Source organism: Camelina sativa, chromosome 15 (assembly GCF_030686135.1).
Source record: "Camelina sativa cultivar CO46 ecotype springtype chromosome 15, ASM3068613v1".
NCBI classification, from domain to species: domain Eukaryota; kingdom Viridiplantae; phylum Streptophyta; class Magnoliopsida; order Brassicales; family Brassicaceae; genus Camelina; species Camelina sativa.
In genome coordinates this window covers 14,830,188-15,048,644 of record NC_141894.1, presented here as the reverse complement: position 1 = coordinate 15,048,644, position 218,457 = coordinate 14,830,188, and the positions used below count along the sequence as shown (strand labels likewise).

The following is a 218,457-nucleotide window of genomic DNA, read 5'->3' as shown; positions in this document are numbered from 1 at the left end:
GAACAAATCACGATTGTGTTGTGTATCAAGTTAACTTGGGAGTCCAAATATTTTGTACATATGCTTTTGATTTTCAAATTTTTCAGTTTAATTAAGAACTCTACCACTGGAGTTATTGGGATATGGAGAACCAAAAATTGACAAATCCAAGAACATGTAAATTATGAAGATTGAGAAGAATTTAGAATATATAGTTTAGGAATATTTACATTTATCTAAATATATTATTTACATTTACATTATCTTAGTTTAGGAAATCTCTTGTGTATATAAAAGAACATAAGTTGTAATATTATGATCATGAGACTCTAATACATTCTTCTTCTGACACATGATGTGTCCTTACTCTCATCAATTATCATGGTATCAGAACAGTTAATTATGTGGATCTCTATTCTTATGAGTTAGGGTTTTGTCTATTCTTATGAGTTAGGGGTTTGTTTGCTTCTGCTTCTATAATGTTCTATCTATTTTCCAAAAAAAAAAAAAAAAATTCTGAAATTTGGTCTTCCGTCTTGACTTGATGCGTGGCCATGATTTGGCTGGTGGTGATTATGAACGTATTATCCAAGACATACGGCGATGTTGGACCTGTTGGCCAAAGAAAAAAAAAAAAAAGAAGACTTTCATGTTACCCATACAAACGATGACATGGACCTGGGTGCAAGGAAGATAATTACAATGTCACGTGATTGTGTTTACTTGTCACGGAAGAAATTGGCCACTTAATGGCAAGGGTTAAACGTTTATGCCACAAGTTTCTTCAAGAACAAGAAGTTCGAAGAACGATCCAAATTTTTGATTTTAAAATTGATGGAGATTGACTCTATGACTGAGTATAAATGCCACGAAGATGACTCTACGGCCGAGTATAAACGCTGTTGATGACTCTACGGCTGAGTATAAACGCCGTTGATGACCCTACGATCGGGTATAAATGTCGATGATCTGGCTGGGTATTGTAGCCGTATTGAACCCTACGACCGGGTATAAACGTCGATGATGACCCGACAGCCGGGTATAAACGGGGGGGGAGGGGGATTCTCCAAAGATCGACCGAGATCGACGGTCGAGATGACAAACCCAATAATATGTAAATTATGAAGATTGAGAAGAATCTAGAATATACAGTTTAGGAATATTTACATTTATCTAAATATATTATTTACATTTACATTATCTTATTTTAGGAAATCTTTTGTGTATATAAGAGAACATAAGTTATAATATTATGATCATGAGAGTCTAATACAATTCTTCTCTAACACATTATGTGACCTTACTCTCATCATGTGGTACACCATGGGGCAATTAAAATTTTTTTTTTTTTGAATATATTATAAGTAAATCAAATTTCTTTGAGTTTTAAATTTTTAATATAAATGTTACATTGCTATATATATTTATGTTCTCACAGTAATTAATAGTTTGTGTTATCTAAAGTATATAACAATTTGAAAAATATACTAAATTTGAAAAGAAATTTGAAAACTACACTTAATATTATAGTGATTTGGAAACTACACATTTTGAAATGAAAATGGACAGAAATACCCTTATTATTAAACAATTTTAACAATTAAATAAAAAACAATAAAAATTTAATTTATATTTAAAAATAAATCAACTTTAAAATTAAATTACTTTTTAAAAATTTTAAATTCAGAATAAATTATTTAATAATTTAAAATTATAACAAAAAGTAATTATTGTATTTTAAATAATGATTACATCAATCAATTTTTGATCTTAAAATTTTAAATAAATAAAAGAATTTAAATATTTTTATTATTTAGATTTAAATTTATTTAAAATAAATAATTTCAGATTACAATTTATAATATATATATATATATATATATCAATGTTTTAGACTTATTTTATCAATGTTGATTTATTTATAATGTCGACTTTTTGAACTATTGTTTTGTTTTTGACTTCTGTTGACTTAATTATCTTCATCATCGACTTACATTAAAACAGTTGACTTATGTTATGGCTAGTGGACTTATAACATAGTCGATTTGTTTAACAAGTGACTTATTTTTTTTTGTTCATCGGTTTATATTTGTTTTCTGTTGATTTGTTTATTTATTGTTCACTTATTATATTCTACATTGATTTATTAATAAGGTCGATATTTTAAATGGTTGACTTAAATTTAATTTTTGTCGACTTATTTAATTTTCCGTCGATTTATTTTAAAATTGTCGACTTGTTTTTTTTGTTTGATTGTTTTTTTACAAAGTCGACTTTTGATGATGTTGACTTATTTGTTTTGTTTGTTGACTTATATTTTTTTCTGTCGATTTGTTTGGTCTTAGTAGACTTATTTCATTTTAACTTGACTTATTAATATGATTGACTTTTTGAACTGTCGACTTATATTTTACTCCTGCTGATTTATGTTTTTTCTTTGTTGACTTATATTGAAAAGTCAATTTATTCTTTTAATAATTGATTTGTTACATAGTCGATTTGTTTGAACTGTTGATTTATTTTCTAAAATCTCACAATTTTTTTTTATTTTATTAAAGTTAACAATTTCCAAAATAAATTAAAATATATAATTATTTTTCAAAACTTTTTTATTAAATGAAAAAACTGAAGAATTATTAGTTAATTATACATTTATTTAAAACTAATATTATCTAAAACATTTACTAAACATAAATGGAAAAAATTAATTCTAATTAATTTTATTTAAATTTTTATATACTAAAATTTTAAAATTAAATTACTAAATAATACCAAATTTTTAAATTTTAAATAATTCTAATTAAAAAACTGTAGAAAAATTCTGAATATCTAGTTTACACAATGTTTTTAAAAATAATTTTTTCAAATGAATTAATTTAATTATATTGTATTTATTTTAATTTAATTTGTAATTGAGGATAATATAGTCATTTAGTTGAATACATAAGGTACATTTCAAAGACTTAAAAAATTTAGTATAGATTTCAAATTCCCTATGAAGTTTGAGGTATGTATTCAAATTTTTTCTAAATAGATCAAGTTTCTTTCTTGTTTGTGTTGGCACGGATAAGAATAGTTGATGGTTTTGCCTTATTGGGTATTTTCTATTTAATTGTTACCAATACAAAAGACCACTTACTGGATCGATTTACATATGGCCTGTTATAATGAATCGCAGCAATAACATAGCTACTACAAACTGGATTGTTTTGAAATCGATAATGATTAACCAATTTATAGATTTGAAATCGATAACTTCTGTGTCTATTTTTTTTTGCTGCTTGGACAGCCAAATGTTGTAAGAGTAAACCTATTTGATTATGTACTCAGTTTTGTTAAGACTTCAACAAGCTAATTAGTTTGCCAACAAAAAAATTCTTACAGGATTATGTATGGAAGAAAATAAAGGCAAGATTTAGGTTGTTTAATGAATTTCGATCTGACAATTTCATATATATATATATATGAAAATATACCAGTTTGACACAAATTTGGCAATTAATTGCTAGATTAACACTCCATCCTATCCAATGACTAGAATGACACAAATTTTAGGTAAAACAATACATGTATTTGATATTTTGATTTAAAAATATGTTTAATGAAAAAATGTTTAAAAATATGATGTTTATATTACTAATATAATTTATAAAAATAAAATATGATTTATAAAATTAATATTCAAAAAATTGTTTATAAAAATATTATGTATAAAGATATGATTTAAAAGTATGAAGTTTAAGATGATATAGTTTAAATAAGTTTAAAAAAAAATATAATGTATAAAATTATAACTAAAAAAATTAAAATAAGATTGTGAAAATATAATATAAAATATATAAAAATAGGATTTTAAAATATGATGTTAATTTTTTAATATGATTTAGGAAAATAAAAATGTGTGACTGAAATATATGCTTCAAATATATGAGTTTAAAAATATCATTCATAATATGATTTATAAAAAATATAATTAATAAAAATATGACTAAAAAAATATAACTTAAAACAAATCTGTTGTCACTATATTTACATTTTACATCTAATAAATGTGTTATCAAACACCAGATTTAAGCAGACAAAAAAAACTGTCATAACTTAAACGAATCTGTCATAACATATGGTATTCACGTTGACAAAAAAAAAAAAAAAATGGTATTTACATAGGTCATTTTAGCAATTTTTTTAAAATGTTATAAATCTATTATTAAACGACAAATCTGTCGTAACTAAAAACAAATATGTTATTACTAGAGGTCAACCTAGTAATTATTTCTCTGTGAAAAAACTTGTCATGTTACGACAGATTTTTAATCAAGAAAATAAATCTGAAATAACTGTGGAAAATAAATCTGCCAGATATTATATCAAATATGTCATATATTCTGAAAGTCTATGGAGTCTTTATAAATAAGTCTGTCGTAAAAAAATAAATATGTTATCAATTATAAATCTGTCATAACTGTAATTAAAAATTCTATCGTCCAAAATAAGTCTGTCATAAAAAATCTGTCATACAAAAATAAACCTGTTGTGCAAAAACAAATCTGTCATACACAAATTAATCTGTCACAACTAGTCCGGCAGACTTTTGAAAATATTTTGATTTAAAAAAAAAAATTATGGGAGGGTAAATTTAACTTTATTTTTTTTCCTAACAAAGTAAAAAAGGGTATTTTAGGCAAAAAAAATAACTTATCTAACTCTTACATTTTATGAGTTACTTTAGTAATTAACCTCCAAATTTGGGTCAATCTAGTTTTTCTCCCTATATATATATATATATACATATGTTTTGCTTCGTAGGTGAAGCTTTATGAACCAAAAAAAGAGGAAGAAGTTAAGGCATTAGCAATCAATCTAGACAAAGGTTAGAAACAAACTCATATAAGTATATACTCCCTCTGTTTCACAAAGAGTGTCATTTTGACACATTTCACACAAATTAAGAAAAGTTTGAATTATACATATTTGCCCCTATTTATTAAGTGAACAATGATCAAAATTCAATGAAAATAGCTTTGGGTTTAGGGGTAAAAAAGAAAATTTAGCATTAAAATACTCATTGAAAATGTAAAATGACATTCTTTGTGAAACAAAATTTTTTCTCCAGAATGACACTCTTTGTGAAAGAGAGGGAGTAGTTTTCTGTATCTATTGATGAAATAAAGATTGAAGTTTGCTTGGTAATATATGATCTGACTTGTTTTCCTTTTCAACACCCACTTTGAAAATGAGTCACCTGCAATTTTTTTAAGAATAAGACATGTTTGATACGACATATAGAAGAACTTCATATAACACAATATCATCTGACTAGATGTATAAGAAAGCGAACCATTGGAGATGTCTTAATTAATTTGTTTGCTTGTGCTTTGGAATAAGGGTGTCGAGCTTGGTTATTTTAGGTGAGCTGAATGAAAGTCATAGTTTAGTTGCTTTCGCTTAAGAGAAGAGTGGAAGAGTTTGGTGCTTGAAGGTGAAGGAAGAGTATTTATAGTGTATAGATAAGATTGTAGGGTTTTTTCATTTAGGATTCGAAAAAATCGTGATGAGCAAGTTTAGAAGATTTTGATTTGATTTCAAAATGAAATTTTTGGGAAATTATATTTGGAATATGCTTCTAATATTCTATGTTTTAATGAGTGTGCTTTTATGTTTTGTGAGAAGATCTTATAATTGGAAAATGAAATCATCTTACCTTAATTATCGGAACTTATTAATTGTATCTTCTATCATTTGAAAACAGTTTTGTTATTCACATTATATCGTAGATATTATCTTCTTCCCTTATTTGTAGAATTCCATGTTTACCTTGTTTTTCTTTTATAATTAAAAAGAGATCCGATTAGTGCAGAGTTTGATTTTACAATTAAAACCGACCCGACATTTAGGATCACATAAATAACCTTAATGAATTTTGATTAATTGTCTAAACCTAAGGATATTTTGTGGAAATCCGGATTAAAAATAGAGGATGGTACAAAAATATACTTCAAAAATGTTAAGATAGATATTCATTATATATTAAATTAACTTAAATGTAAAATAATCTATATCCGAATATACTTGTTTGGTTACAAAAATCCTAAAACAATTTTAAAAATATATCTCTGTTTATAAAAATTCAAATCACATCATATGCTGAAAAAAAATCTAAAAATTTATTAACTTTATGTATTAAATAATAATTAATATAATTAAATATAAGATTAAATATAAGTGAAAGGAGAATTATATTTTAATTTAACATATTGATTTAAATTAGGTAGATAGATTTTAGGAAATTAATAATATCAAATAAGGAAATGATTTTGTTTGGTTGTAAGGATTGTAGAGAATTTAGTTGGAACTTGTTTGGATACAAAAATAAGAGAGGATAACACAAAAATGTACTCCAAAAATGTTAAGATGGATTAATAAGAATTTAAAAACTGATGGATAGACATACTGCTAAACTTGGCTCTTCGATCAGTTTGGATCTCTAGGGATCATCAAACCCAAGCCCATGAAAACGTCGGCCCAACCCAAATAAGGGACCTCACACTGAACCCTAATAATATACCCTAACATTTTGCATTTCATCTCTTCTTCTTTTGTTTAACAAACAATGTCAACATCTCCACTTCTGGTAGCCTATGACGATGCTCCGATTCTGATAGCCTACGACGATGCTCTGATTCCGGTAGCCTACGACGATGCTCCGACGCTGGTCAGGATTGGAAGACTAAAGAAGGAGATCTCTGAAGCAACATAGGATTCTCCTAGTAAGTTCGTGTTCTTACTTTTTTATGATAGATCCCTTAGCAAATGAAACAGTAGCTAGATGAGAAAATGAAACAGTATTTGTTGATGCTAGATTTAGGGAATTTGAGAAATTTTTGAGTAGATACCTTGTTTTGCAGCAAGTGTAAGACATTCATATGCCACACCAACACCACGTACATAACCTGCACCAAGCCTTTTCCATTAACTTTGCAACTGTTTCTTTCACACAACCAACCTTGCTAAAAATGACCCATAATTTCTTTTCGAGTTTTTTAACAAGTCTACCACATTCAAAAACTTTTCTTATTGGATCTACCACATTCCAATAATGTTTTTGAGAAATAGCACATGCATAACTTAAAAAGACTATATCAACCCTCCTTATTTTCTTTCTCAAATCTTTTATTTTAACTAATTTTCCTATTACACTATTTTATATGTATTGTTTTTTCTAACTTTTGACTGTCAAACCAACAAAAAGTAGACAACGAAGAATATTTACTCTTTCTTCTTTTAATAATTGTCTAGACTTCTTCTCTAAAATCAGAAAAATGAAACAAATCATTTTTTTTGCTACATACGTAGTCCACATATATATATATATATATATATTGTGGCCCAATATTACCAAAGACTCCATTTAGAAATTTGTCCAACTTATCCACATATATATTACTGTCCACAAATCATTTAGGATAGGGAACTTAGTATGTTCGCCTTCTCTTCCGTTACCTTGTAAACATATTATATTCATCTACTCTTCCACTCCAAAAAGCCACAAGGTTCTTACAAATAATTACTATATTTTTTCATATCGTGTCCTTGTCATATAAAATTATTATGAGAAGTTGTTCATATTCTTTGATGGACTAGATTCAATATAAAATCAGTAGACCAACTTAATTGTCCATTGTAAATTGTCCCTTCATGCATAACTTGTCCATAATATATACCAAAAGTTGTCCCCAATATCAAATCAGACCAATAGACAACATTGATACTCCACTTAATGGACAAGTTTTGTTTATAACTTGTCCACTAGTCAACATACTTGACAAATGAATTTTTTTCACTAGTGGACATATTGATACACATCTTGTCCACAAGTCCAATTTTATCCACTCCCATATATTATTCCATCTAATAACTTTAACTTACAGAATTACGTATCTTTTACATAAATTCAATTTAATTTATTTTAAAAAATATTATATAATGGTTGCACCACTTCTCTCTCTCTTCAACGTCACATCATCACTCATGCACCACTTCTCTCGCCCTTGTCTCTCTCTATTATTCCACATTTTATGTTTTTGTTGTGTTATAAAAGGACACAATTACTTTCAATTTTTTGTTCATAAAAGTGAGGATATTTTTGTCTTTTTAAATTGCTCTTGTGGTAGAATGGAAAAAGTGATTTCTAATGTGCTAGAATAGAAAAGTTTTAAATATAATGTGGTAGAATCAATTAAATTCCCTTTCTTTTCCTTTGTGCCACGTGAGGTGAGTACCCTGATTTTTTTACTTCCAGCCATTGTTGTGTCCTATCAACTACTGTCTTCTCACAAATAATTTCAACTTCCGTTATGTCCTCCAAAATCGACCTTTTACAGTGCGCTATCAAAGATAAAGAATCAGTCTTCCTCTTCTTAATCCTCTCAATGTCTCTTACCCATAACCTGACTTTGTTTTCCATACTCATACTTGCTCTAAACCCAATATCCAGTAAACAAGAAAAGTTATGCATCCCTATAACATAATAAACGAGCAGCAACATGTGAATTTCATACTCATGTGAGCATAATGTAAGCCACGTTTTGACATCCACCAAAGAACATGCTACTAACCTAGCAAGCTCTCAAGACTTTATTCCTTGCCACAAACTAGACAATGGTTGCATTAACCTCATCAATTTACCATGATTGTAACATTTCTCCAACAAGTTCCAATTATCATGTTCAATCAATACTCCACCAGGTTTGCAAATTTGATGATTCCAAGATGAAATGAGTTTCATTACCTCTTTTTGCCCATCTATATCCTCTTCATCTTCTAAATAAAATGTCTTGTTACTCTTTTTTATAGAAAAAGTTTTGAACTCCTCTGAATTACAAATCACCACTTGCTTCTGCAAACACATAAATGTTTGAACCCGAAAAAATTCTTCATATAGCTTTGACTTCCATTCTTTGTCAGGCCAGACCCAAAGATCCTGCAAACCGCCTGGTTCCCAAGCACAGAGCTAAACTGATCCATTATAAACTGCTAACTCTGATCTCTCATCAACTAGCTTATATCAATCAATTGTTCTCCTCCTACAAGCAGCAACGTTTACTTTGAACTCCTTGTTGACATGGTACCAATTCTTCATATGAGCATCAATTTAATTTTCAACTGCAGCCATATATTTTCTTCAATCATGACCTTATGAGGATCACTTGTTATCTCATAATCATCAGCTTCATTTTGACGTCCCAAGTATAAGCTTACATCGCTCGCAAGTGATAACAAATTGATTCCAGCTTTAATGTTCCTTAACCCATTCTTTTCTTCATCATAAAACAGCCTTGACTGCATTTTTTGGCCTGCATCTTCTAACTTCTTACCATACACAAACCACAAAAATGTTTCTAATTGTTCCCAGCATAACATGATGCATGTTTATCCATCTTTGATATGACAAACCTTTCCTTAGAACATGATAAGACTTGCATTTCTAAAGCATAACAACATATCAGCATCATGTGAATCTTATACTGGTAGAAGCATAATCTTGGCCACATTTTTAGACCAACAAAAGAACATGCTGCTAACTTGTAAATCTCTTTGGACTTGATTCTTTGCAACCACTTACTAGGCAGCCATTGCATTAACCTCAAAAATTTACCACGTTTGTACCCCTTTTCTAACCAGCTCCACTTATCATGTTCAATCAATATTCCACCATGTTCGAAAATTTGATTATTCCAAGATGAAATGAGTTTAATTACCTCTTTTTGCCAATTTATATCCTCTTCATCTTCTAAATAAAGAGTCTTGTTACTCTTTTTCTGGCAAAAGTCTTGAACTCTTTTGGGTTACAACAATGCACCACTTGCAACTGTGAAGATAAAAATGTTTCAAGCTGAACTGATTCTTCATGTGACTTGGATTCTTTCTCTGGCCAGCCCCAAAGATCCATTAAACCGTCTGGTTCCGATTCACGATCAGATTGAGCTATTTCAAATTGGTCAATTATTTTCTTCCCATGAGCCGTCATAGTTTTTGTGAACTCTTTGTAGACACAATCCCAAATTGTCTTTTTAGGATCTTCATTAACCAAAGCAGTTTCATCCTCAAATGATAACTTATTACCTACCAATATTCCTCTCTTTGAACTTGAATTTCCATCCCTTAAGATTTTTCCTCTGTTTCTCCTTACTTGTTAACTCTTAGAGGAATTGTATCAAACACTTGTAAATATATTATTTTAAATTTGTACAGTACTTTGAACCACTTTTACCATTCAAACATAAATTTTAAACCCGCTTGATCAACTAGATCTACACTTGTTTCGCTAGATCCACTTTTTCCGCTCGATCCGCTAGATCCGCTACGCCTGATACACTATCTCCATTCGGAGCCTGAGAGAGGAGAGGAAAACTAGGTCTCGAAAGAGGAGAGAAAAGCTATGTCTCTCTCCAAGTCTCTAGGTCTCCACGACCCTAACTATGGATATCTGTTCTACGAATTCATAGCATCTAAGCTAGATGATGGTAAGGAGGAAGACACATAATAAGCTGATGTTCTGGTTCCTTTCGACAATTGTTCTACCCTTGTCACCATTGGAAAATTGAAACATAATTTGTCTGTGCTGGATAAAGCAATGGTTGAAACACAACACCCGGTTGCTCTTTCTGTTCTCAACGACAATAAGTGTCCTAATGTTTTGCTTCTATTGTTTTGTTGAGAATTCTGATATTAAGCTTGTAACTCATTCATATACTGACTTGTTGCTCTTTTGTTTACAGGGAATTACGAGCTTCAGTCTTTACTCTCAAATGAGGAGAGTAAAGCCACACTTGACTGCAAGTCTCTAGGTATTGATGACCTATAATTCGGTTATCTATATGAGCAGTATATGGCGTTTGAAGAAGCATTTGGAGAAGAAGAAGAAGCACTTGGGAAAAAAGAAGAAGCTGTTACGGTTGCTGCTCTTTCGTCTGCTCCTCCTCCTGCTAGGATTGACACTAGGTGGACAGATGAGCACACGGCTGTCTACAATGAGATTGTAGCAGTGCATCCTTCCTTACCGCCAAGAAAAATCCATCTGTTAATGATGCAAAAGCTCCCAACAGTAAATGTTACCCCTCGGCAAATTTTGAGTATAGGAAGCGTCGTAGATTGGAATGAAAGGGAATGAAAGTATTTATCTTTAGGAAGACTTTTGAATGATGTTTATGTAAAAAAGGCAAATGATGCCATTGGATATTTTGCTATGAGCCTCAAACTATGTACTTAAGGTTAAAGCCATTATTATAACATTTTTCCACAATTTTTGTTTAACACCTGATTTTGTGCTCTCATTAGCAACTGAAAAAGGAGTCTTTTACACTATTATTATAATCTTTTTCACGGTGTACATCCATATAACCCCACCGAATGGAGATAGTGTATCAGGCGTAGTGGATCTAGCGGATCAAGCGGAAAAAGTGGATCTAGCGGATCTAGTGAAACAAGTGTGGATTTAGTGGATCAAGCGGTTTAAAATTTATGTTTGAATGGTAAAAGTGGTTCAAAGTACAGTACAAATTTAAAATAATATATTTAAATTTTAAAATTAGTATTTAGTTTTTTCATAAGTAGATTCTAATTAATATTTTATTTTAAGAAAACCTAATATAAAAAATATATCTTTAAAAATAATTAATATAATTGCACTTTTAAAATAATTTTGAAATTAAATTAAAATACTACACAATATTTTAAAAGACATATGTTTGTGCTATAGCCCAAATCCAAATTTATTACATTAATGAAATTAAAACCAGAATACATAAAATAAATGTATTTAAAACATTCATTCAACAAGCATTTGATATAGAAGATGTTTATTAGCCCATAATGTATCTACAATTCCTTTTCTGAGATTCGCCAATAAATCACCATCAGCTATATATGTTGTTCCGATGACGTATAATATAAATTTAATATAAACATCATAACATAATATAATGTATATATCATCATAACATAAAATATATAGCTTACACGCTTACGGTTTGACTAGAAGAAGTTTGAATTTTTTTTTTTGATCTTTCTTGTTGTTATGATAAAGAAAGATGTGGAGTATTAGATTTATAGGAAAAAAATTTTGTATTCTCTTCGTCATTGTCAAGATGTGAAGTTTGTATTTTTTTTTTTTTTACAACAACTTGTACTATTAGACCACTTGAAACACCTCTATATCTGGATAAAAGTAGTCCATTCACTTTTTTTACTAAAATACAAGAGTTTCTTATCTACATGTGTTTCTTTCTTTTTTTTTTTTTTTTTTTCGTTTTTGCGGTTGCTAAATGAAAATACATAAGTGGAGAGACCATTTGGGCTGAAGAACCACTCCTTTTTCCGTTCCCTATTCAAAATAAACAAAAAAATACCAAACAAAAGGAAGATGACCGAGATAAATTAAAAAAATATATATACAAGAGATTACATGTAGATGTTATTTTAGTCTCCTCTTCACATTTTGCCTCCAGCTCGCTCGATCAGAGGATTATTCAAAGAATATGACCAAGATAAATTAAGAAAAAGACAAAAAAACCAATATTACATGTAGCTACAGCTTCTTTAGTCACCTCGTTTTCTCACAACACACGGCGACATTCTTAACACACGGCGACTTTCTTATCCTCGTCAAGTACAAACTTTACTTCATCAGTAATTTGAAGATGAGGGCTCAAATCGAATGCAAAAACCTTGCTTCGGTGGAGTCATCATCAATTTTATTTATCACCTATATCTCAATTTTGGATTTACAATTTGACTGTAAAAACACGGAAAATTTATCACCCAAAAAAGAAATAACTTTTTTTCTTTCTTAAACCTCATTCTAAATTTCGAATACATTATTAATCAATTTTCGAGAACATGTTATATAGTTCTCTACTTACTATACTAAGATAAACTACAAAAACTGATAATATGTTATACTAATTTACTAAAAATTAACAGTAGAAAAAGAAGGATAGTCATTGAAAAAAATAAATAATAATAACATATATATAGGTAAAACATTAATACGACAACGAGGGTGGTACGTGGAAGAGAACCAGGAGAAAGAAAAAAAAAGCAACCATAAATAAATTCAAAAAGGGGTGTCGATCGCGTCACCTCATAGAGAACATGAGGCACTTAACTACCAAATAAGTCAAGATAACTAACGACACAATAGTAAATCAGATAGTTTTTCAAAATTAGAGGTTATTGCTTAAAGTAGAGTATTTAAAAAAAAACCCTCACCGTCTAAGGCTGCTGCGGAAGCTGCTGCTTTTCAACGATGGGAGAGAGTTGGAGCTTTGGAGGAGAAATTTTTGAAACAGAAATCGAAGTTGCATTGGTTACATGTTGGGGATAAGAATAACAAGGCTTTCTACAATGCTCTAACTGATAGGTACTCTCAGAATTCTATTCATGAGATCTTGGACCCGCAGGGTAATTGCCTAACAAAAATGGAGGACATTAAAGGAGAGGGGATTCGGTTCTTCACAAATTTGTTAACTCATTTGCCGGGATAGTTTTCTGGTATCTCTATTGATGACATGCGTCAGCTCTTACCGTTTCGTTGTGCTACTAAGGTTTGTGAGACTCTCATTGCAGAGGTCACTACGGAAGAGATTAAGAGTGCCCTTTTTCAATGCCTTTTAATAAGTCCCCAGGGCCGGACGGTTTTACAGTTGAGTTCTTCAAGCATGGTTGGTCGGTAGTTAGCGCTGATCTCACTAACGCGGTGCAGTCTTTTTCACATATGGTTTTCTGCTCAAATGTTTAACCTCTACCATTCTTGCCCTTATACCAAAGAAAATAGATGCCTGGGAGATGAAAGATTAAAGACCGATTTCTTGTTGTAACGTGATCTACAAACTTATTTCAAAGTTACTGGCGAACCGTCTTAAAGTTTTTTTGCCGGATTACATTGCACCAAACCAATCATCATTCATCAATGATCGGTTTTTAATGGAAAATTTGCTTCTTGCTACTGAGCTAGTTAAGGAGTATCATAAGGAGCAGATTTCATCACGTTTTGCTTTGAAGATTGACATCTCCAAAGCTTTTGACTCTGTCCAATGGCCTTTTTTGTTGAATGTTCTTAAGGCTGCGAATCTCCCGGACAAATTCATCCACCGGATCACCCTATGCGTCACTACCGTGTCTTTCTCTGTTCAAATTAACGGTGAATTGGCTGGTTTTTTCCAGAGCAAGAGGGGCCTGCCAAGGTTGCTCTCTCTCTCTCTCTCCTTACCTTTTTGTGATGTGTATGTGATACTAAGATTTTTGTGTCTTATCCTAGTAGGTTCAATTAACCTTATGTGTTGTAGTACTTAAGGTGTCAATCCAAATAAGATGTCGCTAACAATCAAGATGCAATCAAGAAGTCACAAGTCAAGCCAATTCAAAAAGAGTATTTTTCTAACAATCCTAGAATGGTCAAAATACAAAACGGAAATGAATTACAGAAACAGAAACGAAAATGTATGACAAGAAGCAAGCAAGAATAAGTGAAATTGAAAATGATTCTAAGCATGAACAAATGAAACAGTCTCGGGAATGTAATATTAATCACAAAGATAAAAGTCCTAAGGATGGGAGTAATTGATGTCGGTGGAGTATCCTAGTCTACAGAGTGTTTAACATACCACAAGCAAACTATCCCTAAACAATGAACGTTACGACTTAGCTAATCCAATCTCTTGACAGAAGCTACTCAGACTCAACCACTTCCAAACCTAGCTCTCGCTAGAGAAACATGATCAAGCATGGCATGACAAACAAGTTCATTCACGTCTACAAACATCCTAGACAGCTAATCTCTTAGGCTAGGAGCGTAAGTCTCTGGCACTAGTTGGTCAGACATTTCATCGAACACCTTTTGGGTGTGGAAATGTCTCAACCTTAGTTCCAATTGATCAGAGTGAAACTAGTATTTATTACTCTAGTCCAGAAGGGAATTATACAATCAACGCTTAAACACTCTACATCCTAAGAACCTCCACCTAATATATCCCATCCTCAAGAACTAACGCACTACTCAGATCCGGAAATCATCTTCAACAATACAAACTCAGAAAACATTAAAACAAGCATTCTTAGATAGGTAAAAATGAGATGCACAAGTTTGTAGAAGAAATCAAATGCAAATACTCAATTTACTAAAAGATATATGGATACAAGTCTGAGAACGGTTTTTGGTGGCTAGGGAAACCTTACAAAATAAAAACGAGATAAAAACTAAGATGACGTCGCAAAGACTTAACAAAACATATTTATAGTAAAGACATAAAATCCCTAAAACTTAAAACGACAAGATGAAGAGTCGGTTTGGGAATCTCCTGAAGCGTGTAAGATGGAACGTCTTCCTGACATGTGCAAACGAGTAATGGCTCGAGTGAGTGATGGCGTTGGCTCGAGTGGAGTGATGGCGTTGGCTCGAGTGGAGTGATGGCGTTGGCTCGAGTGGAGTGATGGCGTTGGCTCAACTGGAGTGATGGCGTTGGCTCGAGTGGAGTGATGGCGTTGGCTCGAGTGGAGTGATGGCGACTCGAATGGCGCGACAGCGCGACTCGAACGGCACGACTCGAACGGCACGACAGTTCGACTCGAACGGCACGACTCGAATGGCACGACAGCGCGACTTGATCGGCACGACTCAAACGGCACGACAGCGCGACTCGAGCTGGATGTATACGCTTCCACTGAAACGATGATAACTTTTGAAACACTTCCGATTGGCTTGAAATAAACAGCATTGGAAAGATGATTCAATTCTCTACAACTTTGATGAAGACGTCAAAAGCTGAATCCCCCGACCGGTGGCACGACAGCGCGACTCGAACGGCACGAATCGATCTACGGTCAAGGTGTTGCTCGAGTGGGTGACTCGAACGACGTCGAACAGCGATCCGAACGGCGATGCTGAGCGATGTGTTCCCAACATCTCCTAGATACCTGAAATACTCCAAAATGCACAATGTATGCAAGGATGATGCAAGAACTACCTAGACATGCAAACTGTATAGAAAAGACTAGAAAATGTTGCAAAACAATCAGTTGTCCTAGCTAAATGCATGATAAACATATGCTAAAAGGAGACAAAATATAGACATATCAACTCCCCCAAACTTATTCTTTGCTTGCCCTCAAGCAAACGATCAAGAACAAAGTATGGAGAAGAGGTGTGAAGACGGGGGTCTCAGAACCTAAAACATGCTGAATAGAGTAGTTAGAATCAAGGTCCTTGTTTTTAGTTCTATGATGCATGGTGAAGGAATTTCATTCGTTTGATCTATACATGCAATCCTATCAATCACCCCCTTTAACATTTATTAACAAAGAACCATGAATCAAGCTATGCAGTATCATTGAACTCATTTGGCTAGGGTGAAAGGTTAGAGACAAATGTGGTCTCTTTCTCAAGTGGTTCCATCGATATATAACAAGGTTCTCTCATGAAAAGAGTTGAGCTTAAGAGAAGGCTAAAGGTTGAAACCAACTGATGCATACAAGAGCAGCGCCCTGTCTACCCAAAGAACATTCCAAACCGAAGTTGGACCTATCTCTACCCTTCATCAGAAACTTCATCTCAAACCCATTCTTTCATTCTTTAGATTTGGTCTTAGGAAGAGTTCACTTCTTATCACTCTAGCGGATTGGGAAAACTCTAATATCACTATGGTTCATTCTCTTTTCTTCTGAAGACTCTAGACATCTTAAGCATTTTTAATTTCTTTTCTTTGTCTATTTTTTTTTTATTTCATGCCCAGAACCAGTTATTCTTTTTACTTTGCTCACCCCAAATCCTTTACTAGACTTGTAAACTTTGAAAACACATCCCCTTCCTTAAGACTTTCTACCCTTTACTTTTCTGCACAAATCCATACCCAATACCCAATGTCAAGTTCTCACCTAGTCCTACTAGTCCGGATAACGTGAACTAGAGCTACACAGGATCCTACTCTTGTCGGTTAGAACCTAACACTTTCTAACAAGCTCAACTCGGAAAAGACCTGACACTCAAGAATACAATTGGCTTGAAAGAACGGTTGGTTAAGGGTGCGGGAAACTGTTCCAAAGATGGGAATCAGCTACTTGGATTGACAAGGGTGGTAAAAATGTGAAAGACAATCCAAGTATGTATATGGTATCCATGAGTTCAACTTCAATGCATAACAAGATAATTGCAAGTCAGGATTAGGTTCAGATAAATAGGGAATGACGTCAATTCAGAACATGCTTCAATCTTACATTTTCAAATTCAATCAACATGCATCAAAGAACTAATAACAAGGGCCTTGATCCTATCCTATTGAATTCATCATGCTACCAAGGTTACAATCATCATCAACCCCTATGCTTAATGCAACAACCCTATATGAATGACACTAGACTCAATCCTAATATGCAAGTGCAAGCTACATGAACACTCTGTTTTTGTGGAAATTTTCAAAATTTTTCAATTTTTTTTGGTTTTTCTATGCAAATACATGGATGCTATCTCAAACATGATATGATGCAAAAAATTGAAATAAGAATCACAGAACACAACATCAGATACATCATCTCAAACCCTCCCCCAAACTTAAATTACACAGTCTCCTGTGTAAGAAAAATTTGCAGGAGGATTTAAGAATCACAACAGAAACAATGCAGAAATGAAATGGTATATACAATGGAAGGTAAGAGTACCTCAGTAGTAGAAGAAGGAGTCGGAGCTCACCCAAAGAGTTGGTGCGTGGTACTGGCTCTGTCCTTCACCATGTTTGGGATCCGCAGTAGTGGTCTCACCTGGTTGGTCGACTTGTTGCTCAACCGCTTGCGTGTTCTGATACGTGTTCGGCTGCTCGTCACACTGCATGTCATCAACTTGGGTTAGATGGTCCGGTCGAGTCGCAATGTCGTGATGATACGCGAGTGGATCTTCGTGCAGGTCGTGTGGAGAGCAGGTCGATGAGGGTCAAGTGTACGCACGTTGACTCGAGCGAGGTGGATGATCCGGTAGTCGAGTCGTTCAGCTCGTGTTGTGTAACAACGAGGGTCGAGTCGAAGGGTGAGAAATATGTGTTTGTTCTCCGGGACTACGACTAAAGCTTCGGAAGGATCAAGTCAGAGCTGGTCGTGGGTGACACACAGCAGCGATGACGGGACGTGTGTTGAGCTTGTCGGTCGAGTGGGATATGGTCAACTCGAGCGGGATACTTCGGAACAGAGGATTGAGTTGTGTCGGTTGAGTCGTGTAACGAGCTGGGATCGCCGGATGGGTAGAGTCGCACGGTGCCGACTCGAGTGATGGTGAACGGTAGTGATGGAAGTGATACTTGCGTTGAGCTCGTACTCCCTTCTGTAGTTTCCTGAACATAATAAAACTAAAAACGAAAATTAAAAACACAAGGATCCTAAAAAATATTTACAGTGATACCTTTGGGACTTCCTCCCAAGTGAGCTTGTTTAAAGTCCCTAGCTTGACTTTGCATACTCCTTATGCTTTGGGAGGGTCATAGAGAGGTTGTGAGCTCCCCTCTGGTATGTCTTGTCTAGCCAGATACTCTTTAACATTCTGCCCAGGGTCAACAACAAATGAACTGCTCTTCTTCATTATCCCAAACCTCCACCTTAATTTCCTTGCAGGAGAACTTCTCATTGTATCTTTGGAGCTTCTTGATTTGCCCACTCATCTCCTTCACCATAGTTGTTAACTCTCTCACTGAATCCCCTAGAATATTGGTAGTTTGGAGTTCAGACAAACTGTTAAGCGCGGGAGGACTTGTCTCTTGCGGTTGGTGAAGTTTAGGAAGCAGGTCATGACGCTTAGGGAGAGCAACAACTGCACTCAAGTTGGAACACGGTTGAGTGCCCCTTTGAGTTTTTTCTTTGGTTACCCAAACTCTTGTTTCTGCCTCATTGACACCCTCAAAGATGTCAAACCCAGCTTTCTGATCTTTCTCTTCAATCACGAAGGTCTGCCCATCAATAGTTGGCTTCTTCTTAGCATCCTTGATATCAAATTTCATCTTGAAATTCTTACCCAGATTGAGATCAATCATCCCCTTCTTGACATCAATGACTGCTCCAGCTGTAGCTAAGAAAGGCCTTCCCAGGATTAGTGGATCTTTAGGCTCTTTATCCATTCCCAGCACCACAAAGTCAGTAGGAATCTCAGCTTGTCCAATTTTGATGGACAGGTTCTCTAATAGACCATGAGGCAATCTAGTAGTCCTATCAGCCAATATTAAGCGGAGGTTACATGACTTGTATTCGTTGAATCCTAGCCTCTGAGCAACAGAGAGTGGCATGAGGCTTACTGAAGCACCAAGGTCACATAGACACTTTTTGAAGGCCAATGGACCTAGAGAACAAGGCAAGGTGAAAGAACCAGGGTCCTCTAGCTTTTTTGGGATAATCATCTTCTAAATAACAACCTTGCATTCATGAATAACCCCACCTATGTCATGCACTACCCTCGCATCTTCCAGAGCCTTAGCTTGAGCTCCTTTAGCTATCTCCTCCTTCTCGTTGGTCGTTTCGGTTACCAAGTCAGTTAAAAACTTTTGATATTGAGGCACAAGTGCAAATGCATCAAGCAAAGGCATCCTAAGTTCAATCTCCTTGACTTGTTTTTCGAACAGAGCTTTATATTTCTCAGTAAGCTGCTTCTTAAACCTCACTGGAAATGGTAAAGGTGGCTTGTATGGTGGAGGAATGAATCTCACAGGTTTATCCTTGGGAGCAGCGGGTTCTTTAGTAGCTTGAGGATCAGATTGCTTGGCTGACTCAATTGGATCCTTGAGCACCTTGACGGGATCTTTTATCTGAACTTTATCTTGAAGAAAATCCTCCCCATCTAAACTCTCATTGTCCTCAGTGAGCCGTACATCTACAGCTTGGGTGGTGATAGCATGGATAGTAGCATAGTCCTTGGGGTTTTGAACTGCTTTTCCAGGTAGTTGGCTAGGTGTTGGGGTAGAAGCAGTCTTGCCTTCCATGTACTTCAGCTTCGAGTTAAGAGCTTCAAACTTGACATTAAGATCATTATATGAACACTCCATTCGCTGACTGAGTTCAGCAAACTTCTTAGCAGTATCCAAAGATCCGCTAGCTTGACCCTGAAGAAGTTGTTGCATCATTTGCTTCATTTCTTGATCTGGGGTTGGAGTAGGCTGAACTGGTTGAGGGCAGAATCCTGGTGGTGGTCCTGAGGGAGCTTGGTATCCTTGATGGAACTGTTGTTTAGGGATGAATCCCTGATTGTAAGGCACAAAAGGTTTTTGTTGACCTTGTTGTTGCTGCTGAGGAGGGTACACCTGATCCTGTGGATTTGCAACATTGGTGCTCCGGTAAGACAAATTGGGGTTCGTCTGATAGGGGTTGTAACCCTTGTTGTATCTACCTTGATTCTGGACGTAGCTGATCTCCTCAGACTGCTCACCCTCCCCATCTTGGACGTGAAAATGTTCACCCTCAGATACAAAGTGGATGCTCTTTTGTTGGTTGAGCAAGATGCGATCAAGCTTCTCATTGACATTCTTGAGGTCTCTCTTGTACTTCTCCTCAGAGCCAGCATCTCCTCTAACTGTGCGATCATAGTCGTCATGGTAGTTGCCATCAGACTGGGCGAGATTTTCGACGAGTTGCCAACCTTCATCTATGTCTTTGTTCAAGAAGTTGCCATTTGAAGCAGTGTCAAGCAGCATGCGTATCTTTGGAAGTACACTACGGTAGAGAGTGCTCAGCAGTGACTCGTTACTGAATCCATGGTGTGGGCATTGGCTATGGTAACTCTTGAAACGCTCCCAGGCTTCGCAGAATGATTCTGAGTTCTTCTGAGAGAAACTGGAGATATCATTCCTGAGACGTGCTATTCTAGAGTTGGAGAAGAACTTGGCCAAGAAAGCTTTTTTGCATTCGTACCAAGTGGTGATGGTACCCTTGGAAACATTTTTCTCCCATTGATGAGCTTTGTCTCCCAGGGAGAATGGAAAGAGGCGCAACTTGTAACCATCCTCACTCACGCCGTTGATCTTGGTGAGACTGCACAGACGGTCAAACTCGTCCAAGTGGTCGAGTGGATCCTCCATAGGCAATTTGTGAAACTTGTTTCCTTGGATCATGGAGATCAGACCACTTTTGATTTCGAAGTTGTTGTTCTGCACGGCGGGAGAGACGATTCCAGCACGCTGAGTATGAGTGTTCGGTGCATCTCCAGCACCAATGTTTTGCAGTCTCGGATTTGGTCCGTTAGGTTGTTCCATAGTGATTGGTGCGGGATGATCAGTGAGTTGACGAGCTTGTCGTGGTCTTTGTAACCGATTGATGTTGTCGATAGCAGGGAGGAGATTCTGATGTCCTCTTGATCTGGTGTGCATGCAATGCTGCAATCAACAGGTTCTTGAGATGCAAAACAAACAAGCAAACAACCAAAACAAGTCAGTACTCAGAATGATAAGTGTAACAGAACTTAATCTTGCAAAACTTGAAATCTCAAATGTAGCAAAACGAATCCCAAATGGCAACGGCGCCAAATAGATAATAAGATTCTTGTGTCTCTTAGCAAATAGATGAATGCAACGGCGCCAAATTGATACTAAGATTCTTGTGTCTCTTAGCAAATAGATGAATGCAACGGCGCCAAATTGATACTAAGCTTTTTGTGTCTTATCCTAGTAGGTTCAATTAACCTTATGTGTTGTAGTACTTAAGGTGTCAATCCAAATGGGATGTCGCTAACAATCAAGATACAATCAAGAAGTCACAAGTCAAGCCAATTCAAAAAGAGTATTTTTCTAACAATCCTAGAATGGTCAAAATACAAAACGGAAATGAATTACAGAAACAGAAACGAAAATGTATGACAAGAAGCAAGCAAGAATAAGTGAAATTGAAAATGATTCTAAGCATGAACAAATGAAACAGTCTCGGGAATGTAATATCAATCACAAAGATAAAAGTCCTAAGGATGGGAGTAATTGATGTCGGTGGAGTATCCTAGTCTACAGAGTGTTTAACATACCACAAGCAAACTATCCCTAAACAATGAACGTTACGACTTAGCTAATCCAATCTCTTGACAGAAGCTACTCAGACTCAACCACTTCCAAACCTAGCTCTCGCTAGAGAAACATGATCAAGCATGGCATGACAAACAAGTTCATTCACGTCTACAAACATCCTAGACAGCTAATCTCTTAGGCTAGGAGCGTAAGTCTCTGGCACTAGTTGGTCAGACATTTCATCGAACACCTTTTGGGTGTGGAAATGTCTCAAACTTAGTTCCAATTGATCAGAGAGAAACTAGTATTTCTTACTCTAGTCCAGAAGGGAATCATACAATCAACGCTTAAACACTCTACATCCTAAGAACCTCCACCTAATCTATCCCATCCTCAAGAACTAACGCACTACTCAGATCCGGAAATCATCTTCAACAATACAAACTCATAAAACATTAAAACAAGCATTCTTAGATAGGTAAAAATGAGATGCACAAGTTTGTAGAAGAAATCAAATGCAAATACTCAATGTATTAAAAGATATCTGGATACAAGTCTGAGAACGGTTTTTGGTGGCTGGGGAAACCTTACAAAATAAAAACGAGATAAAAACTAAGATGACGTCGCAAAGACTTAACAAAACGTATTTATAGTAAAGACATAAAATCCCTAAAACTTAAAACGACAAGATGAAGAGTCGGTTTGGGAATCTCCTGAAGCGTGTAAGATGGAACGTCTTCCTGACATGTGCAAACGAGTAATGGCTCGAGTGAGTGATGGCGTTGGCTCAAGTGGAGTGATGGCGTTGGCTCGAGTGGAGTGATGGCGTTGGCTCGAGTGGAGTGATGGCGTTGGCTCGAGTGGAGTGATGGCGTTGGCTCGAGTGGAGTGATGGCGTTGGCTCGAGTGGAGTGATGGCGACTTGAACGGCACGACAGTTCGACTCGAACGGCACGACTCGAATGGCACGACAGCGCGACTTGATCGGCACGACTCGAACGGCACGACAGCGCGACTCGAGCTGGATGTATACGCTTCCACTGAAACGATGATAACTTTTGAACCACTTCCGATTGGCTTGAAATAAACAGCATTGGAAAGATGATTCAATTCTCTACAACTTTGATGAAGACGTCAAAAGCTGAATCCCCCGACCGGTGGCACGACAGCGCGACTCGAACGGCACGACTCAATCTACGGTCAAGGTGTTGCTCGAGTGGGTGACTCGAACGACGTCGAACAGCGATCCAAACGGCGATGCTGAGCGATGTGTTCCCAACGTCTCCTAGATACCTGAAATACTCCAAAATGCACAATGTATGCAAGGATGATGCAAGAAATACCTAGACATGCAAAGTGTATAGAAAAGACTAGAAAATGTTGCAAAACAATCAGTTGTCCTAGCTAAAAGCATGATAAACATATGCTAAAAGGAGACAAAATATAGACATATTATCCATTGGTGCCCGCTTGGACGGTTATCTGATTTACTTGGACCGCGAGGCTTCGTTGCTTTGGGTATCCCTAACTCTACTACTGTTGGTTCGGTGCTCTCCACACCACGTCATCGCCATCATCATTTCGACCTTACAAACAAGGTAGAACTTGAGCTAACCAAACTCAGAGATAGAGGACTATCCCCTGGGAAGGATGTCTCCCTTTGGAGACAATCTAACCTACATTTTCAGCCACGGTTCTCCTCGTCTGAAACTTGGAAGCAGCTTCGCCACCCAGGGCAGTTAGTGAGTTGGCATAGGGGCATTTGGTTCTCCGGATCTGTCCCCAAGCACTCCTTTATGCTTTAGTTAGCCGCTAAGAATAGACTAATGACGGATAATCATATGGTGACTCGGAATAGAGGTGTTAATACAGCCTGTGTCTTTTGCCAAATGCCAATGGAAACGCTTGAGCATCTCTTTTTTATTTGTCCCTACTCTTCACGGGTTTGGGCAGATTTATCCCGTCGGCTTTTACGAATTTACTACACTGGACGTTTCTCTCAGCTTCTCAACTTGGTGTCAACAACAACATTCTCTGGGACAGCTAGTTTCGTTCTTCGGCTTGTCTTCCAAGCAACTATCCACACTGTTTGGCTGGAGCGAAATTGGTGTCGCCATGGGGACACTCCGACCTCTTCAGATCGTATGGTTCAGTTCCTCAACCGGCTTATTCGTAACAAACTACTGTCTTTTCACCGGGTTTCTCGTACCAAGTATAGTTTTTCATTTATGATTTTAGCTTAATCTTACTTTCTGCACAAAGATGCATAATTGTACCAAGGACTTTTTTGGGTTGAACATAATTTAACATTCATTCAAAAAAAAAAAAAACCCTCATAGTATCCATAGATTACAAATTAGCTCTCAAAATTTCAAAAATACAAAATAACCACATATACACTAAACTTGGTCACTTCTATCTCCATCTCTTTGACGATGCTTAAGAAATTGTAAAGCCTTTTTTTTTTGCGGTATAATATAATTTTTACACGTAATCTCTAGTATGGTTTTGTTTGTTCTTATACTATACACCATACACTCTATACTAGCCTACTAGGACTCAAAATCTTTATTCAAAAAGTTTATGCTAAAATTTAAGATTGTAGTCTGTAGACTAGAATAATAGAATACAACAACAAAAACTTATAACTTACATCAACCATTTTTTGTTACTTAACTGACTACTGAGAAGTGAGGAAGTAGCACAACAAATACAACTGTTTCTGGATAACGACTGATTACATTTCATATTGTAATGTAAGGTTTCAACCTTATCACATTTGGTCTTGTTGTCTATAATTCTTTTTTTTTTTTGTTTACTTCTGATTTAGGGCAAGTTTATCGGTGGGTTTTAATTTTTAGTCTCTTATGTACTGTTGTAATTTTTAATGAATATATTCTGTACTGTTTATAAAATAAGAACCCTTGAGATTATAATAAAAATCATCCTCTCCAATGGTAGGATATAATTTTGAGTCTTTTATTTTTTAAAATCTAGTTTTTTGAATCTAATCTCATTCAACTTCATCAGTTATGAATGAACAAACAACCAAAACAACATTGAGCTTTTGATCCAACAAGGACAATTCATACACTTCATATTAAGGTGAATTACCTCAGCCTCAGCGAAGTGCATATAAACAAAGTACCTCACATTTGGATCACTGTTTTCCAAAGTCATTGTGATGGGTCTTGTTGTGTTTGTTGGAGTCATCACTGTACTCATCACCAAACTCGAAAGATTGTAGACTGCTACTCTGCTCATACACATAGTGAAACCGATTAACCTTCCTTCTTTGCCATTTAATCTTGCCCCCGCTAGTACCCACAGCCCTTCCAATAAATCCAAAACATACCAAGAAGTCTGCAAACCGAAGTATCACATAACAATTATCAGAAATCATTAGCTCTAGGAAACGTACAAAGATTTTGGCAATTAGAGTGTTTCACAACAATGGTTATGAGATGAACCAGAGGAGAATAAGTGGTTGTTGTTTGGTCCATGACCATGACCATCAGTTTGAATGGCTCAGATATGATAAACAATCTCAAACTCAAACGATAAAACTACAAAGCAAACTCCCAATGTAACAAATCCCAAGGTTTACAAACTTGCAACAATCTAATTTCAACCTCCCCAGATTGTTCTCCACTTCATCCACCGAGAACAAGAACACCAAAGTCTATTGAAAATATAAAAATTTATGATGGCAGAGAGAACATTCCAAAATAAAAGTCTACACTTTCAAATCAACGAATAAACGGGCAAAGACTCAAAAATGAAGAAACTTTAATAGGTATAGAATCCACACAACTTGACAGAAACCCATCACGCAAGTTCTAAAAGAAAGACATGCTCTACTACCAAACCCAACAGCCTCTCACAAAATTGAAGAAGCTAAAAGCGAAATCAAATGAGAGAGAGAGAGAGATTGAGAAAGGATACCTTGAGAGAGGATGATCAAAAATCAAAGAACCCTAATTTGGGATAAAAAAATCAAACAACCCCTAATCGCGAAATCTCCTCCGCATCACCTCCGACCCCAACCTCTTCTTGATTCCATATCCTTCGATTCATCTTCTTCCTTTGTCGAATCGGGATTCTATCGCGAGAGAAAGAGAGAGAGACAGAGAGAAAAAGAAAGAAAATTATCTCGGGCATAATTTGTTTTTCTTCTTCTATTAATTTCTTTGGCCAACAGAAACGTGACACGTACGGTCTCTTATTCCAAATTTGAGTCTACTAAATAATAGGTCCTCTTATCTTTTTTTCTTTTATCTGATTTATTTTTAATCTACAAAACACTTAAAACCTCTCTTAAAATCTCTTAAAACCTCCCGATAAACAAGCTCTTAGAATGTCAAAACTCAGATATTTTTTGGTGAAGTTTTTACACCTTTATCATTTATTCATCTTCCTTCATAGAGTACGTAGAAAAAAAGGAAGTAGATATATAAACGTGTTGAGGGTAACCCACACTACCGTGTTGAGGGTAAACATGATTAGTCCATCACTAATCCCCTCCTCCTTTAGAATTAAATTCTAAAATAACTAATCCAACTTTAATTGGGATTTTCCTCTAATTTTAAAGGAAAGAAAAAAAAAAACAATTCCGTAGCAGTGAGGACGCTTTTTTAATTATTTTAAATCAATAAAAAAATCAAACTTTCCCTCTTTTTTGACTAACACGATCACATTCTCATTCTCTCTGCTCTTTAGCTCACTCAATCTCTGTCATTCTCTCAACGCGCCGCGCGTGTTCTCTCTGAGCCATGAAATCTCTTTCGACTCTCCTCCTCCTCACCACCGTCACCTTACTCGCTACATCCGCCGCAGACGACGGGACCGCAATCCTCGCTTTAGCTAAATCATTCACTCCTCCGCCGTCAGATTGGTCAACAACAACATCAACCGGATTCTGCAAATGGTCCGGCGTACGATGCACCTCCGATCTTCGTGTTACTTCAATCAGCCTCGCTGATACATCTCTCTCCGGCGTTATCGCACCTGAGATCTCGACTCTTACAAAGCTCAAATCCGTCGCTCTCCAACGTAACAAACTCACCGGTAAAATCCCTTCGTTTGCTAAACTCTCGTTTCTTCGAGAGATCTGTATGGATGAGAATCTTTTCGTCGGAGTTGAGATCGGAGCTTTCTCCGGGCTCACGAGTCTCCGGATCTTGAGTTTGAGCGGTAACAAGAACATGACTGCTTGGACTTTCCCACGGGAGCTCGTTGATTCCACGGCTTCTCTCACCACCATAAACCTCGAAAACACCAACATCTCCGGCGTTTTACCAGACGTTTTCTAATCTTACAATAACATCATCGGCGTTTTACCACCGTCGCTTGCAAAATCTTCGATTCAGAATCTGTGCATCAACAACCAACTCGTGGGGATGTCGGGAACGATTCAAGTGCTTTCGAGTATGACGTCGTTGTCACAAGCTTGGCTTCAGAAGAATCATTTCTCTGGACCTATCCCGGATCTCTCAAAAAGCAACAATCTCTTTGATCTGCAGCTCCGTGACAATCACTTAACCGGAACCATACCGCCTTCGCTCCTTTCACTCGGAAGCTTGAAGAACATTTCTCTAGACAACAACAGGTTTCAAGGTTCTCTTCCTTCGTTGCCACGGGAGGTCAAGGTAAGCTCCGACAACAACAACTTATGTGCCAAATCAGGACAGAGCTGTAGTCCTCACTTTATGAGACTCTTAAACTCCGGTGTTAGTGTCAGTAATAGCTCTGGTGGTGGTAATAGGGCTCCCGTCATAGTTGGTGTAATCGTGGTGGCGGTTCTTGTTTTTCTTGCTCTTATAGGGTTTGGGGTTTACAAATTTCTTACGAAAGGGAATTACAGGAAATCTAATCGGTCGGATCTTGAGAACCCCCGAGGTGGTGAATGTTCCAATGGAGCCAACAGCATCAGTGCGTTGAATAATCCTAGTAGTGTTCCTAACAACTTCCACGATCGAAACCCCCGAGAGATTATTCGTGATGATGTCTCTCTGAATGGTGGTGGTGAATGTTCCGATGGACAAGGAGCACATAGCGTCAGTGCGTTGAATAATCCTAGTAGTAGTGTTGCTGACAACTCTTGGGAACGAAACGTTCGTGAAGGTAGGATTGATACCATTCCAATGGCGTTTCTTAGCGCGGCTACAAAAGATTTCAGTAAAACGTTGGGAAAAGGTGGTTTTGGGGAAGTGTACTACGGAGAACTACCGGATGCCGATAAAAGAAAAGTGGCCGTCAAGAAGATGAACAGATCAGCAATGGATGATAAAGAAGCAGCAGATTTTGAGGCAGAGATAGCAGTACTCTTAAAGGCCAAGCACAAAAACTTGGTGGCTCTATTGGGTTACTGTGTGAACAAAAACGAGAGGTTTCTCATTTACGAGTATATGCCACAGGGACATATCTTGGAAAACATTTGTTTGAGTGGCGTGAACTCGGAGACTCTCCTCTGACATGGAAACAGAGAGTTAATATAGCTCTAGACGTGGCACATGGTTTGGATTATTTCCATAGCTTGGCTCAGCAATGCTTTATTCACAGGGATTTAAAGCCCGATAACATCCTTCTAGGAGATGACATGAGAGCCAAAATTGCTGATTTCGGATTCGTTAAGAATGTTGCCGATGGGAAATACTCTGTTCTAACAAGAGTAGCAGGGACGTTTGGTTATCTAGCACCTGAATACACCCGTAAGTCCCATTATTCCTATCTCTACTCATGTTGATTTCACAATGTGCCTTTGTCTTATATGCAATGCAAAGGGTTTATACATTCTGTCAATACGCCTTCCTTTTATTCTTGTGCAGTTTATGGGAAAGTAAGCCCAAAAGTTGATGTGTATTCGTTTGGAGTAATTCTTATGGAATTGCTAACAGGAAGAAAAGTATTAGATTATACATTACCAGTAGAGAGGACTCAGTTAGTCATATGGTTTAGAAAAATCATACCCAACAGAGAAAAGATCAGAGAGGCACGCGACAAAACCTTAGAGGTAGACGATGAAACAATGGAGAGCATTTACATAGTTGCTGAGCTTGCAGGACACTGCACGGCCCGCGAACCTCAACATAGACCAGAGATGGGCCACGTCGTAAACGTGCTAATCCCACTTGCAGATAAATGGACACCGTCTTGCCACGAAGAAGAAGATAGTTTCCAGATCGATGGGATCAAGAGTCTACCTCAACTTGTAAATAGATGGGATTGGGAAGACAAAGGATCATACTCAGACAAACAGGAACCAGGGATGGATCACGCAGTTAACATGCTGGACCCACTTGTAGAGAAGTGTAAATCTTCATGCCAAGGAGAAGAAGAGATTCCCAGGACTGTTGCAGACAGAGTGGTAGCTCTGCGGAAACAACTAGAATCAAAAGCATACACAGGTAGTATCGAGATCGATCCCGAGATATATGAAGCACTACGAAGACAAGTAGTCTCAGAATCATACCCAGAGATATCGATTCTCGAGATCGATGCAGACACATTTGAAGCTCTATGGAACCAACTAATCTTAGAAACAAACGCAGACTCGTCCGTAGCAGACACAGTTTCTGAGGCAGAGACACTTTTGGACGCAGACGCGAACACAGTCTCAGACAAACAACGACTAGACATGGACCATGCAGCTTATAAGATGTTGGCCCAATATTTAGCGAGGTATGATGATATGTCCTGCGAAGAAAAAGAAGAGATTCTCGGGAGTGATCCAGAAGTAATTGAAGCTTTATGGAGAGAAATAGTCTTGTGGTCAAGAAAAATTACAAAAAGAAAACAACTAGTCTCAAAAAAGCAGAGACGAGCCAAGGATCGCGCGGCTAACGAACTAGCAACGGAGAAACGTAAGCCGTCGTGCCAAGAAGAAGAAGAAAATGTCGGGATCGATGCGAGCATGAGTGTACCTGAAGCTCAAGGGAGACTTCTTGTCTCAGACACAGATTCTTTCTCAGACATGTACATAGACACACTCGCAGACACACTCTCAGACACAGACACACTATAATGAGAGAATGCATGCCCAGAGAACATGGAAAGCCTTACGCCGAGAAACAGAAGAGAGTTTGGAATGTGAACTACAGACATATCGAAGGAACACCACTGATAATGTTGAATGTTTCATCGAGACAAGATCTACTCAATCATTTCATTTTATTTTGTTTTTTATATGCAATATTTTTGGGTGTAACTGTAAAATAAAGAAAAAAACAATATAGTGAAACGTTTGTGCCTATTTGAAATATGGAGATTTGGATTCTTAAGTTACTATGTGATGTACGATACATTATTAATAGTTTATGTTTTTGGATTTTGGTTTACAATGATGCTATAACTTTTTTTTTTTGGAATATACAATTATGCTATAATACATATTGAGTAAACATAAATTAGATTCAAAGTCAAGGTGTTAAGAAAAGAAAGATAAGAAGGATTCCAAATCTCATGATCTTTGTATACAGAGACATGATCTCCCTCATTGGTATTCTGTATTGGTGTATGATAAGTAGTTTTGTAAAATAATCTCTTTAAAAATTAGTTTTACAAATCAAATCAAAATTTTACAAAATAAACTGATGGAAAATTCTCTATATTATTTCTAATTTATATCCACTATCAAATAAATAATATAGGCCCTGAAGACTTCCAAAAATATTTTAAGACTAACATATAATATAGTTAGTTTTATTCGATAAACTTGCAAAAACACAAACAATTAGACACTAACAAAGTCATCCACTTAAAATTAGCCACGTGTATAACCGACGACTTTTCTTCTCTAGCACCTGTGAGCTGACAAGTGCCACGTCACCTTCATCATCAGTCTCTCACTTTCTTATCCAAAATCCAATTATACCATTTACAAACTTCAACCTTCAATCTCCGCGGCGTTTTTTTGTTCTGCCGCGCAACAATGGCGGTGTTCAGTGGCGCTACCACATTGGGGTCTGTTTCATTCTCCTCTCATCTCTTCGACCAACAATCTTGTTTCCTCTCTTGCCCACTTAGACTCCTCCCTTCATCATCTTCCTCTTCTCCATCACATAGAAGCTCTCTGCTCTGTATCGTCAAATCCTTATCAAGCTCCGCCACCGCTGATACAGATAGAAACTCCGATCATTCACCCTCTTCCTCAGTCCTCTCTGCTTCCAATTCTCTTCTCAGTGACACCTCCGATGATGCTTCTGCTTCAGGACCAAGCGATTGGAAAATAGCAAAGGCTTATAGTAAAAGTGGTGATACATTTGAAGGTCAAGTTGAAGGCTTTAATGGTGGTGGCTTACTTATTCGTTTTCATTCTCTTGTTGGCTTTCTTCCTTATCCACAACTAAGCCCTTCACGTTCTTGTAAAGGTAATCAAAACTCTCACAAGCTTTATTTTTAAAGTTGTTAGAAGTATCGATATTTTACATTGATGGTTTGTGTTTTGTTCTATGAAGAGCCTCAGAAGAGTATTCATGACATAGCTAAGACTTTGGTTGGTTCTAAACTTCCTGTGAAGGTAATAAAGTTTTCTCCTTTTGGCTTGTTTTGTAATCTATCTAATGTGTATATGGTTATTGAGGGTGAATCTTTATATTAGGTTGTTCAAGCTGATGAGGAGAATAGAAAGTTGATTTTGTCTGAGAAGTTAGCGTTATGGCCAAAGTATTCACAAAACGTGAATGTTGGGGATGTGTTTACTGGAAGAGTAGGTTCTGTTGAGGACTATGGTGCCTTTATCCACTTGCGTTTCGATGATGGTATTATTTGCTTTTACTGAAATTTCTTGATTGAAACTTGTTTTAGTTCTGAGCTTGTGACATTGATGATGAAATATGTGGTGGGTTGGTGTGTATAGGTCTTTATCATTTAACGGGATTAGTGCACGTCTCTGAAGTCTCGTGGGATTATGTTCAAGATGTTAGAGATGTACTACGTGATGGTGATGAGGTTCGGGTTATAGTCACAAATATTGACAAGTGAGTTTCTTCTTTTGGTTACAGAAAATTAATTAGTTATGATATAGTTTTTGATCAAGAGTTGTTCCGAATGCAGAGAGAAGTCAAGGATTACACTATCCATCAAACAACTGGAAGATGATCCTCTTTTAGAAACATTGGACAAAGTTATTTTGAAGGTTAGACAATGTCAATGTGATTGTGAATGAATGTGTTTCTGTCTCTCGCGTGATTTGTAATAGAAAATTGAATATTGTTACAGGACAGCTCTACTGGATCTCCTTCACTAAGCTCGAACAATGGGGATAAAATTGAACCTCTTCCGGGGCTAGAAACAATACTTGAAGAGCTATTGAAGGAAGAGGGGTATGTAGGCACACATCTTATAATTTACAAAACAAATTTATTTACCATTGCAGTCCTAATCAGCTCTCTGCATACCATATGGTTATTTACAAGAGAATCATAACAAGGATCACCTCTAGTCTACTAGATTAGTTAACTTATCGATAGCTATTGCTGGTTGGTACTTTTTGTGAACGGATGATAAATTGGATATTGTTAATTGCATTAGTTTTAGCTTCTATGTTTCCATCGAAAGATGGAAGAAAATCTGGTTCCATTGTGTAACTACATCTTGATCAGTCCTCCTTTTCATTTCTACATTGTAGCATAGAAGCTGTGAAAATCAACCGGCAAGGATTTGAGAAAAGAGTAGTTTCACAAGACCTACAACTTTGGCTCTCAAATGTGAGTTATGTTTCTCTTTAATATCCCTATAAGAATAAATTATGCTAGTGAAAAGTCTGATTCTAAGCGCGCCTGTTCACGCAGACACCGCCTTCTGATGGGAAGTTTGTTCTTCTTGCTCGTGCTGGAAGACAGGTAAATCTCAGAAGCTGTCTATTTGTAGCCAACTAGCCATATATAGAGATGTTCTTGGTTTGATTTTAAGAAAAATGTTAAACACTTCAGGTGCAAGAGATACACTTGACGACGTCTCTAGAACAAGGAGGAATCAAGAAAGCACTTCAGCATGTACTAGAACGTGTCCCCTAAGAACCCTACGAAACTTTCCCTTCAGCCCTATGTCTAGCTCTATGCATCTCAACTGTTGCCAATGTTAACTTCAAGTGGGAGCAGACTACTTTAAAATATGCTCAAAAGGCAAAAATGCAAATTCATTTGTATAATCACTTGTATGTCACACATGACACAAACCAATGAAAATATATGTGTATACTCAGAAAATGTTTTGGTTTCACATTATAAACTTCATTAACATATACAACTCAGAATACAAACATCAATTTGCATCACTTGATTAATAAACCAAAACAAATAATTCAAGATCTAAACCCCTTGCAAGTCAATTATTGACTTTTTGACACCATGTTTTGGTGAGTACTATCTGTTCTCTTTTAAAATAGTCTGCTTAACCAAGAATAATTAAACATGATAATTAACAATCAATTTTATCCTTTTGTTTGTTTTCTCTCCCACAACTTTCCTGTCTCTGCCATGCACATGCTCTCTCCTTCTCTCTTCTCTCTCTCTTCTTCTCACTCCAATGATTACAGAGGCCAGCCTAAGCAGCCTACCCACTTTCACCATCTAATGTTCCCACATTAACATAAACACACGTAAGATTCTTCTCCTTTTGAACTGTAAAACTCTCTCTTTTTTAATTTCCTAAATTAATTAGAATTTTTCTTATCATTACTTTTTTTTTTTTGTCATTTTCTCTTAAACCTCCTTCTCCTTCTTCTTCTTCTTCCTCATCTTTTTGATCAGTAAAAAAAGTCACCGCCTCTTCTTTCTCTCTTTCCTCTCTACTTTGATTGATCAATCATGCTTCTTCATTTCTACTTCCTCTGACTCATTTCCTCATAGATCTTTCACAAAACCCATAATTGGGAAAAAAAGCTTACATTTTTCTCAAAGAGTTCAAAGTTACAAAATTGTCACTTTGTTTAAGAAGAAACACACATAAAGTTTCTATTTTTACTTCACAATTTAGTTGTTTCCACTTCAATTTCCCATCTTGCTTCCTGATTCAGATTCTGGGTCTTCTTCAGAATTCCCAGAGAAGCTGTTCTGGTCATCAAAGTTCTGGTTTTTTTTAATAGATGAACATGGATAAGGAAACAGAGCAAACCCTAAATTACTTACCTTTGGGTCAGAGCGATCCCTTTGGCAATGGCAATGACGGAAGCATCGGAGATTTCCTTGGAAGATACTGCAACCCTCAAGAGATTTCACCGTTAACTCTTCAATCTTTCTCTCTGAATTCTCAGATCTCTGAGAATTTCCCAATCTCCGGTGGAATCAGATTCCCTCCGTATCCAGGCCAATTCGGATCCGATCGAGAGTTTGGGGTACTTGGGTCACAACCAACGACGCAGGAGAGTAACAAGAGCTCGTTGTTGGATCCAGATTCAGTTTCTGATCGAGTTCACACCACGAAGTCTAACTCCAGGAAGAGGAAATCAATACCTACTGGTAATGGCAAGGAGTCTCCAGCTTCTTCGTCTCTTACAGCTTCCAACTCCAAGGTTTTTTGATTTCACAATCTCTCTCTTACTCTAATTCAAAGATGTAGACTTTAAGAAACTGTAGCTTTCTTGATTTTATGAAACCATATGTGTGTTTTGTGGAGACTTATCTTATTGACTTTTTATTAGTGTGTTTCTTGATGTTCCGGAAATGTTTTGACTCTGACCAAAAAAAATGGGTTTGGTTTTGGAATTATGATTCAGGTTTCAGGAGAGAATGGTGGATCCAAGGCTGGGAAGAGAAGCAAGCAGGATGAAGCTGGGAGTAGTAAAAACGGAATAGAGAAGTGCGATAGTAAAGGCGACGATGCTAAGCCTCCTGAGGCACCTAAAGATTATATTCATGTTAGAGCTAGAAGGGGTCAGGCAACAGATAGCCACAGTCTTGCTGAAAGAGTACTGAACACACCTTATCTATATGTGTTGATTTCAGGCTATTATGATGTTCACAGTGTTGATGGTTTTGCGGTGTGTTTGGTTTCAGGCAAGAAGAGAAAAGATTAGCGAGAGAATGACGTTGCTACAGGATCTGGTTCCTGGTTGCAACCGGATTACAGGGAAAGCAGTCATGCTTGATGAAATTATAAATTATGTGCAGTCCTTGCAGAGACAAGTTGAGGTAAGAATGTGTATTTCGTAAATGTTCTTGAAATTGGAGTTTGAATGTATATTAGAAATCTGAAACTTGCTGTCTGTTTCTTTAGTTCTTGTCCATGAAGCTAGCTACTGTAAATCCAAGGATGGAGTTCAATGCTAATGCTGCTTTATCCACAGAGGTAAAAATTCTGATTTTGAAGCTGCAATATCATGTTGCTCTGATAGAATGTTCTGTATCTATAATGTATGCGTCTGTATGTGTAGATGATTCAACCGGGGGAGTCATTAACGCAGTCACTTTACGCAATGGCTTGCTCAGAGCAAAGACTTCCATCAGCATACTATTCCCTTGGCAAGAACATGCCGCGATTCTCAGACACGCAGTTCCCCTCAAACGATGGATTTGTTCAAGCTGAGGTAGTTTAGTAGCTAATGTTCGATTCTAAAAACTCGTTTGAGTGTAACGAAAACTCAATCCTTTTTGTGTGTTTTGATTCAATTTCAGACACCAGGATTCTGGGAAAACAATGACCTGCAAAGCATAGTTCAGATGGGTTTTGGAGATATCCAGCAACAGAGCAGCAACAACAACAACAACTGTAAGAAAAATTAGAACCAAAGTGTGTTCCAAAGTGTGTTCCATTGAAACTTTAGAACAACATGTCTTATGACTAAATGAAATCTCTTTATCTTTTATGTTTCAGGTTCTGAGCCAACGCTTCAGATGAAGCTTGAACCATAGCTCTGATGAAAGGTCTCTTTGTTATTATTATCTCTCTGTACATACAGAAAACCAAGTAGTGATGAGTACGGAGTGAAACATATGGGAAAGTTAAATGTTTACTGTCGTTTCTTCTTTGCTTGTGGCATCTGTTGATTTCTTCTGAACCTTAAACCAAAAAAAAAAAACAAGAAAACCTTTCATATTAAGTATGTAAAAATGACAAGAACCTTTCTGAAACATCTCTGTATTATTCACAATTGTTTATGTATTATTGTTCTTGCTCAGATTTGTAAGAAACATTTGTTCACGTCTTATATTATAACATGCAAGTATACAAATCCAAATATGAGTTTCGTGTCATGGACACGTTTTGGTTTAGTGAGAGATGAAACGAGGAACCTTCAAACCTTGCCCTGATCAGGATATATAACAAGCTTTGTAGAGCGTTAAATTACATCTTTTGGTGAACTATTTGACTCATACTTACTTCATAAACGAGAGAAATAACTCTATCATGTTCATGGCAGTAGCCACAAATAGAGAGACGCATTTTGTGATAGACACGTTCCATTTAGTAGCAGGTTGCTTGAATTGCACTAAACTTGGAATATAAGAGTACACATGTGAATCACACAGTTCGTCTCCAGATTCTCCGACAAGATCCAATGTTCTAAAGTATCCAGCCTCTCCAATGATGATAATTGTATGGTGATGCAAGTCATTATCAAAACCAATGGCGACTTTCTTCTCCTCGTCAATGTAGAAATCAGACCTTGTTATATCTGTAAATGGAACGTGACTACCAAATCTCAAGAACTTGATCCACGACACCTCTTCGCTCTCAATCTTAGTCGTAATCCATAAGTCATACTCGTGTAGAACTGTGTTGTTGTGCTGAACTAAAACAGCAAGCTTCTCTTCTCTAAAACAAGATAAATTCTCAGAGTCACTACATCCAGTATTAAACGGCAGACGCAGAAGCGGGCCAAATCTCTCACTTGTAAAATCAAACAAGATTATGTGATCGTTGCGTCCATAGTTTCTGCCCTCTTTTGCGTTCCTTTTGGAAGCACAAAAGTAAGCGTTTCCCTTAAAAGAAAGGCCACAGTTACCATATGCTATACGCCAGTGTGGACTAGTGACATCATGAGTCGTCCATAAATCAGACTCAAAATCGTAAATTATTGCGGCTGAAGCTGAAGGAAGAAGGCACAGAAACCCTAAATGAAACAATGCCCCATCCGCCCATCGTGAGTGCGAAAAGCAGTCTTCTCAATGTCACACTCCCTCATGCGAATCTGATGGTACCCAGCCCGCAAATCCAACTTCGAAAAAACCTTAGCACCATCCAACTCGTCCAATAGCTGGTCAATCATAGGTATAGGGAACTTATCCGGTATAGTAGCTTGATTCAGAGCCCTATAGTCAACACAAAACCGCCAACTTGCATCTTTTTTCTTGACCAACAAAACTGGACTCGAAAAAGGACTACGACTAGGACGTATAGTACCAGCCTGCAACATCTCCTTTACTAATTTCTCCATTATCTCCTTCTGTGCATGCGGATAACGATACGGTCTGACACTGACTGCTACCAAATCAATCGCATGCTCCCTTCCGCGAATAGGAGGCAATCCCGAAGGTTCCACAAACACTGAATCATACTGTTGCAACACCTTCTCAATATCCTGCGGAACTTGCATCAAAGAATCAGAATCTACCTCATGAGGTAATAAACTAGCATCACCCGATCCCTCCAAACATGACGCAGAACCTTGTAATGCACACCCCGCAAGCTGGAACTCATTCTCACCAACCAACTTCACCAACTGGTTCTTATAAGTGAAAGAATATTCATGAGTGTCCCAGTTCACACTACACTGCCCCAAAGTCCGCAACCAGTAAACTCCCAAGATCACATCCACCTGTCCAAGCTCCAATACAATAAAATCAGATGGAAAAGACCATCCTTGTATATGAAAAGACAAATTGCGACACACTCCCACTCCCTTAACCATCACTCCAGTTCCCAGTTTAATATTGAGATTCGCACATGCCTCAACCTGAATCTGCAAACGCTCCACCATTTTCGGGGTAATGAAGTTGTGTGTTTCTCCACTGTCAATCATCATCAACACTTCACCATGATGAATTAACCCACGCATCTTAGTAGTCGCAGGAGAAGACAGTCCCATGAACGAACTATAAGACAACTCCATCAACTGTCCTGCAGCCACAATCTCAGTTTGTTCCTCGGGTGGACACTGATCCTGAAGAACTTCAACCAGATAATCATCCAAGACCGTGAGAATCTACAGTTCCTTGTATGCACATTCATGACCCCTGGACCATTTACCTTGACATTTAAAACAAATTCCTCTCCTCCGCATATCATCCAAGTCAACATTGGAGTGGTGTCTCTGAGGTCGCTGAACTGCATTAGGCACCTGCCTCTGCCTCTCAGTAACCTTGCTAGGCTCAGAGATCACCGGTCTCCCTTTCCAAGTCACCACGGACTTAGAATGCTGCACACGCGTGGACTGATCTGCTACACTCATTACTGCTCCAGGCTGCATCACATTACGCAACTGGCTTGTCTCCATTGATAACGCTATTGCTTTCACCTCAGGTAAGCTTTGTGGCTTCATCATGTATACCAATTCATGCATCTTAGGCAACAAACCGTTTAAGAAAATACCTTCAAGCTTATGATCATCAAGTCCCTGCACTTGCGCAGACAGATCTTCAAATTGGCGAACATACTCAGCGATCGAGCCAGTTTGTTTGATACAAAACAAACTCTGGCTAGGACCTTTCACGCGCAAGTTCCCAAATCTGAGTAACAAACGATCCTTGAACTGAAACCAGCTATCAAAAGGCGCACGATTATCCTGCCAATTGAACCAACCCAAAGCATCTCCAGCAAGATGCACCGACACCAAATCTAACTTCTCCGACTCCGAAAAACCTCCAATCCGAAAGTATCGTTCCGCTAAAGCTAACCAGCTATAGATACTTTCACCGGAGAAAACCGGAATCTCTGAGTTCTTAAGCAATTCCTCTCGCGAACTAGGACCTATCTCTCGACGATGTGAACCCAAGGGAGTTGAAAGTACCTTGCGACGGCAATTGACCGACGGATCTGCCGATTTCGGCTCCAATGAATCGCAATCGACATGGCGTGGTGACGGATGCGTCAATAGCAGCTTCATCGAATGTTGCAGCTCCGCAATCGCTTCCTTCACAAATTCCCGATCAGAAACCATCTCCTTCTGAATCGAATGCACACTCCGAAACAACTCCTCCATCTGCTTCTCTTCGAATTCCTGAGAAGTCTCTGAAACGATAGGCGAAAGCTTCGGATCGAACCTCATCTCACTCTGAACTTGCGATTTCTCTCGATCAAACGTCACGACGCACCAATTTGATAGAACGAAGATCCCAAACTCTCTCTCACTCTTTCTCTTTTCTGATTCTGTAACTGAATATGATACGATATATTTCTCAAAGATGAATGAAGTACAAAGTAATGATCAGAGCATCATATTCTCTGAATCACCACCCTTAAATCTCACGCAGGAGAAGTTTCTACAACATTCAACATAACTCTCATAAAAGACTAAACGATATATTTATACTCAATCCACAACAAGTTAGTTGCAGATATTATCCCTCTTCGTTTCCAAAATATCTCCAACGGCCATCACACGTGCTGAGCCCCACGTGATCTCTTCTTTCGCACGTACACCCGATGAAGCTTATCAGAGCGTAAGTAAAACTAAACCCTACGGCTGGGCGGCGAGGAGATATTGGTTTGATCCACCTCGTTTGTCCTTAATACGGATTCCAAACCACAAACATAGAACCATCGTTCAATATGCATAGCAATAAACCCTCGCACGAAAAGATCCGTGATAGCTTGACTTGTTCGTCAAGGCATGTAAGTTTGCCTTTGTGCTCTGCAGATGGATCTCCATTGAGAAAGATGCTCGTTAGGTAAAGATTGTTTCCCATCATCACGATCATCTGACACTCACCTTCCTTTGCTGCGGCTTCTGCTGCTTGATCAATGCGCATCTTCATCAAGCTCTCGCTTTTGGATAAATAGTTCCATCTTTTGTAAGTTAGTCGTACTGCTCTCATAGATGTCAATGGAACTTTAAAGAAAATCGCTTCTACCATATCCCTCGGAAGGTTAGAGATCAGCATCGTCGTCGTCATTATTTCAATTCGCAGGAACAAAGGCAAAAAACCCTATAGTCTTTTGTTTCTTCTGATTTATTTGCGGTTGAAGACACATAAACCGTAAAAGAAGTTGAATAAATTGTGGGCTTCAGAAACTAGTCGAGCTTTTTATGGTTGCACGTATAAAGGAAAGAGTTTGAGAGATTGAGAGTACAAACAAAAAATGTTAGAATTGTAACATAAGTTTGTAGCAAATAATGTATACATTACGACATGATCACATGATACACTTTTTATTTTAAAAAGATTCATTTGGAGTAGTGATTTTTTATATCTTTATTGGCCCTGCTTCATTTAGGGTTTCTGTATCTTACTTTCAAACCGCAATAATTATAAACCAGATGAAAAGTAAAGGGGATTGTAACAATGAAGACAACGATGATGATCTCTAATCTTCTACATGACTTCACATTTTTTTACGAAACAAGATTGAGGGAGTACGATCTACATAACAATAGACAGCATGTACAAAGAATCTGGTGTAATGTGTGTCGCATCCTGTTCCTGTTGCCCTGAGGATATATAACAAAAGCTAGTAGAGCGTTAAATTACATATTTTGTGAACTATTGACACATAATTAATTACTTTGTAAAAATAAATACACGAGGGAAATAACTCTATCATACGCACCTATGCATCGACCAATGCACCCCTAAACCGGGAAATCGGTTCGCAGATGTTACAATTCTTCCCCACCAACATAGATTCGTTCTCGAATCTCGAACAACTATCAGCCAAGGATTTCCGTGCAACTGTCTCTATGGCCCGCACTCCTCCGACCGATCTACGAAAGGTCATCTCTAGGCGATAGACTCACGCCTTTGCTCTCGACTTTTGGACTTTCCTTTACTCATAGGACTAAACCTTGAGTGTTTTTTGGCTCCTCATCAGACCTAAGTCTGCATGCCATAATGTTGGCACCTAATCGGGCCTAAACCCGCATGCCATAATATATAAGGAAAAATCCAATACTCGTCTCTCGGGTAGCCATCCTACAGCGCGCCCCCGGATCGTCATCCGAAGTCGATATACCAACCATACTCCCAAACCAGAATATGGCAGTACTAGGAGAACTAAAGTCCCCTAAGAGTCGCGAGCAAACAATTCTGAACACGTCTGAGTCCTATCCCTATCCAGGTTTCCTTCCTGTGGCTCGCATAAGACAACACAATGTCCTACCAACCACATATCTTCTCACTGGAATACCTCATGACCGCACAAGGACCATATACATGCCACAAGGTCCAAACAAATGTCCTAAACAGAACCGCCACCAAGGCCAAACAATCTGTCCTAAACAGGACCGCCACAAAGGCCAAACAAATATCCTCAACAGAACCACCACCAAGGCCAAACAAATGTCCTAAACAGGACCGCCACCAAGGCCACTCGTCCCGAAGGACCGTCACAAAGACCACTCTAGCTAAACAGCCCGCCGCGAAGGCCACATCTGGCTAAACAGCCCGCCACCAAGGCCACACATCTGGCTAAACAGCCCGCTACAAAGGCCACACATTTGGCTAAACAGCCCGCCACAAAGGCCACACAACTGGCTAAACAGACCGCCACAAAGGCCACACAATGTCTCAAAAGACTGCCCCACAGGGGCACAATGACTCAAAAGTCTGCCACTAAGGCCACACAAGCCCCTCCAAGGCTCTCCACCACTAAAATGGACAAATTCTAACTCACATAAAACTTTTCATTTTTAGCACTTTCCACTTTTGGAAACCTCTATTTCAGGAAACTTCCTCAAAAACCCCGCCTCACAGAAACTTTGTACCCCGAGCACCACCTCATCTTGTTATTGAGTCGCACAACCAACCACCCCAAGCGACCAAGTAAACAAGAGAGATGGGCTGGAATACTCCATTCCCGCTCCAGCCATGAATTACAGATGGGACCAGGCTAGATAAGCTCAAGTCACGGCTTGCTTCTCATACCACTTCTTAAACCTTGCCTTCATCCTCGCCTCTGGCTCCCAAGTCTGCTCCTCAACACCATCACAGTCCCAAAGGACTCTCATCAAAGGAATCTTCTTCTTCCGAAGTTCCTTGATCCTCCTCCTGAGAACCCTCACTGGTCTGGCCTACAAAGTCATGTTAGGCTGAAGATCTTCAGGAATCTTAGCCAACAACCGATCATCCTCACGGAGACACTTCCACAACATAGAAATATAAAACACCTTGTGGAACGCACGCATAACCTCAGGCAACTCTAGCCTATATGCTACCGGTCCCACCCGCTCAATCACTCTGAACGGACCCATAAACCTCGGACTCAACTTAGTCTCTGTCAATGACCTGTTTGGACCTCGCAACATGGCCATCTTGAGGTACACTCTGTTTCCTACACGAAACTCAAGATCTCTCCTCCTCCTATCGGTATAACTCCTCTGCCGATCCTGAGCTTCCTTCATGTTCAACTTGAGCACCCGAATCTTCTCTGAGGTCTCCTGAACAAAATCTGCCCCGAACATGCTCCTCTCCCCCACCTGAGTCCAGCATAACGGTATACGACATGGGCTCCCATACAAAGCCTTATAAGGAGCCATCTTAATACTCGCCTGATAGCTGTTGTTGTAAGCGAACTCTACCAGGTTCAGGTGATCTGCCCAATGGCCACCCCAATCCAACACACACATCTTCAGCAAATCCTCCAGCGTCTGGATCTTCCGCTCTGACTGTCCATCTGTCTAGGGATGATAAGCTGTACTCATATGCACCTTAGTGCCCATCTCTGCCCGAAATGCCTTCCAGAAAACCGAAGTGAACTTAGAATCCCTGTCAGACACAATACTAGCTGGCACCCCATGCAACTTGACTATCTCCTTCACATATTTCTTAGCCAAGACCGCTGCCACATCAGTCTTCTTAATGGCCAGGAAAATGTGCTGACCTAGTCAACCGGTCCACAATGACCCAAATAGCATCAAAAGTCCGAGACACTGGCAATCATACCACGAAATCCATCGTGATCATATCCCAATTCCATTCAGGAATGGGTAGACTCTTCAGTAACCTGCCAGGAACCTGGTGCTCAGCCTTCACTAGCTGACACACATCACACCTCGTGACACAACTATCTATATCCTTCTTCATCCCGACCCAGTAATAGTACCTCTTGAGATCACGGTACATCTTAGTCGCTCCTGGATGAATAGAAAACTTGCTCGCATGAGCCTCTCTTAGGATCTCTTGCCTCAACTCCTCATCCTTGGGCACACAAATCCGACCGTGCACCAAGATAGTACCATTATCTGAGACCTGATACTCTGAATTAACATCCTTAAAGGCATTCACCAGCCCCAAGTCCTTAGCCAACCGCACCCTACTCAGAAGATCTGCTCTATCAACCACCTCCAAACCCAACGGTTCCTGAGACACAGCACACAACCTCAAAGCACTGATCTCTCCTACCAGAGACTCATCTCCTGCTCCTGAGCCGAAGCTACACTCTTCCAACTCAGAGCATCTGCAACCAAGTTAGCCTTACAAGGGTGATAAGCTATCTCCAAATCATAATCCGCCACAAGCTCCATCCACTGCCTTAGTCTCAAATTCAGCTAAGGCTGAGTGAATATATACTTTAGGCTCTTATGATTTGTAAACACATGTACCCTTACACCATAAAGATAAGATCTCTAAATCTTCAGGGCAAAAACTACAATAACCATCTCCAAATCATGAGTAGGATAGTTGTCCTCATGCTTCCGCAACTGCCGCGAAGCGTAGGCAATCACTTTTCCATGCTGCATCAACACACACCCCAAACCAACTCTGGATGCGTCTGTATAAACTACATAGGGTTCTCCCTGCTCAGGCAAAGCCAATATTGGCGTAGTATTCAACATCTCCTTTAGGCTTGCAAAGCCCTCCTCGCACTCCTGTGACCAAACAAAAGGAACATCCTTCCCTGTCAGCTTAGTCTTTGGGCAAGCCTTGCTCGCAAAGCCCTGCACAAACCTTTTGTAGTAACCTGTCAAACCAAGGAGCTCATAAAATCCATACTTCGTCCTTCTTCTACTCTTACAACACCGACGTTCCCCATGGTGAAGTTATAGGACGAAAGAATCCCATGCTCAACAAATCCTCTGGTTACTTCCTCAGCTCTACTAAACTAATAATCAAATATGTCAACATCACTCGCCGCCACCTGAATATCACCAATCAAAAATCCTTGAGAACTAATCATCTCATCTGTGACCACTCTTCAGGTCATCCATTAAACATTTCGCCTCTCCGACATTTCACATCCCCTTTCCGAAAATAGACAAGTCCTAACTATTCATAGAACTTTTTATTTATGGAAACTTTCCTTTTCTGGAACTTTCTATTCTTCCTTTGCAATGACACTTTCCATATTTAGAATCACATAATCCCTTAACCTATTCCACATTAAGATTTCATAAGAACTAATCATCTTATTAACTCTTCTCCAACAACATTTTCAATAAATTAGCAATACGGTCATATCGGTCTGAGCAAACTGTCACCACACTCACAGCACCCGCTGGACCTCCATCAACACTAGTTCGGCCACACAACTAAAATCCAAGATTAAACCACCATCAACTCTCAAGGTCTACATTCCATCGTTATGTTTATACTCACGTCCTAGGCATTGCTTGCTCCAAACTCCTCCACCCTTAATTTGCAACCTTTGGGCCATACCAATCACACTCTCAGACCAGCGTCTTCGAGTTATACCGTCTCACTCTTGGACCACAATCCTCAAGATCTCGGTAGCAGGAGAACTACTCATCCCCTCTACCACTCCCGGAGCCCCCAGCCCCTCGAGCTATCGGTATTCAGGGAAACCACCATCCCCTCAGGAGCAACTATCCTTAAGGACTATAAACATCTTTCGACCAAAATTAATTCCTGTGGTCAGAGTATAACATTTCAATGTTACACCTGCCCATTCAACTTCTAATATCCAACTGGATTACCCACCAAACAGAGATATATCTGCTCCAACTACATATGTCCATCTATCCGCCTCACTAGGCTCGATACCTCTCGAGAAGAATCTCACACCGGCGTCTACAACTGCTCCATCCTCCTAACATAAGAAGGAAAGTCCTCAACATCCACAGCCCTCGGCTGCACCCCGCCACATGCGGTACAACTGGAGCCTGCACTGGTACCCCTCTCGGTAACCGCTCCAACAGCACGCCAACAGATCTGCCAAGCGATCATCTCGACCTAGGGCTACACCTGCTGCAACCCCACATCTGGGTTCCCAGCAACCCCAGCACGCTCACCGGCTAACCTCTCTGGTCCCTCCTGATACGCTTGCGACCCTCTGACGTACCTCCTCGTGGAACTCTGGACCACACACTCGCTGGCCTCGGGACCCGCCCGACCATGACCATGAACACGTCCCCATCCACGACCAACAACCCAAACACCTTTAACCACTGCACTTCCAAGAACCGAGGCTAACAAGCAATCTTAACATAACAAAAAACATAAACTCACCGTGGAATCACACTGTAGGCTCAAAGAGGATGTTCTAGGACTCCATGCCACACACAATTGACTAACTCACATAATCAATCAAAGCATGCAAATCCCAAACATCTACAGCACAAAGCCTAGTGAACCCAAACCTAGAACTGTAAGGGCTCTGATACCAAACTGAAACGACCAGACCCATTTCAAAAAATAAAAATAAATAATAATAGTAATAATAAACTACAACTAATGGTTCCATACCCACTAGCCACCTAACCACATTCACAATCAACAGCGGAATAACAAATATCAATATCCAATAAATATCCAATAATTATAACATAACAATATCCAAAATTCAACCAACAGGAATCATAGAACCAACAACCTAGCAATGTTTCTAATGACCCAACTCTAGCAACCTAGCAATGCTAGACAACAACCAATTGAGTCCCTAGAACATCCTCCTCTTCATTGCCTTGATTCCACGATTACACTTTGCCTTTACCTGCACCACAAACACATATTGCAATGCATGAGTATTTTATAAACACTCAGTAAGGCAATCTTCCCATCTAATGGGCTATACACACAAGCAATAGAGACATCTTAACCATCAACCAACAATCAACAATCAACAATAACAAACCAGGACTCTGCATCGACCGACACCAGATGGGGATGCATCGACCGACACAAGGTTGCATCGACCGATGCTAGATGCAATTGCATCGATCGACACTCGCACTGCATCGACCGACGCATGCTCGACATAACACGAAAACCCTAGGTTTTACGCGCCATCCTCGCACTTGCATCGACCGGCGCACAAAGTGCATCAACCGATGCAATGCCGAGCATCGTGTTCTCCCGAAGCTTCTCGCCGGATCTTCATTCCTGCAACCACAAAACTCGATCCCAAGCCACAAGAAAGCTTCCTAACATCCCAAATAACAGTCTAACAAGCCTAACAACACATAATAAGCAACTCATAGAGATCTCTAGCTTAGATAAGCCATGGTCATGAACTTACCTTTGCCAAGACGATTTTGAACCTTAAACAAGCAAAAAAAACGCTCCTAGGAAGCTCTTACAGAGATTCCAGCTACAGATCTCTACAGAAACAGCCTCAAATCACCCAAAATCCTCAAGAACACTCAAGAACCTTTTCTCTCTTTTGTTTTCTCTCAAAAACGGCCAAACTTGTCGAAAGAGACAAAACTCAAGTTTAAGGGGGAGGTATTGGTTTAGGATTTAGAAAGAATTTTAATGACTTTAAAAGTTATGTAAAATATGTTGTTATTCAATCAAGACTTTTTAAATCTCTTTAAAAATTTGGTGTTATTGGTTGTGGATTTATAAAAAGTTATCTAAAATCTTGATAAATCTAGTGTTATTGGATTAAGAGTCTTATAAAGTCATGAAAAGTTTTATGTTATTCAATTAAAACAAAAGAATCTTGGATTGTTAATGAATTCAAATTTTGTGTTATTGGTTTAGGATTTTATATCATTTCCTTCATAACAAAAGTCATGAAAACTCTTTCATCAAATAGAAAGATTTTGAAAGATTTTATGAAAGAGTTTACAAGATTAGGAAACACAAATCAGCAAGATTTAAAATAACTTCCTAAACAATCTCTTATAGAATCCTTCATTTTTACTTTCTCATTTTCTATGATTTTAAAAGTCAGCAAGATTTTTAAAAATACAAAGTCATTAAAATTCTTTCTAAATCCTAAACCAATACCTCCCCCTAAGAGTTTTCCTAAACCCAAAACGCAGCGTTTAACTTACAACTCGACCGAGCAAACCGAACCTGCATCGAAAGATGCACCCCTAAACCGGGAAATCGGTTCGCAGATGTTACAACCACACAATGTGCAAAGCTCACTGGCTTTCTTGAGAGACCAAACTTTCTTTTAAGAAAGTCATCTGAAGGTTGCTCTCGTTTTTCATTTTTTTCATCTCTATCTTTTGACGACCTTTGTTACTTCTCACCATTTTCTCAAAAGCTTTGGATTAACAAGAGACGAAATTGATGCTTAAGAGTAACAACGTTCTTTTATATATAAAGGCGTGTATTACACATGGAATCATTTATCATTATAAGCCATTCTAAGTACTATTTTTCTTACCAACCCATATTTTTATCAAAATTGAATTTTTTCATTTGAGGAATATTTCATACATATCTATAAAATTTCTCAAAGATAATAAAATTCATGGTAGTTCATTGTATTAGTTTGACAAATGTATGCATCAACTCCCCCTATAGAGACACAATAAATTATTTATGAGCTGTTTTATAAAGATCTATTCTATATATTGGGGGGAAAGTTATTCATTTTATTAATTAGAGCTATTTTGGGTCTCTTGTTACAGCTAATACAAGTAATATATACAGAAAATAATATATTTTCCAGACATTACAAGAATCGCCACATCATAACCTACATAAAATATACAGTTGTAATTTTCATAATAATATAAAAATAGAGATTAAATTAAAAATGTTTAAACTTTACCAAAAGAAAATAAATGAAAAATGCTTAATTAATTAAATTCAAATAAAAATGGACTGTATGAAAATTAAAATTTCATAAGTTTTGAGTTATGGGCCCAAAATTTTCAAGATATATATGTACAATTTACTAGAGTTAATGTTAGTGAATTATGTTTGTTAGAATCAACATTTATAAGATATAAATAAAACTATTATACTCAAGTATTGTAGATTTTTCTCACTATCTTTGTTCTTAAATCAACGAAGAATACAAGAAGCAGACATACTGAATGTAAAGAAAAAATAAAATCAACTCTCACAACACAAAAACAATCATAATAACCATAGCCAAAATAACTCAAAATATTGATTAGGATGATTTCAATATCACAGCTTGTAACACCCGCGAATCAAATTTGGTGATTTGGGGGTGGGTGTCGGTCGACACCATGGGAGTGTCGATCGATACCAGCTTTTCTGGTTTGACCAGATTAATTTTATTCCACGATTTTGGGTTGGTTTGGGTTAATTGGGTTGCCTAAACCGGATATATAAGGGGAGAATTGACGCAAGTCGAGGGTTTCGTGTCTTGATCGCTGTTGAATGAGAAAAAAAGATAAAAAGGAGAGAAAGTGTTTGAGAGTGTTCTTGTGAGATTTTGGCTTGTTCTTGGTGGTTTTTGGTGAGATCTGTTGCTGTGGAAGGGGAGGTTGTTGCTGGGAACGAAGGAGAAGCTTCTTGAGGAGTTGTTTCTACCGTTTTTCAATCAAATCTCCTGCAAAAGAGGTGAGTGCATGACCATGGCTGATCTAAGCCTGAGAATTCTTTGTTTTGCTTGTATTGTTCTTGTTTGTGGTGTTTCCTTGTATGTTTGTGGTTGGGATGTGGTTCCCATGTGTTCCCAGGGCTTTTGGAGGAGTTTCGGACGATTTGGTGGATTTGGGAAGCGGTTCTTTGACTTTCGGCTTCATGCAAATCGTGTTGTAGAGGCTGTGTCGATCGATACCAAGTAGGTGTCGGTCGACACCAAGTGAGGAGTGTCGATCGACACTTAGGTAGTGTCGATCGACACTTAGGTAGTGTCGATCGACACTTAGGTAGTGTCAGTCGACACCAATCTGTTCAGCATCGGTTGATGTTCGTTTTCCCTGGTTTGTTTGTGTTTCGTTGCTAATTGTTAAACACTGGTTCTCAGTTGCTTGTGTGTATAGCCTAGTAGATGAGAGGATTGCCTCACTAAGTATTTATGATAATACTTACGCATCTCAATTGTTGTTTGTGGTGTGCAGGTATGTGACGTGGAATCATGGCGATGAGGAGGAGGATGATCTAGGGTCTCGTTTGTGTGTTGTTGGTTATATTGTTTATGTGGGAACCTTGGATAGAGTTATGCTAGGTTGTTGGATAGGATGGTTAGGAGTGTTATTGTATTGATGATGTATTAGTTTTGTATTATTGGTATGTTTCCGCTATGCTTAATGGTTATTGCTGGTTTAATGATGAGATGTGGTTTGGGTTGGTTAATAAAGTAGTATGGGATGATTAATTATGTATTGTATTTATTATTAAAAAAAAATGGGTCGGGTTGTTTCACAGCTGCTCTTCTAGCTTAAGACTCTAGTAGCCCTTGTTGAAGTTGTAACTTGACATGTAGTTCATGTTGTATCCCGAAACAATAACTCCATCATTGTTGTATCCAAAAAATGGTGTCTAGTTAGGAAAATCCATGACTGGATTATAGCTGAATGTATTCATTCTTTAATCAAACAGATCAAAGCCGCCAACATCAACATTACGACCACCACCAAAGACAGAACTTGAAGAGCATATATCAGATAGTCAGTTTTTATTCATGTCGAGTTCTTTCACATCTTTTTCATACCAGCTTTTTCCTCTTTTTTCTTTGGATTGTCTCACCATGTCTAGTGTCATTCTAATATGTTTTGCCTTCTCTTGTCTGGCCAACACCTGCATTAATGAGATTCAATCATTATATAGTTTATGCATATGAACATTTTAGATAATAAAATATAATTATGTTTTACCTGATTGAGCATCTTGTTCAGATATTGGATATATCTATCCGAACGAGATTCAACAAGTTGTAGATTGTAGTTTGGTTGGTGGAGAATGAGAGAATTGTGGTTAAAGTTTAGAAAACGATAGATTAGTTCTCTAACACCAGGATAACCAAAAGAAAACACTTTCCAACCGGTAGAGAGCACAATCACCAAAATCTCTGCACCACACAATGTGCAAAGCTCACTGGCTTTCTTAGGAGATCAAACTTTCTTTTAAGAAAGTCATTTGAAGGTTGCTCTCGTTTTTCATTTTTTTCATCTCTATCTTTTGACGACCTTTGTTACTTCTCACCATTTTCTCAAAAGCTTTGGATTAACAAGAGAAAAAATTGATGCTTAAGTGTAACAACTTTCTTTTATATATACAGGCGTGTATTACACATGGAATCATTTATCATTATAAACCAATCTAAGTACTATTTTTCCTACCAACCCTTATTTTTATCAAAATTAAAATTTTTTTTATTTGAGGAATATTTCATACTTATCTATAAAATTTCTCAAAGCTAAAAAAAATTCATGGTAGTTCATTATATTAGTTTGACAAATGTATGCATCAACTCCCCCTATAGAGACACAATAAATTATTTATGAGCTGTTTTATAAAGATCTATTCTATATATTGGGGAAAAGTTATTCATTTTATTAATTAGAGCTATTTTAGGTCTTTTGTTACAGCTAATACAAGTAATATATACAGAAAAAATAATATATTTTCCAGACATTACAAGAATCGCCACATCATAATCTAGATAAAATATATAGTTGTAATTTTCATAATAATAGAAAAATAGAGATTAAATTAAAAATGCTTAAACTTTACCAAAAAAATAAACGAAAATGTTTAATTAATTACATTCAAATAAAAATGGACTATATGAAATTTAAAATTTCATAAGTTTTGAGTTATGGGCCCAAAATTTTCAAGATATATATGTACAATTTACTAGAGTTAATGTTCCTAATGATAGTGAATTATGTTTGTGAAAATCAACAATTATAAGATATAAATAGAACTATTTATACTCAAGTATTGTAGATTTTTCTCACTATCTTTGTTCTTAAATCAACGAAGAATACAAGAAGCAAACATACTGAATGTAAAAGAAAAATAAAATCAACTCTCACAAAACAAAAACAATCCTACTAACCATAGCCAAAATAACTCAAAATATTGATTAGGATGATTTCAATATCACAGCTGCTCTTCTAGCTTCAGACTTTAGTAACCCTCGTTGAAGTTGTAACTTGACATGTAGTTCATGTTGTATCCCGGAACGATAACTCCATCATTTTTCTATCCAAAAAATGATGTCTAGTTAGGAAAATCCATGACGGGATTATAGCTGAATGTATTCATTCTTTGATCAAACAGATCAATGCCGCCAACATCAACATTACGACCACCACCAAAGACAGAACTTGAAGAGCACATATCAGATAGTCAGTTTTTATTCAGGTCGAGTTCTTTCACATCTTTTTCATACCAGCATTTTCCTCTTTGTTCTCTGGATTGTCTCACCATTTCCTGTGTCATTCTATTATGTTTTGCCTTCTCCTGTCTGGCCAGCACCTGCATTAATGAGATTCAATCATTATATAGTTTATGCATATGAACATTTTAGATAATAAAATATAATTATGTTTTACCTGATTGAGCATCTTGTTGAGATATTGGATATATCTATCTGAACAAGATTCAGCAAGCTGTAGATTGTAGTTTGGTTGGTGGAGAATGAGAGAATTGTGGTTAAAGTTTAGAAAACGATGGATTAGTTCTCTAACACCAGGATGACCAAAAGAAAACACTTTCCAACCGGTAGAGAGCACAATCACCAAAATCTCTGCACCACACAATGTGTAAAGCTCACTAGCTTTCTTTTAAGAAAGTCATTTGAAAGTTGCTCTCGTTTTTCATTTTTTTCGTCTCTATCCTTTGACGACCTTTGTTATTTCTCACCATTTTCTCAAAAGCTTTGGATTAACAAGAGACCAAATTGATGCTTAAGAGTAACAACTTTCTTTTATACAGGCGTGTATTACACATGAAATCATTTATCATTATAAGCCATTCTAAGTACTATTTTCTTGCCAACCCTTAATTTTATCAAAATTGATTTTTTTCATTTGAGGAATATTTCATACTTATCTATAAAATTTCTCAAAGCTCAAAAAAATTCATGGTAGTTCATTGTATTAGTTTATTGTATTAGTTTGACAAATGTATGCATCAACTCCCCCTATAGAGACACAATAAATTATTTATGAGCTGTTTTATAAAGATATATTGTATATATTGGGGGAAAAGTTATTCATTTTATTAATTAGAGCTATTTTTGGTCTTTTGTTACAGCTAATACAAGTAATATATACAGAAAATAATATATTTTCCAGACATTACAAGCATCGCCACATCATAATCTAGATAAAATATACAGTTGTAATTTTCATAATAATATAAAAATAGATATTAAATTAAAAATGCTTAAAAATTACCAAAAAAATAAATGAAAAATGCTTAATTGAACATGCATCGACCGATGCACCAACTGCATCGACCGATGCACCAACTGCATCGATCGATGCAACTCCCAAACCGGGATTCCGGTTCACGGATGTTACATCCTGTCTGGCCAACACTTGCATTAATGAGATTTGATCATTATATAGTTTATGCATATGATTATTTCAGATAATAAAATATAATTATGTTTTACCTGATTGAGCATCTTGTTGAGATATTGGATATATCTATCTGGACGAGATTCAGCATGCTGTACATTGTAGTTTGGTTGGTGGAGAATAAGAGAATTGTGGTTAAAGTTTAGAAAACGATGGACTAGTTCTCTAACACCATGATGACCAAAAGAATACACTTTCCAACCGGTAGAGAACACAATCATCAAAATCTCTGCACCACACAATGTGCAAAGCTCACTGGCTTTCTTGAGAGACCAAACTTTCTTTTAAGAAAGTCATTTGATGGTTGCTCTCGTTTTTCATTTTTGTCATCTCTATCTTTTGACGACTTTGGTTACTTCTCACCATTTTCTCAAAAGTTTTTGATTAACAAGAGACAAAATTGATGCTTAAGAGTAACAACGTTCTTTTATATATACAGGCGTGTATTACACATGGAATCATTTATCATTATAAGCCATTCTAAGTACTATTTTCCTACCAACCCTTATTTTTATCAAAATTGAATTTTTTCATTTGAGGAATATTTCATACTTATCTATAAAATTTCTCAAAGATAAAAAAATTCATTGTAGTTTATTGTATTAGTTTGACAAATGTATGCATCAACTCCCCCTATAGAGACACGATAAATTATTTATGAGCTGTTTTGTAAAGATCTATTCTATATATTGGGGGAAAAGTTATTCATTTTATTAATTAGAGCTATTTTTGGTCTTTTATTATAGCTAATACAAGTAATATATACAAAAAAATAATATATTTTCCAGACATTACAACCATCGCCACATCATAATCTAGATAAAATATACAGTTGTAATTTTCATAATAATATAAAAATAGAGATTAAATTAAAAATGCTTAAACTTTACCAAAAAAATAAATGAAAAATGCTTAATTAATTAAACTCAAATAAAAATGGACTATATGAAATTTAAAATTTCATAAGTTTTGAGTTATGGGCCCAAAATTTTCAAGATATATATGTACAATTTACTAGAGTTAATGTTCCTAATGATAGTGAATTATGTTTGTGAAAATAAACATTTATAAGATATAAATAGAACTATTTATACTCAAGTTTTGTAGATTTTTCTCACTATCTATGTTCTTAAATCAACAAAGAATACAAGAAGCAAACATACTGAATGTAAAAGAAAAATAAAATCAACTCTCACAAAACAAAAACAATCCTACTAACCATAGCCAAAATAACTCAAAATATTGATTAGGATGATTTCTATATTACAGCTGCTCTTCTAGCTTCAGACTATAGTAACCCTCGTTGAAGTTGTAACTTGACATGTAGTTCATGTTGTACCCCAGAACGATAACTCCATCATTGTTGTATCCAAAAAATGGTGTCTAGTTAGGAAAATCCATGACTAGATTATAGCTGAATGTATTCATTCTTTGATCAAACAGATCAATGCTGCCAACATCAACATTACGACCACCACCAAAGACAGAACTTGAAAAGAACATATCAGATAATCAGTTTTTATTCAGGTCGAGTTCTTTCACATCTTTTTCATACCAGCTTTTTCCTCTTTGTTCTCTGAATTGTCTCACCATGTCTATTGTCATTCTATTATATTTTGCCTTCTCCTATCTGGCCAACACCTGCATTAATGAGATTTGATCAATATACAGTTTATGCATATGAACATTTCAGATAATAAAATATAATTATGTTTTACCTAATTGAGCATCTTGTTGAGATATTGGATATATCTATCCGACGAGATTCAGCAAGCTGTAAATTGTAGTTTGGTTGGTGGAGAATGAGAGAATTGTGGTTAAAGTTTAGAAAACGATGGATTAGTTCTCTAACACCAGGATGACCAAAAGAAAACACTTTCCAACCGGTAGAGAACACAATCATCAAAACCTCTTCACCACACAATGTGCAAAGCTCACTGGCTTTCTTGAGAGACCAAACTTTCTTTTAAGAAAGTCATTTGAAGATTGCTCTCCTTTTTCATTTTTTTCATCTCTATCTTTTGACGACCTTTGTTACTTCTCACCATTTTCTCAAAAGCTTTGGATTAACAAGAGACAAAAATTGATGCTTAAGAGTAACAACGTTCTTTTATATATACAGGCGTGTATTACACATGGAATCATTTATCATTATAAGCTATTCTAAGTACTATTTTCCTACCAACCCTTATTTTTATCAAAATTGAATTTTTTTCATTTGAGGAATATTTCATACTTATCTATAAAATTTCTCAAAGATAAAAAAATTCATTGTAGTTCATTGTATTAGTTTGACAAATGTATGCATCAACTCCCCCTATAGAGACACAATAAATTATTTATGAGCTGTTTTGTAAAGATCTATTCTATATATTGGGGGAAAAGTTATTCATTTTATTAATTAGAGCTATTTTTGGTCTTTTATTACAGCTAATACAAGTAATATATACAGAAAAATAATATATTTTCCAGACATTACAACCATCGCCACATCATAATCTAGATAAAATATACAGTTGTAATTTTCATAATAATATAAAAATAGAGATTAAATTAAAAATGCTTAAACTTTACCAAAAAAATAAATGAAAAATACTTAATTAATTAAACTCAAATAAGAATGGACTATATGAAATTTAAAATTTTATAAGTTTTGAGTTATGGGCCGAAAATTTTCAAGATATAAATGTACAATTTACTAGAGTTAATGTTCCTAATGATAGTGAATTATGTTTGTCAAAATCAACATTTATAAGCTATAAATAAAACTATTTATACTCAAGTATTGTAGATTCTTCTCACTATCTTTGTTTTTAAATCAACGAAGAATATAAGAAGCAAACATACTGAATGTAAATGAAAAATAAAATCAACTCTCACAACACAACAACAATCCTAATAACCATAGCCAAAATAACTCAAAATATTGATTAGGATGATTTCAATATTACAGCTGCTCTTCTAACTTCAGACTATAGTAACCCTCGTTGAAGTTGTAACTTGACATGTAGTTCATGTTGTATCCCAGAACGATAACTCCATCATTGTTGTATCCAAAAAATGGTGTCTAGTTAGGAAAATCCATGACTAGATTATAGCTGAATGTATTCATTCTTTGATCAAACAGATCAATGCTGCCAACATCAACATTACGACCACCACCAAAGACAGAACTTGAAGAGAACATATCAGATAATCAGTTTTTATTCAGGTCGAGTTCTTTCACATCTTTTGCATACCAGCTTTTTCCTCTTTGTTCTCTGGATTGTCTCACCTTGTCCATTGTCATTCTATTATATTTTGCCTTCTCCTGTCTGGCCAACACCTGCATTAATGAGATTTGATCATTATATAGTTTATGCATATGAACATTTCAGATAATAAAATATAATTATGTTTTACCTAATTGAGCATCTTGTTGAGATATTGGATATATCTATCCAGACGAGATTCAGCAAGCTGTAAATTGTAGTTTGGTTGGTGGAGAATGAGAGAATTGTGGTTAAAGTTTAGAAAACGATGGATTAGTTCTCTAACACCAGGATGACCAAAAGAAATCACTTTCCAACCGGTAGAGAACACAATCATCAAAATCTCTTCACCACACAATGTGCAAAGCTCACTGGCTTTCTTGAGAGACCAAACTTTCTTTTAAGAAAGTCATTTGAAGGTTGCTCTCCTTTTTTCATTTTTTTCATCTCTATCTTTTGACGACCTTTGTTACTTCTCACCATTTTCTCAAAAGCTTTGGATTAACAAGAGACAAAAATTGATGCTTAAGAGTAACAACGTTCTTTTATATATACAGGCGTGTATTACACATGTAATCATTTATCATTATAAGCCATTCTAAGTACTATTTTCCTACCAACCCTTATTTTTATCAAAATTGAATTTTTTCATTTGAGGAATATTTCATACTTATCTATAAAATTTCTCAAAGATAAAAAAAATTCATTGTAGTTCATTGTATTAGTTTGACAAATGTATGCATCAACTCCCCCTATAGAGACACAATAAATTATTTATGAGCTGTTTTGTAAAGATCTATTCTATATATTGGGGGAAAAGTTATTCATTTTATTAATTAGAGCTATTTTTGGTCTTTTATTACAGCTAATACAAGTAATATATACAGAAAAATAATATATTTTCCAGACATTTCAACCATCGCCACATCATAATCTAGATAAAATATACAGTTGTAATTTTTATAATAATATAAAAATAGAGATTAAATTAAAAATGCTTAAACTTTACCAAAAAAATAAAGGAAAAATGCTTAATTAATTAAACTCAAAGAAAAATGGACTATATAAAATTTAAAATTTTATAAGTTTTGAGTTATGGGCCGAAAATTTTCAAGATATAGATGTACAATTTACTAGAGTTAATGTTCCTAATGATAGTGAATTATGTTTGTCAAAATCAACATTTATAAGATATAAATAAAACTATTTATACTCAAGTATTGTAGATTCTTCTCACTATCTTTGTTCTTAAATCAACGAAGAATACAAGAAGTAAACATACTGAATGTAAATGAAAAATAAAATCAACTCTCACAACACAAAAACAATCCTAATAACCATAGCCAAAATAACTCAAAATATTGATTAGGATGATTTCAATATTACAGCTGCTCTTCTAGCTTCAGACTATAGTAATCTTCGTTGAAGTTGTAACTTGACATGTAGTTCATGTTGTATCCCAGAACGATAACTCCATCATTGTTGTATCCAAAAAATGGTGTCTAGTTAGGAAAATCCATGACTAGATTATAGATGAATGTATTCATTCTTTGATCAAACAGATCAATGCTGCCAACATCAACATTACGACCACCACCAAAGACAGAACTTGAAGAGCACATATCAGATAATCAGTTTTTATTCAGGTCGAGTTCTTTCACATCTTTTTCATACCAGCTTTTTCCTCTTTGTTCTCTGGATTGTCTCACCATGTCCATTGTCATTCTATTATATTTTGCCTTCTCCTGTCTGGCCAACACCTGCATTAATGAGATTTGATCATTATATAGTTTATGCATATGAACATTTCAGATAATAAAATATAATTATGTTTTACCTAATTGAGCATCTTGTTGAGATATTGGATATATCTATCCAGACGAGATTCAGCAAGCTGTAAATTGTAGTTTGGTTGGTGGAGAATGAGAGAATTTTGGTTAAAGTTTAGAAAACGATGGATTAGTTCTCTAATACCAGGATGACCAAAAGAAAACACTTTCCAACCGGTAGAGAACACAATCATCAAAATCTCTTCACCACACAATGTGCAAAGCTCACTGGCTTTCTTGAGAGACCAAACTTTCTTTTAAGAAAGTCATTTGAAGGTTGCTCTCCTTTTTCATTTTTTTCATCTCTATCTTTTGACGACCTTTGTTACTTCTCACCATTTTCTCAAAAGCTTTGGATTAACAAGAGACAAAAATTGATGCTTAAGAGTAACAACGTTCTTTTATATATACAGGCGTGTATTACACATGGAATCATTTATCATTATAAGCTATTCTAAGTACTATTTTCCTACCAACCCTTATTTTTATCAAAATTGAATTTTTTCATTTGAGGAATATTTCATACTTATCTATAAAATTTCTCAAAGATAAAAAAATTCATTGTAGTTCATTGTATTAGTTTGACAAATGTATGCATCAACTCCCCCTATAGAGACACAATAAATTCTTTATGAGCTGTTTTGTAAAGATCTATTCTATATATTGGGGGAAAAGTTATTCATTTTATTAATTAGAGCTATTTTTGGTCTTTTATTTCAGCTAATACAAGTAATATATACAGAAAAATAATATATTTTCCAGACATTACAACCATCGCCACATCATAATCTAGATAAAATATACAGTTGTAATTTTTATAACAATATAAAAATAGAGATTAAATTAAAAATGCTTAAACTTTACCAAAAAAATAAAGGAAAAATGCTTAATTAATTAAACTCAAAGAAAAATGGACTATATGAAATTTAAAATTTTATAAGTTTTGAGTTATGGGCCGAAAATTTTCAAGATATAGATGTACAATTTACTAGAGTTAATGTTCCTAATGATAGTGAATTATGTTTGTCAAAATCAACATTTATAAGCTATAAATAAAACTATTTATACTCAAGTATTGTAGATTCTTCTCACTATCTTTGTTCTTAAATCAACGAAGAATACAAGAAGCAAACATACTGAATGTAAATGAAAAATAAAATCAACTCTCACAACACAAAAACAATCCTAATAACCATAGCCAAAATAACTCAAAATATTGATTAGGATGATTTCAATATTACAGCTGCTCTTCTAGCTTCAGACTATAGTAACCCTCGTTGAAGTTGTAACTTGACATGTAGTTCATGTTGTACCCCAGAACGATAACTCCATCATTGTTGTATCCAAAAAATGGTGTCTAGTTAGGAAAATCCATGACTAGATTATAGCTGAATGTATTCATTCTTTGATCAAACAGATCAATGCTGCCAACATCAACATTACGACCACCACCAAAGACAGAACTTGAAAAGAACATATCAGATAATCAGTTTTTATTCAGGTCGAGTTCTTTCACATCTTTTTCATACCAGCTTTTTCCTCTTTGTTCTCTGAATTGTCTCACCATGTCTATTGTCATTCTATTATATTTTGCCTTCTCCTATCTGGCCAACACCTGCATTAATGAGATTTGATCATTATATAGTTTATGCATATGAACATTTCAGATAATAAAATATAATTATGTTTTACCTAATTGAGCATCTTGTTGAGATATTGGATATATCTATCCAGACGAGATTCAGCAAGCTGTAAATTGTAGTTTGGTTGGTGGAGAATGAGAGAATTGTGGTTAAAGTTTATAAAACGATGGATTAGTTCTCTAACACCAGGATGACCAAAAGAAAACACTTTCCAACCGGTACAGAACACAATCATCAAAATCTCTTCACCACACAATGTGCAAAGCTCACTGGCTTTCTTGAGAGACCAAACTTTCTTTTAAGAAAGTCATTTGAAGGTTGCTCTCCTTTTTTCATTTTTTTCATCTCTATCTTTTGACGACCTTTGTTACTTCTCACCATTTTCTCAAAAGCTTTGGATTAACAAGAGACAAAAATTGATGCTTAAGAGTAACAACGTTCTTTTATATATACAGGCGTGTATTACACATGTAATCATTTATCATTATAAGCCATTCTAAGTACTATTTTCCTACCAACCCTTATTTTTATCATAATTGAATTTTTTCATTTGAGGAATATTTCATACTTATCTATAAAATTTCTCAAAGATAAAAAAATTCATTGTAGTTCATTGTATTAGTTTGACAAATGTATGCATCAACTCCCCCTATAGAGACACAATAAATTAATTTTGAGCTGTTTTGTAAAGATCTATTCTATATATTGGGGGAAAAGTTATTCATTTTATTAATTAGAGCTATTTTTGGTCTTTTATTACAGCTAATACAAGTAATATATACAGAAAAATAATATATTTTCTAGACATTAAAACCATCGCCACATCATAATCTAGATAAAATATACAGTTGTAATTTTTATAATAATATAAAGATAGAGATTAAATTAAAAATGCTTAAACTTTACCAAAAAAATAAAGGAAAAATGCTTAATTAATTAAACTCAAAGAAAAATGGACTATATGAAATTTAAAATTTTATAAGTTTTGAGTTATGGGCCGAAAATTTTCAAGATATAGATGTACAATTTACTAGAGTTAATGTTCCTAATGATAGTGAATTATGTTTGTCAAAATCAACATTTATAAGATATAAATAAAACTATTTATACTTAAGTATTGTAGATTCTTCTCACTATCTTTGTTCTTAAATCAACGAAGAATACAAGAAGCAAACATACTGAATGTAAATGAAAAATAAAATCAACTCTCACAACACAAAAACAATCCTAATAACCATAGCCAAAATAACTCAAAATATTGATTAGGATGATTTCAATATTACAGCTGCTCTTCTAGCTTCAGACTATAGTAATCCTCGTTGAAGTTGTAACTTGACATGTAGTTCATGTTGTATCCCAGAACGATAACTCCATCATTGTTGTATCCAAAAAATGGTGTATAGTTAGGAAAATCCATGACTAGATTATAGCTGAATGTATTCATTCTTTGATCAAACAGATCAATGCTGCCAACATCAACATTACGACCACCACCAAAGACAGAACTTGAAGAGCACATATCAGATAATCAGTTTTTATTCAGGTCGAGTTCTTTCACATCTTTTTCATACCAGCTTTTTCCTCTTTGTTCTCTGGATTGTCTCACCATGTCCATTGTCATTCTATTATATTTTGCCTTCTCCTGTCTGGCCAACACCTGCATTAATGAGTTTGATCATTATATAGTTTATGGATATGAACATTTCAGATAATAAAATATAGTTATGTTTTACCTAATTGAGCATCTTGTTGAGATATTGGATATATCTATCCAGACGAGATTCAGCAAGCTGTAAATTGTAGTTTGGTTGGTGGAGAATGAGAGAATTTTGGTTAAAGTTTAGAAAACGATGGATTAGTTCTCTAACACCAGGATGACCAAAAGAAAACACTTTCCAACCGGTAGAGAACACAATCATCAAAATCTCTTCACCACACAATGTGCAAAGCTCACTGGCTTTCTTGAGAGACCAAACTTTCTTTTAAGAAAGTCATTTGAAGGTTGCTCTCCTTTTTCATTTTTTTCATCTCTATCTTTTGACGACCTTTGTTACTTCTCACCATTTTCTCAAAAGCTTTGGATTAACAAGAGACAAAAATTGATGCTTAAGATTAACAACGTTCTTTTATATATACAGGCGTGTATTACACATGGAATCATTTATCATTATAAGCCATTCTAAGTACTTTTTTCCTACCAACCCTTATTTTTATCAAAATTGAATTTTTTCATTTGAGGAATATTTCATACTTATCTATAAAATTTCTCAAAGATAAAAAAATTCATTGTAGTTCATTGTATTAGTTTGACAAATGTATGCATCAACTCCCCCTATAGAGACACAATAAATTATTTATGAACTGTTTTGTAAAGATCTATTCTATATATTGGGGGAAAAGTTATTCATTTTATTAATTAGAGCTATTTTTGGTCTTTTATTACAGCTAATACAAGTAATATATACAGAAAGTAATATATTTTCCAGACATTACAACCATCGCCACATCATAATCTAGATAAAATATACAGTTGTAATTTTCATAATAATATAAAAATAGAGATTAAATTAAAAATGCTTAATTAATTAAACTCAAATAAAAATGGACTATATAAAATTTAAAATTTTATAAGTTTTGAGTTATGGGCCCAAAATTTTCAAGATATAGATGTACAATTTACTAGATTTAATGTTCCTAATGATAGTGAATTATGTTTGTCAAAATCAACATTTATAAGATATCAATAAAACTATTTATACTCAAGTATTGTAGATTCTTCTCACTATCTTTGTTCTTAAATCAACGAGGAATACAAGAAGCAAACATACTAAATGTAAAGGAAAAATAAAATCAACTCTCACAACACAAAAACAATCCTAATAACCATAGCCAAAATAACTCAAAATATTGATTAGGATGATTTCAATATTACAGCTGCTCTTCTAGCTTCAGACTATAGTAATCCTCGTTGAAGTTGTACCTTGACATGTAGTTCATGTTGTATCCCAGAACGATAACTCCATCATTGTTGTATCCAAAAAATGGTGTCTAGTTAGGAAAATCCATGACTAGATTATAGCTGAATGTATTCATTCTTTGATCAAACAGATCAATGCTGCCAACATCAACATTACGACCACCACCAAAGACAGAACTTGAAGAGCACATATCAGATAATCAGTTTTTATTCAGGTCGAGTTCTTTCACATCTTTTTCATACCAGCTTTTTCCTCTTTGTTCTCTGGATTGTCTCACCATGTCCATTGTCATTCTATTATATTTTGCCTTCTCCTGTCTGGCCAACACCTGCATTAATGAGATTTGATCATTATATAGTTTATGCATATGAACATTTCAGATAATAAAATATAATTATGTTTTACCTAATTGAGCATCTTGTTGAGATATTGGATATATCTATCCAGACGAGATTCAGCAAGCTGTAAATTGTAGTTTGGTTGGTGGAGAATGAGAGAATTTTGGTTAAAGTTTAGAAAACGATGGATTAGTTCTCTAACACCAGGATGACCAAAAGAAAACACTTTACCGGTAGAGAACACAATCATCAAAATTTCTTCACCACACAATGTGCAAAGCTCACTGGCTTTCTTGAGAGACCAAACTTTCTTTTAAGAAAGTCATTTGAAGGTTGCTCTCCTTTTTCATTTTTTTCATCTCTATCTTTTGACGACCTTTGTTACTTCTCACCATTTTCTCAAAAGCTTTGGTTTAACAAGAGACAAAAATTGATGCTTAAGAGTAACAACGTTCTTTTATGTATACAGGCGTGTATTACACATGGAATCATTTATCATTATAAGCCATTCTAAGTACTTTTTTCCTACCAACCCTTATTTTTATCAAAATTGAATTTTTTCATTTGAGGAATATTACATACTTATCTATAAAATTTCTCAAAGATAAAAAAATTCATTGTAGTTCATTGTATTAGTTTGACAAATGTATGCATCAACTCCCCCTATAGAGACACAATAAATTATTTATGAACTGTTTTGTAAAGATCTATTCTATATATTGGGGGAAAAGTTATTCATTTTATTAATTAGAGCTATTTTTGGTCTTTTATTACAGCTAATACAAGTAATATATACAGAAAGTAATATATTTTCCAGACATTACAACCATCGCCACATCATAATCTAGATAAAATATACAGTTGTAATTTTCATAATAATATAAAAATAGAGATTAAATTAAAAATGCTTAATTAATTAAACTCAAATAAAAATGGACTATATAAAATTTAAAATTTTATAAGTTTTGAGTTATGGGCCCAAAATTTTCAAGATATAGATGTACAATTTACTAGATTTAATGTTCCTAATGATAGTGAATTATGTTTGTCAAAATCAACATTTATAAGATATAAATAAAACTATTTATACTCAAGTATTGTAGATTCTTCTCACTATCTTTGTTCTTAAATCAACGAGGAATACAAGAAGCAAACATACTGAATGTAAAGGAAAAATAAAATCAACTCTCACAACACAAAAACAATCCTAATAACCATAGCCAAAATAACTCAAAATATTGATTAGGGTGATTTCAATATCACAGCTGCTCTTCTAGCTTCAGACTCTAGTAACCCTCGTTGAAGTTGTAACTTGACATGTAGTTCATGTTGTATCCCAGAACGATAACTCCATCATTGTTGTATCCAAAAAATGGTGTCTAGTTAGGAAAATCAATGACTAGATTATAGTTGAATGTATTTATTCTTTGATCAAACAGATCAATGCCGCCAACATCAACATTACAACCACCACCAAAGACAAAACTTGAAGAGCACATATCAGATAGTCAGTTTAAATTCAGGTCGAGTTCTTTCACATCTTTTTCATACCACCTTTTTCCTCTTTGTGCTCTGGATTGTCTTACCATGTCCAGTGTCATTCTATTATGTTTTGCCTTCTCTCCTGTCTGGCCAACACTTGCATTAATGAGATTTGATCATTATATAGTTTATGCATATGAACATTTCAGATAATAAAATATAATTATGTTTTACCTGATTGAGCATCTTGTTGAGATATTGGATATATCTATCCGGACGAGATTCAGCATGCTGTACATTGTAGTTTGGTTGGTGGAGAATGAGAGAATTGTGGTTAAAGTTCAGAAAACGATGGATTAGTTCTCTAACACCATGATGACCAAAAGAAAACACTTTCCAACTGGTAGAGAACACAGTCATCAAAATCTCTGCACCACACAATGTACAAAGCTCACTGGCTTTCTTGAGAGACCAAACTTTCTTTTAAGAAAGTCATTTGAAGGTTGCTCTCGTTTTTCATTTTTTGTCATCTCTATCTTTTGACGACTTTGGTTACTTCTCACCATTTTCTCAAAAGTTTTGGATTAACAAGAGACAAAATTGATGCTTAAGAGTAACAACTTTCTTTTATATATACAGGCGTGTATTACACATGGAATCATTTATCATTATAAGCCATTCTAAGATAAAAGAAAATTATGGTAGTTCATTGTATTCGTTTGACAAATTTATCTATCAACTCCCCCATAAGAGACAAAATATATTATTTATGAGCTGTTTTATAAAGACCTACTCTATATATTGGGGAAAATTATTCATTTTATTAATTAGAGCTGTTTTTGGTCTTTTTTACAGATAATACAAGTAATATGTAAAGAGAAAATACTATCTATTTTTGAGACATTACAAGCATCACCACATCATAATCTAGATAAAATATACAGTTGTAATTTCCATAATAATATAAAAATAGAGATTAAATAAAAAATACTTAAACTTTACCAAAAAAATAAATGAAAAATGCTTAATTAATTAAATTCATATAAAAATGGACTAAATGAAATTTAAAATTTCATAAGTTTTGAGTTATTGGCCCAAAATTTTCAAGATATATATGTACAATTTACTAGAGTTAAATTTCCTAATGATAGTGAATTATGTTTGTCAAAATCAACATTTATAAGATATGAATAAAATTATTTATACTCAAGTATTGTAGATTTTTCTTACTATCTTTGTTCTTAAATCAACAATGAATACAAGAAGCAAACATAATGAATGTAAAGGAAAAATAAACTCAAGTCTCACAACACAAGAACAATCTTAATAATCATATCCAGAATAACTCAAAATATTGATTAGAATTATTTCAATATCACAGCTGCTCTTCTAGCTTCAGACTCTAGTAACTCTCGTTGAAGTTGTAACTTGACATGTAGTTCATGTTGTATACCAGAACGATAACTTCATCATTGTCGTATCCAAAAAGTGGTGTCTGATTAGGAAAATCTATTACTGGATTATAGCTGAATGTATTAACTCTTTGATCAAACAGATAAATGCCGCCTACATCAACATTACGACCACCACCAAAGACAGAACTTTCTCCCATGTAACTCTGATGAGAAACATTTAATTGAGGATAATGAGACTTCTCATTTACCAACGTCTTCTTCACATCTTGAAGAGCACATATCAGATGCTTGGTTTCATTCAGGTCGAGTTCTTTCACATCTTTTTCATACCAGCTTTTTCCTCTTTGTTCTCTGGATTGTCTCACTATGGTCAGTGTCATTCTATTATGTTTCGTCTTTTCCTGTCTGGCCAGCACCTGCATTAATGAGATTCAATCATTATATGTTTATGCATATGAACATTTTAGATAATAAAATATATTTATGTTTTACCTAAGTTAGCATTTCGTTAAGATATTGGATATATCTATCCGGACGAGATTCAGCAAGCTGTAGATTGTAGTTTGGTTGGTGGGGAATGAGAGAATTGTGGTTAAAGTTTAGAAAATGATGGATTAGTTTTCTAACACCAGGATGGCCAAAAGAAAACACTTTCCCACTGGGAGAGAACACAATCATCAAAATCTCTACACCACACAATGTGCAAAGCTCACTGGCTTTCTTGAAAAGACCAAACCTTCTTTTAGAGAAAGTCACTTGAAGGTTGCTCTCGTTTTTCATTTTTTTCATCTCTATCTTTTGACGACCTTTGTTACTTCTCACCATTTTCTCAAAAGCTTTGGATTAACAAGAGACTAAACTGATGCTTATGAGTAGAACAACTACTTTTTATTTATACAGGCGTGTATTACACTTGGAATCATTTATCATTATAAGCCATTCTAAGTACTATTTTTCCTACCAACCCTTATTTTTATAAAATTAGAATTTTTCGATTTTAGGAATATTTCATACTTATCTCTAAAATTTCTCAAGGATAAAAAAATTCATGGTATTAGTTTGACAAATGTATGCATCAACTCCCCCATAAGAGACACAATAAATTATTTATGAGCTATTTTATAAAGACATATTCTATATATTGGAGAAAAAGTTATTCATTTTATTAATTAGAGCTATTTTTGGTGTTTTTTTACAGCTAATACAAGTAATATATACAGAAAAAAATATTATCTATTTTTGAGACATTAAAAGCATTGCCACATCATAATCAAGATAAAATATACAGTTGTAAATTTCATAATAATATAAAAATAGAGATTAAATGAAAATGCTTAAACTATACCCAAAAAAAAATGAACTAAATGAAATTTAAAATTTCATAAGTTTTGAGTTATGGGCCCAAAATATTCAAGATATATATGTACAATTTACTAGAGTTAATGTTCCTAACGATAGTGAATTATGTTTGTCAAAATCAACATTTATAAGATTTAAACAAAATTATTTATACTCAAGTATTGTAGATTTTTCTCACTATCTTTGTTCTTAAATAAAAAGTTTGAAGATTACAATCCCTTATATAATAAAATGGAAGTACACAACCTTTTTTGTAGACTATATAATTTTTATGAGTTGGTTACAAAATAGGTTATAGATTAGATATAGGTTGGTTACAAAAAAAAAATGTTATAGATTAATTGGTCAATCAGTGGGCTATATGAATACATTTAAGAATATCTCATAGAATCCTCTTAAAGAGAATATTCCAATTATTTATATAATTTCCAAAATAAAATCTTTAGTATTCCATTTATGGTTACAAAATATATAATGTTAGGCATAAAAATATATTGTTAGGTGTAAAAAGTATAAAATCTTGGCAATTTATCACACTTAATCTGATTTTCAGATCTCATTGTGCAGTTGAAAAAAAAATCTTAACTAAACACGGGTCATATTAAAAAACTTTCACCAAACATGGTCAAAAATTAAAATTAAAACAAACAACAAACATAATCATTTCTCATACAGAAAATTACAAAACTAACGATATAAAACTTACAAAACATGTGATTTTTTCAAGCCATCATATTTAGCATATGATTTTATTGCATAATATTTTATCAAAAAAAACTTTTTAAAAAATTATATAAATTATATTTTATTCTAAAATTATAATATAAATAAAAGGAATTTCAATCTGTGCTCTAGCACGGGTCATAATCTAGTCATAATTGATACTTTTAAATATTTTCTTTCATATAAAACGTTTCTTGTTTCTTTTGTTGTTACATTAGTACCAAAAGGATAATTACCTGGCTAAGCGCATTGGCTATGTTTTCCTAAACTGGTCGGGTTATTTTTGGGCAAACTTAACCGGTTATGAACATGTTTTCTGATAACTGGCCTATACGCCAGTGTGGACTAGTGACATCATGAGTCGTCCATAAATCAGACTCAAAATCGTAGATTTCATACCAAAATAATGGCTTTCTGGGGACTTTGCAGCCAAAAACTCTAAACCTCAATAACTTGTAGCTACGACAAGATTCCTTATTCACGTATCCGAGAGCGTAACTAAAACTTAACCCTACGGCTGGGCGGCGAGGACATTTTGGTTCGATCCATCTCGTTTGCCCTAAATACGGATTCCAAACCACAAACTTAGAACCATCGTTCAATACGCATCGCAATAAGCCCTCGCAGGAAAAGATCCGTGATAGCATGACTTGTTCGTCAAGGCAAGTAAGTTTGCCTTTATGCTCTGCAGATGGATCTCCATTGAGAAAGATGCTCATTAAGTAAAGATTGTTATCCATCATCACGATCATCTGACACTCACCTTCCTTTGCTGCGGCTTCTGCTGCTTGATCAATGCGCGCATCTTCATCAAGCTCTCACTTTTGGATAAATCGTTCCACTTTTTTGCAAGTCAGTCGTACTGCTCTCATAAATGTCAATGGAAACCCTAGAGAGAACAACTATTACCATATCCATTGGAAGATTAGAGATCATCATTGTCGTCGTCATTGTTTCAAGTAGGAGCAAGTCAGTGATGTATTTTGTTTGGGTGAGATGAAGACCGGAAGCTGTGTGATAAGCTTCCATACCAAGGAAATAAGAGAGCTCTCCAAGGTCCTTGAGAGAGAACTTGACACCAAGAAAATCAGTAACCCGCCGTAGCTCAGTCAAGGAGGAACCAGTGATGATGATATCATCCACATAGACAAGTATGTAGATATATGAGGATCCAGTGCGAAGAACGAAGAGAGAAGCATCAGCATGAGAGTTTTTGAACCCAAGACTGACTAGGAAATCCTTGAGAGCATTGTACCAGGCACGTGGCGCTTGTTTCAAGCCATAAACCGCCTTCTTGAGGCGATAAACATGGTGAGGTTTGTCTTTATCAACAAGACCAGGAGGTTGAAGCATGTACACTTCTTCGTTAAGCGGCCCTTGGAGGAAGGCATTGTTGACGTCGAGCTGAAGAAGAGGCCAATTGCGACTCACCGCGGTACCAAGAACTGCACGAATGGTGGCATGTTTAACGACTGGACTGAAGGTGTCATGATAGTCAAGCCCGGGACGCTGGTGAAAGCCTTTCGCGACGAGGCGAGCTTTATATTTGTCAACAGAGCCGTCTGGTTTGCGTTTGATGCGGAAAACCCACTTGGAGCCAACGATGTTCTTAGCAAGGGAGCGATCAACCAAGTCAAATGTGTCATTTTTCTTAAATGCATCAGCCTCAGCGTGGATTGCTTTGGTCCACTTCTCGTCCTTAAGAGCTTGAACATGACTCACTGGTTCAATCTCTTTGAGAGTAGCAGTCAAACCATAACGAGGATTTGGCTTCCGAATGTTGTCCTTGGCTCTGGTCTGCATGCGATGTGTGTTCTGAGGAGGCAGTGATTCCGATGAAGAACGTGTAGAAGCCAAAACAGAGTGATCAGCCTGTGAAGAAGCAGAGGAGGAGGCGGCAGAGGAGTCAGCAGGAGACGACTCAAGTGTGGTAGTACCAACCTGTGAAGAATCCGACGATGGGGCTGCAGAGAGAGTGAGTGACCGATCGAGCGGATGAACAAGAGAGGCTGAGAAGGAATCAGAGGGAGATGGTTCATGAGTGGAAGAGGAGGGAGAGGCTGTGTACTGAGGAAACGGAAAGATGGACTCGACAAATTGAACATGGCGAGAGACATAAATGCGAGAAATAGAGATATCTAAGCATAGATAGGCACTTTGAGTAAGAGAATATCCCAGAAAGACACAAGGTGTGGATTTTGAGCTAAACTTGTTGAGACCATAAGGGCGGATCCATGGGTAACACAAACAGCCAAAGGTTCGAAGCTTGGTGTAGTTCGGTTCAGTTTGAAAAAGTAAGTGATAAGGAGAGTGATGAGCTAGGTTTGGGGTTGTTTGGCGGTTGATAAAATAAACAGCGGTTGCAAATGAGTAGGTCCAGTAGGTGTTAGGGATGGAAGCATGAGTGAGAAGAGAGAGACCTGTTTCAACAATATGACGATGCTTTCGTTCAGCAATGCCATTATGCTCAGGAGTGTGGGGAGGAGAAGTGAAATGGGAGATTCCATTTGTTGCTAGAAATGTCCAAACATCAGAAAAAAATATGTCAAGAGGAGCTTTTGATTGTAAAGAGGAGATGGAGAAAGGTAATTTATGACTTTTATTGCTAGAACAAGAGTTGCAAAATAAATGAGATGACAAAGATGCAGAAAGAGGTAAAGAAAACTTAGAAACCATATGATGTAAAGTCTGAAGATTTGGATGTCCTAATCTAGAGTGCCATGAAGAAGGAGACACCTTGGAACAACTAAGAGCCAAAACAGAGGATGGAACAGTGTTTGGAACGGTGATCGGCCACTCATAGACACCCTCATTGGCCTTGCCGCTGAGAAGCGTTGTCCCCGTGCGTAGATCCTTCACCTGAAAGGTAAAAGGACACAATTGAATCATCACGTTATTAGTTTGACAAAGTTTGTTGGCAGAGATCAAGTTTTTCTTCGTCGAAAGAACACAAATACATCCGTAAGTTTAAGGTTACGATATTGAGAGGGAAGAGAGATGAAACCAGAATGTGTTATGGGAAGATTGGTTCCATTGCCAACCATAACATTCTCGCTACCGGTGTATGGAGCATGGAGAGAGAGGTTGGAGAGATCGCTTGCAATATGGTGTGAGGCAGCGCTATCGAGAAGCCAAGGAGAAAGATCAGGATGCGGTGAGCTTGTTGTGTGATGAGCCTGTGGTTGTTGGTGTTGCCATTGAGGAGTTGGAAGAGGCAAATGAGGGGCGGACCAGGGAGCTGGACCACGTTAGGGAGCAGAGTAGTGTGGTGAGTAAGAGGGAGTCGGCAAAGGTGCTCTGTATTGAGGGCAGCGGTGAGCACCATGGCCTTGAACACCACATATCTGACACTTCCCGAGATATGGTCTTGATGGACGAAACCTTCCACGCGAAGGATTGTAGCCACCACGTGAAGAGGAATGAGACGGCCGAGGAGAAAACTGGGTGGCATTCGCAGTGACCAGAACAGACAAATCAGATTTGCTAGAAGCCTTGAGTGCATTTTCACGGTGGATGAGTTTCTCATGGAGTTCTGGGATCGAGATCGGTGTGTCACGATCCTGAACCATCTCGACGATAGCTCTGTAGTCTTCTCCAAGACCAGAGGTGATGTAGTCTAGGAGATCTTCGTGAGGAAGAGGACCATCAAGCAAAGCAAGTTTGTCAGACTTGTCAATGATGTCACGCATGTAGTCATGGAGGGATTTGTTCCCTTTAGAGATGTCTTTAAGCTGGTCACGAATTTGATGGATATGGCCACGAGATGAGCTCCCATAGGTGCGAGAGAGAGTTTGCCAAAGATCCCTTGTTGACGTAGTACGAGCAACAATCGGTTGAACAGAGAGAGAGAGAGCCAAGGATAGCACAAAAGAGAAGCTTGTCCTGACGTTTCCAAGCGGAGAAGTTTGGATTAGGTTGGTTGGCGGCAGCATCAGTGGTGATTATTTCAGCAGGCGTGTTGTCTTCGTCAGCGATGAAGACATGAAGATCATGAGCCTCAAGAAGAGATCGGATTTGTAGGCGCCAAGTGATGAAGTTGTTTGGCGTGAGTTTGGTGATGTTGGCCATATTGAGGGAGATCAAGGTCTTGTGTTGCTCAGAGATGTTAAAAACAAGGGAGGATTCAGCCGAGGTAGAAGAAACTTCGGTGGTCATGATGATAAGAAGAGAGATTGCAGAGAAAAGAAAAAAACAAAGACGAGAGAAGAGAGAAGAAGATCGATGCGATCGAGTTTTTTTTTTCTTTTTCTTTGGATCAGTGCTCTGATACCATGTAGAATTGTGGAAGAAGATGATTTCTATTATTCACATGGCCAACATATTTATACAAGAGTTTGTTGTTATCACAACATAGTACATGATAAGATGAAATCTTTATAAGATAAGGACTTCACATATTGAAGCTTATCATATCTATACTAATAGCAACAAAGGCAAAAACCCTTCGTTTGTTTCCTCTAATATATTGCGGCTGAAGAAAGAAGGCACATAAACCCTAATTGAAGCTGAGCCAATTGTGGGCTTCAGAAACTAGTAGAGCTTTTTATGATTGCACGTAGTATGAGAGGAATTTGTTCGGGGATAAATTTGTTCTTTTATTTCTTTTCATATTTTCTACCAAAACCAATATATTACATGATCAAATTAGACTATGGCATGTTCTACCAACAAAAAAAAAAAAAAAAAAGCTATGGCATGTTAAATTTTGTTGCATTTTATTTTATAGTACACTAAACCAAGCTCCATTACCAGGCTTAGAGATGTTAATATGGGCGGCCCTGACCCGTTTAGACCCGGCCCTTTTAGACCCTGCCCGTTTAATGTAAAAAAAAGTCATACCCGTTTAATTATGTACCCATTTAAGCCCTGTCCCATTAACACCCCTTAAATTTATATCGACCCGTTTAGTTAATGGATGTCCCATTTCCCGATTATACTGGTATTTATTTATTTTTTAATTAAATAATTAATTAAGTTCAATAATACTACAATAAAATAATTTGAGTTAAAAAAAAAAAGCTTCCACCATCGAAGAACTTCGATGTGCTTACCAGTCACCACCACCATCATCACCTCCGCAAAAGTAGATCTACTAAGAATATGAAAACTATAAAATTCAAAACTGTTACGCTCGTATGATGAGGCGGTGATTGGAGATAGAGGCGGCGAGGTCGGAGATAGAGGCGGTGATGTTAAAGTACAACCCTAAACTCAACGACAACGTTTCGCAGAAAAAACAAAAACTCATAAAAAAAAAATTAAACGGGCTACCCATTTATGTTTTATCAGACCCGTCACGCCCGTGGATTTAAACGGGCTTACCCGTTTAAAACCCGTTTATTTTATAGTGTTAATAAACGGGTCACGGGTCTAATTTTTTATAACAGTACCCGTTCGGCCCGCGGGCTCTGAGCCCACTTTAACATCACTAACCAGGCTCCATATATAAGAAAATGATCTAGGGACGAACGAACCATGAACTTGAAGGAAAGAAACCACTAATAATATCTTTATCAGTACGAACTTCATTATCTACTACATATCTAGGAATATACTTACAAGTTACAATAGTCATAGCCAAAAGAATTTTTTTTTGTCGATTGTAAAGCGAGAAGAGAAAAAATAAAATAAAATAAAAACTGGGTAGGCAAATGTGTCGAAATGTAGTGGATTTGGTTCCTCCTCATGCTTGCAATCATAAAAACACCGACTAGATTCCAAAGCCCATGATTGGCCCAGCTTTATTTAGGGTTTCTGTATCTTCGCTTTCAACCGCAGTTTATATATAAATCAGGGGAAAAGTACACGGGATCAGTTTTAGTTTGCAAATCCAAATAATGACGACAACGATGATGATCTCTAATTTTCCAAATAATTTGGTAAAGGAGATTCTCAGTAGGGTTCCTTTGACATCCATAAGAGCTGTTCGACTGACCTGCAAGAAGTGGAACGATCAAACCAAGTGTCAGAGCTTTACGAAGATGCACATCAGTAAAGCCTTAGCCGCAGCAAAGGAAGGTGAGTCCCAGATGATCGTGATGATGGGTAACAATCTTTACTTAACGAGCATCATCATCAATGGAGATCCATCTACAGAGCATAAAGGCAAACTTACTTGCCTTGACGAACAAGTCAAGATATCCAAGTTCTATCACTGCGAGGGCTTATTGCTATGCATCTTGAAAGATGATCCTAAGTTTGTGGTTTGGAATCCCTATTTGGGGCAACCAAGGTGGATCGAGTTTAGATTTACTCATCCCCCAAAAGCAATGAACAGGTTCTCTTACGCTCTTGGATACGATGATAAGAAGAGCCAATCTTGCCGTAGCCACAAGTTATTGAGGTTTATAGATAGTTACTACAACTATGATCCCGAGAAGCAGTGTTTTTGGTATGAGATTTATGATTTTGACTCTGGTTTATGGAAGGCTCTTGATGTCACTCCACATTGGCGTATAGCGTTTTGTAACCCTGGAGTTTCTCTCAAGGGAAACACTTATTGGTGTGCTGCTAAAAGGAACGAAGATGTTGAAGATGTCTTTGCCGATTGCATAATCTGTTTCGATTTTACAAGTGAGAGATTTGGCCCGCTCTTGCCTCTACCCTGTAGTGGTGGATATCATGACTATACGACTTTGTCTTGTGATGAAAACATGTCGAGACTTGTCTCACGTGGACCGAATCTATTTTGAGCAATATGCTGGAGGAAGGAGGCAAAAGGAGAAAACGAGATGATTAAGATTGAATATACGATGCCTAATGTATGTCTTTCATTTACACATTCTTCTCTTTGATCAAGATTTTACTCCATTATAATAAAACTGGTTTCTTCCCATCCTATGCATTATGTTCAAGATTTGCCAAGAGTATTTTTAAAAACAAAACACAGTAACAGTGAAATCTATTAATTTTCTCATATTAACTTGTCGATGGTTTATTATATTTGGCCATAGCATCGCGATTAATAGACGCTTGCAAAATTCTATGGGGGTAAACCTCTTTATTTATCTTCTTATAAAATAAGGAAACAAAATTTGTTTACAATATTGTGAAACTAAAAACTTAAACTGTTCTTTTATATATAAAACCGACATATAATTTCATTTTAATTGTAAAACTTAAACTCTAACCACTTTAATTATCAATTCAAATCGATATATAATTCGTTCTAATTGTAAAATTAAAACATTAATAATTTTGATATATAATTCGTTCTAATCGATATATAATTTCGTTTTAATTATAAGATCTATATCCTATTTGACAATTTAATTGTATAATATAAATATTAATTCTCATTTATAAATCAAACCGATATATAAACTCATTTAATTATAAAATCTATACCAATCTAAGATATTTTTTTAATTAAAATTATACATAAATTGTTTCCTTAATTTGTTTTGCTTTTTAATTTAATTTTAGTTTATTTTTTTTAAATGAAATATTGTACAGAAAATTCTGATTGGTTGAGAAAAAAAGAAGGTGAATAAAAGGTTCACCCACTAAGTATTTTTCAATAAAAGGGCTCACCCTTAAGTATTCTTTATTCGCAAAAGCCCAACAATGAGGACGAAGATGAGGATCTCTAGTCTTCTAGATGATTTGGTAAAGGAAATTTTCATTAGGGTTCCTCTGACATCCATGTGAGCTGTTCGACTGACTTGCAAAAAGTGGAACGATCTAGCCAAGTGTCAGAACTTAACGAAGCTGACTCTCAGATGATCGGTAAAGCCTTAAGGGAACATCGGTAAAGCCTTAGCTGCAGCAAAGGAAGCTGACTCTCAAATGATCGTGAGCAGTTCTTCTACTCTTGACTTGATGAGCATCGTCATTAAAATTAAATTTAGGTTCACCCACCAAGTACTAGGTTTTAACTCGTGATACACCACAGAACAATTTTTTTAAAAATAATAACATTTTAATTTTTATTTGTTTTTTATATTTAGTTTGTTTTGTTTAGTTAAATAATAATTTTGTTTAGATTGTCGATTATTAGAACAATAATAGGGAAATAATACATAAATATGTAATTTGTAAGCAATTGTCGGATTAAGTCACAATTTTACCAATTATTTAATTGTTTTACAAAATTTTAGTTAAATTACTCTGATTTAATGTCTAATATTCTAATATTAGTGGTATTGACCAAATAATTAAATGAAGATTTAACCCATGTTTCAAAACCGAATTAATAATATTTTATATTTGTACTAATGTTAATTCAAACTGTCATGTTAATAACATGTCCTGCCATATAACAACAAACCGTCATATTTGTGATTTAACCCGTGTTTCAAAGCCGTCATATTAGTGTTTTTGGTTGTGGGTGTTGTGTTTCGTTTGTGAAGTTGATATTTATACATGGAAAATGCTTGATGAGCAAGGAGTTTACAATCCGTAGCAATAAAAGAGAGATTTTAGCTAGTGTTTTCCTATTTGAGTTGATAACATTATCGCATAATAATATTCAGTTTCTTAACGCGATATATATTATATTAAATGTATTTTTTGATGTTAAAGTTAAATATACCCGATTATTTAGTTTCTAAATTTGGGTTTCCGTTTTTATGAACTTTACTAACGCTATAATAATTATTGCGATTGTAATCATTTGTTACTCAAATTCGACTGTGTCATTTAAATTTAAGAGATCATATAGTCTTTAAAGATCTATTAAAATAACTTTTAAGATTTTTATGGGATTAAAAATTTAATGCGTAGAGTTGTTTTTAGAAAAATCGAAATGTATAGATGTTGTCAAGCTATTTATGGCAATAAACGTATCAAATTAGGTCGATTTAAATAGTTCTATTAATTGAGTTTCTACGAAATGTTATTTTATGAAAATCGTTAGGGATTAATATTGTAAATAAAACAAATTAAATAAGCAAAACTTAAAGGGCGTAAAGCAAAATGTACTTAAAAATAGTAATATAAATTTACTAGCATGTTTGTTAGTAATCGAGAAAATCGTGAGCAAACTTTAAATTTAGAAAATATAGTAATTTGAAATAAATGTTAATATTTAATATTTATTGCATAAATAAATTATAGAAAACATAAAGCATATTCTCTAGATTTGGTACAAATTATTGTTGGAATGAACACAATTTGGTCCGATTGTTTTCGAAAGTCGCGACTCGCTATTATAACAAAAATTGGAAACCTTTTTTTTTTTTTTTTTTGCCATCTGAATACAAGATTGGCTCAAACGAGCCAATTAGAAGGAAAATTGTTCACAAAGGTGATTGGATGCGACTCCACTCTAGCTCGACGCGCCAGTTTGTCCGCACTACCATTTTGTGATCTGAGAATCTGGACTACAGAAAATGATAGGAATTCATCCTTGTCTTCTTCAATAACGTCCAAATATGTCTTGAAAGCAGGCAACTCGGAAGGCGAATACACCATCTTCACCAAATCAGAACAGTCTGTGAGAAACACAACTTTCTCATTATCCGCGCCAATCATACAGCACATTGCCCATATGAGGGCTTCCACTTCTGCATGGAGGGGTGACAAGCTACGGCGAGAATTAGATGCATCCATAGTGGGAGATTCTCCCTTAGGAGAAATGCAATGCCATCCTCTACCTATAAACTGGTCAGTCGCCTTCCAAGATCCATCCACAAAACATCGGTGACAAGATCCATATCCGCTTGCCTCGTCACCAATAGAAACCGTAGACCTAGATGGAGGTTGAGATCCACCCTGAGGTGAGGAGCCTAAAGGATCCTCTTGGGCTAAAGACCACAGCTTTGATTCTTCTTCCGCTATTCGTAAAATCGCTAACGGATTGGAGTCTAAGTTGTTGAACAATTTATCATTTCTGGCCTTCCAGATATACCAGAGAATCCACGGGAACACTTCTACCGAAGGATTGTCATGAAATCTCCAAAATAATGAATCCATGTTATCATAGACAGAGTTTGAAGGGAAGCTACCCGAAGATGTCGGGAATTGGGACAATCCCCAAACCTGCTGGCGCAGCGTAAGCTTGATAGAACTCGATGTTTGTTGATTCAAAGAATACCAAACAAGGAGTTGACTCGGAGATCGTTGATTCCGAAGAATAGCCGCTCAACGAGGGTTCTTGATAATCGTTGATTCACGGAGAATGCCGATAACAAGGAAGATTAGAAGCTTGAAAAGCTCTAGGTTTTTATTCAATAAACGTATATCGATCCTTTACACAAAGGAGGCTTTAAATACTAAAGTCTCAAAGACAAAACCCTAAACATAGCAAAAGGAAATAATCAAACAGTAAACTTAAAGCCCAAGAAACAACATAAAGCCTAGATAATAAAACACAGCCCACAAAAGAAATAGGAGATATAAAAGAGTTGAGATGCGCTGCATCAGGTCTCCCCGGGTAGGAAAAGATTCGTCTCTGAATCTGGAACGGTGTCATAGCCATGAAACGTTAGCGGTCTTGACGTGTGACAGAAGCCAGAGTCGTGCCACCCAGAAACACTTTTGTTAATACACTTGAACACCCCCTTTGATCCAATCACCCGCGGATAAAGCTTGTTGAACGCATGAAGTGACAGCTTGGTCGACGGTAATGCAACACGAACCAACATGTTGAATCCAAAAACAACCTCTGCCCAACCTAGAACTGTCGTGATGTTGCAAGAAAAACCCACGTGTCTACACTGCACTCTTAACCTCCCCAATGAAGCTCGAAACTGTAACCCAATGCGAAATTGAATAACAAAACAGAGAAAGCAATTCACCATTGTCAACGTGTGAGGAGGAGGCCATACAACCTTGCTAACCCATGGGGGCCATATCAACAGAAAAATCTCCCAGCAAGAGTTCACCACACAATAGCCAAACTGAGATACAAGACAGCGCGAGAAACCAACCAAACATGTAGAACAAAAATCTTTTCGTCGTTGTACTTCTAAAAGGTCTCTTGAAAACCCCACATAAGAACTCACACCATCCAAGAACAAATCCCAACCAATGCTAAGCATGTATTTTCCAAAATCATGTCGGACTTCTCGAGAAACACGACTAAATTCTTCCAATACCCATACGTCAAAAGATAACCAGGTGAGTGATATTAACGAAGAACCATAATTGGCACCAAGTGTAACCACTCCGTGCACATGCTGAAAGTTAGATCGTGATAACTTGATCAAAGCCAAAACGACACATAACAACTTTCTTGATGCACAAGCAACGCCACTACAACAATTAGGTGCCGTGACTGTATAAGTAGAACCAAACTGTGGACTATACACAATTGTGAGTCCCCACCTAAAATATTCACTCTTGAAAGCAAGTCGAGGAGCTAGTAAATCACCCATGTTTTGTGAAATCTCCATGTCTGATAACCGTATACCAATAGAAAGAACACACCGGTGATGATAGAGCAAATTTAACACATCACACATGGCACTAATGATACATACACCCAGGTTGGAATGTTCTGCTGCTTGTAAAGGTAATCGAGTAGGAAGAATAATACGTTTCACATGTGGAAGAAGAAACTTACAAATTTGGTTTGTCACAGGAAACGCCTTAATCTTTGTTGAAGCTATGGTTGCAAACTTGCAACACAGATCATCATACACATCAATCGCCTGTATCCCTCGTTGGTCTTGTACATTACTCTCAACCATCGAATTGATAATGACTTTTTTTGTATTTGAATTTAGCAAATGCTCACTCGTTCCAGTAGACGTGGACACATTCCCTCGCACAAAAACTGTTTTAGAACCATATGTAACACCTTGATAACCTAGACCAGATCTAGTTTTCTCTGCTCTTCCCATACTCAATATTCGATCGAGATTCTTTGTCCCACTGCTTAACATCCGAACCTTCTTTTTGTATGCAAGAAGTTCATGCTCCAACCGTTGAGATGTTTCGTTTTCTGCCACAAGTTCGGCCTTTAATTGCGATACTGCCACATTATCGTAATCGTCATTCTTCGGAGCACAAGAGCATTGTGACACTGCCGCAAGCTTACGTTGTAATCTTTGTGATTTTTCTTTCTCATAAACTAGTTGTTTCTCCATATGCTCCAGTTGGCTTTCCATCAACTTTTTCTCTTGGATCAGTGCTAAATTTTCTTGGTTAACCTTCAACAAACTCCCATAAAGACTCTTAAATTTGGTTTCCTGATCCAACTCTTGATCACTTTCAAAATCTCTACTTGAGAAGATAAATTCTCGGGCTATCCCAGCCATAGAGACAGGCTGAGCTGCAACTAATGTCATATGACTCTCAGAAGCATAAACCTCGTTGTAGAGATCTTTTCTTCTGCTTTGAAACCAAATGTCGCTTCGACCACGATCTGGCGGCTTACTCTTTATACGTTCTTCTGGTGAAAATCTTGTGTATGCCACCCCTTGAATCACGATAAAATCTGTGCTGCTTTTGTAGTTTACGCCATAAGTTAAATCTTTCTCATATGTGGAAAAATCAAAACGTTGACGTCTTTGTAAGTTTCGAGGTGTTGCCGTAGATGTTACTACATCTTTAACTAATACACATTCTCCACATAATGCTTCTTCTAGTGTATTAGAAGACATTATATTCAAAGACGTTGATCTGTTGCACTCTCTCAATGATTCACCACAAAAGACAAAATTGGTGACATCATGGATGTCTTCATCTTTTGTATTTTTCATACATCTCACTCGAAAATCTTCTCCTAAGCCACATTTTTTGAAAGGCACAAGAGCATTGACATCCGCCATCCCTTTAGCTACCCGAAACTCTTTCTCCCCTAGTACTGCTCCATAAACCGAATCATAATCATCACTTACAAAACAAAAATTTGGGTCACTGTTTTTATCCGCAACGTTGGTGTCAACGTGTTTTGCATCCTTTGTATTACTACAACCATTGTTGTATGCAGTAACAACATCTTCTTCCTCGTACAGGTTTAGAATCAAAGATCCATGCCCATCATGAACTTCGTTATCAAACACGTCATATATTGGGTAATCATCTGGAGAAGTGTTTGCGTTATCTTCTACGCCAACATTGTCGGCTTCATCGTCAACGTCACACACTGGCAGACCAGAGAGCTCCTTGGAGATATCTTCACTTTGAAGAAACGAACTATGGTTCGTGAGAAGAGAATCACCATTACTCAACATGACGTTACCCATAAAACTCTTTTCATGAATTTGATCATAGGCTGAAACAGTTATGTCTTTGGAAACTTCAATATCATAGATCGGTTCTTCATCTTCATAGATGTCAAAAGCTGGATCTCCATCTGTAGTTAAAAAATCATGACCATGAACATCAACGTCACCGTGGACGTCGAAGATTAGATCTCCGATGAGATCGGGAAAGAGGTCACCGACCACTTCCATCCTATCTTTTGGAGAGTGGACTTGCGACGTGTGCGTAGTGAACGCCGTCTCCTTCTGTTGCTGAAGCGATTTGTGGAGTGTCACATCAAAGTTCTCCCTCATCGCAAAGAGAGTCTGACGAAGCTCCATCCATTTGTTTGGCTGTTGTTCAACAACACGTCTCTTGTTTGCTGAAAAGTTGTAGATAGGCTTCGGTGCCATGATCGTTACTTGAGATCACGGTACAGGAACGTCGCTTGCTCTGATACCAAACTGGTGCAGTGTAAGCTTGATAGAACTCGATGTTTGTTGATTCAAGAATACCAAACAAGGAGTTGACTCGGAGATCGTTGATTCCGAAGAATAGCCGCTCAACGAGGGTTCTTGATAATCGTTGATTCACGGAGAATGCCGATAACAAGGAAGATTAGAAGCTTGAAAAGCTCTAGGTTTTTATTCAATAAACGTATATCGATCCTTTACACAAAGGAGGCTTTAAATACTAAAGTCTCAAAGACAAAATCCTAAACATAGCAAAAGGAAATAATCAAACAGTAAACTTAAAGCCCAAGAAACAACATAAAGCCTAGATAATAAAACACAGCCCACAAAAGAAATAGGAGATATAAAAGAGTTGAGATGCGCTGCATCACCTGCCTAGCCGGAGGACATAAGAAAAGGGCATGATTAACGGTCTCCTCCGCCCCTCCACAAATCGTACACTCCATATCACAACTAAGTCCACGTCGCCGCAGATTAGCTGTTGTCGCCATACAACCCGTAATTGCTTGCCATAAAAAGTGTCTAAGTTTTGGTGGGCACCGAATCTGCCAGACAAATGCCTGTAGAGGAATAATATTGGGACCAGAGACAGGGGAGTCACTGTCCGGTTTCTGACGCAAAGCTTGATATCCAGATTTAACGGTGTATACCCCGGTTTTTGTCAAATTCCAACCCAAACTATCCGGTGTGGTCAGATTACCAAGGGGTAAAGCAGAAATAAGGGCTACATCCTCCAGCTCAAAAAAAGCCGAAAGCGATGCCAAATCCCAAGAATGCGAAGTCCTGTCAATGAAAGTTTCAACTCTAAGCGTTGGATCAACTGGCGATCCTGAACGCAATGCTGGTCTCGGGGATTGAGCAGGAATCCAGGGATCAGACTATACTAAAATGGAAGCCCCAGATCCTACCCGTTTAATGAGTCCTTTGTTTACTAGAGAGCGAGCAGAAATCATACTCCGCCATCCATAAGATGGAGAATAAGATTTAATTGGATCTAATGGATCAGAATGCCTATAATATCGGCCTTTGAAAACCTTTGCAAATAAAGAATTTGGTACTGAAATCAACCTCCAAAGCTGCTTAGCCAGCAAAGCGGTATTAAAATCACCCAGACACCTAAAACCCAAACCTCCTTCCAACTTATCAACACACAACCTGTCCCAAGCAACCCAATGTAAACCATGTGTTTCTCCTGAAGAGCTCCACCAGAAGTTAGAGATTGCACTAGTAAGTTTCCGTGTAATTGTTTTCGGAAGACGAAAACAGGACATAACAAAAGTAGGGACAGCGGTCGCAATCGATTTGATCATGACCTCTTTCCCTCCCCGAGACAACAACCTAGAAGGCCATCCACCAGCCCGTTTTTGCAGCCGATCCTGAACAAAGGAAAAGATCTTTGTTTTCGACCCACCAAGACTTTCCAGAATTCCCAAGTATGAGCTCATACCACCCAAAGTGGTGATACCCAGAATGCCTTTTAATTCCTCACGCACGCCCGCATCTACTAAGTGTCCAAATTAAACCGAAGACTTCTGAAAGTTTATCCGCTGTCCAGAAACCCGTTCATATTGTCTGAGAATCTCTAGGATAACTTCACACTGCTCCTTCGTGGCCCGACAGAAAAACAGACTATCATCTGTAAATAGTAAGTGTGAAATCGCCAGACAGGCAGTCGATACCCGAATCCCCGTAATAAGTTTAGACCTTTCTGCCTTTTGTAGATTTGCAATGATAACCTCAGTACAAAGGATAAAAAGATAAGGTGACAAGGGGTCTCCCTGGCGAAATCCTCTAGAAGGAATTATGGATCCATGGGATTGACCATTTAATAGAACACTGTATTCCACTGATGTCACGCACCACATAATCCACAAAATCCATTTGTCACAGAATCCAAATTTCCGCAATAAATGCTCAACGAAAGCCCATTCTACCCGATCGTAGGCCTTACTCATATCTGTTTTAATGGCCATGAACTTTCCCTTACAAGAGGGGTTGGTGCGGAGGCCGTGAAACATCTCCTGAGCAATCAAGATGTTATCCGTAATTAACCGTCCTTCCACAAACGCCGATTGTGTCTCAGAAATCAATGCTGGCAAAAACTTACGTAGTCGCTGACATAAGATCTTCGAGATAATCTTGTAACCAACATTACATAAACTAATTGGCCTCCATTCAGTCATCCGGGTCGGTTTATCCACTTTTGAGATAAGAAAAATATTTGTCCTATTTAGGCGTTTGTCAAAATTATCACCCTGAAAGAAAGATTCTACCGAAAGCTTTAAATCAGCCTTAACCGTATCCCATGCACGCTGATAAAAAAGGGCCGTCATACCGTCTGGTCCAGGAGCTTTATCAGGATGCATCATAAACAAAGCCTCTTTGATTTCCTGTTCTGTGACTGGTTGAGGCAGTGTCTCATTAATTTCCCCCGTGATAGATGTGTTTATTTCACCCAATGAGTCCTCAATATCTGTAGGATCTGTGGATGTGAAGACCTCGTGAAAATAAGAAACTGCTATATCCTGAACCTTAGTCTCCTCCGTAACCCAATGTCCAGCCTCGTCATGCATCCCGACAATACGATTTTTAGCTCTTCTTAATTTCGTTTGGGCATGAAAATAGCTTGTATTTTGATCCCCAAAACGCATCCATCGACTTCGACTTTTCTGATACCAATAAATCTCTTCATCCCGATAAGCTTCACGCAGCTTCCAAGTCATTTCCGAAATAACCTCAACAGATACAGAGTCATCCGCCTGGGCAGTTGCTAATTGAGACTTTAAGTCCTCAATCGTTTCCCGACCAAACGGGGCCTGCGCTTTCCACCATCGGGAAATTGCTTGACGACACTTTATTATTTTGTCCATTAAGTTCCCATTGTTCCATGTCTCCCCAGGAGCCCAACCCTCTGAAATAGCTCCAAAGAAACCCTCTTTTTCAATCCACCGTCGGTCAAACCAAAAAACGCTCCTCCCTCGCCGAACTTTGTCTTCCAGAGAAGCTAAAACCGGCTTATGGTCCGAAGCTATCATCGGTAAATATTCCGTGAAGGAATCCTTTAACAGATCATGAAGTTTCTCATTGGCTAAAGCTCGGTCAAGACGACAATTGGCTTCTTGTCCCGCCAGCCCCGCCAAGACATGCTATCACCAATCGCAGGAAATTCTAGTAAACCACAACTTCGAATAATTGTATTGAAACCAACAAAGGAAGATGCATGGCGGAGCTTCCCTCCACGCTTTTCGTGATTGCCTTTTAACTCATTAAAGTCTCCAACCAAAAACAAAGGGGAGTCCCTAGAAAGACCAATTCTTGTTAATCTTTCCCATACTAAGTCACGATTTGATGGAACCGGGTCACCATAAACAAAGGTAAAATAAATAATTTGTCCGTTATAAGTAAGTTCCACATCAATTAACCAGTTAGACTCAAATAAAACAGAAACATCATTATTATTATTATTATAAAATAAGGCTAAACCGCCACTACAACCAATAGGATCAACCGTTTTTAAGGTTGAATAACCAAAATGACCAACAAAAGGTTCCAAAACAGAAAAAGGCTGTCTAGTTTCAGATAAAAATAAAAAATCAAGCCTATGCTTCCCCTATAAATCCCTAAGATACCCAATAGTTGCTTTATTCCCAAGCCCTTGACAATTCCAACTTAAAATCTTCATTTATCCATGGTTGGTTTTGGTGGCTTAGACCCACCGTTGGTCCCTTCTCCTGTTCTTGGTTCTTCGGGTTTGCTCCATCCCCAGCTGGATCAGTTATCCTAGGGGCCAGACGCTTCCTTGGTGTTGTACGCAAGTACACGTTCAATTTCTTTGAAGCTGCTCTTTTGAGAGCCATAGGAGGCTTAGCCTTGCGTACCTTGTCAACCATCGAAACCCCAACAGAGGTAGCACTTAATCTTTCATTAATTTAATTAATCGTAAATCATAAATATAATATATTTAATGATAATGGCATTATAACTCAAAGCCATGACTTGTATTGTAGTGTATAAAAATCCTGACTAGATTCCAAATCCCATGATTGGCCAAGCTTTGTTTAGGGTTTCTGTATCTTCCTTCAACCGCCATTATATAAATCAGAGGAAAAGTAAGAGGAGAGGTTTTGATTGCAAAACCCAAACAATGAGGACGAAGACGAGGATCTCTAATCTTCATGATGATTTGGTAAAGGAAATTTTCATTAGGGTTCCTTTGACATCCATGAGAGCTGTTCGACTAACCTACAAAAAGTGGAACGATCTAACCAAGTGTCAGAACTTTGCGAAGATGCACATCGGTAAAGCCTTAGCCGCAGCAAAGGAAGCTGACTCTCAGATGATCGTGAGCAGTAGTTGTAACGCCCCCGAACCGTCCTATGACCACGAAGTTCAACGGACAGCTACAGGACGCTACTATGGGAACTACGCCGGGGTGGTCCAGCCGAGGGACGGAAGCTGCAGATTTCCCGACCGAGACTACTTAGGCTTTGCAACCCTTGTGGCTTGGTGCGTTGTGTTGGCCTGGACAAGGCTAGTACCAGTCGAACTCACACAAAAATAAATAAAACAACTTCAATACTTTCATTACTTAACGAAATAAATTCACAAAACATTCACAAAGTTTTTGGTACCCGGCCTAGAGCCAAAAAAAGCGATAACTTAAATTACAACAACAAAACACCTTGCAAAGGCAATCCAAAACTACACCGGCTGGCCTAACGTCATGCGCTCCCCTCTAAGGCTTTTTCCATTAAGGTTACCTGCAAAACAAATTATGGAGTCTTGAGTGCTAATCACTCAGTGAGTTCGGGAACCTAACAAGAAACCAAAACCCAACCCCAACCCAGCAAGCAACACACAACATGCAAGTTAAACAACTACACTACATGCAACACTAAAATGCAACACGCAAGCTGTGGGCAACCAAGCTGCTCAACTTAGATATCAAGACCGCCCAGGAAAAGAGAGTAATGGATCTCCACGAACTCGATGAGATACGGCTAGAGGCCAATGATAATTCGAGAATCTACAAGGAAATAACCAAAGCTTTTCATGATAAGAAAATCAAACACAAGGACTTAAAAGCTGGAGACAAAGTCCTTTTGTTCAACTCAAGACTTCGGCTATTCCCTGGGAAGCTCAAGTCAAGATGGTCAGGACCATTCAAAATTAAGGACATTCTGCCCTATGGAGCAGTCACTCTTCTTGATAGCAATGCGAAGGAATTTACTGTGAACGGGCAGAGAGTGAAGAGGTACATGGCAAATGAGAGCACAGAGGAGGAACCACCTCTGCGTCTCGACGATCCCGCGCCAGTCTGAGATAAATTGAAAGTCAAGCTTAGCGACTATAAACAAGCTCACTTGGGAGGAAATCCCAACGGCAGGTCTGTAAATTTGATTTTCATGTTTTTAGTGTTCTCTCTCTCCAGTTCTTATGCCCTACCCGATGAGCTACGCGATCCCACCCTCGATCAACATCTCGGATGCTGGTCCGAGTAAGTCATCCGTGCACATCACTGAGCTCTCTGACAAGCAAACACCGGCACCTGCTGAAGCCGGAGACGACCCTGGCTATACGTTGGCAAGTATGGAGGCTGCTGCAACCTCCTTCTTCACCAACCAATGAGGTACCAAATTCATCCAAACTTTGTAAATAACATTGCATTTAGTTTAATTCATTTTGTGTGATTCTTGGATTCTTTTCCAACTTTTATTTACACAGGGACTGTGTAAGTTAAGTTTGGGGGAGGGTCATAGAATGTATTTAACATTGTGTTTTATTTTCTTATTTTTATTATTTCAAATTTTTGCATGCTAGTTTTATTCATTTGAGTCTGCATCTATGTGCATTAAAAAACCCAAAAAATTTGAAAAATTTCGAAAAAAAAAAATAGAAGAGTGTTCATGTAGTTGCATTTGCATACTATGATTGAGTCTAGTTTGTTCCATATAGGATTGTTGCATATGCATCTTAGGGGACAATGATTAAAACCACCTTGTTTAAAAATCAAACCTTAGGATTGAAGCTATAGCCCTTAGTCACAGTTCATTGTTGCTAGATCAATCTTTGGAAAAAAATGAAAAATCTTTGCTTAGATCCTTTGTGTCGATTGAATGCTTCCTCCACTTGCTTGAACTTTAGAACATCTCTATATTATTGGATTTAATTTGAACTTTAATTGTCTTGCTTATGGAACTTGAATACTTGCTCATGGTAACTCTAAACTCGGGTTAGCACTCCTCATTTTACCAATCTTTTCGTTTAACCCGATTCATTTGTCCTACCCATGAACCCAAACCTTTCTTTAAAACCTTGATGTGAATTGTTGAGTGAGGCCTTTTTCATTGTGCTATAGGTTGTGAAACCTTGAGAGTATTGAGAACGACAAAGAACTGCCTCTTGATTTAGCTAAGTTAGATTTGAACTAGCTAATAGATTCGGTTTTGAAGGATAGGTGGTTATAATGTTTATTTGGGGATGGGTTGTGAAATATAAAAAAAAAAAGAGAGAAAAGTCCCTAAGGTTAGAATTAATTAGCTCTAAGTCTCTAAGTAAAAAAAAAAAAAAAAAAAAAGAGAGAAAGAAAAAGTTCTTGCTATAGTCTCCTAGAAAGAAAGAAAAAGAATATATGTATATTAGGAGTTTAGCAAAGAAAGAAAAAAAAAAAAAAAAAAAAAAAAAAAAAAAAAAAAAAGAGAGATTAAGAGCTAGAATTTTAAAGTCTAAAAGTCTAAACCTTAGGGAGTAAAAAAAAGAATAAGAAAGAGTTAAAATCAAGGGTGTGGGTAGTTAAATTCTAGGAGGTTTAAATAAAAAATATATATATATTATGAATATATGAGAAAAGGGTAGATCATCAAGAGTTAAGCTTTGTATGCCCAAATTGTTCTCAGTCTTAGATAGTTTTCACGACTGTCTAGCATTCCACTTTTTGAGAGAAACCACCTAAAGAATTTGCTTGAAACCACCTTATCAAAAAGCCTTACCCTTGAAACCGATTGAGCTTGATTCACCTTCCATTTGCAAGAATTCGCCAAACACTTAATTGAATATGAAAGAGATGTTCCTTATCATTAGTTGGAGGTTGAGCTAGATCGATGCATGGCAATAAGCATAGAAAAATATTTGTAAGTATGTTGATTGATCTTAGCACCATTAAACTATCTTTGAGGACTATAGCTTGCATCCTTCGGTTAGCATCTTAAGGTTATGAGTCCCCACTTTCAAACCGTACCTTCTTACTTACTTGCTAGAGGACTAGCAAGATTTAAGTTTGGGGGTCTGATAACACTCTAATTTACATGTTTTTAGCATCCTTTTTTGTCCATATTTTGCATTGTTCATACCTCTAACTTAGCATTTTTAGACCATTTACTGTAGGAATCAAGTTTTAGAGCATTTAGGGTGTTGCATTTCTGCATTTGCATATATTGGATGAAAACAGGTGCTAAAGAGCCAAAAATGGGGAAAAACAAGGACAACTCGAGCATGTACCCGAAGGAGCCATTGAGCTACAAGAACAAGTCCGAACCCCAACACGATCGAAGAGGATCCAAGAGCGCGAAGAGCAACCCGAAGATCCACCCGAGGAGTTACCCGACTCAAGCCTCGTGTACCCCATCGAGTAGACCATCGGGCAGGTCTGGGAAGCTAGGTCAAATGGGTTTCCATATATAAACCCCCTCTTTCCCTAGCTCGCAAACGAGCACGCTGCAGACCCTCAAACCAGAGAGCGAGAGCTTCTGTGAGAGAACTGAGCGACTCAACATTTTTTCTTGTTTTTGTACTTTTAATTTGTAGTTTTTCATAGATCTTTTATCCCTACTCTTTTCTACTCTACTCTATCTTTTTAATAATGTCATTTTCGTTTATTTCTATGGCTTTATCATTCGTTTCTATGTCCGAGTAGTGTAGCAAAGTTTCTAGGGATGGGATAGATGATTAGGTGTTCTTGATCGGTTAGGATGTTTTAGTTGATTGTTATGATAGATAAATTTCCTTCTAGGTTGATGTTCATAATGCGGTCAACAGACCGACAGGTTGAGATTAGATCTAGGGCGTTTACAATGCTACATGCCGAAAGGAGTAGATAAAACGCTTGATTAGGTCAATGCTAGAGGTATACTTAACTTTGAGTGACAAAATCAGATAAGTCTAAGTGTACTGACAAAAATGAATTGTTCTTAATGCCTGCTTGTTCATATTGCTAGTGTGACAGTGTGGTAGTATGTTCAAGGTTGATTGTTACTAGTGCGACAGTGCGGTGACAAGGTTTTAGTGGTTCATTGTCTAGGAAATAATTGCTTGAGGCATGTGAGGCATCCGTATTGGTCTAGAACACTTAGGATTCGATTACCCCCATCCTTAGGAACTTTCGTATTTCATTTCTTGCATTTTCCTTACTTACTCGACCACTTACCCGATCAGGTACATGATAACCTGCATCGAGTAATACCTTGAGCTGTTTATAGTTCACTTGCATACTCGATCACCCCACTCGATCCTGTACTCGATTGCTTGCATCGAGTGCTTAGGTCGTGTGGTTTACTTGTCTATATTCTTTTACTCTGTTTATATTAGGACTGTTAGAACCAAACCCCCTATTGCTTGGCTTGACTTGCTTGATTCTGATTACATCCTATCTGCTAGCAATACACAACCATTTGGATTGATAACCCTTTGTACTACAACTGCATAGGGAATTGATACCCTTGGTGAAAACCAGTCTATCACAATTCTATTGGTCAATTTTTGAGAAAACATAATGATTATGTTTCTCACTTTTTGCATGAAATCTGATTGGTCAATCAAGGAAGACAAATGCTCCTTAATTTCCCGATTCTTGACGTCTCGGCCAGCGACACCACGATGCAGTCGGCGGTAAGCGACATGGCACAGTCTCGGTCGGATTCTGCGACACGCCTCAGACGACTCTTGCGGTAAGTCTCAGACTTGCGGTAGGCTTCGGACAGCTTCTGCGGTACGTCTCGGCTCCATCGGTCATCTCTCGATCCGTCTACTTTTCCTCGGACACTTCTTCGGCAATTCTTCTGCTCTCCTTCCTGGCCTCCTTTCCAGGTCTTTTGGTCATGGGTTTTCATTTTTAATTTTACCCCATGGTGAGGGTCATTACAGTAGTTCTTCTACTCTTGACTTGATGAGCATTGTCATCAACAGATATCCATCAAAATTACTTGCCTTGACGAACAAGTAATTAAATCTGACTTCTTTCACTGCGAGGGTTTAATGCTATGCATATTGAAAGGTGATTCTAAGTGTGTGGTTTGGAATCCGTATTTGGGGCAATCAAGGTGGATCGAGTTTAGATTTTATCATCACCCATATACAATGGACAGATTCTTTTACGCTCTTGGATATTTCGATAAGAAGAGCCAATCTTGCCGTAGGCACAAGCTCTTGAGGTTAACAGATAGTTACCACCAGTATGATCCCGAAGAGCAGTTTTTTTGGTATGAGATTTATGATTTTGACTCTGGTTTATGGACGACTCTTGATGTCACTCCATATTGGCGTATGTCGTTTGGTAACCATGGCGTTTCTCTCAAGGGATACACTTACTGGTGTACTGCTAAAAGGAACGAGAATTTTAAAGAAGTCTTGGTCGATTGCATAATCTGTTTCGATTTTACGAGTGAGAGTTTTGGCCCGCTCATGCCTCTGCCCGTTACTGGTGGGCATTATGACTTTACCAGTTTATCTTGTGTTAGAGAAGAGAAGCTTGCGGTTTTACTTCAGGAAAGTGATTCAATGCTACTTGATTTATGGATTACTACTAAGATTGAGACTGAAGAGGTGCTGTGGAGCAAGTTCTTGAGAGTCGAAACTGCTGGATTTAATAGAAATATTCCATTTATAAGTGAAACCTTCTTCATTTACGAGGAGAAGAAACTCGCCTTTGGTTCTGTTGTAGATAAGCGCCACAGTGTTATTGTCATTGGAGAGGCTAATTACCGTAGGGTATTGGATTTCGGGCGAGAGTTTGGTGACGAAGATGGTTGGCTAAATTTGTGTTCTTATGTTCCAAGTTCAGTGCAAATCAATCAACCTGCAGAAGGGGAAGGGAAAATACAAAGCTATTTGGAAAAGCGTCGAAAACATGTCGAGACTTGTCTCACTTGGATATTATGACCAATATAATATATGCCGGAGGAAGGAGGCAAAAGGAGAAAACGAGATATTATGATCAATATTATTGAAACTGAATTTACGTCTTCTGTATGGCTTTCATTTACTCATTCTTCTCTTTGATCAAGATTACTCTATTATAAGATTTTTGTAAACAAAACAGTAACATTAATTTTCTCATATGTACATTCAAAATAGATATATTGGCTGCGATTGTTTGAAGGGATGCAGAAGTAAAACCATAAAATTTGGGATTTACAGAGCTGATTGATTGTACAAGTAGTAGTCACATATCTGAAGAATCTAGCAAACCGAACCAATGGAAACCGAAGAGGAAGGAGAAATAAAGGGACCTTAGTCGTAGCTTGTCTTGGTCTTTGGCTTTGTCTTAGGCAAAATCTACTCTAAGCCTTTTCAGATTCTTTATTATCTCCACTAATGTGATCAATAAAATTCTCTTACAAGGAACATCGTTTACATGAGAGATGGACGAGTACAAAAAAATGTATGAATTGTAAAAATGAGTTTGTAGCACATAGGAAATACATGAAAAGGGTACAAGTACGACAATGGAGCCAAGTTTTAGATCTAAATCTCACAGAATCAGAGAAGAACCCCAACATGTCTTTCTTTTTCTATACACACATTACAGGAAAAAAAAAACTGTTGTGGAAACGAAATTATATGTTGCATCGGTCATACCCTGAGAACCAAGAGGGTTCCGCGAGCTTTGACAACTCTTCGTCTTTCTTGTAATATGGCTCGAGCTTTGACAACTCTTCGTCTTTCTTGTAATATGGCTCGAACTCTTCTCTCCATTGGTGATCACCAGAACTTGTTGATGGCTCCATTTGTTCATCATATTTGGCCATAGCATCGCCATCAAAAGAAGCTTGCAATAATTCCACGGGATTCTGTGGCTCTGCAATGTGTTGTTGGTTAATAGTGCTGGTTTCGGTTTCGTATTTCCTCTTCAGTTTGTCCATCTTTTTATATGCTTCTGTTGCTTCATACTCTGCATCCATTGCCCGTTTCTGCGAATACACAAGCCATAATGGTTAAAGTAAAGAGTAATGTGATGAGATTAATAACTGAAAAATGGCAGATGAGGGTGAGATTCTAGAAAATAGTTTTAAATGTACCTGTGCAAGTGTCAATCCTTCTTCAGCTTCTTTAAGTCGAACAAGTAACTCTCCTGCAGCTTGAACAGCTTCAGCTGTATCTCTTAATTGTGATTGGAGACTCTTGTTCTCATCCCTGAAGTATTGTGCCTCCTTCTCTCTTTGCACCTTCAAAGCTGAAATTTCTGCTGCAAGTGCGTTTATGAATCTAGACTCAGCTCCCTTGACTCCTGCTCTGGCTGCCGCCTTTTTGACGTCATCAATTCCTTCTCGAATCCTCCTATGCCTTCCAAGTAATTGGATATGCTTCTCTTCCAGGTCTGCATATTGTTCAATCATCCGTGCATGACCCTGCATCGCCATCTGCATTGCTTCCGTCAACTCTTCTGCACATCTTTTCTCCGTATCCAGTTCACGTTTCTGCTTTTCCATTAGCAACCTATTGGTATCAAGCTCAGTTCTTAATTCCTCAGCAAGAGAGATCCAGTTGCTCTCGGCTTCAGTCCAACGAAGTCTTTCATGTTCTAGTGTCTTCTCAGGACTCTCATCTACTGACTCAGGAATGGTGTTAAGTGGCGGAGCCTGATTAGGGTCACAAGCGTATGTTAGCTTAAGCAGGGAAGCTCTTTTGCGAGCTGATGTAAGAGAAGGGTCAGTGTAACATTGTAGCTGCGCCTTTAAATCGTGAATCTCTTCTAATAATACTTCCCTTTCTCCCATGTCACCATAGAAGTTCTTGAAACTTTCGAGCTCTTCTTGCACTCGTTTCAACTCAATCCTCGTCTGCAATACTTCAGGGTGATTCTCATACATGTCCTTCAGAAGCTGCAGAATTATATGTAAGAAAACATTTCTCCATTGATTCAGTAATATTCTAAATAATGGAACACAAAAATTTACCTTATGCTCATGCATTAGAGATGCAAATTCTTCGTCCAGGAAATCATCTTTAGATAACACGCCATCCATGAGGCTTTCAAGGCGAGCAATCTTGTCCTCCCTTGTTTGTCCTATTATGGCATTGCACTCTCTCTCATGCTTGTACTGTTGCACCTGTTTAATTTTCCAGAGACAATTAGAGATGTTTCCTATATACGTCGAAAGTAGAGAAGCTAACCAACAGAACAGAAGCAAGAATCATACCAGCCGATTAAGCTGTGATATTTCAGAGGCTTGCTTAGTGCAGAACTCTTCCATAGCCATTTCTCGTCTGATAGACCCTGCTAGTACCTTTTCCACTGCCTGTAAGGTGCAAGAAACTCCTATCATATTATTAAACTATACAAATGCGGAAAGAAATGCTCTAAATGAAAGCCACAATTCTTACTTTAGGAACTTGGAAATTGGACTTTTCTGAATCTTCTGAGTTGTCAATAGGTACTAACGGAAGATTAGAATTGTCACTTATTTCTTGGGCATCACATTCTGCGCTGCATTTACATTTACTGCACAGTACTTCTTTGGGGTTCTCTTCCACTATTATATCAGCTTCGGGATAAGTCTGCACACCTACATCAGTCTTACTTAAAACGGTTGAAGGCTTGCATTCTAGAGCTTTGTGGGACAATCTGAATGTCGACCGTCTATGAGCTGTACTCTGGCGATAAGAGTCAAGAAGTTTCATGCCTCTGTGGAGGCTAGCTGCCAATTGCCTAGTTGGCACAGGAAAAGCTTCACTTTTCTTTGTAGACAAAGCACTATATAGGTTTAATATCTCTGTGGACATAGCCGGAGAAGGTTCCACAACTTCTGTAGTCGACTGGTTCGCTCTCTCAATATCCTTTTGTGATGCGGTGGACATTGACGTTGTCCTCAAGCTTTTCCTGCTATTTCTAATCTTAGGAGAAGCGCTCTCAGTGGGAGGTACTAGTTCAGGAGAAGCACTAACTAGATCTATGCTAAGGCAAGGCGACACAGGACTTACTGTGACCTGTTCTGTATCATTTGATGTATCAGCTACTGATACAATTGCAGAAACATCAGCTTCGAGAACCAAGTCTTGAATGTTGTCCGCCTTGCTTGGTGATTTTCCCTGGTTTGTGTCACTAATACAAGAATGAAGAGAATTGGTTATGGAAGCAGGCTGTGCACTCGAACCATCATCCATAGTTTGCACAGGTGCTTTGATCTGATCTGTTGTGATGCTAGTTTCTGCCACAGTTAACGCATTCTCAGTCTCTGACCCACTGTTCTCAGTTTGGCAACATGCGTCCTCCATGTTAACATCTGTATCTTCAGAAAGCTTCTTTTCAGTAGATTGGACATCAGATGATTTAAGGTGGGAGTTTCTGTAAGATTCATCCTTTAGGGCCAATGATGAAACTATTTTCTCTACTCTGCTCATGTCCTGATTGTTTTCCTCGGTAGGTGGCGATAAACCCATTTGAGCACAAAGCCTTTCAACAGCCTCCTCATCAATTTCCATCTCAGTATCCCCATCATCATCTCTAATTGGTAATGACTTGGGATGACCCAGGCCAAAGCTTCTTAACAAATTCAGACTTCTACGCGCATTCCAGGACGTGGTGTAAGATGCATTTGGGTTAGTTGGGTTGTTATTATTATCCTTCACCCTTTGCAGTTCATCCTGTGCGGTTTACATTAAATATTACATTAGATATTACATTAGTTGGGTTGTATCTATGTTTTATGAGATAAGCAAAAGAATGCATACCCTAAGCTGGCGTATCACTTCCCGCAAGAAATTTACATCATCCTGCATTACTTCATTGACAACAGCCTTGTTCTGTATCGCTTTTGCACGCTGAGCAAATCTCAAGGTACTGAAGGTTTCACTTCTACAACTGCAATATGTGATGCCAGTTTTTTTTCAGAAAAATGGAGAATAAAATAATTTCTGGAACACAGATTTCTTACGTGATACTCGTATGGGTTCTTAATTTACCTTTGCGAGGGAGAAACTGCACAAACCATAGCTAACTTCGCATTCCCACCAAGAGACTCTTGCAATAGAAATGTCAACCTGGAATCTCGGTAGGGTATATGCCTTTGCTTCCCTGTTTGTGAAATTTCTGCGAGAATGTTGATCAAGTTCCTGCATGTAATTAAAAACTCTGTGGGTTACATTGATCTTAGTTTCAGACTGTACAGAATAACATCTGAAAAATGTCAAGGTAAAAGATCTGGCATAGAAGTCAGAAATTACAACCATCATTTTCAAATTGTGTTCATTTCAATAAAATCCAGATTCAAATGCATACTCTCGAGAGAAAGGAAAAAAAATGCAGGATTGACTGGTAAAGAAAATTAATAAGCAGCCTATCTATACGTAGATTATTCTGATCTTACCCAAGTTGAGAAAGTGATCGATTTATATTCCCAGCTTCCTTTAAACGATCACCTGCTGCACCGGTTAACTTTTGCCTTTCTGAACCAGCCAGATCAACAAGATTTATTCTACTTGTTTTGAAGCTGCTTAGACCATCTGCAACACTCTGTTACATATTACATTGAAATACAGTTAGATATAGATTGACATTAACCCATAATAAAATTATCTATATAATTGCTACAGTAGTAAGCATCTCAGCATCATAGCCTAGTTTTAAAACCTTGCAGTTGCCAAATAATATGAACAATGTAATAAAGAAGAACAGCCCACCTTGCAGTGGGACTCGACAACACAAGTAAATACACAATGCGACCTTGAACTCTCTGCATTTACACTTGTTGCCCCAGTCCTTCTGTTTGCCAAGCCCTGCGACAGTTTAAAACTCAAGCATTATTATTGAAGATACTCATTTCAAAGCACGCAACAAAATAGTTCAGATTGTCTACACTGCAAGACTTTGACACACTTTGGCACAATACACAGTATTGCAGTTCCTGCAGTGTAGACAATTTTTCTTTATAAGAAACCAAAGTTATGCATCCCATCTTTTAAAAGTTTAGGATAAAAACAATGATATCACACCTAGGAAGTACGTTTTTATCATTTACTCTAGAAATCTTTCAAAGTAGAAGGGGATTAATTCCAGAGAGGAACATGAAATGAAATGATATAACAAACCTTAACCAGAAGCTTTGACAAATCCTTCAAGTTTTTCACGTATTCCTCAGTCAGATTTTCAACATAAACACCGGACTTGACATCTTCTCTAATCTGGTGCAATATTAATTAAAAAAAAAGATGAATCCAGGTTCTCTTCCTTACAAAATGAAACAAGTTGAAGTTACAAGTTCTTGTTACCATCAGGTTTTTTTGGCTCGGATCCAAAAGATCTGTTATTTGCTCGTTATATATCTGCAATAAAAAATGGGAAAGGGAACCATGTATATCAAGCTTTGAGAAATTAAACATAATAAGCACAAAATCTATAGTAGAATACACTCATCAAACCTCGAGAAACGAACAGCGGCACTGGTAATTGAGCTGCCTTTCAGCGTGCTTTGCTTGCTCCTGCAAACAAAAGAAATAAAATTTTGAATGTACTGCCTCTTTAGCAAAAATGAAACGAACAGAATGTAAACAACAACACCAAGGCATCATCACCTCACTGATACGGGAGAAGAGCAACTCAAAGACACGTGGTGTCAATCCTCTTTGGTCACCACTAAGATGCTCTTCCAACAATCCATTTGCAGGACCCCACATGGTATACGTTTTCCCACTACCAGTCTGAAGAAAGCAAAATGTTAGAATTACAAACAAACCTGGTTTAAGAAAAGCAATACAATCCCAAAGAAACACATTGGAAAATAATGACTACCTGTCCATAGGCAAAAACAGAACTGTTAAATCCAGCAAGACAGTTCTCTACAAGAGGGGCTCCCACAAGCTGAAAGATTTCATCCTGCAAAGAAGACAAGAAAATATACAAAGACCTTAGCCTAAGTAAATCATAAGATAAGTAAGTAGATACAATGACACCCCAATAATGAAACTAAATACTTGCCTGAGTTGACTCCGGGTCAGCAATCGAGTCGAAAGTGAAAGTCTGTTCATTGATAGTGAGGGCATCGTTGGAGATCTTTTTAACTATCATCTCCTCTTCCTCACCTTTGCTTGGAGGCTTCATTCTGACTATAACCTACAAAAAACGAGACAAGAGCTCGAATTGAGTAGCTTTAAACACTACTAAGACAAATCGAACTAACCGTAACTAATAGCAATCAAGAAATTAGGGATTTTAGAATCTGGAACTTAATTTTGACCAAACTCATCCAACAAATTAGGGTTTTTTTATTATCGAACATTTTCCAATTTCTGGGCAAGAAAATCAAAAATTCATAAGAATCAAACTACCTTGACACCAGAGTCTGAAACCCCAGCCGCTACTCCAATATCCGCGGCAGCCTCAGCAATTAGCTTCCGTTTAAGGGGATTAGACGACGGCGGACGCGGAGGCAAACGACTCTTCAGTTTCGCTGGAGACGATCTGTGGTCAGGCATCAACGAGTTCAGATCCGGAGGTGGAGCATTCTCTTTAGAAGATCTCACCTTCGTTCGAGACTTCGATTTCTTCAAGCTAGGGTTGGGCGATTGCGATTGCGATTGGGACTCTCCCATATCCCTAAAGATAGCGTTTCTTGGCATCATAAAGTGCTTCATTCTCTCTGCGGATTAACCGATACGAATCCCTAAAGAAGAGAGGGAAGAGCAAGATCTGCTTCTGCAACAAATCAGTGTTTCGGGCAAAGTAACGAGGAAGAAGGGAAGAGAGAGAAAGAGAGAGAGAGAGGAGAGAGTTTGAGAGAGCCGTTAATGGCGAGAATTTGAATTTCTAGATCGAGAACCACATGTTTGTTTATTCCTATCTTTTATTATTCATCTGTATCCGACGTTGATCGTGAGATTAAAATCCAACGGATGAGATCAAGTTAGGGCCCATGATTTTGTTCGACCGTTTGAGTAATTTTATTTAAGATATGATAATGAATCTCACGTGGCACGTGGCTTTTAGATTGTGTTGGGTTGGGCTTATAAATGAAGCCCAATAATAGTCCATTCCAAACTTTTAAACCGACTTAAAAAAATTCCTAATAACCAACCACACAATTTTCATTTGTCACGAGTTCCTAGACGTTTGCAACTATGCAAATAAAACATATTGTCATATCAATCAGTAGCTGAAGATCGCTTCAACTGTTACTTCCTTGACCTAATCGCAAAGAACATTCTCTTGCTGAGCGAGGACGATTTAGGAAAGCTAGTTGATCCAATATGTGCTTTTTTTTTTATCCAATATGTGCTTAAGCTCGACTTTACTCACAAAAACCACACAGGACACAATCTGATTGAGCAGGTAGAAAACAGTGAGAAATGAAGAGTTCCACTTTTTTCTTACTATTGGTGGTGAAAAAATTCAAAGCACGAACAAACTCATGCCGTTTCATCATCATCCTCTGTTATGTACGAATCCTTGTGTCATGTTTTGCTTGTTGTGCGGATCAGAAGAAAGTAAAGATGGTATCATCTGTCTGGAGTGCCCTTTCTCGATGCACATGGAATGTATAGTTCCCTATCTTAACCACCCACTCCTGTGCAGTCACTTTCCCAAGATCTTCACCAATGGAAACTACGACTGCCATTTATGTCAAAATGATCTTTCCAAGTCTGTCTTTATTCGTTGCACGATATGATCTAATTTGTATGGCGAACCCACCACCACTACTCACTATATCCTAGTTAAAGCACCATAAGCATAGCCAGATAGCCTCAACCTCTTGTTACGAGTAGTCACTTTTACTTGTAATGCATGTGGTGTGGAAGGTCACCGTAATCCTTGTGTGTTGTGAATGCCACAAAAATTATTGAATAGATATTCAATATATTACAGTTCAAAAGGCATAAACTTTTAAATAAACATAACTGACTGTAAAAATAACAACTATTGAAACAAAATATTGTGATGAAAAAATGTGAACAGGTGAAAACACAACCCTAAAAATGTTTAGATGGATACTTTCACAAGCTAACGATTTCAAGTAGGGATTTAGTTTTTTTTTTACAATTTTTTTTGGTTTATTTTTTTTTTACAGGATGTACATTTTTTTGTTATTTATTTATTTTAATAAAAATATAGAATAAATGTCTATTTGGCAGAATTTTATTGGTGATATGACTTGTGATTTATAAAATAAAGATATATATATATATATATATATAAATATTTACCCAAAAAAATGAATAAGACAGTCAAATGAAAAGATTAAAGACCCCCAAAAAAGAAATAAATTTTACACACAATCTTTAACGTGAATAAAAAGCTAATAAACAGAGTGTTTAATTCAGTTGCTATAAACAAAACAAAACAAAAAACGTTAAGAGCTGAGATTTTTAAGTTTCTTTGGTCAAAGAAACAAAAAAAAAAGAGACAAAGAACTCGAATCCTCTGATCTGATCTGAAGTCACAACAATGGCGGAGACAGCAAACACAGATCTAGAAGGAATCGATGGAGTTCGTATGACATGGAACGTCTGGCCACGTTCCAAAGCCGAAGCAAGCAAATGCGTGATCCCACTCGCCGCTTCCATTTCTCCGATCCGGCGACATCCCGATATCCCTACCCTTCCTTATGCTCCTCTCCGTTGCCGAACCTGCTCCGCAGCGTTAAACGCATACGCGCAAGTCGATTTCACAGCGAAGCTCTGGATCTGTCCCTTTTGCTTTCAGCGTAATCATTTCCCGCCTCATTACCATGTGATCTCTGAGACTAATCTCCCTGGTGAGCTTTATCCTCAGTATACTACTCTTGAATACACGCTTCCTCCTCCGCATGATCATAGGAATGGGGAGGTGGTTCCGTCTCAGGCGGTGTTTGTGTTTGTTCTTGATACTTGTATGATAGAAGAGGAATTGGATTTTGCTAAATCTGCGGTTAAGCAGGCGATTGGATTGCTTCCTGAGAAGGCTTTGGTTGGGTTTGTGTCGTTTGGTACTCAGTCTCATGTACATGAGTTGGGATTCTCTGAGATGTCTAAAGTTTTCGTTTTTAAAGGGGATAAAGAGATTTCGAAAGATCAGGTTTTGGATCAGTTGGGACTTGGAGCTTCTTCGAGGAGAGGAGGTCCTGTTTCTGGATATCATCCTAAAGTAGCTCAAAATGGTTCTGGTTTGAATAGATTCTTGTTGCCTGCCTCGGATTGTGAATTCACTCTCAACTCTGTAAGTAAAATTTGTTTTTTTGAAAATTATTTATCATTTAGCTAGTGTTGATTGTCAAGTTGGAATTTTTTTATATCTGATTCTGTGGATGATGTTTTGTATGCAGCTTTTGGATGAGCTACAAAGTGATCAGTGGCCGGTTCAGCCAGGTCATCGTTCCCAACGATGCACAGGTGTGGCATTGAGTGTAGCTGCAGGATTGCTTGGAGCTTGCTTGCCTGGAACTGGGGCTAGAATTGTTGCTTTGATCGGAGGTCCATGTACAGGAGGCCCTGGAACGGTTAGTGCCTGTTGATGATTGTTGGCACTGTGAGCATGTGTATGAAGCATGTTTGTGAGTCTTGGTAAAAGTCTTCTTTCTAATCTCTTTTGTACAGATTGTCTCAAAAGATTTGTCGGATCCTGTGCGTTCTCACAAAGACGTAGATAAAGATGCCGCTCCTTACTATAAGAAGGCTGTCAAGTTTTATGATAGCATCGCGAAACAACTAGTCACTCAGGGTCATGTGCTAGACCTTTTTGCTTCTGCACTTGATCAGGTATTACTTTGACATGATAATAAATCATTGGTGCACAATGCTCTGAATTACTTCTTCAAGTTTCATTTTGCAGTTTGTATTAGTTGCTTTTGCAATACTGTTTTGTATTTTTTGTAGCTGGAAATCTAGAAAATGAAATGCATCTTTTATTCTTGTGTCTAGCAGTGTGGTCTTGATAATGCAATAAGTTTTACAACTGTTTGTCAAACTTAACATGGTCAATATATATATAAAAAATGTGAATCCTCTCACTTGTCCTCAATTTTGTTAACTAGCCTGTGATATCAGTTTAACTAATCCTCTCAATTTCCTGTTTTTGATGATGTTTTTTCTCCACTGTGTTTCTTCCAATAGTTTCTATCTTTAGTCAACATAAGGCATTGCTTGTTGTATATTGTCATGCTCTCATTTCTGATAACTATAATTGGATATCTAATTATAATTGTTTCTGCTGTTGCATTTTGGATATAGTTAGGTTGGGGTTGCTGAGATGAAAGTTGCAGTTGAAAGAACTGGTGGCCTTGTTGTTCTGTCTGAAAGTTTTGGCCATTCCGTATTCAAAGATTCCTTCAAGCGGGTATTTGAAGATGGCGATCAGGCTCTTGGCCTCTGCTTTAAGTAAGTTTCTACTTTGCTGATGCATCACTCTCTTTGATCTATTCTTACATGATAGAGAAATTTTTGGCAATGCAATAACCTTTCTCGTTTATTGAGTATCATAGGCTTCAAGCATATGTGTAAGAAATAAAACTATGTGCGTACTTCAATATAAACTGACCTTAAATCGTTTATATCTAGTGGGATGCTTGAGATCTGTTGTTCACAGGACATCAAAATTCAAGGGGCTATTGGGCCATGCTCATCATTAGAGAAGGTTAAATATGGAGTCCTTGAATATACCCTTCTTTAAAAAATGCATTGATAGTAATTTGTGAGATGAACAAAGCTATCTCTTCTCAACTAAATTGGAATTTTCTTTTATTTGAATCCTTTCAGAAAGGTACTAGTGTTGCTGACACGGTTATTGGAGAGGGGAATACTTCTGCTTGGAGGTTGTGTGGCCTTGATAAAAGTACGTGTTTGACAGTATTTTTTGACATATCTTCAAGCGGGTCAAATTCTCCAGGAGTTGCGAATCCACAGTTTTATTTGCAGTTTCTCACAAGGTACTTTGGGCAGTGTTTTAGTCTTGTATTTATCTGTTTTTTTGTTGTTGTTTCAAGTCCGTGCCTTTCTGCATCACATTGTGGGCGTCATTATCGGAAGTATCATGTTGCTCACTTAATTGCAGTTACCAAAACCCTGAGGGTCAAACATTGCTTCGGGTTACTACTGTATGCAGACAGTGGATAGACAGTGCTGTGAGTTCAGAGGTTTGTCCTGTTTTTGCTTTATTCATAAATTTATGACTTTAGTTTCAATTGATAAGCAATTTGAATTTTTTTTTTCATCATGACCTATTCTCTGAATCCATAGTAAAGGGTAGGCCAACTCTTTGGGTTTTGCTTCATTTAATTGAACTTTACTGTACTTTTAGTATCACCGTTAGGACTAGAACATGTTTTTACTGTACTCTTTCCTTGACTACAATTTTCAAATTAGTGCTATATAATATACTACCACAGATTTCCATCAATTATACTGTTACAGTTACTACTGATAGGCAGTAAGTCTTAGTTCTTGCATTCTTGTCAGTACTATTAGTCGTATATTTTGGCATTCCTTGTGGCTAATCAGAAACAATCCATCACTAATGTATCATCATATATAATTTATATGGAATAATAAGCAAATTCTGACAAACATTTTGATACACATACCAGCCTATCCATTTGCATTGTTTGTTTTTTTTAGTTTCCATGAGATGAATTTTAGACATGGGCCCATGGTGTAGGATTATGCAAATAACCATCAAAAAATGCAATGCAGGATTTTTTATAGCCTAAAAGCTTCCTAGTGAGCTAACATTCTATTTTACCGATTGTTATATATTTTTCAGGAACTTGTGCATGGGTTTGATCAAGAAACTGCTGCTGTGGTAATGGCTAGATTAGCTTCTTTGAAAATGGAGTCAGAGGTACGTCACAGTAGACAGCTTCAGTTTGGTAGTTGCTTTGTTTTGTTTTTGTGCGGGCGTAACCTCTTAATGCTGGCAATGTTTTTAAATATGTGTCTTTCCTTGGGAAAATACTCACCAGGAAACCTAGTGAGTATTTATACGAAAGACATTCAAAGTTTATTGTTGACACAGCTGTATAATATATTGTAATCTGAACTAGGAGGATCCAAAATGTTCCTTGGAAAATACTGCAGGGACTAGTTATCTAAGGCGCGCCTATCAGCAAGTCATGTTTGTTTATACAATTCATCATTTTTTTTTCGCAGGAGGGATTTGATGCTACTCGGTGGTTAGATCGGAATCTGATTCGTCTTTGTTCAAAGTTTGGAGACTATAGAAAGGATGATCCAACCTCCTTCACGCTGAATCCCTATTTTTCGTTATTTCCTCAGTTTATATTTAATCTGCGGCGATCGCAGTTTGTTCAGGTACCACTGCTTTTACATGTCATGGTTTGTGCTCATCATATCATTAGCTTAGTGTCATGTTTTCTTTTGCGGGGTTGTGATGATGGCAGGTGTTTAACAATAGCCCTGATGAAACCGCATACTTCTGCATGTTGTTAAACCGGGAGAATATTTCGAATGCAACTGTCATGATCCAACCGTCGTTGACAATGTATTCATTCCACTCACCACCTCAACCAGCTTTGCTAGATGTGGCTTCCATTGCAGCCGATCGAATTCTTTTGTTAGATGCATACTTTAGTGTTGTTGTCTTCCATGGAATGACTGTAGCACAATGGCGAAACATGGGTTATCATCATCAGTCTGAACACCAGGTACTACTAACTAGCTGTGACAAATAGATTTTTTCATGATGCAGAACCATCTCATTGTGGTTGAATAACTAATCTTCCAGTGACTGACTAGCTATTACGATTTTTGTGAGATAGGCTTTTGCTGAGTTATTGCAAGCTCCACAAGAGGATTCCCAGATGATAGTCCGGGAGCGTTTCCCTGTCCCAAGATTAGTTGTCTGTGATCAGCACGGCTCGCAGGTCATTTGTCTTTATCTATATGTCTTCATGTAATTGTCAGCTTCAATTTTGGTTTTTGCATCTCACTAGATTTGAATGGGAAAATGCAGGCGAGGTTTCTATTAGCTAAGCTGAATCCATCAGCAACATACAACAACGCAAACGAGATGTCAACAGGGTCAGATGTGATATTCACAGACGACGTGAGCCTTCAAGTCTTCTTTGAACATCTTCAGAAGCTCGCCGTGCAATCTTGAGTAGTCATTGTTTTTTTTGAACAAAGTCTTTTTTTGAACAAAGTCTTTTTTTTTTTTTTTCTTAACTCATCAACTAACATTGAAAACTTTTAATTTTGTCTTTATTAAAAAAAATTGTCTTGTAATATTATGTTTTTGTTCAAGAACTTTGGTATTTTTCCTGATTTAAGACTAAGTTTTGTACCATGCATATCTTAATCCTAATCAAATTGCGAACCTCGTATAGGTTGGATTACAGTACATGTTGTTTATTATGATACAGTTGCGCGCGCTGGACTTCGCTTAGGTTTGAGCTGTTATACGTCATATTGGAAATATAGCGCGTTATAGTTTGCAATTGCATGAACCAAATGATAATCACGTATGATGTTGTGAGTTGTGAGTCTGTCACAAAACCAAACTCTATTGCCAGCTGTTAGTTTCTGTAGACAGACATTGTCAAACGCGAAATATTCACAATCATAATTGCGAGACTTTGTCATCCTTAATTCCTTGAATTATGAAGAGAAAGAAAACACAACATCGTTTGCACAAGTTAATATTAAATTACTCACTAATCTACTGCAATTGAATCTAATACAACGTTTCTCATTACAAACCAGATGGCAGGTAGTCAATATACCATCCCCGACAGCAGCACGAGCACCCCCTCCTCCATGTATATAATGTCGGATTTTGCCGCTGCCTTTGTGATTGATTATACAACTTATCACTCAAATCAACTACAAGATTGCAAAATATCACAAAAGATAAGACAAACTATGATAAGTTGATAACAAATCCGGCAGAAACCTTTGGCATACATTTTTGATGGTTTCATTATATACATAAGAACTAATTAAATTTCATTAACTAACCAAAATACAAAATACGCGTGAGTTTTTATCCTAGTGTACTCATATTATTACTTGGATTTTTGTTTACATGTTTTTTTCTTAAAAAATGGTGTAAAAACAACATAAATTTAAATTAAACAGTGGACGCAGTGCCGTGCCAGCCTTTCTATGGGCTTACTTAAGGCAAGTTTTAAAGTGTAATTATTTTTTAAATGATAATTAACATATAATTATATAGATATATATATATATATATAAAATAAAGAAGAAAATAATAAAGAGGTCTAAAACAACGATTTTATGTCTGAAAGATCTTAATTTTTGTGTTTTTTTTTCTTAAAATTCATATTCATATATAAAATCATTTTTTGAATTTTTTTTACAAATTCAGAAAACATAAATATTAACCAATATTCATATAACAGGAAAACTAAACAAGAATCAGTCTTTATATATGTTATAAAAAAAAATCAAAATGTAGCAAGTTAAGCATCAACTTTTACACCACTATAAACATGAAAAATAAATTATAATATACAAATACAAAAAGACTTGTATAAACATATTTGAGGGGAAAAGGGCCATTTCATACCCGTACACACCTCAAAAGTGCGAATTGCTGCCTGTACAAACAAAGAGTGCCAATTTAGATATGTACCCTAATACATTTCTAATTTCATACCCGTACTCACAAAATCGAGCCAATTACAAAGTCCACGTTAACGGATTTAAGTCAACCGTTAGAGATGCTGACTCAGAATCCACGTGTATGCAAAACGACGCCGTTTTGATACGTTTTCCTCGCAAAAAAATTTGTGGACATTCCACACTCGGGGAGATTCGAACCCTCAATCTCGAACATTACCAGCATTGGACTTAACCAATTGATCCCACAATAACACTCAGTAAAATCATACAATTATATTCTTATAAACCTAAGGTAGCATCTAAGTCGAAGAAAAATGTGGGAAATCCACACTCCCGTGGGTTGAACCCGCGTCCTCAGATTTTAATAGCAAAGACATAACCAACTGATCCAACAACATCACTCGATATATCACACAATGTTATCATTATAAAGCGAAAAGAAATCTAAGTCCCAATTAAAAAAACAAAATCAATTTTAGTGTAACCAAATAATTTGATTTTATTTTCTCAAAAGTTTTTAATATAAACAGATGTATTAAATTAGACGTAATCTAAAAAATTTAGATTAAAAATATGAATTAATTAATCTAAATTTTTTTAGATTAATTATTTTTTTAGATTAATTTTTAATGAATTAAAGAAAAAAATAGGATATATTTTTTAATGTAAACGTCCTCAGATGTTCTCAATAGGACATATTTTTACATCTAAATTTTAATATATCCTATTTTTTCTTTAATTCATTAAAAATTAATCTAAAAAAATAATTAATCTAAAAAATTTAGATTAATTAATTCATATTTTTAATCTAAATTTTTTAGATTATGTCTAATTTAATACATCTGTTTATATTAAAAACTTTTGAGAAAATAAAATCAAATTATTTGGTTACACTAAAATTGATTTTGGTTTTTTAGTTGGGACTTAGATTTCTTTTCGCTTTATAAAGATAACATTGTGTGATATATCGAGTGATGTTGTTGGATCAGTTGGTTATGTCCTTGCTATTAAAATCTGAGGACGCGGGTTCGACCCACGGGAGTGTGGATTTCCCACATTCTTTTTCGATTTAGATGCTACCTTAGGTTTATAAGAATATAATTGTATGATTTTACCGAGTGTTGTTGTGGGATCAATTGGTTAAGTCCAATGCTGGTAATGATCGAGATTGAGGGTTTGAATCTCCCAGAGTGTGGAATGTCCACAAAATTTTTTGCGAGGAAAACGTATCAAAACGGCGTCGTTTTGCATACACGTGGATTCTGAGTCAGCATCTCTAACGGTTGACTTACGGTTGACTTAAATCCGTTAACGTGGACTTTGTAATTGGCTCGATTTTGTGAGTACATGTATGAAATTAGAAATGTATTAGGGTACATGTCTAAATTGGCACTCTTTGTACAGACAGCAATTCGCACTTTTGAGGTGTGTACGGGTATCCCCACATTTGAGAAACATAGACTTCGTTGGAAGGTTTGCTCTGTTCTCTCACTTAGCTGGTGCTTTGGCCGTTTCTTCGTTGCCGTTAATAAAGCCGCCGTCCCAATTTCTTGTGGGCTTAAGGATTTCTCTCTCGAGTTTAGTTTACTGAGCAGAGCGCTATCCGGAGATATCAACGTTTTCTGTCCGGCTTCAGACAATCATAAAATCTGGGTTTTCCTCCTTTTAATTCTTCAGTTTCTGTTTCGGTAAGTTCCTTGCTTCCCCGCTGGTGGTTTTTATTTCTTCCCCCTTGCTTCAGTTCATCTTTATGGAGAAGCAATTGGATCAATATCTTCAAGAGATGTCAATTGAGGAAGAAATAGATAAGCCTCTGGTTTTATCTAATCAGCCTAAGTTTAGTGCCTCTGAAAGAAATCAGAGAAGCATCCTGGGTCGCTTTCTGAACCCTGAGAATCAGCGAATGGCAAATTGGATCTTAGAGATGCCAAGGATTTGGAGATTATATGACAGGGTTAGAGGAATAGCTTTATCACGCGATCGTTTTCAGTTTATTTTCAAACACGAAGAAGATATAAACGAAATTTTAAAGACTGGGGTTTGGACTCAAGATGATTGGGGAGTTGTGATGGAGAGATGGGTTGAAGATCCTCCTTCTGATTATCTAATGTTTTTACCCGTCTGGATTAGGCTTCGTAATATCCCTGTGAATCACTACACCAAGGATACTATTACGGAATTAGCTGGGTGTCTAGGACAGGTACTAGAAGTTCCTTTCGATGAATCAGATGCACAAAGCAGAGATTTTGTGTGTGTTAGAGTTTTGCTTGACCTGTCCAAGGGTTTGAGAAATTTTAAAGAGCTTCAACTGCCGAATGGAACTATAGTTAAGATTGGAATAGATTATGAGAGGATTCGCAAAAGATGTTTTCAGTGTCAGAGGCTGACTCATGACAAACCTAGATGCCCTTTTATCCAATCTGTTCAGGATCACCAACGTGTGGATGATAGATCGGCTGTGACAAAGGATCTATCGAAAGGCAAGGAGGCGCAATCTTCAGGTTTAGCTTCATCTGCTGCAGGATTCTCTTCTTCAAAAGTCTTAGCTGATGCAATCAAAGCTGATAGGATGATAAACCAGAGCACGGTTTTAGAGGTTCCCATACAATTCTTAGATCAAGATTCCTCTTTTTATTGCTCTCCGTCAACCTTTTGTGCGGGTAGTCTTGAAGCAAGTTCCTCAAAAAGTTCTCAGCAGGTGATATCTTCGTCGAAAAGGCCTAGGCCTTGGTTAAAAAATTCCAAAGGCAGAAAAGATAAAAATATCAAAACTATGGATTCAATTTTGGATAATAATCTTGATATTACTGGAAAGAGTGATGCAAAGGAAACAGGAAAGGGGTTGGCCAAAGGTCTCCAGAGAGACAATGATTCGGTGGTTCCAGGTGAACTGCCGCAAGACCAATAGATTTATTATGCTGGAATGTTCAAGGGCTGGGGAATCCTTGGACAATTCGTCTTCTCAAGGAAATGAGAAAAACTCATTTCCCTGATATCTTATTCCTCATGGAGACAAAAAAACTCTTTTGGCTTTGTGGAAAAGATTCAAGGTTGGATAGGCTATAATAATCTTAGAACTGTTGAACCAGAAGGTTTTAGTGGTGGATTAGCTCTTTTTCGGAAAGATAGTGTTGATATTGAGTTTTTGGGAGTAGACAAAAACTTTATAGATATGAAAGTTTCTAGTGGTTCAAAGATGTGGTATGTTTCTTGTGTTTATGGGAATCCGGTTATTGGTCTTCGCTCCTTAGTTTGGGATAAAATCTCAGAGTTTGGTTTGTTAAGAAAAGAAGCCTGGTGTATGCTTGGTGATTTTAATGCCTTACTATCAAATGGAGAGAAGTTGGGAGGACCATTACGAGACCTAAGTTCCTTTCACCCTTTTCAAACTTTTCTTGCTAATTGTGACATGTCTGAACTTGGTAGCTCTGGAAATTGTTTTACTTGGGGTGGCGTTAGGAATAAACAGTGGATTCAGTGTAGACTTGATAGATGCTTTGGGAAACCTGCCTGGTTTTCTTTATTTCCCAATAGTCATCAGTGGTTTTTGGAGAAATTAGGATCAGACCATAAGCCTGTTTTGGTTAAATTTACAAGTGACAAAGAATTGTTCATGAATCAATTCTGGTTTGACAAGAGATGGGCTGAGGATCCTTCTTTATTGGAAGTAATCCAGAAAGCGTGGAATGAAATGAGCACAATAGGTTCCGATTGCTCTGTTCTGGCGAGAATTGAAAATTGCAGAAAGGCTATTGGCATCTGGAAGAAACGAGCATGGTCTAACTCAGAGATCAGGATTAAAAGATTAAGAAAAGAGTTAGCAAGTCACTATGAAACCTTGAAGCCTAACTTCAGAAGGATAAATGCGATTAAAAGAGACCTTGCTATAGCATTCCGGGAAGAAGAAATTTACTGGAGACAAAAAAGTACAGAGAAATGGCTTCTTGATGGGGATAGGAATACCAGATTTTTCCAAGCATCAGTGAAAGCTGCTAGAATGAAAAATTCCTTACCTTTCATTATAGATGACACTAGTGTCGAGCAATTTGGTGAACAACAGAAAGGTGAAGTGGCTGTTAAATATTTCTCTAAGCTTTTCTCATCATCTGCACCTTCGCAGGTTAGTGCTTTACTATATAACTTTCAGCCGAGAGTTTCAATCAGTATGAATCAAGACCTCTCTAAGGACATTACAGTCTCTGAGATACGCCAAGCTGCCTTCTCAATTAGTAGTGAGAGTGCTCCCGGTTCTGATGGGCTCACTGGCTTCTTTTTCAAAAAGTTTTGGCCAGCAATTCATGATCAGGTCAATAAAGAGGTGCTCTCGTTTTTTACCACTGGGAATCTTCCGATGGAATGGAATCATACGCTGTTGTGTTTGATCCCCAAGATTCAAGCTCCAAAAAAAATGTCGGATCTCAGGCCAATCAGTTTGTGCTCAGTGATTTATAAGATTGTCTCAAAAATTCTGGTGCATAGACTGAAAAAACATTTATCTTCCATAGTCTCTCCTACTCAGGCTGCTTTTGTCTCAGAAAGACTGATTTCTGATAATATCTTAATAGCACATGAAATTGTTCATAGTCTTCACACTCTTCCAAGTGTTTCTCAGGAGTTTATGATGGTTAAAACTGATATGTCAAAAGCTTATGATCGGGTAGAATGGAGTTTTTTGAAAGATATACTTATTGCTCTAGGATTTCATGAACGTTGGATCGCTTGGGTTATGGGCTGTGTAACATCGGTGAACTATTCTGTGTTAGTTAATGGAGAATCTTATGGTTCAATTCAACCTGAAAGAGGAATCAGACAGGGGGATCCTCTTTCCCCTTTCTTGTTTGTGCTCTGTACTGAAGCTTTGGTTCACCTTTTCAATCAAGCTGCTAGTGAAGGTAAAATTTCTGGTATTCAATTTCATCAAAAGATTTCCTTTGTCGGGAGCCTCTTGGGTGGTGAGAGATCATGTTGGTAATGGCATTCTTCACAGTAGACGGTCCTTTGCTTCGGTTTGCTCTGTCTTTGAGGCTAAAATAAAGAGTTGGGAATGGGCTTTAGAGAGTATGGCAAGTTTACATGTGGAGAATGTTACATTTGGGGCATCTTCTTTGGAAATTATACAGGCGTTGCACAATCCTAGCCACTGGCCTGCATTTGCAGGGTTCATTGAGCCTCTTATCCTTCTTGGCAAAGATAAACCAAACTGGTTTCTGCTTTATGAACCTACCATGTGTAACATTGGGGCCACTCTTATTGCAAATAGTGTTACGTTGGATCTGCGGTTGTCTTCTTATGTGGCTTGTGGTTTCCCCACATGGTTGAAAGGTTTTTTTGAGAATGAACAAAGGGTGCTTTCTACTTCTATAAGCTAGCAATTTCTCTCTGTTCCATTATCAGGTTTTTTCCTCGTTTCTAGTTTTTTAAATATGGGTATATATATATATATATTTGGGTTTATCGTTCATCGATTGACTAGGGTCTTGAATCTTCCCAGAAAAAAACAAAAGCAGAAGACTTTTTGGGTTTTAAGCGGTGATTCTATCTCTCTATAATCATTTTTTATTTGGTTTGCTCTCCTTTTTGTCTTCTTTGACTTTTCTTCTCTTATCAAATAAACTCTTGTACTATATTACCTTAGTACTTTTATTTACTCCTATATATTATCCTCCTTTGGTTCCTTTTTATATTGTAACTTTCCTTCTCTTTTCTTTTACCCTTCTAATGTCTGACGAACTGTGGAATGATCTGTAGTATATGGTTCTGGGCCGAGACGACCCAGAACTGTTTGTTCCACATGTAGCTTATGCTGGAGTTCTTGCTAGAAACAGGGTTAGTTTGATTGGGCGTCCTCTTAATACCAACGAGCAAGAGCTTAGGCGTGTGATCCTTGCGCTGCCTAACTCATGGGGTTTATCTGCTAGGGTGCATGGACGTGTGTTGGATGATAGATTTGTCCAGTTTCGGTTCCGGTCGGAGTCTGATTTGAGAGCTGTGCTCAGAAGGGGCCCTTGGTTGTTTAATAACTGGTTTGTAGCTTTGCAAAGGTGGGAAGACTATCCTGCAGATGATTTCCTCACCTCTATTGACCTATGGGTCCAAGTAAGAGGTATACCCTTACCTTATGTGTCTGAAACAACTGTTCGGTTTATTGCTAATAATACTCTTGGAGAGGTTGTTGAACTGGATTTCAATGAGGAGACATCTACGCAGATAGCTTTTATCAGACTTAAGATCAGAATTGGTATATCAGACCGTCTCAGGTTTTTTAGAAGAGTCAGATTTGAATCAGGTGAAGGGGCCATGATTGGCTTTGAGTATGAGAAACTCATACGGATCTGCACCAACTGTTGCCGTATCAATCATGACTCTAATCATTGTCCGTTCCTGGCTCCCCCTATCGTTCATGAGGACTGCTTAGAGGTTCCGGTTTTTCCTGCTAGAGAAGAAAGCGAGGGTTCTAATCTTCGCAGAGGCCCTGAAGACCCTCAGTCAGAGCAGAGCTCTGAGTTATCCTCTTACTCTCCCATCTCTCAACCACCAAGACCGGTTAATCCTGCACCTTCTTTAGAGGAATTTCTGGCTGCTCACCATCTCCAAAGGGGTCCTTCCTCAAGCTCCAGATCTTTAAAAGAATCTTCAGATTCTAGAAAAGCTAAAGGAAAACTTGAACTGGGTGAGAGTTCTAAGAGAAGGAAAGGAAAGCAGATACAAGTGGAGCCTGCAAGAAACACTCGACAATGCAGAAAGGATCCAGGTGTGAGGTTCTACCCAGTGAATCCTGAACCTCCTTGAAAAGTTTTTGGTGTGGTTTGAGCTTCATGTTTGATGAAGGCTAAAGGTTGTGAAGAAATTCATGAAGACCTTTACAAGAAATCTTTTTGCAGAGGAGGAGATGGTGTGTCTGAATCAGTCATTACTCTTGCTTATGAAGTATGCTTTGAGACTAGATACAATGATCTTCATTGTATGGGAGGTCTTACTGTGGTGTGATGACGATGGACTTCCTTCATCATCTTCCAACTAATTATCGTGTTTATGTTGTTTTCTAAAGTTAGTTGTCTTTAAAGGTTGCTGTAATAACTTTGAATCTCCAAAACAGTCTCTCCATGTAAGGATGAAGATATGGTTTGATATATAAAAGGAACTTTTTGGGAAAAAAAAACACATTTGAGAAAACAAAAATATTTAGGATTCTTAGAGCTTAAATAAATAAAAATAACGAAAGAAAAAGTTTTTGTTGACATAAGAATTTGGTTATGAACTCACGTGGAAAACATAATAAAATATTTTTGAACCATTAGACCAAAATTTTATACTGTATATTATATAGGGGACGTACGGCTATGAGTGGACGTACCATCATCACATTTGATACACCATACAATACATTAATTGATGCACCTCATTTAAGTGGAAGCTACTGAAAGTTGAATCTATATATTTTTATGGAAAAAAATAAAGACATAATAATTAGGAAGAAGTGTCCGTGATAATGGAGAAATTCATTTTGGATGTGGAACGGGTATATATATGTATATTTTTGGACAAACGGATGGATTATATATATATATATATTTTCATATTCAACTTATGTTTTGCTCATATTTTTCTTAAATTTTTCTTATTTTTTGCTACTTTTCATTATTTAAATAACTATAACATTAGAAGTATAGTCACACTAAATTAGTTCAATAACTATAATATAAATGTACTGAATTAATAAAATATTACTTTCATTTTAACTGTCATTTTATATGACTTAAGTTTGATTTCATAATCGTCATTTCAGATTTCTAATACATGTTTGAAAAAATTCATATTCTATCCTAAATGCTTCTATGTTTTGACCAATTAAAAAAGTAGGTAATATATTGAAAATAGTAAAATATAAATTTTATTTTCTTAATTCGTGTGAAAAAACTTAAAAAACAAATAATTTTAAATGGAGAAAATATTTTTTAATTTAAATTGAAAAATGAAATATGAAAAGAACAAGAATTTTAGTTTTGATTTTGGCTCTAATTCACAACACAATAACAGCCTAAGTTTAGTTTTGTAATATGTCACATGATAGTAAAGTTAAACTTCTAACAACATTACTATGTCATCACCTTCCATACTTATGTCATCACCTTCCATATTTATCAAGCACATGACTGCAACATACATATATGTTTTTATATATACATCTTCCCTTAGTTATTTAGTTGTACTCATAAGAATTAATCAAATTTCATCTATAAACCAAAATTAAAAATACAAAATAAGTCTGGATTCTACCCTAGTGTACTCAGATAAAATTTTGTCATCTATTTTTTTAATAGTATACAATAACATGGATTAAATTAAATAGTTAACCATTACATTTGATACACCATTTAATAGATTAATCGATGCTCCACATTTAAGTGGCATCTTTGTAAGTTGTATTTGTAGGTAAAAGAGAAAGATATATTATATAGGAAGAAGTGTACCTAATAATGGAATGTTCATTTTGCTTATATAGGTTGGGAATGTAGAAAATTATGATGAGAAGTAATAAGTGAGAAGCGAGAAAAAAAAAGTGAGAAGAAGACATTCGAGTGCTGTATTTTTTTCAATGGAGATACCAGTCTCTCTAGGTCCGTCAGTTGTAATTATTTTTATATTTTTCAACTTTTTCTTAGTCACAATATTTGTGAATATATCTTTCATTGCCTTTATTTAATTCATATGAATCTTATAAATTATGTTTCAGATGTTGTGGTTGTTGATGGTCGTAGATTTCCACAGTATAAGCAGAGCGTGCCGTAAGCACAGGCTGATGAAGCAGCTGCTTGCGGCCCGATACTGATAAATAATTTTCCGGCCCTAAAATTAGCAAAATTTCCTATTAGTGTAGTGGTAAGGAACTACTAAAACTTCTTGGATGTCTCCAGTTCAACTTTGTTTACAATCAGTTTTATTAATTTTGTTTGATTCATTAAAGATAATTGCCAAAAAAAAATTTTAGGCTTGTGGCCCATATAATCTGTGCGACGGCTCTGAGTATAAGCAACTTACCCAACTAGAACTTGGGTATTCGAATCATCCTGTGATTGACCGAGTGATTCGGCTACATGTAATCCGTAACTTATGGACTGAAGATGAAATTGGTACAAAGTTTTTGCTCGTCGACGAAAAGGTGTAACTATACCCATATTTTAATACGTATTGAATAAGATGAATTTAAAAATGAATGCTATGTATTACTACAAGTCTATAACAAACTTTTTGTTTTTCCAAAATTTTCATGGTGACTTAATCGAATGTTTCATCCATGTCACACGTTCTACTGCACACCGCCTTAGTTCACAAACTTAATAAATATTGGTATTATTAAATGGTTACGTCGGTTAACTAAATGACGCTAAAACCCGTCCCATTTTAATATTTTGCGTCGGTTTAAAGAATGACTTAAGAAAACCGACGTCTCCAAGCATGTTTCTTGTAGTGATTACTTAACTAATTATATAGAGATTATTTGCTGAAAAAAAAAAATTATATAGAGATTATTACATAATATTTCCATTATATAAAATAATTAATCAAAATTTCGAAATAATCTTATCATAAATTAGAAATTAAGAAATACAAATATGTTCTTTACTTTTTGTCAAAGTAGTCGGATATCAAAAAGTAAATAACATACATGATATACAAAGTAAAAACTAATGGAAATAGTACATTAGCAAAGAGACTTGTTTTTCATTGTATACCAACTTAAATAATCAAAAGAAAAATAATGATCAAAAGTAAGAAAAAACCAAGAAAAACATAAGAAAAATATAGAGAATTTGTTAAAAATGCCCCTTTTGATATACCCTTTTTCAAAAATATCCTCTTTTCTGGCCATTTTTATTTTAGCCCTTTTTTAATTTTTAATGACCATTTTACCCTTATATGAAAATTATTTTATTCAATAAAAAGAAAAACAAATTTTTTCCGCCAAAAAATTTCCGACATATTTTCCCGCCAAAAAGTTTTCGAAAAAATTTTCCCGCCAAAAACTTTTTTGACAAAAAAATTTTGATAAAAAATTTCGACACAAAAATTTTCCCGCCAAAATTTTTCCCGCCAAAAAAAATTTACAAGGTTTTTAAAAGGTTTTATAAGGTTTCTACCTTATAAAAGTCTTATAAACACCTTATAAACACCTTGTAAAGGCTTTTACAAGATTTTTTAAAGAGTTTTAAAAGGTTTTTTAAATAACTTGTAAACGCTTTTACAAGATTTTTAAAAGGTTTTAAAAGGTTTTTAAAAGGTTTTCAAATGGTTTTTAAAAAAAAATTTAAAAGGTTTTTAAATACCTTGTAAACGCTTTTACAATGTTTTTAAAAACCTTGTAAAAGTTTTTGTAAGATTTTTAAAAGTGTTTTAAAAAGTTTTTAAACACCTTGTAAATGCTTTTAAAAAGTTATTAAAAGCGTTTACAAGGTGCTTAAAAACCTTTTAAAAGCATTTACAAGCTTTTTAAAAGCATTTACAAGGTTTTTAAAAGCGTTTACAATGTGTTTAAAAACCTTTTAAAAACATTATAAACGCTTTTAAAAGTTTTTTAAAAGCGTTTACAATGTTTTTAAAAGGTATAAATTTCAATATTTTTGGCGGGAAAAAATATTTTTTTTTGGGAAAAATTTTCGATTTTGGCAGGAAAAAAAATTTTTGGCGGGAAATTTTTTTGGCGGAAAAATATTTTCGATGACTGTACATTCTTGCTGTCACTCAAAAAAGGGTAATTTGGTCATTTTGTATATAAAGAGGGGTAGTTTTAAAAATGGTCAACATGAAGGGGTATTTTTAAAAAGGGGTATGGAAAAAGAGGCATTTTTGAGAATGCCCTAAAAATATAAGCAAAATATAAGTTAAATTTGACAAAATACAAAATTAAAGATCTAAAATAAGCGATTAGTAATTACCAACTACATAATAAGAATGTCACAATATGTGAAGATAAAAAATTAACTTACTTTGTGTTTCAAAGGATTTTATTTTTATTGACTTTAAATCAGATGATTGACACGAAAAGTCTTGTAAAGGGAAAATATTCCTTTATATGTCCAACAAAATAAAATCAAATAGATAGAAATTTATTTATAAAATATTCCACCTATTTATTTATCAGATAACCAGTTTACTTTTTAGTTTAGACCGGTATGTCAAGGGTGCCAATTCTAGCACTAATACATCATAATTTGATTTAGATTCTAAAACACATCTTGCAGCTAGCTTAACCAAATTGGTTTCGAACTCCTCAATTTTTTCCATGTTACTTCCCAGTTTAGCAAGTGGTATAGTTTTGATACCAAATTGATAGGTCTCAATCAAAGCATATATTAGGCCTGGGCATTCGGTTTAAACGGGTTATTCGGTTCGGTTTAATCGGTTTTTCAAAATTTCGGTTATCTAAAAATTCAGCCGAATTAACCCGAATAAAAGTTCGGTTCGGGTTATTCGGTAATCGGTTTATTCGGGTCGGTTATTGGATTTAAAATCAATTCCGAAATAAACCGAATTTTAATTTAATTCGGTTTAATTAAACCGAATTAGACCAAATTTATAAGAATGTGCTTTAAAAATAACAAATTTACAATTACAAACCACTAAACTAGTGGGCCAAATTTTACAAAACAAAGCCCAAATTAAATAGCAACCAAAATCCATCAAAAATTAGGGTTTTATCAACTCCTTGCCCCTACTCATTTCCAAGGCGGCGGAACTTCAACGGTGGCGGATCTTCGACAGCAGCGGATCTTCGACGGCGACGGTAGCATTAGCATCTGGCAGTAGGATCTCCCCGTGAAAAACATGCCTTCATCGAGATCTATAACCTACCATCATCAAAAAAACATGCAATCATTCATCTAAACTTATGAAATAAGAAAAGAAATCAACAAAAAAGATGAAAATCGATTAGATCTGAAGATTTACCAATCGTTAGTTTGGTGTTGAGGAAGCTAGTAGCGGTTAATCTGGACCACAGTTTAGTTGTCGGAGAGAATTGATTATAAATGACTGATGGTGATAGGCTAACAACGTTTTAGACTGTTGTGCAAAACACTGGCCATGGATCTATGACGACGAAGAGAAGAAGATACATAAATAGGTGGGAAGATGCAGCAAAAAGAATAATCAAATGAGAAAGATTGAGAAGAATGAATGAGAAGAAGGAGGCAGAGAAGAAGTTTTCTCTCGGAGGCAGAGAAAAAAATAAGAGAAGAAATGAGAAATCTAGGGTTTTTTTCATTTTATATGGTGCATCTATTAACCGAAAAACCGATTGGTTATCGTCTGCCGAACCGAACCGAATTGATAACCGAATTACTAAAATTATTTCGCCGATCGGTTTGGCTTTCCCCTCACAATCAGCGCCGAGATCCGAAATTTTCGGTTTTCTTGGTTCGGTTTTCTCGGTTTACTCCGAATGCCCAGGCCTAGCATATATCAAAGGTTGCAAGAACGTTTTTAGTTGTTAGTTTAGATTACTTTTTATTTTTCTTTTGCTTTTCTTTGATATATAGAAACGAGAACAAGGATTCGGGATCCAATCCCTGAATAGAGGACTAAAAAACTTAAAGATGTAGTAGAACCGAAACGTTCAAAACCGAAACTCAATCAAAGTATTTTGGATTGAGCTTCTTCCCCCTAATTAGACCAGGAGACATTTGATTGTCTTGGCCAATCAATAATCCACTAAATATATAATAATAATTCTATATGATCAGCATGTCGAATTCATGATTCTACTTTCTTTTAATTTTTTTTTTTATTTAAAAAAAACATCAATATTAACTCTCTATTGTTTATATCAAAGCTGACATTTGTTCACTTATTAATTACCTATACAAATTGTAGCCACCACATCGTACCAGGCCCAACTAAATGATTTCTATACAAACCAGCTCAATATCTTGCAGAGCAAGAAACAAATAAACCAAAAGGACGGTGGACTTAGGCCTAGGCAAATATTTCTAACAAAAATTAGTAAATTACCAAAGCAGACCAAACTGGAAAATTACCAAAACGACGGTGGTATTAGACGGTGTTGAGTTAATTATTGTATGTCGTTTCACTGTTATTGATGGAGTGAGTGGTGTTTTTGAGTTATTTAGATAGCGTAAATGTGTTATTAGTCTAGCTTATATGGTTTTGCAATTGTTACAATATGTAAATTTGATTTACTATAATTATTTATTATTTTGTGCGTAAAAATAGATTAATAAAAATGAAAATAATTCTTAAATGTAGTAATATTATTATACATATTATTTGTGTAATGTATTCATTAGTATTAAGAGTAATAGGGTATTCATTTAAAATACAACATTTAAACTTAGGGGGTGGTTTTGGACAGTGGATTGTGAGAGAATTTAATTGAATAGAATTTAAGTCATAATTTACAGATTTTTAGTGATAATCAATGTTTTCAAAACCGGACCGGACCGGCGGTCGAACCACGTTAACCCGCGAACCGGTAACATGTCTGGGTTGGGTTAATATCAAAACCCAAAAGAAATTGAACCGGTAAAAAAAAATATCAACCCGCCAAAAAACCAAAAACCGGTGAACCATTAAACAGGATAAAACCGGGTTCTACTTTTTTTTTTAAAAAATAAGTGCAATTGCAACTACTCGGCTCGTGTGGCTTGGGATGTTGTCACAACTGCAAAGTCAGAAGGAGGATTAGGCATACGCAACTTGACCATATGGAATAAAGCATGCATGATAAAACTTATCTAGATGATTTTCTTTCGGTCAGGATCAGTATGGGTGGCTTGGTTCAAAAAGGTGGTTCTATCGAACAACCTTAGTAACTTTTGGACACAGAAGAGAAATGCAAAGTTCTCTTGGCTAGCGAGGAAGCTTTTCAAGCTAAGAGAAGAGGTCTACCCCTGGATTAAGGTAAAGGTGGGCAATGGACGTAACTGTCTTTTTTGGAGTGATCATTGGTGTAGACTTGGAAGGATGTCGACTCATCTGAACTCTGAAAGAACTCTGGGAATCCCAATGCAATCCACCTTAGCTGATCTATGGAGACACGGTTCATGGAGGGTTCCCCCTGCACGGTCAGAGAATCAGGTTAGCTATCTCATTGAACTATCAGCTTTACAACTAACAGACTGAAGAGGACAACTATATCTGGTGGATAAATGATAAACAGAAAGACTCTCGATCTACTGGAAAAATCTACTCAGCGCTGAAAGGAAACTTACCTAAGGTCCCGTGGTATAAGACAGTCTGGTATTCCAGAGGAATTCCAAACCATAGCTTCCTCACCTGGCTTGTTGTGCTGAACAGATGTCCAACTAGTGATAGGCTCCGATCGTGGGGTTTACAAACTAGTCCTACCTGTCTGCTCTGGAACTCTGCGGATGAGAGTCGGGATCACCTTTTCTTCGACTGTCCTTTCAGTTGGACCATCTGGAGCACTATATCCAATCGTTGCTCTGACACTCCACAACGCTCTTGGTCAGCATCTCTTCAGAGTCTTATCAGCTTCAGGGGAACTCGCGAGGCCAAGATCTTGCTTCTTACATCTTGGCAAGCTACGATCTACAACCTTTGGACAGAGCGAAATCATCGACTTCACCGAAGTAGCTTCAAGACAACGGATACTCTTCTCACCCTGATCGACTCACTTGTGCGGAATAGAGCTCTGAGCCTTCGTGATTCAAGCCCGACCCTCTCTTCAAACATCCTCTTGCTCTGGTTTGCAGGATCGAACTAGCTTACTCATCTGAAGAAAACCCTAATCGCCACATAGTGTCTTTCTGATTCTCTCGACTACATCTCCCTCAATCAATGCTGTGAAACGTTGGTGGTTTGAAGTGGTTATGATGCCTAACCGTTTTCCTGGTTCAATTCCAACTATTTGGTTCAAGTTTGGTTCTAAACTAACTATGGGTTCTATTTTGGTCTTAACTTCACTTTTTATTGGGCTTCCAATATTGGGCCTCGGCTCTGTAAAACTCTTTGGTCTTATGCTTTAAATTGAATGCCTTTTAACAAAAAAAAAAAACATTTTAATGGAAATAATAGAATTCTCTTATAGAATTGTAACCGAAATAAATAGATATTGCCCTCGACCTCGTGACCTTTCTCTCTCCCTATGGCCATCATCGTTCTTCTTCACTAACCTAATTGTCGATCCCATCCACCATTACCAGAGTCCGTACAACCTCCAACAACAAAGGTTTCTTCTTCATCCTTCCACCACCAGCCTATTCCTTCACAACCGACGGATCTGGTGATGGATCTGACGAAGGAGATGTGAACACCGTGCTTCCCTGAGCACTCCAAGCATATGAAGATCCCGTATGAAACTGATGCCCATTGTAGATTCTTCTGGGAGCAATTGACACATAACTTGTTCTCTGGCTGGGATTGGAGCGTTCTGTAACATTCTCGTTTGTTTGTATGTTGCATATCTTGTTTGTTTGTTTGTTCTAATGATGAATATTTTTTATTTTTTTTTTATCTATCCAAATCTGACCTTAAAAGCTCGGAATCTATTCTTCACATTTTACACTAACATTTCTCTTGAATTCTTGCTAAATAACGATGTTTTGTAAAATAAGATAACATCCAATAACACTTGAATTTAATAGAGTTAAAAAGTAACAACTTGAATAACACTTGAATCTAAAAGACTTTAAAAGAATGATTAAATCCACACAGTCCAATAACACAAGACTTTTAAAGAATTTATAAAAGGTTTGATCGAATAACACTGGAATTCATCATTCTATTAAATTCTTTCACAATCCTATGTTCACTTTAAGTGATGAATTACCAAATCAAGTTTGTTTCTTTTTGTAATACTATGTCTCAACCTAGGCGATAAGAATAGTGGTTTCTTCCACGCTGTCACTAAAGGGAGAGCAACAATCAACAAGTTCTCAGTTTTGGAGGATGATTTGGGAAAGGTGTGGTATGAGGAACATCAGATAGCGAATGTGATTTCAGACAATTATCAAAAAATATTCACGGCCAAACCAAGAGAAAGGAGAAGAACCATCGAAGAGGCAATTCACCCCTACGTCACCGAGGAAATGAATGCAAGCCTGACAACTGCACCAACAGAGAAAGAAATAAGGAATGCGTGTTTTCTATCCATGCTGATAAGGCACCAGGACCAGACGGCTTCTCTGCAAGTTTCTTCCAGTCAAACTGGAGAACAGTTGGCAAACAAATTGTAACAGAGGTCCAACAATTCTTTTCCTCTGGCAAGCTACCTGCAAGGATCAATACAACCCATATTAGACTGATCCCAAAGATAAAGAGCCCCCAAACCATGAAGGACTATCGCCCGATAGCTTTATGTCCAGTCTACTATAAGATTGTCTCCAAGATGCTTGCCAAGAGACTAAAACCGCACCTTCATGCATTGGTATCTGAAAATCAATCGGCTTTCGCCCCCCAACGAGCTATCTCAGATAACGTACTGATCACACATGAGGCACTCCATTACCTGCATACATCAAAAGCAAAAAAAAAGATGTTACATGGCGGTCAAGACTGACATGAGTAAAGCCTATGATCGAGTAAAGTGGGATTTCATCCAACTTGTTATGGAGAGAATGGGCTTTAACCATGTGCAAAATGAGAGGACCGACATTTTTTTTTGATAATAAATAATAATTATAATATACTCCCTCCGTTTCAATATATAAGATGTTTTGGCCTCTTTTCTTTGATTCAAAATATAAGATGTCTTGTAACTTTTCATGCAATTTTTAATATATATTAAAAAATCTGTAATCATTATTTCTGCAGTCTTCTTTATTATTGGTTGAATATTTTTTAATTTAAATATATATGATACTTTTGAAAAGAAAAGTAAACTATCTTAATATGTGTGCTTTACCTTAAACATCCTATATTTTGAAACGGAGGGAGTAATAAAAACTACAACTAGTGGTCCCATACCCACTAGCCACCTAACCACAAACACATTCAACAGCGGAAATAACCAACCAATATTCAATAATAATCCAATAATAAACCATTATCCAAAATATAACCAATAACCAATAACCAAACAACAAGAATCACAAAACCAGCAACCTAGCAATGTTTCTAATGACTCAACTCTAGCAACCTAGAAATGCCAGACAACATCCAATTGAGTCCCTAGAACATCCTCTTCTTCATTGCCTTGATTCCACAATCACACTTTGTCTTTACCTGCACCACAAACACACATTGCAATGCATGAGTATTTTATAAACACTCAGTTAGGCAATCCTCCCATCTACTGGGCTATACGCACAAGCAATAGAGTCATCTCTAACCATAAAACAACAATCAACAATTAACAATAACAAACCAGGACTCTGCATCGTTCGACACCAACATGCATCAACCGACGCCCAATCCGCATGGGGATGCATCGACCGACACAGAAGCTGCATCGACCGATGCAAGTGTAACGTGCATCGACCGACACCCAATCCGCATCAACCAACGTATGCTCGACATCACACGAAAACCCTAGAGTTTTACGCGCCGTCCTCGCACTTGCATCGACCGACGCAAGATATGCATCGACCGATGCAATGCCGAGCATCATATTTCCCCCGAAGCTTCTCACTGGATCTTCGTTCCTACAACCACAAAACTCGATCTCAAGCCACAAGAAAGCTTCCTAACGTCCATAGCAACGATCTAACAAGTCTAACATCACACAACAAGCAGATTAAAGAGTTCTCTAGCTTAGATAAGCCATGGTCCTACACTTACCTTTGCCAAGACGAATCTGAACCTAAACACAAGAAGAAAACGCTTCTAGGAAGCTCCTACAACGATCCCAGCTACAAATCTCTACAGGAACAGCCTCAAATCTCCAGAAATCACCAAGAACACCAAGAACACTTCTCTTTCTCTTTTGTTTCTCAAAAACTACTAAAATCGTCTAATGAGACAAAAAGAATGACTTAAGGGTTTTCTTTTCCCCTTTTCCCAAAATGCAGCGTTTGACTTAAGCCAAAACGCACAAAATTGAGTCAGCATCGACCGATGCTCCACCTGCATCGATCGATGCACATCCCAAACTGGGATTCCGGTTCACGGATGTTACAGTGGATAAACAGGATAATGCAATGCCTAACAATTGTATCCTACTCTTACCTGATAAATGGAGCAGCTCAGGGAATGGTCCTACCACAACGTGGTATTAGGCAAGGGGACCCGCTATCACCGTTTATCTTCATACTATGCAGCAAAGTGCTGTCAGGCCTGTGTAAAAAAGCTCAAGCTGAAGGAAAAATGACAGGAATTCAAACTAGGCAAGAAGAGCCCAAGGCTAAACCATCTCCTGTTTGCAGACGACACCATGTTCTTCTGCAAGGCAGAAAAGGAAGATTGTGATAACCTGTTAGAAACCCTCAAGAAATATGAAGAAGCATCTGGACAGATGATTAACACACAGAAATCAGCCATAACTTTCTCGGCCAAAACGAATGCCACCACCAAAGAGAAAATAAAAAAGCAGCTGAAGATATCTAAAGAGGGAGGAAAAGGGAAGTACCTAGGACTCCCTGAACTGTTTGACAAAAAGAAAAGGGATCTATTCACTAGCATAGTGGATAAGATCAGACAAAAGGCACGGAGCTGGTCCTCAAAGTTCCTGTCAACAACAGGAAAAATGGTTATGCTCAAATCATGATTGGCTGCAATGCCAACATATACTATGTCATGCTTTAAATTACCGGGATCCCTGTGCAAGCGCATCCAGTCGGTGTTGACAAGATTCTGGTGGGACTCGTCTACAGAAAAACAAAGATGTGCTGGATATCATGGGCAAACCTAACCAAGTCAAAGGTAGAAGGAGGCTTAGGATTTCACGACATTGAAAGTTTCAATGACGCTCTGCTAGCAAAGATAAGTTGGAGGATTTTTACCTCTCCTAATTGCCTAATGGCTCGAATCCTCCTAGGAAGATACTGCCACTCCACTCCCTTCTTACAGAGTATACCCCTGGTTAATACTTCCCATGGATGGCGTGGAATTTGCATAGGAAAAACACTGCTCGAGAAACAGCTCGCAAAGGTAATTGGTAATGGCCACCAGACGCCCCTGTGGAGTGAACCGTGGATCTCTCTGGAATCCCCACAAACCCCAATGGGACCACCAACGAAGGAGACTCAACATAACACAGTGGCGACCTTGATCTCACCATCCACAAAAGACTGGGATAGGGGAAAAATACGTCAAGTATTACCAGAGCTGGAACAGAACATGCTCGAGATTAAAGTAAGCAAAAAAGGAGCCGAGGATACCTTTACGTGGATACCAACTAAGAATGGAGTCTATACGACTAAATCAGGCTACTATGACAGCATCAAGTTGAATCATCCGACGCAGGTACAAGCCCTTACTCCCATCAGAAACTTCAACTGGGTAAGTGACATATGGAACCTCTCAACATCTCCAAAGAATAAGCTCCTGCTCTGGAAAGGTATGAAGGGGGCTCTACCCACGGGAGAGAACTTAAGGAAACGAAGCATAAGAACAGATTCCATTTTCCCTTTCTGTGGGGAGTCGGAAACCAGTGACCACCTCTTCATCACTTGCCGATTTGCCCAACAGATCTGGAGAATCGCTCCTTTCCAACGCCCTGTGGATTTTAGCACTCTACAATCCCTACGAGCCGTAATCGAAACAGCCAAGCTGTGGATCTGCCTTCCCCCTAGCGGAATGAGCGTAGGACCACACCCATGGATACTATGGTCGATCTGGATCTCTCGAAACCATAAAATCTTCAGAAACTTTTTCATATTCTTTAGAGGAAACCCTGAACTACGCTCTCAAGGTGGGAAGGGAATGGTGTGAAGCTCAAGAACTACCTGAATCTCATACACCCAGAATGATCAACGATTTTCCCCAACCGATGGCCAGAGAGGTTGTGATCTATCACGACGACGCAATGTGGAACAAGGAGACTAAGCAAGCGGGCTGTGGTTGGACCTTCAGTAATAGCCATATCGGACAGAACTGCACATGATCGACGATTAGTAACTTCGTTCGATCACCACTCATAGTGGAGGCGATCACCATCCTCCACGCACTACAAGATGCCTCAAACCTGGGTTTCCCCCAAATCTCTGTCGCTTCAGATTGCAAGCAATTAATCGAAGCCATAAATTCGGAGGATCCGCCTAAGGAACTTCACGGGATCATCTTTGTTATCCTCGATCTATCCGCTTCTTTTCAGTTTATCAAATTTTCTTTTGTTCCTAGAAATTGTAATCGCGATGCAGATGCTCTGGCAAAACGTGTGTTATCAAACCCTGTACCAGTTCCGGTTTAACCGGGTTTTTATTGAATTTCCCGATTTGCACAAAAAAAAAATATTAACAAATCATAATTTACATTATATTTCCTATTGGTGGTCGGTTTATTTAATGAACTTTTTTTTTATATGTAAAAGAGGTTTAATCATATAATGAAATAGTATAATCCTTGTGTAATATAATATAATGAAACTTATGGGAGCTTATTGTGTGTTTTCGCCGTTTTTTTTGGGAGAGATTTTGTTCTCGTAGTTATTAAAATTTAGGGAAATCAAACGGAAACGTTCGGACTGTCATATATATGCTTGAACAATACAGGAGTTAGGTGGTGAAATTTGTATATATTGTTCAATATAATTTGTTAAATATATTACTCTACGGGTCCTTTTAGCCGAATGCATAATCATGAGGTTTTTTTGGCAATATAACCAACCTTGGTAATACATAAGACGTCAACCCAACAAAAGATAAATTCCCACACAATAAAGTGTGAATTTTATTAGAGTACATGTCTAAATTAGCACTACCTGTTTGTACATGAAGAAAATCACACTTTTGGGGTGGGTAAAGGTACAAAATGGCCCTTTTCCCCACAATATAGTCTATCCCCGTATAGATGACGTGTACTTTGTTTCACCGGTTAAACACACATAACTATCAAGCAAACGACGCCGTTTGTTTCTATTGGAAAACGACACAACTTGGAAAAGTTCATGTTGTTTTACAATACAAAAAACGACACAAAACCCAATGTTCTATAAAACAAACCGAATATAATCGATATCTTATAAAATAAATCTAAATTAGGGTTCATTGAACTGATTTGGGGGAAACAGAGAGAGCCGCTGCCATAGATATTGGAGTAGATTTAGGAGTTGGATATTCAGTTAATAGTTAACGTTCCTTTTATATTTATTTTCCATCCTTCAATTATGTTCTCAGTTTCGTTCTTAATGTCTGATTTGACAAACACGAGTCCAGTTGAGTATGACGATGCGGAGTATGGGATCCTGGCTGTTTGTTACTGTGGTGAAAGGCCAAACCTACAACCTTCTTTTAAAAGGACAAACCCAGGGAGGCTCTACTACACATGTCGGAATAGAGAGGTAAATAACGTCCTCATTTGGTTTAAATGTTTAGTCTGGGTCACTTATCGTAATCTCGAGGTTGAATAACCATCAGATTTATTTTCATACCCTAAGCTTTTTATTAAAAAAAATTTACAGGATGGGGACTATCACATTTTCAAATGGTGGGATGAAGCTATGATGGAGGAACTTAAGACAGTGAAGGAAGATATTCTAAAGTTGACTAGTTTGAATCAAATGCGTGAAGCGCTACAGGAACAAAAAGAGGAGATTGCTAACATCTTAAATATGCACAAGGAAAATCAGATGGAGTTGGGAAGGCTGAAGGCGTTGATTGCAAACAAGGGTGATGGATTAACTATGGAGTTAAAACTGACGAATATGTTTGTTGCGACTTTGGTTATACTAGCGAAAATGTCATATTTTATCAAGTAGATTCAAAGTTTATTAGTAGTATTTTGGGTTGTGTTCTTATTTTTTTCAACAATACGTTGTACAATTATGTGGGTGTTAGTTTATTATATTTGGTTTAGACACATCTGTTTACGTCTCAAAAACAATGACTGTTTCAAACGTGGTCGTGTTATTATTGCTGACCAAGCCCATGAAGTAAACAAAATCATTTGTACACAAATTAACACATACGTTTAACATTAAAGGTTGCCAGTATTAGGAAGATGCTTACAAAATAAAGCAAAAGAAAAAATTAACCATGCTTACAACACACAAAAAAGTTCAGCGATGTGGTTTAAATATTGTTGGTAGATAACATAAAAAGTTCAGTGACGTGGTTTAAATATTTGAAATAAAAGCAGCATTCAGAAATGGAAACATAAGCTACGATTCTTCTTCGGTCCGCGCGCGGTGGTCCAAGTATTCTAACCAGAGTTTGAAATCTTTGACCTCAGGGAACGACAGGTCAAATATTACTTTTGAGACACCCGGTTGGCTAACCACTTCCATTCCTCCAGCTGTGCGAAAAAATTAAGGAAATAGTGTAACCAAACTTAGCTTTCTGTAGAACTCCTATAGTTAAAAGGTGTTTTAATTGTTATAAGGGAGATTTGCATTGAGACACACTTTCTATGAAAGTATGTTCATTTGACACATTTTTTGTCCATGGGACACTTTTTGCCAATTTTCACATAATTTCTAGACTATTTTAACCTTCATCATATAAGTTGAGTTATAACCTTCATCACATTTTCTTTTTCTATTCTTCACTTTTTTTTTTCTCCTACTCTCTTTGTAATCACTTTATTTAATCATTATGACATATTTTTTTGATTTTGTTTTTATCATTCATTATAATTTTATTTTTTTCTACATTTTGAGATTCATTTACTATATTTAAAATGAATAATTATAATACATATTATCAAATTATAGTTGAATATTTGTTGATTGTTATGTGGATGCTAAAAATTTCTTATTATGTGGATACTATACTTATTCTAAAATCAAGTCCACATGGACGATGAGTTATACACGTCCACTAATAACTATTTATGTTTTGGTGAAGTAGTCATTGTTAACTATCATAATATGTTAACCTCATCATATCCCCAAAAAACCTAAGCATGAAACCGTTCATCATATCATATCCTAAACTCTAAACCAAAAAAAACCTCTATCTCTAATGGTATCCATTATGTATTGTTTATGTGGACAACATTCTTTACAAAATTGGTGTCCATTAATTTGTATGGAGCGGATTGTATTATGTTGATGGTTAACATATGTAGATGAATACTTACTTTTGGATGATTAGAGAAAAATATATGAATACCTAATTATCCAATTATAGTTGAATATTATTTGTTAATTGTTATGTGGATGCTAAAAATGTCTTATTATGTGGATACATATTTGTGGATACTAATGTCTTACTTGGGGATACTTATGTGGATACTTATTCTAAAATCAAATCCACATGGATGATGAGTTATACACGTCCACTAGAAACTACTTGTGTTTTGGTGAAACAATCGTTGTTAACTATCAAACAATTTTAACCTCATCATATCTCCTAAAAACTAAGCATGAGACCGTTCATTATATTCTATCCTAAACCCTAAACCCTAAACCTCTAAACCCTAAACCCTAAACCCTAAACCCTAAACCCTAAACCCTAAAGCCTAAACTCTAACACCTAAATCCTAAACTTTAGACCTTAACCTTAGATCATAAACCATAATCATAACTTTAATTTCATAGAAACTTTAACAAATGTAGTCAAATATGAAGATCTTTTACTATAAAACATGAAATTGACCTACCCCAACCTGTAAACCCTGAACCTTAAATTAGGGCAAATTTTTGACTTCTTGCATTACATTCTTTATAAATTTCCAAATTCATTGATGTTGTTCGCCATAGAAAAAAAAACATATGAATACCTAATTAGTTAAACAACTTGTGCTTTAGTAAAGTAGTCATGGTAAACTATCAAACGATTTTAATCTTCCATGTCCATAAAATCAAGTCCACGTGGACGCTAAATTATACACGTCCACTAAAAACTACATGTCCATAAAATCAAGTCCACGTGGACGCTAAATTATACACGTCCACTAAAAACTACATGTCCATAAAATCAAGCCCACGTGGACGCTAAATTATACACATCCACTAAAAACTACTTGTGTTTTGGTGAATTAGTCATTGTTAATTACCAAACAATTTTAACCTCATCATATCCCCTAAAAACCTAAGCATGAAACCGTTCATTATATCCTATACTAAACTCTAAACCCTAAATCTCTAAGCCCTAAACCCTAAAACTCTAAACCCTAAACCCTAAATCTTAAATTTTAGATCATAAATTTAGTCTCATAGTAATTGTAACAAATGTAGCCAAATCTGAAGATTTTTTTACTAGAAAACATAAAACTGATGATCAATAACATATGAAAAATATTTGATGGATGATATTATATATATTGAACATGAAACTAAATAATCATAAATATATAAGCATATGGATTTGATTTTGTAGATGATAAATATATCAAAATGCAAAATTTTAAAAAGATATAAATGTGGCTAAGGAATATATATATTGTTATCCACTACTCAAGATTATTCAGACATATATATCAAAGAAAGGGAGTAAGATAAACAAATAACATAAAAATTATTTGGAAATGGAGAGAGAGTTATAGAAGGTGAGAAAGAAAGATAAAGGAAAGAAAATAGAGTAAAAATAAAAAATAAAAGAAAAATGTGTGTTGAGAAGTAATGTGTTTGGAGAGAGAGAGTTAAAGGGTAAGAAAGTAAAACACTATAAGAAAAGTGTGTGGTGGTCCAAAAGTGTGTTAGAATGCAATTTTTTTATAGAAAAGTGTGTTAGAATGCAAATATTCCTTGTTATAAATACGTTTACGTAATATGTACCTCCATCCTTAAACTTCGCCCTCCAAAATCGCAAGACTACCACTGGTTTGCCTGAGGATAGCCATAAATTGCGGACAAAATCATCGGCCATTTCATCATAAGCTACACATTGCAAGTGTTGACCCCTACGAACGAAGACATCTACGTTAATACCCGTTATTACTTAAAAGTGTGTGAAAAGTAATAATCGCAACAAACGACTCACTCAAGATTCTTCAATTAAAACCTTATCAACCGTGTTTTTTCGGCAAACCGTGGAGCAGTTGGATCGTCAACGAATATGGTTGGTTCGACGTTAGAAACTTCCCCCATCGTGTCTATGATGTCATGTCATTAGAATGATCGTACTGGCTATGATAATGGAAAAGGGAACAACAGAATGCAACGTTACCTATGCAGCAGTTTGGAGTGAAAGGAGACCATTGTTCGTAAATTGTGTCGAAGTCGACGTAGTCGATGTAGTGATTGGTCGACAAGCAACGAATGTTTTCCACAACCGTGTCAGCAGTGAATTTTATCAGGAAGTTGGAAACCACGACCTTCATTGCGGATGTGTCGTTAGTGACGACGAAATTTGAGAAGGTTTTCCACGAATCCTCTCAATCACCATACGTTCACGGAAATGGGGCAACAGGTCCTCGCTGATTGTTGCCTGCATCTTCTGCCCCTATGGTGAGGGAAAAAGTTCAACTATGATGTATAAATCATTTTGATATGAAGAGCATATAATATGATGATGAAAGTCACTTACGAAAACATCCAAAACAACCATTTCAAAGGTGGAGATGTTCGCTTCTCTCTTTATTCACTTACGAATGATCTTAACAGAAACCTTCCAATCAGAACGCCAAGTGTGGAGATCGGATAGCATGTCGAAATGCACCATCACTTTGTTGCACTTATGTTTTGTGGGTTTTGGTTATGAGAGACGAATGAATATTTAAACGGGTTCTCCTAATTGTGTTCTTATATAGGCAGCGAACAAAGACCAATGGATTATCCATCTTGTGGCTTTTCAAAACGTCGTGACTGCACTCTATACAGATACCTCGTATTTAGTATTTAGTTAATTAAGCGGTGTAACTGCCGGTTTAGCGAAGACGATACATCACATGTACTTGTTAATTATGTGGCGCGGGGAGTCCACTTTATATATCGTCGAATAATAGATTGGTAATTATCACAAACCAATCCACTGTAAAATTTTATCATACTCCAATGAATACTGATTGATGGTTTATTAGTTCTGCCACGTCACTAATAAAGGTTAACGTTGAAGAACTGTATAAGTTGAATAAAAGAATTAAAGAAAATCCCAACCGTTGCACTGTTTTAAAAAAATTAAAAAAAATTGTTAAGTAGTAAAGCTAAATCCTCGTTCTTGGTAGGAGACGGAAAACTGAGGCCTCAGTAGTAACGGCGCATTTGGATGTCCGATAGGGTTGTTTCCATCCCGACTATTTGAATTAAGGTGTTTAGACCTGGGATATGTTCTACAAGAGGAGCGAGAATAGCAGTCCGCGATGGAACATTTAAGGAAGAAGAGATTACGAAGGTCGGGTGAAATCAGAAATACGGCGACTAGTTTCCCTCCCTCTTCCATCACTGGTGTTGATTAAGAAGGTAAGTGTTTCTCTTGACTTCCCCTTTTCATTGGAAGAGAGATTGGTCCCCAAATTCTATAGTTGGTTGGAAGAGTATCTAGAAAATACAATTAAGAATCGATTTGATTAGCCCAGGTCATGAATTCCATGAATAGTTGTGTATTTGTGGCGGGCAAAGGATAAAGAACCCTAATCTTGTAGGCATTGGGGGTAGGCATTGGCATTGTGTACGTACATACGAATAAGTACGTTAATTGTTGATGGTAGGATGGATCCCGAAGAAGTAGAGATCGTTCCTCCATTGAGTTTGGATCTACCGAGGAGGTTATTTGCTCTTGACCATTACCCTCTCAAAACCAAGATCAATGCGTATTCAAAACTAGAATATCTTTCTACGATATCGAAAGTGATGAGTGGAACAAAAGAAATGGAAAACTTGTTAAAGTCTCCATTTGGGCAGCTTTTTCGTATCCCTGCGAACAAGACCTCGTTCTCCGGGAAACTAGTTCATGGATTTGTTTGCCGTCAATTGGTGACCAAAAAGCGGCATGAGATGTAGATTGTGTTTGGTGGCAATCCAATCAAGTTTGGATTACAGGAATTTGCAGAGTTGACAGGTCTCGAATGTGGAAATTATCCAAAAAAAGAGAGATGTGAAAGCAGCTACAAAAACGCAAAAGGGATGTAAGACTGTTTGGGATGCACTATTCGGGGGAAAACAGAGAACCAACGATCTCCGAGTTGGTAAAAAGGTTGGAGACTGAGGAGATGGAAACGTGGAAGAAACTAGCTTTAGCGCTGATAATAATAGTTGATGGAGTTCTAACATGCGTCACGCAACCAGTAAAACCAGATCCGAAGACAGTGGAGATGACCAAGAATATTGATTTTTTTTTTCAAATATCCATGGGGAAGGTTGTCATTTGAACGGACGCTGGAGACAATTACAGGATTTAATTGTCCAGCAGACCTAGACAGTTTAGTGAATATTTTTAAGCATCAATCATTTGCTTTTCATGGATTTCCTCTAGCACTCTAGCTGCTGCTTTTCAATCTGTCCCAGCACTTGCAAGATTAGTACCGTCTGACGTTCAAGATCAGGCGTTTAATCAAAGATCGATCCATAATCTGGCTAAACTTCGCCCAATCGAGACAGCAGACATCTTCGCATGCGAGGCTGCTAAAGAGGTATGTACGTGGTTGATATAATATGTAAACGACTTGAAACTATAAGTTTCGTAAAATGTATATATATTTTCTAATACATGTATCATCTTATAGGTGGTTATTAGACGGATGGTTGGTAGTGGGGAGCATTGTGATAGTGGAGAATTCGCGTGGCGTGACGAAGAGGAAGACCATCAAGTTGACAACATTAAAAATCTGATTAAAGCTGGCCACAAATGGGATGAGGCAATATGGTTGGGAGGTGATGATAGGTGTCCAAAACAAATACGACCCGAAGAGAAAGGTTTGTTGACATTTATACATTACAAAGGGCTTCATTATAAATTAATTTTTTTTTATTAATGGTTAATTGGTGATATAGTTACAGTTGACTGTCGAAAGAGAAAAAGAGCAGACACCGCAACAATTGAAAATAAGAAAGAGAAGAGCACAAGGAGACATGATGTGCGGCTGGGGGGTACGCCCGTTGTTGATGAACGTTTGGACGATGACATATTTGAAAGGTATGCGGTGGAACTAAGCCGGTTCTACAGGAAACAAGAAGCACTGATAAAGGAAAATCATGAAAACATGAAGATTTTCGTCCGTACAGAGATCCGCACGGAGATAAGAGCTGCACTATTGGAGGTTAAAAGAAATGAATATGAGGAACCTTCTTATGCTTCGAAGACAGCTTCAGAGATAAAGTATTCAAAAAAAAGAAGAGGGAAAACTAAAAAGTTTCAAAGAATGAGTTCAGTAATGGTTAGGAAAAAAAGGGGAGAGAAGGTCAGAAACAGGGGATGCGGTGACAATGCTAAGGTTGATATGACAAATAGCTTAAGGGTTGTAATTTTTTCACTACTTACATATATTAAATTATGTTGCTATCGTGGTGTGCACAGGATGATCGAAATACTGATGGTTCGAAGGTTATCATAGATGGTGAACACTCTGTCAGTGGTGATTTTTCAGTTTGAGGCCAGGTAATGGACAACATGTCATTTAAAATGCGGGTCCATCAAATTAATGTGGGTGTTTTTTGTTTATGCACCTATCATTTCCCTTTATATATTTGACTGTAGGGTACAACCCGTAGTCATATTAATGGGTGGGAAACAGATAATTACGAATGTGGCATGAATTAACCATCCCCGGACAATGGAGTTAATGAGTGTCGCAAAGATTATGACGCGGGGGTAATTGCTGTGGAGCTATCACCAACTAAAACCGTATCAAATGTAAGTATTTGACACGAAATGGAGATTACAACACTATATTCGTATTAAAGCATTGCCCACCTTTAATTGAAAAGATATTGTTGGAGCTGAATAATAAAATGGAACCTGATCTGCATTGTAACAAAATGGTAGGTTAGGAAGTAACCATAAAGGGGATCACCATTTGTGGGTTTCATATATATTTGGTTATTTGTTTATCTCCTCCGATCTAAACGTGTAAAAATGTATTTTGTGCCAAGTTCCTACAAACACGCGGTTCAAAAGTTTCATTATTTTGAATAGGTGGATGGGGAAGAAGTGCATCAGGTAGGCGAAAAGGTCGAGTGATTTAACAGTAACGAAGTGGACATAATACGTAAGGAAGGCGAGTCAGTTGAGGGCTGTAACAAAATCGAAAAAACTGTAGAAAGTGAAACTACAGTTGACGGTGAACAAGAGGCAAGTGTCTAACTTTTTTGATTTCGATTATTTGTGACATTAGTGTACGTAAATATGAATCTATGTACATACATCTAATTAGGCCGAAGTCCAAACACTACGCAAGGAAAGCGATGTCGAGGAGGACTGTAACAAAACTGATGGACATGTACAAATAGAAACTACAGTTGACTGTCAACCACTGGCAAGTGTCTAACTTTTTTTAATTTCGACTATTTGTAAAATATATAGTGTCTACTTAGATGGTAAAGTGTACGTCACAATGAATCTATGTACGTACATCATATTAGGACGGAGACCAAGCAATGCACAAGGAAAGCGATGTCGAAGAGGGCTGTAAAGAAACTAGAGGTCAAGCAGATAAAAGTCCAGGGGAGGAATATATTCCCGGTGACTCAGATATTTTAGTGGCGCGGTCGGTTATTGTTGTGGATGAAACAGGACGGGCAGAAGAAGTGATAATGGAGATACGTGAGGATCAACCATCCGAAGCCATAGTGATAAAAGTAGGATCGGTTTCATACGACCCGATGGAAGATGTTGATGATGGAAAATTCGCCAAATTCACCGAGTTGATAAAACAAGATAATGTGTAAGTATAGTATATATTACTCAGATGACATAATTGGTACGCTCAACCATAGATATAGGATATTCGTAACAATATTGCGCAGGATACACCACATTTTCGGATTCCGCAAGGCAGATAGCCTATTCTTCTCTACTCTTATATCGCCTAAACAATGGGTCCATAGTCAGGTACATATTTTACACTTTACGTACATGAGTTTAGGTGTGTTCATGGATTCTTGTTGGATTTAAATTCGACTGGTTTGCGTTTAACTGCATCTGCAGCACATGGAGATGATTGCCCTAACGCTGTGGCACAAAAACGGAGAAGAAATGATAAAACGAAGGAGCGTAATTTTGGACTCCGTTCTCTTTTACGAGTTAACAAGAAGGTTCCAAGAATTCAACAACTCCAAGACAAAACAGAATTTCCGGTGGGACAAAGTACTCATTGACATCGTCAATGGGGAATGGATGCACCACGAACCAAGGTTGAAGTGGGTTACAGATGTCGACGTTATATATGCTCCAATGAACTGGAAATCTACGCATTGGGTAGGAGTGGGCATAAATCTTAAATCGAGAAATGTTTCCATTTACGATCCGTTGATGACAATGGCCAGAAGACCTGTTGTGATGTCCTGGATCGAGCCGGTGATTAAGATAATACCGTACCTACTTCAGAGGGTTAACGATGTCAATTACCTTGTCGATCCATTTACCGCTGAAAGGGTCAGCCCTATAGGACAAAACTTGAGGACGGGAGATTGTGGACCTTTTGCTATGAAGTTTTTAGAACTGTTGAGCATGGGTAAACCGATGGCTGATTGCTTGAAGATCACCGACAACAATATTGACAATTTCCGAAAGAAGTTCGCGATGGACGTCTACAAAGCTGGTATCGGCCCGATAAATTAAGTAGCGAATAAACATTTTTCCTAGTTGTACTTATTACTTTCACGCAGGTGGTCCATCTGATCCGTAACCGCTGTTAGGATGATTTTAGTTCGATGACTTGGAATACAATTTAATTGCCTCGCTCATCATATCATACCTCTACCTACATGTTGCCAATGTACGTAGGATTGCCAGTAGGGACAACTTAGTGTGCTCAAAATGGAGAGAAACTAAGCACCAACCATGCACCTAAAAATAACGTCTATAACGTTAGAGAGTCGATTGTACGTACACAGATGAATATACAGAAAGAAGACACTTACAAATAATATGTACGTACACAGACCATAATAAGGCCGTTACTTAGTTGATGATACGTACACATCTGATAAAGGCCTAACATATACTAATACTGGTTAGAAAGACGTCATAATGATACATATCTAGACTCTGCAATATACAAAAAACATTACACCTAAAGAGGGTTTAAACCGATCAGAGCTATGTGAGTGACCAGACGTCGGATAATCTAAGAACGACATCCTCAAATCCCACATGTTACCAAAAAAAATGACCAAACACGCATCTTCTATTAGCAATACGCGTAAAACCAATCTTCAATTTTGTAAAATCATACTGCTCCGGTAATGTACATGGAACCTAACTTCTTCAAATTTTTGATCCCGAGTTGAACTCAGCTTCCGGATAATCTAATGTCTCTGACGTAGCATCTAGTTGGAGAAAGCGGTTTCGGTCTGGGACCTCATCAAACACTTCTGCAGCAAGTTTCATCCTAATCGAAGGCATGGCTGCATCACAGAGGTGATGTTCATATATTTTACCTTGTTTTCCCTTAGTTTATTCACATCTTTTGCATCTTTTGCTATCCATTTAGGCCATTATTGTGTAGCTTTAGCACTAATCATGCATTAGAGTTTAGTTGCATTGCATTTGCATCTTTTCATGCATAAACAGGTGATTTTGGAGCTTAAGGAGCATGGAAGCAATGGAGAAGAGATGTGAAGCAATCATGAGGAGGAAACAAGGGAGTTAAGGCTGAAGAACCAAGATCCAGAGTCCAACTCGACCGCACACTTGACCAGACACTCGACCGTGTGCTGAGGAGGACTCGACCGAGTGGAGATTGCACGAGAGAAGCCAGCTCGACCAGCCACTCGACCGAGCACTGGTCAAGTTGACCGAGCCGTTGACTACTTTGACTTTTTGTATTTTTAGGGCTTCCACCTCATCACCTATATAAGGCCTTGTACCTGCAGCCACCAAAAGAGTCCAGTTTTTTAGATAATCTCTAAACCTAGTTTTTACCCTTTTGGGAATTATTCCTTTTGCACTTTTATTTTTCTTAGATCTTGTACTTGAAAAAGACTAAATTCCTCAATATTGTTGGTTTCATAACTTTCTTAATATTGAGAATTTGAGTTTAATCCTTTCATTAATATTGAAGATCTTTGTTTCATCTTTCTGATAATGCAAGTTTCAATATTTTCTGGGTTTTTGACTTTGTTCATCATGTATTGTTGTGAGTAGTTTCCTTAGGATCTTGAGGATGGGTTAGGCTAGGCTTTGTTTGAGGTTTGTTTGCTTTGGTCAAGCTTGATTGTTGTAGATCTCTTCTAGGGTAGATGTTCTTAATGCTGATCCTATATCTGAGAGGGTAGGATTTGATCTTAAGCTTCTTAGCATCACACCAATGTTTAAGAGGCATAGATAAGGCTAGATCTAGAGCTTACCATCTTGCTTGCTAAGAGATTAGAGGTTTTGCTTGGTATGAGACATATTGCTTAATGCCTGCTTGTGTAGATTCTTTACGTTGTGAGAACAAGTCTAGAGATGCATATGTTTGATTGATTCTTGCCATGAGAGTGGAAGAAGCTTGTCTTAGATTAATGTGTCTAGAGATTAGCTCAAAGCTTTGCTTGAGATTTGTTGGCCAAAGTGTGATAGCCTCATTCATTAGTCTAGCCCATGAATCCCTCCTCAAGGCCTTCTTTGTTTATTGATATCTTAGTCTTAATCTTGTTGCTTGCTTGTTGTTTAATTTGATTCTTGTGTTGCTCTGTTTTTCTAGCATTGCTCTGTTTTCCGGATTTAACCAACTCGACCTCCCACTCGACCTACACTTGGTCGAGTGCTTGCTCGAGTTCATCCCCAGAACTTTGGTTTATGATTTGTGATTGTCCTGTTTCATTCCTGTTTCATTCTAGTTGCATTCATTTAGTTTTCAGTTCATCAATTGTCTTGCATTAGTTCATTAGTAGTAGTTTCTATTTCTGTTCTTGCTTCACTACTGTTACAATCATTCAGTTTCATTTGCATTTAGTTCTTAGTTCTTGTAGTTTATTTTCTGCATCTTTACATTTTCATCTTAGGATTGTTAGTGACAAACAATCTTCACATTTGTCTTAACTTAGATTCTTATGCATATCTTAATTGTTCACAAACACTCATTTAGGATTGATACCTCTTATACTGCAACAACATAAGGGGAATTGAAACATCCATTCATCATTCCATTCATATCTCACCATACATTCATCATCATCATCACACACCACATAACAAATACTTGTTTCAATTTGGTGTCGTTGCCCATTTGAGTGTGTTTTTGTGACATTTAGGATCCATATTAGTCTAAGATTAAGTTCGTTTATACACTTGAATCTTCTGTTGTTGGGTTGAAGTTCCATTTCAGGTACCACTCGACCAGTCACTCGACCACCACTCGACCGAGCTGTGATCGAGCACTTGATCGAGCCAGAAGCCGTGTACATTTGGACACCACTTCCCAGTCGACTTGACAGCCTAGACGAGCCTGAGCTCAATTGTGAACCTGTTCGAGTCTGTACTCGCGTTTGTTGATGCACACAAGGAAAGGAAAAGACAACCTTCAAAGGCCTATTGACAACATCCACAAGTTGCACAAAGGTTTGGGAAATCAGAGAAGAAGGGTAGTTCAAGTTCAGCAAGAGGATTCAGTGATCATGGAGCAACAAGCCAACCATGGGCAGAGACCTAGGCACATTGGTGCTGGAGATGCACCCAACACCCACAACCAAAGGGCTGGTATTGTGCCTCCAACAGTGCCAAACAACAACTTTGGACAAGTACAAGAAGGACTTGAAGATGGTCAATGAGAAGCTTGACAAGATCCTTCTTAGCCAACAAAAGTCTATTCACTTCATTGGTGAAGAGGAGGTTCCAACTCAAGAGGGGGAGACTGAATTTGCTGAGTTATGCTACATGCAAAATCAGGGAGGATTCAAAGGCGACAACAACCAAGGGGGTTTCAAGAACAACAATCTCTCTTATAGGAGTACCAATGTGGCTAATCCTCAAGACCAAGTCTATCCACCTCAACAGCCTCAACAGCAACAAACCTACATCCCCAAACAATAACACCAAGTGTTCCAGCCACAGTTGTGTCCCCCACCAGGGTTTCAGACTAACCAAGGCCAAGAACTAGACTTAAGAGCAATAATGCAACAATTGTTGATTGGACAAACACAAGGAAAGATTGAGGAAGCCAAGCAGTTTGCTGAGTTGAACCAAAGGTTAACATCACAGTACAATGATCTGAATATGAAGTTTGAGGGTCTTAATTCAAGAGTGAAGTATATGGAGAGTAACATAGCCTCTACTTCAGCTCCAAAACCCAACCAACTCCCTGGAAAAGCTGTCCAAAATCCAAGGGAGTTCACAGCCAAAGCCATTCAATTTCAAGAGGAAGAAGTCACTGAGGACAGTGAAGTCCAAGTTTGGGGGAATTCATTAGTTACTGAAGCCCCAAGTGATGTTTGTGCAAAGAAATAGGAGCTCGCATACGAACTCGACCAGGAACTCGAGCAGCCACTCGACCGAGTGCATGCTCGAGTGGTCGATCGAGCTGGAGACTCCGAAGCTGTCAAGCCTGCTAAGTACATTCCTCCTGCTTACAAGCCTCCACTACCATTCCCTGGGCGTTTCAAAGCACAGAAAATTAAGGAGCTTAGGGAAATCATTGAGAAAAAGGAGATGTTGGCTAGGCAACAAGAGGAAGAAAGGGTTTTGAAGGAAGAAGCTTTGGTTGAGAAAAAGGAACAAGTGTCAGCCATTCAAGAGATCATCATAGCTTACCAAGAAGAGGAGAGAGGACCTGCCTTGGAACAGTATGAACCATATCCTCTCTATAGAAATTTTTTGCTTGATTTGTCAATAAAGAAGGCTCAAGCTCAAGATGAGAAGGATCTTGAGAACCTTGGAGGAGTGATCATCCCACTTAAGCTTAAGGACCCAGGGCCATTCTATCTGCCTTGCACAATCAGTTACCTCCACTACAATCAATGCCTTTGTGATTTGGGAGCTTCAACAAGTGTGATGCCATACTCCCTAGCTCAAAAGCTTGGGAGAACTGATTTCAAATCCACTAAACTCCATGTGTGCCTAGCTGATGGGACAAATAGAGAGGTAGTTGGAAGGTTGGAGAATGTCCCACTGAAGATAGGGAAGGCAAGGGTTCATACTGATTTTGTGGTCATAGAGATGGACAAGGAGCCTGAAGATCCAATCTTGTTAGGGAGGCCATTTTTAGCCACTGTTGGAGCAGTAATAGATGTTAGGGAAGGTCTTGTGACCTTGAACATTGCTGAGGATACAGTCATGAAGTTCAACATCTATAACCCAACCAACCTGCCTACCATTAATGATCAACCCTTCACTATCAAGGAGAGAGTTGATCATGAGGTTTTCAAGGATGAAGGAGATCCTAAGGCTGAGCTCCCACTTCAAGAGGATTCTGTGGAGAAGCTTAAGAGGTCAGTTCAAGAGCTGTCTAGTATGGTTGAGGATCTCCAAGTTAAGCTGAACAAGAGGTCTTTGAGGAAAGCAAGACCAAGGCTCAAAATCAAGAAGAAGTATGGTTTGTGTGCTAAGGGTGAGGTGATCAAGGATCAACTTCACAGTGACCAAGAGGTTCCAGGGAGGATTTCATCACCTCCTTGGTATCTAGATCAAGTCTAAAAAGGAAACCAAAGTCAAGCTTAGTGACTTTAAACAAGCTCACTAGGGAGGAAGTCCCTAAGGTATCCTTTGTAAATATGCTTTAATTTCTTAGTAGTTTTGATGTGTTTTCTTTTATGTTTTTGTTGGATAGGCCTTTTAGTGAGTATGTAGTTGGTTAAGGAAAGATGTGGACTTGGAGAAGAAGACTCGCAGGCCCACTCGACCAGGCCACGAGAGGTACTCGGCCGAGCTGGAAACTAATTGAGGCCCATTCGATTCCCATTCTTCTAGAATGATCGAGTGGAGGGAAGAACAAGGAGAAAAATTTTGAAATTTCAAAATTGGTCAAGGAGCTCGACCACGTGCTGGTCGAGTGTGGGGTCGAGTGGCAGCCAAAAGCAAGTCAAAGATTCCCAATTCAAATTTGAATGGTATGGACGCTCCACCCTTGTCTCCTTGTCCCCCTTAGCTTCTTTATATAGTCATTGCACGAGATTATACTCCTCACATTCTCTCATTTGCTCAAAATAATTAGATTCAAGCTTTAAAATCTCTCTCAAAGTTCATCTCTTGCTTTTTCTTTGTTCTTTCAAGTTTTTGGGTCACTAACCTATTAACTTTGAGCTTTGAGTCTATTCCCTTCAGTTTCTTTTGAAAATGTCTTCCAAGATGACCAAGAAGTCTCACCAAACCGCTGCAAGCTCCATGGAACGTCGTGATACTGACCTTGAATCAAGAGGTGAAGCTGGGAGAGTCACTCGACGGACCACTCGATCGACCACTTGACCGAGTGGCGGTTCGAGCAGCCGGTCGAGCCAGGTGCCGCGTCCAAGGAGAGAGGCAGTTGAGGAAGATCCTGAGAGGACCGAAAGTGAGGAGGAAAGAGAGCCTACTCTCAATGAGTTTATGAGAAGACACAAGGCCAAGGGGAAGAGGCCAGCTGTTGAAGTTGAGCAAGAAGAGAGTGAAAATGAGAGTGAGGAAGAAAGTGAAGAAGAAGAGTTGATGGATGATGGAGAAGCTGAGTCTTGTGGGCTGTCAAAGAGGCAGCTTTATGATGCTTTCATGAGGATGGAGTTCTTGGGAACTAGATATCCTCACAAGGAGACCATGGAGAAGCTTGCCATTGATGAGGATGTGGAATATCTCTTTGAGAAGAGCAATCACACCAAGTTCATGGGGCTTTGCATGGAGGGCTACAAAGAAGAGAGTTGTGAGTTCCTTGCCACTGTCAAGCTGCATACATATGCAAGGAAGGATCCTGAGGTTGGAGCTGGTCACATCTCCTTTACTATCAAAGGGAAGAAGCATGAGCTTTCAATGAAGAGTATAGCCAATGTGTTTGGTTTTGAGGTTGGGAGCAATAGGAGTTTGATGGTTCCAAGGGAAGAGTTGTATGCTGTGTGGGAAACCATTGGAGACAACAAGCTCTACTCATCCTCCAACTCCAAGAGCTCAAGGATAAGGAGCCCAGTCCTAAGGTACTACCACAAGGCTCTTGCCAACACCTTCTTTGCAGGGAAGGAAACTGGGAACATCAATGAGGGAGAGCTAAAGATGATTGACTTGGCTCTTAATGGAGTGATCTTTCAAGCAAGGAATGGTGCCATCATCCTTGGGAGCACAGTGGAGACTGATCTAGGAATGGTGCTCATTGACCACATGATTCAATTGAGAAGTTGGGTAGGAAAGTTGGAGAACAAAGGGTCAAGAGGGGAACTTACCATTGGAGGCATCATCACTCCAATCCTTCAAGCTGCTAGAGTTCCACTTAGAGGAGAAAGTGTCTCACCAAGATGGATTGACTCAATCTACCTCACTTCTACTCTCATCCTAGCCAAGGAGATGCATCAAGAGAACCACATTTTCAACTTTGAGCTTCCAACACTTGGGAAAAAGCAACTCATATTGCCTAACCAAGAGCTCACCACCATTCAATAGGGAGCCAACATTGACTTTTGGCCAGCTGAGGAACATTGGTTTGTTGGAGTGGTTCAACCTAGAGTTGAGGAAGCTGGGAATGCACAAGTAGCTGATGGAGAGGAGCAGTTCTACTTTGAAGATTATGAGCCCAACCCAAGAGATAGTAGAGGAGTGAGGGAGAATGTCAAGAGGTTAACTCTTTTGCAAAAATGGGGCAAGTAGCATGGAAAGAGGTTTGATAAGCTGAAGAAGAAGGTGACCAACATGGCTAAGTCTATCAAAGGCTTAAAGAAGGAGATTGCTGAGCTGAAGAGTGGAAACTCATCTCCTAGCCATTCAAGCCCTTTGAGGAGAAGTAGCTCAACTAGAGCACTTTCAAGGGTTGCGAATCCTGTGGAACCAGCTAGGGCTTCAATGTATGAGCCAAATCAGAGGAAGAGGAGCTCAAGTACCCGAGAACATCAATTTTCGAGGCACTCGACCAGGTCACTCGAGCACACACTCGACCGAGCACCTCCAATGCACTCGGCCGAGTACCAGCCCAGATCACCCTATGGCTTCCCACCTCCAGCTGCTTATCCAGGTTATCCATTATACCCTCCCATTCCACCTCAATACTACATGGATCCAGCTCTCTACCAGCAGTTTTGCCAGCAGCAAGGTCAACATTTTGACATCCGCGGTCCAGCTTGACCCCCCCACTCGGACACGCACTTAACCGAGTCACGGTCGATCGCCGTCGTCGAGCTGCCCCAAAGTCCATCTCCAAGTCACCAACAAGACCCCAACTACTCCTATGACAGCATGTAGATGGATGTGGACAACTTCTTCCACAATCCCTAAGGTACCAACATCACCTTCACTTGTAAATATCATTGCATTTCATATTGTGTTTTGTTGTTTTTGATCTTGAATCCTCAATCCAGTTTCTTTCACGCAGAAGACTGTGTGATTTAAGTTTGGGGGAGGGTTTGAGATAGCATTTGATGTTGTGTTTTGTATTCTTATTTCAAATTTTTATCATCATCATGTTAGCACTTGCATAAGCATCTAAGGCATAGAAAAACCATAAAAAATTGAAAAATTTTGAAAAAATCTTCATAAAAAAAGAGTGTTCATGTAGTTTGCATTGCATATTAGGATCTTGTTTAGCATGTTTCATGTAGAATTGTATAATAGTTGCATTAGGGATCTATGATGAGTATTTTCTTGTTAGCTTGCTTAATTCACTAGACTAGGATCAATGCCCAAGTTATTAGTACTTTGATGCTAGTTGAGTAGTTAGAAGAATAAGATTGAACCAAGCCTTGAATTCTTGCATTGTATTTGGTCTAAATTGAAGCATGTTGTGATTTGAAACCATTTCCTATTTATAAGAACCTAATATTGACTTTTAATTATCAATATGTGCATTGCTTTAAACTCATGGATACCATATACATACTTGGATCATCTTTCTCCTTTTTACCACTCTTGTTGATCCAAGTAGCTGATTTCCTCATTAAGATCAGTTCTCCTACCCCTAAACCAAACCTTCTTTCAAGCCTTGTTTATTCTTGAGTGTGTAAGGCCTATTTTTGGGATTGAGCTTGGTAGAAAGTGTTAGGTTTGAACTGACAAGAGTAAGACCTTGTGTAGTTCTAGTTTGCATTTTTCAAACTAGATAGGACTAGGTGGTTCACTTGTTGGGTTTGGGACTTGGCTGTTATAAAAAGAAAAGAAAGAAAAGAGAAAGAAAAAAAGGGTAGAGTCTTTAAGAGGAGATTGTGTTTAAGCAAAGTCTAGTGAAAGGATGGGAAGTAAAATGTTGTTTAAGATGGTTCTAGTTAAGAAAAAGAAAAGAAAGAAAAGAAAAGTTTAGCAAAATGCTTATATGTCTTAAGAATAAGAAGAAAAGAGAACCATAGCAAATAAGTAAGAATCCCCCATTCCACTAGAAAGATCAAATAAGAAAACATCTCCTAAGACTTGAAAACAAAAAGAGAAAAGGGTTAAAGAGAAAAGAAGAAGTAAAGGGTATCACTAGGATCATTTGGGTTTAGATTGCTAGGATAAACACTTTGGGTGCCTTTGGGTAGACAAGGTTTTATTCTTGTATGTGTCTAGGTGTTCTTACCTTTAGCATTCTTCTAAAGCTCAATCTATTTTCATGAGAGAACCTTGATATTGACAAGCCCCACTCTAAAAAGAGACCATCATTGTCTCAAAACCCTTTATTGCCAAGCCAAATGAGTTTAAGCATTGCTTAGAATTGATTCATGTTCTTGTTTAATGAATGTTAAAGGAAATGGTTGATTTGAATGCATGTGTATATCTAAGGCTCAAATCAATAAAGGTTGTGAAATGCTTGTCTAAGGTCTTTAATTCCAGCTCATTCAACTTGCATCATAGTATTAGTAACTTGGACATTGATTCTAGATGGTCTATTTGCAAGCTTTAGGAGCTGAGATCCCACTTTCAAACCTCACTTACCTTCTTATGTCTTGCTTATTTGCTTGAGGGCAAGCAAAGACTAAGTTTGGGGGTGTTGATGTTCATATATTTTACCTTGTTTTCCCTTAGTTTATTCACATCTTTTGCATCTTTTGCTATCCATTTAGGCCATTATTGTGTAGCTTTAGCACTAATCATGCATTAGGGTTTAGTTGCATTGCATTTGCATCTTTTCATGCATAAACAGGTGATTTTGGAGCTTAAGGAGCATGGAAGCAATGGAGAAGAGATGTGAAGCAATCATGAGGAGGAAACAAGGGAGTTAAGGCTGAAGAACCAAGGTCCAGAGTCCAACTCGACCGCACACTCGACCAGACACTCGACCGTGTGCTGAGGAGGACTCGACCGAGTGGAGATTGCACGAGAGAAGCCAGCTCGACCAGCCACTCGACCGAGCACTGGTCGTGTTGACCGAGCCGTTGACTACTTTGACTTTTTATATTTTTAGGGCTTCCACCTCCTCACCTATATAAGGCCTTGTACCTGCAGCCACCAAAAGAGTCCAGTTTTTTAGATATTCTCTAAACCTAGTTTTTACCCTTTTGGGAATTATTCCTTTTGCACTTTTATTTTTCTTAGATCTTGTACTTGAAAAAGACTAAATTCCTCAATATTGTTAGTTTCATAACTTTCTTAATATTGAGAATTTGAGTTTGATCCTTTCATTAATATTGAAGATCTTTGTTTCATCTTTCTGATAATGCAAGTTTCAATATTTTCTGGGTTTTTGACTTTGTTCATCATGTATTGTTGTGAGTAGTTTCCTTAGGATCTTGAGGATGGGTTAGGCTAGGCTTTGTTTGAGGTTTGTTTGCTTTGGTCAAGCTTGATTGTTGTAGATCTCTTCTAGGGTAGATGTTCTTAATGCTGATCCTATATCTGAGAGGGTAGGATCTGATCTTAAGCTAAGGCTAGATCTAGAGCTTACCATCTTGCTTGCTAAGAGATTAGAGGTTTTGCTTGGTATGAGACATATTGCTTAATGCCTGCTTGTGTAGATTCTTTACTTTGTGAGAACAAGTCTAGAGATGCATAGGTTTGATTGATTCTTGCCATGAGAGTGGAAGAAGCTTGTCTTAGATTAATGTGTCTAGAGATTAGCTCAAAGCTTTGCTTGAGATTTGTTGGCCAAAGTGTGATAGCCTCATTCATTAGTCTAGCCCATGAATCCCTCCTCAAGGCCTTCTTTGTTTATTGATATCTTAGTCTTAATCCTGTTGCTTGCTTGTTGTTTAATTTGATTCTTGTGTTGCTCTGTTTTTCTAGCATTGCTCTGTTTTCCGGATTTAACCAACTCGACATCCCACTCGACCTACACTCGGTCGAGTGCTTGCTCGAGTTCATCCCCAGAACTTTGGTTTATGATTTGTGATTGTCCTGTTTCATTCCTGTTTCATTCTAGTTGCATTCATTTAGTTTTCAGTTCATTAATTGTCTTGCATTAGTTCATTAATAGTAGTTTCTATTTCTGTTCTTGCTTCACTACTGTTACAATCATTCAATTTCATTTGCATTTAGTTCTTAGTTCTTGTAGTTTATTTTCTGCATCTTTACATTTTCATCTTAGGATTGTTAGTGACAAACAATCTTCATATTTGTCTTAACTTAGATTCTTATGCATATCTTAATTGTTCACAAACACTCATTTAGGATTGATACCTCTTATACTGCAACAGCATAAGGGGAATTGAAACACCCATTCATCATTCCATTCATATCTCACTATACATTCATCATCATCATCACACACCACATAACAAATACTTGTTTCAAGAGGCCTGTGTAATTTAGTCCATGAGCTATACACTCTAAGCACTTCAACGTGTACACACCACAGTCACCTTGTTGATAGTTCTGTGGGAGTGTTTTCACCCGGTAGTAACTAAATGCCACCGCCCCGATATTCTCATCTTTGTACCTCTAGTGATATGCTTGTATCAAGCGTGGGATCATTTTTACGAACGGCTTACACTTCTTTTGTAGAATCTCGTCGCTTCTACCGCTGTTTATGCTATCGTAAACTCTTAGCCTTCGCTGGACTAAGTCAGCTTCGATGGCTACCCAATGGTTGTTAACGAGGTTGTAAGGGAAGAGCAGGGTGTCTACATCGTCAACCCACACCTTGTGTGTCATTCTTTATTTTGGCAGCCTTTCCACGTACGTCTCAAAACAACCTTCTCCAAAAACCCATTTCTTAGAGGCTTCCATTTGACGGAATTCGAATGCCCACATACTAACAAACAACGGATCGAGGAAAGCAATGCGATATGTTAAATATGGGGATGGCGTTTGTGTCCCCCTAATACGGAACATATGCATACATGTAACCATGTGCTGCAACACGAGTGACATCTATCAGGCATTAGTATACCATAGTTAACTGCGTCAGATGTTATGGAACAAAACTACGAAGCTTACCGCATCCAATAACCAGCCAAATGTTACGAAGATTACCGCATCCTATAACCAGCCGAATGTTGTAGTTGGCCACAATTGTTTAGGGGTCAGGAGGCGAAAATAAAATTCGGCATTTCCAGTGCAAGGTACTTTAGCCCTGAATACCAAAATTAACAAATCAGTTATAAATCGTAGTTGATATCCGAATATAAACACTAATTATATACAACTCTAAATGAACACTTACAAATCATCAGTTAGGAAGGACTTCAGCTTTGCAATTTTCTCAGGACTTGCCTCAATAAAAGGATCGTACACTGCGGGAGATAGGACTACAGTGTGGCTTTTACGTTGGGTAATTAATGCAACTCGCATTGATTTGTCATTAGGGCTTAACCCTATGTTAGTGCCCACTGGATCTACTAATAGAAGATCAAGCTCTCTTGAGGGAGGAAACACCTTTTGTAACAGATGTGCAAAATACCTGGCTTTCTCCTTATCTTTCAGTGTATGAGATGATGCAGGAGTACTGGTCCCCTCGGTTAAATCCACAACAGATTCACACTTTCGATCCGACCATATAGGGTTACCACCACTTACCGGATGGATAAAATTAATAGGAACGGGTTGAGCACCTGCTCCATCTACTTTGTCATTATACTTTGCTCTTTTATCACCTTCCTCTATCTGCCAACTCTGTAATCTTTTGCCACGCTGTACACTGTCTACCATCTGCTTTGGAATTCGCTCTACACTTGCGGCTGCGTTGTCCTCTGGTTCGATTTTAATACTCCCAGACCACATGACCTTATCCTTAATGGCTAACGGATTCCTAACACAACTAGCAACTTTATAACCATCCTCGTCTGAATGCTTTATCTGATATAGCCATGACTTGAAAAAAGACATATATTTGACGTTATATACAAGAAATTTGAAATATAATATGACGCTGTTAAACTAGAGACAAAGTATACAAATTGCAAAATTTGTGTGTACGAAAAAAATCATATATCAAAATAATTACAAAATTATACAACTTCACAACACTACAAGAAAATTGAGTTTTGGTAGCATCGGAATAACGCTATCTAACGATACCATAGCGTTTGAACAAACGCTATATCTGCGCCCGTGATAATAGATCAAATACTTTAGATAGCGGTTTTCTGTTATGCTATTGTATTGGCTTAAACAATAGTGTTTATTTATCTGTAATTAAATACTATATATAATGCAATTATACTTTATAAACATCTGAGATCTGAATTTGAATTTTGAATTGTAAATTTTAAAATTTTGTAATTTAGTTTATAAAGCAAGGTAAAATCAATAATATTAATTATAATAATTTACAAAGACAACCATTTTTATCTTAATATTACAAAATGTAGAAAAGAAAAAAAAAACTTAAAATTGCAAAACTTATTCTTTGAACTTGGAAAAAAAACCACCAAGTCATTATCGCCTTCTATTTTTTTCTCCATCTTCAAAAACTTCTATATTTTCCTCCTTTGCATTCAAATATATCAAGTTTTGTTGTTGGCATCTTCCACCCGTTTCTTACTTCGGGTTTTCATATCTGAAACAATCAAAATATGCACAAAGAAAAAGAGAGGACAAAACGAGAATAAGAAAACACAAATTCAATAACTAGTCAACAAGAAAAATAAAAATAAAAGTAACGAAACAAAACTAAGATCTGATACCAAAACCCTAAGATTCGTAGGAAGATCCAAATGAAGATCGAAAGGGAAAAAGACTCAATCAATCTGAAGAACTTCCCCACAAGAAATAGGTTTAACTGAGACAAGAAGATTAGAGTAATTTTTTCTTCAATTTTTTTTTTAAAATAACAGATCTGAGAAGATGTAAAAAATCAAAACATTGAAGTAAGCGAGATTCTTACAGATCTGGGAATATGGATCAGAGAGAGTGCCAAGTCTAGCAAAAGAGCTCCGATCTATGAATCGACGGAGAAGAAGAGGAAGAAGAGGAAGAAGAGGAAGGAGAGGAAGAAGTGTGTGTGAGATTGATGATGTCGATGGAGTGTCTGTGTGCGGCAAGAGAGGAAGTGAGAGGAAGACAAAAAGACTTAAGTAAACTAGGTTTAAGAGAGTAAAAATAAAAGAAATAAGAGAGAAAAACGGTGACCATTAAAAAATAATGTTTTTCACCAACGTTATATATCATAGCGTTTGTTAAATTAAAAACGTTATGAAAAAATCAGGCATAAGTCAACTATAACATAAACCCACAAACCGCTATCTTATAATGCTATTGATACTCTTTTTTCTTGTAGTGCAATACTGAAATTAATATTGTTTCCTCGAATAGATAAATACAAAGACTTTATACTGAACATTAGATATATAATAACAATTTTATCAATACGGTACGCAGATCATACCTCCTCTATTTTTGGTTCGTTATTTCTTATTGTACGAGGTCCTTGCGTATGCGCTCCTTCATCCGTTGAGTTGATAACAACTTTCTTCAATAGTTGAACGTCACTCTCAAAGTTACCCATCCTACTCTCCATACCTTGAAGTTTGTACACAACTTCCGTTATTGCTCTAGAAAACGATATCTCAATATTATCCATTTTCGCCCCTAGTGTTTCAACCATAGTAAATAACCTTCCACTACCATCTTCACCCTTCACACCTGACTGCTTATCTCCAGACATCTCCAGACGCCTTCTCTGCTGAACATTTGTCCCCAACACTTTCTTTCTGCTCCTTCGCATTTTTGGGGACATTACTGATGCTGGTTGGGGCTGTTTCAACGAAATCATCGTCACTTACCCCTGCAACAGGTTGCCTCCTCTCCCTCTTCTTCGTATGTTCCCCCTTCCTTTTTTTTACACAATCCCATTCTCTTTCATCCACGTCGCCATTGATCACGTCTAACAGCAGATTATCCAGTTTCTTCTTCAAACCTTCCCCTACACCATACACAGAATATTGTCCTGGCCAATCTGGATATATGAACTCCAAAGGTTTAGGTACTAAATGCTTCAGCTGAAGCTGCATTTCAGATACCATAACTTTTAATATGCTATCTGAAAGAAAAAATACAGACAAATAATGTATACGTAAATTGAAGGTATACCTCCCCATTATTAAGGAGTTTGCTCCCGGATATGAAGGCTTCAATATCCTTCCTTGGCCTCCCTCCTGTCCACCTTAATAGAGGCAAATCTACACCTTCTCTTACATTCCCGTAGCTAGCCCCCAGCACCTTCACGCTCTCAAATGCCCATATCAGCAATACATGGACACATCCATGGAGGGTATAAGCATTGTTAGGTAACCCAAGGACTTTAATGGAATCAACTAAACTCTTGAATCCAACCCTACCCCATTGAAAACTCTCAAATGCTTTTTCATTCAACGCCCTTTTTTGCGTATTCCAGAGGTATCCTACTGTTCCTTGATAAACCAAGCACTCCAACATGCACAAGATACAACCGAAAAATCTGCGTCTTCATTTCATCAGACCACCCACGGCAGCTTCTCAAACCGTCAACTAGCTCCTGCCAGTTGGGTCCATTAAAAGCTTTCACCTTTAAAGCCGCCAATAAAGGTGTATGATCGACTTCACACTCTGTTACATCAATCTTCTCACAATTCAAACCACTAATTTCTTCATATTCATATAGAGAGAACCTTAGCAGATTTCCTCCAACCAAAAACCATACCTCTGATGGAATATCTATTGACAATTGATTGGACAATAGATAATGAATGGTCTTCCCACAAAAAAGGTAGTTGGATTCCGCTAGATCCAATAACACTCCCAGCTGCGAATTCTTTCTTATTTTGTCGTACACCTCATCAGCAACGAAGCCTTTCAAACCAGCTAGATTAGACAAACTACAATCGTGGTGCATGCTTCTCATCGACAGTGGAAATTTACCATCCCGATACAGCCTACTTGGATACCTCTTTGCATCATTGCTTGACCCCATATCTACGACAGAAGCTTAGTTTTGTTATTAATTCAATATCACAAAACATATGTTGTTTAGATTATCAACGAAACAACATGAAGTCTCACAAATATCTTCCAAAAAATAGAGTTCAACAACATACTGAAAACTAACATGAATATCGTCAGAAGTAACCTTCCACAAAATACAACGCCTACTATATAATACTCAAAATCTAACTAAACAGTAAGCAATAGAGACTAAACCACGATATAGAAATTTACCTCAGAGCAGATCGCTATATTTCCCTGCTCCCCAACTTCAAACCACCTTGACGTCAACTCGCCGTCCGTCCGTGGTCCACCAGCCAAACGTCCTCCACACAGATTCTGTCCACGCTGCACGCTATCCAAATAGTTTAAAAAAATAGCCAATCTCAACCCAACTTTCGTAAGACAAACAACACAAAGATTCAAGGGATCGATTCCTGCTTTTATTGGAATTCTCTATTTTCCCCTTTTAAGATCTTCGTTTTAAAAGTAAGTGGCATAAACCGTAATAAAACAAACAACCCTGGTTTATAAGTAATAATCAAACTTTTCTGTGTTGTTTGAGTAAACGTAAATCTAAACGTGTTGTTTTAGTAATAAACCAACTTTTATGTAATATTCTAGGTAATTTCTCTAAATAATATGATAATTTAGTTGTTTCACAAAATAGAGTCATATATAAAAATGAGAGGTGAAGTATAATGATAATTAATAAATTAATATGTTAAGTTAGATATCAAAAAATTTTAATATAAATAAATAATATAATAAAGAAAAATTAATATGGTAATTTAGACGATATCAAATGATTTTTTAGAATATTCTTTTTAAGATTTTCGGAAATAAATTAAAGTTGCACCCACTATTTAATTTGTAACCAATTAATCTATCAATTAATCTATAACATATTTGTAACCAACTTATTAAAATTATATAGTTTACAAAACAATATTGTATACTTCCGTTTTATTATAAAGGGGATTGTTGCATTTATATATATTTTTTTGTTGTTTAAAAGGATAAAAAAGATAATAAGATTTTTTGTTTTTGTTTTGAGATGGTTTACGATATTGTATTTTTAATTTGCTGCTTCTCTTTTGCTAACCAAGTTTTGATTGACTTTTTTTCTCAGATGGTAATTAACAAACAAAGGGCATATCTATGGTCTTGGATCATTTCAATATCAAAATGATGATCCTAATGAGTCGGTTTCTGCTTTTCTTCGTCGAAACTTAGATGAAGAAAACATAGATGTGATTGCGCGGGCCTTGGAATATGATTTTAACGCCTTAACGGAGAAGACTCAGTAACTACTCTCCAACCTACAAGTCAGACTCCACGTGCTGATGGAGCTTCATCAACTGCAAGTCCATCTACACATGCTGACTCAGCTGCTGGTCCAACACAAGAACCAGTGCAGCAGCCAACCGCACCTCTCCGATCTATCCAACATGACTTTGCTATCTGTTGAGGTATTTGAATTTGGTCTCTAGTAATATGTCATTTGAATGGACTTGAATCTATGTAATTTGTCTGTTATGTTTTTTGTATCTTTAAATCTGTGTATTTTGGATATAAAACTCTATGGTGTTAAGATGATGTAATATGTATAATACTAATGGCAAAGTCAGTATTAATATGTATAATAGTGGCATAATATGTAATATGTAATATTATTAGCAAATTAATTTAATTTCCCAATAGTTTTTTTTTATATTTTATGACTTAGCCACTGTTTTGTTGTGGCCAATTTGTGATACTTACCCACATATTTATTGTAGCTATTTGTGACAAACTGTTACAAATTAGTTGTAGCTAAGTTGTGGATACTATAGCCATAAATTTATCCATCGCCAATTTGTAACACGTCGTGACTAATGGTTAAGAATTCTTTTGTGGTTAAACTGTGGCTATTATAGACACAAACAGTTTTGTGGCGATTTCGTGGCGATTTAGTGGCTATTAGGTACAAACTCTGTTATGGCTATGTCGTGGCAATGTAACCATGGATAGCCTCAAATTTCAATTTGTTACAACGCTATAGCTACAAAAAACAAATTGTGTCTTTCCATTGCTATAGGCAATACAGCCACAAGATTTGGAGCATAGCTGCAAAACAATTTGCGTCTTCAGACAGTTTTTCTTGTAGTGAAGGAAAGGTGTTAAATGCAACTTCGATAACCATCAAGTCATATCCCTTAATCTCTCTGGCTTGGCTCTAGGTGGCGTAATCTCACCTGCGGTAGGACTTCTAGCCAATTTAGAAGAGGTTTATCTCCAAAGAAATAACCTCGAAGGAGAAATTCAGTCATCCTTGGCTGCACTTCCCTTTCTACGGATTCTCAACGTATCCAACAACAACTTAAGTGGAGCGGTTCCAAAGTTCGAGAGTTCCGTACAACCTAAGGAATTCTCCGCTCAAGCATAAGTCGAGAGGAGCTGTTTCAGTTTTCATGATTGTAGGGATTGTAGTTGGAGCTACAATTTTCATCCTAACCATTATTGGTTTATTAATTTGGATGTACAAGTGTAGGAAACCTATGGAAATAGAGGAGATAGCCTTTGATTCGCCAGGATATTATTGATGAAAGTGAATGTGGTCATACATAAATAGAGATTCTTAAAAAAAGCCACTAACTGACTAACGATTTCAGTAATGAAAACGTCTTAGGAAATGGATGTTCCAGCATTGTTTATAAAGGAGAACATCCCCAAGGAAACATAATTGCTATCAAGAGAATAATCTCGAAAACAATTGATGAGAGAGAGGGATAAATGAATTCAAAACCAAATCGATGTGCTTACCGGTTTGAGGCACAATATTTTGGCCTATCTTTTCGGATATTGTGAAAATAGTTAAGAAAATTTAACTGTTTAGAGAAAATTATTGAGGTCTTTGACTTGTTCAGTTGTTTGGAGCTGATGTTGTTCTTGCCGGCAACTACATTGTGTGGTTAGTAATTACTGAACGTAAACTTTTTTTTTTTGTAATATCACAAGTTTTAGATCTTTAATTTTGTATTTAGTCATATATTGAACTTAAGTTTTACTCAATTTTTTCTTATATTTTTCATAGTTTTTGCTTACTTTTAATCAATATTTTTTTGAAAAAGTTACTAGATTAACCGAAATTAAGGGATTAATTACTAAACTAACTCCTAAAATATAAAGGTTAGTTGAGTTATTTTCATACCAAAAATACCCTTCATTGCTTTGTTAGGAAAGAAAATAAATTACCAAAATATCCTTAAGGATTTTTTCCAGCGATAGGGACAAAAAAAATCGAAAAATCTGCCGTAAGTTGTGACAGATTTATTTGTTTGTAACAGATTTTATTGTCAATGACAGATTTTCTCCGACAGACTTATTCAAAATGGTTGCGACAGTTTTTCTTTTTTCAGCAGATTTTTTTCATGACAGATTTATTATTGACGACACAACAGACTTTCCTAATACATGACAAATTTTTTAATAATTTGGGGCTGATTTTTTTTTTTTGTAGTGGTTGTAGATTTTATTAAAACGATGAAAACCTGTCATAACATGGCAGATTTGTTGATTAAAAAATAATTACTAGATTGACGTCTAATGATAAAAGATTTTTTTTAGTTACAACAGATTTTTATAATTTTACATAAAATCTGCAGAGTGATAGCAAATTTTTTATTGGAAAATAAAATTGCTAGTTTGACCTACAGTAATAACATTGGTGTAGCATTTTATGGCAGATTTATTTTATATTATGACAGATTTTTTTTTTTGTTTACAAAAATCTGTCGTGTGATAACAGATTTATTACGGAGAAAAATAATTGCTAGAATGACTTTACAGATTTATTTTATGTTGTGACGGATTTATTTTATATTTTAAGAGACGGTTATCATGACAGAATTTTGTAATGAGAGGTATTGTATTATATAATGACATATTTGTTTTCAAGTTGCATTCTGTTTTTACTACAATCACTCTTGAATATTTTTTAAATTTCTGTCAATTACATTGTTTAAAGGACATAAATTCATAATTGTTAGAAATGAAACAAACTTTATACAATATGGATTATGTTATACATCTGAGAATAATCTTATTGTAATTTATTTTGTTAATTGACTAATACGGAAAATAAGTTTGAAGAGATTGAATCCTGAACCCTATACTTCAATACCCTAAACTACATGAAATTAAAATTTAAATGATAGCTGGTACATTTGTACTTTAATTTTATTTCGATGATTGTTATATATATTGATTATTCTATGAAACAATATTTCATATCTATTTTTTATTTTGTATTTGTAATTGTTTGTTGTCTATTATCAATTTATATTATAATTTATGTGTATATATATAACAATAAAATATTGTTTTTTGACATCAAAAACAAAATATATAAAGAAAAGGAAATACTCTTTTAAATTAAAAACCATTAAAATGTTATCTTCACGCATTTGTCTTCAAGTTCACAACTTCATTCGAATTTCAAGCATAGATCACCTATCTGTCATCGAATTCATCTCCACCTGCAGCCTAAAGAGTTATGTATTCACAATATTAGTAAAGCAATGACTACTGATTTTCAAAAAGTTATAACAATTAACCCAGTTAATAAAAAATACCCTGGATCCATTAGTCTTTTGTGAATCAACATTAGTGTTCAAAATAATTTTATCACTTGGCCATGTAATTTTTGACTCCAACAACTTCTCGAAGATAGTAAACATCAGAGCTAGACCTAAATACAGTTGATTCTGAGTTAAATGCAGACTTCACAAAAAAAAGTGGGATTGATTTTGTTTGCCCATGTCGGAAAAGGAAGAGGTCGTGGGATGTGGAAAAAAAAATGTTCGATTGATTTTGTTTTTTTTGCCCTATTTCTTTTTTCTATTTTTTAAATTTTTTATGATGAATAAAAAAAATCAAAACAAGGGTTTTTGGTCATTATACAAAAATGTTTGGTTAATCTAGTTTTCCAATCCGATTGAGAGTTATTCTAGTTATTTTCCTCTAAATTTGTGTCAAACTGGTCTAATAATTTCACAATTTTTTTTTTTATTATTGTGTAACTTATTTGAAGGAGAAAAAGTGTAAGAAGTGTCAAACTGGTCTAATAATTTCACTATTTTTTTTTTGATTATTGTGTAACTTATTTCAAGGAGAAAAAGTCTAAGAAGTCTTTTTGTTGCAGGTAAATACATCCACGTTGAATCTGTGTGTTCATAGTAATTTGAAAAATAAACACTAAATGGACGTTTATGCATTTGGAGTGATCAGGGAAAGAAAAATTTGTTGATAAAACTTTCAGAGAGGAGGTATCAAATTTGGCGATGTGGTTACGCCTGAAGTTAATTAGAAATGGGAAGTTCTGGGAGGAACTAGACGAAAGCATTGGTACAAACAACAAAGAAACAATGAAGAGCATTAAAACGGTTGCAAAGTTGGCAGAAAACTGTATAAATATTAAATATAGAGCTCAATAGCCAGTAGGAGACCCACAATGGTTCAAGTGATGAAGAAGCAAAAACACGTCATTCTACAAGTGATCTCCAGGAAATTCAAATGGCAAGTCTTTCAGAAATTGAGAGTGTATAGATGTCCACAAAAACAAAATCCTTAAAACAAGGTTCACGTTGAAGACAAGGTTAAACGATGGCAAAACCAGTCAGGCTAGTACAATGTTGTGTTTGCAAATATTCTCTATGCACGTCTCAAGTTATTTATTCGTAATATGTTTGTCTTTGGCTTTCATGATAAATATTACTTCTTGTTAATGTAGAATTTTTTTATATTACTCTTAGCCTTTTTTCAAGCAGCTTCACATCAACTACATAAACGTTAACATTAGATCCATAATTTTCTTGTTATCTGATTGAGCAAAACATATTTTTATCTCTTACAAACACTCTTAAAAAAAGACATCTTCCTAACTAATATATCTTTCTCTTTTACCTACAACAACTCACAAAGATTCCACTTAAATGTGGAGCATCAATTAATCTATTAAACGGTGTATCAAATGTAATGGTTAACTCAAGGGGCTGTCGAGGTACCAATTAATCTATGTCGTGATCGAATTTGTTTCCTCAACGTCTGTGCCATGCCCTATGCGTTTTCTTTACTTTTAGGATTTCACTCTTTTTCTTCAGTTCCTAATGTTGCTGCTTCGATCTTAAACGATGATGTAACTGGTGTTTCTTGTCTACGCCGAGTTAGGGTGTAGTTTTTCTTTTCTTTTTAATAATAATCATGCTGGGAGGCTAATCTCCCAGTGTTTTACCAAAAAAAATGTAATGGTTAACTATTTAATTTAATACATGTTATTGTATACTATTAAAAAAAAATAGATGACAAAATTTTATCTGAGTACACTAGGGTAGAATCCAGACTTATGTTGTATTTTTAATTTTGGTATATATATGAGATTTGATTAACTCTTATGAGTACAACTAAATAATTAAGGGAAGATGTATATATATATATATGTATGTTGCAGTCATGTGCTTGATAAGTATGGAAGGTGATGACATAAGTATGGAATGTGATGACATAGTAATGTTGTTAGAAGTTTAACTTTACTATCATGTGACATATTACAAAACTAAACTTAGGCTGTTATTGTATTGTGAATTAGAGCCAAAATCAAAACTAAACTTCTTGTTCTTTTTATATTTCATTTTTCAATTTAAATTAAATAATTTTTTCTCCGTTTAAAATTACTTGTTTTTTAAGTTTTCTCACACGAATTAAGAATTTGTTTTTTTATATTTTACCATTTTTAATATATTACCTACTTTTTTAATTGGTCAAGACATAAAAGCATTTAGGATAGAATATGAATTTTTTCAAACATGTATTAAAAATCTGAAATGACGATTATGAAATCAAACTTAAGTCATAAAATGACAGTTAAAATGAAAGTAATATTTTATTAATTCAGTACATTTATATTATAGTTATTGAACTAATTTAATGTGACTACAATTCTAATGTTATAGTTATTTGAATAATGAAAAGTAGCAAAAAAATAAGAAAAACATAAGAAAAATATAAACAAAACATAAGAAAAATATAAGTAAAACATAAGTTAAATATATATATATATATATATATGTATGTTGCAGTCATGTGCTTGATAAGTATGGAAGGTGATGACATAGATAAGACTTTTTGTGTTCGGTTTAAAACCGACGGTTTTTATGAATTGAGAATAAGAATATTTAATCTCGAATGAACAAATTCCTTTTGTCTAGTGTTTGCTTTATATTCCTAGTGCTTGTTTCTAATATTGAGCCAAACAAATTCCTGGTGCTCTGTTTTATTTGGGCTTTTTCTGTAAAAGTTATTTCAACCAATTAATTAACTAGTGAATTTAAAAAAAAAAAAAAAAACGTATTCACTATTTTCCAAGACTTCATAGAAATTTGTTTTTGTAATTTGTTGTAAATTTTTATCATTGGTAATTAAGAGTATTTGAGAAATCTCAAAATCAATGGTTTACTGCTAAAGTTTTAAGCATGTGGACACCTCTATGGATTCTATAAATCAGTAAAAAGAAATAACTATGATAGATGAGATTTTAATTTTAGATTCTAAGATTTTACTTTTTTTTTTTTTTTTTTGGTTTGGTTAGAATTTTGATATTGCCAATTCAAATTTAACTCCTATTTTTTAGAGAATCTTTTATTATTAACTTTAGATAGTAAAAGGAAAATATATAAGTACAAGAAGATATTTTCAATATATTTTTTTTCACTAAGGCTTATATTATAAAGCATATTCCAATTTTCACTAAGGCTTATATCATAAAGCATATTCCAATTTTCACTTTGCCTATATAATCAGACATAACCATGGCCCTTGTTCTATATCTCCAACAAAAAAAGCTTATTCTATACACACCATAGCAATTTTGAGAAATGGTTTACTTCAACAGAGTGAAAGATCTTCATTCATGGAGATCTCATTGGAAAGTTTGTGTCAAAGTTCTTCGAAAGTTGAGAAAAATCGATGAAAATGATAACACAGTAGAACTGATTTTATGTGATGTTTTTGTAAGTCTTCAAACCAATATGGTTCATATTTCATATCAAATTCCTACATATTTGGCAAAAATTTATTTAACTCACTTATTTGTCTGAACTAATCCATATCTTTCTCTTTTTCTTTGTAGGGTGACAAAATTCAAGGAACGATTAAAAAGGATTTGATCGTCACTTTTTATGATAAAATCAATGAAAATACATGGATAATCCTATCAAATTTCACCGTCTGCTACAATGATTTACGTTTTAAGCTGGCGGACAATGAAACGGTCATTGATAATTCAGAAGAAGTGATCTCCAATAATCACTTCATTGATTATCAAAGTTTCGACGAGATTTTACAGGGACGGCATGTTTTCAGAAATCTTACGTGTGGTAACTGTAACTTACGTACATATTTTCTTTTCTGAATTTTTTTCTTTTCTTATTGTTAAATTGTTTTTATTATAGATGTGATGGGTCAAGTTGTGCATGTTGAACGTCTTATTCATGTTGTTGATCCAGATGCTGAGATTCCATATAAGAGGACAAGGCTCTTACGATTTTATTTAAGGAATTTAAAGTTGTTTTTCATTCTCAAACATTTTTCTAATAGTTGTCTACTTTTAGTTTGAGTAATATTTAGTTAACTAACATGGAAAACTACTCATTTTTTAGTGGACTCGAGATCGACTGTGTTGCATATAATAAACATGCTGATTACTTTGATGCCAATTGGTCGCTAGCTGGAGGTAATGATGCTACTATTGTTGTTTTGCGGTTTTGGCGTGCGAAGTACACACTAGGAGGTGAGAATTTTTTTTATGCCTTTTCCGAAATAATATAAGTTTACACATACTTTATTAGTTTAATTGTGAATTGTTATAACTATAATATATGTAACTATTTTTTGATTTTTTTCCTTAGGTCCGTCCGATAGTGGAGCTTTCAGTGGACCTGTGGTTTCTACAATTCATTTTAATCTTCCACTAGGTAACGACCCGCACGCACTATATGCGGGACAAATCGACTCAAATAAAATTATTACAAGTCAAATTATTATTTAGAATAAGGTGTCATAATAATAATTTTACACATTTTTTTATTCAAATTTACATTTAATTATTTTGTGTAAAAATATATTTCACTCGTGAAATATGGAAAATAATGTTAATTATTATGATAATTGTGATAATGTTATTTATTTTTATGATTATTGTAATAATTAATTTTTAATATATACTCCCTTTGTTTCATTAAGAGTGTCATTTTAGAATTTTATTTTTGTTTCTCAAAGAGTATCATTTTACATTTTCAATGCACTATTTTATATTTTCAATGCATTTTTTCATTAGATTTTCTAGTTTTACCTTTAATCTATGACTAAATTAACCCATTAAACATTTATTAAGTAAGGGCATATATGTATATTTTAATATTTTCTTAATTTGTGTGAAATATGTCAAAATAACACTGATTGTTAAACAGAGGAAGTACTTGAATAGTCATAAAAAATTATAAATCGGAGAATAAGTTTTGTATTTCAAAAAGTTAAATAGATGAATATGTTTTTTAATAGTTTATGAAATGTAATTTACTTTAAATAATTAAATATATTATGAAAATGATAATTAAATTATTAACTATATTTCCTGTTTTTAATAGTTGATGAAGTCTTTCATTTTAAAAACTAATAAAAAGAAACATTACCTTATATATTCTAATGACACATTTATGTAAATAATAATGAAATAAAATTTCCTTATATAGTTTAATGAAATATTTAATAAATCAAAAGACTTATTTTTGTAAACATGTTTATCTTGAGATGTTTAATTGCAATTGAATCTCCAAATCGTTCTGGCGACGACACATCAGCATTTTCAACAAAATACTTCTCTATTAATATATAGGGGATATCCTGAGGTTCAAGACTTCAAGATGCGGTACTACGAACCATTTTTAATTGAATCCATTTAGTTATAACAAACAATAATTCTTACCATTAAGTCAATGGATTTGATGCAGACTTGCTTACAAGAATAATTCTGATGATGATGGAAGTGATTAGAACTACTCAACTATTTCTGCTTATAAGCAGAATTCAATCTAAATTTGGTTATAATAAATTGTTTACTGTTGAACCCCGAGGGGCTAGTGGTGGTTTGGTTTTATTTTATAAGGATGAAATAATTCTTTCTGTTCTATTTCATAATGACCGTATAATTGATACAAAAGCTGTTTTTGGTCATCAATTGGTATATTTATCTTTTGTTTATGGTGATCCGGTTCCTCAACATCGCGGAAAAGTGTGGGATAAATTAACGGATATTGGATCTTTTCGTATTGATCCTTGGTTTATTATTGGAGACTTTAATATGAATTAGTTGGAAACCATGAGAAGCAGGGTGGTGCCTTGCGGTCAGCTTCTTCCTTCAAACCTTTTATCTCAATGATTAAGGATTGTGGGATGCTTGAATTTCCATGTTATGTGGATCAATTATCCTGGCGAGGGAATCGGTGTAATAATCAAGTGATTCGCTGCCGACTTTATTGGGCTTTAGGTAATGAAGAATGGCATGCCCTCTATCCCAATTTGAAAGTAGAGCATTTGGAGATGATCGGTTCTGATCATAGTCCTATTTTAGCAACTTGTTTGACGGCGGTCCGGAGGAGACAGAGACAATTTCGGTTTGATAAGCGGTGGTTGGGTAAGGAGGGCTTAGCTGGAGCGGTTGAGTCTGGATGGAATCGGACACGGAATTTTAGGATTCTGGGTTTTGTTGATAAAATAAGGAATTGTAGGAATTCGATTTCCTGGTGGAGGAAAAATAATGTCAGTACTGGCCCATCAGTTGTTTCTTCTTTGAAGACTGCTCTGCATGATGCGAAGATGGATGATTCGGTTTCACTGGAAGAAATTCGGGGAATTGAGAGGAAATTGAAAGAGGCATACCGTGATGAGGAGATTTATTGGCAACAAAAGAGCAGAAAATTTTGGTTAGGGTTGGGGATGAAAATACTTCCTATTTTCACGCATCCACTAAACAAAGGTGGGTTCGGAATAGGATAATTGGTTTATTTGGTGCCAATAACGTTTGGGATGAATCAGCGTCGGGTATGGAACATATAGCTACAACATATTTCGAGGATCTGTTTAAGAAATCCGACGGTGGAGGTATTTCTGAGATGCTCCAAGCAATTGATCCGATTATTACGGCAGGTATGAACAGAGATCTTATCCGGGATATCTCGGAAAGGGAAGTCAGACAAGCTTGGTTGCTATGCATCCGGAGAAAACTCGAAGTCCTGATGGGATGACAGCTCTGTTTTTTCAAAGGTTCTGGTCTTCTCTCAAAGGGGATTTAGTGGTTTTAGTTAAAGAGTTTTTTCGTACTGGCAGCTTCGATCCGCTTTTAAATGAGACCAATATTTGTCTTATTCCTAAAGTGGATCGGCCTCAGCGGATGGCGGAGTTTAGGCCTATAAGCCTATGTAATGTGAGCTATAAGATTATTTCAAAACTGTTGTGTTTCCGTCTGAAGCGCCTATTGCCTCGTTTGGTTTCATAAACACAATCAGCATATGTTTCTGGACGGTTAATTACTGATAATATTCTGGTGGCTCAGGAGATGTTCCACGGATTAAATACTAATAGTAGGTGTAACTCGGAATTTTCGGCATTTAAAACGGATATGAGTAAGGCATATGATCGGGTTGAGTGGGATTTTCTGGAGGCGGTTTTGGTCAAGTTAGGATTTGATAGGAGATGGATTTCGTGGAATATGTGGTGTGTATCGTCAGTGTCGTACCAAGTTCTTCTGAATGGTCAGCCCCGAGGTTTTATTAGACCTCAGAGGGGGGTTACGACAAGGGGACCCTCTGTCACCATATTTATTTATCCTATGCACAGAGGTCTTGATAGCTAATATTAAGAAGGCTGAAAGAGAGAAAAAAATTGACGGGTATTACCATCGCCCGTGGTAGTCCTACTGTTTCGCATTTGCTGTTTGCGGATGATAGCCTGTTTTTTTGCAAAGCAACTGCGCAGGAATGTAGGACGGTAATGGATATAATCGGTAACTATGGCAGAGCTTCAGGTCAAGAGGTTAATCTGGCTAAATCATCCATTATGTTTGGCAAAAAGGTAACTCCGGATATTCGAACCCATTTGAAATCAGTTATTGGGATTTCTAAGGAGGGTGGTATGGGTTCTTACTTGGGTATTCCTGAGAATCTTCAAGGTTCGAAAACTAAGGTTTTTAGCTACATTAAGGATCGGCTGGATGATCGTGTTAATGGCTGGACTGCAAAGTGCTTGTCGAAGGGCGTAAGGAAATTATGATTAAATCAGTGGCTTTGGCATTACCTACCCATGTTATGTCGTGTTATAAACTACCTCAGGAACTAACATCTAAATTGACAAGTGCAATTTCCACTTTCTGGTGGAAATCCAATGATAAGGCCCGTGGTATGCATTGGGTTGCTTGGGATAAATTATGTAAAGATAAAGCTGAAGGGGGACTTAGTTTCCGAGCTCTGGAACAATTTAATGAGGCTATGTTGGCCAAACAGTTTTGGCGTTTAATTCACTATCCAACGTCTTTAATGGCTAGGGTGATTAAAAGTCGATATTTCAGGAACAAACATCCTCTTATGGCAAAAAAACCATATAATCCGTCATTTGCTTGGAGAAGTATTTATTCCATCAAGGGGTTGGTGGAGCAGGGAGCGAGATGGGCGGTAGGCTCTGGCAATTCCATTTCGGTTTGGCGTGATCCATGGATACCGGATATTTTCCCTAGACCGGCGAATGGTCGAGGGAGGTTGTGGCTTCCGAGTGTAATGGTTAATCATTTAATTAACCCGGAGACTAAGGATTGGCATCTACCTACTTTGGAGGAGTTTTTTGATCCGGGGGATATACACCTTATTCGTAGTTTGCCGGTCAGTAGAACTTATCAACCGGATAGATTAATATGGCATTTTACTAAATCTGGGAAATATTCCATCAAATCAGGTTTTTGGTTAGCTCGGGAATTAAACATGGATGTAGAGTATGGGCCGACGTGTACGGCTTTGCGGGCCCAATCGTGGAAACTTGATGTACCCTCCAAGATCCAACACTTTTTTTGGCAGATTGGATCGGGTACTCTACCAGTGTTAGAACATCTCGCGCATCGGGGTGTTCGTTGTGATACCGTGTGTAAGAGATGCGATTCTGCAGTGGAAACTATAAACCATGCGTTCTTTTAGTGCCCTAGGTCTCGATGTATTTGGGAGTTGTCCCCTATTCGGATGGATCCAGGGGGTTTTCCATACACATCGACTTATGCGAATTTAGACTTCATTTTTTGGCGGGCGTCTTCGCAATCCGGGGTCTCGGATATAGGCATTCAACTACCTTGGATTATTTGGTCAATTTGGAAAGATAGGAATAAAGAAGGTTTTCCAGGGTATTGAGGTAGAACCTCTTGAGATTTTGAATCAAGCGGCTACTGATAAATTATTGTGGGAGGAGGCCAAGTCTTACTCAGTGAATTATCTGGATCCTCCGTCTTTTTCGGAGGACAGGGGTTCCACTCCCCGATGCCAAATTGATGGTTCTTGGAAAGGTATAGACCCCTTCCAGGGTCTGGGCTGGTGGTGTTGCAGTGGAGAGCTTACAACGCTCCTGTTGGGAGCACGGAGTCATCATCGGAGTATATCCCCTCTACATGCAGAACTACAAGCGCTGATCTGGGCTATGGAGTATTTACTTGTGGCTGGAGTCGATTGTCAGGCTTTTGAGACGGATAGTGTAGAGCTAATTGCAATGGTGCAGACGCCGGAAGACTGGCCGGCTTTTTCTAATCTGTTGGAGGATTTTTCTCTGCTTCGAAGTTCCTATCCCTCCTTCACCCTCACCAGGATTCCACGAGATGCCAACGTCAGAGCCGACTATCTAGCTCGATCTTCACGATATCTACCTTCAGAATCTACCTTTGTAAACTCGTATCCTCCTGTTTGGGCAACCAATCTTGGAGTTCTATTTTAATTATTATAGTTTGGTTGAAAAAAAAAAAGACAAATAAAGTAAACATAGTATTGGGATAAATGAAACCAAACTGAAATAAAACTGAAAGACACTTAAAGTCCATGTCTCAAGAAATAGAAACTGAAGGAAAACAAGTTTTAGTTTATTGAATGTGTAGTCCTAATCACTTCCATCATCATAAGAATTCTGCTTATAAGCAGAAATAGTTGAGTAGTTCTAATCACTTCCATCATCATCAGAATTATTCTTGTAAGCAAGTCTGCATCAAATCCATTGACTTAATGGTAAGAATTATTGTTTGTTATAACTAAATGGATTCAATTAAAAATGATTCGTAGTACCGCATCTTGAAGTCTTGAACCTCAGGATATCCCCTATATATTAATAGAGAAGTATTTTATTGAAAATGCTGATGTGTCGTCGCCAGAACGATTTGGAGATTTAATTGCAATTAAACATCTCAAGATAAACATATTTACAAAAATAAGTCTTTTGATTTATTAAATATTTCATTAAACTATATAAGGAAATTTTATTTCATTATTATTTACATAAATGTGTCATTAGAATATATAAGGTAATGTTTCTTTTTATTAGTTTTTAAAATGAAAGACTTTGTCAACTATTAAAAACAGAAAATATAGTTAATAATTTAATTATCATTTTCATAATATATTTAATTGTTTAAAGTAAATTACATTTCATAAACTATTAAAAAACATATTCATCTATTTAACTTTTTGAAATACAAAACTTATTCTCCGATTTATAATTTTTTTATGACTATTCAAGCACTTCTTCTGTTTCACAATAAGTGTTATTTTGACATATTTCACACAAATTAAGAAAATATTAAAATATACATATATGCCCTTATTTAATAAATGTTTAATGAGTTAATTTAGTCATAGATTAAAGGTAAAACTAGAAAATCTAATGAAAAAGATGCATTGAAAATATAAAATAGTGCATTGAAAATGTAAAATGATACTCTTTGAGAAACAAAAATAAAATTGTAAAATGACAGTCTTAATGAAATAAAGGGAGTATATATTAAAAATTAATTATTACAATAATCTTAAAAATAAATAATATTATCACAATTATCATAATAATTAACATTCTTTTCCATATTTCACGGGTGAAATATATTTTTACACAAAATAATTAAATGTAAATTTGAATAAAAAAAATGTGTAAAATTAGTATTATGACACCTTATTCTAAATAATAATTTGACTTGTAATAATTTTATTTGAGTCGATTTGTCCCGCATATAGTGCGTGCGGGTCGTTACCTAGTGGAAGATTAAAATGAATTGTAGAAACCACAGGTCCACTGAAAGCTCCACTATCGGACGGACCTAAGGAAAAAAATCAAAAAATAGTTACATATATTATAGTTATAACAATTCACAATTAAACTAATAAAGTATGTGTAAACTTATATTATTTCGGAAAAGGCATAAAAAAAATTCTCACCTCCTAGTGTGTACTTCGCACGCCAAAACCGCAAAACAACAATAGTAGCATCATTACCTCCAGCTAGCGACCAATTGGCATCAAAGTAATCAGCATGTTTATTATATGCAACACAGTCGATCTCGAGTCCACTAAAAAATGAGTAGTTTTCCATGTTAGTTAACTAAATATTACTCAAACTAAAAGTAGACAACTATTAGAAAAATGTTTGAGAATGAAAAACAACTTTAAATTCCTTAAATAAAATCGTAAGAGCCTTGTCCTCTTATATGGAATCTCAGCATCTGGATCAACAACATGAATAAGACGTTCAACATGCACAACTTGACCCATCACATCTATAATAAAAACAATTTAACAATAAGAAAAGAAAAAAATTCAGAAAAGAAAATATGTACGTAAGTTACAGTTACCACACGTAAGATTTCTGAAAACATGCCGTCCCTGTAAAATCTCGTCGAAACTTTGATAATCAATGAAGTGATTATTGGAGATCACTTCTTCTGAATTATCAATGACCGTTTCATTGTCCGCCAGCTTAAAACGTAAATCATTGTAGCAGACGGTGAAATTTGATAGGATTATCCATGTATTTTCATTGATTTTATCATAAAAAGTGACGATCAAATCCTTTTTAATCGTTCCTTGAATTTTGTCACCCTACAAAGAAAAAGAGAAAGATATGGATTAGTTCAGACAAATAAGTGAGTTAAATAAATTTTTGCCAAATATGTAGGAATTTGATATGAAATATGAACCATATTGGTTTGAAGACTTACAAAAACATCACATAAAATCAGTTCTACTGTGTTATCATTTTCATCGATTTTTCTCAACTTTCGAAGAACTTTGACACAAACTTTCCAATGAGATCTCCATGAATGAAGATCTTTCACTCTGTTGAAGTGAACCATTTCTCAAAATTGCTATGGTGTGTATAGAATAAGCTTTTTTTTGTTGGAGATATAGAACAAGGGCCATGGTTATGTCTGATTATATAGGCAAAATGAAAATTGGAATATGCTTTATAATATAAGCCTTAGTGAAAATTGGAATATGCTTTATAATATAAGCCTTAGTGAAAAAAAATATATTGAAAATATCTTCTTGTACTTATATATTTTCCTTTTACTATCTAAAGTTAATAATAAAAGATTCTCTAAAAAATAGGAGTTAAATTTGAATTGGCAATATCAAAATTCTAACCAAACCAAAACAAAAAAAAAGTAAAATCTTAGAATCTAAAATTAAAATCTCATCTATCATAGTTATTTCTTTTTACTGATTTATAGAATCCATAGAGGTGTCCACATGCTTAAAACTTTAGCAGTAAACCATTGATTTTGAGATTTCTCAAATACTCTTAATTACCAATGATAAAAATTTACAACAAATTACAAAAACAAATTTCTATGAAGTCTTGGAAAATAGTGAATACGTTTTAAAAAAAAAAAAAATTCACTAGTTAATTAATTGGTTGAAATAACTTTTACAGAAAAAGCCCAAATAAAACAGAGCACCAGGAATTTGTTTGGCTCAATATTAGAAACAAGCACTAGGAATATAAAGCAAACACTAGACAAAAGGAATTTGTTCATTCGAAATTAAATATTTTTATTCTCAATTCATAAAAACCGTCGGTTTTAAACCGAACACAAAAAGTCTTATCTATGTCATCACCTTCCATACTTATCAAGCACATGACTGCAACATACATGTATATATATATATATATATATATATATTCATATTTAACTTAGGTTTTGCTTATATTTTTCTTATGTTTTGCTTATATTTTTCTTATGTTTTTCTTATTTTTTTTGCTACTTTTCATTATTCAAATAACTATAACATTAGAATTGTAGTCACATTAAATTAGTTCAATAACTATAATATAAATGTACTGAATTAATAAAATATTACTTTCATTTTAACTGTCATTTTATGACTTAAGTTTGATTTCATAATCGTCATTTCAGATTTTTAATACATGTTTGAAAAAATTCATATTCTATCCTAAATGCTTTTATGTCTTGACCAATTAAAAAAGTAGGTAATATATTAAAAATGGTAAAATATAAAAAAAACAAATTCTTAATTCGTGTGAGAAAACTTAAAAAACAAGTAACTTTAAACGGAGAAAAAATTATTTAATTTAAATTGAAAAATGAAATATAAAAAGAACAAGAAGTTTAGTTTTGATTTTGGCTCTAATTCACAATACAATAACAGCCTAAGTTTAGTTTTGTAATATGTCACATGATAGTAAAGTTAAACTTCTAACAACATTACTATGTCATCACATTCCATACTTATGTCATCACCTTCCATACTTATCAAGCACATGACTGCAACATACATATATATATATATATACATCTTCCCTTAATTATTTAGTTGTACTCATAAGAGTTAATCAAATCTCATATATATACCAAAATTAAAAATACAACATAAGTCTGGATTCTACCCTAGTGTACTCAGATAAAATTTTGTCATCTATTTTTTTTTAATAGTATACAATAACATGTATTAAATTAAATAGTTAACCATTACATTTTTTTTGGTAAATCACTGGGAGATTAGCCTCCCAGCATGATTATTATTAAAAAGAAAAGAAAAACTACACCCTAACTCGGCGTAGACAAGAAACACCAGTTACATCATCGTTTAAGATCGAAGCAGCAACATTAGGAACTGAAGAAAAAGAGTGAAATCCTAAAAGTAAAGAAAACGCATAGGGCATGGCACAGACGTTGAGGAAACAAATTCGATCACGACATAGATTAATTGGTACCTCGACAGCCCCTTGAGTTAACCATTACATTTGATACACCGTTTAATAGATTAATTGATGCTCCACATTTAAGTGGAATCTTTGTGAGTTGTATTTGTAGGTAAAAGAGAAAGATATATTAGTTAGGAAGATGTCTCTTTTTAAGAGTGTTTGTAAGAGATAAAAATATGTTTTGCTCACTCGGATAACAAGAAAATTATGGATCTAATGTTAACGTTTATGTAGTTGATGTGAAGCTGCTTGAAAAAAGGCTAAGAGTAATATAAAAAAATTCTACATTAACAAGAAGTAATATTTATCATGAAAGCCAAAGACAAACATATTACGAATAAATAACTTGAGACGTGCATAGAGAATATTTGCAAACACAACATTGTACTAGCCTGACTGGTTTTGCCATCGTTTAACCTTGTCTTCAATGTGAACCTTGTTTTAAGGATTTTGTTTTTGTGGACATCTATACACTCTCAATTTCTGAAAGACTTGCCATTTGGATTTCCTGGAGATCACTTGTAGAATGACGTGTTTTTGCTTCTTCATCACTTGAACCATTGTGGGTCTCCTACTGGCTATTGAGCTCTATATTTAATATTTATACAGTTTTCTGCCAACTTTGCAACCGTTTTAATGCTCTTCATTGTTTCTTTTTTGTTTGTACCAATGCTTTCGTCTAGTTCCTCCCAGAACTTCCCATTTTTAATTAACTTTAGGCGTAACCACATCGCCAAATTTGATACCTCTTCTCTGAAAGTTTTATCAACAAATTTTTCTCTCCCTGATCACTCCAAATGCATAAACGTCCACTTAATGTTTATTTTTCAAATTACTATGAACACACAGATTCAACGTGGATGTATTTACCTGCAACAAAGAGACTTCTTATACTTTTTCTCCTTGAAATAAGTTACACAATAATCAAAAAAAAAAAGTGAAATTATTAGACCAGTTTGACACAAATTTAGAGGAAAATAACTGGAATAACTCTCAATCGGATTGGAAAACTAGATTAACCCAACATTTTTGTATAATGACCAAACACCCTTGTTTTGATTTTTTTATTAATCATAAAAAATTTAAAAAATAGAAAAAGGAAATAGGGCAAAAAAAAACAAAATCAATCGAACATTTTTTTTTCCACATCCCACGACCTCTTCCTTTTCCGACATGGGCAAACAAAATCAATCCCACATTTTTTTGTGAAGTCTGCATTTAACTCAGAATCAACTGTATTTAGGTCTAGCTCTGATGTTTACTATCTTCGAGAAGTTGTTGGAGTCAAAAATTACATGGCCAAGTGATAAAATTATTTTGAACACTAATGTTGATTCGCAAAAGATTAATGGATCCAGGGTATTTTTTATTAACTGGGTTAATTGTTATAACTTTTTGAAAATCAGTAGTCATTCCTTTACTAATATTGTGAATACATAACTCTTTAGGCTGCAGGTGGAGATGAATTCGATGACAGATAGGTGATCTATGCTTGAAATTCGAATGAAGTTGTGAACTTGATGACAAATGCGTGAAGATAACATTTTAATGGTTTTTAATTTAAAAGAGCATTTCCTTTTCTTTATATATTTTGTTTTTGATGTCAAAAAACAATATTTTATTGTTATATATACACACATAAATTATAATATAAATTGATAATAGACAACAAACAATTACAAATACAAAATAAAAAAATAGATATGAAATATTGTTTCATAGAATAATCAATATATATAACAATCATCGAAATAAAATTAAAGTACAAATGTACCAGCTATCATTTAAATTTTAATTTCATGTAGTTTAGGGTATTGAAGTATAGGGTTTAGGATTCAATCTCTTCAAACTTATTTTCCGTATTAGTCAATTAACAAAATAAATTACAATAAGATTATTCTCAGATGTATAACATAATCCATATTGTATAAAGTTTGTTTCATTTCTAACAATTATGAATTTATGTCCTTTAAATAATGTAATTGACAGAAATTTAAAAAATATTCAAGAGTGATTGTAGTAAAAACAGAATGCAACTTGAAAACAAATATGTCATTATATAATACATACCTCTCATTACAAAATTCATAAGAAAAAAATCTGTCATGATAACCGTCTCTTAAAACATAAAATAAATCCGTCATAACATAAAATAAATCTGTAAAGTCATTCTAGCAATTATTTTTCTCCATAATATAAAATAAATCTGCCATAAAATGCTACACCAATGTTATTACTGTAGGTCAAACTAGCAATTTTATTTTCCAATAAAAAATTTGCTATCACTCCGCATATTTTATGTAAAGTTATAAAAATCTGTTGTAACTAAAAAAAATCTGTTATCATTAGACGTCCTAGTAATTATTTTTTAATCAACAAATCTGCCATGTTATGACAGGTTTTCATCGTTTTAACAAAATCTGCAACCACTACAAAAAAAAAATCAGCCCCAAATTATTAAAAAATTTGTCATGTATTAGGAAAGTCTGTTGTGTCGTCAATAATAAATCTGTCATGAAAAAAATCTGCTGAAAAAAGAAAAACTGTCGCAACCATTTTGAATAAGTCTGTAGGAGAAAATCTGTCATTGACAATAAAATCTGTTACAAACAAATAAATATGTTCACAACTTACGGCAGATTTTTCGATTTTTTTGTCCCTATCGCTGGAAAAATCCTTAAGGATATTTTGGTATTTTATTTTCTTTCCTAAAAAAGCAATGAAAGGTATTTTTGGTATGAAAATAACTCAACTAACCTTTATATTTTAGGAGTTAGTTTAGTAATTAATCCCTTAATTTGGGTTAATCTAGTAACTTTCTCAAAAAAATATTGATTAAAAGTAAGCAAAAACTATGAAAAATATAAGAAAAAATTGAGTAAAACATAAGTTCAATATATGACTAAATACAAAATTAAAGATCTAAAACTTGTGATATTACAAAAAAAAAAGTTTACGTTCAGTAATTACTAACCACACAATGTAGTTGCCGGCAAGAACAACATCAGCTCCCAACAACTGAACAAGCCAAAGACCTCAATAATTTTCTCTAAACAGTTAAATTTTCTTAACTATTTTCACAATATCCGAAAACATAGGCCAAAATATTGTGCCTCAAACCAGTAAGCACATCGATTTGGTTTTGAATTCATTTATCCCTCTCTCTCATCAATTGTTTTCGAGATTATTCTCTTGATAGCAATCATGTTTCCTTGGGGATGTTCTCCTTTATAAACAATGCTGGAACATCCATCTCCTAAGATGTTTTCATTTCTGAAAGCGTTAGTCAGTTAGTGGCTTTTTTAAGAATCTCTATTGTGTATGTATGACCACATTCACTTTCATCAATAATATCCTGGCGAATCAAAGGCTATCTCCTCTGTTTCCATAGGTTTCCTACACTTGTACATCCAAATTAATAAACCAATAATGGTTAGGATGAAAATTGTAGCTCCAACTACAATCCCTACAATCATGAAAACTGAAACAGCTCCTCTCGACTTATGCTTGAGCAGAGAATTCCCTAGGTTGTACGGAACTCTCGAACTTTGGAACCGCTCCACTTAAGTTGTTGTTGGATACGTTGAGAATCCGTAGAAAGGGAAGTGCAGCCAAGGATGACTGAATTTCTCCTTCAAGGTTATTTCTTTGGAGATAAACATCTTCTAAATTGGCTAGAAGTCCTACCGCAGGTGAGATTACGCCACCTAGAGCCAAGCCAGAGAGATTAAGGGATATGACTTGATGGTTATCGAAGTTGCATTTAACACCTTTCCTTCAGTACAAGAAAAACTGTCTGAAGACGCAAATTGTTTTGCAGCTATGCTCCAAATCTTGTGGCTGTATTGCCTATAGCAATGGAAAGACACAATTTGTTTTTGGTAGCTATAGCGTTGTAACTAATTGAAATTTGTGGCTATCCATGGTTACATTACCACGACATAGCCATAACAGAGTTTGTACCTAATAGCCACGAAATCGCCACGAAATCGCCACAAAACTGTTTGTGTCTATAATAGCCACAGTTTAACCCCAAAAGAATTCTTAACCATTAGTCACGACGTGTTACAAATTGGCGACGGATAAATTTATGGCTATAGTATCCACAACTTAGCTACAACTAATTTGTAACAATTTGTCACAAATATCTACAATAAATATGTGGGTAAGTATCACAAATTGGCCACAACAAAACAGTGGCTAAGTCATAAAATATACTAAAAAAAACTATTGGGAAATTAAATTAATTTGCTAATAATATTACATATTACATATTATGCCACTATTATACATATTAATACTGACTTTGCCATTAGTATTATACATATTACATCATCTTAACACCATAGAGTTTTATATCCAAAATACACAGATTTAAAGATACAAAAAAACATAACAGACAAATTACATAGATTCAAGTCCATTCAAATGACATATTACTATAGACCAAATTCAAATACCTCAACAGATAGCAAAGTCATGTTGGATAGATCGGAGAGGTGCGGTTGGCTGCTGCACTGGTTCTTGTGTTGGACCAGCAGCTGAGTCAGCATGTGTAGATGGACTTGCAGTTGATGAAGCTCCATCAGCACGTGGAGTCTGACTTGTAGGTTGGAGAGTAGTTACTGAGTCTTCTCCGTTAAGGCGTTAAAATCATATTCCAAGGCCCGCGCAATCACATCTATGTTTTCTTCATCTAAGTTTCGACGAAGAAAAGCAGAAACCGACTCATTAGGATCATCATTTTGATATTGAAATGATCCAAGACCATAGATATGCCCTTTGTTTGTTAATTACCATCTGAGAAAAGAAGTCAATCAAAACTTGGTTAGCAAAAGAGAAGCAGCAAATTAAAAATACAATATCGTAAACCATCTCAAAACAAAAATAAAAAATCTTATTATCTTTTTAATCTTTTTAAACAACAAAAAAATATATATAAATGCAACAATCCCCTTTATAATAAAATGGAAGTATACAATATTGTTTTGTAGACTATATAATTTTAATAAGTTGGTTACAAATAGGTTATAGATTAATTGATAGATTAATTGGTTACAAATTAAATAGTGGGTGCAACTTTAATTTATTTCCGAAAATCTTAAAAAGAATATTCTAAAAAATCATTTGATATCGTCTAAGTTACCATATTAATTTTTCTTTATTAAATTATTTATTCATATTAAAATCTTTTGATGTCTAACTTAACATATTAATTTATTAATTATCATTATACTTCACCTCTCATTTTTATATATGACTCTATTTTGTGAAACAACTAAATTATCATATTATTTAGAGAAATTACCTAGAATATTACATAAAAATTGGTTTATTACTAGAACAACACGTTTAGATTTACGTTTACTCAAACAACACAGAAAAGTTTGATTATTACTTATAAACCAGGGTTGTTTGTTTTATTACGGTTTATGCCATTTACTTTTAAAACGAAGATTTTAAAAGGGGAAAATAGAGAATTCCAATAAAAGCAGGAATCGATTCCTTGAAACTTTGTGTTGTTTGTCTTACGAAAGTTGGGTTTAGATCGGCTATTTTTTGAAACTATTTGGATAGCGTGCGGCGTGGACAGAATCTGTGTGGAGGACGTTTGGCTGGTGGACCACAGACGGACGGCGAGTTGACGTCGAGTAGGTTTGAAGTTGGGGAGTAGGGAAATATAGCGATCTGCTCTGAGGTAAATTTATATATCGTGGTTTAGTCTCTATTGCTTACTGTTTAGTAAGATTTTGAGTATTACATAGTAGGCGTTGTATTTTGTGGAAGGTTACTTCTGACGATATTCATGTTAGTTTTCAGTATGTTGTTGAAATCTGTTTTTCGAAAGATATTTGTGAGACTTCATGTTATTTCGTTGATAATCTAAGCAACAGATGTTTTGTGATATTGAATTAATAACAAAACTAAAGCTTCTGTCGTAGATATGAGGTCAAGCAATGATGCGAAGAGGTATCCAAGTAGGCTGTATCGGGATGGTAAATTTCCACTACCGATGAGAAGCATGCACCACGATTGTAGTTTGTCTAATCTAGCTGGTTTGAAAGGCTTCGTTGGTGATGAGGTGTACGACAAAATAAGAAAGAATTCGCAGCTGAGAGTGTTATTGGATCTAGCGGAATCCAACTACCAGTTTTGTGGGAAGACTATTCATTATCTATTGTCCAATCAATTGTCAATAGATATTCCATCGGAGGTATGGTTTTTGGTTGGAGAAAAGCCGCTAAGGTTCTCTCTATATGAATATGAAGAAATTAGTGGTTTGAATTGTGAGAAGATTGATGAAACAGAGTGTGAAGTAGATCATACACCTTTAGGGGCGGCTTTAAAGGTGAAACCTTTTAATGGACCCAACTGGCAGGAGCTAGTTGACGGTTTGAGAAGCTGTCGTGGGTGGTCTGATGAAATGAAGATGCAGATTGTTCGGTTGTATCTTGTGCATGTTGGAGTGCTGGGTTTATCAAGGAACAGTAGGATACCTCTGGAATACGCAAAAAGGGCGTTGAATGAAAAAGCATTTGAGAGTTTTCAATGGGGTAGGGTTGGATTCAAGAGTTTAGTTGATTCCATTAAAGTCCTTGGGTTACCAAACAATGCTTATACCCTCCATGGATGTGTCCATGTATTGCTGATATGGGCATTTGAGAGCGTGAAGGTGATGGGGGCTAGCTACGGGAATGTAAGAGAAGGTGTAGATTTGCCTCTGTTAAGGTGGAGAGGAGGGAGGCCAAGGAAGGATATTGAAGCCTTCATATCCGGGAGCAAACTCCTTAATAATGGAGAGGTATGCCTTCAATTTACGTATACATTATTTGTCTGTATTTTTTCTTTCAGATAACATATTTAAAGTTATGGTATCTGAAATGCAGCTTCAGGTGAAGCATTTAGTACCTAAACTTTTGGAGTTCATATATCCAGATAGGCCAGGACAGTATTCTGTGTATGGTGTAGGGGAAGGTTTGAGGAAGAAACTGGATAATCTGCTGTTAGACGTGATCAATGGCGACGTGGATGAAAGAGAATGGGATTGTGTAAAAAAAAGGAAGGGGGAACATACGAAGAAGATGGAGAGGAGGCAACCTGTTGCAGGGGTAAGTGACGATGATTTCGTTGAAACAGCCCCAACCAGCATCAGTAATGTCCCCAAAAATGCGAAGGAGCAGAAATAAAACATTGGGGACAAATGTTCAACAGAGAAGGCGTCTGGAGATAAGCAGTCAGGTGTGCAGGGTGAAGATGGTAGTGGAAAGTTATTTAGTATGGTTGAAAAACTAGGGGCGAAAATGGATAATATTGAGATATCGTTTTCTAGAGCAATAGCGGAAGTTGTGTACAAACTTCAAGGTATGGAGAGTAGGATGGGTAACTTTGAGAGTGACGTTCAACTATTGAAGAAAGTTGTTATCAACTCAACGGATGAAGGAGCGCATATGCAAGGACCTCGTATAATAAGAAATGATGAACCAAAAATAGAGGAGGTATGATCTGCGTACCGTATTGATAAAATTGTTATTATATATCTAGTGTTCAGTATGAAGTCTTTGTATTTATCTATTCGAGGAAACAATATTAATTTCAGCCTAATTAGATATCTGAGTCACTAAAATATCTGAGTCACCGGGAATACATTCCTCCCCTGGACTTTTATCTGCTTGACCTCTAGTTTCTTTACAGCCCTCCTCGACATCGCTTTCCTTGCGTAGTGTTTGGACTTCGGCCTAATTAGATGTACGTACATAGATTCATATTTACGTACACTAATGTCACAAATAATCGAAATAAATAAAGTTAGACACTTGCCTTTTGTTCACCGTCAACTGTAGTTTCACTTTCTACAGTTTTTTCGGTTTTGTTACAGCCCTCAACTGACTCGCCTTCCTTACGTATTATGTCCACTTCGTTACTGTTAAACCACTCGACCTTTTCACCTTCTTGATGCACTTCTTCCCCATCCACCTATTCAAAATAATGAAACTTTCGAACCGCGTGTTTGTAGGAACTTGGCACAAAATACATTTTTACACGTTTAGATCGGAGGAGATAAACAAATAACTGAATATACATAAAACCCACATATGGTGATCCCCTTTATGGTTACTTCCTGACCTACCATTTTGTTACAATGCAGATCAGGTTCCATTTTAGTATTCAGCTGCAGCAATATCTGTTCAGTTAAAGGTGGACAATGCTTTAATACGAATATAGTGTTGTAATCTCCACTTCGTGTCAAATACTTACATTGGATACGGTTTTAGTTGGTGATAGCTCCACAGCAATTTCCCCCGCGTCATAATCTTGGCGACACTCATTAAATCCATTGTCCGGGGATGGTTCATTCATGCCACAGTCGTAATTATCTGTTTCCCACCCATTAATATGACTACGGGTTGTACCCTACAGTCAAATATATAAAGGGAAATGATAGGTGCATAAACAAAAACACCCACATTAATTTGATGGACCCGCATTTTAAATGACATGCTGTCCATTACCTGGCCTCAAACTGACGAATCACCACTGACAGAGTGTTCACCATCTATGGTAACCTTCAAACCATCAGTATTTCGATCATCCTGTGCACACCACGATAGCAACATAATTTAATATATGTATGTAGTGAAAAAATTACAACCCTTAAGCTATTTGTCATATCAACCTTAGCAGTGTCACCGCATCCCCTGTTTCTAACCTTCTCTCCCATTTTTTTCCTAACTATTACTGAACTCATTCTTCGAAAATTTTTAGTTTTCCCTCTTTTTTTTTTTTTGAATACTTTATCTCTGAAGCTGTCTTCGAAGCATAAGAAGGTTCCCCATATTTGTTTCTTTAAACCTCCAATAGTGCAGCTCTTATCTCCGTGCGGATCTCTGTATGGACAAAAATCTTCATGTTTTCATGATTTTCCTTTATCAGTGATTCTTGTTTCCTGTAGAACCGGCTTAGTTCCGCCGCATACCTTTCAAATATGTCATCGTCCAAACGTTCATCAACAACGGGCGTACCCCCCAGTCGCACATCATGTCTCCTTGTGCTCTTCTCTTTCTTATTTTCAATTGTTGCGGTGTCTGCTCTTTTTCTCTTTCGACAGTCAACTGTAACTATATCACCAATTAACCATTAATAAAAAAAAATTAATTTATAATGAAGCCCTTTGTAATGTATAAATGTCAACAAACATTTCTCTTTGGGTCGTATCTTTTTTGGACACCTATCATCACCTCCCAACCATATTGCCTCATCCCATTTGTGGCCAGCTTTAATCAGATTTTCAATGTTGTCAACTTGATGGTCTTCCTCTTCGTCACGCCACGCGAATTTTCCACTATCACAATGCTCCCCACTACCAACCATCCATCTAATAACCACCTATAAGATGATACATGTATTAGAAAAATATATACATTTTACGAAACTTATAGTTTCAAGTCGTTTACGTATTATATCAACCATGTACATACCTCTTTAGAAGCCTCGCATGCGAAGATGTCTGCTGTCTTGATTGGGCGCAGTTTAGCCAGATTATGGATCGATCTTTGATTAAACGCCTGATCTTGAACGTCAGGCGGTACTAATCTTGCAAGTGTTGGGACAGATTGAAAAGCCAGCAGCTGGAGTGCTAGAGGAAATCCATGAACAGCAAATGATTGTTGCTTGAAAATATTCACTAATCTGTCTACGTCTGCTAGACAATTAAATCCTGTAATAGTCTCCAGCGTCCGTTCAAATGACAACCTTTCCCATGGATATTTGAATAAAAAAATCAATATTCTTGGTCATCTCCACACCCTCTTCGGATCTGGTTTTACTGGTTGCATGACGCATGTTAGAACTCCATCAACTATTATTATCAGCGATAAAGCTAGTTTCTTCCACGTTTCCATCTCCTCAGTCTCCAACCTTTTTACCAACTCGGAGATCGTTGGTTCTTTGTTTTCCCCGAATAGTGCATCCCAAACAGTCTTACATCCCTTTTGCGTTTTTGTAGCTGCTTTCACATATCTCTTTTTGGATAATTTCCACATTCGAGATCTGTCAACTCTGAAAATTCCTGTAATCCAAACTTGATTGAATTGTTCACCAATTGACGGCAAACAAATCCATGAACTAGTTTCCTGGAGAACGAGGTCTTGTTCGCAGGGATACGAAAAAGCTGCCCAAATGGAGACTTTAACAAGTTTTCCATTTCTTTTGTTCCACTCAGCACTTTCGATATTGTAGAAAGATATTCCGGTTTTGAATACGCATTGATCTTGGTTTTGAGAGGGTAATGGTCAAGAGCAAATAACCTCCTCGGTAGATCCAAACTCAATGGAGGAACGATCTCTATTTCTTCGGGATCCATCCTACCATCAACAATTAACGTACTTATTCGTATGTACGTACACAATGCCAATGTCTACCAAAAGTTCAATTCTCTACACGATTAGGGTTCTTTATCCTTTGCCCGCCACAAATACACAACTATTCATGGAATTCATGACCTGGGCTAATCAAATCGATTCTTAATTCTATTTTCTAGATACTCTTCCAACCAACTATAGAATTTGGGGACCAATCTCTCTTCCAATGAAAAGGGGAAGTCAAGAGAAACACTTACCTTCTTAATCAACACCAGTGATAGAAGAGGGAGGGAAGCTAGTCGCCGTATTTCTGATTTCACCCGACCTTCGTAATCTCTTCTTCCTTTAAATGTTCCATCGCGGACTGCTATTCTCGCTCCTCTTGTAGAACTTATCCCAGGTCTAAACACCTTAATTCATATAGTCGGGATGGAAACAACCTTATCGGACATCCAAATGCGCCGTCACTACTGAGGCCTCAGTTTTCCGTCTCCTACCAAGAACGAGGATTTAGCTATACTACTTAACAATTTTTTAAATTTTTTTTAAACAGTGCAACGGTTGGGATTTTTTTTAATTCTTTTATTCAACTTATACAGTTCTTCAACGTTATTGGTTCATTTACAGTCTATATCAACCTTTATTAGTGACATGGCAGAACTAATAAACCATCAATCAGTATTCATTGGAGTATGATAAAATTTTACAGTGGATTGGTTTGTGATAATTACCAATCTATTATTCGACGATATATAAAGTGGACTCTCCGCGCCACAAATATAACAAGTACATGCGATGTATCGTCTTTGCTAAACCGGCAGTTACACCGCTTAATTATAAATATGAGGTATCCGTATAGAGTGCAGTCACGACGTTTTGAAAAGCCACAAGATGGATAATCCATTCGTCTTTATTCGCTGCCTATATAAGAACACAATTAGGAGAACCCGTTTTACTATTCATTTGTCTCTCATAACCAAAACCCGCAAAACATAAGTGCAACAAAGTGATGGTGCATTTCGATAGGCTATCCGATCTCCACACTTGGCGTTCTGATTGGAAGGTTTCTGTTAAGATCATTCGTAAGTGGATAAAGAGAGAAGCGAACATCTCCACCTTTGAAATGGTTGTTTCGGAAGTTTTTGTAAGTGACTCTCATCATCATATTATATGCTCTTCATATCAAAATGATTTATACATCATAGTTGAAATTTTTCCCGCACCATAAGGGCATATGTAGGCAACAATCAGCGAGGACCTGTTGCCCCAGTTCCATGGACGTATGGTGATTGAGAGGGTTTGTGGAAAACCTTCTTAAATTTCGTCGTCACTAACGACACATCGGCGGTGTAGGTCGTGGTTTCCAACTTACTGATAAAATTCACTGCTGACACGGTTGTGGAAAACATTCGTTGCTTGTCGACCAATCACTACATCGACTACGTCGACTTCAACACAATTTACGAACGATGGTCTTCTTTCACTCCAAACTGCTGCATAGGTAACGTTGCATTCTGTTGTTCCCTTTTCAATTATCATAGCCAGTACGATCATTCTAATGACATGACATCATAGACACGATGGGGGAAGTTTCTAACGTCGACCCAACCATATTCGTTGATGATCCAACTGCTCCACGGTTTGCCGAAAAAACACGGTTGATACGGTTTTCATTGAAGAATCTTGAGTGAGTCGTTTGTTGCGATTATTACTTTTCACACACTTTAAAGTAATAACAGGTATTAACGTAGATGTCTTCGCTCGTAGGGTTCAACACTTGCAATGTGTAGCTTATGATGAAATGGCCGATGATTTTGTCCGCAATTTCTGGCTATCCTCAGGCAAACCAGTGGTAGTCTTGCGATTTTGGAGGGCGAAGTTTAAGGATGGAGGTACATATTACGTAAACGTATTTATGACAATTAAAACACCTTTTAACTATAGGAGTTCTACAGAAAGCTAAGTTTGGTTACACTATTTCCTTAATTTTTTCGCACAGCTGGAGGAATGAAAGTGGTTAGTCAACCGGGTGTCTCAAAAGTAATATTTGACCCGTCGTTCTCTGAGGTCAAAGATTTGAAACTCCGGTTAGAATACTTGGACCACCGCGCGCGGACCGAAGAAGAATTGTAGCTTATGTTTCCATTTCTGAATGTTGCTTTTATTTCAAATATTTAAACCGCGTCGCTGAACTTTTTATGTTATCTACCAAGAATATTTAAACCACGTCGCTGAACTTTTTTGTGTGTTGTAAGCATGGTTAATTTTTTATTTTGCTTTATTTTGTAAGAATCTTCCTAATACTGGCAACATTTAATGTTAAACGTATGTGTTAATTTGTGTACAAATGTTTTTGTTTAATTCATGGGTTTGGTTAGCAATAATAACACGACCACGTTTGAAACAGTCATTGTTTTTGAGACGTAAACAGATGTGTCTAAACCAAATATAATAAACTAACACCCACATAATTGTGCAACGTATAGTTGAAAAAAAATAAGAACACAACCCAAAATACTACTAATAAACTTCGAATCTACTTGATAAAATATGACATTATCGCTAGTATAACCAAAGTCGCAACAAACATATTCGTCAGTTTTAACTCCATAGTTAATCCATCACCCTTGTTTGCAATCAACACCTTCAGCCTTCCCAACTCCATCTGATTTTCCTTGTGCATATTTAAAATGTTAGCAATCTCCTCTTTTTGTTCTTGTAGCGCTTCACGCATTTGATTCAAACTAGTCAACTTTAGAATATCTTCCTTCAATATCTTAAGTTCCTCCATCGTAGCTTCATCCCACCATTTGAAAATGTGATAGTCCCCATCCTGTAAATTTTTTTTAATAAAAAGCTCAGGGTATGAAAATAAATCTGATGGTTATTCAACCTCTCCCTGGGTTTGTCCTTGTAAAAGAAGGTTGTAGGTTGGCCTTTCACCACAGTAACAAACAGCCGGGATCCCATACTCCGCATCGTCATACTCAACTGGACTCGTGTTTGTCAAATCAGACATTAAGAACGAAACTGAGAACATAATTGAAGGAGGGAAAATAAATATAAAAGGAACGTTAAACTATTAACTGAATATCCAACTCCTAAATCTACTCCAACATCTATGGCAGCGGCTCTCTCTGTTTCCCCCAAATCAGTTCAATGAACCCTAATTTAGATTTATTTTATAAGATATCGATTATATTCGGTTTGTTTTATAGAACATTGGGTTTTGTGTCGTTTTTTGTATTGTAAAACAACATGAACTTTTCCAAGTTGTGTCGTTTTCCAATAGAAACAAACGGCGTCGTTTGCTTGATAGTTATGTGTGTTTAACCGGTGAAACAAAGTACACGTCATCTATACGGGGATAGACTATATTGTGGGGAAAAGGGCCATTTCGTACCTTTACCCACCCCAAAAGTGTGATTTTCTTCATGTACAAACAGGTAGTGCTAATTTAGACATGTACTCTAATAAAATTCACACTTTATTGTGTGGGAATTTATCGTTTGTTGGGTTGACGTCTTATGTATTACCAAGGTTGGTTATATTGCCAAAAAAACCTCATGATTATGCATTGGGCTAAAAGGACACGTAGAGTAATATATTTATTGCATTATATTGAACAATATATACAAATTTCCCCACCTAACTCCTGTGTTGTTCAAGCATATATATGACAGTCCGAACGTTTCCGTTTGATTTCCCTAAATTTTAATAACTACGAGAACAAAATCTCTCCCAAAAAAATGGCGAAAATACACAATAAGCTCCCATATCTCCCTAATGATATTTTCCTCGAAATCGTTAGGCTTCTCGCAGTAGATGGGCTGTCGCACCTTGCTCCAATTTTAAAGTCGGGTCGGCGAGGACTGAAGACGGTGCTCGACCCCTATGTTCTAAAGGATGCAAACATCTACAACATCTGTTGGCATCCGTTATTGTTCCAAACGTCAGACGACCCAAATGGTAGCCCACGAGATAAAGAGATTCATAGGCGTATATTCAAAAAATGCTTTAAAGCTGGAAACGAAGTTGCAATCTACTACGAGGGCCTCCGGATTGTTGCGGAGGAGAGAGACATCAAGCGAGGAATTTCTATTCTATCTCGTAACGTTCCCGCAGACGCCGATGCAACACTTGCATGTGGTATTTCTTCACTTGTTTGATGCACATCACTTTCTTCTCAAATCGCATGGGGTCAGATTTATCGGCAAGGCTGTGTTTCGACGGTTGTTTATATACCAGGTGGCACTTCAAAACACATTCATAGATAAACTAGTCTATCCATCTACTCACCTGATCCCTAACCCGGACTGTGCCGCCATCTGTTGTATCCAATCCGGTTTCTTCTCTCTAAACTTTTGAGATTACGACATCTTGTGTACTAATTTCGGACTTTGGTTGTTGGCGAAATCTATATGTGAAATCCTTTAGTTCTATAATCTCCTCTGTGTCTTTAAAGTTTTTAGTTTTTGTTGTAATGTACGGTTGTATACGTACATCGAGAATTAAACTTATATTAGCGGTGGTACATACATCGATAATTTTTTGGAAATGTTATTATGAAGTATGTATAAGTAAAACGAACGACGGAGGGGGTCATGGTTATCTCATATTATGGTTGTCATTTATTTAATTCTCGTTCGATAACAGATAATTTATATTAATTTGACATCATCAGCACGAACCGTCGCACATTTTTTCCGACTATGCAGCGTGTATGGTTATTAAATAAAACAAAACGATATGTATGGGACTAGTCCATGTGTACATACACGTCCCACAAAATACAACTAGTTTGTCACCGTGTACAAGTATGTATTTATGTACGATGCCCTGTTTCGGTGTACGTACAAAAATGTATCGTTGTGGGAATGTGGTTGATGCCATACGTCTGTGTACGATAGCGGATAACACTAAATAGAATACATTGGTTGATCATAAAATAAACTCCAGCATACACCGGATAACACTTCGAGGTTCCAAAAAGAAAAAAACAACCATAAAGTACATAATATTGTAACATTAACCTACTTGGGGACGAGAGTCACTAAGGTTAAGCCGCAAAAAACATGAAAAAAGGATCTTAAAAGAACGAGCACAACTCCTGTGCATACCAGTAAAAAAAACAGGACTTACACCCAATAAGGTAGCTACTGCAAGTACACCTACGGTGGTGGAGGACAGAAGCCGACGATCTCACTTCAAACGGGAGACCACGAAGATGGAGGTTCGCAACATGGAACATCACCAGGCCAGCGACTTCAACGGCGGTGTTCATGTGAGGGACCATGCACTAGAAAATATTGCCAAACGCCTCGGCCTCCATCACTTGGCCGGTAGATGTTGCAAACAACACATAAGCGAAGTTCCCATACGGATCAGTTGGTGCAAGAAAGCGTAGCAACGCCATACCTTCAGCAACTGCCGGGGAGTTTGAAGCAAGCCTGACGCCCTCAAGGTAATTTGCTACGATGTGGCCCCTCTGGAGGAGAAGTTCAAAGAAGGACCTGAAATTAGACTCCATATGGATGAACTGTGGCCATGACACAAACGGACAAGTTGAACAGTTTGGATGTCGATAGTGTTTAGCGCTTCGACCAAGGCGGGGATTGGGGTGATAGACACGGGGATGAAATTGACAAGGAGGCTTGTAGGGTTTGGCAGCTTGATGGCCAGGAAAATCTCGTTTGGAGGGATGTTCATGGTTTATCTTTTTTGAGTCGATATGGGCTGTGGATGGTATTTGCTATGTGTAGGGACGAAGACATCTTCTTACGTAACATATATATGTAGAGAGAACAGTGGTAAATTTTTGTACTATAAGAGGTAATTAATTCGATGGTATTGGTAGTAAAATGTAATGATTGTAGAGGAGTAGATTTTTTAAAAAATGTAATGATTTAAGTCTGTTTAGCCATGCTAAAACTACTTAACAAGCTCTGTTGGTTCTTTGGTACTCGTGTACGTATATAAGTAAAATTACATAACTGATATTTGACATCTACAACCCTGCAAGTCATATTGATTTAAATTGACATACATGGATGTCAAATCAGTTGGCCATTGCATTAAATTTGAAACATGTCATTGCATTAAATACGACTACTAATAGATACAAACTCATGGAATTTCCCTATATTATATATTAAATATAGTGGTTTCAATTTTAAGTATAAAAGGATACAATTCCATACAAGCTACACGGGCATGTCGTTGTTGATGTAGGTTTTAGCCATTTGTCCTCATCAAATAGGTAAGGGCAAAGTTAGATATGTATCGTACAGAATAAAATATTTGGAAATATTAGTTTGCATCAAACTAAACATTTTACCATGTTCAGCTTGTGGGGAATCGGACAGCAATATAAAGTGTATTAAAAAATCTAGTATATTGCTTCACTCCTTTGCTTTGCATGTGTTGTCATGAGACGTTAAATATATTTGTGTACGAAAATTAAATCAATTGTCGAGTTCTCACATCTGACAAAGTTCGTGGTTAGCTTTATTATCTTGCCTTACTCTGCAAAGGTGCATTGCTGACAAAATACTTCGTTTAATATGAAGATTAGAAAGGATAGGAGATAAGGTGTACACGGAAACGAGGAAATGCAAATAAACATAGTTACGGTAAACTCAAACATGTTTCGTTGTAACTACCAAAACATTTGACTAATTCGGCAAGCGCACCACCAGAGTGTGCATTTCGTGCAAGGATGCTTGTAAGGGGCCTCCATAGTATCCACGTCTTCCTCCGTCATTGAGAGTGCGCATTTTATTGCGCACGAAGGAGTTGTTATTTCCCCATCATCTGGGTAGTCAAAAACACACCATAAGATGTATTGTGTGATGTTCCATAGTAAATAAGCTCAGTGATGAGTTCTTCACACATCTCTCCAACCTCTTTAGAGTCAAGTGGGTAGTGTTTTATAGAAAACAGCTGAAGCAAATGACCCGCCTGGACTCCGGACTCTTTAAAGATGCACAACATGGCAGACGCAAGAGTACCGTCGGCATATGTTGGTATGTTATGCTAGAGTAACTTTAGGGCCCCTTCAATGTCCCCAACTTTTGTTGCAAGACGAAGGCCTTCATAACATATGGCCGTTGGATTTTCCGCCTCATGGCACCTTTCAATAAACTTCCTGTGTCGACCACCATCAATGATATCATCGGGGTCACTACACATGTTGAAGATGTTTGCCTCTTTCAAGACGTCGGGATGGTAAACTATTGTTTTGCCTCTATTTCCGGCACGTAGGAGTGACTGCAGGTACCATCAGTGTTTGGCTGTCATTAGTTTAGCTATTCGCGCCAACCGATCGTCAGGAAGATCTGGGTTGGTCATTTTTTGTAATGAAAGTATTATGTGCACATAGGAATGCAAACTTAAATAATACGAACTTGTTGATATGGTTGGGGAATTATTTGGTTGGATATAAATGATACTTGATATAACTGCGTGACAAGATGGCGAGGTGACATCAAACCACTAATTATTATATTTTTCGACATCCACTAACATAGAGATGGAGTGTTGTTTTGGGAATCATAATGGGCCGTTAATATTTTAGGCCTGTTTACATCATAAACCGTTGCTAGGTTTACATATTAAACGACGTATACGCAGCCATTAGGTTGGTGCAACGTGGCAAGAACAGTAAAACTTTAAGAAGTTAGTCGATTTACTTTCAGCTTTGATAAATACTTTCACCTAGGTAATTTTACTTGGGGAAGATCTGGTGGAGGAATGAAAACAAAGTTCTTTAAGAAAGTGGATATACTAGACGTCCCGATGGAGTGGATAAATGCGCAGTGGGTTGGACTGGTTATTAACATGGTATTGCAGAAAGTGGAGATATTAGATCCACTCGGCGAGTGAGATGGTGCATAACCATAGTAGATCCACTCGGCGAGTTCAACAAAAATTTCTCATTCATAAGTCCCCCATTTCCTATTAGTATATATGTGTCATAACCATATTACGGATTTGAAATCTTTTATAATCTACTTTGTCACTCTCAATTATTCAATACCCGCTCAGCTTAACGTAGTGGCAGACATGACACCAGTTGGCAACTGCGATGTGACAACTGATACCCGCAAAAGTCGTATATATGATGACGTAGAAGAGTTGTTTACAATTAAGTAGAGGGATGTGACTTATATCTCATCGATGTGTCTTGATGAGTAAGTTTAATTTGATGTGTTTGTAATCATTAATAAGTTACGAAATCTGGTCACAATTGTACTAAACGACCACAGTGTTAACTAAATATGTTTCTGGTTAGCATTCTATATATAATAATTAAAAAACATGTAACTCCGACCTACAACTCTCCCTTTATTATTGTATGTAGGTGTTGAACACTCTCTACTAGTTGCAACACATACGAAACATTGTTTTAGAAAAATCAAGTGAAAATGCCGCCTGAAACTCAAAATATGCCTAATATACTAGATGAAATATTGATTAAAATCCTCGGCTTTCTCGCAGTTGATGGTTTGGAGTACCTCGCTCCAATATTGAAGGCAGGTCATCGAGGTGTAAAAACGGCGCTTACCCCCGAAGTTTTAAAGGATGCTAACATCTTCAACTTATGCTGGCATCCCACGATGTTCCAAACACCACGGAACCCAAATGGTAGAGTCCAAAATGAAGGGATCCATAGGCGTATCTTCAAAAAATGCCTAGATGCTGGCAACAAAATGGCAATTTTTTTCGAAGGTTTCCGGGTTGTTGCCGAGGTGGAAGACATTAAGCAAGATATCGCACTTCTAACTCGTAACGTTCCCGCACAACCTATATCGACACTAGCTTGTGGGTTTTTTTCTATGTTAGACAGGAACTGCAAGATGGCTATTCATTTTCTTGACCTGTTTGATGCACATCACTACCCACTTAAATCGGAACGAGTAAGGTTTATGGCCAAGGGGATGTTCCGGTTGCTGGGTACATATTAGACGGCGCAAGTAAACACATACAGGGACACATTCGTCTATCCTATTGCTCCCTTGATCCCTTCTCCGGAATGTGCTCGATGGTGTTTATTGGAGCATGGTTTCTACTCTTTCAACTATCAAGATTATGACATTGTCTGCACAAATTGCGGCCTTTGGTGGTTGGCGAAAGTTATATCCGAGATCTTGTAGTTATATTTTCTCATAAGATGTTTCGCCCTAAACGTTCTATCTAACGAATATCCTGTTATCAACGCAGTTCTTATATCTTCTAGAATCCATGTCTCCGGTTGTAGTAAATTTGGTTCATGTAACACCTAATGTTGTATCCTTTATAAGAACGCGGTATCTATCGCTACTTAATATGTTGTTTACGAATGGTAAGTAGTTGGGTGCCTAAACGTGACCAAGGCATTGGAGATGAATTATGAATATAAAACTATATAACTCGTTCTTCCCTTGCAAGACCACTTACATATAATACTAAGACGTACACAACCTGAAAGATGTTAGTGTAATAACAACGTTTATAATTTCAGTGTACGTTCAAGAGTATGTACGTTTACTGTACGTACAATACTTTATAATTTAAGCCATTGTACGTATTAGAGTTTGTTAATTGAGTGTACGTACAATGGTAAACAAGAGTTCGGTCATTATCGTTTTTATGCAAATTAAATATAAATAAGTTCTTACGCAGATTCTTTCGTATTAGTATATACGTGGCGCCACCATAATAACGGATGTCAAATGCGTTATACACTACTTAGACAATTATATCTCTTAAATTCCGCTAGGCTCAAGGTAGGGTAGAAATGACAGCAGTAGGTTGGACGAAGTGACAACTCCTACCCCCAAAAGTCGTGTTAACATAAACGTAGATGTGATTTATATCTGCGTGAGTTTTAATTAAACAGTAGTAAATGACGTATGTCTCGTCACATTACAACAATAAACGGGTAGGGTGTTGGCTAAATAAGTATCTCGTTAGCGTTCTATAAATTATATGTACCAGTCCCACTGAGTACAACCGGAACTTTGAGTTCTTGAAACACCCTTCTGTACAAGTAGCTGTTCCTACTGAAAAATCACATCAATATGGCATCTGCGTCTCAAAAAATGTCTCATTTACCAGATGATATGTTGGTTATCATCTTCAGGTTCCTCGGAGTTGATGGTTTGAAGTACCTTGCTCCAATAGTCAAGGTAGGACCTCGAGGAGTGAAAACAGTGCTTACGCCTCAAGTTCTCAAGGGTGCTAACATCTCCAACATTACTTGCCATCCTTCATGGTTCCAAAAATTACATCACCGAAATCGTAGAATAAAAGAGGAAGGGATGCACCGGCGTATCTTTGAAAGATGCCTTGACGCTGGGAATAAAAAGGCAATCTATTACGAATTTCGGGTTGTTGCCGAGGAAAGCGACATTGAGGGAGGTATTGCACTTCTAACTCGTAATGTTCCCGCAGAAGATGATACCACACTAGCATGTGGGTTTTTTCTATGTTACATGGGAACCTCGACATGGCGGGTCATTTTCTTTACCTGTTTTATACATACCACTACCAACTGAATACAACTCAAACAAGGATTTTGGGCAGGGAGTTGTTCATGTTGCTGGGTAGATATCAGACGGCGCGACAAAACACATACAGGGATTCATTCGTCTATCCTATTGCCCCTTTGATCCCTTCTCCGGAATGTGCTAATTTGTGTTTATTGGAGCATGGTTTGTACTCTCTCAACTATCGAGACTATGACATGGTGTGCACAAATTGCGACCTTTGGTGGTTAGCGAAATCTATATCCGAGATCCTTTAGTTATATTATCTCTTTAGATGTTTCGCCCTAAACGTTCCACCTAAAGGTCTTCTGTTATCAATGCCGTACTTATATCTTCGTCATCGGCTTCACGCACACTGAATCCGGCCTTTTGTTTCCAAAGTTTTCTCTTGTACTAATTATTTAATCTTTTACCCCCTAATGTTGTATCTTTTTTTTTCTGTTCTCTTACGCACAACAACTATAAACAGTTGATAAATCTGCCATTTGGGGTTGTACAACTATGTGTGTTTCGGTACAATGTTGTTTACGTATGGTTTGAGTATTTTTAGTTATGGTACAAATGTGTTTCCCTTAGAAAAGTTGCATGTGATTTGGCTGTTTCAACCATAATGGGGCCTAAAATAAAAAATATTCTCAACCATTGAGCATTTTTATCAAACCAGGTTGGGCGCCTTAACGTTATTAAGAAAGTAGAAGGGGAAGAAGGCGTACATCAACCAGATAATACCAACAAGATCGGCTTGTAAGAACGGATTAATAAACTAATACCACGTGCACAACATAAATGAGTTGTCTGTACGTACACAACGAACCAAATTATGACTGAACGTACACAAGATTGTTACTTGTGAGTGTACGTGTACTTATACAGAATACAGTACATAACGTAGACATACCATCTGACACAAGATGGGTTTAAAAGATACAGGTAAAGAAATTTCAAGAGGCATAGGAATACATTTAAGTAGATAACGTTATTGATGTAATATAACATAACGTAACCGCATAGATCGACCCGTAATTAAAAAAATTTGAAATATACACCCGAAGAAAAATAAAGAAAGCGAAGAGTCGCGCTTATTAGAGAAGGAGAGAGAGGGAGTCGGTAGAAAGACGCAACTACCAATGGCGACGCTTTGTTTTATTTAACTAGCATCTCCCTGTCTTCTTCCCAAACCCAGGGTAGAAACGAATAACATGAAATTATCAGAGAAACCCATGGAATTTAGAGTTGATGCCATTGCTGATCTTAGAGCAGGAAGAACGAATTGGTGTATCCAAGCGAAGGTCTTGAATTCGTGGTTTGTTACTGAGTTCTTTCAAAAGCGGGTTCTCCTCCTTGCTGATAAACGGGTTAGTCCAGTTTACTTTGTAAAATATTTGCACGAAGTTGTTAATCTACCAGTGGTCTTATACACGATTGATATGCAATTTATAGGGTGACACAATCGAGGTGGCATTTTTTCCAGGGACCTACAAGAATATGAGGAAGTATATATATGATGGTGATTGGTATGAAATTAGGACTTTCAAGGTCATTCAGCCAACACGTTGGGAGAGGAATACACATCATCCTTTCCAAATCAAATTTACTGATGATTCGACGATGGGTCTGCTCCAACCGGTGAATCAAAAACACTACTTCCGTTTCGAGGATTTGGGTGATATATCTCCAGGGAGAATTATCCATCCCATATCATTCGGTACGCTTATCTTCAATTGTTCATTACACAAATTGTTGGAACAACGTTAAAAACTTTTGCTTTAACTAAATGATATATTTGTGCACATTACTTGTTTTTAGGCCTGATACTAAATAATTAGGTTAGAGGACAAATTCATATTAAAATACATAGGTTGTAACGTTTAAAGTATGTGTCTTCCCCGAATCAGATGTTTGTGGGTGTGTAGTTGGAGTGGCAGACAAAAGATTGCTCGAGGGGGAAAATGCGGCCAATGAAGTTGTCCTCACCCTACTCAATGGGAGGTAAAGGAGATTTGTGCAACCTTTTGAATACATTTTCATTTAAAGTGTTTTCCTATTCCCGATCTATAATAACATGAGAAAATCGTAGGAATGAAACCCTGAAGTGTCGTGCCATAGATAACTATGCTGCTCGCTTCATAAATGCTTGGGAAGCAAACAGGTGTCATCTTACTTTTACATCCGAACCCGTCTTTTGTATTTTGCGGTTCTGGAAGGTTGGAAGATAAGTTCGATTTGATACATCAGATAAGGAAACTAGCCTTGTGAGACCATATACATATAACTTTGTAAATGTTCTGTAGGTGCACCATGTCTCGTCAACACAGCTGCCTCTTCGCAAATCTATATAAAACCAGATTTCGTAGGAATGGAACATCACAAGGCGATGTAAGCTGTTTGTTTTCCACTAAAAGTACTAATTGTATATAATGTTACTGTCAAATACGTTAATACACTTTCTATATTTACCGTAGATCTGAATTCGCTGGACGTTACTATATATAACATATAATGGAGCACGTGGGGGAGAATGCAGGACCTTAAGAAGAAAGGAACTAGATTGGCGAAAGGGAGAGCTCAGAGAGTTTAGCATATTGAAAGAACCTTCACAGATCTATGCAATTTAGAAACTTTTTTTTTTGGTGTGTTTGTACTTTTGAATGAACCGAATGTTACGCTGATTATGGATAATATATGGTTATATTTTGTCAACAAAATATAAAATTTAGTACTCCGTAATATATGTACGTACACAACAATAGTTATCTACGATAAGTGTACATGTCAACCGTACATAAAAAAACTAATGAAGGAACATAGTTCTTTGCTCCGTAGACATGTACAGTGAATGTGGTTAACACATTTGCAACACAATCCTTCCATCGCATTATGTCCTCTCTAAATGACATAAAATACACAAACAGATATATTCCGTTTTTGTAAGTATCTTATTCAAACAGTAAACCGTTTGCTGGACATTTCTAAAAAGCCCACACGAGTAATAGGCCCAACTAGGGCAGCCGGGACCAATTTCTAGAACAATTATAATTAAACAAAAAGGTGGGCTTACAAATTAAAAAGGTCCATCATAAACATGTTACAAAAAGCTATGGTGGCACTTAGGAAAAAAGAGTATTATCCTCACACGCCATGAAAAGATAACACGTCTATTGTCGCCCCTGCACTACGTATTAGCTGGACATGTTGTACGGTTGTGGCCAACCTGTTGACACTGAGAACAAGTATGCTGTTTGCGGGGCCGCTTCGTCTCCAACGCAACCTCGAAAAAAGACTTCATCCTCGACATCTTTGGCCTTCCTGGAGGATTCCTAACAAAAGGCGGTTTACATCTGGACGGTGTAACATCAGTAGGAATGATGCAGGATGTATCTATCGGCATTATCGACTCCGCATAACCACTGCAGAGGCTGTCTTTGCGGAAGCATGGATGGAACTGGTTTATAACTGATTGGTTGGCCGTATATGCGGCTGTGATAGCATGTACGCATGGCATCCTCTCTAGATCAAAAGGCCTACATGAACACCTCTTATACCTCAGATGGAAAACATGCGTTGAGGTACCACAACTTACTTGAAATCGATCTTCATCAATTTCTTGAACCCTTAGACGCCTTGAATGTTCAATATGTGCCTATGAGTAAATGAAAGTGTAAGTTCATATAACCTACGAAACACAACATATCCACTAACATTTTCCACTCCTTTCGTTAACATATATATCGATGGATATGTTAATGAATCTCATACCTGTAACAAGTTCTCCACTCCTTTGGTGAGTAAAGTTGGCATTGCGGCAGCTTGTTTTCTCCTTGTAGCAAACCAACGTGTCAACATATTCCGAACCGCTTCTAATACCTCTACAATGGGATAGGCTCTCGCAGGATTCAGTACTTTGTTTAGCGATCATGCAATGTTGCTCGTGGTGAAGTTGTACCTATCACCGGAAAAGTGCACCCTGCTCCACTTGGATACATCTGTACGCACCAAGTAAGCATGCAGTTGCGGATTCGCTTCTCGAATTTGCTGGAAGATTTCTTCGAAATCAACTACACGGTACGCTGCAGCTACTTTTTTTCCCAGTCGGAATGTTTCGCTCCCACTAAATCTCAGGATAATATTCTTGTGATGATGATAAGTGCAGATTCCACGACTTGCCAGGGGGTACACTTTACCGATAGCTTTACCAATAGATTTATGCCGGTCAGATATCAGTGCAAGCTCTTCATCATCAGGAATTACACTACTTAATTGCGTAAAGAACCATTCCTACGACACGTCTTTCTCTGTATCAACAACCGCATACGCTAGAGGAAAAATATTAAAATTCCCATCTTGTGTTGTCGCTATCAGAAGAGTCCCTTTGAATTCACCTTTCAAAAAAGTTCCATCTACAACTACAACTTTCCGCATATACCTGAAACCCTTAATGCATCCAGCAATCGCAATGAAAACATACTTGAATCTGTCTTCTGCATCAACGACCAGTCTAGTAAGGGTTCCCGGATTAGAGGACCTCAGCCTATATAAATATGCAGGTAATTCAGCGTATCCACTTTCAGGTGTACCCCTAACATACTCCCGCGCCTTTATAAGTGTACGATGTGCCTTCCAGTAGCCAAGCTATTATATGAAAATGGTCAGTAAAAGACATCAGCACTCAACAATATCAACTAGATTGAATTATATATATGTGCAGTGCAGGCCATAGAATCAACTAATTTCTGAGAAAACCAACAAACTAAAGCTACAATCTGTTTGTTATTATTTCCACTACGTCTTCACGTACACAAAGCCCCCTAGCAACATAAGATATTTCTACGTGTACACCCTATAGACCATCACATACAGAAAGCCAACCATAAAACAAACATTTTAAAGTATTCCAGTAGCCCACCTGTACACCATATCGTAGGTTAAGCCCTTCCCCAACAAGATTTGGTACAACAGAACCTCCCACACCACCAATATAATCCTTGTATAATTGAGCTAGGATTGGTGGTTTAGCATTACGGCTACGGCCATATCGTTCCGTAATAGAGCAAGTATGTTCACGACAATATTTGCGAATGTGAAACACCGGCGAATCACCCATGGTTGAAGCCCGTATTCTCCATTTACAACCTTTTACCCAACACTCAACGATTAACAAACTTGGCGTTGAATATTGAACATTGTAATCATATTTATCTAATACACTCAGCACCCTCAACCTTGCCACCAACGTTTCTTTGCTATCAAACTTATCCCCCACAGCAATATCACCACCTCCGTTTTCTATTTTGTGAACCTCCTTCTCAATTGCATCAGCTTTAGAGTTAGTCTTGCGGGTACGGATATTTGATTCTTTGTTACACACCTTTTCCTCTATACAAGATCCACCCCCAGGTCCGTCGTCGAATGATTACTCTGCTCCATCCGGGGCAAAGTTGGAGTACAGCAGATAGTCTTCATCTCCTGAACTTGCACCATCGCTGTCGTCACAGTAATCAAATCTACTGTTCTCCTCATCATCTGCTTCATCTTCATCTACATCCTTTCCAACATTATCTTCACCGTCTACCTTCCGACTCTTGTAATCTTCATCTTTCTGTCCCATTTCCTCTGCCACGCCTACGAAATCATCTACAACGACTTCAGGGGTCTTGGGTGTTGGTTCTGGGGTTTTCGGTTTAACTTCCTCGAACAAGGTTTCACCAGATCTATCTTCAATCTCAACGCATAGCCGGATGAGTTCACCCCTGCACTGTTTGAGAAAGTTTTGAAACTGCCGACCATTCGAAACAATCATCGGTGGCATATAACATCCGCTTTTTTTATATCTATCTAACATATAGCTCAACTTTATGGCGGAAGTTCCTTCACAGAAACCAAAGTCATCGAACACCATAGCAGTAAAGTCTTCAAAGTTTGTTTCTTTATCGGCAACTATAATCCTGCACCCTTTGCTAGTATCAACGTCAAACAACCATCGCTTTTTGTCTACCCTCCACCTCCCACACGCCAAAACGATATCTTGCTCTTCCATGGATGAACCCAGAGGAAAGATTTCCGAAACTGAGTAGGAAAAAGACGTTTGCTCCGGCCGACAAACAGAACACGATTGATGAATCCTCTACAAACTTTATTACATGAACACCATTAATCGGAAGAACAACAAACGTGTTTAGATCTTCCTCCAATAAGTCTATCGCAACGCTAGATTGTCTTTGCCAGCTCAAACAAATTCGTATTATTCTCGTAAGACTTTACAGCTGTCAAAAATGCTTACTAAATCTACCACGGACAAGAAGCCTACCAATACACTATGAAAACTATTTAAAAAAAAAAACAAAGTATACCAAAAATATCTGTAACGAGAGAAGGCTGTCGCATAAATCTGTCGCAACAGGCCATTAGTCTACCATAAATATCTTCCCACCCTTTTACGTTTACCGCTATACCCGCTAAAAATATAAGTCTATCACCAAAGGGCAATTCCTCTACCAACTTAATCTAACGAAATCATATATCTATCGAATCATCTACGTCGACTGATAAGTGTACCATCTACGTTGACCGATAAGTGTACCAACTCTACAACTAAGTGTACCAAAAATATCTGACGTACACCTTTAATCAGTAACCTATATAAATGTACCATCAAAGAATCGGTAGACTATCTCCCATTTCCCAATATTTTTTTTCCACTAATGGCATTACCCGTAATTGCGTTTTTTCTCAACACTAGTTTCAGGGGTAGTATGGGTACAGAGTTTATTCTAGTAATTACCAACTATTGTGTGCTACTTTTGTAAAAAGGAAGCTTTTATGTAATATTTCCAGATATACTATAAGTTGATTTTTTAAAAACAAATATAAATTGTTCAATCTATCAAAATATTCAAGTTTTTAAGAATATTATTCTTTAAAAATAATATCTATTGAATTAAAAAAATTACTGAGTAATGGGTCAAACTTTGAATATTTAAATTCAATTTCATATTTTTTTTGTTGAATTTTATAATTTTATATAATATAATAAACTTTAAATAATTTATTTTAAAATATTTTTTAAATATTGAAACTTGATATAAAAGTTAGAAAATATAAACACTCTAAACTGATTTGTTATAGCAATTTCAAGAAACCAAGTATATTAAAACAAAAGTATAACCATATATTAAATTAATCATAATATAATAACTCACTTTTTAAAATCCAAATTTACAAAATTATGTCTTATAATGACAATCAAGTCATGATGTAGAATATATATTGTTGAAATAACTTCACATACATAAACTAATACAACATATTAAAATATTATTTTAAAATATAAAATATACAAAATTTTGTATAAAATAAAATTTAACCAGTGTTATAGCACGGATAATTATCTAGGATCATTAACAATATAAAACTTACAAAATAAGTATCTTTTTCAAGCCATTATATTTAGCATATAATTTTATTGCATAATATTTTATTCAATTTGTTTTAAAAAACAATCACATAAATTATATTTTATATAAAAATTAGAATATAAAGAAAATGAATTTCAACCCGTGCTCTAGCACGGGTTTTAATCTAGTAATGTTAAAAAGTAGTTGGACATCAAAAATTAAATAACATACGTTATATACAAGGCAAACAAATAGCACAATAATCAAAAGAAAAAAATTTGATCAAAATTAAGCAAAAACTATGAAAATTATAAGAAAAAAATGAGTAAAACATATGTTAAATATGAAAAAATAAAAATTAAAAGATCCAAAAAATTGTGATATTAAAATAAAACTAAATGTTTAGTAAGTACTAACTACACAAAAAGAACATGTAGTTGCCGGCAAGAACAACATCAGCTTTAAACAAGTCAAAGACCTCAGAAAATTTTTCTAAGAAATTAATTTTTTCTAACCATTTCACAGTATCCAAGAGGATTGATTAAATTCTTGTGCCTCATACCGAATTCAATAAACTTGATTATTTTAATATATAATGGAAATGTTATGCGGTAGTTATCTATTCAACTAAACTAATTTGCTAGAATGAAATTTTTTTTCCCACAAACTACTCTAGTTACCAGTACCACTAAGCTAAGCCTATAACTATAACTGTAAATTTTCTAAAATAAAAGCCTTCATATTATTCTAAACGTAAAAACTTTTAAAGTATAGTAAGAAACCGCATTTTAATGAATGATTTTTCAACTCGTATCGATTTACATTTTCTACGAGGTACCTAAATGACCGTTTGAACAAAGTCACATGTTCTATCATCAGGTGATGTAATGTAGTCTTCATCCTCTTACGTGATTATCTCATGTTTGTTGTGGATCAGGTATTTTATGCCTTTTCTGGTTTTTCGTCCTGGCTTGCTCGACTCTCCACCAGCAAATCCGGTCGAGTGTAGCACTAATGGGAGAAATTGCACCATAGTCAATTCCTATGGTGCCTTCTCGGACCGTTCGACATGCATTGCTTCCATGACAGCATATCTAACGACAGAGAAAGATCTACTAGATGCCGTAGCTCAAGGAACACAAGCAAAGCAGAAGATGCGTGTGGTGATTCAATTCTCCCACAGCATGAAGAAGCTTGCTTGCACTGATGGTTATGACGGCCGGCTAATCAGCACAGAGTTTCTGAACCGTACACTAAGTGTGGACGTGGAGGCAATGACGATTACGGTTCAGAGTGGGGTTTCATTGCGTCAACTCATAGAAGATGCTGCGATTTTCGGACTCGCACTAATGGCACCACATTGGTGGGGACTGACGGTTGGAGGGATGATGTCTACTGGATCCCACGGCAGTACTTGGCACAGCGATCGATCTGCTTTTCATGACTACATCACGGAAATGCGAATGATCACCCCTGCGGCACCACACCTAGAGCCAAGCCAGAGAGGTTAATTAATATAAGGGACATGACTTGAAGTTGCATATAATACCTTTCCATTTGCAATAAGCAAATGAAGATATCGTAAACCATCTCAAAACAAAAAAAAAGTCTTATTATCTTTTTTACTTTTTTTAACAAATATATATATATATATATATAAATGCAACAATAATGTTAAAAAAACAGTTGGACATAGAAAAGTAAATAACATACGTCGTATACAAGGTAAACAAATAGTTCTTTTTTTCCAAGTATTATAAAACAAAAATTCAACATGGATGTATATAGCAAAGAGACATCTTAGACTTTTTCTCCTTGAAATAATATGCACAATAATCAAAACAAAAAAAATTGATTAAAATTAAGCAAAAACTATGAAAATTATAAGAAAAAAATGAGTAAAACATATGTTAAATATGAAAAAATAAAAAATCAAAAAATCCAAAATATTGTGATATTAAAACAAAACTAAATGTTTAGTAAGTACTAACTACGCAAAAGGAACATGTAGTTGCCGACAAGAACAACACCAGCTCTAAACAAGTCAAAGATCTCAGAAAGCTTTTCTAAAAGATTAATTATTCCTCACCAATTCCCAGTATCCAAGATGATCGACTAAATTCTTATGCCTCATATCGAATTCAATAAACTTAAGTACCTTCTTTTCTTGCTCTTTATGATCTCGGCTCGTTTGCCCAAAACATTTCGGGTCATATTTTAATTGCCTCTATCACCTTCATCTCTGAATTTTTTGGGAGTGGAGACGCTTCTTAGATAGATGAAGATCCTCGTATGAGGGAAGAAGTTTTTGAGGGTGACGATCCAAGAGTCTCGTATGGCTCGAGGATGATGGTGTGAGAGTGCAGACGGTGCAGTTCGAAGGTTTCAAATTGAGAATGGATTAGCGAGGGAGTAAACAATGTCGAAAACATAGATATAAGCGTAATGATTGGATGTAGATCTCAGATATTGATGGTGGTTCAATTTCGGGTTGGTTGTGCTGACCGGTCGGTCATGTTTGTGTTGGCCGGCGGGGCTATTGTTGTTTTGACCAGTAGGGTCAAGTTGAGTAGTGAACAGTGCAACGGTTGTTGGAGGAGTTTTGCAGTTTGGGCTGCGGTATTATGAGATTCGAGGATGAATTATTTATTAGAAGGGGAGAATTGTAACGCCCGCTAACCAACTTTGGAGTTGGAGTGTTGACCGACATCACGGCATGGTGTCGCTCGACACCAAAACTTGGTTTTGGCTCGGATCTGGTTTATTTTGCAAACGGTTTGGCTGTTTGGTGGAATTGAACCAGAACCCTAGCTTTATAAGGGGACGGGAATCTTCTTCTCTTTTTTTTGGGGGAGAGGGGGATGTATCTTGGTCGTAGCCACCAAGGGGGAAGGGAAAAAAGAGATGGAGTTGATGCCTCCAGTGTGAGCCGAGTTTGCTTGTGGGGTGAGGAGCAGAGAGGGCTGAGTTCCGGTTATGCCGTAAGAGAGGAATAATGGAGATAGATCATCCTCATGAGTGTGGAGGAAGGATGGGAGTACTTGGTGGTGGATTGAGAGAGACAAGGAAGCTCTCTCCAAGCTAGTATCCAGTTTAGTCGTATTTTTTGGTGTTAATTTGATTAGGGAATCAATGGTTTATGAAGGTTTAGGGGTTTGTTGCGAAAGAGAGCTTGAAGGGATGCTCTGTTCGTGATATCTGGGTTGGTGTCGCTCGACACCGTGGTGATGTTGGTCGACACCAACACCTACAGATAGACATCGAGAACTGGTTGGGATGACTACTTCGGAGCAACGTTTGGATGATGAAACGAAGTCTGATTTTGCTGAAATTTGGTGGGAAGCTTCATGGTGCTATAATCTTCATATCCAACGGTGAGTTTGTGAAATAGACCGTTGGTTTATGATTAAATCAAGTGTTTTTACTGTGGTTAGACGGTTTTGTGGTAAGGTTGAAGTGTCAAGCGACATCAAGATGGTGTCAGTCCACACCAGCATGTTGTTGTGTGTTTCAATTACATGAGGACAGCTGGAGTTAGGTTTGCATGAGGGAAGATCAACGGAAGTGATGTTGTAGGCGTTGGTGTCAACCGCTACAATGAGAGTAACGTTCGAGACCATGTGGGGGTGTCGTTCGACACTAGAGGAGTTGATAGTGAATTAGAGTATTCGTGGGAAAGTGTTCTCCATAGCTGGACGGAATCAATTATTCTATCCCACCTCTCTTGTTACTCGGTCGTTAGGGGTGGCTGGTTGTGCGACTTAGTAACTAGATGAGGTAGGATTTGGTGTATTTGTGCTAGTTTTTGTAAGCAGCGATTTCTATGCCGGTTGTCTCGCCGGAATTATAGAGTTCTGATGAGATTGTTCCCACAGATCATGTGTGAGGATTGGTAATCCGGGTGCGGTTGTTTCATTTCCACTTTAGTAGTAATTACTGTTTAAAATAGGACGAACTTAAAAAAAGAAGAGGTCCAATAGACTTCCAAAGTTTGAGCCACATATTATTTATAAATAACTCACACCTTACTAATTCATTGTTGATCGTTTGATAAAGTAGCTGCCTTTTATACTGTAGTAGTCAAGCTACTTAAATACTATACATTAATGTTAATTTTCATTTTTATTATTATAATAGATTAAAACCCGTGCTAGAGCACGGTTGAAATTTATTTTATTTATATTGTAATTTTTATATAAAATATAGTTTATGTGACTATTTTTGAAAGTTTTTTGGATAAAATATTATACAACAAAATCATATGCTAAATATGTTGACTTGAAAAAGTCACTTATTTTGTAAGTTTTATATTGTTAATGATTATAGATAAGTACCCGTGCTATAACATTGGTTAAAATTTATTTTATATAAAATTTTGTATATTTCTATTTTGAAATGAAAATTTAATATGTTGTATTAGTTTATGTACGTGAAGTTATTTCAACTATGTATATTCTACCTCATGACTTGAATGTCATTATAAGACATAATTTTGTGAATTTGGTTTTTAAAAAGCGAGTTATTATATTATGAATAATTTAATATATTGTTATACTTTTTGTTTTAAATATACATGGTTTTTTGAAATTCTTTTATATTATAGTGACATATTATTGAAATTGCTATAAAAAACCAATTTAGAATGTTTATAGTTTCTAACTTTAATATCAAGTTTCAATAATTTAAAAATATTTAAAAATAAATTATTTAAAGTTTATTATATTATATAAAATTATAAAATTCAACAAAAAAGTATGAAACTGAATTTAAATTGTAACATCCGTGAACTGGAATCCCGGTTTGGGAGTTGCATCGGTCGATGCAGATGGTGCATCGGTCGATGCATGTTCAATTCTGTGCGTTTTGACTTAAGTCAAACGCTGCGTTTTGGGTTAAGAAAACCCTTAGATGCGAGTTTTGTCTCATTCGTGATGGTGTGGCCGTTTTTGAGAAAAGAGAAAGAGAGAAAAACTGTTCTTGAGTGTTCTTGAGAATTCTAGAGATTTGAGGCTGTTCCTGGAGAGATCTGTAGCTGGGATCGTTGTAGGAGCTTCCTAGAAGCGTTTTCTTCCTTGTGTTAGGTTCAGATTCGTCTTGGCAAAGGTAAGTGCAGGACCATGGCTTATCTAAGCAAGAGAACTCTTTAATCTGCTTGTTTTGTGTTGTTAGACGTGTTAGATTGTTGTTATGGACGTTAGAAAGCTTTCTTGTGGCTTGGGATCGAGTTTTGTGTTTACAGGAACGAAGATCCGGCGAGAAGCCTTGGGGAAAACACGATGCTCGACATTGCATCGGTCGATGCATAGCTTGCGTCGGTCGATGCAAATGCGAGGACGGCGCGTAAAACTCTAGGGTTTTCGTGTGATGTCGAGCATGCGTCGGTCGATGCAGATTGGGTATCGGTCGATGCAAGTTACACTTTGTTGTTTGATGGTTAAAGATACTCTATTGCTTGTGTGTATAGCCCAGTAGATGGGAGGATTGCCTTACTGAGTGTTTATAAAATACTCATGCATTGCAATATGTGTTTGTACTGCAGGTAAAGGCAAAGTGTGATCGTGGAATCAAGGCAATGAAGAGGAGGATGTTCTAGGGACTCGGTTTTATGTTGTCTGGCATTTGCTAGGTTGCTAGAGTTGGGTCATTAGAACATTGCTAGGTTGCTGGTTCTATGATTCCTGTTGTTTTAGATATTGATTATGTTGGAATATGGTTATATTTTATTATTGGATTATTATTGAATATTAGTTGGTTATTTCTGCTGTTGAATGTGTTTGTGGTTAGGTGGCTAGTGGGTATAGGACCACTAGTTGTAGTTTATTTTATTATATTATATTTATTATTTATTATTTAAAAAAAAAAAGGGTCGGTCGTTTCATTTTGGTATCAAAGCCCTTACGGTTCTAGGTTTGGGTTCACTAGGTTTCTGTTGTAGATGTTTGGGATTGCATGTCTTGATTGATTATGTGAGTTAGTCAATTGTGTGATTCCACGGTGAGTTTATGTTTCTGTGTTATAATAGAAATTGTTTGCTTAGCCTTCTGTTCATGGTAGTGCAGATGGTTAGAGAGGATGATGTGGCTGGTCGAGGTCGTGGACTTGGACGTGGTCGTGGTAGGGGCAAAGACCCAGTGGTTAGTGAGACCGAGGACCAGAGTGTGACAGCTGAGGGTGTTGGCGAGTCGCAGGGTGTTCCGGGGGATTCCGTGAGTGTGGCAGGAGGGGGCGGTGTTGATGCTCCAGTGGCCGATGATGCTCGGGTTCCGGGTGTGGGAGTCCCAGCGGGTGGAGTCCCTGGTACTGACTTTGCGGCTATGCTAGCACAGGTGTTAGAGCGGTTACCACCAGTGGTACCGGCTCAGGCTCAGGTAGTGCCACCAGTGGTGGCGGAGGAGCGGCAGCCAGTGGTTGCGGATGTGGGAGCACATAGACGTTATTTGTCTATGCTCAAGGAGATGAAGGATCTGTTCACTGAGAGGTTTTCGGGTGGTACAGATCCTACTGTTGCGGATACGTGGAGGACGAGTGTGGAACGTAACTTCCATATTCTGAGATGTCCTGAGGAGTTTTGGGTGGACATAGGGGTCTACTATTTGAGTGGTGATGCTGAGTTGTGGTGGAGATCAGTGTCTGCTAGGAGAGTGCAGCGGGAGATGACTTGGGATGACTTCGTCTTGGAGTTTAACTGCAAGTATTTTCCTAGAGAGGCATTGGATCGGTTGGAGGTGCAGTTCCTTTAGTTGTCTCAGGGGACACGGTCAGTGCGGGAGCTGGACTTGGAGTTCAGTCGACTTCTTTGTTATGGGGGTCGGGCTTTGGAGTCTGAGGAAGCTCAGATCAGGAGGTTTTTGAGGGCTCTACGTGATGAGTTGAGAGTACACTGTAGAGGGCGGAGTTATGCTACGCGTGCAGAGCTTGTTGAGACTGCAGCAGAGATTGAGGAGGATATCCAGGCACAGTCAGTGGCGGTAGCTCCAGCAGTTCAGCCTAGTAAGGCTCAGCAGCAGGGTGGTTCTAGCAGGGGCGGTAAGCATGCTCAGGGAACCAAGAGGAAGTGGGAGGCTACGTAGAAGCTGAGTGGTGCGGGTTGCTTCGGTTGTGGGAGCAAGGGTCACAGGGTTGCTAGTTGTCCCAAGAGGAGTGTTCCGATGACAGGACCTCGGGTATGTTATCATTGTAGGGAGACAGGGCACATCAGGCCTTTTTGTCCCAAGTTGCAGCCGGCAGCAGTGGCAGCGTTGCAGCAGGTGCAGCCTGGAGGTCAGCAGGTGGCATGGATTGAGCAGACGCCACGTGCTTACACGACAGTAGAGACTGGTGGAACCAGTGCTGGGGCGATCACAGGTATAATTTCTGGTACTTAATCTTTGTGAATTTAGTAGGGTCAGATTTTATGTTTTCCTGTGATAAAGTGTTAGGTTCTCAACACATGAGGTGTGTGTAGGGACCTTGTTGGTGGGGGGGTTTAAGTCCCATGTTATGTTTGCTTCTGGAGCTTCTCATAGCTTCATTACTCTGGAGTGTGCAGAGTGTGCGGGGATCAGCGGGGATCCTGGAGAGCGTGCAGGAGTTATCAGGGTTGCGGGAGGTGAGTTCCTGAGAGTGATTGGACGGGCTAGAGGAATTGATATTCAGATCGTAGGAGAGTTGTGGCCAGCGGATTTGCTTATCAGTCCAGTGGAGCTATATGATGTTATTCTCGGGATGGATTGGTTGCATCGGCATAGGGTGCATTTGGATTGCTATCGGGGTAGAGTGGAGTTTGAGCGTTCAGGAGGGAAGTTGGTTTTTCAGGGTATTAGACCGACTTCGGGGAGTCTCGTGATCTCAGCCATTCAGGCTGGGAAGATGATCGAGAAGGGCCGTTGGGCTTATCTGGTTACTATATCTATGCCAGAGTCAGTGGGGAAGTCTACGGTTAGCGGTATTCCAGAAGTGGAGGAGTTTGAGGATGTGTTTCAGTCTTTGCAGGGATTACCACCATCTCGGTCGGATCCTTTTACCATTGAACTGGAACCGGGGATGACACCATTATCCAAGGCTCCTTACAGAATGCCTCCAGTAGAGATGGCAGAGCTGAAGAAGCAGCTAGAGGATTTGTTGAGTAAAGGATTCATCCGTCCTAGTGTATCACCGTGGGGAGCGCCGGTGTTGTTTGTGAAGAAGAAGGATGGGAGTTTCAGGTTGTGTATAGATTATCGGGGTTTGAATCGGGTCACTGTGAAGAACAAGTACCCCTTCCTAGGATCGATGAGTTGTTGGATCAGTTGAGGGGTGCTACTTGGTTCTCTAAGATAGATCTAGCGTCGGGTTATCATCAGATACCAATAGATGAGGCAGATGTGAGGAAGACTGCTTTCAGGACGAGGTATGGGCACTATGAGTTTGTGGTTATGCCTTTCGGGTTGATTAACGTGCCAGCAGCGTTTATGAGATTGATGAACAGTGTGTTTCGGGAGTTTCTGGATGTGTCTGTCATCATTTTCATCGACGATATCCTGGTTTATTCTAAGAGTCCTGAAGAGCATGCAATGCATTTGACGGCATTTATGGAGTAGCTGCGGGAGCAGAAGTTGTTTACTAAGTTGAGCAAGTGCAGTTTTTGGCAGCGTGAGATGGGCTTCCTAGGTCACATTGTTTCTACTGAGGGAGTTTCAGTAAATCCAAAGAAGATTCAGGCTATCAGGGATTGGCCTAGACCGCAGAATGCCACAGAGATCAGGAGTTTTCTTGGATTGGCAGGTTACTACAGGAGATTTGTGCAGGGGTTTGCAAGTAGAGCACGTCCTATGACTTAGTTAACAGGGAAGGATGTTCCTTTTGTCTGGTCAGAAGAGTGTGAGGAAGGCTTTGCAAGCCTGAAGGAGATGTTGACTACTGCGCCAGTGTTAGCTTTGCCTGAGCAGGGAGAACCCTATGTGGTTTATACAGATGCATCTAGAGTTGGTTTGGGGTTTGTTCTGATGCAGCATGGGAAGGTGATTGCCTATGCTTCGCGGCAGTTGCGGGTGCATGAAGGCAACTATCCTACTCATGATTTGGAGATGGGTGCTGTAGTTTTTGCCCTGAAGATTTGGAGATCTTATCTTTATGGTGCAAAGGTACAGGTGTTCACAGATCATAAGAGCCTGGAGTATATATGCACTCAGCCTGAGTTGAATTTGAGATAGAGGCGGTGGATGGAGCTTGTGGCGGATTATGATTTGGAGATAGCCTATCATCCTGGTAAGGCTAACACGGTTGCAGATGCTCTGAGTCGGAAGAGGGTAGCTTCGTCTCAGGAGCAGGAGATGGAGTCTCTGGTAGGAGAGATCAGTGCTTTGAGCTTGTGTGCTGTTTCACAGGAACTGTTGGGTTTGGAAGCAGTAGATAGAGCAAATCTTCTGAGTAGGGTGCGGTTGGCTTAGGAGAAGGATTTGGGGCTGGTGAATGCCTCTAAGGATGTGGATTCAGAGTATCAGGTCTCAGATAATGGTACTATCTTGGTGCACAGTCGGGTTTGTGTGCCCAAGGATGAGGAGTTGAGGCAGGAGATTCTGAGAGAGGCTCATGCGAGCAAGTTGTCCATTCATCCAGGAGCGACTAAGATGTATCGTGACCTCAAGAGGTACTATCATTGGGTCGGGATGAAGAAGGATGTGGCTAGTTGGGTTTCAAGGTGTGATGTGTGTCAGCTGGTGAAGGCTGAGCATCAGGTTCCTGGTGGGTTACTGAAGAGTTTACCCATTCCTGAGTGGAAGTGGGATATGATCATTATGGACTTTGTGGTAGGTTTGCCAGTGTCACGGACCTTTGATGCTATTTGGGTCATTGTGGACCGGTTGACTAAGTCAGCACATTTTCTGGCCATTAAGAAGACTGATGGAGCAGCGGTCTTGGCTAAGAAGTATGTGAGAGAGATAGTCAGATTGCATGGGGTGCCAGCGAGCATTGTGCCTGACAGGGATTCTAAGTTCACTTCGGTGTTCTGGAAGGCATTTCAGGCAGAGATGGGCACTAAGGTGAGTACAGCTTATCATCCCCAGACAGATGGGCAGTCTGAGAGGACGATCCAGACGTTGGAGGATTTGCTGAGGATGTGTGTGTTGGATTGGGGTGGCCATTGGGCAGATCACCTGAACCTGGTAGAGTTTGCTTACAACAACAGTTATTAGGCGAGTATTAAGATGGCTCCTTATGAGGCTTTGTATGGCAGGCCATGTCGTACACCATTATGCTGGACTCAGGTGGGGGAGAGGAGCATGTTTGGTACTAGTTTTGTTCAGGAGACCTCAGAGAAGATTCGGGTTCTCAAGTTGAACATGAAGGAGGCTCAGGATAGACAGAGGAGTTATGCTGATAGGAGGAGGAGAGATCTTGAATTTCAGGTAGGAGACAGAGTGTACCTCAAGATGGTCATGTTGCAGGTTCCGAACAGGTCATTGGCAGAGACTAAGTTGAGTCCGAGGTATATGGGTCCATTTAGAGTGATTGAGCGGGTTGGACCAGTGGCATATAGATTGGAGTTACCTGAGGTTATGCGTTCATTCCATAAGGTTTTCCATGTGTCTATGTTGCCGAAGTGTCTCCGTGAGAGTGAGAGCGTGTTGGCTAAGATTCCTAAGGATCTTCAGCCTAACATGACTTTTGAGACGAGACCAGTGAGGGTTCTCGAGAGGAGGATCAAGGAACTTCGGAAGAAGAAGATTCCTTTGATGAGAGTCCTGTGGGACTGTGATGGTGTTGAGGAGCAGACTTGGGAGCCTGAGGCAAAGACGAAGGCAAGGTTCAAGAAGTGGTATGAGAAGCAAGCCGCGACTTGAGCTTGTTTAGCCTGGTCCCATCTGTAATCCGTGGCTGGAGCGGGAATGGAGTATTCCAGCCCATCTCTCTTGTTACTCGGTCGCTTGGGGTGTTTGGTTGTGCGACTCAGTAACAAGATGAGGTGGTGTTTGGGGTACAAAGTTTCCGTGAGGCGGGGTTTTGGAGGAAAGTTTCCTGGAATAGAGGTTTCCAAAAGTGGAAAGTTTCCAAAAATGGAAAGTGCTAAAATATGGAAAGATTTACGGGAGTTAGAATTTGTCCATTTTAGTGGTGGAGAGCCTTGGAGGGGCTTGTGTGTGGCCTTAGTGGCGGACTTTTGAGTCAGTGTGCCCGTGTGTGGCAGTATTTTTAGACTTTGTGTGGTCTTTGTGACGGGCTTTTTAGCCAGAGAGTGTCTTTGTGACGGTCCTCTTTAGGAAATTTGTTTGGCCTTGGTGGCGGTCCTCTTTAGGACATTTGTTTGGCCTTGGTGGCAGTCCTCTTTAGGACATTTGTTTGGCCTTGGTGGCGGTCCTCTTTAGGACATTTGTTGGCCTTTATGGCGGGCTGTTTAGCCAGAGTGTCTTTGTGACGGTCCTTCGGGACAGATGGTCTTTGTGACGGTCCTTCGGGACAGATGGTCTTTGTGACGGGCTATTTAGCCAGAGTGTCTTTGTGACGGTCCTCTTTAGGACGTTTGTTTGGCCTTGGTGGCGGTCTTCTTTACGACATTTGTTTGGCCTTGGTGGCAGTCCTCTTTAGGACATTTGTTTGGCCTTGGTGGCGGTCCTCTTTATGACATTTGTTTGGCCTTGGTGGCGGTCCTCTTTAGGACATTTGTTTGGCCTTTGTGGCGGCTTTTGTGGCATGTATATGATCCTTGTGTGGTCATGTGGTATTCCAGTGAGGGGATATGTGGTTGGTAGGACATTGAGATGTTTTACGCGAGCCACGGGAAGGAAACCTTGATAGGGATATGACTCAGACGTGTTCAGAATCGTTTGCTCGCGACTCTTGGGGGACTTAGGTTCTCCTAGTACTGCCATATTCAGAGACTTTGTGACTTGGGAATATGGTTGGTATATCGACTTCGGATGACGATCCGGGGGCGCGCTGTAGGGTGGCAACCCAAGAGACGAGTTGGATTTTCCTTATATATTATGGCATGCGGGTCTAGGCCCGATGAGGAGCCAACATTATGGCATGCAGACTTAGGTCTGATGAGGAGCCAATAAAAACTCAAGGTTTAGGCCTATAAGTAAAGGAAAGTCCAAAAGTCGAGAGCAAATGACGCCTGGAGCGTGATTCTATCGCCTAGAGGTGACCTTCTGTAGATCAGTCGGAGAAGTGCGGGCCGTGGAGACGGTTGCACGGGAGTCCTTGGCTGATGGTTGTTCGAGATTCGAGAACGAATCTAGTTTGGTGGGGGAAAATTGTAACATCCGTGAACCGGAATCCCGGTTTGGGAGTTGCATCGGTCAATGCAGATGGTGCATCGGTCGATGCATGTTCAATTCTGTGCGTTTTGACTTAAGTCAAACGCTGCGTTTTGGGTTAAGGAAAACCCTTAGATGCGAGTTTTGTCTCATTCGTGGTGGTGTGGCCGTTTTTGAGAAAAGAGAAAGAGAGAAAAACTGTTCTTGAGTGTTCTTGAGAATTCTGGAGATTTGAGGCTGTTTCTGGAGAGATCTGTAGCTGGGATCGTTGTAGGAGCTTCCTAGAAGCGTTTTCTTCCTTGTGTTAGGTTCAGATTCGTCTTGGCAAAGGTAACTGCAGGACCATGGCTTATATAAGCTAGAGAACTCTTTAATCTGCTTGTTTTGTGTTGTTAGACGTGTTAGATTGTTGTTATGAACGTTAGGAAGCTTTCTTGTGGCTTGGGATCGAGTTTTGTGTTTACAGGAACGAAGATCCGGCGAGAAGCTTCGGGGAAAACACGATGCTCGACATTGCATCGGTCGATGCATAGCTTGCATCGGTCGATGCAAGTGCGAGGACGGCGCGTAAAACTCTAGGGTTTTCGTGTGATGTCGAGCATGCGTTGGTCGATGCAGATTGGGAAGAACAACAAACGTGTTTAGATCTTCCTCCAATAAGTCTATCGCAACGCTAGACTGTCTTTGCCAGCTCAAACAAATTCGTATTATTCTCGTAAGACTTTACAGCTGTCAAAAATGCTTACTAAATCTACCACGGACAAGAAGCCTACCAATACACTACGAAAACTATTTAAAAAAAAAACAAAGTATACCAAAAATATCTGTAACGAGAGAAGGCTGTCGCATAAATCTGTCGCAACAGGCCATTAGTCTACCATAAATATCTTTCCACCCTTTTACGTTTACCGCTATACCCGCTAAAAATATAAGTCTATCACCAAAGGGCAACTCCTCTACCAACTTAATCTAACGAAATCATATATCTATCGAATCATCTACGTCGACTGATAAGTGTACCAACACTACAACTAAGTGTACCATCTACGTTGACCGATAAGTGTACCAACTCTACAACTAAGTGTACCAAAAATATCTGACGTACACCTTTAATCAGTAACCTATATAAATGTACCATCAAAGAATCGGTAGACTATCTCCCATTTCCCAATATTTTTTTTCCACTAATGGCATTACCCGTAATTGCGTTTTTTCTCAACACTAGTTTCAGGGGTAGTATGGGTACAGAGTTTATTCTAGTAATTACCAACTATTGTGTGCTACTTTTGTAAAAAGGAAGCTTTTATGTAATATTTCCAGATATACTATAAGTTGATTTTTTAAAAACAAATATAAATTGTTCAATCTATCAAAATATTCAAGTTTTTAAGAATATTATTCTTTAAAAATAATATCTATTGAATTAAAAAAATTACTGAGTAATGGGTCAAACTTTGAATATTTAAATTCAATTTCATATTTTTTTTGTTGAATTTTATAATTTTATATAATATAATAAACTTTAAATAATTTATTTTAAAATATTTTTTAAATATTGAAACTTGATATAAAAGTTAGAAAATATAAACACTCTAAACTGATTTGTTATAGCAATTTCAAGAAACCAAGTATATTAAAACAAAAGTATAACCATATATTAAATTAATCATAATATAATAACTCACTTTTTAAAATCCAAATTTACAAAATTATGTCTTATAATGACAATCAAGTCATGATGTAGAATATATATTGTTGAAATAACTTCACATACATAAACTAATACAACATATTAAAATATTATTTTAAAATATAAAATATACAAAATTTTGTATAAAATAAAATTTAACCAGTGTTATAGCACGGATAATTATCTAGGATCATTAACAATATAAAACTTACAAAATAAGTATCTTTTTCAAGCCATTATATTTAGCATATAATTTTATTGCATAATATTTTATTCAATTTGTTTTAAAAAACAATCACATAAATTATATTTTATATAAAAATTAGAATATAAAGAAAATGAATTTCAACCCGTGCTCTAGCACGGGTTTTAATCTAGTAATGTTAAAAAGTAGTTGGACATCAAAAATTAAATAACATACGTTATATACAAGGCAAACAAATAGCACAATAATCAAAAGAAAAAAATTTGATCAAAATTAAGCAAAAACTATGAAAATTATAAGAAAAAATGAGTAAAACATATGTTAAATATGAAAAAATAAAAATTAAAAGATCCAAAAAATTGTGATATTAAAATAAAACTAAATGTTTAGTAAGTACTAACTACACAAAAAGAACATGTAGTTGCCGGCAAGAACAACATCAGCTTTAAACAAGTCAAAGACCTCAGAAAATTTTTCTAAGAAATTAATTTTTTCTAACCATTTCACAGTATCCAAGAGGATTGATTAAATTCTTGTGCCTCATACCGAATTCAATAAACTTGATTATTTTAATATATAATGGAAATGTTATGCGGTAGTTATCTATTCAACTAAACTAATTTGCTAGAATGAAATTTTTTTTCCCACAAACTACTCTAGTTACCAGTACCACTAAGCTAAGCCTATAACTATAACTGTAAATTTTCTAAAATAAAAGCCTTCATATTATTCTAAACGTAAAAACTTTTAAAGTATAGTAAGAAACCGCATTTTAATGAATGATTTTTCAACTCGTATCGATTTACATTTTCTACGAGGTACCTAAATGACCGTTTGAACAAAGTCACATGTTCTATCATCAGGTGATGTAATGTAGTCTTCATCCTCTTACGTGATTATCTCATGTTTGTTGTGGATCAGGTATTTTATGCCTTTTCTGGTTTTTCGTCCTGGCTTGCTCGACTCTCCACCAGCAAATCCGGTCGAGTGTAGCACTAATGGGAGAAATTGCACCATAGTCAATTCCTATGGTGCCTTCTCGGACCGTTCGACATGCATTGCTTCCATGACAGCATATCTAACGACAGAGAAAGATCTACTAGATGCCGTAGCTCAAGGAACACAAGCAAAGCAGAAGATGCGTGTGGTGATTCAATTCTCCCACAGCATGAAGAAGCTTGCTTGCACTGATGGTTATGACGGCCGGCTAATCAGCACAGAGTTTCTGAACCGTACACTAAGTGTGGACGTGGAGGCAATGACGATTACGGTTCAGAGTGGGGTTTCATTGCGTCAACTCATAGAAGATGCTGCGATTTTCGGACTCGCACTAATGGCACCACATTGGTGGGGACTGACGGTTGGAGGGATGATGTCTACTGGATCCCACGGCAGTACTTGGCACAGCGATCGATCTGCTTTTCATGACTACATCACGGAAATGCGAATGATCACCCCTGCGGCACCACACCTAGAGCCAAGCCAGAGAGGTTAATTAATATAAGGGACATGACTTGAAGTTGCATATAATACCTTTCCATTTGCAATAAGCAAATGAAGATATCGTAAACCATCTCAAAACAAAAAAAAAGTCTTATTATCTTTTTTACTTTTTTTAACAAATATATATATATATATATATAAATGCAACAATAATGTTAAAAAAACAGTTGGACATAGAAAAGTAAATAACATACGTCGTATACAAGGTAAACAAATAGTTCTTTTTTTCCAAGTATTATAAAACAAAAATTCAACATGGATGTATATAGCAAAGAGACATCTTAGACTTTTTCTCCTTGAAATAATATGCACAATAATCAAAACAAAAAAAATTGATTAAAATTAAGCAAAAACTATGAAAATTATAAGAAAAAAATGAGTAAAACATATGTTAAATATGAAAAAATAAAAAATCAAAAAATCCAAAATATTGTGATATTAAAACAAAACTAAATGTTTAGTAAGTACTAACTACGCAAAAGGAACATGTAGTTGCCGACAAGAACAACACCAGCTCTAAACAAGTCAAAGATCTCAGAAAGCTTTTCTAAAAGATTAATTATTCCTCACCAATTCCCAGTATCCAAGATGATCGACTAAATTCTTATGCCTCATATCGAATTCAATAAACTTAAGTACCTTCTTTTCTTGCTCTTTATGATCTCGGCTCGTTTGCCCAAAACATTTCGGGTCATATTTTAATTGCCTCTATCACCTTCATCTCTGAATTTTTTGGGAGTGGAGACGCTTCTTAGATAGATGAAGATCCTCGTATGAGGGAAGAAGTTTTTGAGGGTGACGATCCAAGAGTCTCGTATGGCTCGAGGATGATGGTGTGAGAGTGCAGACGGTGCAGTTCGAAGGTTTCAAATTGAGAATGGATTAGTGAGGGAGTAAACAATGTCGAAAACATAGATATAAGCGTAATGATTGGATGTAGATCTCAGATATTGATGGTGGTTCAATTTCGGGTTGGTTGTGCTGACCGGTCGGTCATGTTTGTGTTGGCCGGCAGGGCTATTGTTGTTTTGACCAGTAGGGTCAAGTGGAGTTGTGAACAGTGCAACGGTTGTTGGAGGAGTTTTGCAGTTTGGGCTGCGGTATTATGAGATTCGAGGATGAATTATTTATTAGAAGGGGAGAATTGTAACGCCCGCTAACCAACTTTGGAGTTGGAGTGTTGACCGACATCACGGCATGGTGTCGCTCGACACCAAAACTTGGTTTTGGCTCGGGTCTGGTTTATTTTGCAAACGGTTTGGCTGTTTGGTGGAATTGAACCAGAACCCTAGCTTTATAAGGGGACGGGAATCGTCTTCTCTTTTTTTTGGGGGAGAGGGGGATGTATCTTGGTCGTAGCCACCAAGGGGGAAGGGAAAAAAGAGATGGAGTTGATGCCTCCAGTGTGAGCCGAGTTTGCTTGTGGGGTGAGGAGCAGAGAGGGCTGAGTTCCGGTTATGCCGTAAGAGAGGAATAATGGAGATAGATCATCCTCATGAGTGTGGAGGAAGGATGGGAGTACTTGGTGGTGGATTGAGAGAGACAAGGAAGCTCTCTCCAAGCTAGTATCCAGTTTAGTCGTATTTTTTGGTGTTAATTTGATTAGGGAATCAATGGTTTATGAAGGTTTAGGGGTTTGTTACGAAAGAGAGCTTGAAGGGATGCTCTGTTCGTGATATCTGGGTTGGTGTCGCTCGACACCGTGGTGATGTTGGTCGAAACCAACACCTACAGATAGACATCGAGAACTGGTTGGGATGACTACTTCGGAGCAATGTTTGGATGATGAAACGAAGTCTGATTTTGCTGAAATTTGGTGGGAAGCTTCATGGTGCTATAATCTTCATATCCAACAGTGAGTTTGTGAAATAGACGGTTGGTTTATGATTAAATCAAGTGTTTTTACTGTGGTTAGACGGTTTTGTGGTAAGGTTGAAGTGTCAAGCGACATCAAGGTGGTGTCAGTCGACACCAGCATGTTGTTGTGTGTTTTGATTACATGAGGACAGCTGGAGTTAGGTTTGCATGAGGGAAGATCAACGGAAGTGATGTTGTATGCGTTGGTGTCAACCGCTACAATGAGAGTAACGTTCGAGACCATGTGGGGGTGTCGTTCGACACTAGAGGAGTTGATAGTGAATTAGAGTATTCGTGGGAAAGTGTTCTCCATAGCTGGACGAAATCAATTATTCTATCCCACCTCTCTTGTTACTCGGTCGTTAGGGGTGGCTGGTTGTGCGACTCAGTAACTAGATGAGGTGGGGTTTGTGTATTTGTGCTAGTTTTTGTAAGCAGCGATTTCTATGCCGGTTGTCTCGCCGGAATTATAGAGTTCTGATGAGATTGTTTCCCACAGATCATGTGTGAGGATTGGTAATCCGGGTGCGGTTGTTTCATTTCCACTTTAGTAGTAATTACTGTTTAAAATAGGACGAACTTAAAAAAAGAAGAGGTCCAATAGACTTCCAAAGTTTGAGCCACATATTATTTATAAATAACTCACACCTTATTAATTCATTGTTGATCGTTTGATAAAGTAGCTGCCTTTTATACTGTAGTAGTCAAGCTACTTTAATACTATACATTAATGTTAATTTTCATTTTTATTATTATAATAGATTAAGACCCGTGCTAGAGCACGGTTGAAATTTATTTTATTTATATTGTAATTTTTATATAAAATATAGTTTATGTGACTATTTTTGAAAGTTTTTTGGATAAAATATTATACAATAAAATCATATGCTAAATATGTTGACTTGAAAAAGTCACTTATTTTGTAAGTTTTATATTGTTAATGATTATAGATAAGTACCCGTGCTATAACATTGGTTAAAATTTATTTTATATAAAATTTTGTATATTTCTATTTTGAAATAAAAATTTAATATGTTGTATTAGTTTATGTACGTGAAGTTATTTCAACTATGTATATTCTACCTCATGACTTGAATGTCATTATAAGACATAATTTTGTGAATTTGGTTTTTAAAAAGCGAGTTATTATATTATGAATAATTTAATATATTGTTATACTTTTTGTTTTAAATATACTTGGTTTTTTGAAATTCTTTTATATTATAGTGACATATTATTGAAATTGCTATAAAAAACCAATTTAGAATGTTTATAGTTTCTAACTTTAATATCAAGTTTCAATAATTTAAAAATATTTAAAAATAAATTATTTAAAGTTTATTATATTATATAAAATTATAAAATTCAACAAAAAAGTGTGAAACTGAATTTAAATTGTAACATCCGTGAACTGGAATCCCGGTTTGGGAGTTGCATCGGTCGATGCAGATGGTGCATCGGTCGATGCATGTTCAATTCTGTGCGTTTTGACTTAAGTCAAACGCTGCGTTTTGGGTTAAGGAAAACCCTTAGATGCGAGTTTTGTCTCATTCGTGATGGTGTGGCCGTTTTTGAGAAAAGAGAAAGAGAGAAAAACTGTTCTTGAGTGTTCTTGAGAATTCTGGAGATTTGAGGCTGTTCCTGGAGAGATCTGTAGCTGGGATCGTTGTAGGAGCTTCCTAGAAGC

General features: G+C 36.9%; 13 protein-coding genes, 4 long non-coding RNA genes, 1 other non-coding gene and 4 pseudogenes across 25 annotated transcripts; 12 read left to right on the top strand and 10 right to left on the bottom strand.

Moving 5' to 3' along the window:
* Positions 1 to 20,745: 20,745 nt before the first annotated feature.
* LOC147926658 (small nucleolar RNA R71) lies at positions 20,746 to 20,852 on the top strand. The gene has a single exon (XR_015583109.1). It is a non-coding gene; the product is annotated as a small nucleolar RNA R71 (small nucleolar RNA).
* Positions 20,853 to 24,910: 4,058 nt separating this feature from the next.
* Positions 24,911 to 26,130, bottom strand: LOC147926657 (uncharacterized). Its single transcript, XR_015581382.1, has 2 exons — positions 25,932 to 26,130; positions 24,911 to 25,349 (listed from the first exon to the last, which is right to left on the bottom strand). It is a non-coding gene; the product is annotated as an uncharacterized LOC147926657 (long non-coding RNA).
* A 560-nt stretch (positions 26,131 to 26,690) lies between these two features.
* LOC147926656 (receptor-like kinase TMK4) lies at positions 26,691 to 30,269 on the top strand (annotated as a pseudogene). Its single transcript, XR_015581582.1, has 2 exons — positions 26,691 to 28,696; positions 28,814 to 30,269. The product of XR_015581582.1 is annotated as a receptor-like kinase TMK4 (transcript).
* A 543-nt stretch (positions 30,270 to 30,812) lies between these two features.
* On the top strand, positions 30,813 to 33,193 carry LOC104746881 (uncharacterized). Its single transcript, XM_010468423.3, has 9 exons — positions 30,813 to 31,354; positions 31,442 to 31,503; positions 31,585 to 31,744; positions 31,843 to 31,963; positions 32,040 to 32,121; positions 32,205 to 32,308; positions 32,614 to 32,692; positions 32,777 to 32,827; positions 32,918 to 33,193. Exons 1-9 carry the CDS (start codon positions 30,916 to 30,918, stop codon positions 32,999 to 33,001), a joined length of 1,182 nt encoding a protein of 393 aa, XP_010466725.1. The 5' UTR covers positions 30,813 to 30,915; the 3' UTR covers positions 33,002 to 33,193.
* Positions 33,194 to 33,393: 200 nt separating this feature from the next.
* Positions 33,394 to 36,102, top strand: LOC104746879 (transcription factor bHLH77). The gene is made up of 7 exons (XM_010468422.3): positions 33,394 to 34,497; positions 34,702 to 34,893; positions 34,982 to 35,116; positions 35,202 to 35,273; positions 35,359 to 35,511; positions 35,600 to 35,693; positions 35,799 to 36,102. Exons 1-7 carry the CDS (start codon positions 34,072 to 34,074, stop codon positions 35,834 to 35,836), a joined length of 1,110 nt encoding a protein of 369 aa, XP_010466724.1. The 5' UTR covers positions 33,394 to 34,071; the 3' UTR covers positions 35,837 to 36,102.
* Positions 36,103 to 36,213: 111 nt separating this feature from the next.
* Positions 36,214 to 68,760, bottom strand: LOC147926655 (putative F-box protein At5g41500; annotated as a pseudogene).
* LOC104748499 (agamous-like MADS-box protein AGL62 pseudogene) lies at positions 65,715 to 66,552 on the bottom strand (annotated as a pseudogene).
* A 4,886-nt stretch (positions 68,761 to 73,646) lies between the features above and the next one.
* On the top strand, positions 73,647 to 74,725 carry LOC104748498 (F-box/kelch-repeat protein At4g33290 pseudogene; annotated as a pseudogene). The gene has a single exon (XR_015582418.1). The product of XR_015582418.1 is annotated as an F-box/kelch-repeat protein At4g33290 pseudogene (transcript).
* A 650-nt stretch (positions 74,726 to 75,375) lies between these two features.
* Positions 75,376 to 91,565, top strand: LOC147926654 (F-box protein At2g38590-like). The gene is made up of 6 exons (XM_087487143.1): positions 75,376 to 75,417; positions 75,484 to 75,502; positions 75,551 to 75,647; positions 77,428 to 77,451; positions 82,006 to 82,009; positions 90,594 to 91,565. The coding sequence occupies exons 1-6, from the start codon at positions 75,376 to 75,378 to the stop codon at positions 91,563 to 91,565; spliced, it is 1,158 nt and encodes a 385-aa protein (XP_087343269.1).
* Positions 91,566 to 92,003: 438 nt separating this feature from the next.
* On the bottom strand, positions 92,004 to 98,473 carry LOC104746878 (kinesin-like protein KIN-12B). The gene is made up of 16 exons (XM_087488824.1): positions 97,950 to 98,473; positions 97,600 to 97,734; positions 97,414 to 97,497; positions 97,197 to 97,322; positions 97,044 to 97,103; positions 96,894 to 96,947; positions 96,714 to 96,806; positions 96,306 to 96,401; positions 95,993 to 96,138; positions 95,589 to 95,738; positions 95,358 to 95,487; positions 94,011 to 95,270; positions 93,827 to 93,925; positions 93,584 to 93,736; positions 92,705 to 93,508; positions 92,004 to 92,596 (listed from the first exon to the last, which is right to left on the bottom strand). The coding sequence occupies exons 1-16, from the start codon at positions 98,253 to 98,255 to the stop codon at positions 92,243 to 92,245; spliced, it is 4,050 nt and encodes a 1,349-aa protein (XP_087344950.1). The 5' UTR covers positions 98,256 to 98,473; the 3' UTR covers positions 92,004 to 92,242.
* A 1,358-nt stretch (positions 98,474 to 99,831) lies between these two features.
* Positions 99,832 to 104,896, top strand: LOC104746877 (protein transport protein SEC23 E). 2 transcript variants are annotated; one of them, XM_010468418.2, is made up of 12 exons: positions 99,832 to 100,812; positions 100,919 to 101,092; positions 101,190 to 101,351; positions 101,827 to 101,969; positions 102,150 to 102,225; positions 102,348 to 102,517; positions 102,643 to 102,724; positions 103,351 to 103,428; positions 103,737 to 103,898; positions 103,988 to 104,251; positions 104,366 to 104,470; positions 104,560 to 104,896. In XM_010468418.2, exons 1-12 carry the CDS (start codon positions 100,063 to 100,065, stop codon positions 104,704 to 104,706), a joined length of 2,313 nt encoding a protein of 770 aa, XP_010466720.2. In that variant the 5' UTR covers positions 99,832 to 100,062; the 3' UTR covers positions 104,707 to 104,896. The 2 variants fall into 2 exon arrangements, with proteins under 2 accessions (XP_010466720.2, XP_087344492.1); XM_087488366.1 differs by lacking the exons at positions 99,832 to 100,812; positions 100,919 to 101,092 and having other exon boundaries at positions 101,210 to 101,351; positions 101,823 to 101,969.
* Positions 104,897 to 107,940: 3,044 nt separating this feature from the next.
* On the top strand, positions 107,941 to 111,533 carry LOC109129340 (uncharacterized). The gene has a single exon (XM_087486723.1). The coding sequence runs from the start codon at positions 107,941 to 107,943 to the stop codon at positions 109,096 to 109,098; it is 1,158 nt and encodes a 385-aa protein (XP_087342849.1). The 3' UTR covers positions 109,099 to 111,533.
* On the top strand, positions 109,655 to 113,327 carry LOC147926653 (uncharacterized protein At4g02000-like). Its single transcript, XM_087486724.1, has one exon. It carries the CDS (start codon positions 111,942 to 111,944, stop codon positions 112,977 to 112,979), a length of 1,038 nt encoding a protein of 345 aa, XP_087342850.1. The 5' UTR covers positions 109,655 to 111,941; the 3' UTR covers positions 112,980 to 113,327.
* Positions 113,328 to 117,761: 4,434 nt separating this feature from the next.
* LOC104746875 (uncharacterized) lies at positions 117,762 to 118,429 on the bottom strand. The gene is made up of 2 exons (XR_761014.2): positions 118,137 to 118,429; positions 117,762 to 118,036 (listed from the first exon to the last, which is right to left on the bottom strand). It is a non-coding gene; the product is annotated as an uncharacterized LOC104746875 (long non-coding RNA).
* Positions 118,430 to 119,945: 1,516 nt separating this feature from the next.
* On the top strand, positions 119,946 to 120,933 carry LOC147926652 (uncharacterized). Its single transcript, XM_087487142.1, has 2 exons — positions 119,946 to 120,284; positions 120,367 to 120,933. The coding sequence occupies exons 1-2, from the start codon at positions 119,946 to 119,948 to the stop codon at positions 120,931 to 120,933; spliced, it is 906 nt and encodes a 301-aa protein (XP_087343268.1).
* Positions 120,934 to 123,185: 2,252 nt separating this feature from the next.
* LOC104746874 (uncharacterized) lies at positions 123,186 to 126,462 on the bottom strand. Of its 2 annotated transcripts, none has more exons than XR_015581789.1 (7): positions 125,486 to 126,462; positions 125,108 to 125,395; positions 124,916 to 125,012; positions 124,735 to 124,833; positions 123,948 to 124,547; positions 123,535 to 123,811; positions 123,186 to 123,392 (listed from the first exon to the last, which is right to left on the bottom strand). It is a non-coding gene; the product is annotated as an uncharacterized LOC104746874 (long non-coding RNA). The 2 variants fall into 2 exon arrangements; XR_761012.2 differs by having other exon boundaries at positions 124,335 to 124,547.
* Positions 126,463 to 150,021: 23,559 nt separating this feature from the next.
* On the bottom strand, positions 150,022 to 150,954 carry LOC104746873 (uncharacterized). Its single transcript, XR_761011.3, has 3 exons — positions 150,621 to 150,954; positions 150,421 to 150,515; positions 150,022 to 150,293 (listed from the first exon to the last, which is right to left on the bottom strand). It is a non-coding gene; the product is annotated as an uncharacterized LOC104746873 (long non-coding RNA).
* A 9,547-nt stretch (positions 150,955 to 160,501) lies between these two features.
* On the top strand, positions 160,502 to 161,969 carry LOC104773644 (uncharacterized). Of its 3 annotated transcripts, none has more exons than XM_010498291.3 (5): positions 160,502 to 160,743; positions 160,863 to 161,109; positions 161,185 to 161,296; positions 161,392 to 161,522; positions 161,641 to 161,969. In XM_010498291.3, the coding sequence occupies exons 1-5, from the start codon at positions 160,609 to 160,611 to the stop codon at positions 161,778 to 161,780; spliced, it is 765 nt and encodes a 254-aa protein (XP_010496593.2). In that variant the 5' UTR covers positions 160,502 to 160,608; the 3' UTR covers positions 161,781 to 161,969. The 3 variants fall into 3 exon arrangements, 1 of the variants encoding a protein (XP_010496593.2); XR_015582830.1 differs by having other exon boundaries at positions 160,555 to 160,743; positions 160,863 to 161,104; XR_015582829.1 differs by lacking the exon at positions 161,185 to 161,296 and having other exon boundaries at positions 160,551 to 160,743.
* A 2,810-nt stretch (positions 161,970 to 164,779) lies between these two features.
* LOC104773646 (uncharacterized) lies at positions 164,780 to 167,109 on the top strand. The gene is made up of 5 exons (XM_087487141.1): positions 164,780 to 165,043; positions 165,118 to 165,660; positions 165,853 to 165,915; positions 166,106 to 166,699; positions 167,089 to 167,109. The coding sequence occupies exons 1-5, from the start codon at positions 164,780 to 164,782 to the stop codon at positions 167,107 to 167,109; spliced, it is 1,485 nt and encodes a 494-aa protein (XP_087343267.1).
* LOC104773642 (uncharacterized) lies at positions 166,807 to 169,201 on the bottom strand. Of its 2 annotated transcripts, XM_010498290.3 has the most exons (5): positions 169,011 to 169,201; positions 168,645 to 168,891; positions 168,458 to 168,569; positions 168,232 to 168,362; positions 167,784 to 168,113 (listed from the first exon to the last, which is right to left on the bottom strand). In XM_010498290.3, exons 1-5 carry the CDS (start codon positions 169,143 to 169,145, stop codon positions 167,974 to 167,976), a joined length of 765 nt encoding a protein of 254 aa, XP_010496592.2. In that variant the 5' UTR covers positions 169,146 to 169,201; the 3' UTR covers positions 167,784 to 167,973. The 2 variants fall into 2 exon arrangements, 1 of the variants encoding a protein (XP_010496592.2); XR_015582831.1 differs by lacking the exon at positions 168,458 to 168,569 and having other exon boundaries at positions 166,807 to 168,113.
* A 25,877-nt stretch (positions 169,202 to 195,078) lies between these two features.
* On the bottom strand, positions 195,079 to 195,749 carry LOC147926651 (uncharacterized). The gene is made up of 2 exons (XM_087487140.1): positions 195,663 to 195,749; positions 195,079 to 195,546 (listed from the first exon to the last, which is right to left on the bottom strand). The coding sequence occupies exons 1-2, from the start codon at positions 195,747 to 195,749 to the stop codon at positions 195,079 to 195,081; spliced, it is 555 nt and encodes a 184-aa protein (XP_087343266.1).
* A 69-nt stretch (positions 195,750 to 195,818) lies between these two features.
* LOC104773645 (uncharacterized) lies at positions 195,819 to 197,007 on the bottom strand. The gene is made up of 4 exons (XM_087487139.1): positions 196,810 to 197,007; positions 196,690 to 196,743; positions 196,286 to 196,535; positions 195,819 to 196,135 (listed from the first exon to the last, which is right to left on the bottom strand). The coding sequence occupies exons 1-4, from the start codon at positions 197,005 to 197,007 to the stop codon at positions 195,819 to 195,821; spliced, it is 819 nt and encodes a 272-aa protein (XP_087343265.1).
* Positions 197,008 to 218,457: the final 21,450 nt, after the last annotated feature.

Bases quoted from the DNA above. Each gene is read 5' to 3' on its own strand.
- LOC104773644 (XM_010498291.3), top strand. From the start codon at position 160,609: ATGGTTTACTTCAACAGAGTGAAAGATCTTCATTCATGGAGATCTCAT. The intron at 161,110-161,184 runs GTAACTGTAACT...TTTTTATTATAG, and splicing joins TTTCAGAAATCTTACGTGTG to ATGTGATGGGTCAAGTTGTG. The intron at 161,523-161,640 runs GTGAGAATTTTT...TTTTTTCCTTAG, and splicing joins TGCGAAGTACACACTAGGAG to GTCCGTCCGATAGTGGAGCT.
- LOC147926654 (XM_087487143.1), top strand. From the start codon at position 75,376: ATGAGGACGAAGATGAGGATCTCTAGTCTTCTAGATGATTTG. The intron at 75,648-77,427 runs AATTAAATTTAG...GTCAGTCGCCTT, and splicing joins TTGATGAGCATCGTCATTAA to CCAAGATCCATCCACAAAAC.
- LOC104746881 (XM_010468423.3), top strand. From the start codon at position 30,916: ATGGCGGTGTTCAGTGGCGCTACCACATTGGGGTCTGTTTCATTCTCC. The intron at 31,745-31,842 runs GTATTATTTGCT...TGGTGTGTATAG, and splicing joins CCACTTGCGTTTCGATGATG to GTCTTTATCATTTAACGGGA. The intron at 31,964-32,039 runs GTGAGTTTCTTC...TTCCGAATGCAG, and splicing joins ATAGTCACAAATATTGACAA to AGAGAAGTCAAGGATTACAC.
- LOC104773646 (XM_087487141.1), top strand. From the start codon at position 164,780: ATGGATATAATCGGTAACTATGGCAGAGCTTCAGGTCAAGAGGTTAAT. The intron at 165,044-165,117 runs GTAAGGAAATTA...AAACTACCTCAG, and splicing joins CAAAGTGCTTGTCGAAGGGC to GAACTAACATCTAAATTGAC. The intron at 165,916-166,105 runs GTGTGTAAGAGA...TCTCGGATATAG, and splicing joins GGGGTGTTCGTTGTGATACC to GCATTCAACTACCTTGGATT.
- LOC147926653 (XM_087486724.1), top strand. From the start codon at position 111,942: ATGGTTCTGGGCCGAGACGACCCAGAACTGTTTGTTCCACATGTAGCT.
- LOC104773645 (XM_087487139.1), bottom strand. From the start codon at position 197,007: ATGGGTGATTCGCCGGTGTTTCACATTCGCAAATATTGTCGTGAACAT. The intron at 196,744-196,809 runs GTGGGCTACTGG...GATGGTCTATAG, and splicing joins ACCTACGATATGGTGTACAG to GGTGTACACGTAGAAATATC. The intron at 196,536-196,689 runs GTAGTGGAAATA...TTCATATAATAG, and splicing joins GGCTTTGTGTACGTGAAGAC to CTTGGCTACTGGAAGGCACA.
- LOC109129340 (XM_087486723.1), top strand. From the start codon at position 107,941: ATGGAGAAGCAATTGGATCAATATCTTCAAGAGATGTCAATTGAGGAA.
- LOC147926652 (XM_087487142.1), top strand. From the start codon at position 119,946: ATGATTTTCTTTCGGTCAGGATCAGTATGGGTGGCTTGGTTCAAAAAG. The intron at 120,285-120,366 runs GTTAGCTATCTC...AATGATAAACAG, and splicing joins CTGCACGGTCAGAGAATCAG to AAAGACTCTCGATCTACTGG.
- LOC147926651 (XM_087487140.1), bottom strand. From the start codon at position 195,749: ATGTTGACACGTTGGTTTGCTACAAGGAGAAAACAAGCTGCCGCAATG. The intron at 195,547-195,662 runs GTATGAGATTCA...ATTTACTCATAG, and splicing joins GAGTGGAGAACTTGTTACAG to GCACATATTGAACATTCAAG.
- LOC104773642 (XM_010498290.3), bottom strand. From the start codon at position 169,145: ATGGTTCACTTCAACAGAGTGAAAGATCTTCATTCATGGAGATCTCAT. The intron at 168,570-168,644 runs GTAACTGTAACT...TTTTTATTATAG, and splicing joins TTTCAGAAATCTTACGTGTG to ATGTGATGGGTCAAGTTGTG. The intron at 168,114-168,231 runs GTGAGAATTTTT...TTTTTTCCTTAG, and splicing joins TGCGAAGTACACACTAGGAG to GTCCGTCCGATAGTGGAGCT.
- LOC104746877 (XM_010468418.2), top strand. From the start codon at position 100,063: ATGGCGGAGACAGCAAACACAGATCTAGAAGGAATCGATGGAGTTCGT. The intron at 101,970-102,149 runs GTAAGTTTCTAC...GTTTATATCTAG, and splicing joins GCTCTTGGCCTCTGCTTTAA to TGGGATGCTTGAGATCTGTT. The intron at 102,725-103,350 runs GTTTGTCCTGTT...TATATTTTTCAG, and splicing joins ACAGTGCTGTGAGTTCAGAG to GAACTTGTGCATGGGTTTGA.
- LOC104746879 (XM_010468422.3), top strand. From the start codon at position 34,072: ATGAACATGGATAAGGAAACAGAGCAAACCCTAAATTACTTACCTTTG. The intron at 34,498-34,701 runs GTTTTTTGATTT...ATTATGATTCAG, and splicing joins TTACAGCTTCCAACTCCAAG to GTTTCAGGAGAGAATGGTGG. The intron at 35,117-35,201 runs GTAAGAATGTGT...CTGTTTCTTTAG, and splicing joins CCTTGCAGAGACAAGTTGAG to TTCTTGTCCATGAAGCTAGC.
- LOC104746878 (XM_087488824.1), bottom strand. From the start codon at position 98,255: ATGAAGCACTTTATGATGCCAAGAAACGCTATCTTTAGGGATATGGGA. The intron at 95,488-95,588 runs GTAAATTAAGAA...CACATATTGCAG, and splicing joins GCAGTTTCTCCCTCGCAAAG to TTGTAGAAGTGAAACCTTCA. The intron at 93,926-94,010 runs GTAAGAATTGTG...TGCACCTTACAG, and splicing joins CCAATTTCCAAGTTCCTAAA to GCAGTGGAAAAGGTACTAGC.